This window comes from Mauremys reevesii, linkage group 1, assembly GCF_016161935.1.
Source record: "Mauremys reevesii isolate NIE-2019 linkage group 1, ASM1616193v1, whole genome shotgun sequence".
Classification (NCBI taxonomy): Eukaryota; Metazoa; Chordata; order Testudines; family Geoemydidae; genus Mauremys; species Mauremys reevesii.
Window position 1 is genome coordinate 21,553,526 of NC_052623.1, and position 230,687 is coordinate 21,784,212.

The 230,687-nt window shown below is 46.6% G+C and overlaps 1 protein-coding gene and 1 long non-coding RNA gene across 4 annotated transcripts; one reads left to right on the forward strand and one right to left on the reverse strand.

Annotated features, from left to right (window-relative positions):
- Nucleotides 1-6,436: 6,436 nt before the first annotated feature.
- GAB2 (GRB2 associated binding protein 2) lies at nucleotides 6,437-201,676 on the reverse strand. Of its 3 annotated transcripts, none has more exons than XM_039497102.1 (11): nucleotides 201,298-201,676; nucleotides 87,162-87,462; nucleotides 34,747-34,987; nucleotides 20,813-21,399; nucleotides 19,675-19,769; nucleotides 17,223-17,505; nucleotides 15,512-15,613; nucleotides 13,699-13,789; nucleotides 11,734-11,836; nucleotides 10,544-10,669; nucleotides 6,437-8,943 (listed from the first exon to the last, which is right to left on the reverse strand). In XM_039497102.1, exons 1-11 carry the CDS (start codon nucleotides 201,367-201,369, stop codon nucleotides 8,800-8,802), a joined length of 2,145 nt encoding a protein of 714 aa, XP_039353036.1. In that variant the 5' UTR covers nucleotides 201,370-201,676; the 3' UTR covers nucleotides 6,437-8,799. The 3 variants fall into 3 exon arrangements, with proteins under 3 accessions (XP_039353036.1, XP_039353038.1, XP_039353037.1); XM_039497104.1 differs by lacking the exon at nucleotides 201,298-201,676 and adding an exon at nucleotides 119,530-119,583; XM_039497103.1 differs by lacking the exon at nucleotides 15,512-15,613 and having other exon boundaries at nucleotides 201,298-201,675.
- LOC120378176 lies at nucleotides 99,929-117,301 on the forward strand. Its single transcript, XR_005587496.1, has 3 exons — nucleotides 99,929-100,165; nucleotides 104,203-104,371; nucleotides 116,878-117,301. It is a non-coding gene; the product is annotated as an uncharacterized LOC120378176 (long non-coding RNA).
- Nucleotides 201,677-230,687: the final 29,011 nt, after the last annotated feature.

A 230,687-nucleotide genomic window follows, 5' to 3' on the forward strand; every position in this document is an offset into this window, starting at 1 on the left:
AGATTGGCTTTAAAATCATGAGATTAGGTAAAAATAATAGGTTTGGTGTTCTTTTTATTGGCCTTCTGCTTTTTGAGCCTGTAGAATGCACTAGGGTCGCATTTTGAAGTTTTATCCACAGCCACTAGAGCTAGAAACTTACTTTTTCTTTAAGAATGAAAGCTGAAACCATAACATAGCCACATGACTCCAGGCGCTGGGGCTTTAAGGAAAACATTAATTATCATGAGACTCATGACAATATCATGAGAGTTGGCAACACTAATTCATTTTGGTATGAAAAGCAGTCAGCGGTTTGGCGAATACCTCCGCGCCTGCCTCCCCATTTCCCCTCTTAGTCTATTCCTAAGAACAGGGGTTTGCCCTGGTGCGTTGGGCCAAAATATCCCTCCCCACAGTTGAGACATGGGTTGAGCTCAGTTTAAGCAGAGCGAGAGAGGGGAAAAGCACAAACAAACTGAGAAGGAAAAAAATCTCCACAGGAGGAAATAAGTGTGAAAAACTGATTGTGGGAAAGAGAGAAACTGATTAACATGCTGACAAGATCTTCTAAAAATGCAGCATGAAGGAGAGTGAAGAACAGACACATTAAGCCATAGGCCAGTCCCATGTTATTTATTACACTGAGGCTGGGCCTTCCAGATGGACTGCAGTGGCCGGCACCAGGCAGGGTTTTGGCATGCTGGGAAGCAAGATAGGTTGGGACCCATTACACCTTTCCTCTGTTGAGAATCCTTTTGTACAATAACCTGTGCTCCCAGTGCGACCCACTTTGCCTCATACCATGAGATTAGTGTGAGCCTCATTTTATAGCCAGTCCTGGGTCAGATCTTGAGCTGGTGTAAATCAGCATATCTCCATTAACTAAAACAGGACAATGCCAATTTACTCCAGCTGGAGAACTGGCTGGTTGTGTCTCACCAGAGGCCAGTGCTGTCTTATTCCCGCCATGGTGCAGGATACATAAGAATGGCCATACTGGGTCAGACCAAAGGTCCATCTAGCCCAGCATCCTGTCTTCTGACAGTGGCCAATGCCAGGTGCCCCAGAGGGAATGACCAGAACAGGTAATCATCAAGTGATCCATCCCCTGTTGCTCATTCCCAGCTTCTGGCAAACAACCCATAACTATCCATAATTATGGCTAACCCATAAGAGGCTTCTTGCAACACAAATGATTTATGAAAGGTGCCTGAGTCCATTTGTCCACTAACTGATGTCTTTCCCCTCAGATTCAAATAACATTACAACTCAGGAATTGTGGTTGTCAATTTTTTTATTTATTTATTTTCCTGCTGCTTCTCTGCTGTGATACAATAGTTAAAAACAAGATCAACTTTGCTTCAGGCATGTACCATGTTTATTAACAGCAAAAACATATTATCTAGGGTAAGCTCAAGAGCAATTTACAGGATAAATAAGTGTTTCAAGTTATTCTTTTTTTAGAAAAAAACTCATGAATAAATTAATAACTTAAGTGATTAGTTGTCCACAGTGATTTGAAAAATTAATAACCAACTCAAACAGTGACACCACAAGAAGACAGACACTGTACATTTTGCCACTGATTATTTTTGTCCTTTTTGACTTCTACAAATGGAAAAAAATACCCCACAATCCTGTTTAAGAACAGTCATACACTTTGGAACACACGAAATATCACTGAGAATATGCTGCAGATTCAACAGCTTCAAAGCTGCCAGTCATACACACCTCACAGCAGTTAAAAAAGCTATCCTAACATAAATGGTTCTAGTCTAATTACCATTGAAGTCAATGGGAGTCTGTTGAATTCAGTGGAAATTGGATTGGGCCTCACTGATTATTCAAAGGATCTGATCCTGAATTTACTGAAGTCAGTGTCAGCACTCCCATTAATTCCAGTGGATGCAGGTCCAAGTCTCTAGTTACATTCCCTATATTCATTGCTCTCCAGCCAGGAGATCTTAATTGCTCATTAAAGTGGCAGATGTTTTCTTGTATGATATGACAGCAGAGCTTCAAAACTGTGTAAAAAGCCTTCTCCCACCACCTTTCTTCACTTGCACAATTTAGGATTAGCGCTTTTAATGGGTTTTATCCAGTAGGACATCCTGGTTCCAGGATGGCATTGTGACATTTGGTGTTGTAATATTAAGGTGCATCATCATCATGTAGTGATCCAGTAATGTACAGACTACTGACAGAACTTTGCATCTCCTGACATTAACTAATTAACCCTCACAACACCTTCGTGAGATAGGGAAATACGTACTACTATCCTCATTTTACAAATGGGAAAGAAAATGAGATCCAGGCAGGATAAGTGACTCACCCAAAGCCACAGAGGAAGTCAGCAGAAGCGATGGGGCTGCGAACTCGTGACTTGTCGTAGTGCCCAGTCTTTGATCATCCCTCTAGAGCAGTGGTTCTCAACCTGCGGCCCATCAGCACAGAGCTGCGGCCCATGTGACATCCTTGGGGCCATATAAGTAGTACTGGATGCAACCCACATAACATATTCTGAGCCGCATATGCAGCTCACAATGGTAAATAGATTGAGAATCACTGCTCTAGAGTGTAGCCCACACTCCAATTTGTACAGAATAGAAAAGCCCTACTACCGCTAGTGAGTTAACAGAAAATCTAATTTTGCTCAAATGATAGAGCTGACAGTCCTGGGTTCTATCTGTTTGCATTGCAACTGGTGATCCTGCCATCTGTATGCACAGGGGAATAAATGTTACAGTGGTGTCACATTGGGCTGGCTTGGAAAATATCCCATGACACTTTGGCAGCCCTACAAGCCTTAAATATTGGGTCTTTCCCATGTGAACCAGCGCTGCGGGGACCTTAGCAACAATACACCCCAAAGAACTGTAGAGACGGCCAAGAGGACAGGAGACCGAGGACAGACCAACAGAGGGAAGGATGCCATGGATGTGGCCATGGAAGAAATGATTTAATAAAACTACAGCTGTCAAGCTGCAGGAATATCATTAACAGTCATAATATCAGTGCACAAATAACAGCATCTTAGTGCTTTTCAGCTGTGAGTCAAAGTACTTGAACTAAAATAGCGCAGCAGAGCAGTGAAGGGAAAAGCTGCAGTGGAATTAAGGAAGTGGTTGATACAGGGACAGCAACTTGGGGCGCACTGGAACCTTCAGCCTTCAAATATACAAGCTCAAATGTACCTAGTCCCTGTGACTTGCGGATGGGTAGGTCAGAATTCTCTCCAGTCACAGCTGTGGCTACCAGTCAGCATCGGTCCTGCGTCATACATGTTATACTGAGGAGGCCTAATAAGGTACTGTATAGAAGTCAGTGCTTTCGGATACATGCGCCCTTAAAAAATATCTGCTTAGCACAGTATGGCTGAGGGTTTTGTGCCATGATCTTGTTATACCTTAACAATAAGAAAAATGGCACAGCGCTTGACAAAAATTCAACCTCTCTTCATCACCACACACCCATTTTTTTCTAGGTGGGACGGCAAAGACAGGAGGCCTTGGCATGAGAATCAGGCCAAGCCTTTCATTGGCATTTAAGATTAATTATTTTCAAGGCATTGAGCTCCCTAAAATACCCAGATCTAGCCAAGAAGCCACTGCAGATGGGACGCAATAGACTAATTCCCTCAGGGCAAAGTCATTGATGCCCATGCATTTAAAGCTGTTGGTTTTCAGGCTGGATTAAGCAGAAATGCTGCACAAACATTCACCAGGGATTGAACAACCAGGAGTGAGTTCTTTTGTCACAGCAGCCACCTATATCAGGTCAACATACTTAGGCCCCTAAATGTGCCTGTCTTTGAAGGCAGAGCACCATAATGCACAGCGCATGCAGGTTATTATCGAGTATGCACTGACTATGTGCACTGTGCTGTGTAACAGACGTCTCAGGAATGCGCCACCTTCCTGAACAACGTGAAAGGGAGAACATAACGAGTGCTCACCAGTGAGCAGAGCAGGAGATGCATCCAGCAGTTTCAGGAGGTCTGTAGCTGCCTTAAAAGTAAATCTGAACACACACACGTATTTACTTGGACAGGGTGGGAAACTTTGATCACCAACTCCAAGTCTCGTTCCCAGTCACGGCAGTGTTACAGTAGAGATGTTTGCATTTGACTGAATGTTCTAGCGTGGAATTAAAGCAATCGCTTGCACAATGGGACTGTCACACCGAACAGCTCATCTGCTATTGTATCTGTCGTGCCACTGACATCAGTCATAAAATGCCCAGACTGTTCCTGTTTCAGCTCCCTGGCTTTCAAGATATATAGTAGCATCCTAATAGTACGTGGCCATTTGGCAAGTTCAACTTCTCTCCAGCCTGGTAGATGTGAAGAGAAAATGAATTTCTGATCACGCATCTTCTGGTGAATTCCCAAAGCTCTGAATATACGTGCATGCAGGCTACAAGTCACACAGGCAGGGCATGTATCGATTTACTGTGAGCACAGAACCTGCTCTAACATCCATTCAAATCAACAGGAGTCTTTCCATTGACTTCAGTGGGCCCAATATTTTGTTAAGTTTCCTGGCTGAAGTTGGTGTCAGTTTCAGCTCTGTAATAATTACATTGTTTGAGAGGCCTGCCTGTCCTAAAATGTGGGGTGGTACTGCTGTGCGCTGTTAAAATACCTGTTGTGATGCACACCAGAGGCGGCTGCATTCCACTGGTGGGCGAAATGAACAGAAAGGGTTAATAAATTAAAGGGACATTGTAAGGCCAATAATCATAGCTTGTTAAAAAAAAAGAGTCTCATCTGTGTTAATGATAATATTTTAGACCATTAAAATTGGAAGAATGTTAAAAATGTTATTTGTTCCCCAATGCATATGCCATTTTTGTTGTTACATTTTGCAAATCCCTTCAACTGGGCGAGTGAGACTAGCTGAATCAGTTTTGCTTTTGTTTCCAGTTATTTCCACTTCCTGGGTCTCGAGAAGTACCACAGTGCTGCAAGGTTTAGACTACAAGGGTTGCCAATATCCTGTTAATGGGACTCTTGAATTTAATGGGAATCTTTACACTGACTTCTGTGGTCTTAGGACCAGCCCCACTGAGCTCTGTGATGAATGGGGCTACAGAAGTGCAACGTATCGTGCTCTTCTTGTATTGTCTCACTGCAAAAAGATTCAGACGCTGTATGCAGGACAGAGGAGCTTGCTGGCGACAAAGCACTCACAGACCTATGACAGACAGAGATCTATGCTGGCCCCATCTATTAGCTTTTTCCTGCAACACCACACTGATTAGTATTCTTTTTATTTGGGCCATTGACACCTGCTTTATTTTTCCTGTAAAATACCATCATGGCAGCCTTGCAAAATGTCCCTATAGCTTTTTCATGATCATCAGCCTTTTGCAGGTAAAGGGTAGGAGAGTAGAAGATGTCCCTGGGCTGGTAAAATTTCTGGACCGTTTTGCAAGGCAGCATAATGGTCTCAAAGAGCAGCATCCTACAACGGGATCCACTTGGGTCATGCAGTGCTCATTGCAGGATGGGGGGAGGGGCAGATCTGGAAGAGCTGTTAATGCTCAAACAATAATAATTAGCAATAATTATTTTCCTGCATAGTGGTGAGAACTTGGGGTACGGGGTGGGGTGGTGGTGCTGCAGCACCCCCAAGTTTTACACTGAGCTCCACTCCCGGCCCCACACTCGGGGTCTTGGCTGCCAGCTCCAGGGCTCCTCTCCTGTCCCCGTGCCCGTCCCCAGCCTCGGCCCCCTTACCCGTGTCTGGGTACCCCGTCTTGGGGAGACGTGGCCCTGCTCCTGGTCCCAGCTCTGGGGGGTGAGGGGGTCAGACAGGGGTAAGGGGGCTGGCTTTCAGCACCCCCATTATTAAAAGTGTTCCAGTGCCACTGGTTTCTTGTTGATGCTGAAGGAACTTTATTTAAAAACTGAAAAAGAACCAACTCATTGGCAAAGCTGCGCTCCCCACTCAGAGTGAAATGCACCCCAAAATAGAAAGCCCAGACCAAGCCCTGTGCCTCACTGAGGGCCTTCATCTGGGTCCTCTGCCCTTGACTGAATGTCTTAAGGCACCCGATGGGCTTGATTCTCCTATTGCTTACACTGCACTATAATCAGGAGTAGCTCCACTGATGTCAATGGTTTGAGCTGTATGAGCCCTCTCTCAATGTGCTCAGTATTTTAACGCTCCTTCCGAGGCATCCTCATAGCGAACACATATGAGCATGAGGCTGCAAGGAAATGCACAGCTCCTACCTGTAGACATGACGTGTGCATGGTTTTATAGAGGTGAATTGGCCATGCATCACGATAGCTGCCTCACAGGCAGGCTGTTTGTGTATGCCCAGTAGCAGTGCCGGCTACAGTCAAAGAACCAGGATTGGCACCATGACGACATTAGAACCAGCCTTGCAGTGTTCACTACCCTACTGCTTTTGCGTCAGTGCAACACAATATATAGGTGATGTTGTCTTGACCATCCCCACCCCCATGTTACTCAGCCAGAGTTAGCACATTCAATGAGCATTGGGTGCCTAGCAGAGCTGGTTGGGAATTTTCCATCAGAATGGTTTTCTGATGGAAAATGCCCATTTTGCAAAATCACAATTTTTTTTTCCTGTGGGAAAATTTCAATTTTGCTAAAAAAATTTCAATTTTCCATTTGGAAAAATCAAAATGTCATTTCCCCAGCTGTTGGCCTGGAAGTCTTCTGCTGTTTCGCTTTCTGCCTGTGGGGAGAAAGTGAAAATTACAAGAGCCTTCCCGGGTGGGCAGCTGGGAAGTCAAAAAACGCCATTTTCAGTTCTCCCTCTGACTTCCTGAAAATCCCGTCCTGTGAAAATGTCATTTTGGACTTTTGATCCCAATTCAGGACAATTATAAAAACAAAAAATGAACTTTTTCATGGGACTGGATTTCCATTTTCTGGCCAGCTATAGTGCCTAACTCATTTAGGCCCATTTGAAAATCTCACCCTTTGTCATCCATCCCTGTTGCCAATGGGAGGGGGGAGTAGGAGCCGAATAGATATTCTGAGTTCTTTAATCATTGTGTTTATCTTAACCTCTTGGTTTATCCTTCTGTTCACTCTTAGCTTACAGCAATGCTGTTTGTCCAAATCAGTGCTTAGCACGTTTCTAGCATTCTGTTTGGCAATCAGACCATTACACGTTGATTGTTGTTCCTCCATATTGTTACGGGGTCATGGATTGTTATCCATGTGTTTACAGATTATTATCCAGGCAATAGGGTCTCCCTTCCTTCTCACTCCTCTCAGAGGGACAAGGGCTTAGAAGAAGATGAACCCAAAGTGCCGGATGAGTCAAGACCCTGGACCTCACTACCCTATGTATACTTGGTGCTCATTGTTCATTAGAGCTGAGGATTGTTAATTTCATCAACACCAATTACTACTGTAGTGTTGAGGCACCGCACTGTGCAAACCACACGACTGAGGCAACTAGAGATGGGGGAAGGCGGCACAGGTCAGTTCTTAGGGCCCAGTGCACAGTCGTTCCCTACAGCACGTTCCTCACTGCTTTATTTAAGCCAGTTTTAGGGCACTCAAGTGATGGGACTGCCCTGACTCCTCGTGGGAGACTATTCCCCAGCTGATGAGCTCACCAGTAGCCTACATTTCTTTCACTCAACTCCACTGCATTACACCTAGCTCTCCCTCCTTGGGCCTCTTCAACAATTCCACCCCTTCCTTGGTAGAGTAGCTACGCTCGCCAGATCCTTGTCGACAGTCCCACATCCCATTCCCCTTACTCATCATGAAGCCATACAAGTCACACATGGGCCTAACTCTCCACTCAGACTCAGGGGAGCCTTTTCCGGCTCCCATTGCAATCAATGGCAAAGCCTCCGCTGACTTCAACGGCGGCAGAATTGTCTCCCAATGAGGCTGCAAACGCTGCCGCCCTGAGTAGAAGTTGGCCCTCAGGGCTGGATCCAGAGCCTATTGAAGTCAGTGAAAGGATTCCCATTGAGTTCAAGCCTCTAGCCCTTGAATTCTGCTTTCACAAGGCCGATCCTGCCAGCCCTTTCATTTTGGGGAGCTTTGAACCCCCCACCCCCATTCCACCAACACCCATTTAAAAAGTAGAGGCACCTCTTGCTGTTTGATACATTATGTGTGTGCTGGGGGGGAGGAGAGGTCAGCCCTGGAGGTCTAAGGTTGTCTCAACCCGTCGGTCAGTCTGGGCGCTTTGCAAGCTACAGGTATTGGCACACAAGCCATGCCGCCTGATGGAGAAGCGCCCCCTGCAGGTTACAAAGGCATGTCAGTCGTTATTGACAAGCGATTTGATAATAAAACAAGTACATATTAGAACTGGCAGTTGCCCATTTTTTGAAGAGGTTGAAGAGGTCAGGACCACCATACGGTATGGAGCGGGAATCCGTGTCCTGTAAAGGATGCCACCAAACCAGTATACATTCGGCACAGTTCAGGTGTACAGTACAGAAGAAGACTGAGAGAGATACTACAGTGTTAGCAAGTACAAGGTGGCTTTAATAACAGCTGTAAGCAAAAGACATGCAGGGCACTTGTGACCCCAGTATTGCTAAGTTTTAAGTTCCTGAACAGTATATCCAGCAGCTAAAGTAATAGCACAAACCCAGCCACTGCAAGTAGTTGGTCTTTGTCACTGGCAAACAATATCTGCCAAGTCTTCCCCTGAAATGAAGTTTCTTTTAAAAAAAAAGACCCAAACAACAGTACTGTAGCAATGCAACCCCAAAGTGAGCTCGCATACCCAGGGGAACCCCAGCCTGGGAAAACCCGTCGGACATTTGCCTGTCTGGATGGCTGTCCCCATCTGCCCCGTCCATTACTGCTTCATGCTCTTAACGGGCTCTGCTGATTGCCGGACGTCGGTCCACTCCTGCATGGTGTTCTGCAGGGCTTGTGTCTTCTCTTTGTCAACCTGCACATAATCGACCTTCTCGTCTGAGGCGACTGACGATGTGGAGGGCTGGGTACAGGGGAGGAGAACACAGCGTGACGTAGTGATAGTACATCTAGCCCACTCTGCTGGCCTCATCTCTGTCCTCTAGTACAATCTCCCCCCTCATACTGTACGAGTCTTCTCCTCTGCAGCTCTTGCTATCTGGAACCACCTGCCTATATCTCAGCCTGGGTAGCTCTTCATTTATATTACTTGCAAATCCCTTCTTTAGATTCCTCTTATTTTTTAATGAAGCCTTGATCAAAACACTCCTATTGACTTAATAGGCTTTGGATCAGGCCCAAAGTGAGAGCCTGGTCTGAAAGAAGAGTGTAAAATGGTACCCTGGGTTTCCACGTTTATTGTCTCTCAGCGACTCTGCATCAAGAGTGCTCAGTTTACAAGCAAAACAATATTGCTTTCTAACTGCCAGCACTGCAAACACAGCCTGGGATCTGAGAGTCCAACGGGGTTCTTTCCTTCTCACTAAGCAACTGTTAGCGACACAGTAGAAGGACTAGAATCCAGCTCCCCCTCTTTTAGCTGTGTTGGCTCTGCAGGGCTAACAAGGAGTAAAAGATTATTTTTGTCATTCAAAGAAGCAGGTGCGGCTCCAAATTCACAGAAGGAGCAGATCTGCTGAGTGGGACGATGCTGTTTTTACATAGTTGCTTTTCAGAGTACTTGAATTTTCTTGTCCCTCTGCAGTTGCTTAATTCTTTTAGAGAAACACAATTGAAAATCCCAGTTCCAAACTTTGGAGGTTCAGAAAATCTTAAACTGGATCCAGATTAGATTTTTGTGGCTTTATGCCACCTCTCGCGTATGTGTATTGTTTTGTTCTGTAATCCATGTAGTTGGCATGGAAGACACTATATAGCATACAGGTGCATTGCATTTAAGATACATATTTGAACATACTGAAGAGCCACTAATTTCATTCCATGTTATCTAGAAGCCATTTTGCTGGTGTTTCCCATCACTGGTCCATCTGCTCCTGCCAGCTAGTCCTCATTTGGCAGCATCTTAATTGGCTCAGCAGAATTTGGCTCATAGATAGGGGCTTCACTTTTCAAAAGTGACTTGTGGTTTTGATGCTCAGCTTGATGCACCTTAAGGGCAGCCTGATTTTCCGTGGCTGGGTGCTCAGCCCTTTCTAAAAAGCCGTCGCCTTCAAGGTGCCTCAAGTTGGGCATCCGAATCACAAGTCATTTTGGATAATTTAGGCCAGGGCACTTTGGAGATCCTGCATCTGAAAATGGAAGAAAGGAATGAGGGGACCTAATCCAGCTCCCATAGAAAGCGGCATCTTCCTGTTGACTTCAGTGGAAGCTGAATTAGGCCTAATATAGGATCTATAGTGGGTGGGCCAAATTCCGCTCTCCCTTACAGCCATAAAAGCCGTTGCCTCCAATGGTCTTAGTTACACCTCCAGTACAGCTGCGGGTACGTGAGTAAGGATGGACTTTGGCCTAGAATAATATACAGAGCCAGATCCAACACCACTGACATCACTGAAGCAGTGTCTCAGCCGAGAATCAAGCCCCTATTGTTTGTTGAGCTGGTTTCAAACCATTAAAAATACATAATATTTAATTAAAAATTAAAAAAAAACAACCCAAGATACCTTTCTGTGTGGCCCAGGTGAGTTTGGCTGGAAGTCCAGGGCTAGATAATCCACACTCCCCGAACTCTTTTTTGCTGCTGGGCTGTTGGTGCCACTAGGAACCGGAGAAGCAGAAACAGGATTTTGCTAATGTAGGAAAGAGGTGGGAGAAAAAAAGGGTTAATAAAACAAGGAGAATACAAGGGACCTAAAACCAAAATCCCTCACTGGTAGCACGTTAAGCGAGAGCCTGGCCTGAATTCTCCCCTCACTTACCCCTCTGCAATTTTTTCATAGATTCATAGACTTAAGGTCAGAAGGGACCAATCTGCCTCAAGAGCCACGAGAACAGCACAGTGGACTGAATTTAATGGGGTCCAATAGCCCAAATCACGTGCTTAACTTGATGCACTTCAATGGAACTACTCACATGCCTGAAGTTAAACATATGCTTAAGTGCTTTGCTGGAACCAGGCCTTAGCATGGCCATAATTGGGCCCAGAATCATCATTACACTTCACTACACTGCACTGCAGGTCTGGGAAATGTGTACACACTCTGAATACATTTCCCAGCACGACGAAGAGCTCTGTGTAAACTTAAATACAATTGATTAATAATAGGTCATGGGGTAGCAGTTTGTAAACGACAAAAATTCTCCTGTCTCTTTCATCAGTGTCACTGGTTATAGCAGCTGGGAACCTGCCTTTTCATGCTTGGGACAGTATAGATGGCTCCTGCCCCCGCCCAGACAGAGTCAGAGAATGCCAGCACTTCCTGTGGGAGAAGGGTCCAAAATCAATCTAAAAATAAACAGGTACAATAAAGTGTGGCATGGAAGTAAAATAATAGAGTTTTTGGCCCTCCAGTTCCCAGAGAGGACCATGATATGATGCAGAGTAGTACTTAATAAAGGGAGGGTCATTTTTGAGTTTTCTGGTGCGGGAGGAAGAAGCACACGGCATGTCTTGTCCACTCTCATTCTCTGCTCCCACAACATAAAACAGGATGTTTCATATAGATACATGTTAGAATGCCATGTGACAAACAACCGCCCTGTAATCCATAAGGATATATACCGTCCTTGTCACCATAGATCTGAGTATCTTGAACACTACGGTCACTACCCGTGGCTTGCGTTTCTAGAGCCCAAGTCACTGCAGGACATAGGTGCCTTGCTTAGGAAGCTCGACAGTGCTAACAGGACTTACCATGGCCACGTAGTTTTCCTCGCTGTCTCCCGAGTCAGTGCTGGTGATGCTCTGGGTGGAGACTGGGCGGCAGTATTGTGAGGCGCTGGAGTTGAAAGTCTGGCTGTAATGAGAGGTGCCGATGGGTTAGTTACAGCCGCAGGACCCTGCTGCTCACCACTTACTAGGGATGGGGTCAGAGTTGCGGAGCTGGGATCCACGTCTGAACTCTCCTGCAGCTCATGGATGAGATCCGGGGTTTTGGTGCCACTTAAGAAGGACCATTTCTAAAGTTTGTCTCCACAACCCAAGCTTCCCATAGTTCAGGGAGGATCCAGATTTGGGCCTTTAGCTCTGGCTCGTTTCTGTTTAATATCACCATGTTTCTGTATGTCGCCTCAATTCTCCTGCTATCATATTACTAGAGTCCAGGCTCCATAAACTCTTTTATCTCACAGGATGTATTTAATTGCAATCCCCTTATGACAGCACATACAGCCCGCGAGCTGCTTGCGCCATTTCCCCTCCATACTAATCACAGCTTCAAGCTTGCGTTTACTGTGCAGTAGCCTTCTTGCATTTTGATGGAAGGCTAAACCTTGAAGGCCTCATCTTGTTTTCAGTCAACCAGATCTAATTACTGTATAAGGAATAACATAATGCAATCAGAGTCTGTTACTGAAGTCCCCCTCTTAAAAAGCTATTGGTTGCCTTGCAGTAAAAAAGGGTCATAAAATTAGTCGATAAGAGAAAAATCCATTAGCTTCTGTGGGGTCAGGCGTCCTGTCAATCAAAACCCAAGCTCTGTATGTTTCCTAATGTAGTGATCTGAGCACACAGCTCTCATGCCCTGCAGTCAGTCTCCAAACAATCCCATTTATTATAACAGTCATAACAGCTAATGTCCTCATATAGGACAATGCCAGACTATGAACTAGTGGCAGAACTGGAGTTGTGTGAATCCCAGCACTTTTGGCTTAGAGGGTTTGGTATGAAGCTCTTTAGTTACAATTTGCAGAGTTCCTCACAGCTGAGCTTTGTTTTAAGGGCTCTCAAAGCAAAATTCAGTCAAAATCTTTTGATTGCCATCCTGTTTTGCATTGACACTGAGGGTTTTAGCTAGTTTTGATATGAAACCATATATTGACTCCAGGTTCATCTGAGTCTGGGCTCACTCCAAGATTTTGTAAACCTCAGCCAGCCAATGACAACCCTTGCTCTGAGTTTGGACCAAAACTCTCCGACTTAGGCGTGGTTTGGTTTATGCACAATTCTGAAAAGGGCAACAATCTCCAAATGAGATAAAACATTGGACTTTTGGTAATTAGCACTTTGTAATGCACTGGATTTCAATGTGGACTTTGAGGCAATTCTCCTGTATTCACAGAGTTTTATCATACCACCAGGTAGAAAATTAGCAAATGCTGATACATTTCTCTGGATGGGCTAGAACTGAGGCCAAGACTGGGATTTCAGATCTGAACATCAATATGCTTTGAGAAAGTCTGATCCAGATTGAAACTTTGCAGCTGGCCCCTGCTTATAAAACAGACCAAGCAAAAACCCTGAATCCAGACATCCTCAAGCTTTTAGGGAAATTCAGATCTGGCTCCAGACTTTGCAGCTAGGGCCCATCTCGAAATACAAGTCTTGCAAGATAGAAGACACATCCCATTAACAGAAAGAGACATTAAAGAGACCAGCACAACAAGAACCCGAAGGCGCTTTTTGGTGCTGCCGACACTGGAGATCTAGGGTTAGTTACATCTCAGTCACGCTGGTGTAAATCCAGCGTCTCCATGGACTGCAATGGCCATATTCCAGAATGATGCAGATATTACTGAGACTAGAATGTGGCTCCTGGTGCATTCGCTATGTCATCACAATCTATCAGCCTGAAGCTAAGTACGTCCAGCTAATGTGGACACGGCCTGAGCTTGGTCCATGATGGTGTTGCAGGAGTTAAGACTCCCCCAATATACTCACGTTGGTCTGGACCAAGATTTGGTGACCGGCGATTTGAAGGGAAGCTCATCGATGACCGTGTTGTTCCTGAGGTCCAGAGGCGTTGGCTTTGCTGTCACAGAAGGAGGATTTATTCAGCAGTGAACACGTTCTTTAAACCCTCCCTAACACTAAATCACTGTATTTTAAAAAATAAAATGCAAAGGCCTCCACAGTCACCTGGATGACCAACACCTCCCTCCCCCCAATCATCCTTGCTGTCAAGGAGTATTCCCAGCCACAACGTTCCTGCAGTCATTCATGCAGGGGCTGCGGGAAATCAGAGCAGATTTCATCCCTCCCATGTGCACATTCTGTGATGAAGTGGGTCTGTTCGTACTGGGGGCTGGGAATGCTGGGTGCAGGCCTCTAAGTATCTTGCAAAGCAGAAGGCCGAATGCCTGACACTCTGTCTCCTAGCAACTGATGGCCCGAGCACCTCCCCTGCAAAGGTGCATCTAAAGGTGTGGGAGACAAAGGGGTCAGATGACCTCCTGGCCCTGGAAAGTGAGGGGAAGAGGGGGAGCAGAGAGGGCAGACTCTGGCTGGGGGGGGGGGGGGGGGGGGAGAGAGAGAGAGAACCCCAAGGGGATCCTGTTATCTGTGCCTGCAAGACCTGTGTTGGACTGTGTTCCTGTCATCTAAATAAACCTTCTGCTTTACTGGCTGGCTGAGAGTCCTGGTGAATCAGCAGGGAGCCCGGGGGTGCAGGGCCTGACTCCCCTACACTCCGTGACACATCCCCACTCCCACTGGCTCCAATGGGAGTTCCGTCATATGGGCCCCAGAGGGGTGAATGTGTCTTCTATGGGAATGATAGGACCCCAAAACACTCAGCAGGACAGCATGTAGGTGTGGCTTATTAAAGAAACACTGATGCCCATTAGACTCGGAAAAGCCTTCCTCTGTTGATCAGTCAGTCAGAAATTAACATTATCAACATGCCACTTAGTTGCAGTGGGCTTTGACCAGAAGGTTTTCCATGAAGCATTTTAAAAGGAAATCTGCCCTGTAACATGTAGCTCATTACAAAGGAGAGGAGAGTGCTGCTGTCCAGAAAGAATGGGAATAACTAACCGTAATAATACACTACTTTGTAACAATAGGCGGCTACCATGTTGATACTGTGAAAAAAGACAACTAAGGGAGGATATGATAGAGGTCTATAAAATCATGAATGGTGTGGAGAAAGTGAATAAGGTATTTTCCCCTTCATATAACACAAGAACCAGGGGTCACCCAGTGAAATGAATAAGCGATAGGTTTAAAACAAACATAAGGGAATACTTCTTCATGCGACGCACAGTCAACCTGTGGAACTCATTGCCAGGGGATGTTGTGAAGGACAAAAGTATAACTGGGTTCAAAAAAGAACTAGATACGTTCACGGAGGACAGGTCCATCAGTGGCTATTAGGCAAGATGGTCAGGGATGCAACCCTATGCTCTGGGTATCCCTAAGCCTCTGGCTGCCGGAAGCTGGGAGTGGAAGACAGGGGATGGATCACTCAATAACTGACTTGTTCTGTTCACTCCCTCTGAAGCACCTGCCATTGGCCACTGTCAGAAGACAGGATACGGGCCTAGATGGACCATTGGTCTGACCCAGTATGGTCGTTCTTATGTTCTTAAAACACAGACTAGTGGCCTGATCCTGTCATGTGCTGGGCACCTCGTGCCTGTTCAACAGCACCCTCACACATTCAGTATCTCACAGAGCCATAGATTTTATGCCCCAAAGCGCCCATTAGAGCATCTAGTCTGAATTCTTATGTAACACAGGCCAGAGAATTTACCCAGCGATTCCTGCATTTCATCCCCACCGCACTGGGCAGCAGCTTCCATCTGAATGTGTGAGAAACCAGGAGACTTTCCAAGGTGCTCTGAATTCCAGTCTGCTATTTTATTTTCAAAATGGTGAATTTAAGCAAACGGTTAATTAATCAGTTACGACAATTGAAAAACGTGATAGCTTAATAGGTCTCCTGCTGTTTCCTAAACTCAGATGATTATTGGTGTTATGGCACCGGCTATAGAGATGGTGCTAGGTGCTGTACATACCCATAGAGTACATCTCCACTTTGAGCTGGAGGTATAACTTCCAGAACAAGGAGACATACCCGCGTGAGCTCTGATGGAGCTAGCATGCTAAAAGGAGAATGCAACCACCATGGTTAGCTGCGCAAGCACGTACCTCAGGCAGCTAGCCCCTCCCACTGCTTGTGCTGCCATGGCTGCGCTTTATTTTCAGTGCGGTAGCTCGGTCAGAACTAGCAGGGGCATGTCTCCTCAATTACACTGCCAGCTCCAAGTGTAGAAGTACCCATAGCAAGAAACAGTCCCTGCTGCAAGTCTAAACAGAACTAGTATCCCCATTTTACAGCGGGGGACCAAGAGACTAGCCCAAGGTCATCCAGGAAGCCCGAGACAGAATCAGGGCTTGAACCTACAGTGCTAGACGCCAGTGCCTTAACCACGCCACCTCCTGCCCCTCAGAGAGCTGTGGTGCCCAGTGGCCTAATCTACATGAGGAGGATGGAGCTCCGTACAGTATTTCCTGCCTGGACCTTTCAGAATAATGGCAGGTTCTGGGGACAGATCATGCACAGCTATTAAGGCAGTGCTGTTCCAGCTCCCTTTGAAGACAATGGGGATGTTAGCAGGCCCATAGTCACACGTGTCTGGTGTGTCAAGTAGCTGATCTGAAGGTACATTTTTTGGTATACAGATTACTTGCTATGCATCCGACGAAGTGGGTATTCACCCACGAAAGCTCATGCTCCAATACGTCTGTTAGTCTATAAGGTGCCAGAGGACTCTTTGCTGCTTTTACAGATCCAGACTAACACGGCTACCCCTCTGATACTTGCTATGGGAGAGATTTCTTCTGTTTCTTATAGGATGAGGGAGGGGGACCAAGGACCTTCCCCATTATAGGGCCTTGTGTAAAGGCCAGGAAGAATTCCACTTATTATGCATAAGGGCTATTAAGGTTGTGCCATCCCTGAAGATGGAAGAGGAATAGGGAGGGGTTGGGACTGGGGCTAAGGCTCTGTCCCTGTACACAGATCCTGGTTAGGGCTGCTCAGAAATTGGGATTTTTGTTTCATAGTAAATTCCAAAACTTCAGTTTTTTCCCCCCAAATCAAATTGAAAAACCAAACTTTCTCATGGAACAAAAATTCCCCCCAAATTTTCGATTTGGAAAAAGGTTAGTTTTTTAGACGTTTATATTCTGTTCCGTAAGTAATGTTCCGCGTTGCTCTAAGAGTGGCCAGTGCAGCTGGTTGGCTGTGCTTGGGCAGGGACCAGGGCTCCGCACAGGGCCATGGCAGTCAATATGTGCTGGAGGGCTCTGGAAGGCAGTGAGTGCCCCTCCCCGTGTTTGCCACTGTTCCCCCATGGTACCTCTATTTAGCTGTCTGAAGTATTATAACTAGTCATAGTAGAGTTCCTGTGAAGACCCCCCTCAAGTACAGGTGTTTCTGTCCAAGGAACTGGTCTTACCTTTCCGGTCGGGTTTGAGGTTGCGGTTGACCGGTGGAGGCTGGATTTCGCTCAGCCGCCTGTGGCACTGGGAAATGGCTCCTCCTTTATGGACTGGGAGGGTCGTCGAGGACAATCCCAGGAGGTCAAAGTGGTGCGGACCAGGGCTCATGGGGATGTAGAGATTCTGGGAATTGTCATTGGCTTTCTCCATGTTCAGCAGGGACGAGGAGCCTGGGTTCATTGGGACATAATTGTCCTCGGAGTCAGCACTGTGGGAGCGAGCCACTGCGGCTCTGGCTTGCTGGAAAGCACAGAGGAGGTCAAGGGTCAAGAAGATATTTAGTGAGGTATGGAATACAAGCAGCAATATTCAGCGTTACTAGACCCCAGGGTGTAATCCCTCCCTAGCACAGTGAGCAGACATTTACACTGGAGATGGGGTCAAAGCTGCCAAACCAGCCATTGGATCTGAACAACAAACAGTTCCCAGTTCAGGGGAGTTCTGGTGCTGATCCTCAACCTCTCTTTGCTCCCATTCAGCTGTAATTTCTGAGCTAGCCTTTACTGCTAGAGAGAGGCAGAGTTACCTTTAATATTACAATTGATTTCAAGCATTGCCTAAGGTGTGCTAGGCTACTTTCGAAACAGGGAAAGAGGAAACAATCCCTGCCCCAAGGAGCTGACAGTTCCTGTCCTTCTTAGCAGCTGTCTTTGCCCGACCCAAGTGCTCCATAGCACCTGTCAGCTTTCCCCCAGCTCCTGGTTTTAATAATCCCCCTGTGCTAGTTTCCACTTGGGTTAAGGTGAAGCCCATCCCTTTGGTATCAGGTCTCCTTCTTTCCTTAAGGGATCTCCAATAAATGCAAACCTCCCACTACAACATCTTCTCATCCTCGCGTTGAGACTCTGATGGTTCCCTGACTAGCTGGCCCAGGTGTGGCCCAGCACCCAAATTTAGCTTCCAAGACCTCCTTTCTACACCTCCCTATGTCATTTGTACCAATATGTATCACAACCACAGGATCCTCCCCAGCACTCTGTGGAAGTTTGTCTAGATGTCCATTGAGACCCAACTTCACAGCTAGTAGAGAAGTAAACAAGGCCACCTCACCACATTTCCAGTTATCAGTATTTCTAGTGACCATGTCTCCAACCACAACTCTATCCAGTCTCCGGATGTGACCTCAGTACATGAGGAATGATCAATTTCCTCTACCTCTCCTGGAAGGCAGGTCCCAACCATTGGCTCCTCCACTCCACCTTAGCCACCTCTCATCATGACACTGGCTCCTTCACAGGGATGGTTGGGACAGCCTGCTGTGAGGTGGACTGGCTTTACAGTGTCCCTATAATGTCCTGCAAATAACTCCGCCTCTCAATATGTCTGTTAGTCTATAAGGTGCCACAGGACTCTTTGTCACTTTTTACAGAACCAGACTAACACGACTACCCCACTGATGCAAACTTCAGACTGAACTGAACCTTCTCGGAAGTTAGAAAATACTTCAGCTAACTCTGTTTCTCATGCATCTCTGCATGTCCTGGCTCCAGCTGTGACAGAAATGCAGAGTGAGAGCCTGGTTTAATGGTATTTCCAGTTCAAAAGGAAGCAGGAAATATCAGAATTCTCATGATAGAGTCTGTGCTGGCAACATTTCCAGCCCAGCTCTGCAGAATCATAGATTCAGATTCATAGATTAGATTTCCAGAAAAGACCATTAAATCAACTGGTCTGACCCCCTGTATATATCACAGGCCCTTAAATTTCACCGTTACCCCTACATAACTTGTGTTTGTCTAAAACATGTCTTCCATTAAGGCATCCAGTGTTGACCTGAAGACATCAAGAGATGGAGAAACTTCCCTTCATAGTTTGGTCCAATGGTTAAAACGCAGGATGTTTCAACAAGCATCCAATCTCTTTGATGCTTCTTTGAGCTGAAGCGCCAGTCAGATACGGTTTGTGTAAGCATCCAAATCAAATCTCAGTTCTGAATGGTATGATCTTATCTAGCTATTAGTAAACAACTGTTAAGGTGGTCATCACCAGGGTTGAACCAGAGACTTCCAGGGCTCCAGCCTGAGCTGAAGGACAAAGGCTTCAATTCTGCTTTCACTGAAGTCAAAGCAAAACTTCCATTGAGTCAAGCCCTAGGTCCCCAAGGTGGCAGCTGTAGCAGATTCACAGTGACATTTTCAGTAAGGCACGAAATTCTACACTTGCCATGGAAGGCATGACCTAGCATGTATGTTGTATGGATGCCATTTTGTTCTACATGTTCTACAAAATGTTCTACAAAATGGCATCCTCCCTGCGGATTCAGGGGCTGGTCGGAATTGTACCACAGGCAAAGCCAGTCCTGGGGCATGGAATGTGTGTGCTGCATACATGGATGGCAGACTCACTCCCTCTGTGGCTGAGGGGGACACGACACACACTGACGAGTGGGTGATAGTAGCATCAGCTTACCAGATATGAGTTGAACCCATCATTCACAGAGTCTGCTGACTGAACTGCGCTGCTGCCACCATGCTGGGGGTATTCATAAGTCTCACAAGAAGAAGCTGAAACACAAATCATGGATTCACAATACACACAGCGCCTGTTTGTGACTCCTCTAGTTCTAATGGTGCCCCGACACATGTAGCCCTCAACAGCTCACCTTTAACTATGCTATATAGTAAATGATGTGTGTTTAGGTTAGCAGAGCATGGGTGGCTGGGCAAGGAGTTCTGAAACTGTATAAGTCTTCTCTCTTTTTTTTCTATCCCATCTCAAACAGCTCGGTCTAACTACTCCACAGCCGTTTTATTCATTTATCCTCACCGACGGCTAGTGAGGGCGGTAACAGCATTTGGCTGCAGCTGACCTAGCTCAGTCTGGAATGGGGGTCCTGGAGAGAAAGGCCTCACCTTACATTAACTATTCTCCTCAGCCAGTTAGTTCCTTGCAGCTTTACAATAAACATTTGAAAAGTGCATGGTCATATGTGTGTCCAGCTGGAGATGGCCCAACTCTGATTTTCAGAGGTGCTGAAAAACCACAGCTCCAGTCAAAGTCAACAGGAGCTGCAGCTGCTCTGGAGCGCTGAAAATCAGGCCTGGAGGGCACTGAAAATTACCTTTAGTTGTCTCAGGTTGGGCGCCCAAACTTCGAGGCCTCCAAAATCAGTGGCAATTTTTGAAAACTTTGGCCATAAATTGAATTAAAAGTCAAATGTACCGACAGGAGCTGCAAAAACTATGAATGGCGGCGTTTTGATCTAGATCTGAACTTTCCCAATGTTTGGGGGTGACTGAATCTGGGGTTTTGGTTCAGCCCTTTATACAGACAAGAACCAACTGCAGAATTTGGACATACCCAAAAATTCAGGGGTGTTCATATATGCCACAAGCCCATCCCCTGAATATGTAGCACCAGCTCCTCAGTTGGAATAAACCAGTGCAGCTCCATTGATTTCGGTTGAACTATGCTGATTTACACAGGCTGAGCATCTGGTCCCACGTCTCTCTAATGGAGTCAGCATCTTTGGCTGTACTGTCCAACTAGATATCTGAGGAAAAGACGCCTTGCCCCACCACACCCCCCATTTAAATGTAACACTTACCTCGATGTAGTCTGCTGTTCTCCACAGCTGGTAACGTGTTCCTCCTGGGAATGGTAGCCGCCACGGAGACCATACCTATGCTTTCACCATTCGGAGGGTGCTGCTGGGGGCTGCCCCACCGTGACTCCATCTGCCCTGGTTTAGGGGGCCGGGGTGGGGGAGCAGCGGGTGAATCACTAGAGGCCACGGCCAGCGTGTTGTGGTTCTTGTCCAGCGTGAATGTCCTTGGGATCTGGTATACAGAGAGAGGGGTGACGGGGATGTCATAGGAGTCCGTAGAGAGCTCCCCAAACTCCTTGCACAGGGTGTTGTTGGGAGTCTTAAAGGTATAGACCTCCTCGCTATCCGTGTCAGAGCCCGTGAGGCTGGCTTTGGTGTGAGTGTAAGAGCCAAAGCTCCGCGGGAGGTCATAGGCACTGTCCCTGAGCGCCGAATTGTGCCTGCTGGGCTTCGGCAAGCTGTAGAATCCGTGGACTTGCCCGCCGACCCCGTTCACACAGTGTCCGTTGCCCTGGGAGAGCTTCTGAACGGCCGTGTCACTCCTCATGAAGAACGAGGACCTTGTGGCTTGGGAGAAACTGGCGCTCCTAGGAAAGAGGAGAGGGTGTGGCTTAGCTTTCCGAGGCAGTGTGGCCAATGGCTACCGCAGGGGTCTGGGAGTCAGGAGAGCCACTGACTTGCTGGGTGACCATGGGCAAGTCACATGCTACACTCCCTGTGCCTCCAGCGCCGCCCAGAGGATTCAGGGGGCCTGGGGCAAAGCAATTTCGGGGGCCCCTTCCATAAAAAAAAGTTGCAATACTATAGAATACTATATTCTTGTGGGGGCCCCTATGGGGCCCGGGGCCTGGGGAAAATTGCTCCACTTGCCCCGCCCTCCCCCGGACGGCCTTGTGTGCCTCCCCAGCCTGTACAAGTGGATAAAGACGCCTGCCTCACTTGGCTCCACCACAGAGCGAAATCCCCTGAGAGGAAATCTGGGGGCAGCAACAGGAGGGGAGATGGAAGGGAATTCAGAGGCACAGAGCTTTCATGGTTAACCTGGGATCTGAGGTGTAGGGGGACCAGCCCTCTGGCTGTGTACTAGGTTGGGCAAACGCCACCTCCCTGATGGTATGATTCAAAGCCCTTCCCTGTGGAAGGAATGACTTGGTTGTGACAGACTGCACTCCTGTGCTCACACTCTTTTGTTATCATTTTTGTACAAAGTATGCCTTGTGAGGCACCATTGGAAAACTCATAATTTATGGGTCAGTATTGTCCTGATAAAATATGTGTGGCAACATTGTATGTGAAGTTATAAGATTTCCCTGTGTGATGTTACTAACCTATGTCCGAAACCCCACAACCCCACCCAAACAGAAGTTGGCAAACAGGTCTGTCCGAAAACAAAGGGAAGTATGCTTCGCTTAATCTGCATGTAAGCAGTAAACAGAGTAATCAAACAGGGAGGGAAAACAAAGGAAGCTCAAACACGTGAAAAAAAAACCCAGCAGGGAACATCCTTCCACATAGACTCTGTGTCTCCTGGGTCTGAGCTGGAAATGTTTTTCAAGAGGGGGTCTGAACCTATAAAGAGGGACAGGACACTCCCCCCCAGCACCTGTCTCTCTCTCTCTCTGTCCCTGTCCAGTGCATTCACTGCACCTGAAGAGACAAAGGAAGCAGCTGTTGGACTCCAGGGGAGGGGTCCTGACGTAAAGAGTTTGATCAGTGAGCCTGCTGAAATCATGCAGTGAGAAAACTTTGCTTTGAATCGAATATAGTTTCTTAAGTTAGGCATTAGGAGGAGTTTTATCTTTATTTTTCCTGTAACCATTTCTGATTTTTATGCCTCATTACTTGCACTCCCTTAAAATTTCTCCTTGTAGTTGATAAACTTCTTTTATTGTTTTATCTAATCCATTGTGTTTAATTTGAAGTATCTGGGTCACTCCATTTGGGGTAGCAGGCTGTGTTCCCTCTAAGGTGCGTGCCTGTGTGGCCGCACAGGAGCCCATCAAGGGCTGCACACCAGCAGCGCTGGCACGCAGGATGTGTAGGGTGGGTGGGGGCAGTGGGGTGTGGTGAGGGGTGGTTATGGGGGTTTGGAGGAGCTTGGGGCATGCAGGGCATCCTGGCCCCAGCCCTGGTTCTGCGGCGGGGACGAGAGAGACGCCTCTCTCCCAGCCCGAGCTCCGCAGCTGCAGCGGGGACGGGAGAGATGTCTCTCTCCCAACTCTGGGGCTGGAGGAGTCCTTTCTCATTCTGCTGCAAGCCCGGAGCTGGGGGAGCCTTGTGAGTCAAGAGACTTGGTTCTTTCCCCAGCTCTGCCATTAAGTTTCTGTGAGGCCTTGGAAAGTCACCTCAACCCACACTGTGCCTCAGTTTCCCCATGGGAATAATGACATTGACCTTCCTCTGTAAAACACTTTTTTGATTTATAAATGAAAAGCACTAAATATGGCTGGCTTTTAGATTTGTGTTTTAAAAGGAAATTACCAAAACTAGGACTCCTGGTAATATTTTTGTGACTGTTTTTGTCGGATTTCCAATGGCAACAATTCCCTGTTGTGGATTTAAACCTCCCCTAGCAGTGTTTGCAAAGCTTTTTGTGGGCAGGAGGACAGGTGGTTTATTTAGGGGGCTGATGCTGCAAAGTATTACTCATGTAGCTGTTACTCATGCGAGTGGCCTCATGGAAAGAAGTGGGAGAAGTTCATGTGAAGTGAAAGTTTGCCTGAGCCCATGTGTTTGTAAAGTGCTGTGTAAATTTACAGAGCTGTGTGTGTTAATAACTGAGACACTGGAACACTGTATGTGTGCATGAGAATCTGAAGGCGAACTTGACTGTGCTACTTTAATCGTCCAAGATAATCCAGTGTAAAAATGTAAACGACATGAAGATTGAATAGTCTATAGGACTTTTAAAGTGCTTTGTATTGTTAATACAAGAGGATGGTAGAAAGGGGAATTTGAGTGTTCTTAAAAATTATTTTGAGCCTTAGTGTCTTGATTTAAAAAGAAACATTCACTTTGATTTCGAATATTGTGGTATTATATTTTACATTCAGATGAGACCTTTACAGATGAAGCCCTGTCTGAACATTAAATATCTCAAGTATTTTGCATAAGAGGAAAAGATTCTTCCTATCCAAAATTCCCCTTCTCTTTCCAAACTACTGCACAGTGCTCTCTGTGCTGTTGGCCTAGCTGGCTGCTGACTTTCCTCCCCAGAGGTAGCTGCATTTCAGTGGTGCATTTATATGTCTAGTTTGTGAAGCATGTACTGATCCTTGTGGAAGGAGGCGTAGGAATGAACAGATAGGTACTGCAGACGTCACCTGAAGACAGACCTTCCCTAAGACCCAGCTAGGTGCTGGTAGTAGGACGTTGTGAGCTCTTGGTGGGATAAGGGCTGCCATGAAAGTACAGCGGTGATGGCGCACATCCGCATATTACCTTGATATTGGTTCTGCACATAACTAAATTCATTCTGCACATGGATGGAAAAAATTAGAGGGAACATTGGTAGCAAGTTGTGTGCATATTATTCCCTTAAAGCAGTGTTTCCCAAACTTGGGACGCCTCTTGTTTAGGGAAAGCCGCTGGTGGGCCGGGCCAGTTTGTTTACCTGCCGCGTCTGCAGGTTCGGCCGATCGTGGCTCCCACTGGCCGTGGTTCGCTGCTCCAGGCAGGTCCCATTGGACTGGACCAGTGAACTGTGGCCAGTGGGAGCCGCGATCGGCCAGATCTGCGGATGTGGCAGGTAAACAAACCAGCCCGGCCTGCCAGGGGCTTTCCCTACACAAGCGGCGTCCCAAGTTTGGGAAACACTGCTTTAAAGGAATAATGGACTTAATATATTTGCACTGTCCAGGATTGGGCTGGGCAGTACACGACATACATTTCTGGGGGAAGATCAGGGGCTGGGGGTGTGTTGGGGTCACTCTGCAGCATAACCCAGACTGGTAGGAGTCAAGGTGTGGCTGGCTGGCTGGCTGCAGCACACACACACATCGCTGGGAGTGACTTGCATGCTGGAAGCTGTTTGTGAGCAGTCCAGGCTGGAGATTACAGCAGCAAGGCATGGTAAAGGGCACCCCAGGTTAGAGGGTAGGGGTGACGCATTAGTCTAGACTGTACCCTGCTATGTCACAATGGTCCAGTATCATTGTTTGGTAGCTGCTAGTGCCCCTGCATCTTGTCGCAGAAGCACTGGCCTATTTTCCTGCTTCTCTTTAATAATGTAACATTGGCCTGATGTTCTCATAGCATTATGCAGGGTTCCAGTCCTACGCCAATGGCAGCAGCACAGATAAAACCCAGCCCACTCTAAATATTCCAGGGGGTTGTCTTAATTGCAGGCTCTTGCAGAAGCCTAAGCACAGCCCTTATCCTCTGCCTTTCTAGCAGCACGTAGCCTGCCTGGGATGCCCACTGGCTCTGATGGGTGCATGGAGCAGCTCCACAACTGGGCCTTAGCTCAGCTAGATCAGTCCCTTAATTCAATTAGTGACTGTTCCAGAAGGGCAACTTTTGCATCTTTCCTTAAAAGACTCTTCCGCTTGCAAACAGCCTCTGTTTTCTTCTCACCGTCTGTTGCCCTCCCTCACCTATACGTGCTTATGTTTATTTTGTATAACTTAGATGGAAAGCTCTTGAAAGCAAGATGCCTTTAGCTGGGCTTGCAAAGCACTGTGTAAATCTGCAGTGCTATAGACATGGGTGTTCAAAATAATACCAACACACAAGCAAATCTAGTGGGCATAGAGGACTCCTTGGTTGTTGCTGTGCTGTGTTGCGCTGCATGCTATGGTCATGCTGAATATCAGGTAGACGTCCAACCCTCCTGCTCCTTGAACCAGTGGAGTTACAGCAGTTCACATCCTCTGAGACTCTGGCCCAATTCTGTATAACTTGGCGACAGGACAAACCAGAGTTGCAAGCAACAGAACAAATATCTGCAGGGTGCAAACCCCAAAGAAGGAGAGGATTTATTTAGGGTGATCCAAGAGGGGGCAACTAGAAGAAAAGGGATGAAATTTGGCAAAGGCAAATATAGGCTGGAGACAGGGAAACATAACCCGCCTGGTCTCTAGGATGCAGATGATATACAAAGAGAATGGCTGGAAGCCCCATCACCTGCAACATTCCATGCTGGAGACAGAACAGCTGATCCATACATCCAGGTGCTTGTGGGGTTGTAACTGGGTGCTGTGGGCTTGAGATACTCCTGTCATCACCACACACTATCAGTTTAAGCTGCACGGGTGTCAGCACTAGAGCTAGACAAAACTTTCACAACATCACCCCAAACCAGGGGGAAAGCTGATAGCGCCACCTATAAGTAAAAACAACGAGGAGTCCTTGTGGCACCTTAGAGACTAACAAATTCATTTGCTACTTCTAAGGCCTGGTCTACACTACGAGTTTATACAGAATTTAGCAGCGTTAAACTGAATTAACCCTGCACCCATCCACACAGTGAAGCCCTTTATATTGACATAAAGGGCTCTTAATACCGATATCTGTACTCCTCCCCAACGAGGGGAATAGAGTTGAAATCGGTATTGCCATGTCGGATTAGGGTTAGTGTGGCCGCAATTCGACGGTATTGGCCTCCGGGAGTTATCCCACAGTGCACCATTGTGACCACTCTGGACAGCAATCTGGACTCGGATGCACTGGCCAGGTAGACAGGAAAAGCACCGCTAACTTTTGAATTTCATTTCCTGTTTGCCCAGCATGGAGAGCTGATCAGCACAGGTGACCACGCAGAGCTCATCAGCACAGGTAACTATGCAGTCTGAGAATCGAAAAAGAGCTCCAGCATGGACCGCATGGGAGGTACTGTATCTGATTGCTATATGGGGAGAGGATTCCGTGCTAACAGAACTCCGTTCCAAAAGACAAAATGAAAAAACATTTGAAGCTCTCCTGGAGGTACTCCAAAAGCCTTTGCAGAAGGTTTCTGGGCAGTGCAGCCTTATTCCGTCCTCCATGGTAGGACACTTGACCACGCCATGCATGTAGCAAGTAATCTGGTATCATTGCATGACAAAGCATAGCTGCGTATGGTCCCGGTGTTTGCTGGCATTCAAGCAACATCCGTTCTTTATCTCGCTGTGTTATCCTCAAGAGAGTGATATCGTTCATGGTAATCTGGTTGAAATACGGGAATTTAATTAAGGGGACAGAGATGGCCATTCCTACTGGGCTATTTGCCTGTGGCTGAAAAGAAATCCTTCCCTGCAGTTAGCCAAGGGGGGGGTGGGTGATTGGTGCTGAGCTTTTTCGCGTTTGGCTAGCAGGGATCTTCCCTGCTACCAGCCACGCTGTGTGGGGCGGAGGGAAGCGATCATCCCAGAGAATTGGATTGGTGAGGGGGGTGGTTTCTGCTGCTGCACATTAACAGGAAAGAAGCAGCACTCAACGGGCTTTGCTTGGTATTTGGGAAAGGAGGATGCTGGATATGTGAAGGCTGCAGAACCCGAAAGACAATGGCTTACCATGGCCGCATGCCAGCCGAATTCTGCTGCCCAGACCTGCATCTGTGATCTCTAACACCAAAGCTGCAGGCACTCAATATTAAGATACAAAATGCGACCTTGTACTGAAATCACATGTGCTATGTAAGGTGAATAGTGTTGTTCACCGTGAAAGCGTATAACCATTGTTCTGTAAAATGTATCTTTTAAAATACTTTTCTCCCTTTTTTTCCCTCCGTCCTCCAGCTGCAAATTTTTCAAGCCTCCCTCCTCCGTCCCGAAGGCTATCTCAGATAAGGTGGTGGGAAAAAAAAAGACGAGAGATGAAATGTTCTTGGAAATCATGGAAGTGACCCGCAATGAAAGAGCTCATCTGAATGAGTGGAAGGACGTGGTATCAAAGTACAGGAAAGATGGCAGTGAACGTGAGGACAGGAGGGACGAACGTGAGGACAGGAGGGACGCTCGAGATGAGAGGTGGCGGCAGGAAGATCAGCGGTGGCGGGATGCAATGCTGGGGCTGCTGCGTGATCAAACTGACATGCTCCGGTGTCTGGTGGAGCTTCAGGAACGACAGTAGGATCACAGAGTGCCGCTGCAGCCCCTGTATAACCACCCTCCCCCCTCCCCAAGTTCCATAGCCTCCTCACCCAGACGTGTAAGAACGTGTGGGGGGAGGCTCCGTGCACCTGCCCACTCCACCCCAGTGGACAGCCCAACCAAAAGGCTGTCATTATTTTGAAAAAATTTTAGTGGCCTTTTCCTTCCCTCCTATCCTCCTCCCAAACCACACCCGGGCTACCTTGTCAGTTCTCGCCCTCTTTTTATAATTAATTAATTAATAAAGAATACATGATTTTTAAACGAGAATGACTTTATTTCCTTAGAAAGCAAGCTGTGATCGAAGGGGGAGGGTGGGTTGCTTACAGGGAATGAGTCAATCAAGGGGGCGGGTTTTCATCAAGGAGAAACAAACACAACAGTCACACCGTACCCTAGCCAGTGATGAAACTGGTTTTCAAAGCTTCTCTGATGCGCACTGCTTCCTGGTGTGCTCTTCTAATCGCCCTGGTGTCTGGCTGCGCATAATCAGCGGCCAGGTGATTTGCCTCAGCCTCCCACCCTGCCATAAAGGTCTCCCCCTTACTCTCACAGAGATTGTGGAGCACACAGCAAGCAGCAATAACAATGGGTATATTGGTTTGGCTGAGGTTTGAGTGAGTCAGTAATGTGCACCAGCACGCCTTTAAACGGCCAAATGCACATTCTACCACCATTCTGCACTTGCTCAGCCTGTAATTGAACAGCTCCTGACTACTGTCCAGGTTGCCTGTGTATGGCTTCATGAGCCATGGCATCAAGGGGTAGGCTGGGTCCCCCAGGATAACTACAGGCATTTCAACATCCCCAACTATTATTTTCTGGTCTGGGAAGTAATTCCCTTGCTGCAGCCGTTTAAACAGAGTAGTGTTCCTGAAGACGCGAGCGTCATGAACCCTTCCCGGCCATCCCACGTTGATGTTGGTGAAACGTCCCTTGTGATCCACCAGTGCTTGCAGCACCATTGAAAAGTACCCCTTGTGGTTTATGTAGTGGGTGCCCTGGTGCTCCGGTGCCAAGATAGGGATATGGGTTCCATCTATCGCCCCACCACAGTTAGGGAATCCCATTGCAGCAAAGCCATCCACTATGACCTGCACATTTCCCAGAGTCACAACCTTTCGTAGCAGCAGCTTAGTGATTGCTTTGGCTACTTGCATCCAGCAGCCCCGACAGTAGATTTGCCCACTCCAAACTGATCCCCGACTGACCGGTAGCTGTCTGGTGTTGCAAGCTTCCAGAGGGCTATTGCCACTCGCTTCTCAACTGTGAGGGCTGCTCTCATCTTGGTATTCTGGCATTTCAGGGCAGGGGAAAGCAAGTCACAAAGTTCCATGAAAGTGCCCTTACGCATGCGAAAGTTTCGCAGCTACTGGGAATCGTCCCACACCCGCAACACTATGCGGTCCCACCAGTCTGTGCTTGTTTCCCGGGCCCAAAATCAGCGTTCAATGGCTAGAACCTGCCCCATTACCAGCATGATCTCCAAAGCGCTGGGGCCCACGGTTTGAGAGAATTCTGTGTCCATGTCCTCATCACTCTCATAGCCGCCTCCTCCTTGCCTGGTTTTGCAGGTCCTGGTTCAGCATAGACTGCACGAGAATGTGCGAGGTGTTTACAACGTCCATGATTGCTGTCTTGAGCTGAGCAGGGTCCATGCTTGCTGTGCTATGGCATCTGCACAGTTCATCCAGGAAAAAAGGCGCAAAATGTTTGTCTGCCGCTGCTTTCACGGAGGGAGGGGTGAGGCTGTACCCAGAACCACCAGCGACAATGTTTTTTGCCCCATCAGGCACTGGGATATCAACCCAGAATTCCAATGGGTGGGGGAGACTGCGGGAACTATGGGATAGCTACCCACAGTGCAACGCTCCGGAAATCGACGCTAGCCTCGGTACATGGACGCACACTGCCGAATTAATGGGCTTAGTGTGGCCGCGTGCACTCGACTTTATACAATCTGTTTAAAAAAACCGGTTTCTGTAAAATCGGTATAATCACGTAGTGTAGACATACCCTACGTTTGTTATTGAGTGCCCAGGGAGAGTGAAGTGCTCTCCTACTGGTTTTTGAATGTTATGATTCCTGATGTCAGGTTTGTGTCCATTTATTCTTTTGCGTAGAGACTGTCCGGTTTAGCCAATGTACATGGCAGAGGCATTGCTGGCACATGATGGCATATATCACGTCGGCAGATGTGCAGGTGAACAAGCCCTTGACGGTGTGGCTGATGTGGTTGGGTCCTATGATGGTGTCCCTTGAATGGATATGTGGACAGAGCTGGCAACGGGGTTTATTGCAGGGGTTGGTTCCTGGATTAGTGTTTCTGTTGTGTGGTGTGTATTTGCCGTATGCCCAAATAAATCTGTTAGTCTCAAGGACTCCTCGTTGTTTTTACTGATCCAGACTAACACGGTTACCCCTCTGAAACTTGTCACCTATAGGTAAGATCGTCCAAAGCTTTCCACTATAAAACCCTATTTGCAGTTGCTTATAACTTCGCTGAACTGAGAGCTGGGCGATGGACTCTCCTGTGCTTTCAGCACTTGCCTGTGTGGGCACCCTTAATTTATTTACCCCTTCACATAACCCAAGAACTAGGGGTCACCCAATGAAATTAATAGGCAGCAGGTTTAAAACAAACAAAAGTAAGTATTACTTCACACAACACAGTCAACCTGTGGAACTCCTTGCCAGGGGATGTTGTGAACACCAAAAATATAACTGGGTTCAAAAGAGAATTAGATAAGTTCATGGAGGATAGGTCCATCAATAGCTATTAGCCAAGATTATCAGGGATGCAACTCCACGCTCTGGGTGTCCAAAGCCTCCAACTGCCAGAAGCTGGGAGTGGAAGCCAGAGGATGGATCCATCAATACATAGGTGCTCCAGGGCTGGAGAACCCACAGGAAAAAATTAGTGGGTGCTCAGCACCCACTGGCAGCAAAGCTCCCCTTACCCCCTCCTCGGCTCCTCCCGCTCCCGAGCACTCCATATCCCCACTCCACCTCCTCCCTCCCAGCGCTTCTTGCCCCCTCGCTGCCTAACAGCTGTTTGGCGGCGCTTAGGACTTTCCAGAAGGGAGGAGGAGGAGCGGGGATGCGGCGCGCTCTGGGGAGGAGGTGGAGAAGAGGCAGGGCGGGGCGGGGACTTGGGGGAAGGGGATGGAATGGGGCAGGAAGGGGGCGGGGCTGGGGTGGGAAAAGGCGGGGTGGGGCGGGGACTTTGGGGAAGGAGTGGAATGGGGGTGGGGTGAGGGCGGTGCTGGGGTGGGAAGAAGCAGGGCAGGGGCGAGGCCAGGGGCAAGGGGCGTCAAGCACTCACCAGGCAGAGGAGAAGTCGGCGCCTATGACTCAATAATTGCCCTGTTCTGTTCATTCCTCCTGAAGCATCTGGCACTGGCCACTGTCAGAAGACAGGATCCTGGGCTAGATGGACCATTCTTATGTAATCCCGGCATTTATAGCTTTTCTGTGCTTGACTTTGCAACCTTAACCTTCTTTTAACAGTTTCTGTCTGCCTGTGATTATATCTGTTACTTTCCTGTTATTGATACACATCATCCAGCCTTGTATTGCATCGCTAACAGAGACATTAGGAGGAAATAATATTCAGTGGCATAACCACAATGGTTCAAGTGGTACAGTTGCACCAGGGCCCATGAGATTATGGGGCCCTAACCAGACAGAGCGACACCCCAGCGCTTCAACTGGTGCACAGAGTCACAATGCTGCTCATTCAAATTTTGCCCGGCCATCCCTCCACTGGAGAGAGGGGAGACCAGGCTGAATCTGAGTGGCACTATGATTGGGTGCGTGGGTGCTCAGGTTTGGTCCAGCTGTGGCCTGGCCAAATCTGAGCGAGTGGCATTGCAACTTGGCACATGGAGTCGCAGCACCACTCGTCACTCCAATTTGGCTTGTGCCATGTGAGAGCAGGGCAGACAATGGGCATTTGCTGAACGGATGGATGGCTGGGATTGGGTGGAGCTGGCCTAGCCCACGTCAGAAGCAGGGGAGTGCACAAGGGAGAGCAAGCAAGGGCACCCCCTCCCCAGTAATCGATGGGGGCACAGAACTCATCCCGCCCTGGGACCGCAGCGGGGAGAGTGAGCTCCTCGGCCCTGGGGTTGTGGCAGGAGCTGACAACCCCTCTAGCCCCAGGGCCACGGTGGGGAGAGAGAGCTCCTCCAGACTTGGGGCTGTGGCGGGAGCTGACAGCAGGTGCCCCTCCAAAAGCAGCCAGGTTTAAATTCCTGCACACACCCCTGGTCGGGAGCGGAGCACTGAGCTGGGGGATCAGAGGTGCTGGTGTGACCCAGAAGATCCTGGGGGTGGTGGGTGAGGGGCTGAGGGGGAGTTGGTGGGCTATGGGGTGAGTGGGGAGTGTTGGGGGGCTGCAGGGTGAGGGGTTAGGGGTGAGTGGGGTATGTTGGGGACAGTGCAGTGAGTTGTGGGCATTGTAGGGGAAATGGGGGATGTTGGAGGTGGTAGGTAGTTTGGGGACAAAGAAAATTTTAGATTTCAAAATTGGGAAATGGGCCCCTAGCCTCTTCTGGAACCAGGGTCCTGTGTGGCTTGTTGTGCCACTGATAATAGTGTTCCAGAGAAGATTTTGCCTGCAGTAAATTACACAGGGGAGCTACAATTTGTTTCTGAGGTGCGTAACTTTCGTACACCGGGTGGGCAAGAGCCAGCGAGAAGATGGTTTTGTTCTATTTTAAGGTCCGGGCACATCTCCCACAATGTGTGGTGATAAAGGTGCTGCTGTTCACAGAAACCATCACAAGATGGCGCTAAGAAATAGACTCATTTGACAAAGACTGAGCATCGCAAGACAATGCTGAATTACACCAAGTGGATGCTCAGCCCTGGGAATTTGGTTCCTGGGTCCCGGCCAGGTATTTTTACTCTGATGGTGACTTACGCCAGATGCCCCCAGACTAAGAGCCTTGCTTTGCCTTTCATCTGAGGATCTGAAAGTACTTTGCAAAAGTTAATTAGTCAGTTCCCCCTAATGCCGCTGCCACATCACTATTATTTTCCCCATTTTACAGCTGGGTAAGACCGAGAGGTTACATGGGAACAGTACCAAGGAGCCCTGACACCTCGCTCTGGGCTGTAACCATGCGTCAGGGAAGGAATTTTCTTCCAGACCCCTACTGGAGATCAGCTGATACCATGATCATGACAGTTGACAGCCCTTAATATTTTTCTCCCAGCTAATGTACCTGCAGCTGCTTCTCTGGGCATTCAAAATAGTTCTATAGAGTCCAGGTTAGAGCGGGATAACATTTTTCAAGTGTAACTTTTTCCAGTGAAAAATGCTGATTTGCTGACATGAAATGTTTTGTGAATTCATGTGCTGAAAACGAAACACAAAAATTCTTAAAATCTGGACATGTTTCATTTCTACCTTTTCAAAATGAAACGTTTCAATATTTTCAGTCTGAAGCAACTTTTTGTTTAGAAATTTCCTATAATTTTACTTTTAAAAACAATTCAGACCAATTTAAAAGGCTCACAATCAAAACAAAACAGGTTGTTCAACCCAAAACAAAGTTTTGTTTTACTTTTCGATTCACTCAACATTTAAAAAATAATTGTATCCACTTCAGCCTGAAACTATTTTCCCCCACCCCCCACTCCAATTTTTCAGACTTATCAGTGAACTGAAAAATCCATTATTAGCACAGCGCTAGACCAGGTCACTGGTGTAAGGGACGGTCTAATTCCCACTCCAAGGACGTCTAGCCCTTGTTATCTCTCCTCCTTGTCTCAGATTCCTCTGTCACTAGGCTTGCAGAGGATGTGTGCAGAATGGTCTTTAGTCTCCAAGAGGCGTCTAACAGCTGGACCATGAGGAGGGTTATTTATAATGCTTCGTTAATTCCAGCTGAAGTAAAACATTTTTATTGTTAGTGAAAGAGAGATGCAGCAGGGAAATTCTGTGGGGAGTCAGGAAAAGCCCCTGATCCCAGTAATCCAGTTTGCTGTGACCTTTACTCCCCTCTCATTCTCTCAGTGGTCCCGCCTCGTTGCTTATACTCTGCAAACCGGCTCTCCACTGTTTAAGGCAGCCCTTCCAGCTGGGAGGTGGGATGGCTGCCATTCTCCCATAAATACTGCACTGAACGCGACTGACAGCTGTGATGCAAACCAAGGTCTGGGTTACAGCAGGTTTGCACCATCACCATATGAAACGTCAGAAGAGTGTCAAACAGCAGGCAAATCCACCCGTCCCTTGAAAAGGGAAAATGGTTATTTTGTCCAGAAAGCTTTGCCTAAAGGTTAAAACTGGAAACGATGGGTCAGATTCTTGCAGTGCGGAGGGGCTAGAAAGCTGGGCGGTTAGGATTCCTTCTGCTGGCATAGTCACTCTCTGCCACGCCAGCACAGGGGGCTTGGCCACAGTTCAGCTGCATGCTGGCAATCCCTAGCATTGAAACAGCCCCCTGGAAGCCTTTACAGCTGGGTGTAATGTAGATGACCCCCAAGGCTGCTCTAAATTATGCCATGGGCCACCCCACCCCACAGCAGCTGTGGGGATCAGGGGAACATGAAGATAGTTTAGAGCCATCATTACCCTCTCTTCAGCTGCCTAGATTTACTGATGCGCTAAGGCTGACATCATACCTTTGATCAAGGCACAATTCTCATTGATGTCAGTGATAGATACGTCAGATTAAGTGACTTGCCCAAGATCAGGTAGCCAGTCAGTGGCAGAGCTGGAAGTAGCCCCCCTAGAATGCCTATGCTGTAGCCAACCACCAGCGCTCCCTCTGGATATAGCTTTGAGGGTGGAATATCATTGCTGATGTTACGGGATTTCCCCCATGTTTGCCCACAGACCTCCTACTGTACCTTGTATTTTCTGATTTTCGGCTCATACACTGGTGCAGGAAGAGATAGTCCTGTGGGGCGCTGGCAGACAAGGTGGTCTGGACGTGGTTGGCAGGTGAATCGAAAGTGAACAAGGTAGGTTGGCTGGAGTGGGCAGGAGCTGATGACTTGCGTTCTCTGAGCAGGTGGTGGTTGGAGCTGTTTAGCTCTGCTGGGGAGGAGCGGGGACCATGGCTCACCAAGGGAATGTTCCTCAGAGTGTCTGTGTGAGAAAAATACAATGAGGATTATTAGCCCTTTCTAGCCATAGGTCTACAATCACCATACAAAGGCGGAGGAGGAAAGCAAGACATACAGTCGCCTACCCAAAAACACTCACTGGGCTAAGGACAGAGGTGGGAATAGAACACCACCCCCTATCTCTGCAGGAAGGTGTTCTACCCCCAGGCCACCATTCAATTAGGCACTTACTTTCAGTCATCAAAGTTATACCTGTCTAGAGATCTCAGCTGTGAAGCACTTAAAAATAACACTGTGCAAAAGCCACCAATCCAACGGCAGCTTTGCAGGCAACCAACCACTGAATGGACCACAGGAGTCTAAACTGTATTCTCCCCTCCAGATCATGACTGAAACACATTGGCGGGGCAGCGTGGGCAAACTTGTGTTCCCACCCTCCAGGCTGTGGATAAAGACAAGATTTAATTCTCCAGCACTAATGATTCATGCCAACCTTGTCCTTAATAATTTGAACTTTAGATTCTTTAGGAAAATGCCCAGGCATTCAGAGAGAGGGAGATGGTTTTGCTTATGGTTATTAGTGACATAGTCATGCAGAAACCCATCATGTTCCTCAGCATAGGGAAACAGAGACAGTTATTGGGGCTGGCATTAAGTTAGTGAGTATCTGCCGACAAAGCCACCTAGGTGATGTACACATACAAATACATCCAGGAACTGGAAACTCGGTCCAGTGGTGCAACGATAAGCTGGCAGCATCAAACGCCACCTTCTCTGTAGGGGAATATGGAGAAACAGAAGGAATTAAGGGGTCGTGGAGTAAATGGACCGAGGGCCTGGTCATGTGCGGTGATGGAGGAGGTTTCTCAGCACTTGACAGGAATAGGATCCTGTTTATCCTCTTATTTACTCCAGTGAAAATCAGGAGACTGTTCCCTGAAGTCAACAAACCAGCATGAGAGGAGAATCAAATTCAGGGTCTCTGCATAGGAAAGAATTAAATCAGGCTCCCACTGAAGGGCTCCTAAGGGCCTCCCTAAACGATAAGTTCTTTAGTTCCCAAGTTCTTGCCTTCAAGCTTAGCTCCAATTGACTCTGAGGAGGGAATACAAGAAGGAGGTGGCTGGCTGCATTTGCCTTGCTGGGACACCCTGAGGCGAGGGAGCCTGATTCTTCCCTGCCTTGGGTAGCCATTCACACTTGTGCACAGTGAGTCCACAATGTTACCAGCATACAATGGCAGCATTTTACACCCTTTTTTGTGCTCACTTTGCACAGGGGTAAATGACTACACAAGGCACAAATCTGCTGGGAATCAGGCCCTAGCATCGTCATGAACTCACTGGAACATCCGTTTATAAATGGGAGGTTTTAAATAATGAGTTGTGTTTCTCATCCAAAGAACTCCCCAGAGGCGTTAGAGACACGTGTTCAATACACTTCACCACACACCTGTCTGGGATCATTATTACATCCTCGTTACAGCAGGGTAAACCGAGGCACGGAGAAGTGAGGTGTTTTGTCCAAGGTCACACATTGGGTCAGTGGCAAAGTAGGAAGGCATTCCAGAGTCCTGATTCTCCTCTCCTACGGGTTTTATGGTGTAACTCCATTGACTCTGATTTACACCAGATGAAGTGGGAAGAGATGCAAGGCCTAACTCAAAGTCCCCTTCTCTAGCCACTACCCAACACTGCCTCTGCACTGCTGTTGAAAGAGAAAATACATTTTAAATACTAACTCTCTTTCCACTCAATGCCCCTACAGAGATCAAGAGCAATCCTGCTGCCATCCCAGCTCTCTGATAAATGTGCTCCAAGAGCTTGAACCAGGCATGAATTGTTACAGCCAGGCTGTAAGCCCCATAAAAATAAGGGACAAAATATATGGGAAAAGCAGAGCCAGTTTAGTTAAAGTGGTTTCAAGGGCTCCCAGGCGAGGCACATAATCACAGTGCATATAAAACTCGAGTCATATGGTACTGAAGTCACCGTTTTTATAGCTGTGATTTTAACTAATGTAGTGTTGATGGGGAAAGTGCCTGATTGACAGTCCTGGGGAATTAAATTCTCTCTCCATGGAGCTGGCATGGCACAACAGCGCAAACTGCTCGTTTGCCTCTACTGTGATCTGCCAGGACCACCCATAGGGATTCACAGATTTTGATTATGATCAGCCGGTCTGTCTTTCTGCAGCGCACAGGCCAAAGAACGTCACCCACTAATCCCCACACTGAGGCTATAACTTCTTGTTTGAGCCGCAGCAGCTCTTTCACAAAGATACTCCGGTCTTGATTTGAAAACGTCAAGTGATGGAGAATCTGCCACAGCCCAAGGTCGGTTGTTCCACTGTTACAAATTTGTACCTTATGAAAGGAGAGACAGACAGTTCAGTCTCCATGTCCATTCAATCCTTAACCTTTCTGCTCAGTGGGGCAGATAAGTGCGAGTTGTGATGGTGGGTTTGTGAAGTGGACACCTGTGCACTAAGATCTGGATTAGGATCACACCCTTAGTTCACACACAGCACCACTTCTGAACCAAACAAGCTGCCTGCCAGACTATGTGCCCGACAGATAAATACACAGAAGTAACAGACGGCAAAGAGACTGCAGCAAACTGCAAACAGTAGTTTTTGCCCAGGGAAAACTCCCAGTGAAGTCAAGAAATGGAGCCCACTGGTTGGTAGTGTTACCCCATTTTGACCCAAGTGGCTAATCAAAGCCTGGGAGTGTTCCAGTTGGGACGAGAAACACTTGATAGAGGCTGATATTTCTTTGATGCAGTCTTGTTTATTTACAAGGAATGTACAAAGTCCTGCTTCTCCAAACACAGGAGGAACCCAAACCAGGGGATAACTTTGTTGCTTACAGCCCTAAACCTCTGTAGCCAGCATCAGACCCAAAAGCTCTCTCTCCAGCTTCTTCCAGAGCTGTGTCGTACTTATAGGCCTCTGCTTGAATTTACAATACCCAGCAAAAATTCTTCTGCCCACACAGTCTAAAACTCTCGAGCAGGGTCACATAACCCTTTTGTCTTAGGTGGGGGGTTGTGATTAATTTATCCGTACAGTTATGTTAACTGAAGAGTGCATTCACGTCCATTCATCTCAACAAGGTTTTAACTCAATCCACAACAAGGTTTCACCTAGCTCACAACAGCATAGGCGCCGACTCCATGGGTGCTCCGGGGCTGGAGCACCTACAGGGAAAACTTAGCGGGTGCTCAGCACCCACCAGCAGCCAAGCTTCCCCCGCCCTGCCTCCCAAGTGTGCCGCGTCCCCGCTCCTGCCCCTCCTTCCCAGCACTTCCCCCCCCACCTAACAGCTGTTTGGCAGCACGTAGGACTTTCCTGGAGGGAGGGGGAGGAGCAGGGATGTGGCGCGCTCAGGGGCGGAGAAGGGTCAGGGACTTGAGGGAAGGGGGTGGGGACTTTGGGGAAAGGGTGGAATGGGGTCAGGGCGAGGACAGTGCAGGGGTGGGAAGAGGGGTACAGGGACGGGGCCAGGAGCAGGGGGGCGGGTCGAGCACCCACCGGGCAGAGGGTAAGTCGGTGCCTATGCATAACAGTATTATAATTATTATTATTTACACAGCACCCAAAGGTGTGTTAGGTGCTTTGGGCCAGATCTTTAAAGATGTTTAGGTATCTAACGATGGAAATAGGTGCCTAGTGGGATTTTCAAAAGTGTCTAGGCATCTAATTCCCCATGGGAGTTAAAAAGATGGCCTTTTGCAACCATGTAAGAAGGCAGAAGTTCAGACCCTGGTTCCCTGATCTGCCTATTTTGTGCCGCTAGGGCTGCCAGGCGTCCAGTTTTCAACTGAAAAGGGACCCTGGTGGCTCAGGCCAGTGCCACGGATCGGGCCGCTAAAAGTCCAGTCAGCGGGGCAGCTTGGCTAAGGCAGGCTCCTTACCTGCCCTGGCTCTGCGTGGCTCCCGGGAAGTGGCCAGCATGTCCAGCTCCTAGGTGGAGGGGCGGCCAGGGGGGCTCCGCATGCTGCCCCCAACCCGAGCACCAGCTCTGCAGCTCCCACTGGCTGAGAACCACAGGCAATGGGAGCTGTGGGGCAGTGCCTGTGGGCGAGGGCAGCACACAGAGCCTCCGTGGCCAAGCCTCCAACTAACGGCCACAGGTACATGTTGCTGCTTCCGGGAGCCGCCTGAGGTAAGTGTTGCCTGGAACCCGCACCCTGCACCCCAAGGCACAGCCTCAGCCCTGAGCCCCCTCCCACACCCAAACTCCCTCCCAGAGCCTGCACCTCCTCCTGCACCCCAATCCCTCGCCCTGAGCCCCCTCCTGTACCTCAAACCCTTCATCCCCAGACCCACCCCAGAGCCCACACCCCCAGCCGGAGCTCTCACCCCTTCAGTACCCCAACCCCCTGCCCCAGCCCTGAGCCCACTCCTGTACCCCAAACCCTTCATCCCTGGCCAGCACCCCAGCATGAGCCCTCCTCCCCACACACCAACCCCCTGGCCCAGCCCAGAGCCCCCTCCCACACTCCGAACCCCTTATCCCCACCCCAGAGCCCACAGCCCCAGCTGGAGCCCTCATCCCCTCCAGTAGCCCAACCCCCTGCCCCAGCCCTGAGCCCACTCCTGCACCCCAATCCCCAGCCCTGGGCCCACTCCTGCACCCCAATCCCCAGCCCTGGGCCCACTCCTGCACCCCAAACCCCAACCCCAGAATCTGGCTCTTTGTCCTTGTGACACAACCAACAGAGAGAAGAAAAGTGGCTCAGAAAAAGAATGGCCCCTCCTGAGGTGACTTTTCAGTCTTCTAAATCATGTCAAGGTACCAAACTGATCTGTCTGCTGATCTTTCACTTCTGATGTATTTTCCCCCATCATACTGTGAACTTCTATTGAGACAGAAAAAGCACATTAGTAAAAGTCCGGTTGCGTGGCTCAACTTTATTGTGTGGTTTGTGCTAAGCACAAAAATGATCAATATTTAACGTTGACATTAATGGAGTTAGAGGAGAACTTAAAAAAAACCTAACTCTTGTTTTCTTGTTTAATGGGCATTAAAAATCCCTCGGTGCTTTTCAGGGGAGTAGACAGTTGCCTCAGTGTCCTTGGACGCTTATCATTATTATTAAATATTTATGTTGCTATAGTAGCCAAAGACCCAAGTCAGAACTGGTGCCCCACTGTATTGTAGATTCTGGAGATACAGTCCCTGCCCCGAAGCCCCTAGAATCTGTGAGCCGGGTTGCTGGCTGCATCAGCGCTGGCATCAGCGCTGGCACCAGCACAGAGGAAATGCAGTTGTTGCCTCCCCCTATTCAGTGCCTGCTGAGATGGGGGTGGCCTCTGGCTAGGGCAGCCCAGATGACTTCACTGAGTTGCATGCCCTGCTTCAATGGCCTGTACGGGGCTTTGCAGGGGCACAGAATGGGCAGAGCACAGATCTACTCTGGCTACATCCCAGATTCATCCTCTCCCCTCTCTGGCCTGTCCCTGCAACCAGGGCTGTTGCAGAGGCAGTACAGGGTGCCCCTGCCCAGAGGTATTCCTCGGGGGGAATTTATGTCTGCCCCGCAGCCCCTTTGCACCGGCCTAGCTGACATAAATGGCAATGATGATGAAGACAGGCAGCGTATTAAAGGCAATATGATATTTTCTGTCTTATTATCTATCCCTTTCTTAACGATTCCCAACATTTTGTTTGCTTTTTTGACTGCCGTTGCACATTGAGTGGATGTTTTCAGAGAACAGTCACAATGACTCCAAGATTTCTGTCTTGAGTGGTAACAGCTAATTTAGACCCCATCATTTTAGATGTGTACTTGAGATTATGTTTTCCAATGTTTATCAAGTCTTGCTATTATAAATAAAAAGTCAGACATCCCCATCTGCCCCTCAGCCCAGCCACCCCCAGCGGACTGCCTGCCTCTGCGGAGATGCTGTATGAAAAACAAAAGGATCCCAGTTTCATAAATATCCACATCATCAGGCCATGTTGTATTTTGATTATTGTTGCACAGGCCTAGCTGCTCAGGCAGCCATTTTACACCACATCATAAGCTGCCTCTTCTCATCTATCATTTCTGCCTCCTTCATGCCAAATCTCCCCTATGGCTACTGCTGCCCGACAGTCATGGGAATGAGACATGTTAGAATTCAACGGTGTGGCGAGTAGATTCGATTGTTGGGGGCCATTCCACCAAAGTGATTTGGCATCTACCGAAGATGTAGGGAAGCTGATGAGCGCACTAAAAAATAAACAGCAATTTAAGGCAGGACTAATGGCTCCACAACTCTCTCCTCGATTGCGAAGACGTTTAAAAAAAAAAAAGTCAAAAAGCAGGTGGCAGGGGAATGAGAAGCAAGCTCCAGTAAAAGCATGCCGCTCCCTCAAGGGACACCAGTCCATCGACATCCGCATCGATTTTCAAAATGAATCCCCATTACGCTTCCCGCGCTGACCTGGACACCAAGCGCATTAATGGGAGTGAATTCAGCACTCACTTACTCCATTAGCTTTGTGAGATGAACTCCATAAATAGCAGGTGAGAGATGGATTGTTATGTGGGTCTGGGAGGGTATTTCAAGTGCCAGAAAAAGAAACCCAGCTGCTGCACCGTGAGGCTGCCAAGATATATTTTTGTTATTAGATAGGAAAGTGTGCTTTAGGTCAAACCTCAGCGATGGGTACTTTTGAGGAGGGAGGGAGGGGAAAAAGCATGCAGTGTTAAAGGATTCACCTGACATGATGGGGATTATCTTTGATCCACACTAACACAGCTCCAGCGCTTAAAGAAAAGCCAAGGCCTTAGCATTTCTATACTGTCTGGAAATGGCAATTGATTAGAGAAAGGCTGAGCTTGTGATTATGCTACAAGGCTGCAACTCAGGAGCTCTGGATTCCAGTCCTGGCTCTCCACAAATGCCCTGGCTCACCTTGGGCAAGTCATTCCCCTCTCTGTGCCTCAGCTCCCCATCTGTAAGGGAAGGATAATAACGCATCCTTTCTATTGCCCTTTGTCCGTGTAGACGGTACGCTCGTCAGGACAGGGACTGTTTGTACAACCCCTAGTACAATGGGGCTCCGATCACAGCTGGCATCTCTTGGCCCTGCTGTAATAAAAATAATAATAACGGCTATAGGGTTCGTTTTTAGCAAGTAGAACCCTGCTGAATTGAAGAGCACTCCCTTTCTCCTAAAAAAACCATACCTCATGCACGGTTGGCAATGCGAGGGGGAGAATGGGAGGGAGGGATTGGTAATAGGCGATGGAATCCTGGCTTTCTCCACCATGGGTTCAAAGCCAGCCCCCGCTGCTATCTCCAAAAGCTATAGCCAGTAAACAGGTGGTAGGAAATAAGCTCACAGGCTCAGTTCTGAGTGGGCAAGGCCATTCAACGGAGACTTCTGTGGCAGGGTTGCTACTCCCGAGAGGTGTGGGCATAGAGCCTACCTTGCTCCTAGGGGCTAGTTCATCGAGGGCAGCTAGCATCAGCCCTGTTTGCTGCGCTGTGCCCATTTCCTGGATGGGCAGAGAACATCAGTTTCCAGAGCCTTGTCTACAAGGAGTGTGTTATTTCCTACCATTGTTCTAGCCCCAGCGCAGCTTCTGCAGTGCCAGCAATAACGGCAGAGCTGGCGTGGATGAGGCTCTGGTGTCTTTAACCACTGAGTGGTCTAACCCCAGAACGCTAGTGCTTCCACCTTTGCTAGCCCTACATTCTCCGGAGAGACAGTGCAGGGCTGCCACTCTAGCCCCCTGCCTGCAGTATTATGGGGTAGGCCCTAGTAACACCAGAGTTACAGTTGCAGCAGTGTTTCTGTTTATAGCTATTTGAAAGTGCTCTTAAATACACATGCTGAGGCAGGCGGCCATGAAAAAAATCCTTGTGCCACCCAACTGTGAGTCTGCTCCCCTTTGATCCTTCCCCGAAGGAGTCCCTCAGGCAGCTCCCAGGACCGTGCCTTTGTGTGCAACCAGTCTCAAGTACTACTTGGATCAATGAATTACAGAGCACAGTGAAATCTCTGTGAACAGACGTGATACACTGGAACTGTGCCAGGTGCAGGGCAAATGACAGGAATAGTTAGGGAGGGCTAAGGTACTGTCATACTCCCAGTTCCTCATGCCATCCCCAAAGGGTCAGAGTTAAGGTTGTGTGGGAAGTGTCATTTTAACTTCACATTTCCTGGTTTTCCAGCTCTTCAGTTTTGGGAGTTAAACTCTCACAATCTGGCAAGGCAGGGGGAGCACAGGGCACAGCTGAGCGCCTACGAACTTCTCTCCATGGTAGCAGCATTGTTTTGCATGTGAACCGCTCCTCAAGTTCATGCTGCAGACGCTGTGGTGATCTCTTAAGGAAACACAGCCCGATACTCAGCTGGTGTAAATGGGCGTAGCTCCATGAGAGTCAGTGTTGTTGACTGACACCAACTTAGGCTACGGCCCTGTAGAGTTCATAGTTAAGATGTGCATGTTAGGCCTTATGTTATGGTAAGGAAAAAACAACTGGGACTCCATCCCAGAAGGAAAAAATGTGAATCTGAAACTGTGGCTCACTAGGCTGGGAGCCAGGAATTTTTTATGACTGTTTTTCAATCTAAAAAGTTGGTATTTCCCTCCTTGTTGACAGCTTTAAATTCCCTTGCTTAGAGCACTTGACTATTACTGGGTACACATATTTTTACACAATGTTCCCGGGCTTATCTGAGTAAAATAATTACTCAGTCTCCTTTGGAAATTATTGCTCAGAAGGTAGTTTTTTAACCATGGCAGCTGATATAATGACAGTTCTCCCCTGCCTAGAGCCAGACACTGCTCTGAAACATTTCCCATGTTCACTGACTTGAAAAGGTGCTTCTATGGAAGAGTTGTAATCCCTTTTCACAGTCGGTTATATTCATGAGCTCCTCGTGGACACAGAGTTAGGGTTTCCATATACAGTGAATGGTTTTCACTCCTGTGAGTAGTGCCATTGAAGTCAATGGGCGTGTTTGCATGAGAAAGGACTGCTGATGTGAGATGGCATTTGCAGGGCAGGTCCTGATGTCACTGTGTTAACTGATGCTACGCCCATCTGATACCATAGGCCTGCTTCTCCTCTCACTTATGTTGCTGTGAAGCAAGGGTAACTGCAGAGGAGCCAATGGAATCACGTGGCTGTGAAATGGGAGTGGAGAATCGGGTCCAACATGCCTTGGGAATACGGATCCTGCTTTCAAGCTCTGTTTTGTGGATGAGGCTAGGAATTGCCCTTTAAAGCAAGCTAAATTCAGAGACAAATTAGGATTCATGGTCTAGATGTGGATTAGCCGAGCAACCAATCAAATCAATCTGTGAAGTCATCAGCTCTTGATGCTTTTGGCTTGTGCCCATGTGCCTCCATAATGGCACATGGGTGCAAGTGGGGCAGGATCTGAGGCTAAAATAGGGAAAGAACAAGTTAAGAATTATTTAGACAAGCTAGATGTCTCCAAGTTGGCAGGGCCTAACAAAATATATCCTAGAACACTTAAGGACCTGGCTGAAGAGATCTCTGAGCCACTAGCAATTATCTTTGAGAATTTGTGGAGGACAGGAGAGATCCCAAGGACAAATATAGTACCTATCTATAAAAAGGGGTATAAGGATAATCCAGGGAATTACTGACGAGTCAATTTAACTTCAGTACCCAGAAAGATACTGGAGCAAATAATCAAACAATCAATTTGTAAGGAACTAGAAGATAATGTGATAAGCAACAGTCAACATGGATTTGTCAAGAACAAATGAGGTCAAACCAACCTAATATCTTTCTTTGACAGGGTAACAAGCCTATGGATGGGGTCAGAGAAACAGTAGATGTGATATATCTCAGGGCTTGGCTACACTTACAAATTTGCAGCGCTGCAGCAGGGTGTGAAAACACACCCTCTGCAGCGCTGCAAATTGCGGCGCTACAAAGCGCCAGTGTAATCAAAGCCCCAGCGCTGGGCGCCGAGCTCCCAGCGCTGTCGGTTATTCCCCACAGGGGCTGGAGTACGGACAGCGCTGGGAGAGTTTTCTCCCAGCGCTGGCGCTTTGACTACACTTAGCGCTTCAAAGCGCTGCCGCGGCCAGCGCTGCCGCGGCAGCGCTTTGAAGTTTAAGTGTAGCCATAGCCTCAGTTTTAGAATGGCTTTTGATACTGTCTCACATGACTTTCTCATACACAAACTAGGCAAATATAGCCTAGATGAACCTACTATAAGGTGAGAAAAAACATACTCAGAGAGTAGTTATCAATGGTTCTCAGTTAAGCTGGAAGGGCATATCATGGGTGGTCCCACAGGGATCTGTCCTAAGTTTGGATCTATTCGATATCTTCATAAAGGATTTGGATAATGGCATAGAGAGCACACTTGTAAAGTTTGCCAATAATACCAAGGTGGGAGTATTATTGCACTTTGAAGGACAGGATTAGAATTCAAAATGATCCTGACAAACTGGAGAAATGGTCTGAAGTAAATAGGATGAAATTCAGTAAGGACAAATGCAAAGTACTCCACTTGGGAAGGAACAAAATCAACTGCACAAATACAAACTAGGAAATGACTTCTGAGTAAGGAGTTCTGCAGAAAATGACCTGGAAGCATAGTGAATCACAAACTAAATATGAGTCAACAACGTAATACTGTTGAAAAAAAGTGAAAGTTATTTTGAGATGTATTAGCAGGAGTGTTGTAAGCAAGACACAAGAAGTAATTCTTCCACTTTACTCAGCACCAATAAGGCCTCAACTAGAGTATTGTGTCCAGTTCTGGGCTCCACACTTCAGGAAAGATGTGGACAAATTGGAGAAAGTCCAGGGAAGCAGCAACAATTATTGAAAGTCTAGAAAACATGATCTGAGAGGACAGATTTAAAAACTTGGGTTTGTTTAGTCTGGAGAAGAGAAGAGTGAGGGGGGACATGATAACAGTTTTCAAGTATGTAAAAGGCTGAAATAAAGAGGAGGGATGATTAATTGTTTTCTTTAACCACTGAGGGCAGGACAAGAAGTAATTGGCTTAAAATTGCAGCAAGGTTGATTTAGGACAGGTTAAGTTAGGAAAAACTTCCTATCTGTCAGGGTAGTTAAGCACTGGAACAAATTGCCTAGGGAGGTTATAGAATCTCCATCACTGAAGGTTTTAAAGAATAGATTAGACACACCGGTCAGGTCCTGCCTCAGTGCAGGGGACTGGACTAGATGACCTATAAAGGTCACTTCCAGTCCTATGTTACTATGATCCTATGACACTTGCCTATAATGGGAACTTGCAAAGCCTGAGACATGGCTCTTGGCTCACCTCTTGCCTGGTCCTCTTCCTGTTGAAATTGACAGTATGTGTATTTTTTTTTAATGGAGATAGTAACATATCACCTTCTACGAGTGAATCCAGACAGTGGTGAGGCACAGGAGGTGTCTCCTTTGCCACCTGTCTGGAGAGGATTCGTCTTCCATTCACTGATGCAGCACCCGCACCATTGACACCGAACGCACAGTGCCAAATCATAGAGTGAAATCCTGGCCCCTCAATGGGAGTTTTGGTCTTGACTTCAACAGGCCAGCTTCCAATCTAAGGGTGTCCTACAGTGCAAAGTTAAGTCAGCATAACCACTTTACTCAGGGCTGTGAAAAATGTCACACCCTGTACAATGTAATGAAGCTGATCTAAGCCCCAATGTAGACACCACTAGGTCAATGGAAGAATGCTGTAGCATTTCTAGTGTAGACATACCCTAAGTATAAGACAAGACGTGGTTACAGACAGGGGGAGTAACAGGAAACAATGAGACAATATTGGTCAGCATAACTGTCAGGGTCTCAGCGCACCAGCTGCCTGACATCAGTCTCTCTCAGGTCACTTTGCTTCTGCCAAATAAGCGTGCTCTTTCTGAGATCTTTTTATTTACCAAACCTTCCCTCCTCCCTCTGACTCTATCACATTTGGAAAATCTAATATGAAATGGGGGAAAAAAACCCCTCTCTCCTCTTCAGAAAATTGACAGAGGTCTGGAGCGGAGAAGTAAAGTCACCTTATAAATGTCCGTCTAACCACTTAATGGGAAAGACGATCTCAACATTTTTTCCTTCTTCACTTCTTGCTGGCAGATTTTGATCGCTGCCTTCTCTTCTTTCGTTCTGCACATTCTCTCATCGAACTCAATGCCCTTTAAAGTTAACACCACAATTCCTCCCTTGTCTCTTTTCTTCGGGGACCATTAAGACCTAGAAAGTCACTGGGTCGGTGCAATTTTAAACCCAGCCCAACAGCAGTGTCGAAACTTGAACTCAAACCCCCCGAGTGCAACACTAGAGGAATATGATGAAGTCACTGCATTAAGCTCAGGAGGAGAGATTTTCAAAGTTACAGTGAATGCTATTTCCTAGTAAGATATTCTCACATCTGCTTTAGGGCTTTCTATAGCATCCATCCCCATAGACACAGTTTCTGAATGCTAGGATTGGCTGCTCACCTACAGCAGAAGTTCAAAACTCACAAGTAATCTTCTGTTGAAATATGAAGCACAATGGACAACTGATGCTCGGGCATGGTCGCTGTTGTGAGATCCTGAGCACCTTAACAGTTTCAATGGGAGCTGAAGATGCTCACCCTACTGTGATATATCTGTGTTATACCTGACAATGATTCTATGGGCCAGAGCCTCAGCTGGTGAAAATTAGTGCGGCTAATTAGTGCAGGTCTATTGACTTTGATGGCGCTATTCCAGTTTATACCAGCTGAACATCTGGCCCATAGAATCAACCACTATCCATTTCATGTATTTAAAGGAAGCTAGGTGCCACAGGAAACTGATAACGGGCTACAGCTTTTCAATTCTAGGTTACTGGTTCAAATGCAGGGCAGGTTACTACTATTTGCATTATAGTTGTGCCCAGAACTGCAGCTGAGATCAGCGCTCTGTTGTTCTAGGTGCTGTACTAACACAAACTAAGAGAGAGTCCCTGCCACAAACAACTTTCAGCCTGAATAGATAAGTCAGACAAAGGAAGTATCACCATTTCCTAGATGGGGAACTGAGCAAAGAGAGATTAAGTGACGTGACCAAGTACATATGGGAAGTGTGTGGCAGAGGCAAGGATTGAATCTACAGCTACTAAGGTGCAGTCTGATGCCTTAAGCATAAGACCATCTTTCCTCAGTAGTGAATGCAAACTGGTGGCCAGTGCAAAAAGAACTGGTGATCTCAGTCCAGTTCCCAGTGGAGAGATGTCCACATTCCACTGCCATTGGCACTCAGCAGAGAGGCCAATGATTGAAATATCCTCTCACCCCCTAAAGATGGTGCATCAATCAGCACGTTCACAGGACAGTGAGAAGTTTGCACTGCCGGTGTTAGTTCTTTGGGTAAATAAAGGACGGCTGTTGCCTGGGCTGTCAGTTCAACACCTGTCTCAAGCATAAGATTTTGCTTCAATAAATAAGCAATGCTACATGTGAGTTTGGCTTTTGCTGTTTTGTTTGTGTGTTACAAAGTGAACATTTGCTGAGAGGAGGGTAGAGAGAGAGAGAGATCAATGTAAATAAAATAACATCCCTGGGTGCAGAAGTGTCAGCAATCTCCTCGGATTTGTAAAAAGAATACAGAAATCTGAGACCCTTCCAAAGCAGTGATAGCCTCAGAGGAGCATGGGAATGAGGAAAAAATGTCACAGCACTGAAGAGAGAGAGAGAGAGAGAGAAGGGAAAAGAGCCAAGTCAGATCATCCTGACCTCAAAGCATTAAATATCTCAGTTATTTTAACAGAAATCAATTATTTGAAGGACAAAGAGGGAAAGGGAGAGAGGCTGCAACATAAAAGGCACAGCAATGTGCCCGCCTGACCGGCCTTGCATAACCTTGTTACAATTCACATGAGATTCCCTGCTCCACCCCCTAGCAGGAACTGACTGAGAAGCAAATCCAAATGCTAATGGCTTCCCTGGTATTCAGATGTAAAATACATGAAAACACACAGCCCACTAGCTGCTTTAGGACTGCACAGAAGGCTTACTGTGTTGATTGCTACCAATCAGTCCTGGTTCTGTCCTCTAACAGGAGAGATGGGTTCGAGGCTCGAGTCATAAGACTTGAATCCAGATCCAGGATTAAATTCAGATCCAAAAGTTCAGGTCAGGGCTCTCTCTGTTCTCCTATGGTAGATTAATTCCCTTGAGTACAGGAATTACTGCACTGCATGTGCTATGCAGGAGGTCAGACCACTGCTGATTTTTATTCTTTGTGTTGTAGTAGCACCTCGGAGCTCCAATCATAGAATCATAGAATATCAGGGTTGGAAGGGGCCTCAGGAGGTCATCTAGTCCAACCCCCTACTCAAAGCAGGACCAATTCCCAACTAAATCATCCCAGCCAGGGCTTTTTCAAGCCTGACCTTAAAAACCTCTAAGGAAGGAGATTCCACCACCTCCCTGTGTAACCCATTCCAGTGCTTCACCACTCTCTGAGTGAAAAAGTTTTTCCTAATGTCCAACCTAAACCTCCCCCGACTGCAACTTGAGATCATGAACCTGGATGCCATTGTGTTAGGTGCTGTACAAATGCAGATGGTCAAAATGACGGTCATAATGATCCCTTTAAAAATATATAGGCCTGAGTCTTCACTGCCTCACACTGTTTGTGGTCAGTCACACCTGTCTGGACATCACAAAACCACAACTATTGTTTGACACCCACATTCTGCAAGTGTAAATGACTTCACAAGGTGCAAAGCAGTGGAGACACAAGGTCCCACATGCTCTTGCTCCTTCTCCCATTGATGTCAACAAAGTAACTGCCATTGACTGCAGCGGTGGAGAATCAAGCCCTATGTTAGCAAAGGGATGTGATGAAGTTGGCTTACTAAAATACCCGTGAATATTGAGGCTAATTTTAATAAAAAAAATAAATAGCAGCTTCTCAGTATTGTGATGATCAACCTTAAAGGGACAATGCCAATATTTGTAGACCTAACATCTGGTCTACAGAACTTTCCCCCTTTTGATATGCTTGCAGGGCCCAAGGTAACAATATGTTTGCGTTTTTAAAAAATGGGTGCTTCAGGGCTCAAGGAAAAGACAGACGAATATCACGGTCTGCAGCCCAGCACTTACAAGCAACCTTGCAGTGACAAACCTGCGTGTGGTCTTATCTTACAGCCCACATGTGGGATAAAGACCTGCAAGGAGGGAAAATAACAGTGCGGGGAAATATTTAGGATGAGGCAGGATTTATTTATTCTGCATAAATGACATTTTTTATGACTTTCCGTTTCATGAATCATCATTTCTGTTATGCACAATAACAATACGTTGAGAAGGGATTTTTTTTTTTAAAGGCTAGATCTGTTTAATTTGGAATGGAGAGGAAAAAAGCAGAGATAATAGAGATCTACTGTAATTGTATAAAATAATGAGCGGTCAAGAGATGGGCAGTAGGGGAGCTCCCATTTACCCTTTCCCATAGTACATGAAGGGACATTTAATACACAGACAATAGAATACATTTTACAGAATGAGCTAAATTCTGCCTTTAGATAAACATGCTACTCCCATTGAAGTCAATGGGAAAGTCAATTGGTATCTGCAGCAGAATTTGGCTGGATGTGTTATTAGCGTGTGGAACTCCCTGCTGCAGGATCTTATTGTTGGGATCCCCTGAGACGCTCTTCCACTTGGTTCCCGAAAATTCAATTTGACTAAGGAATTGGACACTCAGGTACATTCATTTGGCACAGAGCAACACTGTGCCCAAGGTGACCAGGTTTAAACACAGTGAGTGGACGGTGCAAACAAATCCAAAATTACACAGCAAAACGCTTCCTTACATATATCTATACTAACGCTTGCATTCCTGACTATACATTGCATCATATGCTTCATGACTGGCTTGGTTCCTTTTCACGAACCAATCCTTGTACAGCATGCTCTGTCCATGTACTGTTATCTTGTCCCTAGGACCAACCACTTTTCTTCGCTAGACTGACTGCAGCCTAAGGTTTGTTACAAATTAATGTTCCATTCACCTTCCCAGTCATGCCCACTGAGAAATGAAGTCTTATGTATGTCATGTAACTCATGTCAAGATAGGCCTACAATTATTGAGGCAAATTGCTTGGTAAGAACCATTAACCAGGGATTAGACATTTATGTTGAAAAGAGGCTGTTTTCTCTTCTGGGGCCCCAATAAAGCCATGGTAGCACTAACAACCTGTCCTCTCCTGCCATTTAACAGTAAGTACAGTCGCAGTGTTTCAAAGGGTCAGGCACAGGACCACTATAGGCTACGGCCTTCCCTGGTTGGCCAGGTATTGCCCTGGCCTCTTCGTTTGTCATTCAGTGTTAAACACATTCTAAGACAATAGGCATTTCCTCACCTTTTGGGGGCGAAGCCACTTTTAACCTGTTCTGTTACTTGGAATCAGAAACAAACACAACAGGTTTTGGGCCCCCCCTCCCCTGACACTTCTATGATGTCATGTTTACTATGGCCCCTGCCCTGCCTGTGCAGGCAGGAGAGAGAGAAAAAAAAAACTGTGTGTATATGTGTGTTCTGTGTATATGTATATGTATCCTATGATGTCGTGTGTCCTGTGTGTGTGTAACCTGCCCTGATCAGGCTGAGAGCCTCTCTCTCTCAGCTCACGTGTTTCAAATAGCTTGTATTTGTAAGTATCAGTTATTACTAATGCCTGCATCTTTGTTTATAATATTGTTAGTAGATATTTTTTTAGTTGTTGTGTTTTTTTTTTCATTAACTCTTAGCTAATATCACGCTGCTCTTACCCCTTGTAATTATCCCCCAAAAAACTTTTTTAAATTGATTAAGTTTGTGTGTGTGTGTGTGTGTGTGTCTGCAGTTGCCATCGTGACTCACACTCCTCCTTGCATCCAAGTCTGTATAGCCTGTTGCCCCTGGTAAATCCAGGAGAACTGACTTCACTGTCATTAGCTCAGCCCTGTCAGAGTAGCAGAGGCTTGAAAAGGAGGGTAAATAACATGTCCCCAAATTCATTTCCACTGGGAATGTTTATTTGACCACAAGGAGAAATAATGGTCTACTCTAATTGTTTTTTGTTTCCCCACTGTGAAAATACCACAGGCTTGATACAGTGCCCCCCGGAAACTCCTTGTGAAGTTACTGCCACTTCCAGAGCAACCGGAACTAAGAATTGCATGAGATGGGAGAGATGGTCTTGAGATCATGACAGTAGGGTGGGATTCAGGAGAGCTGGCTTGTATTTCTGACTCTGCCACAGGATTTCACTATGTGCCCCCAAGTGAGTCACCTAAAGTCAGATTTCCAAGCATTCAACACCTACAGGTGGGGCCAACTTTTCAACAGAGCTCAGCTCTCATTTAGGGACCCAAAAGTCAACTCAGCTTGCACTACGATATCCAAGAAGCCAAGCTCTTCTGAAAATTCTAGCCATGACCTTGCTGTGCCTCACTTCCCCATCTGAAAAACAGGGATAATGAGTAAAGCTGGTCAAAACCTTTCCACTGAGACAGACACTTTCTGTGGGAATGTGCCGATTTCAAAGAAATTTCATTTCAGGGAAAAAAGTAGAAATGTGATTTAACATATTTGGACTGGAACGTTTGGATTTTTCCTTCTGAAGTGACTTTTCATTTAGGAATGTATTTTATATTATCTTATAAAATAGAACATTTGAAAGAGGCTTGACAATCAAAAACAAACGCCAAGATTGACTGAAAATGAACTTTCATTTTGCAGGAAATTTTGAAATTTGAGCTTTTCATTCCGATTTACAATGAAAAAAAAATCCAAATGTTGGAATTTCCCCTGGAATGGAAATTCCAGTTCCTGACCAGCTGTCTTATCTGTTTAGCCTGTCAGAGCCTTGGGGCAGGGATGCTCTTACTCTGTGTGCGCACAGTGCTTAGGACAACGGGTTCTCTTCCAGCTGGAATGGGGACTCTAGGCGCCTCCGAAATACATGCACCTAATAAGCGTACCAGTAAGTTGAAGGGTCTCTCTATGGGTCTCTCTCACTGAAACAAGCTGCTTTGGGGAGATGACCTAGAAATAAATAGTTTTTTATTTTGCTCATCATCTATGATTGTGAGTTTCTGCTTTTGTTGGGCCCTTCGTGTGTCACCTGATTTCCAAGCAGCCCTTCGGTGGTCTAAAAATGTTTGGTGAGAGATTAGCCATGGACAGTGGGATCAGGCCGGCCTCACCAGCTACACGGTCATTATGGGTAGACAAGAAATTAAGGTTTGGTCATTCCCGCCCCTCCCCTTCCAAACCTTGGCACCCGAATGGAACCTATTGATTAGACCAGATTGGTTAGGCTAGACAAATGAGAACTCCACCAGAGCAGAGTAATGTGTTATAAGTATTATCACTATGACAGCCTTTCAGAGTGTGCAGAGAACACCACCTCGGCGCCCAGCATGGGGGGCCCTGGCTCCAAGCCCTCTGCATGGGGAGCTCAAGGATGGATAAGAAGCTTTTGCACAGAGATGTGAGGAACACACAGTAGGCAGAGAGCAGGTGTCTCTCCTTGCTTAAACAAACATCACCACACTTCTAACTTGATGACAGGGTGCTCAGCAGGGAATTAATTAATTAATGAGACTGGAGGGAATTAATTAATTAATGAGACTGTCTTATAGACAGTTTCAAGGAAACTGGCAATGGGTCTTAAGGCTCAGGGAAAGGGTATGAAAATGGTAACCACGTGGAGGTGTGAGACTGTTCCAAACTGATTTGCTTAAAGGTGAGATATTGCCATTTCCATTCAAGTGAATGAATCAGAGGCACAGATATTCTTACTTAATTTGTATAGAGAATCTGCCCGCTACTGATCTCCAAGTGCTCTACAAATGTGTTTTGATTATTTATCCCCACACCCTATGAGGTAAGCATTATTACTTCCATCTTACAGAGTAAATGGAGGGACCGAGATGTTAAACACCTTGGCCAACACCACACAGAAAATCAGTGGCAGAGTGAGGAGTAAAACCCAGGAGCCTTCCCTTCCAGTCCTCTGCTCTAAGCACACTCCCTTCTAGAGGTGGGAATAGAACCCCGGGGTCCGGACCCACAGTGCCCATCTGTCATCATGACTAGACCTCGCTGCATCCCAGAGTCAGAAACAGAACCCTGCAGTCCTCCACTCCAATCACAGTCGCTTTTGAAAATGGGACTTGGGCTCCTAAGTCACTTCAGGAGTTTTGGAAATTTTAGCCCCAAACCAAACTAGAAACAAGAGCCTATGAGCCTTTTTTCAGATTTCCATTTCAATCATCAGCAGTTGCCTCTGCATTCGGAATCCATTTCTTTGATCATGGCTAATCTTTCACCTCTCTATCCCGTAACTGCAATACACACTTCTAAGCAGGGCCGGCTCCAGCTTTTTTGCCACCCCAAACGGGGAAGAAACCGCCCCCTCCCCCCCTCAAACAAACCCGATTAGGGTGACCAGATGTCCCGATTTTATAAGGACAGTCCCGATTTTAGGGACTTTTTCTTATATAGGCTCCTATTACCCCCACCCCACCCCGCCCCGATTTCTTACACGTGCTATCTGGTCACCCTAAACCTGATTGAGCTGCCACCGAATTGCCGCTGAAGAGGAGGAGAGGGAGTGAGGGACCCGCCGCCGAATTGCTGCCGAAGACCCGGACATGGTGCCCCAACAATGGACGGAATGCTGCCCCTTTCTATTGGCTGCCCCAGGGACCTGCTTCCTTCACTGGTGCCTGGAGCCGGCCCCATTCACTGGTCCTTTAGTCACAGATTCCACAATTTCCTGCTTGTTGCTGGAACACTGTGACTCCTTTCTCCCGCCAGCCCCTCCACACTGCAAGGAGATGAAGAGTTGCTGCTTCTACCACTTCTAGCTAGTGTAGAGAGGGCATTAGCATCTTCACGCTGCTCAGAGCAGAGCCAGAGAACGCCTACAAACACCACATGAACCTAGTTTCCTGCAGTTCTCCCTCCACTGCTACCATCTGTGGAGCTGCAGTATTGCTAGGGCTATACTGGGGCTCACATCTCTTGTAGACAAGGGCTATATGTTTTGCAGAACAGGCTGGTCATTTTTTCTTCCCAACACCATATGGGGGCTGGGGGGAAGGACACCTCCCCCCCATGCCAAACCTAATTAAATTAACAGCGTTTGTCTAGACTATGCTGCAACTCTCCCATGAGGTCACTGTGTCTTTTATGCAATGCTTTTACTTTTAGCTGTGCTTGGTTCTCTTTATTTGGCCTTAAATCTAGATGATGCAAGGTAGGCTCTCCTCTGCCTGACCTGCTCACTTGCTCTGTTTATAGGAGCATAGGACTTGGGATATTGGATTGAGACCTGTGGTCCATCGAGTTCAGTAGCCTGTCATTGATAGCAGCCAGTTCTAGAGGCTTCAAAGGTGGATGCAAGAAACCTAATACCTATGTAGTATAATCTCTTTGGAGAGAAGGCCTCCTTGTGAAGGTTTATCGATCCAACCACTCAATTATGGGTTGAGAAAATATCTAGTCTACATGTCAGAGTCAACCAGGAAGTCCTGCAGCAAAAATAGGGAAGATAAGACTTGATGTTCCTAAGATTTCCATGGGAATAGATCAGAGAAAAAAAACCCTTAAAGAAATCTGGGGTAGTGGCAGTCTTTTAGTCTGTCTGTACAGCACCTAGCACAATGGATCCCTGACTGGGGCCTGTAGACAATACCACACTATAAATAATCAGTAATAAAAACCAAACAACCACCTCAGCTGTCCTTATACATCATAAAGGGAAACAACTGAACGTATCATTATTATGTATATTACAATGGTGCTTAAAGGCCAACTTACTAGATACATAGGAAGAGACAGCCCCTGCCCCCAAAGAACTAAATAGACAGGACAAAGGGTGGACAGAAGAACTGAGGCACAGAAGGATTAAGTGATTTGACCCACTGCAAATCAATGACATGAATAGAACTCAGGTGTCCAGTGCTCTAACCATTAGATAAGGCTGTTTCCCCCCCTCCCTATTTTATGGAAATTCTCCCCACCCCCACACATTCTCTCCCTGATCCTGCTAAAAATTTCCCACTGCTTCTAGCACTGGTGTAGCTGCTGCCTTTGGTTCCTGGCGTTTGTAACACTTAGACTGGCTGTGAGCTGGTTTAATTGACATGAGGTTAAAAATGACTGCAACCACAGAATCTTTATCTACTCTATGACTCCCAGATTTGTTAGCAATGGTGGGGACACTTTTAGAATGTCTTCACTTTAGACAAGAACTTAGAGGGTTTTTTCTAGAGCCATGGGAAAAGTACAGTTTTTTTTAAACCTAAATGTAGTGTTACCAGAAGTGCTTCAAAGTCATTACACACACACACACATATGATAATGTCATTAGAATGGAATGTTGCATTGCAGGTGATTTAGAATCATATTCTCTTTCAAAATATTAGTGTTTAATTTAAAGTGGTCTCCAAGGCAACAGGAAACAAACTGGAATAATGTCAGATGAAAATCTCCTTCATGCCTGAGAAGTGTTGACAAGAGATTCCACATTGTACATTTTTTTGTTTTCAAACTCTCAGGCTGTGGCTGTTCTGGGGATTGGTAATGTGGGATATGGGGGAGAGCAGTGGCTGTGATCAGATCTGGGCTGATCATGGTCAGATATCATTCCCATCAGGTGGCTGTTTGATAGCTTGGGTGAAGCAAATCTGGTGTTCTCAGTCAAGGGTGTTATCCCATTAAAGTCCATGCACCTGGTTCTCCTTTCTCATACACCAAAGCTTCCCAAGCACCTAAAGGCCCAGATGGTGTCACATACATGGCTCTAATCTAAGCTTTCTCAGAGACAGCTCCAGTTGTGGGCACAGGGATACCAAGGTGCTCCACTGTAGTAACAGAATACCCCTGGGAACACACAATGCAGCATGAGCTGTGATACCCTTCAAAAGGGAGCAGCACCTGACTCCCTATGTACCAGAAGTGCTCCACTGGCCAGTACAGAAGGGGTGGCATTGTCCCACCATGTCCCTCTTAGGATGTCCAGTGTGCACCCTTTGACCCTGGAAGGAGAGATGACTTTATGGTTAAATCCATGGACTAGGATTCAAGAGATGTAGGTTTAAATTCCAGCTTCACCAGATTTTCTCTATGACCTGACAGAAGTCACTTTTTATTATTAATTAATGATATTGTGGTAGCACCCAGAAGCTAGGCATTGTACAAGCACAAAACAAAACACTGGCCTGCCTTCGTAAAACTTTGCCTCTCTGGACTTCAGTTCTCCACCAGGAACAATAATCTTTTTTTTGTCTGTTTTATCTACTAAAATTGTCAACTCTTTGGGGGAGGGACTGTTTCTTACTAGATACTGCACCTAGCACAATGATACCCCAATCTTGTCTGGGAGTGCTAGGTGCTACCATGACATACTTAATATTAGCAATTTAGACCATAGGAAGGTCTTTTAAAGCTCTGCTGTAATGGGGGGATGCATAGAATGGCTGGAAGTTCAGTCAACTAAGAAAAAAGCATCCCCAAACAGACTCTCAGCTCTGTTTGTAATTATCTGGGCGCTGGTGGGTGTTAAAACATCTGTATTGGTTTGGCAGAGATTTGGGACTGAGGTTTATGCCAAAGATAAAAGCTGGCCTGGCCTGAAAGCAAGGCAGAAAAACATTAGCATGATGTTCAAACTCAGAAATGCAGGGCTTCTCACCACTGCTACAAGCAATTAACAGAGCGAGGAGGAGACCTGCAGCACCCCTCCTCTGCGGACACACCCTTTGATGATGATTACAACAACTGGGACTGCTCCAGTCAACCTGCTGCGTCTGGTATGCGAGTGCCTCCCTTCCATTAACTTCCTGGCTGTGCTGTTGCTGAGTGTTGCACTTTTTAACCGGGGACACACTTCCCATTGCCTTTGTAGGTTGATAACTTATGGCTCTCTCCCAGAAAACCACTGATTGCATCCTTTCCCCATTGACTTTTCTGCAGGGCTGTCTCTCTAAAACCAGGTTTCAGAGTGATAGGACCTAACCACACCATCCAGGGCTCATTCACCTGCACGTCTACCACTGTGATATATGCCATCATGTGCCAGCAATGTCCTTCTGCCATGTACATTGGCCAGACTGGACAGTCTCTACGCAAAAGAATAAAAGGACACAAATCTGACATCAGGAATCATAACATTCAAAAACCAGTAGGAGAGCACTTCACTCTCCCTGGTCACTCAATAACAGACCTGAAAGTGGCAATTCTTCAACAAAAAAACTTCAGAAACAGACTCCAACGTGAAGTTACCGAACTGGAATTAATTTGCAGACTGGATACCATCAGATTAGGTCTGAATAAAGACTGGGAGTGGTTGGGTCATTACAAAACCTAAACTTAATTTCCCCAATACTATTTTCTCCCTACGGTTACTCCCGCCTTCTTGTCAGCTGTCTGAAATGGAGCACTCTCTTACTACTTTAGAAGTTATTTTTCCTCCCTTGGTATCCTGCTGTTAATTGATTTATCTCGTTAGACTGACCTAACGCTTGGTAAAGCGACCCCCATCCTTTCATGTATTTATACCTGCTCCTGTATTTTTCACTTCATGCATCTGATGAAGTGGGGTTTAGCCCACAAAAGCTTATGCCCCCCAAAAATGTAGTCTCTAAGGTGCCACAAGGACTCCTCATTGTTTTTTCTCTAAAACCAGTCCTACAAGGCACAGAGATCCATGCATTTCCACAGACTTCAATGGGAACTGATGGTTTGCAGCACCTCACAGGATTGGGCTCTTAATAGAGAAAGTACCAATAGGACTCCCCAGAGTGGCTCAGACATAAGCTCTGTATAGTTCCATGTCCCGGCTTTGGCAGTAACCAGATGTCTTTCTCACCGACAGAAGTTAGTCCAATACAGATATTACCTCACCCACCATATCTCTCTAATATCCTGGGACCAACATTGTATAGCAGCTAGGTGTAAGAACCCCACAGCAACAGAGATGGGATAATCTGCTTCCCCCATTCGATCTTTTCCTGATTTCTAATAGATTGGCATAAATCCTGAAGCATGAGGATTAACACCCCTTCCAAAATTTTGGTTAGCATCAGTGATGATAACCCCGGGTTTTCTTGTTATTTGAAATTTGTTCACTCCATTGTCGGTTCGTTTGCCAGAGCCTGTGCAGCACTGTTGATACCAGCAGGAACTGATGTTGTCTGGAAAATATCAGGCCTGGTCACTATGTACTACTCCACCGGCACAAGAGGGGCTTTAAACCTAGTGGACTCATCCAGTTAGTAATTTCTCAGCATAAGGGGATTCCTGGGATAGCAAAGAGCTGGCAGGGTGGCTCTATGCCACCGTGTTACAGCCCCTGGTGTAAAGGTGTGGATGGGCCAAAAGGGGTGTGGCCAGAACACCTCTGTGCTCTGGCTATTCCTGGTTGCCAAAATGACCCCTTGGGGCAACAGGCACCTGGGTGTAAGTTAGAGCTGGTCAGAAGCTAATCTAATTTACACTAAGGGCCAAATTGGAGAGCTGCAAAGCAGATGAAAGGGGGAATGTAGAGCTGAGAGTATGATGTAGGTGGACGTTTAGGATGGATGGCAAAAGGAGGAGGCCATGGGAAGGGGGCATTAAATTATATAGTTGTGGCTCACTTAAAATTTGTGGTTCTGAGGCCCCTCTGAATACTTACGCCCTAAACTGCAGCTGAATACCCAGCAAGGGCAGTATGGACAGTGCTGTTTGAATGTGTCACACTGAAATAGTGGCTGTTTTCCTTTTAAATGCATCGGTAATGGAATTGTGAGTTTAGCAGGAAAAGCAGTTGAATCCAGAGACCAGTCCCTAGTGGATTTTAAATATGTGAGACTTAGGGACTAAATTGCTTGTCACGGTCTCCTTAAGAGAAAGGTAGACAAGCTCGAAGTGCAGTGGGAAAATGCAATCAAGGGAGCTGCAGTAACTATGGAAGCAATTGCTACAAAAACAATTAAGTTGAGATAATCAGTAACACTTAGGGAAGTTCACAAGTTCACTGCTTTGGTACTACTGGGCAATATTCAAATAAATACAATGCAGGGTATCGGAATGTTTTTCCTCAGATAGCTACATCTTTCTGTTTCCCATTCTTCACAGAACTGACTCCGTTAGCACAGAACCCAGATTGCACATGTGGAACTCATGAGAACTTTCCCCGGAAAGACATGTAGTTTAAAAAAAAATTAATTAAATACATATTAGTCCTAATTCTGTGACACAAGGACACAGAGCTGCAGTTCCCCTGCCCAGGCTGTCAGAAAGCTGTCTGAGAGGGGAAAGCTTGTTTGTTTGGGGTTTTCTTCCCCCTCCCCCCCCCCCCCCGCGGATGGTCCCATTTTTCAGCAATCTGTCCTGCGAATTTGAAGACTTAAAACAACACACTTAAATGTCCCATTTTTCTGTTCATTCTCCTCAGCCCTCAGGGAGAGCAGCTACCCCGGTGCTTCTAGGCAGAGCTGTGTGACGGGACTAGAGCGGCACCGCCACAGTGGGTGGTGGGTGGCACTGGCACCAGCAGGCCAGAGAGGGGTCTGGCTGGCGGCAGTGACCAGCCAAGCTGGCAGGAGCAGGTGAGGGGAGGGGTGGGATGAGTGTGGGGAATGAGGAGTGACAGGTGTCCCCTTTTCATTTTGATACTCCAGTCCCTACAGACACGGAAGCTTCCAGCTGTGGCTACAGGAGGGCTGAATAGTGCAAAGTATTAAGCGTTATGGGTATGATCCTGCCCTTTCTTACATTGGTGTCAATCAGGAGTAACTCCACTGGAGTCAATGGAGGAGAATCCGGCTCTATGGGCCAGATTTCCCAAAGAGCTCAGCACTCATTTAGGAACTCAAATAAATGGCCTGATTTGCCAAATTGCTCAGAACACTGAGTGCCTGCTGGGTGCTGAGTCCTTTGGAAAGTCTGCTTGCAGGTGTTGAAGTGGGAGCTGCTGGAGGCTTTTTCAAAATCTGGATCTTATGTAGGTGCCCAAGCAGAGAGCTGAGCTCTTTTGAGAATACAACCCCAATGATAGGTGCCAAACACTTGAAAGTTTGACCCCAGGTCTTCATTTAATATGCTTTGTGGTCTGTATCGTAAATGATTAGGCACAAAGAGCCAGGTCCTCAGTGAATGTAAATTGCCCTTGCTCCACTCGCGTTGATTGGATCTGGCTCAAAATGTGTTACTGTGTCAGAAGAAACAAAATGCTAATACTTATTTGAAGCAGGGACCATCTTTGTGTTATGTTATACAGCCCCTAGCACAATGGAGGCCTGGTCTGTGAGAGAAGCCCCTAGGTATGATGGCAATTCAAATAGTAAATATTAAGAATAACAACTGAAATGTCAATACAGTTGTTTTTTAAAGAACTCAGCTGAGAAACATACCATCATTACATCTGAGAACTAGACGCTAGCTAGGGGAAGCAGTGTTATCTTTACAGATAACATCAGTAATAAATGCTATTACATTCATAAATAAGATCAAACTGGAATGGAACACCAAATGGTGTCGCTGAAAGTTCATGCAAATCTGGAGTCCCATGAAGCCACTATTTCACAGCCTGTCTGGTCTGTGTGGTTTTGTCTGATGGCTCTGTGAGAACTACCTCTTTAGTGAGGTTTGTTTCTCATTGAAATAAGAAAGCAATGAGGGAAAAAAAGTAAACAACTATACATCAAGGTCTGGGAAATGAGAGTTAAGTCTGTTCTGGCTTTCATCTCACGCTTTAATGAACGAGGCTCAGGATCTCTAAAAAAGCGGCTGGTATTAAAGGGCTTAAAAGGATCAGCATGAAAACAAAAAACAAACAAACAAAGAACTGGAGGAAATCAACTGGTAGATAAGGCAGCTTGAAAAAATGTGATGATGTGAAAAGCCACCCTAAATTGTTAGATTAAAAAATACAGTCATTTCATCTACAAAATCTCTCTATCTTTCACTCACTCTCTCTTTCTCTCTCTCTCTCTGCACTGTGCAATCCTGCCATGATAGTTAGGGATCTCATACTGCTCCAGATCAGGCATGCATAGGAATGACAAATGGGCACAGAGGCTCAAACACCACCCACTGTGGATGGCTCTTACTTGCTTCTGGCAGGTACCTGAGAAGTGTGCCCCTTTGTGATACTTAAGCAAGCAACACTTGTTAAAGTTTGTCATGTTGCCTTTAAGTCTGAACGGTGTCTGTGTTGACTTCAGTGCAGTCACTCCAGATTTACACCAGTTTGAGATCAGAATTGGGCCCTATATAATCATCATCTATTACAGAGCACCAGGGACGGTGTGTGTGTGTGTGACTCTCAGGGTAACTCTGTTGTCAGGCCTTGCTGCAGCACAGCTGAGGTGTTATACCTCCAGCTGGGCTGTTAAGTGCTGCTGGCAGGTGCCAGGGGTTGGGCTGGTGTCTGCTACTCCCCCTGCTGGATCTGAGTGGGGAAGGAGCAGCCAGGAGGAGGGGGAAGGCCCTGGCAGTAGAAAGAGCAAGAAGAGCCAGAGTGGAACAAAAGGTGAGAACTCCGGTACTGGCCCCCCCAGACAACCCTGCTCATCTCTCAGCTTCTCCCCACCCCATACCTCACCACCTTCCAGCTCTTCCTCGTCCCAAACACTGGAGCACCCGGCAGCCCCCACCTGCCTACCTGGCACCCTCCACGCCCTCCCCAGACACAGCTTCCAAGTTTTGTGCAGCTTCATGTCCTACTGCTGCCAGTGCTTGGGGCAAGGCGTGCTGATGCCAATTTATGGTTATATGCAAATTAGTTCATTAAATAATTTGCATAACCATTTGACTGCCTGGAGCACAGAATGTACAGCTTCTTGACTGGGGCCAAGTGGGATATGTATGCACTGGATGCAAGGAGAGCTCAAGGGGTAAATACAAAACATCAGAGCTGAACTGGTAGAGTGGAGAGAGATGGATTCACGAAGTCTGAATATAGGGACATTATAGAGGGAGCCAGAGGCCTGTGTCATGATGGGAGGGGGCCCAGGTGGAATGGGAGGGCTCCAGTGCATAAGAGCCATCTTCCCATAGTGGTAGAAGTTGTTCCTTCCTTGAGCACTGAAAAGGTCAAGGTCACTTCAGGGCTGACAAGAGAGGGGAATGGGGGTGGGGGAAAATTGTGCTTGGGCCCCCAGCACAGAGTCCTCTCAAAACATCTGTAACATCTGTGTAAATAAAGTGAACTGGATAGAGGTGGGGCCCAGCAAACATGATCTACCATGTCCCTAAACGTCTCTCGATGGGCTTGACTCCAGGGGAGGGGTATAGCATCGTGAGATGCAGCCGGGCTCTGGCTACTAGGGGATCCGTCCTTATGGAATGAAATAAAGGGGAATTGGAATGTGAGTTTTGTACTAGCTGGATTATTCCCAAAGTGCCTCTCGCTCTGTGCTTTGTACAGGCAGTGCTGCTTTTCCAGTTCTGTTGCTAAATGTCTATCAGCTGTTTTAGCTTCAAAAGACTGGTGTGGTTTTGGTTGTTTGATCTTAGACTGATAGTGCCTGCCTCTCTCCTCTTCCCATGGTCAATTAAGTACTGACATGCAAAGAGCTTGTGAGAAGAAAAGCCAACGCAAAGCTCAGAAACAATAGATTTTTCAAATAATGTTTTTTAGATCTTTGCACCTGTTTTAAGTGGATGAATTCTGGGCAGATCTGAAATACAGGTGAATGCTGCTTCCCAGCCTTAGTGGAACTGCCATTACCAAGCAATATTGGTAATGGATTTTTTAAATGAACAAAGCTCTCAGACTTCAAGTTTTTTTGCCAGTTAAAACAAAAACATTTCCATAGAAAATTTGTGCTGACCTTAAACATAGCAGCTGAGTCCCTGGCCTCATTGAACTCAATAAGGCCAGGATTTCATCCCATGGGTCCAATTCTCACCAGCACCAACTTTATACTCAGAGGAGGGCAGGATGAGAAAGATGTCTCTAAGCCACTTTTCTGCCTTCCCTGCCCAATTCTGGGTCATCTGGAGGCAAAATGGTCCCTGTTGTAACTAACTCCCAATAGCCCTAAGGCCTTATGAGTGTGAAGAAGAAGGATTTGAGGACTGGTTGGGTGTTTTTTTAAATGTGGAGCATAAGTTTGCCTTCCCATTGGTAGCCTCTCTTATTATTTGCATCTGATAAGAAACTTCTTTGTCTGCAAAACTGGGTGGGAGTCCTATGTACACATCCTGCAGGAGTCTGTCTGCAGCCTTTAAAGTGTCACAGTTCAGGGAAACCACATCTGTATTTCCCCTCAGTGGTCCAGCAATGGCCCCCATTCTCAGGCTTCCAGCTCCCCATCTGTTGCCTCTCTTGAGTGAAGCCCTGCGTCCTGCTCCCTTCTGCCTGGAGTATTTCCAGGCTGCACAGTTCCCTGCCTTCACTGTGTCTTCCCAGCACAGACAGGTTTCCTCATGGGCACCTGTTGGTTTCTCTCCTCAGAGACAGGTAACAGTGTGATCACCCACTGTTCTCATCACCACACATGTCTTTCTAAGCAAGCCTACTTTATTCTTAAGAGGAAAAGCACTACAAAAATACCAACGTATTAAAACCCTAAAAGAACCTATGCACATGCTAATAAGTTTACCAGAGATCACCTGAACCTTAAGTATCAGAGGGGTAGCCGTGTTAGTCTGGTTCTGTAGAAGCAGCAAAGAATCCTGTGGCACCTTATAGACTAACAGACGTTTTGCAGCATGAGCTTTCGTGGGTGAATACCCACTTCTTCGGATGCAAGTAGTGGAAATTTCCAGGGGCAGGTATATATAAGCAAGCAACTGCACACCAGCAACTGCACACTGCACCATAGTAACTCTAGCTCAGGAACCAATCCATGCAACAAACCTCGATGCCAACTCTGCCCACATATCTACACCAGCAACACCATCACAGGACCTAACCAGATCAGCCACACCATCACCGGTTCATTCACCTGCACGTTCACCAATGTAATATATGCCATCATATGCCAGCAATGCCCCTCTGCTATGTACATCGGCCAAACTGGACAGTCTCTAAGGAAAAGGATAAATGGACACAAATCAGACATTAGGAATGGCAATATACAAAAACCTGTAGGAGAACACTTCAATCTCCCTGGCCACACAATAGCAGATCTTAAGGTGGCCATCCTGCAGCAAAAAAACTTTAGGACCAGACTTCAAAGAGAAACTGCTGAGCTCCAGTTCATCTGCAAATTTGACACCATCAGCTCAGGATTAAACAAAGACTGTGAATGGCTTGCCAACTACAGAACCAGTTTCTCCTCCCTTGGTTTTCACACCTCAACTGCTAGAACAGGGCCTCATCCTCCCTGATTGATCTAACCTCGTTATCTCTAGCTTGCTTCTTGCTTGCTTATATTTACCTGCCCCTGGAAATTTCCACTACTTGCATCCGAAGAAGTGGGTATTCACCCACGAAAGCTCATGCTGCAAAACATCTGTTAGTCTATAAAGGTGCCACAGGATTCTTTGCTGCTTCTACTGAACCTTAAGGTGGATTCTGGTAGGGGCAGCCCCTCAAACCCCCACCCAAAGGGGGATTTCTGGTGGTTACAAGTTCATCACAGCTTCAGCTTAGAACAAGCATGCTCATCACAGGTTTAGGCCATCCTTTACATGGTTTGGGGGTCTTTGATCTGGAGTTTCCCAGAGCAGATAAGTGGGAGACAACAGGTTTTCCTCTCCCGGGCATAGCTCCAGAAAGGAGAATTTAAAGGGGGACAAGGTGGGTGAGGAAATATCTTTTATTGGACCTACTTCAATACAAGTGCGGTTGCCCTGAACTGTGACACATTCAAGTTCTGCATCTTGGCAGGGGGTTAGACTAAATGACACTTGCGTTCCCTTCTAACCCTATGGTGCTATGATTCTGCTGGTGAGAGAGACAAGCTTTCGAGCTTACACAGAGCTCTTCTTCAGGTCTGGGAAGAGGGTCATTTGCATTCCTTAAGTCATTCATCATTCATTCATTCATGCCACAGATCTCCATAGTCTTCTATCCTGGGCCATTCTGCAGTGCCTGTCTGGTCTGGGAGTTGATGGGGGATCTGGAGAATCCTTCTGAGGCAGCTATTAATGAAGGTCTGGATCTTCCTTGTGGTTGTTTTGGTTGTCCTCCAGGTTTCAGCTCCATACAGTAAGACTGATTTCACGTTAGATGTTCTTGAGCTGTAAGAAGGCTGCTCTTGCCTTACCAATCCTTACTTGGTCTGGGTCCACAATGACCATTGGATTCCATAAGAAAGAGTACTTAAGTACTTCCTAGGAAATCCACTTTAAAGGACTTTTTGGAACAATAACTGTGAAGTTCCTAATACCTTCCAGAGATTGCATTAGCCAGTCTCCTAGAGAGGTATATATATAAAGTAACACATACACAACTGTGTTTTTAATACAATGGACCCAAAGATGTTAAACTTAATTCCATAAAGTTCTGTCAGGATATTGCAAGATATTGTCAGTCTGTCACAAGATGTAACCCAATATGAACTCCCCAAATGTAGAACTTCCTGTGATCTGGTGAGTGGTCGATGCAAAGGGTCAAACCCTCTGTAGAGTTAAATCGTTTTTCCACCTGATTTATTCCATCTCCTTGTTTCCTTCCCCCAACTCCCGCATGTCCAGATCCCTGGACCATTGAAGATTAATAGATTATAAGGCCAGGAAGGACTGCTGTGACATCTAGACTGACCTCCTGTATAACACAGGCCAGAGAACGTCCCTGAAATAATTCCTGGTTGAACTAGAGCAGGTCTTTTAGAAAAACATCCAATTTTGATTTTAAAAATTGCTAGTGATGGAGAATCTACCATGACCCTTTGTAAACTGTTCCAATGATTAGTTACCCTCACTGTTAAAAATGTATGCCTTATTTCATCTGAATTTGTCTAGCTTCAGCTTCCAGCCATTGTATCTCCCTATACTTTGGTTTGCTACATTAAAGAGCCCACTATCAAACATGTGTTCGCTGTGTAGGTATATAGACTGCATGTGATGAAGTAGATCAGCCTTTTTGAGTAATACTACTGAGTAAGAGCAATAAGGCCATTCCATTCCCCTTTCCTCCATCACTGACTAAACCTAAAGCATTTGGTCCAGAGCTTTGTACGAATTTGGCAATTCATACCAGTGGAGATCTGGCCCGTCAAGGTATGGCTTTCCAGCCCACAAAACTTATACACCTCTACCCCAATATAACGCTGTCCTCGGGAGCCAAAAAATCTTACCGCGTTATAGGTGAAACTGCGTTATATCGAACTTGCTTTGATCCGCCGGAGCGTGCAGCCCCCTCCCCCCCCGGAGCACTGTTTTACCGTGTTATATCTGAATGTGTGTTATATCAGGTCGTGTTATATTGGGGTAGAGGTGTATTATCCACCTCTGCTCCCTGATTCCTGTCCCAGTATTGTCAACTCCAACCATTCACGGTCATGAGTCCCCAAAATCATGATTTGGCTTAAAAATCATGTGATAAAACATACACCTGGGGTTCTTTTTATTTGCTTTCTTGTTTCTGAGCCTTTATGGTTCATGATTTCAAGTTTTCTCTAAAAGCAGGAGTGTTAGAAACTTACTTTTTTTAAAAATGAAATGTATGGAGGAGGGTCAGACTAGCTGATTATAATGGTCCCTTCAGGCCTTAAAATCTATTAATCTCTCCTGATATAACAACATGACTCCAGGAGCTGAGGCTTTAAGAAAACCACAGGGGAGAACCTCAGCTGGTGTAAATGAAACTATGGCAACTTACACCAGCTGAGAATCCACAAGACTAATACAATACAACCTCAGAGTTACGAACGTGGGAATGGAGGTTGTTCGTAACTCTGAAATGTTCATAACTCTGAACAAAACATTACAACTGAACATTAATACAGCTTTGAAACTTTACTATGCAGAAGAAAAATGCTGCTTTTAACTATCTTAATTTAAATGAAACAAGCACAGAAACAGTTTCCTTACCTTGTCAAATCTTTTTTTAAACGTTCCCTTTATTTTTTAGTAGTTTATATTTAACACAGTATTCTACTGTATTTGTTGTTTTGTCTCTGTTGCTGCCTGATTGCATACTTCTGGTTCCAAATGAGGGATGTGGTTGACTGGTCAGTTTGTAACTCTGGTGTTCGTAACTCTGAGGTTCTACTATATTGCAAGACTCATGATCAAAATTGCAAGCGTTGGCAATTTTGTGTCTCGGTTTACTGAGACTGGCGATTCTTGGAGCTATTTAACTAGAAATGATCCCAAACCACAACCCCAGCTCCAAACACCCACTAAACTCTGGGGAAATTAAAATCCAGATCTGAGCACAGCATATCAGGCCCATTTCTCTTTTCATGGAAAAATGTAAATGGTCAAGTTTGCTGGAATACACTTTGCTTCCAGTCAGGGCCATAGAAATAAATTGTTGCGAGGAGGTGCTAATGTAAGAGACCAAGCAGCAAAAATATAGATATTCTCCACAGAATATCAGAGTGCTGGACTGTGCAGTGCCCAGATTATAAACAGGATGCTTCTCAGAACAGCCTGCCCAGATCCCGTCAAGCGAATCCCTCTCCAGAACGCAAAGGAAATGTATATCAAAGAGATGCTGAAAGGTTAGAAAGGCTCTGAGGACTAGTACGCCAAAACCTTGACAACGGCGAGGCTGTTGATGCGCTGAGACCGTTGCCTATCATGCTAATCAATATTATCTCATTGTTTCTTTTTTATTCCCCCATCTGGCTGCATCCACCTGTTCTCTCCTGTAGATTGCAAAGGAACAGGGAGTGTCACTTTGCTCTGTGTTGGAACAGCACAGCTCATAGGAGCTACGGTATTATAAACAAACAATAATACTGATAATCACTGTTTCTTTCTTTCAGGGGGAAAACCGCACTTGTTTGTGGCGCTCTCTGCTTTTCAGTGTTGTGACTCATTTATCACCTGAACTATCTAATCCCTGAAGGGAAAACCAAAAGAGCAACGGCACTTCAATATACTTAAGCAGCTCCTTTGTGCCAAAAACTGCTCCATCTCTGGTATTGTTTACACTGAAATGAAAGCTGAACAGTGCTACGGTCTTAAAATAACTCGCTGTTTGTGACTCAGGAAACCCAGGGTCAGCAAAGTTTACAACCAATTTAAAGGCGCAGCGTAACTTCAAGTAATGATTTTGAACTCTGAGACAAACTCTTAGAGTTTGGCTACATTTCTACAAACTCTTAGAGTTTGGCTACATTTGTACAAACTACAAATTTGTTTGGCTACATTTCTACAAACTCTTAGAGTTTGGTTACATTTCTTATGTCCTTAGGCATTCAGCTAAGAACTTGATCCAAAGCTGACCAGAATCAGTGGGAGTCTTTCTGTTGTCTGTTTCAATGGACTCTGGATCAGGCCCGGGTCAGAAATGCAACCCAAACACCTGCTCTACCAGAATCAATGTGGAGATCACAGCTGTCCCCATTACTAGGAAAACCCAGTACATGCTAGAGAGCAAGGAGGGGCTTGATTCAAACATCCGTATCTGAACACACACACATTTTGGGGATGTTTTATAGCCAAAGCTAGATCCAAGATTCACAAATTCCTCCCCTCTCCCCGCAGATCTGATCTTTGGAGTGTTCAGAAGAGAGATCTCCACTTCACTTAAGGGCAGGGAGTGTTGACTGGTAAAGGGAGACAGATTACAGAAGGCAGGTAAAGAGGCTGAGTTATACTGGATCAGGGCATGGTGTAAGTGATACAAAAGGGGAAGAAGTCAGTCAATCACTGGCGTCTAAATGAAAGTGGGCTGATTTTCAGAGGTGCTGTGCACCTGCAACGCAAGCTGAAGCCAGCTTCCACTGAAAATGCCATAAATCAATGGAAACTGGGATGCTCCGTGCCCCAGAAAGTCCGGCCGATTTTATTTAGGTGTCTAAATACGAAGCTAGGTTCTACGTGTGAAAATCTTTGGCCTTTACTCTTTTGTCCACAAAAAGACCCTTGACAATAAGGGCAGAACATTCAAACACGGGCATAAGGCTGCAACTGCAAACAATGCAAGGTGGCTCGCGGCACTTACCAAAGCACGTATGACTAGTCTGCAGGTCCCCAATGTGGGCATGCCAGCTGGGTAAATATACTTGTGCCCAGGTAACCAAATAATGACAGGGTTTGTGAGGCACAAGGGGAACACACACATTTTTCCACGCCCACTTGTTCTGCTCCCTTTTGAAAAACAGGCCTTAACCTGCAATGTATGTAATCTACTCTTGGCCACCACCCTTCAAACCATGCATGTCAGATCACCCAGTGCCCTGCATCATGAGTGCTAGCGTGAAAAGAAATGAACATGTGCCAGGCACAATGGCAAGGAAGTAGTTGGACTTCACTGCAGCTGTTAATGTTTCCCCTGCATTTGAATTTAGCTTGGCAGCACAAGAGGCAGCAGCAGCAGCAGAGCAAGGACTCCACAGTAGTTATTTTTGTTCATGTCACCGTGTCACTGCTGTCTTTCACAGGGGTGAGGTATGAGGGTGGCATTTCTGAGAGTACTGAACTTCAGGTATTCAAGGGACGTTATATATAGAAAGCAGAGGAGGCTCCGTCTCCATCCATTGAACTGTTCAAAACTCTCCCGGATTCTAAAACCTTCTCCCAACCTTATCCCATATACTTCATTAATCTTCTCCCCACTTCACACCCCTCCTGCTCTGCTAACAGCAGCCTGCTCGTGGTCCCTCCATGCATCCTCTTTGCTCTTCTGTAGCTCCTGCCATCTGGATGAGTCTTCCTGGATCTCCTGGCCGTATCTATTCCCCGTCTCGTCTCAAGTCTCATTTGCAAACATATCTTCATCACCATTATTATTAGTTAACATTCATAATACAACCTCACTGAGCTAAATGACAATCGCTGCCTCCCGGAGCGCACGGTCTGAAAGAGAAGACCGAGGAGGCGGATGAGACAAACAAGTGGGTGGGTCAGAGAAGATGAAGTAATGAAAACAATGGCATGTTTTAGCACAGACTAGCCGTGTGCGTAATTCTTAGCCAATCAGGTGCAGTAATTATGGTTTGTCACCTATCAGGCTTTTACCAGACAGCAGTTTCCTGCATGTGTCATGGCAGAGGTGAGGTGTGAGAAAGACTTGGAAAGAGGTTGAGAGGGTGATTAACACAGACTCGGGGCAGTTTGGGAGAAAGAGCAAAGGTATTTGTGGGAGAAGCTGTAAGGAACTCATGTAGCCTGTGCAGGGTTTGTAACTGAATTAGTATCGCTTAATCCCTACTGGTCATTGCCCACCAGAGGCTGCCTACACCAGCGACATAAGAACTCAGCGAGTGCCAGTCAGCGTCTGATCAGCGCAATGGCTGCCTGGCTCCTCACCTGCCACGCGCTGTGTTGCGTTCCCGGAATAAAGCCAGAGTGATACATTTATACAAATAGGATGACCACACTCAGTAGATTATAAGATTTGTAATGATACCTTACAAGAGACCTTTTGCATGAAGCATATTCCAGTTACTTTATATTCATTCATTAGCGTGTTTTTTATAAAATCATATAGACTGCACAACGTCACACCTGCCTCTTGCCTATTTACATTGAGGGAACAACTGTCTCCGACTATGTATTTGTACAGTGCCTAGCGCAAGGGGGCCTGGATCTCAGCTTGGGTCTTTCAGCTCTGCTGTAATATAAACCATAACAATAATAATACATTAATGGAAGAAGATACAGTCCCTACCCCAAGTCTAAGGATCAGATTCCAGGAGAGAAAAAGTCGGGGTTTTGGAGAAGGAATAAGATTAGCTTGTGACATTAATCTGAGTTTAGGAGCAGTGACCTCTCCCAGTCAGTTTTAATAATGTGGTAACACAGTGAAAAAGAGTTGGAAGGGTTTTACATGTGATTTTATTTCTTGCCCACATTGTCCTCTGTTGATGTCCTTTTCCCAAACCCTTCGGCTTGTGACATTCCCCTGGTTTTATGGCAGAGACTGTGGGAACACTAGGAATAAAAGGCCAGGCTCACCAAGGACTAGTCTGAATGAACGTGGGTTTTCTGCCTCGTGTTGTCTATTCAGATGGGCATGTGCCTGGGTTTCTCCCCCGCTCTGCATGCAATAGCAAGCGCTGCTGAGATGAGGTTGGGAGAGAGATAGAGGGCTCCCGAGTTACCTATGGTCCCGACACTAAACCTTTAGCGTTAACGCCAGGGCATTCGAATCAAAGGTCAGCTCAATCACGAGAAGAACTCTCTGTGCTTTTATTGTCTCACTGAACGTCACAGCCAGAAACCAACATTCACTTTTCATGGAGAGACTGAGTCTCTTTTGCTGGCCTTGCTGGGAACAAGGGGACGATTAATGGGGAGAGAGTTGGCCTGGGAAAGCAGTAGTGTCCAGCCCTCAAGAGGTCCCACTGAAATTGATGAGCAAAGTTCACTCCCATGGGCAGGGCTTGTAGGATCGGGCTCTTGGGCAGCACCGCATTGGAAGCCATTTCTCTTCATGTCAGGCAGGTTGTTAACACAAATGCGACAGCAGCTCTTTTGTCTAAAAGAACTCATGGGCACTCACAGACAGGCCGAAGCCCCCAGCCTGCAGCCATTCCGAATCAATGGCAAAGCTCCCACTGACTCCAAGGAGAGCTGGTCTGAGCCACTGAGGAAGGTCTGATGGCAGAGCACAATGCAGGGCCTTAAGCTGGTCCTCCAGCTCAAAGGGCAGGGCGTTCCGCTCAAGGAGAGCTGAGAATACTGGACTCTTGTTGTTGGGCTGTGTCTCCTCACACCTGCATGGTCTTAACTACATACAGACGTAATCTAGAAATGTCAGGAGCTGTTTCTGCTCTGAAAAATTAAGAAGTTTTCAGTCCCACTGTGCATTAAACTAAAAGTTTCGGTAGCTTCCTGCTCTAGCGTCCCCAGCAGAAATGACTGTCTCTTCCTTCTTCCTTCTTGTCTGTATGATCTGGAAGCTGGATGCTCTTCTTCTTAAGAGTTTCTGTGAGGGCCTGTGAGATTATCTTGACTAAACCCTTGGCCATTTCCAGCTGGATATGGTATTCTTCACTGGCTGTCCCATAGCACTGTATGGGAACAGACTCTATCCCAGCCCGAGATGGCTGCGTTTCAGCAATGGGCCAGGCAGAGAGAGAGTGCATCCGTAAGTCACTTTCCCTCTCTATGCTAGAGTTCAGTGTTGCCAAGTTTCCTCACAGTATTTGGTGACCTTTCTAAAGCCTCCAGCCCCGGGAGGCACGTGATTGTGTGAGACTCTAAACTTTGATTAAAAAAGGAAGTACGTCTCTAGCCCTCACGGTTGCAGAGTAAAGGCTGAAAAATGTGAAACCCTAATGGCTGAAACCAGAGGGCCTATATAACAATGATCTCAAATATACTGTAGGTGAAATCTCACGCACGTGAATTGTGAGGTCCTAACTCCTGATTTTTGAGCAATCCGGGTTGGTAATACGGAGGGCTGCAGAATGATAAGAGCTGGAGAGATGAAGGAAAAGGCCCAAGGAAGGGGACATCAGTCAGCACAGTGAGAAGCCCCTATAAGCTGTCTGAGGCAGGGACTGTCTTTCTGTTTTGGGTTTGTACAGCACCTAGCGCAATAGGGTCCTGCTCCATCACTGGGATTTCTAGGCTCTTTCGCAAAATAGATAATAACGTCATACGCAGGATCATCTTCCACTGCTGACTCATTTACCTGGCTTGTCTCTCCACCCATATCCCCCCCACTCTTTCATTCCCTCCCGGGGCTGCCCTCTTCCACTCCCTCAAACACAAACCTCTTGCCTTTACTTCCATGCTTGCTACAGTTTAGTCCTGCCCTGCCCACCTGCCTTCGCCATGAAATATAACTCTGAGGGCCTACTGTAATTATGCAAAGTGTGGGCCTTGAATGATGGTTTGGAATCTTGATGGCTCCCATCAACCAGGACAATTGACTGTGGATGGCTCTGTTTGCAGGCAGGCCTTCCCTGTGAGTCAGGCTAGGAGGAATGAAGGCTTGAAGTCTTACAGTGACATGTGATCATGTCACCTGAACTGGAATCCATCTTTAACCTGGTGTCTTTCAATAAAGAAGGGCGGTGGGGGGGGAGGGAGGGGCAGAGAGGGACAAAGGATTCCCGCCTTATGCAAAAGATATATAAATAGGTGGAACAGAACAACGGGGAGAGCCGTCATGAGGAATCCCCCAGCTACCACCTGAGCTGGAACAAGAGCTGTACCAAGGGAAAGAATTGTGCCCAGGCCTAGAAGGTGTCCAGTCTGAGGAAAAAAACTTACTGAAGCATCTCTGAGGGTGAGGTTATCTGTATTCAGATTGATTAGCCATAGATTTCCGTGTTTTATTTTATTTTGCTTGGTGACTTACTTTGTTCTCTTGTCACTACCTGAAACCACTTAAATCCTACTTTCTGTATTTAATAAAATCACTTTTTACTTATTAATTAACTCAGAGTATGTATTAATACCTGGGGGAGCAAACAGCTGTGCATCTCTCTCTGTCAGTGTTATAGAGGACGAACAATATATGAGTTTACCCTGTATAAGCCTTATACAGGGTAAAACGGATTTATTTGGGTTTAAACCCCATTGGGAGTTGAGCACCTGAGTGTTAAGGACAAGAACACGTCTGTTAGCTGCTTTCTGGTAAGCTTACAGCTGTTAGGGGACGTGATTCAGACCTGGGTCTGGGTTTGCAGCAGGCTAGCGAGTCTGGCTCAAACCAGGCTAGGGTGACCAGATGTCCTGATTTTATAAGGACTGTCCCGATTTTTGGGTCTTTTTCTTATATAGGCTCCTATTACCCCCCACTCCGTCCCAATTTTTCACACTTGCTGTCTGGTCACCTGAAACCAGGCAGGGCACTGAAGTCCTAAGCTGATAGGGCAGGAAAGCGGGGGCAGTCTTGGCACATCAGTTGACAGCTCCCAAGGGGGGTTCTGTGATCCAACCCGTCACAGTGGGAATGGAAACAGGCAGAGGAAGGCAAAGTTACTTGTCCAAAGTCAGACAGCGAATTGGTACCAGGTCTGGGAATAGCACCCAGGTCTCCCAAGTCCTAGGTCACTGCTCTGCACTGGTCCAGTCTTTCTCAACATACAGTGTCACGCATACTCATGGCCACTTATAAAAAGTGAAAGTTTGATCTCCAGATACATATTTTATTCAAAGAAAATTAAATTAGGCACTTGCATTCCCCCTCCCCCCATATATGCAAAATACACCTTGGCTGGGTTTTGGCTGGAGCCCTCATACAATCCTAAAGAGGGTTAATGACACAAGAAATATCTTTAGCAAGACTCCCTCCCCACCCCCAACAGAACATATGAGAAAGTAGAGTTCACAGCTGAGATCAGGCTGCCTGCCCACTGGGGCAAGGGAAATACAGATGGTTAGAAATAGAATAAAATAACCATGAGCTTGTCTTTCTTCAGCAGGCCACGTCTAAGTGTCCCTGGGAGTCCTACTGCATCATAAAATATCAGGGTTGGAAGGGACCTCAGGAGATCCTCTAGTCCAACCCCCTGCTCAGAGCAGGACCAATCCCCAACTAAATCATCCCAGTCAGGGCTTTGTCAAGTATAGCAATGAATGACTTTCACATAAATGAGGGCAATATAGTCTACTAAAAAGTACCAGCATAGGCATGGAGTGAAAACCAAGAACCCCTTACCATAAAATGCACAACAAATGTTATTACTCCATGTTCCAAAACACCTCCTGTGCCACCCCACACATGCTGACTGTACACGCACATACCCCATAAAATGAGAAAGGGAACTGTCGCGGGGTGACTGGCCCCATTGGGTCCAGCCCCATCTGTGCCTCATTCAGCCTGCCTGGGGAAAGCTGTCACAGCCAAATGACAGGTAGATTATGTGGCTAAACATAAGAACATAAGAACATAAGAAAGGCCGTACCGGGTCAGACCAAAGGTCCATCTAGCCCAGTATCTGTCTACCGACAGTGGCCAATGCCAGGTGCCCCTGAGGGAGTGAACATAACAGGCAATGATCAAGTGATCTCTCTCCTGCCATCCATCTCCATCCTCTGACGAACAGAGGCTAGGGACACCATTCTTACCCATCCTGGCTAATAGCCATTTATGGACTTAGCTGCCATGAATTTATCCAGTCCCCTTTTAAACATTGTTATAGTCCTAGCCTTCACAACCTCCTCAGGTAAGGAGTTCCACAAGTTGACTGTGCGCTGCGTGAAGAAGAACTTCCTTTTATTTGTTTTAAACCTGCTGCCTATTAATTTCATTTGGTGACCCCTAGTTCTTGTATTATGGGAATAAGTAAATAACTTTTCCTTATCCACTTTCTCAACATCACTCATGATTTTATATACCTCTATCATGTCCCCCCTTAGTCTCCTCTTTTCCAAACTGAAGAGTCCTAGCCTCTTTAATCTTTCCTCATATGGGACCCTCTCTAAACCCCTAATCATTTTAGTTGCTCTTTTCTGAACCTTTTCTAGTGCTAGAATATCTTTTTTGAGGTGAGGAGACCACATCTGTACACAGTATTCGAGATGTGGGCGTACCATGGATTTATATAAGGGCAATAATATATTCTCAGTCTTATTCTCTATCCCCTTTTAATGATTCCTAACATCCTGTTTGCTTTTTGACCGCCTCTGTACACTGCGTGGACATCTTCAGAGAACTATCCACGATAACTCCAAGATCTTTTCCTGACTCGTTATAGCTAAATTAGCCCCCATCATGTTGTATGTATAGTTGGGGTTATTATGTGCATTACTTTACATTTATCCACATTAAATTTCATTTGCCATTTTGTTGCCCAATCACTTAGTTTTGTGAGATCTTTTTGAAGTTCTTCACAATCTGCTTTGGTCTTAACTATCTTGAGTAGTTTAGTGTCATCTGCAAACTTTGCCACCTCACTGTTTACCCCTTTCTCCAGATCATTTATGAATAAATTGAATAGGATTGGTCCTAGGACTGACCCTTGGGGAACACCACTAGTTACCCCTCTCCATTCTGAGAATTTACCATTAATTCCTACCCTTTGTTCCCTGTCCTTTAACCAGTTCTCAATCCATGAAAGGACCTTTCCTTTTATCCCATGACAGCTTAATTTACGTAAGAGTCTTTGGTGAGGGACCTTGTCAAAGGCTTTCTGGAAATCTAAGTACACTATGTCCACCGGATCCCCTTGTCCACATGTTTGTTGACCCCTTCAAAGAACTCTAATAGATTAGTAAGACACGATTTCCCTTTACAGAAACCATGTTGACTATTGCTCAAGAGTTTATGTTTTTCTATGTGTCTGACAATTGTATTCTTTACTATTGTTTCAACTAATTTGCCCGGTACCGACGTTAGACTTACCGGTCTGTAATTGCCAGGATCACCCCTAGAGCCCTTTTTAAATATTGGCGTTACATTAGCTAACTTCCAGTCATTGGGTACCGAAGCCGATTTAAAGGACAGGTTACAAACCTTGGTTAATAGTTCCGCAACTTCACATTTGAGTTCTTTCAGAACTCTTGGGTGAATGCCATCTGGTCCCGGTGACTTGTTAATGTTGAGTTTATCAATTAATTCCAAAACCTCCTCTAGTGACACTTCAATCTGTGACAGTTCCTCAGATTTGTCACCTACAAAAGCCAGCTCAGGTTTGGGAATCTCCCTAACATCCTCAGCCGTGAAGACTGAAGCAAAGAATCCATTTAGTTTCTCCCCAATGACTTTATCATCTTTAAGTGCTCCTTTTGTATTTTCATCGTCAAGGGGCCCCACTGGTTGTTTAGCAGGCTTCCTGCTTCTGATGTACTTAAAAAACATTTTGTTATTACCTTTGGAGTTTTTGGCTAGCCGTTCTTCAAACTCCTCTTTGGCTTTTCTTATTACACTCTTGCACTTAAGTTGGCAGTGTTTGTGCTCCTTTCTATTTGCCTCACTGGGATTTGACTTCCACTTTTTAAAGGAAGTCTTTTTATCTCTCACTGCTTCTTTTACATGGTTGTTAAGCCATGGTGGCTCTTTTTTAGTTCTTTTACTGTTTTTCTTAATTTGGGGTATACATTGAAGTTGGGCCTCTATTATGGTGTCTTTAAAAAGGGCCCACGCAACTTGCAGGGATTTCACTTTAGTCACTGTACCTTTTAACTTTTGTCTAACTAACCCCCTCATTTTTGTATAGTTCCCCCTTTTGAAATTAAAGGCCACAGTGTTGGGCAGTTGAGATGTTCTTCCCACCACAGGGATGTTGAATGCTATTGTATTATGGTCACTATTTCCAAGCGGTCCTGCTATAGTTACCTCTTGGACCAGCTCCTGCGCTCCACTCAGGATTAAATCTAGAGTCGCCTCTCCTTGTGGGTTCCGTACCAGCTGCTCCATGAAGCAGTCATTTAAAGTATCGAGAAATTTTATCTCTGCATTTCGTCCTGAAGTGAAATGTTCCCAGTCAATATGGGGATAATTGAAATCCCCCACTATTATTGGGTTCTTCATTTTGATAGCCTCTCTGATTTCCCTTAGCATTTCATCATCACTATTACTGTCCTGGTCAGGTGGTCGATAATAGATCCCTACTGTTATATTTTTACTAGAGCATGAAATTTCTATCCAAAGAGACTCTATGGAACCTGTGGATTCGCTTAAGATTTTTACTTCATTTGAATCTACACCTTCTTTAACATATAGTGCCACTCCTCCCCCTGCATGGCCTGTTCTGTCCTTCCGATATATTTTGTACCCCGGAATGATTGTGTCCCATTGATTGGTCTCAGTCCACCAGGTTTCTGTGATGCCTATTATATCTATATCCTCCTTTATCACAAGGCACTCTAGTTCACCCATCTTATTATTTAGACTTCTGGCATTTGTGTACAAGCACTTTAAAAACTTGTCCCTGTTTATTAGCCTGCCTTTTTCTGATGTGCCAGATTCTTTTTTATGTGACTGTTTATCATCTGATCTGGCCCTTACATTATACTTCTCATTCCTCTGCTCCTGACTATAACCCGGAGATTCTCTATCATCAGACTCTCCCCTAAGAGAAGTCTGTGTCCGATCCACACGCTCCTCTGCAGCAGTCGGCTTTCCACCATCTCCTAGGTTAAAAACTGCTCTACAACCTTTTTAATATTTAGTGCCAGCAGTCTGGTTCCACTTTGGTTTAGGTGGAGCCCATCTCTCCTGTATAGGCTCCTCCCATCCCAGAAGTTTCCCCAGTTCCTAATGAACGTGAACCCCTCCTCTCTACACCATCGTCTCATCCACGCATTGAGACTCTGAAGCTCTGCCTGCCTACCTGGCCCTGCGCGTGGAACTGGGAGCATTTCTGAAAATGCCACCATAGAGGTCCTGGATTTCAGTCTCTTCCCTAGCAGCCTAAATTTGGCTTCCAGGACATCTCTCTTACCCTTCCCTATGTCATTGGTACCTACATGTACCACGACCACCGGCTCCTCCCCAGCACTACACATAAGTCTATCTAGATGCCTCAAGAGATCCGCAACCTTCGCACCAGGCAGGCAAGTCACCATATGGTTCTCCCAGTCATCACAGACCCAGCTATCTACATTTCTAATAATCGAATCTCCCATTACTAACACCTGCCTTTTCCTAGAAACTGGAGTTCCCTCCCCCGGAGAGGCAACCTCAGTGCGAGAGGCAACCCCAGCACCTTCTGGAAGGAGGGTCCCAACTACGGGAAGGTTTCCCTCTGCTCCCATTGACTGCTCTACTTCCCTGGGCCCTTCTTCCTCCTCAACAGCACAGGAGCTGTCTAAGCGGAGGTGGGACAATTCTACAGTGTCCCGGAAAGCCGCCTCAACATACCTCTCTGCCTCTCTCAGCTCCTCCAGTTCCGCCACCCTGGCCTCCAAAGTCCGTACATGGTCTCTGAGGGTCAGGAGCTCCTTGCACCGACTGCACACATACGCCACCCGCCCACAGGGCAGGTAATCATACATGCGACAGTCAGTGCAATAAACTGGATAGCCCCCACTCTGCTGCTGGGCTTCTGCCTGCATTGTCTCCTAATTAGTGAAAGGGTGGTTTACGGAATGTAGTTTTGGAATGTGGTTCGGTTTATAGGTTTGAGGGGGGGGCCACGGGGAAGGGGTTAGGGCTGGCGAGGGGTTCCCACTCCCTTCCCAAACTCCCTTGCGAAACTCCCTGTTAGCAGCCCCTGGTCGCTTGTGCATGGCTTAATAAAGCCCTGGCCTGAGTGAATGCCCCGCCCCCTGATTAAGGCTCAGCCAATTACCAGAGGCTTCGAGCTTTCAAACCTGCCTCCAACTGCCAGCCAGAGCCAGGGGCGGCTCTAGAGCCCAGCGGGGCAAGCACCCGCCTGGGGCGGCCCTTTCCCAGGGGGGCGGCAGGCTGGGCCGGTGGACCTGCCGCAGTCATGCCTGCAGGAGGTCCACCGGAGCCCGGGGACGACCGGACCTGCCGCAGTCATGCCTGCGGGAGGTCCACCGGAGCCCCGGGACGACCGGACCTGCTGCAGGCATGACTGCGGACGGTTCGCTGGTCCCGCGGCTCGGCTGGACCTCCCGCAGGCATGACTGCGGCAGCTCAACCGGAGCCGCCGGACCAGCGAACCGTCCGCAGCCGCGGGAGGTCCAGCTGAGCCGCGCGACCAGCGGACCCTCCACAGTCATGCCCGCGGCAGGTCCGCTGCTCCCGCGGCTCGGGGGCGCCTCCCGGGCATGATTGCTTGGGGCGGCCAAATTTGTAGAGCCGCCCCTGGCCAGAGCACACGGTCCCTCAAACAACCAAACAACCAAACAGACTGACAAACACAAGCTCAGCACACAGCAAGTAACCCCCAAACACAAACAAACACACACTACAGACAGTCACTTACCCCACAGATGCTGTATTAGCTCCTCCTTCACCTGGAGAACCAGTTGTGGCCTGATAATAAAGGAGAAGCCTCCAGAGAGGCAAAGGAGGAGAGAGGGCGGACAGCTCAGAGAAGAGGATGCCTGCCTGCCTGCCTGCCTGGCCCCAGAAGGAGGGCTGTGAGCCCTCTGAACCAAGGGGGAGAAGAGGCGTACTGTGAAGCAGAGCTGGAAACTGGCTACAAGTGGGCTGGGGGAAGCTGGCCCTAGTCACAGCACAGGTCCCAAAGCAGGAGAGTGATGGGACTTCTGAACCAAGGAGAGGAACCCTTGCCTTAACCACAACAGAGGCACTAATCAGGAGAGCTGTGGGAATCCTGAGACGAGGAGAGGAAGTGTCTGGGTCTGAGGGGCCAACCTGTCTGCATTTTGAACAGACTTAATAAGTAAGACCCCACAAGGGGGAATTGTACTTTAAGTATCTTGGTGTGTGTGCAAATTATTGCAAGACCCTGAGGACCCTAAGTTAAGCCCCATTGGACCAGATCAGCAGCTGGCAAAAATCAGCAAAGCTCCAGTGTTTTGGCTTTTGGCTATACCTATTTACACCAGCTTAAGATCTGGTGAAAGGATTTTGACCTAGGTTAGGGAGAGTCTGCCAGGGTCCCTGGCAGGGGCCTATGGCAGAACAGATAATAATTTCACGAGTGTGTCAAACTGGGTGCCAGAGAGGTCAGATGACCTGCCCAATGTCACTGAGTGCGTTAGAGAAGTGGGAGACCCAGGACACTCCCAGCGCTGTGATGTAACCACTAGCTAACATTCCCACCCGCTGAATTGTGATTTACTCACCATCTCCCAGAGCTCTGCTGCTGGTCGACCGGACTAATGATCAGGACTTGTTCTGTATCAGTGAGCACTGGCTGAGCCCAGAGGAGGATTTCAGCTTACTTTTAGAGCTACATAGATCAGGGTCTGTAGCAGAGATGGAGGAGGTGGCAGAGGTGTAGTCAGGGAAGGCTGTTTGTTCCACTGGATGGGACATAAGGTTGGGAACCAGGAGACCTGGGCTATTTCCAGTTGGGATCAGACTTGTTCTGTGGCCTTTGGTAAGTCCCATGACCTCTCTGTACCATCAATCACTGCAACAAATGGAGCTAATGTGCTACACAGAGTGAGTGTAACAAAAATAGAACTGTACTGTCTTCCTCCCGATAAATCCCTGCTGTCACGGGAACAGTACAATATGGATTCTCACTGTATGTCGACTCATCATTAAGTAGGGTAAATTTGGTCTGAGTTTGATTGTGCTCTAGGATGGATTAATCAGGCCTGAGACCAGAATGAGCATCATAAAGCTTGCACATCACAGTGTCGCATTGCATTCAATGACCTATTGCGATGCAAATTCTGTGTTCTTCTGGAGTGAAGGGCCCAAGTCCATGGGCAGAAATGGGAGAGCTCAAAACCAGACCTTGGCTCCAAATAGCCAGGGGATCATTGTGCACTGGCTTTCAGTTAGCAGGTGTGGCAATTACCAGGTGCAGTCTAGTTTTTGTTTTGTTTTTTTTAATAGCACCAATGCCGCTTTAGTGAAAGCTCTGAATAATTCCACGGTGCAATCTGAATTTGAACATCTCTTCTAACGCCTTGGGATGTGTCTGCTGAGTTTGACATTGCAGACCATCAGAGCCCTTTTTAAGACTGACTCAGAAATTGTGCTTGGCAGGCTGGCACTGCATTGAATGGCTTCTTTTCCTACAGGATTCACCAACAGCTATTTTGTGTCAAGAAGGAATTTTTGTTCCTCTTTGCTGATGTCATGCCAGGGTCCTTCAATGACCTACTTCTGGACCTCTGCAGTTTAACAATCCTTTTGCTCCCTTGGGGGTGAGTTTATTCGTAAGCACAGGCTTGTTTTTCACTATGAGGTTGATGATATCCAGACTTATATTATGCTTAAGTCCAGTATTGATTCCGCTATCTCTGGCTTGTTTTGCTAAATAGGAAAACTCTGTCTGCAATAAAATTTCTTCCAGTTTAATGCAAGCAAAACAGCAACTACTGTGATCGGGTCTGCTCTAGCTCTTGAAAAAGGTGTCTGCTGTTAAACTGAATCCTGATGGCCATGAAATTATCATCAGATCGGAATGAAATTTATTTAGCCTGAACTTTCTTTGTAAATTTATGTTTGCAAGATTATCAAGGGTTCTTTATACCACTCATACAAAATCATTGCCAAGGTGACGTCCTGTTTCATGCGTCAGCCGCTGAAGGTTGGGTTTGTGCTCTTGTGACGCTTTGTTTGCTATCCTGCCTGACAACCTTTCGGCAGGGTTTAGTTTGTGCAGATTGCAGCTGCTCCATTATTGACCAAAATGAATTAAAGTCGGTTACTATTATTGGTTGCATTATTATGATAGCATCTGTGAAGCCCAAGCAACCATCAGGGCCTCCTCGTGCTAGACATGTAGCAAAGAAGATAGTCCTTGCCCTGGAGAGCTTACAATCTGTGTATCAGATAGAATGCATCAGGTGGAAAGAAAGGACAAATGGGGTGGGGTGAGGGGGCTGAAAGGATGAGGTAATAATCAAACAGAGTTTAACAGAAAAACAGTGGTCTCAGCTCACCACTTGCGTACATAATGCCATAAGGGAGTGATAATGTAGGCATCACAATAGAGGTAGGTTTTAAGGAGGATTTAAAAGAGGATAAGGTGGTGATTTCATGATTCCTGTGTGACGAAATGGAAATTTTTGGTAATATTTTTATGAGGTCTATGTGTAGCTCAGTTTCCCCCTATACTTTGCATTTCTACCTGGGAGGAAACAGGATTAAGTCTGCTCTGAGGGCAGACCAAGAGACACAGGGCATGTCTACACTACCACATATGTCGGTATAACTTATGTCGCTCAGGGGTGCGAATAAGCCACCCCCCTGAGCAACATAAGTCACTCCGACCTAAGTGCCAGTGTGGACAGCACTATATTGGTGGGAGAGGTTCTCTCATTGACCTAGCTACCACCGCTCATTGGGGGTGGATTAATTAAGTTGACGGGAACATAGGCATCGACTCCATGGGTGCTTTGGGGCTGCAGTACCCATGGGGAAAAATTAGTGGGTGCTCTGCACCCACTGGCAGCCAAGCTTCCCTCCCCCCCACCCCATCTCATCCTCTCCCGCTGGGAGCACTGCATCCCTGTTCCTCTGCCTACCTCCCAGTATTTCCCGCCCAGCCACCGCCAAACAGCTGTTTGGCAGCGTTAGCACACTCCGGGAGGGAGGGGGAGGAGCGGGAACAGGGTGCGCTCAGGGGAGGAGGTGGGGCCGGGGCAGGGCCTCCTGGAAGAGGTGGAGGGGGCAGGGCCAGGGGGAAAGCAGGGGTCGAGCACCCACGTGAAAGAGGGGAAGTCAGCGCCTATGGACGGGAGAGCTCTCTCCTGTCGGCTTAGAGCAGCTACACTACAGAGCTTACAGTGACACAAGTGCATCGATATAGCCATGGCCTTAGGTGTGTGTGTGTCACCCAGCGGTCTGAGCAAACTGAATGGGTCAGTAAGAGGACTGGCTGAGGCCAACCCATAGCAATGGAAAATGCGAGAAGACCATGGAAAACCACAATGGCCAGAACATTGACACACCTAGCAATCAATGACCCAGAGGAAGAGGCTTTTCCTCACCTCTCAGCTGGGGTTGTGAACTCAGCATGGCCCTGCCTGGAGAACACAAAACACCAGGAGGTGACCGGCAAGGAATAAAGAGTTGGTTTCTGAATGAGGCTGGTGGCTGTCTCCTGGGACTGACTAAGGAGGTCAGAGAGAGAGAGACTGACATGGAGTTCACCTCAGTTTGGCTGGTGAATTGCTTTGGCTTGACCAGAATGGCCTATGCTTTAATCTCGATGTCTCTGTGCTAACCTAAGGGCTTCCAGTGCTGTGGGCCAGTTGACTAATAAATCCTACTTTGTTTCGAAAATGCTGCTTAGGTGTCAGTGCTAATGCTAGCTGGGGTGCATTAGTCCCTGAGGAGCGGACACATCTCTGCCAGGTGTCTAGCTCAGTTGAACTCGTGGGGCAGAATTCACGGTGTGAAGCAGGCATGCTGGGGCCCAGAGGCTTGAGGCGAGGAGGTGGTGGGGCTGCAGGACCTACCCTGAAGGAAGAGTGGGATCCCTTGGGGGTCTGCCACACTTGGGGTACCTCCAAGACACTGTTTAGAAGCTGGGCGTAGCACCAATCCAGCAGATCTGTGACATCGTGATAGGGAAGTGGTCCCCAAACTTTTCTTATTGCACCCTCCCCTTATCCCTGTGCCCCGCCTGGGAGCTGAAACTGGGGCCACAGCTGGGGGCAGGTCTGGGGCTGGGAGTGGAGCTGCAGCCGAGGGCAGGGCTGGGGCTGGGAGCAGAGTCACAGCTGGGGGCCGAGGCTGGTGGCACGGCTGGGGCCAGGAGTGGTGCCATGGCTGGGGGCCAAGCCTGGGGCCAGGGCTGGAAGCCAGGGCTGCAGCTGAGGGCTGAGGCTGGGGGCTGAGTGGCACTCCCTTCCTACCCCCCTTCGAGGCTGGCTCGGGCCCTGCTGCGCCCCCTGAATTTTCCTCCATGCCCCCCAGGGGGCGCACCTCACAGTTTGGAGACCTGTGATAGGGAGTTTTTGATGGACATATTACGCCATCCTTCATCTATATTCACTGGCAGTGGGCTCAAGGCAGCATCGATTCTGAAAGTTCGACCTTGCCTGATGCTCCCTTGTTTAGCTGGTTCAACAGTCCTGGTTGCCACTGCACCCCAAGACATGGGCCAGAAGTTGATTGTTATATTAGGGCTCCCCAAATGTCCTTAGGTCAGGTTAGATACGTACCCAAAAGGCATTCGCAACGCAGGGGACACCAGCAGATATTAGAAAGAATAATGGAATTGGGAGACACTCGCAGGATCCCCCTGCTGCCTAAGTATCTCAGCCTGTGCCCCTTTCCAGACGGCACTGCCTTTCTTCCATGGCCCTTTTAGCTGCCTGCGTTGTAGGGGAACCTGAAGGGCATTGTGGTGTCTTTTCACCACGCTACAAATGTTGCCTGGTGTGACATTGAAAAGAAACATCCCTGCTCAGCCAGTGCATGTGTGAAACACTGACAGGGGCTGTGCTGTCACTGCAGGTCTGCGTAGACCCTCTCTGGGCAACACAGAGAAAACGGGCAACACCGGCACAAACCAGAAATCAACAGTATTGTGTGCAGCTGAGGACGCCTTTAGTGCTGGTGAATCAAATGCGACTCTCCTATTACACAGAACTCCACCTGTTTTTACCTGTCAGCTGCTGCCAGTGTCTCACCTGGGTCCAACAGGGACCATGTTTAGGGATGGATAGGTAACTGATTCCCCTTGACCCAATCACTCCTTGGCTAAGCCTGCCAACTGCAGAGGTGGTTCTGTGATGTGGACAGGATACAATGTTTCTTCTAGAATTTTCCCCCATTAGCCTGTCTCCTCCATTTGATCCCACCCACGTCAATCAGCTAAACGAAACCTTTGAAGGAGAGGATGTCCCACTGCCAAGGCCCAAAGCCCTTGAAGAGACTGCTGACAACAACTGAGAATGTAGAAAATATACCTTATAAGGCTCAAACCTGGGACAGAGAGGTAAAAAGATGGGAAAGAAAAATCTTATGAATGGTGTGCTCTACTGCATGCCATTCTGAACTATCTGTACGTTACATCTCATCTGACTTAGCCCATTAAACCTCCCTGACATCTCAAAACCATGCTCTTCGTTACATCCTAGCTATCTATGGTTTTATAAGGTCACTCATCACCTTGGTATGGAAGTGCCTTTCTGATGGGGAACTGAAGCATGGAGAGTGATTCAGTGACTTGCCTAAGGTCACCCGGGAAGCCTGCAGCAGAGCACTTCAATCTCAAGAATCCCAAGTCAGTGCCTTTAACTACAAGACCATCCATTACTGTGCCACTGAAGAAATGATGAACATCAGCTCCTGGAAATGGCAAGCTGAGCGAGCTTCAGTGTTGGGGAAAGGATGGAAGACAGAAAGCTACAGTGAGAATTAATGAGGGAGCAGGCAGGATCAAAGCCTGCTGCCATGCTGTGGAAGTCAGAGAAGTGCTGGAAGGCTGGGAGGAATCTGGAACTCCTGGGTGGGAAACACTGGAGAAAACTTCCCATTTAGAAATTAAAAGGCCCATTCCTGCTTCCATTGACATCAGTGGGAACAGAAACAGGGCTCAAGCCCTCTAACTCACACTCCAATCTAACAGAGAAGCTGGATTCCCAAGGGGAAGAGTTGGGGTCTAGCCTCCTTTCTAGAGCACAGTCTGACACGTGAGGCAATATTTCATATTCCAGACATAACTCTCACTGTACCTGCGTTCTCCTCAGACTGGTTGAAGCCACAGATCTGGCAGATACTGCGAACCCACTTGTTCATGTCCTCCTCCGTCTCGGCCACCAGGTAGAAAGTCCTGTCGCTGGTCTTGATGTCGAAGACGTAGCTGTCCTGCAGCTCCTTCTTGTTGAAGGTCAGCCCTGCATCCACCTGCTCACAGAAGTTGAGGTTGATCACACGCAGAGGCTTCTTGGAGTGGTCATTCTTGTAGTACTCCAGGACGTCCGGGTCACCGCTCATCCGACCGCTGCGCAAGATGAACCAACGTTTCTTCCATGCCTGAGGACCAAAGAGAAACAGTTTTACCCCTCCGAAAATACAGAGATCCCGCTGGCCAGCATTCCCCATTACGCAAGTCACTTAAAACTGCACCGGGGAACATACGGCAGCGTTGGGCAGGCAGTGCGAATGAACTGGGAGACATAAGTTATCTGACAGAGTGGTTATGGGTTGATCCTGAGAGGTCCTGCCTACCACATCACACAAAGGGACCCCAAGTGACCTTGCCGAAGACCACGGAAAGTTTCCAAGTCAGGACTAGAATTTAGGAAGTCCTCGATCACACTGCGATATTCAGCTGAGTGTCCCACGAATGTCTTGTGTCTCTCTGGGTATGTCTACACTGCAATGATGATGTTTGCCACTTATGGACAAGCCTGCCCGGAACTCTAGGTAGTTACTTGGGTGCTAGCCTGTGCTGAAGTCCGTGGTACCACGGCTTCACTGCTCCGCTGCCCACACTAGCTAGGTTGAAGCTAGCTAGGGTACATCTACACAAGCTGCACTCACACCCTGTGATTGCAACGTAGTCACACTCTCAATGCCAAGTGATCTGCAGGAAGATGTTAGCAGCAATAATCATGATGAAATACATTTCAGTAATGCAAAAGCACCGCATCCGCTTTGATACAATGCCTCAGGGAGGCTGCCTTTCTTAGATATCCCCGAGAGGCGTTCTATCGAGGCTTTACAGTAGCAGGGTATGCGTCAGAGAGCTGCCTACCCCGTGCATGTTTAAATGCCAGTATTTCAGAGGCAAACAAAGCCAACGTGAAGCTGCTGTTTTTTAATATCGGGAATCGTGCCAGGAAGATCTGTGGAGAATCCAAGCTTCACTTGTTTGCAAAATCTTCTGTTTCCTGAAATGTATCAAATTCCGTAGCAAAGAAAATGTTATTCGTTCTCAAAGAACCATCCCTGTCAAGACTAACCCCAGGAACAGCCCCTGGCGGTTTATGGTGCCCTAGGCAAACTGGAAAATAAATGTGACTCATGACTCGCCGATTGCTCATGTAATGAACGTTTTGGTGTCCCCAATATTTTCCTCCCATAAGCAAACACCTGTTTTGTACGTAGGAAAGTGCTGGCTGAGTGAGACATGCTTGAAGGGCTGGTTTTCAGATCATATGCCTTTTGCCAAGAAGCACATGTGTTCACAGAATGCATATTGGCCCAGCTGCTGGAGGCAGAGAGCAGGAATTAATCTGTGACCTGAGCTGGAATGTAAAAAACCCAAAACAAAACTGGGCTGTCACGTTAGCTCTGAAGCAATCTTGTGAAACATGCTCAGAAGAGACCGGTGTTCAGCCTGCTGCCTGGGCTTGGGAGATGCCTAGCAGGATTACTTATATTTAGCATTTTCTAGTAGGGCTAAATTGTGGCTCTAAAGAATAGTCTTTATGGGGATGTGGTACGGAAGTCCCCCAGCCCAGCAAGAGCTCATCCGATTCCAGCCCAATTTTGCAGACACTGTAGGTTTGTATAGAGGTCCTTTAAGCACCGAGTGCTCATCCCAGCTAAATAAAATCCACGAGAAGCAGAGTGATCTCATGGCTGCAACCCAGTTTGAGGACTCCTAAGTCCAAATCCTGATTGTGACAGATTCCCTCTGTGGTCTTGGGCAGGTCACTTACCCGCTCTGTGCCTCAGTTTCCCCATTCTGTGTGAGGTGAATAATAATCCTGCTTTATCCAGCTCACAAGAGTTCTGGGAAGGTGGATTTGCTCATGTTTGTACATCATTTTGAACACGCAAAATAAGTGCTAAATATTATGATTAACAGAATTTAAACCCAGATGGGATGATTATGATCCTCTAGTCTGACCTACATAACGTAGACCATAGATTTCATCCAGAGATAGACCTTCCAAAGTTTGTCCAGCGCTATCCCCACATACGTCTGTATCCTGTTGCTATTATAAAATGGCACAACAGCATGGAAAGCACTTCAGGAGAGGAAATAATTGATTTCTGGCTCTTCCTTAAGATTGTATATTATGATCTTACAATGTGGTGAACTCAGCTTTCAAGGAGTCAGTTGGCACCGGTAGATGCTCAGCACATTTCAGGATCTGGCCCTTGTGTGTAATCACTATGCTTGGAAGTAGAGTTGGGCCCAAGCTGCAATGTTTGACTCCAGATCCAGGGCAGATGGAGGGTTTTGATTTGGTTCATTACAGACATGCGATCCAGCTGTGGAGTTCAGATCTCGGTCAGGCTTCTCTCCCCTGCTCTGATCCCTTTGTGCTGCTCTGGCTGGATCTGGACAGCTGAGAACTTTTGTTGCATGGGGGGAGCTCTCAGCCAGCTCCAGTGCATGGGCATATTGAGGAGGGGGGCATGGATCTGATTAGCGCATGGTATGCTTCAGCATCCCCAGCTAGACCATTGCCAGCTGACATAGGTTAGAGTAGGTCATAGACTGCAGTAACCTAGCCTGGGATTATCCCAGAAAATCAGGGAGCCATAACCAGCTCAGTGATGGTCCCCTTCCCCCTCTCTTACACTGAGTGGATTGTGGTGCAGGAGAGAATCCAGGCTCTAAGTCTGAAAAGGTTCAGGGGTGTTTGGATCCATGGTCCTAGTTTGGGACCATGCTTCCTTGGGAGCTTCAGAGATTTAACCAGGTGTGAATTCTGTTTTGTAACAAATCTTTATTAAACCTTTCTGAGTGTGTTCCTCCTCTGCAGGTACACCTGTCTCTGTTAGTATCCACGCGTGTAGGAAAATGCAGGGCCAGAGTCTTGACTGGTATAAACTGATGCAGCTCCCTTGACTTCATTGGAACTCTGTGAGTTTACACCACCTGAAGATCTATCCCTTCCTCTTCAATCAGTTACATTAAAACCATTTACATCGTACATGCATGAAGGAGAACAAATGTGTTTATGAGAGATAAACTCGGTGTCAAACTTGCATTACATTGACAAAGCTGCATTTGTTGATAAATGGTTTATTGCAGATAGCTCGCTGACCATTTGCCAAGCTAAGTAGAGCTGTTTTCATTTTGTTCCTGAGGTTCACATGCTTTTTTGTTGAATAAATGTCAGTTTTATCTATAAAAACCACAGGCAGTGAACACAAACTCACCCAAAATATTTTGTTTAACAGGCTAAAAGAAAAAAAATGTAGGTACACACATAACAAAGCCCATGACCACATGCATTCTGGACAGCCCCCGTGCTGCTTTGTGATATTTGGTGGCTTTTTTAAAGCCCCAGCTCTTGGAGTCATGGTAATCTCAGCTCTCATTTTTTTAAAAAGTTAATTTTTAGCCCTCATGGTTATGGATAAAAGCTTGAAAATGTGAGCCTTAGTGGCTCAGAAACCAACAGGCAAATAAAAAGAATCCCACATTTATTATTTTAAAAAAACGCATAATTTTAAGACAATCTCATGATTTTTGAATGCTTGGGATTGGCCATGCTGCAGATGCAATGCATCATCTGCACGGACTGAACTCAAGTCCTCCAGCACCAAGGGCCTAGCCCGGGGCCTGAGGTAAGATATTAATTACCATGCGTAATGGGTGGCAGAATCTGGCTTCAAATAAATTTTTTTAAATGTTTCAAATAAATTTGACCCCCCCGGTACCCAAAACTTGTCCAACCGAGGGACACTTTGGTGGCTTGCCAGGAGCCCAAAGGTTGAACCTAATTTCCATAACATGGAGAAGATTGCAGCCACCGTCATCTTTAATACAGGGATGGAAACTACAGCTCTGATCATGCAATGCTTCTGATCTGAGTGACCTATTGAGATGGAACATCACTTGCTGGGACCTGTAGTAGGCTACGTAGCCATATTAATGATGAGGGTGACTATAGTGTGCATGATAGAATTCTCTGCACCTTGGCTGCTACTGATCTGACCCAATTACATGCAGCCAGCAAAAACAAGAGTAGGAGAAAGGAAGCAGAAGTTTTAACTGGAGGGCAGGCACTAGGTTGTATACATTCTGTCTGTCTTAGAACGGCAGAGGAACCTAATCATGCTGGTCTCTAAATACCGCCAGGGCAGAACTGGTACAGCATCATGAGAAAACAGGAGAGGTACATTGAAAACCAGTCTGGAATGGTATTTGCTTTGGCAGCTGTCATGTTATCCCAGAAAAAGGAAACTATGGCCACAACCCTACATGGCTGTGTATTCATAATAAATAATAATACTTCACACTTGAATTACATCAGCTTTCATTTATCAACACCCCACTGACAAGAAAGTTGTGTCCATGTCACTTATATTGGAAGCAATTCAGGCCAGGGACCTAGTCTTGTCTTTGTTGGTAATGAATCATGAATAATGATTGTACTGTAGCTATAAATAAATAATAATCATAATTAATAATAAAGGCAAAAACATCACTCAGTATACTGGAGATGATGTCAGTTACAGAAGATGTGCTGTGAGCCAGCCCTTATCATGCAATGACTTAGGAACTGATGGCATAAGCTGGTATAGAATTCAGATTTTCTTCTCCAGCCTTCCTCTGCAGCATGAGGCACGGGTCACTTGCTGGAGGATTCTCTGCACCCTTGAAGTCTTTAAACCATGATCTGAGGACTTCAGTGGCTCAGACACAGGTTTGATACAGGAGTGGGTGGGTGAGATTCTGTGGGCAGGAGGTCAGACTAGATGATCATAATGATTCATTCTGACCTTGTCTATGAGAAGCAAGGAGGATCTTCCTTAGCTATTATAGCAGTACAGGACTCAGCAGTGCTGATTTCATCCAGTAGAGGACAGTGGTGCACGTACACACTGTACATCTCAGAATAGTACTTATTGTGTCCACTTCATTCTGGTCACTGTTGTAGTGCATTCTGGAAGGCCTGTTCTGGTATTTAGACTAGCTCTGTGAGAATTCAGTGACCCAATTAAGAAAGAAAAACCTCTGCAGTCATTTCTCTGAACAATCAGATTTTCACTTCTCTTCTTATAAAGCCTTATAAATAGCCTTTGTTTGCTTCTCCAAGATGTGTAATCTAATTAGTTTTGCGCTAATTCTCAAACTGGCTGTCGATGCCAGGAAACCAGGCACAGTACAATCTTACAAATGCAGTGGAGCAGCGAATTGTTCAGCAATACAACTCACCAGGCTGGCTTTCAGATTTCAATTCAGCTTGGGAAACAACCACAACCTTCGCTTTGCCATGACTGCTATTAGAGGAACTAAATATATAGGTTGCAGATGGGTTGCCCCATCTGCAACCATTACAGAAAAAAACTAATAGCTCTTTTTTATCTCCTGTTTCTGTGGTTCTTCAATAACAAGACCGCACGCCACTGTCCCTCACAACAGCTTTCTATACTTGCAAACATTTACCCCTTTAGCCTAGCTCCATGAAGAGAACCACCATTAGCTTCCAGGTAATAATACTTAGCACTGAAGAGCTATAGGTCTCACACCACTATACTGGGGGATTATTATCCCCATGTAGTACATGGAGAAACAGAAGAAGAGAGAGGCAAGGTGCCTGCAGCAGAGCTAAGTCTAGAATCCAGGTGTACCCTAAGCATTAAAAAATCATGAGTCAGCCCCCCCAAACCATGACATTCTTTTTTAAAAGATTTTAAAAACACCCAATACATTTGGGGTTCTTGAAGAAGAAGAAGAAGAAGAAAGGTGAGGTTCTCACATAATCATCTGACTCCAGGAGCTGAGTCTTTAATTAAAAACACCAACTAGCATGAGATACGGCAGCACTAGAAAGAGAATTTCTCATCATCACTGACATCAAACCCATTACAACTTCTGCACTACTTTGTTCTGTATCTTATCAATGGACAAACCCATCCAAAGCCCCCTGTAGTCAATTTGAACACAACCTCAGATTGTCGATAAAACCTGGTATCTACTCATACAAACAGAACATGGCCCTGCATGTGAATCTCATTTATTTTCTTACAAATCAGTTTACTGTAGTGTTGTTGTAGCCGCATCAGTCCCAGGATATTAGAGAGACAAAGTGGGTGAGGTACTATCTTTTATCAGACCAACCACTGTTGGTGAAAGAGACAAGCTTTTGTGCTTACATAGAGCTCCTCTTCATGTCTGTTGATATTTTTACAGAAGGAGCAGTTTGCAGTTTCTGTGTAACCTAATCTAGCTCGGCATTCATAATGCTCATCACCATGGCTACTACACTCCTAGTACTACACTCCTAGTCAAATTCCTTTAAGTTACATTGTGTCCCCACCAGCTAAAGAGCAATTTATCAGATTTTACAAGTCTAGCGGGAACTAATGCCTTGTGTCAATTGTCCTTGGAAGGGGAAACGATGCCTGCACTGAAGTATCATAAAAGCAAAGGCTTTGATACTTTAGAGTCTGATCTAAACCCCACTGAATGTCAATGGGAGCCCTTCCATTGGCTTAATGGGATCAGGCTAGATGGATAATGGGCCAAATGCAGAGGGGATGCAAGTGAGGTTCCTTTATGTTTATTTCAGGCCTGATTTAATTCCCTTTGAACTTGGGGGTGAGTTTTTCCATTAACTTCAATGGAGCTGGATCAAGCCCTTAGACTCTGAATTTTGCCCATTGCGTCCATCGTGAGTGAAGTGTCCATAGCAGGTAGAGGTGATGCAGTTTTCCTGCCTGCCTGTCTTTCTGATAGGCTGAGGAGGGATCTTTCTCCTACTTCCTTGAATTTTGTACAACAAAAAGTCAATGAACGTCTATTTCAATTTCTCCCCCATTACATTCTTTACAAAGTTATCTCTTGAGTTTCCATTGTGCCTTGTGGCTTCAGTATCTATTTCCGCCATGTGATCATTCAGACTGTGTTTTCTAGGAGAGGGCCTTTGCTTTGAGTATTTCACTGTTGTAATATAGCCTGCTTGAAGGAAGCCTCTCTGAAGTGATATAGAGCAGTATCATATGCTGCCTTTATGGGTTTGGCCCAGTGTGCTGAGCAGTGAATTTATCTGATTGTTTCATGGGGCTGGAGGTTATTGCCATTCAGATTTAGTTACCTTAGGTTTTCTTAGAGCACCCCAACTTCGTAGTGTCTGGAAGAGATGGGAAGGGAAAGAGTGGGATGAAGTGACTTGCCCAAAGCTCTAGGATAAAGACCAGGTTGACAGCTTGGCCTCTCTGGTACAATGGAACTGTGTCACAGCCAGGTCATGGGTGGCTAGACCTAGTATTCAGAGCCAGAGTCCTCAGTGACAGGACAGGAGTCAAGAGTCAGCTGGGTTGGGATAGCAGGAGACAGGGGCGGCTCCAGGCCCCAGCACGCCAAGCGCGTGCTTGGGGCGGCAAGCCGCGGGGGGCACTCTGCCAGCGCCGCAAGGGCGGCAGGTAGGCTTCCCTCGGCGGCTTGCCTGTGGAGGGTCCACTGGTCCCACGGCTTCGGCGGACCGTCCGCAGGCAAGCCGCGGAAGGCAGCCTGCCTGCCGTGCTTGGGGCGGCAGAATTCCTAGAGCCGCCCCTGGCAGGAGATCAGAAGCAGGAAAGAAACTGGAGATAGGAACTAGAGAGAGGATGGGTCAGGATACCTGGGGGTCTGAGACTGGAGACAAACTGGGGAACCAGAAGTCAATCTGGGTCAAAATGCCAGGAATTCAAACCAGGGAAGCGGGAGCAGGGAGCAGATAGCAGGAAGCACAAGACGCATGCAAACGCTCCACAACCCAGTTGTTCACACCGCTTCCTTTTCCTGCTGCTGGCTTCAGTAGGGCCAATGGGCCAATCAGCCACTCTGGGCCTCTGCCAATCTGACCTCAGGGGCGGAGCCTCACACTGGGGCTGGGCTTCATGGGTCTCAGCTAAGCTATTGCTAGGAGGGCGGAGGATTGGAGTGGGGCTGTGCCCATGGCTGTGTTCAAGACCCCTGGGTTGTGACACTCTACGATAAGAATAAAGCTCATCTATGCAGGAGCTAGAGCTTCTTCAGGGGACCGTCTGTAACTGTGGACCAAATTCCCCCACAAGCTAAGGATCTTCCCCACCTGCGCTACTTTCTGCTCCAAGTCCAAGGTGTGCCTCTTTGACCTTGCCTTCTCTCATATGGATACATAGCAACATGTACATTTAAACACAAGTCCCTACCAAAACAACATCCAGGAGAGAGGATGAGAGAACAAACGACAGGTGACAGAGGCATTGTCATGTTGCTCAACGCATGACTGGAAGGAGCTCAGATACTACAGCAATGAGTGCAGTATAAACACCTATCGAGCATAGAAGATGGGCACACAGCAGGTCAATGGAAGAGCCAGGAAAAGAATGCAGCCCTTTGAAATCCCAGTTTTCTGCTCTAGCCATGGGCCCACACTGTCTCTCACAAAAAACATTCCCTGTTCCCAGTTTGGTTTTCAATTTCCAGTTTTTGCTTATTTCTGGTCCCCTCTATTTCCAGTGTGTGTGAAACCTTTGCGTACTTCTATTTCCCTGGCTATACGAGAGCCACTCATTTCACTCCCATGTAGCTTGATCCAAGGGTTAAATTTGTTCAATAGCTGGGTTGTTTTTTTTTAATGGTGGAGTAGGGCCAGTAGCTTAACAGCTATAAAATGATGTTTGTGTGGTATAAACTTCCACTGTGTGGTCCTTTGTTCATATCAGGCATCTTCTCCACTAAATTATGGCTGTTTAATGGCCTTTAGATCATTTTAAAATATTTTGATTCCTCATACCTTACTTCTTTTTAAGGCAATTCATGAAAAAAGAAAAAAATAACAAAGACCTCCCAGCACAATGTATTCCTCTCAGCCTCTGATCATCAGAACGATTACTTAATTGTTACATGAAGACCCATCTGTGCCTATTATAAGAGGATTCTACTGAACCTCTTAATAGAGCAAGGACATGTTATCCCTCAGAGAACTGTCCAGTTTCCAGATGGATGATACTTGGAAACTGGCTGTTTTATGGGTTTGAGGCCAGATCCTCAGCAAGTAGAAGCTCCATTGGTTTTATGGGCTGCGTGCACAAGGCTGGGGGTGCTTTATCCACAGACAGGAAAAGATTTTTATGAGGCATGCTTGACTGAGTGAACGAGGAAGATTCCTGGTAGGGAGTAAGTAGACTGGGTCAAGAATCTGGCCTCCTCTCTGCCAGGGACCTCCTTGGTGTGCTCCCCATGTGACCTGTTACCAACCAGACAATCAGATTGTGAACTGTGCAACAGGGAAGTAGGGAGGTGGAGCTTGATTCTGGAGGAAGATGTCCATGAAGAGTGGGTGCAAGAAGCAGATACCTGGAGGCTAAGAGGAAGGAGACAGTGGCCCAGGAAAGAATGTTTGCCGGAAAGGGTGCGTCTCTTGGACAGGCAGTTTAGGAGAGAATCAGGGTGTTTGTGGTGAGGGTATGGGCAAGGGAGGCAGGAGGAGCCAGCTGAAGCACACTTATCCTTAGTGATGGAGGGGTTAATGCACGTGTACACTTCCCATTCGGAACAGGAGGCAGGTAATAGCTTGCCCTGGCACATGCAGTGTAGTACTTGCCTTCCCTGCCCGTATCCTAGTTGACATGAAGGGGGAAACTGCAGCAAAAAGATGCTGATAGCATCTAAGCAGGGCATTCAAACTGCCTTTTACTGGTGAGGCAAGGAATTCACTGATAATCATTCAGTCACAGCAATGGCTGATAAGAAGGCCATGGCGATGGCCATTACAGGGAAATAAATTTGAGCAGAGAGAAGAGCATGTGCTTTGCTTATGGGGCAGAATATGGTTAGATGAACGGGTCCGCCTGATCCAGGCACTGTTTCCACCCATACACGTGCTCACCAGAATTGCCAGCATGACCTTCACTGCATTCAGGGCTTGAGTGTCCTGCCTGCCCGTACCACTGGGAGTGTAACCCACTTTAGGACTAGAGCAGGGGTGGCCAATCTGTGGCTCCGGAGCCACATGCGGCTCTTCAGAAGTTAATATGCGGCTCCTTGTACAGGCACCAACACCGGGGCTGGAGCTACAGGTGCCAAATTTCCAATGTGCCGGGGGCTGCTCACTGCTCAGTCCCTGGCTCTGCCACAGGCCCTGCCCCCACTCCACCCCTTCCCGCCCCCTCCCCTGAGCCTGCAGTGCCCTCGCTCCTCTCCCTCCTCCCTAGAGCCTCCTGCACGCCACAAAACAGCTGATCGGGAGGTGCGGGGAAAGAGGGGGAGGCGCTAATCAGTGGGGCTGCCGGTGGGCGGGAGGCGCTGAGAGCGGGGAGGAGGGAGCGGATGGGGGGCTGCTGATGTATTACTGTGGCTCTTTGGCAAGGTACATTGGTAAATTCTGGCTCTTTCTCAGGCTCAGGTTGGCCATGCCTGGATTTGGGCATGGGCCTTTGTCCCCCTGGTGGTTGGTGCACATAAGAGGTGTATGATTCTGCTGCAGCAGGCAACTAAGGGATTTAAGGATAATCCTGGCCCTATCAAAATCCGTGGGAGTTTTGTAGTTGGTTCCCACCCACCCCTTTTTTTTTTAGCGCAAGCAGCAGCAGAATCACTTCTGGCCATCTTTCGGCTGGTGTGAAGAACTGGAACCTTGCCAACCACCTAGAAGGATGGTATTGTGATGTCATTTAGAAGGGGAAGAGGTGGTGTGGTGAACGTAAGAACTACAGGCCAATCTCCTTGTTGTCCATGCCAGGGAAGGGGTTTGCGCATGGTCTGCTGATGTGTTTGGAGCCCCTGCTACACTGGAAGCATGGCCCCCAATAGTCAGGCTTTACGAGGAACAACTCCACATTAGACGCCATTTTGGCCCTCTGCTTGTTGTCGGAGATACAGCATGAGTTCAGGAAGCTGCTGCCTGTGGCGTATGTCATGCTTAAGGCTGGGTTTGATTCGGTTGACCGAGTCGTGCTATGAAAGGCCTTAAAGGGTGTTGGTGTCCCAACCACTCTGCTGGACTTGATTAGCAGCTGCATAACGGAACCACTGCCCGTGTACGTCTTGGGAATCGGATGTCAGCACCTTTTAAATCAGTATCTGGCGCCTTGGCCCCTGCACCCTTTTGTCAGGCAATGGATTTCATAATGCAGCAGACCTTGTGTGTATGTGTCTGAGGACCCTCTTGAAGTTCGTGTCTCACAGGGAGCTGAGCACATTGTCAGCGTGTAATGAATCCTATAAAAGGAGGAATAACACAGCCTATAGGGAACTGGCAAGGAGATGGACCTAGTATGGCCTAGTACAGTCATTTCCCACCTTCTAGCCATGGGCTGGAATCTGATCTTATACCCGTGTAAAATCAGGACCAACTCCACTGACATCAATAGACTGATAACCAGTGGAAAACCTAGCATAGGTGGGAGGAGAATCAGGCCCTACAGTCCCAGGTCTGTATGAGCAGACTACAGTGAAGAGAAAGAAATGGCTCCAAATCCCGCCTGCTTTCACCAGGACTGCTGCCCCCCCGCTCCGTAGTTAATGTGCACGTAAATGGTTTTGTGTCTGCATGAGTCTCCTTTGCAGCAGCTGCCGCTAATACCCCCTCCCCATTTTCATCTGTGACAAACCCCTTCACATAAAGGGACTAACACCCCATTAAACACATTCAGCCCACAGCCCTTGGCCTAGCAGCTTGGCAGAGAGCAGAACTGATTGCGTTTCCCCTGCCAGAGGAATTCACACTCCAGTGATGTGCTGGAAGAGCCGTAACACGTCTAATGGGATGCTGAGTGACCTATCTTGGGGTGAGGGAAAGGAGTTGAGGAGTCTGAGACGGGTCCGCAGTCTCACGAGGAGGCAGTGGTCAGTGGTACTGCACAGGGAATGTGGAAACGGCTCCCCAGATTTCCAGCTCCGTCTGGGGAGGTGAGAGGTGGGGAAACACAGCTCCAGGGGCAAAGGCAGGGCAGTCAATCCTCCAGAGCTGCTCCCGCTGCCTTCTAGGGACTCTGACACTGCCACACTCCAAAAGGAACAGGGTAAGGCCACATGTCCAGAGGAAAGGTCGCTGCTTGGAGGGTGTGGATGTAGTTAAAGGGGAGAACAGACAGGTGAGCCTCTCCTCCACCCTTGGTGCGGAACACTATAAAGTAAAGTCTCACTGGAGAAGACATAGCTAAGGCAGTGACTGGGGTCAATTCCCAGAGCTGCCACAGACTCCCTGAGTGACCTTGGGCAACTCACTTGAATTTTTCAGTGTCTCTGTTCCCCATCTGTAAAATGGGGATAATGATCCTTCTTGTCTCCTACCCTTTCTCAGGCTTATCTATTTAGACTATAAGCTCTTCAGGACAGGGACTTTCTCTTACTATGTGTTTGTACAATGCCATGTGCATTGAGGCTCTGGGCTTGCTTGGAGCCTCAAGGACCTCCTGGAATACCAATAATAATAAACAGAGGTTCAGCACAACAAAGGCCCGGGTGTCAGCCAGTCTGGAGAGGTGCTTTCACCGTTGGGAGCCAATGATAGCAGAGTTGGGAGGACTGCAGTATGGATTTGGGCATGAACACACTAGGAGTCGGGGGCAGAACTGAGAAATGAACCCACAAACCCATGCCCTGGCCTATAGAACATCCTCTACAATGTTGCCAAACACCATCACAACGCAATTTGGCCACAGCACCGTGTGCGCTCGTAACATCACAATGGGATTGTCCTTCATTGCCACAGCTGCTTGGAGCCTTGGGCAGCAGCACCACAGGAACATTTCCCATATACCACAATTACACAGGGCATGACTACACATGGGTGTGTCGCAGGCCGTTAAGGACCGGAGCAGTTTTGAGAGAGATTTCATTGGGTTACGGAGGGTAAGATACTGGCTGCATTCGTAGCTTTGCATTTGAACATTAATCAGTGTGCCAGTGACAGGCCTGAAGGTCTGTGTTGTTTCAGCAACCAAGTCTAGTCTCAGTCCTTCTGTGTTATCTAAACTGTTCTGAAACTGACACAGAAATTCAGGCTAAACCAGCCTGAGGTTTGTCATGTTGTGCAAAGCGTCTGTGTATTGGATGTATAACCTGTATGGTCTGGAAACTTTTCTATTATTCACTGCATTAGTATCCATGCGTTATCAGACTACACTCAATCCCTTCACAATCTGGCACTGATTCCACAGTCCTGGCAGGATTATTCTTTGGAAACCAAAAGAAACAGACAGTGGTGAATTTCACTGAAGACAAAGTCTTTTCTCTTACTGTCAGTGAGGTCACTGCAGCACCACTTTGTGAAAACAGACCTGACCAAGTACAACTTAGTAATAGGTTTGTTGTTGGTATTTAGTTTACCAATCTTCAGGGCCACATCCTGAGCTGGTGTAAATCAGTATAGCTCCACTGAGATGACATCCATTTACCTTAGCTGATGATGGGGCCATTAGTAATTTGAGGCAAGCCTCTAGGTATCTGAGTTCTCTGGCCTAAGGGAGCTGTATAAGAACACAGCAAAGTGCTGAGTGAATTTGGGTATCATCTTAAGGCCCTTGTGAGGGGTGCGGATATGTAATGCCTGCCTCATAAACTCAGCCAGGCACAGCACGAGGAAGACAGCAGCTCAGTCTGAGTGGTAGAGTGAGTGTGGTCTATTAGATAGGATACTAGAATGGGAATTGGAAAATCTGAAGTCTACCCCGACTCTGCCACTGATCTGCTGTGTGACCTTCGTCATATCACTTTGCTTCTCTGGTGCCCTTCCCATGCTTAGCTGTTAGAGTTTAAGCATTGTGAGGCAGAGACTGCCTCTCACTGTGTACAGCACCTAGCACAATGGGGCCCTGATCTCAATTTGGGACTCTGCATTATACAAATAATAATTATAGATTCATAGATTCCAAGGCCAGAAGGGACCGTTGTGATCACCTAGTCTGACCTCTTGTATAATACAAGCCACAGAACTTCCTGAAAACAATTCCTAGAGCAGATCTTTTAGAAGAACATCCAATCTTGATTTAAAAATAGTCCATGATGGAGAATCCACCATGACCCTTGGTAAGTTGCTCCAATGATTAGTTACTCTCACTGTTATACATGTACACCTTATTTCCAGTGAATTTGTCTAGCTTCAACTTCCGGCCATTGGATTGTGGTATAACTTTGAAGAGCCCATTATTAAATAGTTGTTCCCCATGGAGATATTTAGAGACTATCATCAAGTCACCCCATAGCCTTCTCTTTGTTAAGCTTTTGTAAAGGGAAATCATGCCTCACCAATCTATGAGAATTCATGAGGGGGTCAACAAACATGTGGACAAGGGGGATCCAGTGGATATAGCGTACTTGGACTTCCAGGAAGCCTTTGACAAGTTCCCTCACCAAAGTCTCTTAAGCAAAGTAAGTAGTCATGGGATGAGAGAGAAGGTTCTCTTATGGATCAGTAACTGGTTAAAAGACGGGAAACAAAGCATAGGAATAACTGGTCAGTTTTCACAATGGAGAGAGAGAAATAGCAGGGTCCCCCAAGGATCTGTGCTGGGACCAGTGCTGTTCAACATATTCATAAATGGTCTGGAAAAAGGGATAAACAATGAGGTGGCACAGTTTGCAGATGATACAAAATTACTTAAAATAGTTCAGTTGAAAGCTGACTGTGAAGATTTACAAAGGGAGCTGGCAAAACTGGGTGACTGGGCGACAAAATGGCAGATAAAATTCAATGTTGATAAATGCAAAGTAATGCACATTGGAAAACATAATCCCAACTATACATATAAAATGATGGGGTCTAAATTAGCTGTTACTTCTCAAGAAAGAGATCTTGGAGTCATCGTGGATAGTTCTCTGAAAACATCCACTCAGGGTGCAGCAGCAGTCAAAAAGGCTAAGATAATGTTAAGAACCATTAGGGAAGGGAGAGAGAAGACAGAAAATATTATAATGCCACTATATAAATCCATGATACGCCCACACCTCGAATACATGTGTGTCGTTCTAGTTGCCCCATTTCCAAAAAGATATATTAGAGTTAGAAAAAAAAACCCAAGGAGTCCTTGTGGCACCTTAGAAACTAACAAATTTATTTGGGCATAAGCTCTCGTGAACGAGAACCCACTTCATCAGATGTATGAAGTAAAAAATACAGGAGCAGGTATAAATACATGAAAAGATGGGGTTGCTTTACCAAGTATTAGGTCAGTGTAACGAGATAAATCAATTAACAGCAGGCTACCAAGGGAGGAAAAATAACTTTTGAAGTGGTAAGAGAGAAATTAGTGTTGGGGAAACTTAACCTAACTAACCTAAACTTAATTTCCCCAATACTAATTTCTCCCTACTGTTACTCACACCTTCTTGTCAACTGTCTGTAATGGGCCACTCTCTTACCACTTCAAAAGTTATTTTTCCTCCCTTGGTATCCTGCTGTTAATTGATTTATCTCATTAGACTGACCTAACACTTGGTAAAGCAACCCCCATCATAAATTTGTTAGTCTCTAAGGGGCCACAAGGAATCCTCATTTTTTTTTTTTGCTGATACAGACTAACACAGTTACCACTGAAACCTGTCACCATTAGAGTTAGAAAACGTACAAAGAAGGTCAAGAAGAATGATTTAGGGGTATGGAACAGTGTCCATATGAGGAGAGATTAAAAAGACTGGGATAGTTCAGTTAGACAAGTGATGACTAAGGGGGGATCTGATAGAGGTTTATAAAATCATGACTGGTGTGGAGAAAGTGAATAGGGAAGTGTTACTTACCCCTTCACATCAAACAAGAATTTGGGGGTCACCCAATGAAATTAATAGGCAGCAAGTTTAAAAAAACAAAAGTAAGTATTTCTTCACACAACACACAGTCAACCTGTGCAACTTGTTGCCTAGGGATGTTGTGAAGGCCAAAAGTATAATTGGATTAAAAAAAGAACTAGATAAGTTCATGGAGGATCGGTCCATCAGTGGCTATCGGCCAATATGGTCAGGGATGCAACCCTGCTTTGGATATCCCTAAGCCTCTGACTGCCAGATGCTGGGACTGGACGACAGGGGGTGGATCACTTGATAATTGCCCTGTTCTGTTCATTCCCTCTGAAGCACCTGGCATTGGCTCTGTTGGGAAGACAGGATACTGGGCTGTATGGACCATTGGTCTGACCCATTATGGCCATTCTTCTGTTCTTCTATAAGCTAGAGATTGAGCTTCTTGAATTTGTCACTCAAGGCCAGATATATGCCTTACGCGCCCCAAGGCATGGCATCTTCAGTGCCCCACTCCTGCCTACAGCTGACCTTCGTATTTTCCATAAAAATAAAACTTTTAACTCACTTTTAACTTTTCGGCACCCCTAGAACGCCAGTGTCCCTAGGCATGGGCCTACTGGGCTTAACTGGAAATCTGGCCCTGCTGTCATTAGAAGGCAAGTTTTCTAACCCTTTAATAATTCTCATGGCTCTTCTGAAAACCCTCTCCATCCTTCCTGAATTGTGGACACCAGAACTGGACACAATATTCCAGCAGTGGTTGCACCAGTGCCAAATACAGAGGTGCAATGACCTTCCTACTACTTGAAATTCCTGTTTCTGCATCCCGGGATCCCATTAGCTCTTTTGGCCACAGTGTCACATGGCGAGCTCATGTTCAGCTGGTTATCCACGGCTACCCCAAAATCTTTTTCAGAATCACTGCTTCTGAGGATACGGTCCCCCTTCTGATAAGTATGGCCTACATTCTTTGTTCCTAGCCATATGATTTTACATGTAGCCATATTTAAATGCATATTGTTTGCTTGAGCCCAGCTTACTGAGTGGTCAAGATTACTCTGTATCGCTGACCTGTCCTCTGCATTATTTGCCATCCCCTGAATTTTTGTATCATCTGCACACTATATCAGTGATGGTTTTATGTTTTATTCCAGGTTCCAACATGAACTCTGGCATTAATCTGGAAGCAACTCCTCAAGAATGCTGCTTGGGCTGAATCAATCTTTGGTTAAACCAGAGATGGAACTGGCCTAAGCACCCATTAACATGTCATGATTGTGGGGAAAACATCCAGACAGAGGGCTCATAGAATCAGGCACACAGGTTTGACTTCTGCATAAAACCATAGGTGGTAAGGAGGGAAAAGACCTATTAGATCATTGGTTCCCAACCTGGGGGGTCCACCTCCCTGGGGAGTGTGAAGAAATTCCAAGGGGGGGCACGAGGCTGCCCAGCCCTTGAGCTCCCGGCCAGGGAGGCTAGCCCTCAGCCCCTCCCCTCCTATCCCCCCTCCCCTGCAGTTACGACACTGCTTGGGCAGCACAGCTTGTCCTGCCCACCTCCCAGGCTTTCCAATAAGCCTCCCGCTCTGAGTGGCCTGGTAAGGGGGCAGAGAGCAGGGGGTGTGTGTGGATAAGGGACAGGAGGTCCCGGGAGGCAGTCAGGGGACAGGGAGTGGTTGGATGGGGCAGAGATTCTAGGGGGGGCAGTCAGGAGACAGGGAGTGGGGGGGTTGGATAGGCATGGGAGTCTCGGGGGGCCTGTCATGAGGTAAGGGTGTGGATAGGGGTCAGGGCAGTCAGGAGACAGGGAATGGGGGGGGGTTGGATAGGGGATGGGGTCCCGGGAGGGGGCAGTTAGGGGCAGGGGATCCCGGGAGGGGGCAGTCAGGGGACAAGGATCGGGGAGGTTGGATGATGGTAAAGGAGAGGTGGGGGGCATGAAGGTTTCTCAAAAATTAAAAAGGGGGCATGATGCCAAAAAGTTTGGGAACCACTCTATTAGATCATCACGTGCTTCTGCCAGCTTGCTACCTCTAGGGCATTCTACAGGGCTTGTAAGTTACTTACATGGGTAGCATCGCCATAGCCTCTAAGTACCTCACAATCTTTCATGCCTTTTTCCTCACTACTCCCACTGGAGGAGGACAGTATGTTATCCCATTTTACAGACAGGGAACGAAGGCACAGAGACTCATCCAAGAAGTTCATGGCAGAGCACAGAATTTAACCTGTGTTCCCCAAACCTCAGGCTAATGACCTAACCACTGGACCATCCTTCCTCTTACACACAGGGTGGCCATTACATGATAGACCTATGGCCTAGCTTAGGCAAGGAGAGATAAAGACTGTATGGCACAAGATGTACGTGTGTGTGTGTATTCTGGCCACAGACATTTGAGTGTGAGTTTTCCTCAAGCCAATTGGATGGTTTTACTGGAAAGCCAAGCTCACGCTGATCCAGTCGGGAAGATCAGATCAGATCAGATCAGCAAGGCCCTTTCAGATGTCTTGAATTCTGATGACATGAGGCTGAGTCATGATATTGCATTGTCACACCAGGTCCCATAGAAGTGAGCAGAATTATTATTGAACAGTTCCTCCAGCTGTATAAGCCACGCCACTGTGTGTGAAAACATTTCCCCAAGACTCACACAGAGGAATCTGAGATTGGTTCTTTGGCTCAGTCCGGAGCTCATCTGGCTTTGTACAGAAAACTTCGTAATAAGCGAATGCTCTGTTACATTATCAGCCAGCTTTTGTTTCTTTTATTTTTTTCATGCCAGCCTTGGTGACTTGGCCTACTCTAGACAATCAAAGCGAAGCTTTTATCAAGTGCTATTATTGTTTTTTCATCCACAACAACAGTGTTGATTATAGCCAGGCTTCCTGCCTTAAGAGGGACATTGACCTAACTGTGGCTGAGCTACCACTGAATTCCTAACGAAATAAAGCCTCTCTTTCAATAGCTCACACGGGGTGAAATTCACCCCTGTGCAGAAGAGCAGCAGAGGGTCTAGACATCACTTAAGTCCCATATCTTTAAGGCTTAAATGAGGCATAGGTCTTGAGCTGGCTCATTGCACGTGGATACTTTTTACCCTGTGGGTTCACAACATTTCAGATGCTCATAGATGATGCGGAACTGACATCTCTGGAGAGAAAAGTCCTCGACTTATGGAGGCAGTAGCAGTGCCCATGCTTCCCACTGAATCACTCCATTCCCACTAATTTGCTTTAACGCTGACTCAGAGGAACCACATCTGAGCAGAGACAGAGACGGGTAAGGGAGGGGCTAGCAGTGAGTATGGAAAATCCATGCAGATGTTACTGTTAATGTAATGCCAGTTAGGTCTTAAGCTTTCTGATGGACCAGTGCAGGCAGGTGAATGAGAGTGCAGCATCCTACTACCATGTGGACATAGGCTCACGATGGCCACCAACTCCTTTTACAATAGATCATGGCGATTCTCAGTCACTTCCAGCATCATCTGGGTTCCAGCTGTTGTCCCAGAGCTGAAAGGCACTGTAGATCACTGCTAGTTACCTAAGCCATCCATCCCTGCCCCCCATAATCTAAAGGGCAGTTCTCCAAACTGCATGCGAACAATTTGTCCTCAGTCCACACCTGTTTACACAGCTAGAGTACCTTTTAATCCAACATGTCTTTGGCTAGCAGCAGGTGGTGTTTGTTTGCTTTCGGTCTATTTAGTTGTAACAGCTCATCATCAATGTGCAGCCAGCAAGAGAGACAAGTGATTCAAAGGCATATCATTCCATTGTTCAGTTAGAGGTGCTATAATTATGCCTAATGACTTAAGCAGATTCTCCACTAATATATCCTATACAGGTACAGCATCCTTTATACATCTCTGGAAAGCAAAAATCCCCCCTTCAGCCCCCCAAAATCAACAGTCTGGCTAATATATAAAAAATCATCACTTTGTGCTACCAATCTCGCTAGCTACTGCTCAATGCTAGTGAAAAGCTGTCTCTCAACTCCGCCTATACATTGTCCATGTCCTAGATTCCTCAGCACCAGTCAGATTTCAGGGTAGGACATGGGAGAGAGACATTACTGATTGCATTGATGATAGATGGCCTCCTCTTATCCACAGACAAGGGACATCCATCCATAATCACACTGCTGAATCTCGACTGTGGCATTTGACAGTCAACCACCAATTACCGCTGTCCTATCTCAGAGATGGGAGAATAGGAAGAAAGTGCTGAGATATGATGACCTTTACTCTTGGAATGAATCTGGAGGGTCATGATGGCCAACTTCCCTATTCTGGTTCCACAGCCCTCACCTCTGGAATCCCACCAGCCCCAAACCTCCTCTCAACTATAGTCAATGTCTATATGACTATGCTGTTGGGAGACCTCAGGAGACCTTCTGGACCCCCCTGACAGGAAAATGTAGACAGCACCGAGCTCTGCATTTCTTTATGATCAGATGTTAACAGCCCAGTTTCCCATCTATCCCAGTATCTGGGAGCCATCAGCATCTGGGTGAAGAGCAGTTGGCTGAAACTGGACTCAGAGAAGATGGAGGTTATACTAGTGGGAGACAGAAACATTATGACAGAGGAAATCAACAAAAATGATTAAAGGTCTAGAAAACATGACCTATGAGGAAGACTGAAAAAATTCAGTTTGTTTAGTCTGGAGAAGAGAAGACAGAGGGGACATGATAACAGTTTTCAAGTACATAAAATGTTGTTACAAGGAGGAGGGTGAAAAATTGTTCACATTAACCTCTAGGGATAGGACAAGAAGCAATGGGCTTAAATTACAGCAAGGCAAGTTTAGGTTGGACATTAGGAAAAAATTCCTAACCATCAGGGTAGTTAAGCACCAGAACAAATTGCCTAGGGAGGCTGTGGAATCTCTGTCACTGGAGGTTTTTAAGAACAGGTTAGACAAACACCTGTCAAGAATAGTTATTGACTCCCTCAGGGAACTGATGGGCAGGATCCCCTGGGAGAATAACATGATGGGGAAAGGAGTCCAGGAGAGCTGGTTGTATTTTAAACCATCCCGATGTGTAGAAAGGATAGTAAATATGGCAGGCGACCAGCTTGGCTTAACAGTGAAATCCTTGCTGATCTTAAACACAAAAAAGAAGCTTACAAGAAGTGGAAGCTTGGACAAATGACCTGGGAGGAATATAAAAATATTGCTCAGGCATGCAGGAGTGAAATCAAGAAGGCCAAATCACACTTGGAGTTGCAGCTAGCAAGAGATGTTAAGAGTAACAAGAAGGGTTTCTTCAGGTATGTTAGCAACAAGAAGAAAGTCAAGGAAAGTGTGGGCCCTTTACTGAATGAGGGAGGCAACCTAGTGACAGAGGATGTGGAAAAAGCTAATGTATTCAATGATTTTTTTGCCTCTGTCTTCACGAACAAGGTCAGCTCCCAGACTGCTGCACTGGGCAGCACAGCATGGGGAGGAGGTCACCAGCCCTCTGTGGAGAAAGAAGTGCTTCAGGACTATTTAGAAAAGCTGGACGAGCACAAGTCCATGGGGCCGGATGCTCTGCGTCTGAGGATGCTAAAGGAGTTGGTGGATGTGATTGCAGAACCATTGGCCATTATCTTTGAAAACTCATGGCGATCGGGGGAGGTCCTGGATGACTGGAAAAAGGCTAATGTAGTGCCCATCTTTAAAAAAGGGAAGAAGGAAGATCCAGGGAACTACAGGCCAGTCAGCCGCATCTCAGTCCCTGGAAAAATCATGGAGCAGGTCCTCAAGGAATCAATTCTGAAGCACTTAGAGGAGAGGAAAGTGATCAGGAACAGTCAGCATTGATTCACCAAGGGCAAGTCATGCCTGACTAACCTAATTGCCTTCTATGATGAGATAACTGGCTCTGTGGATGAGGGTAAGCAGTGGACATGTTATTCCTTGACTTTAACAAAGCTTTTGATACTGTCTCCCACAGTATTCTTGCCAGCAAGTTAAAGAAGTATGGGCTGGATGAATGGACTATAAGGTGGATAGAAAGCTGGCTAGATCGTCGGGCTCAACGGGTAGTGATCAATGGCTCCATGTCTAGTTGGCAGCCAGTATCAAGCAGAGTGCCCCAAGGGTCGGTCCTAGGGCCGGTTTTGTTCAATATCTTCATTAATGATCTAGAGGACGGTGTGGACTGCACCCTCAGCAAATTTGCAGATGACACTAAACTGGGAGGAGTGGTAGATACACTGGAGGGTAGGGATAAGATACAGAGAGACCTAGACAAATTAGAGGATTGGGCCAAAAGAAACCTGATGAGGTCCAACAAGGACAAGTGCAGAGTCCTGCACTTAGGATGGAAGAATCCCATGCACTGCTACAGACTAGGGACCGAATGGCTGGGCAGCCGTTCTGCAGAAAAGGACCTAGGGGTTACAGTGGATGAGAAGCTGGATATGAGTCAACAGTGTGCCCTTGTTGCCAAGAAGGCTAACGGCATTTTGGGCTGTATAAGTAGGGGCATTTCCAGCAGATCGAGGGATGTGATCATTCCCCTCTGTTCGACATTGGTGAGGCCTCATCTGGAGTACTATGTCCAGTTTTGGGCCCCACACTACAAGAAGGATGTGGAAAACTTGGAAAGAGTCCAGCGGAGGGCAACAAAAATGATTAGGGGGCTGGAGCACATGACTTATGAGGAGAGGCTGAGGGAACTGGGATTGTTCAGTCTGCAGAAGAGAAGAATGAGGGGGGATTTAATAGCTGCTTTCAACTACCTGAAAGGGGGTTCCAAAGAGGATAGATCTCGACTGTTCTCAGTGGTACTGACGACAGAACAAGGAGTAATGGTCTCAAGTTGCAGTGGGGGAGGTTTGGGTTGGATATTAGGAAAAACTTTTTCACACGGAGAGTGGTGAAGCACTGGAATGGGTTACCTAGGGAGGTGTTGGAATCACCTTCCTTACAGGTTTTTAAGGTCAGGCTTGACAAAGCCCTGGCTGGGATAATTTAGTTGGGGATTGGTCCTGCTTTGAGCAGGGGGTTGGACTAGATAACCTCCTAAGGTCCCTTCCAACCCTGATAGTTTATGATTCTATGATTACATAGTCCTGCCTTGAGTGCAGGGGACTGGACTAGATGACCTCTTGAGGTCCCTTCCAGTCCTACACTTCCCTGCAAATCTGCAGATATCTGAGGACCATGTCTGTGGATCAGAGATCAGATATGGATACAAATTTTATCAAGATGGTTCACAGTCTTGGGTTTTTTCTGGACTTCCCAATTTCGCTTAAGTATCCAAATAGCTATGGCTGCAAAAAAAATAAAAAATTTCCTTCCAGGTACGGCTGGGCAGAAGACTGCACTCTATCATATCAGAATCTGATTTGTCCATGGCAATCCATGGATTTGTATCCTGTAAACTGGATTGTTGCAATTCATTTTATCTAGGAATTCAACTGATGACCCTGATGAAGCTTCCATTGAGACAGAACAATGCATATCACCTATTGAAAAGCCCATCACCCTGGCGCTCTGCTCTCTGCACAGGATCCCAATGAATTACAGAATCAAATCAAAGTTTTGGTCTCATATGTATCCTCCCTCCACAGGACCGACTCCAGTTACCTAAGGAACAGCATCTCACTGTGCAGCCATGGCAGCCCACTGAAACAAAGGAACTGGCACCCTCAGGAAGGGTGCATCATCCATGTCTTAGTTCAAGCACAGAGAACAAGTTGATCATGACTTCCTCCCACCCCATGCATTAAAAGAAGAGGACAGGGAAACCCGGGCTGCAGGTGGAATGCCAGTGTGTTGCAGAGCCTCCAGTTAGCCAAAAACCTGTAGAAAGAGTGAAACCAGCCAAAACTTTCTAGATATGTTTCCAGGAAGAATAGATTGGAGAGGCCAGCAGCCACCGCTGACAGCATCCTGCTCATGCCCCCTCAAGCTTCACCCTTGGGAAAGACAGCTGCTTTCAGCATTCCAGGTGAATGCGCCATCAGACAGTTCATGTGGCAGCTTTCTATGTGACTGATTAGCCCAGGGGTCAGCAACCTTTCAGAAGTGCTGTGCCAAGTCTTCATTTAGTCACTCTAATTTAAGGTTTCGCGTGCCAGTCATACATTTTAACGTTTTTAGAATGTCTCTTTCTATAAGTCTATAATATATAACTAAACTATTGTTGTATGTAAAGTAAATAAGTTTTTTAAAATGTTTAAGAAGCTTCATTTAAAATTAAATTAAAATGCAGAACCCCCTGGACCGGTGGCCAGGACCCAGGCAGTGTGAGTGCCACTGAAAATCAGCTCGCGTGCCGCCTTTGGCACGCATGCCATAGGTTGCCTACCCCTGGATTAGCCTTTTCCAAAGGCACACAGCCAGATCCTCAGCTGGTGTGAATGGGAGCAGAGCCATGGCAGACAGCAGAGCTACATGCTGTATTTGAGAGATGTTAAATAACCTTCAGTGAGTTGCTCTTCTGCCTAATTAGAATCTCTTTTCTGGTTCATTGCCGTTTTCCTTTTCTGTCCCTCCTGCATGAATATTGTGCTGCAGCTGGAAAGTCCTTCTTTATGGGTGCCCAACAGGCATTGTGGCTCACACAGTTTGTTCCTATTTCGCTAGCGACCCCAGCGTTCGATAGGTTTGATTGACTGTGTTGTCAGCAGCAGCCAGCTGAAAACAACAGTGTCCCTTGGCGACAAGCATTGGGAAATCCTCCTGTGGTGCAACCAAAGTGCAGATACCCATTGCCCCTGCTTGAACTGTGGGGGTAGCGGTGGGAATAATCTTGCTGGAGAAAAGCTTGTACATCACTCGGTGCCATCAAACCAATGTTCCCTCTTCTGTGTTTTTTCTGCTGGGTGAGGAATGATCATGGCATAAGTTTAATTCCCAGGGGGAAATGCACCCTGCATGCAGTGGGGACAGCCACAAGACCTATTCATCATGCATGTCTTGCTTAAGCCTTATTTTGAGGAGATGACTGTGTATAGCTCCCGGAACAGGAGAGAATTCTGCCATAAAAGTTGCATGCCTCAAAAAGAAGCTGTTACAAAAATCAGTGCCTGCCATTATGCATTTTACTAATAAGGAACTAAGGGTTCCAGATGAGAGGTAATTAAAGAGTAGTGTGAAGGAGTGTGCTGCCCCTTTAAGGGACAGGGTGGAGCCTACAACCAAGACAGCTTGGGTGTAACCAACGGGGCTTTGCCTCACCCGAGGGCTGGGCTATTTAAACAGGAACAGGAAGCTGAGCAGGGGAGAGGAGATTAGGAGCCATGCAGGCTGCAGCGAATGGTGGGCTGTCTCTCAGGGCAGGTCTACACTACAGCTGGGATCCACGCTCTGAGATCAACCCACCGGCAGTCGATTTGGCGGGTCTAGTAAAGACCTGCCAAATTGACAGCAGATCGCTCTCCAGTCCACCCCTGTACTCTACCCCCGACAAGAAGAGTAAGGTTTGTTGAGGGGAGATTTTCTCCCATCGACCCCTCGCAGTGTAGACCCTGCGGTAACTCAACCTAAGGTACGTTGACTCCAGCTACGTTATTCTTGTAGCTGGAGTTGCGTAGTGTAGGTCGGCTTACCGCGGTAGCGTAGACATAGCCTCAGACTCCAGGGGACCAGCCTGACAAGATTCAGAGACTTTATTCGTTGAGTTTAAGTTTGGGAGCTCTGACCTAGGGTCCAGAGGTGAGGGCTTTATACACTGTTGTGGCAATTGCTCCTTCCCTAAGACCTTAATAAAGCGGACATGCTGTTTTGTTAGTTTGTTTTGGCTTCCCCTCACTCAGCTCCTTTACTGTGAATGCATTGATGCCCCAATTTTAGGATACAAAGGCCTGCGTGAGGGCAGCACATGGCCTTTTACAAGTTGCCACAAAGCAAAAGGCAAAATGCTATGGAACCTTGCTAGCTCACGCGGTCTGGGAGACCCACGGCAACGACGGAATTCTGCAAACTAGAAGGAAAACAAATCAGTAAAGGAACATAGAATATGCCTGGCAAAACAACATTCTGCGATGCATTTTCCAAGTGTCACTCATTTGTAATGGTATCAAGTCGTGCAGTGCGGTGGATCTTGTAAAAGGAATAAGATCTTTGCCGAGAAGTGGGGAGTAACTGACGGTACAAACAATGGGGTGTGTAGATCAGCAGAGTAAGAATTAGTGAGTAGAGGTGGGTGAAATGTTGTGCCTGAAACTGTTTTTAACCAAACATAGAGATGGTGACACTGAAACATTTTGCAGATTCGTGTCGATTTTGCCAAATTCTTCATTTCAAATAAAAAACCGAAACATCCCAGTTAATCAGTCGTGTCCTTTATGATGGGGTCAGCCATGTGGACTCAGTTGTATAATGCAACCTAGAGACCCTGCACTGTGGAAATCTGTGATGAGTGACAGCACTTCTCAAGGCCATTCATGCTCATGGCCACTGCTGTGGCATCAGTTCTGTACATACAAAGGTACAGTCGCTGAATGTTTTATTCTCCTTTGGGTTCCCTTCCTGGGTAATTCAGAATAGAAAACTATGAAAAGTGGCCCTGGATGAATTAAAACTTCCTATCTAGGGTAGAGATGGAAAAGACCCTAATACACTTATGACAGTCCAACTTCCCCTACCGGTGCAGGATTGCCTATTGCAGTGTATGCTCCACTGATTTGTCCTGGCTGGTTTTAAATGACTCATATTCTAGGGCTTCCACCACTTCCTCTTCACTATCGGGAAGTATTTCCTGGTATTCAGCCTGTTCTTAATTTCATCCTATTACTCCTAGTCATGACTCTATCCATCCATTTAGCTTCTTATCCCATACCCAGCACTGTGGTACGTGAGTGTGATACAGATGCTAAGAATATAGGAATTACCTACTGGATCGAAGAAGTGGTCCATCTAGCCTTTGACAATGGACAGACCAGCTGTTTCAAAGGAAAGTACATGAAACCCTGCAGCAGGCAGTTATGAAGCAATCTGTCTTCAGGTATGAGAGGGGTAGCCGCGTTAGTTTGGATCTGTAAAAAGCGACAAAAAGTCTTGTGGCATCTTATAGACTAACAGGCGTATTGGAGCATAAGCTTTCATGGGTGAATACCCACTTTGTCAGACGCATGTAGTGGAAATTTCCAGAGGCAGGTATAAATATGCAAGCAAGAATCAGTCTAGAGATAACGAGGTTAGTTCAATCAGGAGGGATAAGGCCCTCTTCTAGCAGTTGAGTTGTGAACACTAAGGGAGGAGAAACTGCTTTTGTAGTTGGTTAGCCATTCAGTCTTTGACACCATCAGCTCAGGATTAAACAAATTTGCAAATGAACTGAAGTTCAGCAGTTTCTCTTTGAAGTCTGGTCCTGAAGTTTTTTTGCTGCAGGATGGCTACCTTAAGATCTGCTATTGTGTGTCCAGGTAGGTTGAAGTGTTCTCCTACAGGTTTTTGTATATTGCCATTCCTAATATCTGACTATCTGTCCATTTATCCTTTTACGTAGGGATTGTCCAGTTTGGCCGATGTACATAGCAGAGGGGCATTGCTGGCACATGATGGTGTATATTACATTGGTGGATGTGCAGGTGAATGAACCGGTGATGTTGTGGCTGATCTGGTTAGGTCCTGTGATGGTGTCATTGGTGTAAATATGTGGGCAGAGTTGGCATCGAGGTTTGTTGCATGGATTGGTTCCTGAGTTAAAGTTATGGTGTGGTGTGTGGTTGCTGGTGAGAATATGCTTAAGGTTGGCGGGTTGTCTGTGGGCAAGGACTGGCCTACCTCCCAAGGCCTGTGAAAGTGTGGGATCATTGTCCAAGATGGGTTGTAGATCACTGATGATGGATTGGAGAGGTTTTAGCCTGAGGACTGTAGGTGATGGCCAGTGGAGTTCTATTGGTTTCTTTCTTGGGCTTGTCTTGCAGCAGGAGGCTTCTGGGTACACATCTGGCTCTGTTGATCTGTTTCCTTATTTCCTCGTGCAGGTATCAAAGTTTTGAGAATGCTTAGTGAAGACCTTGTAGGGGTTGGTCTCTGTCTGTGGACCTCCCGTGTAGATTGGTCCAGGCTGAGGCTGATGGTGGGGTGGAAGCTGTTGAAATCGTGGTGGAAGGACCCATGGGAAAGAGACTCTGGAAGAATTCCACCACAATTTCAACAGCTTCCACCCCACCATCAACCTCAGCCTGGACCAATCTACACGGGAGGTCCACTTCCTAGACACCACGGTACAAATAAGTGACGGTCACGTTAACACCACCCTATACCGAAAACCCACTGACTGCTATGCCTACCTTCATGCCTCCAGCTTCCATCCCGGACACACCACACGATCCATTGTCTACAGCCAAGCGCTGAGGTACAACCGCATATGTTCCAACCCCTCAGACAGAGATCCCATTGAAGTCAACAGGCGCTGCAGGTGCTCAGCACCTCTGAAAATCAAACCATAAGGGTCGCAGGTTTGGCCCTCAGGAATCAGTGGCTACTTTTGAAGATATTGGCCTATGAGGGTTGCTAAGGGCCTCAGAGGGGATTAAAACTCAGGCTTTCTCGGTAGGAAGGTGGATCTATTAGAAAGGGCAGTAGCCCGGGGCTCAGGAGGTCTGGGTTCAATTCACAGCTTCGATATAGACTTTGGGTTTCTCTGTGCCTCAGTTCCCCATCCATAAAATGGGGATAATACTGCCCTGCTGCACAGGAGCATTTGTGAGGGTGAAATCCATTAATCATTATCGTGGGGATGGGCAATAGAAACACACAGACAGAATTCCTGGCACCTAGTCTTGAATTCAGGCCACTGCATGATCTCAAGCTGCTTTACTCACAGGGGCGGCTCCAGGCACCAGTACGCCAAGCGCATGCCTGGGGTGGCAAGCCACGGGGGGCGCTCTGCTGGTCACTGGGCAGCAGGCAGGCTGCCTTCAGCGGCATGCCTGTGCAGGGTCTGCTGGTCAGGCGTGCCGCCAAATCTGCAGGACCGGGGACCTCCCGCAGGTAAGCCGCCGAAGGCAGCCTGCCTGCCATGCTTGGGGTGGCAAAATACTTAGAGCCGCCCCTGTTTACTCACATGAGTTCTAGTCCCATTTGGCCAAATTCATTTCTGAGTGTAACTCCAATGGCTTCAGTGGAATCAGACCCCCATTAGCATTCGTGAGTAAGGCAAAGAGGGTTTGGCCGTACAGCGGCCATCTGAGTCTACTGTAGGATTTTCAGAAAGGCCAAAGCCCCCCCACCTACATATTTCCTGCCACTGCCATGTGACGCTTGAGATTTAAAGCCACAAAGGGCAGGGGGTTCAGAAATGAGGTTGCATCGCTCTCCATCCCCTCTTCCTCTGCCGGAGTCCCTCCTTCCCGGATGCTCTTTCTGCCCCTGTGTGATGTCCAAAAGGATGTTTTGGGAGAGGATAAGGCTCTGAAGTGCAGCTTATCATCAGTCCATAGTGCACCCAGGTTTTATTTTTCCTCCTTAACATTTGCAGGCATGTAATGAGGTTGGAGGGACGAGCGGCATGGTAAGTGGGGAACTATAGTTGGACTTCACTCCACAGTGAGGCACGGGGCGCCTCTGGTTCTCCACTCACAGCCTGGGCATCTGCAGCGCTACAGTGAGTGCAGTCGAAACCAAAACTGTCCATGGGGAGGTGTCGGTTTCGACAACTCTCCCAATTCAAATGTGTTTTGAGGGAAAAAAAGTTTTGAAGTTGTTGAAATGATGGTTTTAAAGTGAAACGTTTGGGCGTTTGGTTCAAAACAGCTTTTCATTTTGAAAAGTTAATTTATACTCCTAAAAAGTTTTTTGTTTTTTAAAGTCAAAATGGAAAAAAATTGAAATTATTGAAAAGTTTCAATTGACCCAATCTGATTTTTTCCCCAGATTATCGGTTCACAAACATTTTTGAGATTCCGTCTTTTTGTCCTGATTTGGGACAGAGAAAAAAACCCGAAACCTTGAAAATGCTCATGGGACAGGAAAACCATTTCCCACTCAGCACTTCTCAGGGGGTTCTCAGGAGCCTAAGGGAGCCACAAAAGGTTAAAGGAAAACAACCATGGATAGAAACAAAGTTGGAACGGAGGATTGAGAGACAACGAGAGAGAGCGCACACTTCCCCCAGCCTCCATGATCCCTCCTTCTTTAAAGTAACCCAGAGAAAGGCATCGTTCCTGCTAAGTGAAGTTTAAGCCTTGTAAGCACAGCTGATGCAGTTAAAGAGCCCCACCAACAGCAAACATTCATGCAGCTCAGTGTCCGTGGATTAATTTGAAATAAGGAATAAAAAGAGGGAAGTTATGAGGAATGATCTGCCCATCAGGTTTTCAGCCCTGGGAAGTTTCTCACAGCGTCACTGTTATATAATGAACTGGGCTCTTGGGTTATTTTCCTGGGGGACTGGTTTGTGCTCCATGAGAAGGAATTTTAGTCGCAGGAAAAATCCCGAGGCTTGTTAATCTTCAGCAAAAGGCTCGTGTGCTGTTTTGTTGTCATAGCACATGCCTGTCTCTGCTTGGATGAAATACTGATTTGCCTCTTGCCCTAGAAGTGAGACATTAAATCCTACCAAGATAGCACTGCTAATAAATTAAGAGGATGGCACTGTTTTCTCTGCACAGTCATCCTTAGAGAGGAAGGGGGATCTTCAGGTTGAGACATTGTGTGAGGATTCAGGAGATCCGTGCTAAATCCCTGACTCTGCTACTCTGCTTCCTGTGTGACCCTACACAAGTCACTTAACCTCTCTCTGTCTCAGTTCCCTTTCTTTGTCTCTTTAAATTATTATGATTATTATTTCTGTTTATAGTAACACCCAGCTAAGAACAGGGCCCCATTGAGCTGGGCGTTGTACATAGTAGACGACTGTCCCTGTTTGAAACGACTTAAAATCTAAATAAACAAGACAGGCAAAGAATGGGAGGGGAAAGAGAAGTGAAGGCTTATTGTACAAAACAAAGGTTTGCCGGCATAGCTATGTCAGCTCGGAGCATGACAAAAACCACACCTCCTAGCTGACATAACACCCAGCATAGATACAATTCTACCCACAGAAGAGAGCTTTTGTTGGGATAGCGAATGTCCTTCAGGGATGCGGAGTACTTATACCGCCAGAAGAACTCCTTATGCCAGCATACACCACATCTCCACTAGGGGGCTTTGCTAGCATAGGTATCTGTAGTGTAGACAAGCCCAAAGTGACCTCATTGAGGTCACACAGCAGGTCAGTGGCAGGAACGGAACCTGGGAAGGGGTGTCTCTTGACTCCCACTTCAATGCACTAGCAACTAGATCACCCAGCCTGCCAGCTCTTTGCAACAGAGACTCACTCTTACCCCATGTACCAATGGTGTCTGATCATAACTGCGGCATCGAGGTGCTACCATAATAGAGATAATAAAGAAAGAAAAACAACACAGTTGAGCCCCACCTGTTTGTATTTCACTGCCTCTGCCTGCATCGGCTCTATCTGCTTTAGCATGTGGCACTTACTGTGGCTCCGGGAGAGTGCTGACAGCTGATGGGTCGGTGCAGCGGAGCAGAACATGCGCGTAAACATGCCACTCAGCCTCAGAGCCATGCTGTGATTAAGGACAGCGTGTTCCAATTGGGAGGCAGCCTCCACAAACCAAAAACGAGGTTGGTAACAGCAAAATTAGAGCGGAGGAGCATGTTACAATACTGTATTCCTGGGCAGGGCTGGTGTGGCTCAGATGTCAGAAACAATTTAATTACACTCGTTTACAGTTGGGGCGATTGTCATTCGCTGAGGGCAGGCAATAGCTCGATGCCCACACAAGATAGCCCTGCCCTGAGGAACTTACAGCATAAACAAGACAGATGCAGAGCCCAGAGGGGAGCCCAGAGGAGGGACTGGCTAGGATTCATTTTGAGGATTATTAATATTATTGCTGGCTCATGTCATGTGGGCCTGCCAGGGAGAAGGGAGCCTGTCGGAGGGACTGGAACAAGGAGACAGTGGAGGAATTTTGAGCTCAAAGGACTGTACAAAATATAGCCATATATAGTACCACGGGGGATGCAGCCACTCTGCACAGCAGAGAGGACAAGAGTGGCAGCCCTTCCGGTATGAAAAGCGCCAGCGGTTGTGTCACATGCACATAAAGCAGGCAGGATCTTGTGGCCTGATTTTCAGTGGCACTGGACACCTGCTGCCCCACCTGACTTCAGTGAAAGCCACACCACTGTTTCTGATCTGAAAGACACCCACAGAGTATCTTCATGAAACTCGGTTAATCTACCTGGGGAGGGAGAAGGCCTGACTCAGCTCTGCTGGGGTTGGAGCCTGAACGTCCAGGGAGCCATGTCACATTTGGGCCAATACGCTGCCCCCTCTTGCTGTTCTGAGATAGAGGTTCTCTCAGAGGAACAAGCAGGGCGATGAGAGTGGTGCAGTCGTGACAGCACCCTGGATCTGGGGGTAAGAATTGACTCTAGGTATTTTCAAGGTAAACCGCAAGGCAAAAATGGCCAGCAAATTGGGATCAGATCTAGGTGCCCAGTAACTGCACTAACCTGGCCGCAGAGAGCATATGGCACGGCACGTTTAAAACTCTGTCCGCTCCTTCTATGAAATTGTCCCGGAGCTCTCTCGTTTGCCGAAGATATCCCAGGATGGGCCACTCTGTGACATCACAAATGCCACCGTTTAAATGGATTGTAAAGGAGACCTTTGGTGTTTGTATCGCCATATTCTGGGATCTCTTCAGCCAACCTGCAGTTACCAAGAAGTTTCACAAAAGGGGGGCGGGGGAAGGGGAGGAAGGATTCTGAAAAGATGTAGTAAGATGTATTTCTATGCCCTCCATAGCCTGGTTAGTTGATCATCTAGAACAGAAATCTGGGCTGAACGGTTTCCTTTTCCCCTTTGCAGATCACCTTTAATTAAAATGGAGTCCTCCTTAAATGTCTACACTACCCGCAGCATCTAGTCTAGCCACGATAAATCAATCCCTGAGCGCTCTCCCGTCGACTCCCGTACTCCACCACAGTGAGAGGTGCAGGCAGAGTCGACGGGGGAGCGGCAGCAGTCGACTCACCACAGTGAAGACACTGCGGTGAGTAGATCTAAGTACGTCGACTTCAGCTGAAGTTGTGTAACTTAGATCGACCCCGCCCTCGGTGTAGACCAGGCCTTAGATTGGCCCAGCCTTTTCACTTTGGCTGCAATTCACCCCTGTGCAAACAGTTTTCCAAAAGGCTCTGCACCACTGACATCTTCAGGTCTCTGCAGGCTCTCTGCACAGGGGTGAGTTTCTTCCTTGGCTCAGTAAAGCTCTGGTTACTTACACTGGGTGTGGGATGTGTCCTTTTTCTGCAAAATTTCAGAGAAAGAAATGGGTATGCTTCCAGCCAGAAAAGTGAGCAAACAGCTCATGAGTGGGTCAGAGGCAATTCCTCCTCCCTGAAAACGTTTGTCTGTTACAGCCAGCTCGTGAACACACTGCAATGGCAACACTTCCCGCGGCTTCAGTGAGAGCAGTGAACGTGGCTAGGAAATTCTCTGCACCATAGAAAGCACCTTTTAAAACATAGATACCAAAAACCATTGGTAGGAAATCTGGTACCTTCACCAATACACCTGGTACCAGCCCTAAATATAGCTACCGCACCTAGGAAATAGGTATTGGTGGAAGATATGTTGCGACGCTGGCTGTATGAACAACCCAAACCATAATACTTGTTATATGTGAACAGAGGCTGATAAGCCAGAAACTAATCAACCACCATAAAGAAAACTGATAAGCCGCACAGTGCTCAGCTCACATGGGAGAACCAGACAGGGCTGGTTCAGAAAAATCTATGATCCTAGCGAAGTCACCCATCTAGCAGCACCTGTGATGAACTCAGGGTTGTGAGTGGAGACGTGGGCTTTATCCTGTTGGTTCTGCCCTTGACTTGTTTGTGTGACTTTGGGGGGGGGGTAGTGTCTTTACAACTCTGTGTGAGTCAGTGAGCCTCCCACTCCTGTCTGTAAAACAGGCAGAATGATGCTTCCCCACCCTTGCAGAGTGCTGCGAGATCTACAAACACAAAACACCCTTTAAGTTGTTATTATAAGGACCGACTTTCAGTGTGACGCTTCCTGGAAAGCTCCTATCCCATGCCAGCAAATCTTCCCAGAACTGGGGGTGAGAGTGGAGGGACAGGGAACAGGGCGTTTGGGTGCAGCAGGGAGTTAGTTGAGGTTTCATATGAAATGGGAGAAGAAGCTATTCTGCAGTGTCTCAGGGTCATGATAAAGGGGAACTGACTTAATGCTCCAGACTCTTAAGTTACCGCCATCAGACAGCTCTCCTTCAGCTGCTTACACTCCACAGCATGCGTGACAGGAGCCTTAGCAGCAAATAGTATCCCACTGGCATTGCAGCCTGTCTCTGGTGGGCTGGTGCCCCATCACCTAGGCGTTCCCTGCAGTTGCAGGTTTGGCAGCATTGTCTGAACTGGCCCTAATCTAAGACTCCCCATAAGCAAAGGCCATTTGTTATAGCCCTGCCTGCATCAGGATGGTGTGGACTTTGCATTGTGAAGTCTCAACGTTTTGCATGATACAGCCTCCCACCATCCCCAGGTTTTGGGACCCTGATACCCTGTATGCTTAGCTTGAAGGGCACGGCATGGCCAGGAGAGGTGGTAACCCTATTCCCAGCTCTTCTGGACTGATAGCAGCAGGGAGTGCCACAGAGACAGGCAATCAGCTATTACATTGATGGGCACAGCATAAGGATCTGAGGATGTAGGGATGGGAGCGTGGATGGATGGATGGATGGATAGAGGGGTTCACACAGGGCTATGGCTATCGCTCAGTTGCGACACCTTCCACTGAGTAAGACGCTCCACTGAAGGGGCTGGTTTGAAGCCTGGTGACTGCAACATGGAGGCTTTGGCCCTATGGAATAAAACACAAAGGAAAAGTCACATCTTTCCACCCTCCGCCAGCGCTGCTATTTCTTCCGTGGTGCCAAGAAGACATGTTCTGTCGGCACAATCAGTGTTGTGACTGTCTGGGAAGGTTCTTGGGAGCAAAGGTTAAATGATGAACTCTGGTTAACTCTAGCAGCCTGCAGGGCATGGCTGACCTTATGTAGTAAACAACTGGCTGGACACCAGGAGACCACAGGGACTTCACAGCCAGGCTGCTCCTTGCGGGCACATTTCCAAAGCACGAATCTTTGCTACGAGACTGCAACAGCCAGGATGCACTTGCTGATGGAGTGAGCTAATCGTTCTGTTGTGGGTTGCACTGCAAGCAGCCATTTCAAACAGCCTTGGAGAGCCCTGCATGGAGCCACGCAGGGGAGAGTGATGGCTAATCAATAATAATGCTCTGCATTACAGCACTCCTTCTGAGTGTCAGAGCACTGTACAGACAGCAATTAGCTGAGCTTCCCAGTACCCCGGTGGGGCCTGTAATCAGCATTTACACCCAGGGAAACTGAGGCACAGAGCAGTTAAGTGACTTTCTCAAGAGAACCAAAGCAAAGCAAGAAATATCATCCAGGAGTCTTGCCCCCCAGAACCCTGGTTTAAATGTGACACAACACTCCCTCCTGAGTTTGGATTTCAAGCTTGGGACCCAGAGGCTGTTGCGGAGGTTTTACGCTCAAACCCTAGCACAAATCAGCGCAGTCTCAGCTGCCTATGGCCCAAAAAGGCTGGGGTAGCAGCGAGAAACAGCTGGAGCTCAGGGACAAGGCCACTCCTGCTTCCCCATGAATGCCTCCAACATGCATACTGGGACAGCAGTGTCGTTAGGCCGGCTCTATTCCTCCTGGGAAATGCCCCTCTCCTGGGGGAAACTCACCAGCCTCCCGAAAAGGGCTATAGCCCAGCAATAAGGTGAATGAAGGGCCCAATTCATCGTTCAATTTCCAGGGTAAATGAGGCAGTGAGATTGACACCGGACATCCCTCTGCCATCCCATGTTAACCTAAGTAAAGACCCACACCTTGCTGCTATAGACTTATGTATACTACAGCCAGCTAAAATAGGTGAGCATCTTCTTTCAATTCCATGGCAGGATCAGTGTGACTTGAAGCAAGAGATTTCTCCTCTAGCCATTTTGTTGGGATCTGCTTTGAGTCCTGTGGAAAGAAGACTCCTCTGGGGACTCTATAGATGATGAACACAAGAGCTCTCAAGAGCAGCAATGCCTCCCAGAGTCCTTTCCACCTGCTTCTCTGGGGCTTGCAGGTTGCATGACTATGACCAGCTTTCCTCATTGCAAAGAAATGACATCAGCATTTATGCCCCAAACTATGAGATGCTATTCTGACACCTCGTAACAGAACAGCTGTGCTCAGAGGCTGATGTTCTGATCTCGGGAGCCTGTGATTCAGGAAGTATTTGGATGCCTGATTATGAATCCCCCCTTATGTGAATCACCCCAAACTTCTCTTTCCCTGACTTTTCAGATCTATGATCTCTTTTTTCTCCCACTTGCAGGGGGCAGAGGATGGGACTGCTATCATCAGGATCTTCATTAACTTCTAGATAATACCTAGTCCTGCCTCAGTGCAGGGGACTGGACTAGAGGATCTATTTAGGTCCCTTGCAGTCCTACATTTTTATGATTCTATGATTCCCTTAGAGATCTTTGGATTATCATCATCTTCTCCCTCTTCTCCCGGCCTGCAGGAGGAATCAGTGATAGGATCTCAGCTCCCCTCCCTAAGAGCCAAGGGATGCAGACAGTAGAGGTTTTTTAACTTGTTAGTGAAGGTCAAAGGAGGGGGAGTCACCAGAGATCTTCAGGGAAGGAACAAAGCATTTGAAGGCACACACTGGATTTTCTTGTGGGGGGCTGAGGCAGGCTCTTCTCTTCAGCAGGAAGTGGAGTTGTCTGCCTGAGCCATTGGAGCAAAATATGCATCTGCACACTGCAGGGTTGCTGCTTGGGGCAGTAAATCAACACAAAGACAAAATGCTTTGCTAACCACTTGCACAAGAACATAAGAACGGCCATACTGGGTCAGACCCATGGTCCATCTAGCCCCAGTATCCTGCCTTCCGACAGTGGCCACTGCCAGGTGCTTCAGGGGAGTGAACAGAACAGATAATCATCAAGTGATCCATCCCCTGTCACCCATTCCCAGTTTCTGGCAAACAGAGGCTAGGGACACTTCAGAACATGGTTTTGCATCCCTGCCCATCCTGGCTAATAGCCATTGATGGACCTTTCCTCTATGAATTTATCTAGTTCTTTTTTGAACCCTTTTTATAATCTTGGCCTTCACAACATCCTCTGGCAAAGAGTTCCACAGGTTGACTGTGTGTTGTATGAAGAAATACTTCCTTTTGTTTGTTTTAAACTGCCTACCATTGGCCCTTGCTTTCCTCCAGTTAAGAGGCTCTTGGGGCACAGAGCATCCTGCTTTGCTTCAGAATTCCATGTGCACGAGAAGTAGCTTGGTAAACTGGAATCAGGTATAGCCAGCCCCTCCGGGGGTACAAGTTAGTGATGGGCAGTCCTCAAAGGACTAAAGATCTGAGCCCATGAATCCTGCTCCACTGAAGTCAGTGGCAACACCCATGTCCCCCACTCAGGATGAGGCACTCCATTTTGATAGGCTTTGGAGTTCATTGAGATTTGGAGGCTTTTGAGATGGCAAAACAGGGCAGGAAACGTCACAAGGATTGTGCTCCTTCCTGTTTCCAAGAGGTGAGAATGGGCTCTCTGGAAATGCTTCTAGCCCGGGCCTGAAGCTGGTATTGAAAGATCCGGAGAACCTGCATACATTGCAAAGGAAAATATGTTTGAGAGACACGGTCAAGTTGACTTATACCCAGGGGTATCTTCTGTATAAACAAGGGGCCAGAGCCCCAGCTGGTGTAAATCAGCATAGCTCAATTGACACTGGTAATGGTTTTCATCAGCTGAGGATCTGGCCCAGGTTTTACACAGCCCCAGATCAACAGAGCTGTGTAAGTGAAATTTCTCTGGAGTGATGTTTTCCAGTTAGATTTCAAACACTTCCCCTGAGATGCTGCAGCCCAAACATGGAGGCTTTGGGCTCCTGGGGAGAGCCAAGGGAGTGAGTGTGATTAGAAACACGTTGGGATCCTTACCAGGCCAGAAGCCAAAGTCCAACCCTTCAGTTCATCCCCCACTAATGGAAAAAAACAGACAAACACCATAGCATGAAGCACGTGCCCTTGGAATCTGGCCTTGGCAGCCTCTCTAAAGTGCCATGTATATCTCTGGCGCGCTTCAGTACCACCACCACGATGTCAGCCCAGATAGCCGGTGTGAATCAAAGTAATCCCACTGACTTCAAAGCTGATTTATACCAACTGTGGATCTAGCTCATAATATCTCACTGCTCATATGCACCGAAAAAGCCTTTAACAATCCTTGGCCAGATCCTTAACTGGTCTAAATGGGAAAAACTCCATTGGCTCCGCTGCGCATATTTCCCCAGGAATCCTGACTGGCCATGGATCTATCTGCCAACACGATCAATATCTGAAAAGTATTTCAGAAGGCAGTGGACCTCTTCCCCCTTCATGTATTATTAAAATCCCTATTGTTCAATGTATTAAGGACATGCAGCACTTTGCATTAGAAAATGACCTCTTTGCTGACCCACTTAAACATCTTCCACTCAAACGTAAACACATCAGAAGCGCTGAAGCAAGAAGGAGGCAAATGTCAGCATGCAACATCCTCATGTGGCCGTAGCCAGACAGCTCAAGGATGGAGGTGTCGAGATTCATTGTCATGAGTGGATGACAGATGCTACCTAAATGATTGGGAAGCTACTGCAGAGATGGAGGATGGCCTAGTAGCGATCCTTGGGAGACCTGCATGCAGGTTCCTGCTTCACCTCAAACTTCCTGGGTGACTTTGGGCAAAATATTTAGGGCTAGATTTTTAAAGGTAGTTAGGCACCAATAGGTGTTAGAAACTACTCACTTTTGAAAATCCCACTGGGCACCTATGTACATCATTAGGCACTAAAATACCTTTAAAAATCTGGCCCTTAGTCTCTCTGTGGTTTATTTCTCCATCTGTAATATGGGGATAATAGCACTTTTTCTACCCTGCCAGGGTATTGGGAAGTGCCCAGATACAGTAGGAATGGGGGCCATATAAGTACCTTAAATAAGACATAGAGGTATTATTTGCCTTCAGTGCATCCAGTACAAAAAGCAGCAGCAAGACTTCTCAGCAAGCCAAGCTGTGGAGAGCACATCACTACAGCACGACGCAGTCCTCTGGCTTCCTATGGGACAGGGCATCACGTTTATGTGTATGAGTTTTTCAAAGCCAATATGCTTTGTGTTGCTTAGGACTTGTCTTCACTAGACTTTTTAGTCAATTGCTATTAACTCCAGGAACTTAATGGGTCTGTGAAGGCTCCGGAGGACACCTGGCTTTAAAAACTTCATACACATAACTTCCTGCTCTTTCAGAGGGAGAGGAATGGAGGGGAAACCTTACATGACAGAAGCTACTACTTCTGTTTATTCTTAAGCCTGCAAGACTCTCACCTAATCAAGTGGTGTGCATGGTACAACAACCAGAATAGAACACTGGCCTGGATACAGGTCTAGGAGCCAGGAATTCTTGAGCTTGGGTAGGTCTCTTAACCTCTCTGGTCCTCAATTTCCTCACTGCCTTTCCTACCAACCCTTTCCTACCTCAGAGGGGTGTTGCAAAGATGATTTCGCTAATGTTTGCAAAGTACTTTGAGCACGGACGCATTGCTACGTGATGGGCTGAGAAGTACTTCTCTGCTTGAAACATTTCCGTGATCTGGGAGGCAGCAAAGGGCTGTGGGAACCTGAAGTGGAGATGATGAGTTTTATTGCAGCATGTGGTAATCATTCCTCCAAGACAGGAATGGGGTGAGGGAATCAGCAGCTGGGAGGAGGACTGGTGGAAAAGATGATTTTGAGATATATTTACAGTGTTAAATCATGTCTGGGACTGATACTGGGGTGTGTGTGTGCAGCTTTTATGCCAGTAAGGCCAGCAGGAAGCATTCTTTGTGGATAATGTGCTGAAGGGTCTGACCTGGTGAGCCAGAGCTAGCACTCCGAGGTATCCAGCAGGAGACCTGGGTTTGTATAGCAAGAAAGATGCTATCTATCCAAGGGAGCGGAAGTCGAGAGCTTCACTGATGCTATCTGTTCCCAGGCTGGGTGGTCAGATTGCTATTGTGTGGGTTAGTATGGACTCTCTGTGGAGGGGTGTTGACCAGACCTCTAAAGGGAGCCCTAGCCCTGTTCTCTCACTTAAGGGAATTCAGCGTGGCAGATGGACCTTGCCTTGCAGCTGGCTGGAATGGGTTCCTACCCAGGAGAGGCAGGTGATCTGCCTTGCCACGCAGGAGACGTGGAGTAAATTGCCATTTGCAGGTCTGAGATGGACACTGAGGCGATTCAATGGTAAAAAGGGCAGAGAGGGCGGCCGTAGCCAGGGGCTGAACTAGAAAGGAGGGAAGAGCTTGTGCTCTCCAGACAATTGAGGAAGCATTGCCCCATTCCCAGCAATCCCCCATTTATGACATTCCCTGTTCACCTGACTCTGAACTTACTGACACGTATTTGACAGCTGCGTAACGCCATTGTCTTCAGTGCAATTATTCCTGGCTGACATCAGCATAAGTGAGACAAGAAGCATGGTCCAGGTGCAGAATAGCTAACCGCCCTTATGCAGCCACAGACCCAATACATTTCCTCACAGCATTCTTGGGGGTTAATTAGTGTTTTCAAAGTCCTCACCTGACAGGCACAATTATATGTACGTGCTAAGTATTAATCACCCAGGGTAGCTTTGTGGCCACAAAGAAGCATGCGGCAGGTATGCGGCTTGACTGCACGGTGCCGCGCAGGCAGCAGGGTGAGTCAAAGTCAGTGAGGCTAAGATAGCTGCAGATTCCTTGGCTCATTGTCACTGTCAGTGAATGGAGACGATCTGCCTTTTTTTGCGTGAGTCATGTTTTATGCAGTCTCAGTTTTAACCATATCACAGGCTGTAACACCCGCAGCAGCACTGTGTGCTCTCTGGCCAACGCCTGGCATGTGTTTGAAGTCAGCTGGGAGACAGGATTTCTCAGCCTGCACATGGCTCATCCTCCTCCTGACGCAGCAGCTCTTGCATTGTTGTGCTGACTCACCCCGCCCCTTGTATCCTAGACTGGATATGCTGGGGCGACTCAGCAACAGCAAGTGGCTGAGACTGGGTTGTTGGGTTTTGCCTGAAGGATCGGGGTGAGCATACGGCACAAGGGAGGGGAAAGAGAGAGAGAGAACACAAAGCACACCACTCTTAGCAACTTAACATCTCTAGGCACTTCTAGGGTGACCAGATAGCAAATGTGAAAAATCAGGATGGGGGTGGGGGGTAATAGGAGCCTATATAAGAAAAAAACCCCAAAATCGGGACTGTCCCTATAAAATTGGGACATCTGGTGATCCTAGGCACTTATAAATAAATTAATGGAGATATCCTAGCTCCTAGAATGGGAAGGGACCTTGAAAGGTTATTGAGTCCAGCCCCCTGCCTTCACTGTCATGACTAAATACTGCTTTGGCTCCAGATCCCTAAGTGGCTCCCCTCAAAGATTGAACTCACAACCCTGAGTTTAGCAGGCCAATGTTCAAACCACTGAGCTGTCCCTTTCCCCTTCTGTTCTGAGAGTCTAGGTATGTTCTGAGTCACTCTGGCTTTAGCATATTGCACTAGGATAACCAGGCATGGTTTATCCAACTCTCTTTTAGGTAACAATCCAGAGAACTGGATGGGCCGGGATTGCTAGCTGAAATCAAATCCTTTCATCTCTTGCTTGCTAGTTTTAATTTATCCTGAGCATTTGCCCAGAGCTCAAAGCTGGGGAAAGTTTAGTTAATGTCTCCCCTCCACATCTGCTGTTCATGAGTGGCTGCAATATGGGGCTCCCCGGGTAGTTCCCAAACTGTGGTACACAAGCTTGCTGTTTCAGCCATGCACAGTCATGGTATGTGAACTGGTAAAGTTTGGATGCTGTGGCTCTTAAGTGCTGGTTGGGAACATAACCTGTTGTGTGACCAGGGGCATTTGAGGCAGGGCTGCCCAGAGGATTCAGGGGGCCTGGGGCAAACCAATTTTGGGGGGCCCTTCCATAAAAAAACATTGCAATACTATAGAATACTATATTCTCATGGGGGCCCCTGTGGGGCCTGGGGCAAATTGCCCCCCCCATCCCCGGGCAGCCCTGGTTTGAGGTGTGATATACCTTTGGAGGGGCATCGCTACAGAGGAAACCCCAGGAGTGTGACATTTGACAGGGGTAGCGGGGAATCCAGTGGCACAACCTACTGCTGCTGAGGCTCTGCAGACGGTCTCACTCCAAAGGCAGTGGGGCAGGGGCCCTGGAACAGAGGGGGGCATGGCTCCCCACTTTTACTGGCCATAAGGGTGAGTGATGAGGGAAAGGGGGCGGGGTCTTGGGGGGAAGAGACAGTACGGGAGCAGGGACTCAAGGAGCAGGGGCAGGGAATCGGGGGGGAAGGGGCGGAGACAGCAGGGACTCAGGGAGCAGGGGCAGTGTGGGGGCAGGGAATCGGGGGGAAGGGGCGGAGAGAGCGGGGACTCATGGAGCAGGGGCAGTGTGGGGGCAGAGAATCGGGGAAGGGGCGGAGAGCAGGGACTCAGGGAGCAGGGGCAGGGTGGGGGCAGAGAATCAGGGGAAGGGGTGAGAGAGCAGGGACTCAGGGAGCAGGGGCAGTGTGGGGGCAGAGAATCGGGAAGGGGCAGAGAGAGCAGGGACTCAGGAGCAGGGGCAGTGTGGGGCAGAGAATCGGGGAAGGGGCGGAGAGAGCAGGGACTCAGGAGCAGGGGCAGTGTGGAGGCAGAGAATCGGGGGGAAGGGGCAGAGAGAGCAGGGACTCAGGGAGCAGGGGCAGTGTGGGGGCAGAGAATCGGGGGGAAGGGGCGGAGAGAGCGGGACTCAGGGAGCAGGGGCAGTGTGGGGGCAGGGACTGGGGGGGAAGGGGAGGTGCCAGGGCAGGGTCTCGGGGAGAAGTGGGGGTGTGGCCTCGGGGGAAGCGTGGTGCAGGGTTAGGGATTTGGGGGGGAAGGGGCAGTGCAGGGGTGAGGTGGGGCCACAGTTCAAGTGCCAGTGGCCCACCCACTGTTAGGAAGCTTTGGCCGCCCCTGCAATGGGGCCCTCAATGAAAAGCCCAGGAAAGAGTTTCTCAAACACCTCAGTTGGTTGAGATGCACATCTTAGTTTCCAAGAGCTTGTCTGAGCCCAGCTCTCTGAACCTTCTGGAAGTTCACCCATCAACAGCCGCGACTGGCTCTGCAGCGGCCTGTGTGAAATGAACTGGCAGCCTGAGCCCAGTCCTCGCATCACAAGCAATCATCATGCCCGCTGGCACCCGTTCAGTCGCTGCAGACTTCCTGGGGGAGCGGAGCTCTCTTGGAGGTTTGTTCCAGCAAGACCCCATCTGGGGCACTGTTTGGCACAGAGGCAAACATCTGCAGAGGTGTGAGTGACTGGACATGAACACACTGGCAAGCGGTAGTGGTGCTAGGGGGAAGTGCAGCTTGCTGGCAGGCAGGGGAGATGGAGGAGTGTGTGCTGATTCTACCATTTAAATGTCCTTTTCTAGCAATGAATGCTCCAGTGGCTTCAGCAGCTGAGTAAATAGATCTGATCTGAAACCCATTTTAGATTCTTCCTCTGCCTCCCCAGAGGAAGATGAGGAATTACAGCTTTGTCGTTCCCACACCATCCTGATGAGCAGCCTTGGTGAATATACAGAGAACTCCTGTTCCTTCAGTAGTGGGTCTGTGTGTAACCCAGATGCGTTTATACAGCAGCTACAAGAGCCCAGGGAATCAGAAAAAAGGGGTTGGTTGTTACTAAGCATTCCCAGTCTCTCTTTGAAGGCAGTGAGGAAGTTGCCATTAAGGGCAGTTCTACTTGTCTCTACATTCCCTTAGCCAACCAGAGCTCAGGCTGAGGGAGAGGTTGCAGGAGCTGGTGGGAGTGCCTATTGGACTCAGCTGGATGACTGAACTTGGGAATTTGGCTGCTGCCTGGGTTGGGTAACATTTTGGCTATAGGTGAATGTTATCTCAGCCTTTACCTACTAGCTAAGTTCTTGGTCAAAATAATGCACCACCCACTGTGATGTAACTTATGGACCTAGAGGCAGAGCTGGGAAGAGGGCTTTGATTGCCCTTAGAAGCTAAAGAGTCTGTGGAAATTATGTTTAGCAATTGGCTGACTGCTTTATTTGGGGGTTCGGTCTTAGTGGATGAGGAAAAGAACAGAAGTGGAGCTCAGTGAGGACATGGTTCTGCACACTCCCCATCCCTCTCCACCCACCTGTGGGCATGGGGAGTATCTGGAGAGCAGGAACTGTGCTCCGCATCAGACCCAGACCCAAGATGCAGCTACGTCTCACTCGGCTGAGCAGAAGATGGGGGGCAGAGGGGCAGCCTTCCTCCCAGATTCATGCAAGGGAGACAAGGATACAATCTAGGCCATAACAAGGAAGGGCTGTTTCTAAGCAGCAATGGTTGTTTAATAGGTAGCGTGGCTTTCCGCAGAGTGCTCCTATTCCTGCAGGTTTGTTTCCTCACACTACGTTCAATGCTGGGCACCTCAATTCCACACAGATGTCAACAAACAGGACAACATTCCAAGAAGAGCAACAGAACATATGATTAAGGGGCCAGAGAGACTGGCTTGTTGAGCTAATATGTTTAGCTTGGCTACACAACAACTTAGTAGGGACATGATAACTGTCTGCAAGTATTTGCAGGGTGTAAACACTACGGAGAAAGAGAAATGGTTTAGATTTGTACTAGGGACTATAATGAAGAAGAATGGGGTGAAAGGAGAATTCAGGCTGAATATCACACCATGTTTTCTAATAGTAAGCTCTATCAGAGTGTGGAATAGTCTCCCAAGGGAAACAGGGCAAGCTCTGTCCCTTGAACCATTTAATGTTAGACAGGACACACCAACAGGCTATAGGGAACAATCCTTCTTTGACAGCGAGGTATTCTAGATTTTCCTGTGAAAATTTGTCTTGTCAAAAAACAATTTTCCATCCAAAAAATGTTTTGATAGAAAATGTTCGGGCAGCCCTAATTGTTACACTTCGGCTTTAGATCTCATCTGAAAGACTCCCGCCTCCCTCTCTCCCTACGCAGCTAACTGTGAAACTGAATTTCATATAACCCTATAACAGGTCCCTGTTTTCTATTTCAATTTGCTATACACATTTCTACAGTGCTCATCCCTGCGGCATCTGGGCCCCCCCACAAAATCCTTTCCCTGGTTCCTTCCCTTTGCATGTTAAGAAAGAGAGAGTTTCTAGCATTAGTTAGGCTGTAAGCTCAGGGACTTCTCTGTGTTTGTATGATGCCTCGCACAATGTGCCCCTTGATCCTAGACAACTCTACATTTCAGCCCTCTTTTCCAAGACTGACTATTTAAAATCTCGTGGTACGAATCCTGCCTTGATTTGAACCCCTTCTAGCACCACTGCACCTTCTTGGAAGGGAGGATTTAAATTTAGAATTGTTGGCTGCATATTCATAGACTGTGGAACTGTAAATAAATCTCACTTAGCCTAGAAATGCCTTTGGCCTCCCAGCCATAAGCACCCCTGCCTTTTATAGAAGAACTAAATATCTGGTTTCTATAGTTATTCCAGTAAGCACTCAGTAGTCTTTTTTAAATCAAGCAAATGTTATGTAGAATAGCAGGGCATGGTTTGTGGGGATAGTGGTGGAATCTGGGCTTCGTGCGGGTCGGGGATATTAAAAATAAATCTACGAGCAATAAGAAAACCTCATGCCAAATGGCATACTGTGCCAAGCTTCAGAAAGGTGAGGTGGTAAATGTGATTAGCTTTTAGATGCTGCAGTGAGTTGGACTAAGAGTGAAAAAGGACCTGGAACCAACAGCTGCTAATATAATAACGAGGCTCTGTCCTGCTAATCTGATGGTCTCAAAGCATTAGTTCTAAGCAAGCATTCACCAGTCATCATGCCAATGGGGTGGGTGGGCATCATTATCCCTGTTCTTCAGCCGAACATACTGAGGCACAGAGAGGTTATGGGACTGGCTCAAAGACACACCTTAAGGCAGTTGGGTTCTACTAGCAAGAGACTCCAGGACTTCTGGTGAACATTGACTCATGTAGCATGCTCAGATTCTCAGACCTCACCCACAGCCTCCCCGAGACGCTCCTCAACCCCAATTTAGATATCTCCTGGAGGCACCATTCATTGGGAGATAAGCAGGGGTATGCACAAGAGGGAGCAAGCAGGGGCATGGGCTCCCCAATGAACACTGGAGGCACAGAACTTCTCCCGCCCCGGGCGCCACAGAGGCAGGGAAGAGCAAGCTCCTGCCAGGGCTGGGGGGGGAAGGGGAGGGAAGAGCGAGCTCCTGGGGGGGGAAGCACAGAATGTGCCCCTCCAAAAGGGGTCAAATTTAAATTCCTGCACACACCCTGCCCTGGAGCTAAGCGTTTAGCTTGAAAGAGACCAAAGCCTTTAGCTGCAAGCAAGTGGATACCTGACTAGCAGGAAACTGGGCAGGAGAGGTGGGGTGGGGGCATGGCTTGGGACATCTGGGTTGCAGCCTGGCTAAGAGGCTTATTCCTTGGGCTCGCAGGGTTGGGTACATTTTTAAAGGTTGGTATTTATATGGCATTAAACAGATTTGTATGAAGTCTCAGCCAGCACTTGGATCTGGGTAGCTTTCCTTTATCCACGGTTCCGTCTGGTACAGACCGAACAGCACGTCCGTAATACAGACCACAGAACTGCCCTAAGGAGAGTCTAAAGTGCTTTCTACAAAGTAGAACAGCAACATCAATCTCCCAGGAACTTGCCTTCAAAGGGCCTCTTCATCTTTCTGACAGCAGCGCTCAGTAAAACCCTATTACCCATAGCTTAATAAATCAGACCTCAGTCCCTAGACAACGGTCACCCGTGATCCCTGGCTGACTCTGTTGCCCATCATTCAGTAATCCACAAAGACGTCCTGCTCATGTTGTTGAATTGAGTTTCTTTGTGAAGCCAGTTTGGGACTCTTTAATTTGTTATTAATCCAAATACAGACAGAAAATTGCCATGTCCAGGGGACAGCCGGGAGTAGGGTCCTACCAAATACATGGCAGTGAAAAACACGTCATGGACCATGAAATCTGATCTTCCCCATGAAATCTGGCTATTGTAAGGTAGACCAGATTTCACAGAGTTGGGTGACCAGAGAGTGGTGGCGGCTGCTGGCCAGGAGCCCTGCTCTAAAGGCAGCGCTGCTGCCAGCAGCAGTGCGGGAGTAAGGGTGGTTTGGTATGGTATTGCCACCCTTACGTCTCCGCTGCTGGTGGCGCTGCCTTCAGGACTGGGTGCCCAGCCAGCAGCCGTTGTTCTCTGGCTGCCCAACTCTGAAGGCAGCAGCACAGAAGTAAAGGTGGCAATTCTGTAACGCCCCCTACAATAGCCTTGTGACCCGCTCCCCATGACCCCTGTTTTGGGTTGGGACCGCACACAGTTACAATACTGTGAAATTTCAGATTTAAATCTCTGAAACCATGAAATGCATTATTTTTTAAATCTCCTGACCAGGAAATTGACCAAAATGGACCATGAATTTGGTAGGGCCCTAGCTGGGAGAGAGGAGTAGATCACTGTTGTAAGGTCTCTACCTCTGATGGGACTCATGCCAGCCAGGACAGGTAGTTGCTATTTTGTGCCAAAAAGAGAGGGCTCTGCTGAACCAGAGGGCTCTTCTGTAGCCATATATCATAGCATGGGGTATGGGGAATAGCATGGGAAATGAAAAAATAATGGCAAGATTACAATAGGAAGATTCTTGTATCAGCCTTTAAAGGCCTAGATTAGGGTTTCTCAAAACTGGGGTCCGCAGACCCCCAGGGTCCACGAGTCATGTCGGGGGCCGCCGGCCCCGCTGATCAACTACTCCCCCTCCCACCCAGTGCCTCCTGCACACCACAGAACAGCTGATCAGCAGCATGCAGGAGGTGCTGTGAGGGAGGGGGAGGAGCGGGAACGGGGTGTGTTAGGGGGAAGGGGTGGAAAGAGGTGGGGAACTGGAGGGTCAGGGTGGAGCGGGGACGGGAAGAGATGAGGTGGGGGTGGGTCCTTAGGGGAAGGGGTGGCGTGGGGGCAGGGCATGGGACTGAGCGAGGGGCTTGGCGGTCCGTGAAAAATTTTAAATCAAACTGGGGGTCCTCGGGTTGCTAAAGTTTGAGAACCGCTGCCAGCTGTAGGTGAGGGCCTGCAGCCACTCACCCTATAGTCTTGAATAGAGAAATGTGACATGCGACATGACTTTTCCTTTGCTTTATATATACCGGTAGGTTATCTTACATACACAAACAGGCTGGAATTCATTTTAGTTTGGATGTGGAATGTTGAGTCTTTAATGAAATTGCCCCAAGGAGGGGAGGGGAAAGGTTTCTGCATGACTCACACTTTATGGACCTTTTGACCCGAGTGATGTGAACGAGCATTGAATTATCCACAGCTGAATCTTCAGTAGATCACTGAATGTGCAAACTGCACAAGAAAGGGGACCAATCCATTCTTGGCTGGACACACCCATGAGCTGGGATCAGAGACACCCTTGCAGTGGATCTAGTGGGTGGGAAGGGGCTGTCTGCTGGTGAAGTAATGCTCCAGGCAAGCACATGATGAAGTCAGATACTGACAAAGGGGGATCCACCTCATTCCCTTGTTACATTCACATCATCTACAGTGTAATTTCCTTCCTTCACTGGGGCTATTGCACAGGCTAACCAGACAAAACCTTACTTATTCAAAAGGCCACATCTGGCCCTTCGATGTGCGTGCTCAGCACTCACGAAGATCAATGGGAGCTGTGTGCCATGCAATAGCCCAACATCGAATTTGACCCAGAATATTAGCAATCCAAGAGTAGATTAAAACTCATTTCACTTGAGGCCTGATGTGATTATACAGGAGGCAGCATGGTTTAGTGCAGAGGTAGGCAACCTATGGCACGTGTGCCGAAGGTGGTATGTGAGCTGATTTTCAATGGCACTCACACTGCCTGGGCCCCGGCCACCAGTCCGGGGGGCTCTGCATTTTAATTTAATTTTAAATGAAGCTTCTTAAACATTTTTAAACCTTATTTACTTTACATACAACAATAGTTTAGTTATATATTATAGACTTATAGAAAGAGACCTTCTAAAAACGTTAACATGTATTACTGGCTCGCAAAACCTTAAATTAGAGTGAATAAACGAAGACTCGGCACAGCACTTCTCAAAGGTTGCCGACCCCTGGTTTAGTGGGACTGGACCAGGTGGCAGGAGCTCTTACATCTATTCCTGGCTCTGCCATTGACTTGCGTAAGTTGCGTCACTCTCTGTGCCTCAGTTTCCCTCCCCCTTTGTCTCATGTACTTAGATTATGAACTCTGTGGGTGGGGACTGTCTCTCACTAGGTGTTTGTACAATGCCTGGCACAATGGGGTCCCAATTTCAGCTGGTATCTCCAGGTGCTACTGTAATACAAGTAATAAAGAGTAATGGACTTGGAAGGCAGCCACACATGAAAGGCAGGAGGACTAAATTCCCTGCCTCTCCATTTCAGCCAATGCTTGCTCTGGAATGGGAGACGTTCTAGGCCCAGATGCTGCTGTCAGATGCATGCATCTCAATGGAGAGCCCTGAGCACAAAGGTGATAGGGCTCAGGTGGACTATGATGAGAACCAGAAGAAAAGAGAACTTGGCTTTTCAGGTGCTCAGAAAACAGGGGGAGGTGAAACCTTTCCTGTCGGATTCTCACAGAGACGTTATTAAAAAAAATTCCACTTAGCTCTTGTTAAATACAACAACACTTTGTCTGTGTATAGTTCCTTTTATCTCAGAGGTGGGGCTCGAAGCACTCTACAGCCTGGCAGCATACCTGAGCGGGTAGGGAAGTACTAGGACTGTTTGCAGGTGGGAATTCTGAAATGCAAAAAATGGAGCAATTTACCCACAGTCCCACAGGGAGCCAGTGGCATAGTCAAGAATGGAGCCCAGCAGGAATCCTGCTCTAACCACTAAAGCTAAATTTTAACCCGTGGGGCTCAAACTTGAAAAATTAAGTGCCTAACATTTGGCATCCAAATCCAGAGTGAGGCTGAAATATTCAAAGTGGTCTCAGACAGTCGAGTGCCCAGACCCTTTGAAAATCCCAGATGTTAGGCATCTAAAAGGAGGAGGTGGCTACCCAACACTGGAAGAATCCAAAAGTGTCCACTTTGGAAAATTTGGCTGTAAATGCCAGGTCTGGTGCTATGAAAATCCCACCCTAAATGGCATAAGCAGCATAAGTTTCAGTGGGCCCGATGCTCCTAAGGGCTTGTCTATAGGAGTACTTAGTTTGCAGCAAGCTGAGGTGTAAATTTACCTTGCACTAACCTGCCACTCACTAAGTGTCCGTGTGGACCCTGCTGCCATGCACTAGTGCACTTTGCTCTACCCTGCTTTGCAGTGGGGGTAGATTTAGAGCACACAAGTGAACTTTTAGTGCGCAGCAGCAAGGTCCACACGAGCACATAGTGAGTGGCCGGCGAGTGCAAGGTAGATTTACACCCCACTGCCATGAACTAAGTGTTCCTATAGACAAGCCCTTTGTTACTTAAGTGCATTTGAAAACACCACCCCTGGACTGTGGTTGAGCAGATACAGCGTATTCCCACCCCTTACTTTTTGTGCTCATGGCGATGCATCTCTGCAAACACTACAATGGAGAATGGAGAATAGCACTCCCGAGCCCATCATCGTCACATGGAATCCGTCCCTCCACAATGGCTTTCTCTCCCCCTCCATCCAACTTTGCACAATGTGATGCTATTCATGAGATGGTTCCCGGGAGTTCCAAGGCCTTCTTGGGCTGTGAAAGAGCCTTTGAATGGGTGGTATGCTCTTGTGTCAGGAGCTAATGAGACTCTAAAGCACTCGCCTCTTTGAGGTTCCTCTGCCTTATGCAAAGTAAAAACAACAAGGAAGATACTTTAGCTCTTGGATTTTCCTTATTTGCATTAAAATTCCCTGCAATTGTTGCATCACTAGTTTCAAAATGTGTGGTTGCTTTGGATGGAATATTGATATTTACTGGTACAGCTCTCTTACCTGCATGGCACTGGCATATAGTAAATGGCTTCCATTATCTAATTACACCTTCTGATTAGAGATGCATTTAAAAGCAGTTGTGTGTAACTGTAAGAGACGAGCATAAACATTTGTACTGAATAGCAGTCGTTTTCTCAGAACCGATCACCTAATTCCATCACCAGCCTTGCCTGTGTGCCCCTGCCTATATCTGCTTGCAAAGCAGAGGAGGGCACACATCATAATTAGACATTTTTTCACCTGATCTCAGCGCAATTTGCAAATATTAATCACGCCTCACAACAGTGCTGCAAGGCACATACGCAGTGCTACAGGCAAACCTGAGGCACAGAAAGGTTATGAGTTTACTGAAGTCACCTGGAATTCAACTCTCAAAGGTGATGTGTGATTTGGGTGCCCAAGCTGAATTCCCTCAAAGGCAATTCTGATTTTCAGCAAGCGCTGGGTCTGCGAGTGGCAGATTCTAGTCATTGGTGCAGGGACGTTTCTGCTTTCATTGTGGGAGATTCCCATTCAGACTCCCTCTTTAAATCATACTTCTTCCAAATGCACAGCCCTATTTAACACACATCCGATCTCACCGTGTTGCTTGACAATTTCAAAGCCCAACTCTACCTAGTCCATGTTTCCCATCCATATGCATCATCCAAGAAAGTTTGCCTCAGCATGTCACAGTGAGGTTTAGTACCCACACGGGCAGCAATGCAAAGATTATTTTATTTATTATTTTACATTACTTTAGCACCTAGAGGCCCCCACCAATACGGGGGTCTCCCTATGCCTAGTAAGAGACAGCCTCTGCCACCAAGAACTTACACTCTATAGCAGGGTTTCTCAAACTTCATTGCACCGCGACCCCCTTCTGACAACAAAAATTACTACAGGACCCCAGGAAGGGGGAGTGAGCTCACCCAAGCCCTGCTGCCCTGGAGTGGGGGTGAGGGCGAAGCCCAAGCCCCACCACCCTAGGTGGGGGGAGGGGCAAGGCTGAAATCCAGGGGCTTCAGCCCCGGGCAGGGGACCTGTAACCTGAGCCCCGCTGCCCAGCACTGAAGCCGTTGGGCTCCGGCTTTGGCCCTGCCCCTGGGCAGTGGGGCTCGGGCTTTGGCCTCAGCAAGTCTAAGCCAGCCCTGGTGACCCCATTAAAACAGGGTCGTGCCCCACTTTGGGATCCCGATCCACAGTTTGAGAACCGCTGCTCTCTAGGATCGGGCATGGATGATGCAAGGCATCTACAGGGTTACATGCAAACGTACAAAGATCATACCTAGTTAAGAACACACTTGCACTTTCCATGCATGACCCCTTCCATGATGAGTGGAATGGAGTGTGCTTTTAAATGTTAAACCTATACTGGATCTAAGGGATGCCCAGTCCACGTTAGAAGAGAAGGAATTGCTGAATAATCTTACTCTGTTCACACTTCTTCCCTTGAGTTCAGTTGCTGTATGAAGGGATGGGGCCTTTTCATGTGTGGGTCTGGTATTTGTCTAGATACAGCATGTGAGTGGGAATATTTGGGTAAATAAAATTTACCAGTGATTTTAAAAAAAGGAAAGATATTGTTTGACTGGAAAAGTTGAAAGGGAAGATTTGACTGTGATATTACACTGAGGTTCACAGTAGCAACCACCATATAACTACCCAGCCAAAAAAAGGGGAAAAACAGAAAAGAAAAAAGCATCAATGGTGTTTAACACCAAGCAGGAATCAAGCTAGAAGGCCACACCTCTGCCACACCAAGTTACACCAGCTGAGGAGCGGGCTCAGGTCCTTCAAAAACAAAGACATTGGAGGAATGCACATAAAAACGCACGCCCCGCAGGCTTTACATATTGTAACTAGAGTTTATTTCAAACACATCCCCACAGGTATAAATCCCTCCAAGAACTACCTGTGCTGTGATGCCTACAGACTGCTGCTATCTGGGGTTGGCTAAGCTGGCGGCTGTTTCTGACTACTACGACCAACCAGTGAGGCGAGTTATTTATGCAAACACACTCATCTTGACCGTGACTTGTCCCTTGTCCCCATTCGCTCTGTCCACCTGTTGCATCTTGTCACCATCCTAAATTGTGATCTCTCTGGAGCAGGGATTCTCTTTGTTCTACTTGTGTACCCAGCGCCTAGCATGATGGGTCCCTGGGTCCTGATTAGGGCCCAACTTTAATTCAGCTAAATACACAAAGGATGAGGGGGAAGATATCTGGCTGAATTCTGATATCACTGGAGTTACTCCAGATTTTCATCACTGTAACTGTAATGGCTGGAAATTGAAGCTCGATCAATTCCGACTGGAAATAAGAGAGACATTTTTAACAGCAAGAGCAATTAGCCATTGCAACAATCTGCCAGCGGTCATGGTGGATTCTACATCACTGGCAAAGTTAAAATGAAGATGGGATGTTTTTCTAGCAGATCTGCTCTAGGAATTATTTTGGGGAAATTGTTACATTGTGGCCTTGTTATATAGGAGGTCAGACAAGATGATCACAATGGCCTTGGAATCTATGACTCTATGAACTCAGATCAGAATCTGGCCCTTACAGTGATGGTCACTGAAAAGCTGTCAGTTATGCACAGTCTTCACATAGGAGTCTACACAGAGACTGCAGCATTCTCCTGTCATTGGGACTAGGAAATAACACCACGAACTCAAATGCCAGTGTTGAACTGTGGATAAATGCTGCTTCTTGAATGGCAGCCAACGTTTCTTGGACACTCAGTTACAGTAGTGGTTGGGGGCTAGATAAGAAGGGACAGATCTGGCAACTTCCCACAGTCAAAGAGGCTTTGACTTTGAAGCATGTAGGTCTCTTGTGTTTCCTTTATTCATATTTGAAATAAACAAGAGTTTACTGAAGTAGACTCTGGTTCAAGCTGCAAAAATCAGACCCTGATCCGGATTACAAGCAGCCCAAAGTTCCGAGCGTTCAGATCTAGGATTACACAGGAACTGCCAGACTGGATCAGACCCAACTCCATCCAGTCCAGGATCTTATCTCTGACAAAAGCCAGCACCAGGTGTTTCAGAGAAGGTGCAAGAAACCCCGTAATGGACAACGGTGGAGTACCCTGCCTATGGGGGACGTTTTATCCTAACCCCAGGGAATGGTTTACTCAGGCCCTCAAGCATGAGGTTTTATATTCCTTCTACTACTTAAATCTATCTAATGTATTTGTGGCTGATGCATTAGATTGAGGCATGTAGGTTCCCTACTGGGGATATGTGCTTGCCTCATTAAGTGTCTTTGGTTCAACAATTGCCGGTGTAGATCGCATTCTCAGGATGGCACTTGAGCAAAACAACTACAGCCACTTCTAAAAAGAACAGGAGTATTTGTGGCACCTTAGGGCTTGGCTACACTGGCGCTTTACAGCGCTTCAACTTTCTCACTCAGGGGTGTGAAAAAACACCCCCCTGAGCGCAACAAGTTACAGCACTGTAAAGCACCAGTGTGAACAGTGCCCCAGCACTGGGAGCCCGGCTCCCAGCACTGTAAGCTAATCCCCCCGGGGAGGTGGAGTACCTGCAGTGCTGGGAGAGCTCTCCCAGCGCTAGACTAACACATTTATTTGAGCATGCCCACTTCATCGGATGCATGCAGTGGAAAATACAGTAGGAAGAGACATATATAAATACACAGAGAACATGAAACAATGGGTGTTACCATACAGTTAAGGTGAGCTATTACCAGCAGGAGAGAAAAAAAACTGTTTGTAGTGGTAATCAAAATGGTCCATTTGCAGCAATTGACAAGAAGGTGTGAGGAACGGTGTTTGGGGGAAATAAATGTGTACATTGGCCAAACCAGACAGTCTCTACGTAAAAGAATAAATGGACACAAATCAGACGTCAAGAATTGTAACATTCACAAACCAGTCAGAGAACACTTCAATCCCCCTGGTCACTCAATTACAGTCCTAAAAATTGCAATATTACAACCAAAAAAACTTCAAAAACAGACTCCAACGAGAGACTGCTGAATTGGAATTAATTTGCAAAATGGACACCATTATATCAGGCTTGAATAAAGACTGAGAGATACTTGACCACCTCCCCTACTAATATTATTGCTTTTGCCAGCTTAGGAGGCAGGAGGGCACTAACGAAGGCAAAACCTCTTACCCCTGTGAGTTTGGACCTCGGAAGATTGTTTAGTTCTGGGATTGTTTAGTTTGCAGAAGAGAAGAATGAGGAGGGATTTGATAGCTGCTTTCAACTACTTGAAAGGGGGTTCCAAAGAGGATGGATCTAGACTGTTCTCAGTGGTAGCAGATGACAGAACAAGGAGCAATGGTCTCAAGTTGCAGTGGGGGAGGTCTGGGCTGGATATTAGGAAAAACTTTTTCACTAGGTGGGTGGTGAAGCACTGGAATGGGTTACCTAGGGAGGTGGTGGAATCTCCTTCCTTAGAGGTTTTTAAGGTCAGGCTTGACCAAGCCCTGGCTGGGATGATTTAGTTGGGGATTGGTCCTGCTTGAGCAGGGGGTTGGACTAGACAACCTCCTGGGGTCCCTTTCAACCCTGATAAGTCTGTGATTCTAAGACCATGCAGCTGCATAAAAGTAGGGCCTTGTTCCCCCATATGCCCATGCACAGGCATTCGGTTCAGGCTACAAATGGGCCCCTAATGACTGCCTGCAATTTGTCTGTTTGGGTATCTAGTCCTGACTGCCTAACACACTGGCCGTGGTTCTTTCGACATGCCCAGTGCTGCGAGGCCATGGAAGAAGCGATTGCTGGTTTGTTTTCCTCCCTCTCCTTATTTTGCCTCTTTGTCATTAGTGTTTTGGAACCTCAGGGTGGAAAATGAAAAATAAACAACCCCCCCCCACCCCCCAAAAAACACCCAAATGAACCTTTGCAGTAGCTGCTGCTAGAGAAACAACTTCAGCTTCTGCCCTGTGTTAGGTTGCTGCAGGGCCTTTTGTTTCTGGCAGCCCCCAGGAACAACACCAGGTTAGTAAGAGTGAAAGTGGCTGTGTCAGCCAGACACAGCGTCTGCCAGTGTTTGGAATGAACAGTGGCAGGTAGGTGGGAGTAGGGTTGCCAACTTTCTAACCACACAAAACCGAACACCCTAGTCCCGTCCCTTCCCTGAAGCTCCGCCCCCTGCTCACTACATTCCCCCTCCCTCTGTCACTCACTCTCCCCCACCCTCACTCACTTTCCCTGGGCTGGGGCAGGGGCTTGGGGTGCAGGAGGGGGTGAGGTGAGGGTGGGGGTGCAGGCTCTGGGGTGGGGCCAGGGATGAGAGGTTTGGGATGAGGGAGGGGACTCCAGGCTGCAGCGTGGGGCCGAGGGATTCAGAATGTGGCAGGGGGCTGCGGGTTGAGGCAGGGGTGCTGGCTCTGGGGTGGGGCCAGAAATGAGGGGTTCAGGGTGTGGGAGGGGGCTCTGGGCTGGGGCGGGGGGCAGGGTGCAGGTGGGGTGAGGGCTCCAGCTGGGGGTGCGGGCTCTGAGGTGGGGCTGGGGATGAGGGGTTTGTGGTGCAGGAGGGGGTTCCAGGTTGGGGGGGCTCCAGGCTGGGGCAGAGGATTGAGGCTTGGGGTTGGGGCACGAGCTTACCTCAGGTAAGGCTCTTGCCCACAGATACTGTCCCCCCAGCTCCCATTGGCTGCAGTTCCCAGCCAATGGGAGTGCAGAGCTGGTGCTTGGGGCGGGGGCAGCATGCAGAGCCCCGTGGGCCCCCTGCCTAGGAGCCAGACCTCCTGTCTGCTTCCGGGGTGCAGCGCGGTGTCAGGACAGGTAGGGACTAGCCAGTGGAGTGACTCCTTATTTACACCAGTGAGTGCGAGAGGAGAATCAGGCCTTCTGTGCCATACACCGTCACACCTGATCTGCACCAGCTAATGGCAATCAACCTGCCCTTGTATGCTACCCCTCCCCCGATATTTCTTGCAGTAGCTCCAATATTATGGTCTTTGCACTTAAGTTATGGGAGTTTTGCTTGGGCATCTCTGGGTCCTGCTCCCAGCTACCCTGGAAGCACAATATCCAAAATAACTCCATTGTATTCTGTCTTTATGCTGGCGTAAGTAGGAGGAGAATCAGCTCCATGGTCTTTATTTGCACCCTCCCTGCATGGTTCTGAAAGGAACCTGTGGCTTTCTTATAGTCCTATCAATTGGCAGATTCCCCCCTCCTTCTTTTCCAGGGACAGCCAGATACAATCAGCAAATGGGGGAGGAGGAAGGATGGTATGTTTTGGATCTACCTATAATGTGAGGAGGAGATGGGGTCTGGAAGGGGAGCTGCCCTGATCCATTCCCTGTCAAGTCAGACAGTCCCACAGCAGAGCTGTCTACATCCAGCTGGCTATTTATTTCGGGGAAGAGCTTCCCGCCTCTGTGGCCCTTTTAGTGCTGCAGGAAATCTTTTCTTGGACATTTAAAAAAAAAAACCCCACACCACCCACAACTCTCATTTCCTGGAGTCTTCCTCTCTGTATTGTGTCTTCTGATGGATCCAGTCAGCAGTTTTCACTCTGTCTCTCTTTATACAGAGACAGAGCTTGCTGCTGCTGCTGCTGCTAACTGATCACAACACTGAGTTTGTGTGTGTGTGTGTAGGTCAGTCTCATCACAAGTTCCGGAGCAGAATACAAATATCCTTTTTGTATCCCCTCATCCCACCCCGCTTGCCCCAGCAGATGCTGTAAACATTGCAGAGCCAGAGAACAGGCTGATCTAGAAGCAATGCAGTGTTAGCTCTTTTGTTCATTGTCAGCTTGACGAAAACGTTCCCTTCCCTCTGCACAGACCATGTCATTGCATCAGCCAAGCGTCCCCTCCTCCTCCCCCCCCCAATGTTTGTGGCAAATGCAGCTATGGGGGAATGTGGGGCTCTTTTAAAAGTAAAGTGGGACCCTTGCCTTCCTGCAGGGTGCTGCCTGCTTTAGCTCTAGGTAGTGCTGTTACAGAGCGAGTCACACACACTGTGCTCTCTCTTCTGGAGACTTTGATATTTGAATTTGTTGCCACCGGAAAACTCACTCAACGTCATCCAGACAGAGGCCAGGTCTGCTCTTGCCCTATGGAGATAACCTAACAGCCTTCTGTACTGGGTTCAACCCTCGGGTCCTCATCTTCCATCCCCCTGCAATACTTCTGCCAGCCTCTACCTCCTTTTGTGTGAGCAAAACAGACCTTTGCTCGCATTGGCAGTCACACAGGTATTATAGTATATTAGCTAGTTTGAGCTATGATTTTTCTCTTGCTAGTGTCCCCTTTAACAAGCAGGATACCTAAGGACACCTAATACAATGTACACGTCAGAAGTTTCTTTAAGCTTGGCTTGACCATTGAAATCAGAAATCTTTCCATTGACTGCAGTGGGCTTTGGATCAGCCCTTCACTGCACAACTGGGGAACACATGGGCTCCTCTCTCTGGCCAATACACATGCTCCAGCCCTCCCGCAGGAAACACAACATTTTCTTTCTATATGAAGGCAAGTGATCCGGTGACTGGGAGCCAAGAGGAAGCGTTTCCTCTTCCTCTCAGGATGTTTGCCCTTATAGCTGCTCTCTTTGACTGGCTTGTCAGGAGCGATGGCCAACACGGAGGTGTTCCTCCCAGGCCTTTGCAACCGCATGTATAGAGACTCTCCTGTTAGCACTGCACTTCTGCACAGAATCTAAATGGCTCTGAACCAATAGTGTGAATTATTTGGCCCCTGAAGACCTCAGGATCAAACAGAGCCAAACCCAGGGACAGGAATTGAGTAACTGAAGGGAGATTGTAAACAACTAAGCCTGATTCTCTGACTAATGGGGCAGATGCTCCCTTATTAACCATAATTACTGATCCTGCAGTGAGATCCACATGAGTGGAGCTGTACAGCTATGCGGTGTCCCAGAGTCTCGCTGAAATCAGCGGATCTCAGCGTGGGTCCCATTGGAGGATCTGGGTCAAAGTTAACCAGAGCAGAAACACAAAATCTGCTTTTTCCCCCCTTCTTTAATATTCTTTGCACTGAATTGAGTAGGGTCCCACGCTGGCAACCCTTAAGACCAGAGCCCTCCGTTTAGGTCAAAGCATGGGACTGGGAGTCGGGAGCCTGGGGTTCATTCCCAGCTCTGCTACAGACCCCTTTGTGACCTTGGGCAAATCATTTCACCTCAAACTTTGCAGATGCAGCTCTCTCTTTTTTTAAGTGTGTCCCTTTCCTGACCCTCTAGTCTATTTAAGTTCTGCCGCCTTGTATGATAGATGTTCCTCCGAGTGGCATAAAGAACTTCTCAACCTGAATATTTATAGGCTAGACAGGAGCCATTTAAGTCCCTGTTTCCTCTGCAGTCCATTATGAAAGAGGTGAAAATCTATTTTACAAATGAGTTAGGTGTCAACTGAAAAAAGCTCTGAGTGGCTGGGGAAACACAGAATCCGTGAATATAGATATCACTTTTAGCACACAAGAACATAGTGTGTGGGGAAGAAAGACAGAAAACCAAACTCTATCTAAGGTTTAGGGAATCGGTGGGGCTGCCGGTGGGCGGATGGCACTTGGGGGGTGGGGCGGAAAAGAGCTGACGGGGGGCTGCTGACGTATTACTGTGGCTCTTTGGCAATGTACATTGGTAAATTCTGGCTCCTTCTCAGGCTCAGGTTGGCCACCCCTTCCCTAACACACTAGGCCCCTGATCTAGGTGGGAGCCTCTAGATATTACTGAGTACCAACATTTAATAACAAGGATGAAGCAGCACTCGTTTCCCATCACTCATTACGCCAAGGCTGGCTGCGTGGTCTCCCTGGGTTAACTACATGCTGTGTAAAGTGGGAAAGTGCAGCAGAATCACTCTCTTCCCCTCCTCTCTGAAAAGCACAAAGAGTCGAGATGGGCGGTACAGCACTGAAGGTAGACTTGTTCCTGCACAGCATTCTTATTTCATTGCCCCTTCAGCACGCTCACCCTCCCCCCGCCCCCATCCTTACTCTTCTGCATGGCCGGAGACAGATCCATTAGGCAGTATGGTTTGATGGATTAATACGAGCAACGAGATGAAGAGGCTGTCTGCAGGCAGGGCCTGGCTCGCTCACAGAATGGATGCAAAGTGGCAGTGGTTAGAGTCTGCCCAGAAAGTTAAGCAGAGCTTTGCTGTGCTGCACAGAAATATTCCCATCGGGCTGTGGGTGACTGTGCCACACGCAGGGCACTGGAGCGTGGCAACCTGTTTTGGAGATTCTTCCATGGGAAGACTCCAGTGAGACACAAAAATGTTGTAGACACGTACAGGTTCAAAAGCTGTTCCACTGGGTGGCTGCATTCCTGGCAGGTGGAAGGCTAGCGCCTGACCTGTAGAGCTATAACAAGGTTTCTCAGCTAAGGAGTCACCCCTCCCTCCACCCCACCCCCCGGGGGCAGTGGGGTAAATGAAAGGCAATGGGGCACTGAAAAGGTTATTGCAATCTAAAGAAAGAAAATCTCTCTCCCCCACTCCAGTATTCTCTGTCAGCCTCTGGAAGCACACACACAAACAAATGACATAGGCGTTGCATTGTTAGCATTACTCTTACAGTAAATGTAAGGGGCAGGGTTTGTGAGAACTTTTGACTTTGAATGGGGTTGACCAACGTGAAAAAGCTGAGAAATACCCGCTCTATCACCCTTCCGGCACTAACATGCCCTGGCCCCGACTGCCCCATCTCTCTGCCATCAGCCCTGACCCCCTGCTCTTGCACATTACCAACTCCACATGGGTGCTTCCATGCCCCCAGCTTCAGCTCCTTACACCTCTCTGGGAGAAGCGGGCACCTCACGCATGAAGGCTGGGAGTAGAACGGGTTGAAATTTGGGATTTCCCGTCCCATGGGAAATTCTGATATTTCAAAACTTAAGTTTCATAGGGCTTGTCTACACTACAGGACTATTTCGAATCTACTTAAGTCGAATTTGTGGATTTAATTTTAATAATTTGTGTATCCATACTAAATACACAAATACGAAACTCTGAGTCCACATTCACGGGGCCAGCTGACTTTTGGCGCGGTGTGTGGCTGTGGAAGCTATCCACAGTCCCCGCCCCCCGCTGCCCATTGAATGTGGGGATCCCCATGCATGCTGGGGGAAAATGTGTAAAATCATTGAATCCCAATCCCCCCTCTCCTCTCTTCCCTGAAAGCGCCGGCGATCTGTTCGCGCTTCTTCTCTGGTCGGTTACAGCGCGCCGCCACGCCACATGCACGAGCATGGAGCCGCATGCATCTCATCGCTGTTGCTGGTTGTCAACTCCTCCTCGCGTCGCCGTATCGCCCCACCTTCAGAGATGCTGATGCTGAGAAAGGAGGGGGAGGCGCAGCACAGGTGAGTGGAGAGAGTGACTTCTCAGAAGCAGGGCAGGCGCCGGGGCAGTGGGATCATGGGCAATGGGTCAAGGTCATGGGTGTGGATGGCGATTCCTGGGGCCAAGCACAGAGCACAGACTGGTGGGACCGCATAGTGCTGCAGGTCTGGGATGACACAGGGGACACATGGAAACTTTTAGGACTTCTGTGACTTTTTCCCTTCGTGTGTGTGACCTGCCCCCCCCTGCCCTGAAGGAGACACGACTGTGCAGAGCTGTGCAGAAGCCAGTGGCCATAGCCCCTTGCCCCCTCTGGCTAGGCATAGATTCATACATTCTAAGGCCAGAAGGGACCACTGTGATCACCTCATCTGACCTCCTGCATAACACAGGCCAGAGGACATCACTGAAACAATTCCCGTTAGAACTAGAGCAAAGCTTTTAGAAACCGAATCGGGGTGAAAAGTTGTTTTGACTTTTATTATAGATCATCATTTATAATATACCAAGTCAAAATGATGAAGTAGAAACAAAATGTTTTGCTAATGTCCAGTGACAAAATGGATATGTTCCTGCAAAAGGTTTCAGTGAACTGACATCTTCCAGTGGAAAACTGCACCACTGGAAAATTTCTGAGCAGCTCCTAGCTCAGAAATAAAGGGATTTCCCACAAGGCAGTAGGGGTAATATGGGCTAGGTCAAGACTGGTTCTGCAGAATGGCTGAACCACACTGTCCCTGCACAGTGCCTAGCCCCAAACCCTGGAAAGGGATTAGCTATGTGGTGGGGAGGGTAATCACTGCCCTGCCTTTGTCTCTGAAATGCAGCCCCCTCTTCCAACCATTGCTAGCTCCCACACAGCTCCACTGTAGCAGCAACAGTGCTGGGGTAGACAGGGCTCCAGGTGGCCACTGGTGTTTAAAGCACCATGACACATGTGCCTGCTCTGGGCAGGGTTAAATGACATGGTGTGAAGTTTACTGGTGGCCCTGGGAGGCCCATCTACACTAGTGCTGTTGCAACCACAAGTGGAGCTGTGGGGGCATTGCCAATGGTGGGAAATATTTGCTGAAAAATCCATGTCTAGATCCATCCACAGAATCATAGAATATCAGGGTTGGAAGGGACCTCAGGATGTCATCTAGTCCAACCCCCTGCTCAAAGCAGGACAAATCCCGAGCTAAGGGTTTGATACCTTTAAAAGTACTTTGCACATGTTAAATTACAACCCCAAGCATTTACCAATTATGAGTCATGACATTGGCTTAAAAAATATCACAAGGTTTGTTTGTTTTTTTAATTTAAAAAAAATTGTATTTTGGGTCTTTTTTCTGTCTTCTGGCACTGGAGCCTTAAGAACTCATGCTTTCAAGATTTTTCTCTGCAACCATCAGGGCTAGAAATTACCTTTTATTTTTCAGTGAAAGCTGAGATTCTCACATAATCACATGACTCCAGAAACTGGAGATTTAAAAAACCCCCACCATGTATCATGCAAATTGGCAACATTGTTAAACCTTTAGTACCCTTTGCTGCCACATCCTACTCCACAGGTGGCTGCATTTCAGTGAGAGGGTGGGTTTTTTGGGGTTTTTTTGGTCAAGTTTGTTGGGCTAAAAAGTCAATAAAGATGAAAATATTATCATCAATGGCAATTTGTCTTGTAAGTTGGGAGCTTGGATTTCTAAAAGCACACCGTTTGCCTTGCAAGTCCATCCAATCGAATATCCGCAGCACTCATTGATCCCCCTGCCATGCCCCCCTCTCTTTCCCAGCAGACCCCAATACTGCACTCTTGTACATAGAGTTGTGGGATGGGAAGAAATCCTTTCATTTCCCTGTGTGTCAATCAGCTGACATCCTAAAGACAGCCAGCGCATACTTAGATCTTGCTTTGTTTCCAGGACTAGCAGTGAGCCCCTATGTTTTAAAATCCCACTTGTGACTTAAACCACAACTGACCTTGTTAAAAACCTTTGAGGACTTTTATTGATGGTTATCATTTTGGGGAAAATGGCTCTTGCGGCGCTCTGGATATACTTTACCTTTAAGGCTTCTGTGGAGAACACAGACCGACAAACCCAAGGCAACACTTTAGGGAATTTTGCTGCTCTAAATGAACTGGACAATGCATGGCCCTTCCCAGACAGCAGCTACTTGAAAATTAAACTGTCACCAACATAAATATTTTGCTGCCCTAAGCAACCACCTGCCCACCCTATCAGATACAACCAGCCCTGCAGACACAACAGTTTGGATAAAAGTCAAATTCTGCTCTGCTACACTGGCATAAGTGGCAATAACTCTATTGACCTCAGTGGAGTTACTCTAGATTTATAGTAGAGCCCAGAAGTGCCAGACGGATTCAGTACAGCATCCTACACAGACCAAGCTGTGGACCTGATCCTGGGAGGAGCTGAGCACTATCAACCATTGTTGATTACAACGAAAAATGTGGAAACTCAGCTTCTGTCAATGCCCAAATAATACAATACCTGAACTGCAGATCTATACCCAAGTGTTCTCCACTACATAAGGCTGTTTGTCACTTCCAGTATTATAACTCACTCGCAAGGGCCAGCAACGTAACTCAGAGCACAGGACAAGGAAACATGGGTAAACAGAGGGGGAAAGTGTTTGGGAATGTTTTGGCAGATTAGAAATCATGGCAAAGAGGCTTCCTGCTTTCCCCAGTCCAGGTTTCCTAAAAGACTGATGTTTATTTGCATCACATCACTGCCGCCAGGCATTAGCACAAGGGCTAGGTTATTACCACAAAGCCATGCTAGGGGTGCCAGTGTTAGGATGTTTGGGGAGTCTAAATGTGTCTTTTTTGCTGGTCTCTTTCTCCTTTCACTGCTTCCTCTCTGTTCACCAGGTGTGCGCTGGACTGGTAAACAGAACAATGCTTAACACACCCGCACCGAAGGGGCAGGCTTGTGGGAACATTCTCCAGAAACATTCCAAAAACTGCACTGTTTTGCATATAGAAAGGGAGCAAAGCTTTGCATCTGGCCCTTATTTCTAAGATGCACCAGCCCAAACACCTGGACTCAAATCTCCTATACTTAGACAAAGATCAGATCTGGACCTATACACACAGCTTGGAGCTACCAGATTAAGAGAGTATAAAAAGGCAATTGGGGACAGATTTCACCCTCAGAAATGCCTCATATGGTTATGTGGTGCTAATGATAAGATAATTCAGAAATATTTCAAACCTGATACAATAACATGCCGGCTGCGATTGCAATTTAGTTTCTATTATCAGGTTTTTCATTGCTTTTCGCTCAGTACAATGGATTCCTAGTTTGCATTTATTACTGCCATTACATGTTCAATTTTAATAGAGGGGATGCTTGCAGCTGTCATGATAGGCTTAAAATATATTCTTTATGTCAAACTGCACAGCAGACATTTCCTCCTTGAGGCACTGACAGGTCACCTCCCAAAACCAATTAGCTAATTGCCTAATATTACTCCCCGAGGAGCAAGAGAAATGACTGACTTGTGAATGAACTCTGTCCATAGAAAATGCATATTCTCTCTCTCTTTTTTTAAAGCCCTAATTTAATCTGTTTAACTACTTTCAACAAATGAAGCAGTGTGTCTGCCATTTCATGGCACATTGAATCTTTGCCAGTGTATTTTATTTATTTTATTTTTTTAAGATACAGAGGAACAAAAATGAAGTGTTTGCACTTCCTAACAAGGATGGTCAACTTACCATAGTTAGAGGGGAAAGGTGAGAGGTTATTTATTGTTAGATCACTCTAGGTTTCTATTCCCAGCTCTGCCATTATTTCATTGTGGGGTCAAAGCAACTAAATACCAAGGCCCTGATTCAGCAAAGCACTTGCTTACATCCATCTGTGCTGCCAGGGGCGGCTCTAGGTATTTTGCTGCCCCAAGCATGGCAGGCAGGCTGCCTTCGCGGCTTGCCTGCGGGAGGTCCCCGGTCCCACGGATTCGGCGGCACGCCTGTGGGAGGTCCGCTGAAGCCGCGGGAGCAGCGGACCCTCCGCAGGCATGCCGCCGAAGGCAACCTGCCTGCTGCCCTCGCGGTGACCAGCAGAGCGCCCCCCGTGGCTTGCCACCCCAGGGGATATCACAAGCTGGGAAGAGCAAGCCATCAACCAACCCCAATGGAGCCATATCCTCCATCAGTCAGTGGCCCGATTCAAGGAGAAGCACCTTGTCCTTGAAGCTGAAAAGAGAGGAGGAAGGGGGAAAAAATAACTTTCTCCCAGCAGGCTGCTGGCCTGCCACAAAATGTCTGTGCCTGCTGCGGGTGGATTTGTGGTTCCAGGATCGGACTCCTGAGTCATCTCAGGACCCATATGTAAATTCATGGTAGAGATCATCCTCAAATTGAGGGATCACCAATCAATCCTCAATCACTACCTGCATCTCCAACCTGCCAACTCCCTGGCAGTGGCCTGACCTCAAGAGGCAACACATTTCCTCCCCGACACTTCCCAACTTGAGGGAGGGATCGAGAGCCAGTGACCAGGAGAGACGGAACAGAACAGGAAAGTAGGGAGCCTATGCGTTCCAGGTGAAAGGTACTAATCTGGGACACTGGAGACCCTATTCTGCCACAAACCTCCTGTGTGAAGCTGGGCAAGTCCTGTGGTCTGTCTGTGGCTCAGTTTCTCATTTGTAAAACGGGGATATCTGCACCTCCCAGGGATGCTGTGAAGACCAATACCTGAAAGACGGTGATGTGGTCAGGTACTACAGTAATGGGGGTCATATAAGTACGTTCGGTAGAACATGGGTAGTTTGGGGCTTGCTCCTTTTAGGAACATAGGACTGGAGGGGGCCTCCTGGGTCATGTCCAGTCCCCTGCGATCACGGGCGACCCCATCCTACAATCCCTTCTGCAGGTCAAGTGCTGGCAGCCGGGCTTTTCATGAAAACAGGCAGTCATCACACTCACTAAGGACCTGATCCAAAATGGAAAGGTTCCCTCAGACTCCAGTGGGTTTTGGATCAGGCCATAAGGGAAGTGTGTCCATAAACACCCCTGTATCCACATCCTACACGCAATGATTTGTGCACAAAATATGCCTTGCAAGGTATCGTGAAAATTCATAACACTCTAATCATTACTATCTTTTAGGGTGACCAGATAGCAAGTGTGAAAAATCAGGACAGGGGGTGGAGGGTAATAGAAGCCCATACTAAAAAAGGCAACAAATATCGGGACTGACCCTATAAAATTGGGACATCTGGTCACCCTACTAGCTTTGTAAAATGCATGTGTTCACCTTATACGTGAAGTTCTGAATTCCCTCTCCTTAATGTTACTAGAACATGTTTAAGACCAGACAGCCTAGCCTAGGTAAAGGTGATAGGTCTGTCCAGTGGCCATAAAAAAGCCCTAGGATGGTAGCCAATTGGCTGACAGTGGGTAGTTGGGTATTAGACCAGGTTCCTAAGGGTTAAGTGTATTAATAAATACATATAAATACATCATCACTACCAATGTCTCCTTTTTTCTTTGGAAAATACTAAGTCACAGTTTAGCAGGAGTCCAGGAGAGAGGTTGCTTAGGAACTAAATTACTTCTCATTCTTAGACAGTGATTATAGCTGGTGCTGAGGTCAGTGTAGGAGCATTAGACAGGAATCCAAGATTTTGAGAGCCTAGCTGTGTTATGTTAGATGTAGGTACCTGGCTATGGAATCATTGGAAATAGATTTTTCTGATTCTGCTATTGCTTTAGTCTTTACAGGGGAAGCCCAAGTATATAATCCTTCCTTGAAGAAAAATTTATTGAAAAGTAAACTCAGGGGGAAAAATGCAGGCAAGAAAATATTTAAGGGTATCTCAGGGTAGTAAATGAGATCAGATGCCTTTTTTCACAGCTTCAGGGTTAAACTCATCAAATTTGGGGTGAGGAAGGAAATTTTATAATGCTAAATTGCTGTTATAAGGTACCTTTCAACCCAGGATCTCAAAACACTTTATGAACATAAATGACAAGATGTCTGAGAAGTTGATAATACTGCATCATTATTGAAGTTGGCCACAAAATGGTTTTTTTCTCCTGTGAAAAATTTCAGTGAAGAATGGAAAAAGTTTTTGTTTTCATCAACAATTTTCTTTCGAAGGTTTTTTATTTTGTAAAAACACAGAAATCCAGAATTTTGGCATCCAAAACAAGTAAAATTTCAGCCAAGAGCCAAAAACAATTTAAAGTGGGACAATTCCTGCATTAATTTCTCTTTTGATATACAAGCCATGTTTCAATAAAAATATTAACCAAGTCTAATTATGATCCATATTTTAGAGATAGGGAAACTGAGGCACGGATCAATTACATGCCTTATGCAAGGACACACAACGGGTGAGTGGCAGAGTAAGGCACAGAAGTCTGGATTCCCATCCCCTTGCCATAACCACTAGACTGCAGTCTGCCCAGAGTACACTGGGAGGGACTTGCATGGGGCAAGGTCTGAAGCACTGAACAGGTAACATCTGTTAGGATAAGATCAGGATAGTCCATGTTCTCCATTCCCTGTGAACATGTGGATAAAGATAAGCAGCTCTCAGCTTGTCCCATCTTTCCTCTTCCTCTTGGAGCAGTAACTTGCTAGCTTGAACAGTCTGGGGCAGGGGTCGGCAACCTTTCACTCTCATTTAAGGTTTCGCATGCCAGTAATACATTTTAATGTTTTAGAGGGTCTCTTTCTATAAGTCTATAATATATAACTAAACTATTGTTGTATGTAAAGTAAATAAGGTTTTTAAAATATTTAAGAAGCTTCATTTAAAATTAAATTAAAATGCAGAGCCCCCCGGACTGGTGGCCAGGACCCGGGCAGTGTGAGTGCCATTGAAAATCAGCTCCCGTGCCGCCTTCGGCACATGTGGGAAATAAGCAAAGGACCAGAAAATGGAGCTTTTCTCCTTTTCATTTTGTTGTGTTGTTGTTTCTGTGGCATGCACAGAAAAGGTTCTGTGTGCAAGCGCCCGGTAGCTCAGTGGCAGAGCTTAGCACCCACAATGAAAAGACCTGGGGTAGAATCCTGGCCCCCCGGAAGCCACTGGGGACAGGATTTCACACTTGGACTCTATCTCCATGGACAGCTCCCCAGAGCTGCCTGGACTGGGTCAGCAGCGCATTCGCTGTTCACTGGGATCCCTTTAAGTTGTGGCTGGGCTGTCACACCATTATCACCGCAGGCATGTTTTTTTCTTCCTAAACATTTCCAGACAGGGAGGTGCCCTGACGCAGCTGCTGCCATAGCATTGGAAAACCAGAAGGAGAGCATGGAAAACGCCTGATAAATAAGAACTTCTGCACAAACCCTCCCTCCCCACTCTACATCTTCAGATCCTCCGGCAGAGAGGTCAGTGCAGAAAATATTCCTTTCCGCTCACAAAACCAACCGTGGAACAAGTGGCAACATTTCCCTTCTACCCCAGCTACTGGGTAGAGAGAGAAAAGAGGGACCAGAAGAGTTCCCAAGAGGTAAAGCCTCCTGTGTGATCGGCACATCAGCCTCTCAAAGAGAAGTTGCACAGATGCTGCATATTCCACACATGGGCTGCCCAAAGAACCTCTTTTGAGCTTAGTCACCCCAGGAGATATTTATGAGTCAACAGCTTTGTAGCAGTGAAGTAACTGATATCTGTAGAGAAAGCCTAGCTTTTATCTTCCCACTATGTGTATCATAGACTCTTGGCGAAAGACCTGTTAGAATATAGGAGCCATGCCCCTGCCACGGCAGGATTAAATGGCTAAAGTGTTCAGATTTTCATTACTTTCCTCAGTCCCTTCCACATTCTGATCTATCAGGAAATTCTTCTTGATACTCTGCCAAAATCTTCCCCAGTGCCATTAAAATCAGACATCACTTGTGTCTGTATTTCAGAAGCTGTGAGCAGAGCTGGAGCCAACCCTCCACCTTTAAAATGGGGGAAACAGCACTTCCCTGCCTCATAGTGGAGTTGTGAGGATAAATCCAGTAAAAGATTGCGAAGCACTTGGAGTTCTATAGATAGAAAGTGCAATATAAGAGCTAGGTATTATTATAAACACCAAGGCTGGAGAGGAAGCATTTAGGGTGACAAGGGGATACACCTCATTGTAATGGGGTGCGATTCTGGGAAGGAAAATCTACAGCGACAACAGGAAAAAAAATCTTCCTAACTGCGGTGGGTGGGATTTTAAATTCAGCCTCCTAACTCCCTGAAGGTATTTGAAAATCCCTTCCTAGATCTGTTAGCCTGGTAAAGTCCCATTAAAGGGACATTTAAATTGGACTGGACAAAGCACTAGAAAATATACCGACTGTATTGTACGGAGCAATCCTACATGGACTGAGGATGTGCTGGATGGCACTCTAATAGATCTTTTTCACCTCCAGCTTCTGGGACCAACATCCAATGTATCAGCGTTTTTACTCTCTTAAGTGAGATCAAAGTTTTTTTTTAAAAAAAAATTCCAGCTAAGAATCATCTCTCAGACTTACTCAAACCAGCTTCTAATGTCGCCATTCATTCATGTAGAACCCAGTTCTGCATTTCATACTCAGTCAAAGCTCCCGGAGTCTGGCCTGAGTAAGAACTGGAGGATCTGGTCCTCACGGAACGGGGCTCTCATTCCCATAGATAAATGTTAACAGAGACATTCTTTTGTAACAAAAATCTTATAAAACTTGTTCTACAACTTAAACAGAGATAAGCTTAGTATTTTACACAAATGCACAATCATTAACTGGTCTCTGGAAGTGCCTACTGATAAGCCTTGCAAGCAGTCACTTTCTTTCACTTGGTGATATTGATCATATTGTGGTTGAGGCTTCTCTACTTTTCCTCATCCTCTTCTCTCTTTTCAGTTGATAGTATCAGTTCAAGTCTTTCATCTCATGTTTAGATCCAAACTTCTGGTTTGCTTACATGTAACTTATTTATTAGTGGCACTATCAAAACTGTACAGAATACAAAGCTTTTTTCTTTCTTCTTCCCATCTATTCTGTTTTATTTTCATTTCCATAATCTTTTTTGGGGGGGTACAAATAGCAACTTTCCATCAAGCACCTTCTTAGGGAAAAACATGTCACACCGGGCAGGCAAAAATGCTCAGCTTCTATAGTTATGCTTGAGCCGCAACCTATGAGAACAACTTTTAGACCTGGGAAGACTAAACAAAGAAAGGGGACGATTGACCCCCAGATTGAAATAGAGAGACTTTTCTATACGTAGACGGTAGCTCTTTGGGACAGAGACTGTCTTTTTGTTCCCTGTTCATACAGCACCTAGCACAACAGGGTCCTGGTTCATGACTGGGGCTCTTAGTGGCTATTGCAATATGAATAAATATTATATGAAGAGACAGTTGCAGGGCTACCTTATTATTATGCTGGTGCTCAGAAAGGCCTACTGAGGCTAGGCACTGCATAATCACAGAGATTGAGAGAACCAAGAGGTGAAATGACTTGCCCAAGGTCACTGGGCAGAGCTAGGCTAGAACCCAGGCCTCAAAATCCCTAGTACAATGCACGCCCTACTGGTTCACACTTTCTCCCATCTTAGAGCTCATTGCAAGCGGACATGAAGCATTACTTAGGCCTGGATTTTCAAAAAGGGCCTCAATCCTTGGGTGTGCAACATTAGACCCTTGAAACCCCACCGCTCCCACTAACTTGCTGGAGTTGTGTGTGTTCAGAACCTGTGAGGATCAAGCCTGAGGGCAGCTCAACCAGAGGTAGCCCGAAAGCAAGGCAGCCAAAGCTAAAGGGGACAGCTGAGAGTTCTGGCTAGCAGCCCCTAATTTCTAGGGCTCTGTGTTAGTGTGATGATGTAGCACTCGTTCCATCACAGCCAACAACACGTGTCCAGGACAAGGAAACAGAGCTGCAAGTGCAACAGATCCTACAAACATGCTCAGATCGCTATCTGCTCACTTGTAATAAGATCGGATCAGGTGGCCTAGTTCCCTGCTGTGTTGTAATTTACGGTTTGACCTGAAACAAAACAAATATCCTAATCCAATAGCACATGATAGGCCCAAGGCATGGACGACACAGCTGAGGACACTGCAGTTAGAGAGCCAGAAATGGAGCACGTGCTTAAGTGTCATTGACTTCAAAGTTCAATGCTTTGCTGAACTAGGGCCTAAGTTCTTTGTTCCAAAGTCCTATAACAATTTACATTATACCAGGAGCACTACTAATTCCAAAAGGGGAGAGCGCATACGGGATTGGGGTGTGCACTGTAGGTAATTAAATTACATTTGTCACCTAGATACCACACCAATGAGTATATTAGAAATGCAGACAGGCATTATTATAGCATATAATTTGTATATTGTAGCCTATTACAGCAGTGCCTGAAAACCCCATTGTGCTTGGTGCTGTATACAGAAGGACATGGAACCAGAGAGAGAGAGAAGGAAAAACTATAGACCCTCCCCAAGGAGCTTACCGCCTAGGTGAGATGGATACCGCTGCAGTGCAATTCTGGGAGAAGGTTCTAACCAAACATGGAAGCCAGCTCTGAATACCCCCGAGGGCAGCACTTGAACAAAGGCGCCAGAGAACATATTTGAGCGAGACCTCGGTAGGGACTTTCGGCTTTTGTGCCAAATTTCAATGGACTTTCTGTGCTCTGATTTCACTCCCTGTGCCCATGTGGACCATGAGCTTTTTATGATGCCAAGTTGTGGCACCTGAATCATGGAGCTTGATGGTCAGTGAATCCTGAAAAGGAATCCATTCAGTTCTGCTGCATGGGAAAAGCCAGCTAGAGATTTGCAAATAGATAGGGAGCCTCATGAGTGAAGAGTGCAATTTTCCCCACATGACATTGGATTTTTCAAATGCTGGAGAAAGTGACGACACCGGGGAATGGAGTCCTCTGCATAGAGAACAGGTACAGCCTGGGTACCAGCACAATACATGCTTCTGCCACAATGACTCATTCAGCCACTGCACCAATGCAGTTCCTCCAGGAATGGCATCTCAAAGCTTTCTCAGAAGCCCTCTGGTTGTTTCTTACCTATACAGTGCCTCAATTCTGCCCTGGAGTGACAGCCTCTAGAGTGAGGCAGTTTGTCTCAATCTCTGTTCAATCTTGGGGCTTCTTCACAGACCCTGCCTGTGTGGCTGCCAGTTAATTCCAGCTGCGGTGGGGGCTGTGTAATATGCGTCCCCATGTTAAGTATCCTCACACCTTCTATGGGTCATCTCGATTATCACTTCAAAAGTTTTTCTCCCCTGCTGATAACAGCTTCTCTTTAATTAATTAGCCTCTTACAGTTGGTATGGGTACTTCCACCTTTTCATGTTCTCTGTATGTATCAATATCTTCTTGCTGTATGTTCCAGTCTATGCATCCGATGAAGTGGGCTGTAGCCCACGAAAGCTTATGCTCAAATAAATTTGTTAGTCTCTAAGATGCCACAAGGACTCCTGTTCTTTATGTGTTCCCTTGGAACTGCACTAAGCCCACTGATTCCTTTCACCTGGTGTGTGGAGCTCTGGGCTATGCCCAGTGACTTAAAGAGCTCCACACATCCCATTGCTAGCCCCACCAGGGTCTCAGTTAGTGTGGCTTTCATAGCAATGCCATGTATTCGTTGTCCAGTTGCTCCATGATGATTAAGACAGGCCAGAAGTGGTGAAATCACTGTCCTACATCAGCAGAACTTAGTGGTGTTTGAAAGCACAGGAATTCCACTGCGGCCCAGGAGAGAAGCAGAAGGAGCTCCCGTGGTCACCCAGTAAGCACCTCAAGGCTCTACTGGGGCCCATTCATTGCTTCTTGCCTATGCAGGCACTGAAGTTCTCAAGCTGGGGGAAAGGGCTTTGGATAAGATGCATAAGGGAAGGAATTACCCTACCCAAACAAGTGAGACAGAGCCTCGAATGGAGAGGGAGGAATGATGCATTGGAAAGGCTGTACACTAGTTTCAAATTGCAGTGAGAATTTAGGAAGGTAAACTGGAGGCCTGGGATTTGGCTAGGTCACGAGAGTCAACACCCCTATTCTGATCATGAGACTGTCGACAGCTAGAAATTATCAGAATTTTGGTTTGTTGTCTCTTCTGTATGATAGTGCCTCCAGCAGCATGTCTCCTAGAGGTACTGGTTTGGTGCTGACTCACCACTGACTGAATCACTCTACTGCTTTGTAAAAAGAACAGGAGGACTTGCGGCACCTTAGAAATTAACAAATTTATTTGAGCATAAGCTTTCGTGGGGAAATAGATTCAACCTGTGTAATGACTCAGCCATTCCCAGTCTCTATTCAAGCCTAAGTTAATGGTATCTAGTTTGCATATTAATTCAAGTTCAGCAGTTTCTCATTGGAGTCTGTTTTTGAAGCTTTTCTGTTGCAAAATTGCCACCTTTAAGTCTGTTACGGAGTGACCTGATGTCAGATTTGTGTCCATTTATTTTTTTGCATAGAGAGTGTCCGGTTTGGCCAATGTACATGGCAGAGGGGCATTGCTGGCACATGATGGCATATATCACGTTGGTAGATGTGCAGGTGAACGAGCCCCTGATGGCGTGGCTGATGTGATAAGGTCATATGATGGTGTCACTTGAATAGATATGTGGACAGAGCTGGCATCGGGCTTTGTTGCAAGGATAGGTTCCTGGGTTAGTGTTTATGTTGTATGGTGTGCAGTTGCTGGTGAGTATTTGCTTCAGGTCGGGAGGCTGTCTGTAAGCGAGGACTGGCCTGCCTCCCAAGATCTGAGAGAGTGAGGGATCATCTTTCAGGATAGGTTGTTGATCTTTGATGATGCGCTGGAGAGGTTTTAGTTGGGGGCTGAAGGTGACGGCGAGTGGCGTTCTGTTATTTTCTTTGTTGGGCTTGTCCTGTAGTAGGTGACTTCTGGGTACTGCTTTGTGCATGCGAGGTGGAAGGATAAGGCCAGGTACTTTTGGGGGTAACCATCCTCTCCCCTTGCCCCTTCTAACACTTGCCTTGGGCCAGTCTCCTGCCTCTTGGTCCCAATTTAGCATCACTTTATGGTCACAACAAATATTTCTGCTCTTTGTTTTTCCTGATCCTTGTGGGTCAGCTTCTCCCATCAATGGTCTCTTGCTCCTGGCCGCTAAAGGTATGTCCACACTGCAGCAGAAAAAAAAAAAAAGCCACAGGCAGCAAGTCTCAGAGCCCAGGTCTACAGACTAAGGCTCACGCTATGGCACTGGAAATGGCAATGTAGATGTTGCGACTCGGGCTCTGAAACTCACCCCCTTCCCTGGGTTTCAAAGCCCAAGCTCCAGCCTGAGCGGGAACATCTTCACTGCTATTTTTAGAGCCACAGTGTGAGCCCAGCACTGCAGACCCGGGCTCGGAAACTTGCTGCCCTGGGTTTTTCTTTTTAAATGTAGACGTACCCTCAGCAGCTGTATGCCCCAAATGGCAGCAGCAATGCATATAGGTTCAGGCATAAGTTAAAGGATGATTTCCATCAGACCCTGCTGCCAGCGCACAGGTGTGAGGAGGTTTCAACTGACCACACCCTCCTCCCCAAAGGCCACCCCTCTTTTTGCAGTGCCGGGTGAACACAGCGTATCTCATTGCCCCGGACCCTTGAAGCAAGCGGAGAATCAAAGCAGCAAAGGGATTTATATGCAAGTTACACATCGCTGGCTCTCTATCAGTTGAGTCCATTTCCCATCCCCTGCCTAAAGGCTGGAACAATCATCTGTGGCACATTGTGGGAAAGAAAAAGGGGGTTCTTTAGACAGGAGGCTGGAGCTGGAGCTGGCAGAAAAATAGAACAAAAAAGAAAGAGATGCAGGCAGCCCCGGGACAAGTCAGGCACCCTTTGTAATCGCTGTGCAAAGAAAAGTTTGGCCACCCTCACTATATATGACATATGTCAAGTTAGGAGGGTGGAATCCCTCTGTCCATATTTTAAATCCATTCCACATGCAAATACTCAGCCTGCCAAATGCAGCTCACATCTGCAGGATGGCGTATTTTTGTGCTGGGGGCTGGACAGTCCATGCACCAGCCCCATACCACAAAGAAAGGTCGTGGGAAAAAGCATAAGGAATTGGCGCGCAGAAACTCCACAGCCTGTCGTCTCAGCATCCTGGTGTGCTACAATCGCGAATACAGCAGTACTGGAGGAGGGGAGGGAGAAGGGGGAAAAAACTGTGTGTGTGAGAAAGAAAATGGAGATGAGAGAGTGTCTGTGTTTGCTTCTCATTTAAAAGCAAAAATTCAGCTCTGCTCTCCCTGTGTCCTGCCCTTTCCCATTGGCGCTGGAGCAGAGAGGACTCCACTCAGCCTTCTGGTCCAGCGAGTTAAGAGCCATGTGGGTGTGGCTGGGAAACGAGTGGGTGGAGGCTCTGAAAGCTGTGAGAATTCAAAGGTGTTTCAAAGCATCGGGATTCAGACTGTGCTATTAAAGGGCCTCCCTCCCATGAGAGCCCGGCTCCGCTTCCTACCTGTTCATCCAAAAACCTGAGACTTCCCACCAACGCTTGGGAGAATTTTCTACCGGAAAATAATTTCCTCCCCTGCTTTTCAAATCTATGTAAATAGATCTCCTCCCCTCCCCCTCCCCCTTCCCAATACCCAAGCTCTCAGCTCTGCTTCACAAAACACAGCATCCATATACTACAGGGACACATGTTTTTGTGCTCATTTGAGCTAAACCTCCTCCACAAATTTCCCTTTTGCCAAATGTTTCTGGATAGGAACTTTGGAAAAATAAACTCCCCCAACTCAGCTGGGAAAGGGAAGGCGTCAGAAGCGATCCGGAGATCTGACGAGCTTTGCCTTCCCTTTAAAGTGCCTTTAAATCCCCCCTGAAATGTGTGCCGACTTCTGTGGGGCACGTACTGGAAACAAGCGTCTATTGTATCCAGTTGATATTTAAAGGCTTTTCTGCAGCTTGACACGGGAGAATATAAATCAAAGCTTAAAGGACATCGGTGGCTTCCTCTTTGCCTGCCTAGGAAGGGGGAGCAGCAGCCCTTTTATTTTCTACATCAGTGGTGTCAGCTTACGTCATTCCAATGGTCATGAGATGCACCAGATTGACAACTCTGGAAACACAAGCATCCTCCATTTACTCACAGAGTCGGTATAATTAGGGCTCCGTGTCTGTCATGGAGGTCGTGGAAGTCACGGGTTCCGTGGCTTTCTGCAACCTCCGTGACTTCTGCAGCGCCCCGTGTGGCTGACCCCAGGGCCAGCTGCTCAGGTGGCCCAGGGGACAGCCACAGCAGCTGCTCCTGGAGTGGCTCTGCTCAGGCAGCCCTGGGCCACTGGCCCCAGGGACTGCCCAAGCAGTGACCAATGCAGCTGGCCCTGGGGATCCCCTGAGCAGCAGTCCCAGGGGGTGGCTGGAGCAGCTGCTGCTTGGCGGTCCCTGGTAGCTGGTGCCGCTGCCCCCCCAGGCAGCGACCCCTTGGCCCTCCTGAGCAGCAGGCCCCCCCTTGGATCCCTCCCGCAGCGGCTCACCAGCCTGCCCCCCAGCAGCAGCGCCCCCGCTAAGATTTAGTTAGGGGTATTTATGGTATAAGTCATGGACAGGTCACGGGCCGTGAATTTTTGTTTATTGCCCATGACCCGTCCATGACTTTTACTAAAAGTACCCGTGATTAAATCGTAGCGGTGGGTATAGCACGGGCAGGAGCGCACACCTGCCCAGTGGGTTTCAGCCATGCCCTAGGAGTCGTTAGAGCTAGAGTGTGCATCTCCTGGGGGAATTATGGTCAACTCAGCCAAGGCAAAAACTCGTCTGCTCCATACTCACAATAAGCTATTGAGGTCCACCCTGTAGTGATATTCCTGTTATGGGCACCCACCAATTCCTTATAGGCACCAGGGGTGAAGTGTTCCTTGAGAAGACATTTGGAAGAGGAGAGAGTGGTGGCATTATTAGTTCACGGAAGCCTCAACATCAGGGGCAGCATGGGAGAAAGCCCAAGGCTGCTATAGTTGGCTGCACACTAAGAGACAGGAGAGAATATATAGGGGTAGGCAGAGCTAAGACAGCCTGGGTGGGGCAAACAAGAATGGTTGCACCTGGAGAGTCAGGATTGTCCAACAGTTGGGGCCCTATTTTAGGACGTAGGAGACCTGGGATCAAGTCTCTGCTCTACCACTATCTTCCTGTGTGACCTTGGACAACTTATTTGGTTACTGTGCCTCAGTTATTCCATCTGTAAAATAGGGATAATTATGCTGTACTTTCCTTGGTAATGGGCTCTGTGGTTCCTGGATGAAATTTGCTATGTACCTGCTAATTAATAACAATGAATATATAACACTACAGATCCTGAAAGGACGCATCTTAAATAAATAAGCAAACAGCAGTGGTAGAAGGAGAACAGAAACTGAATCAAAAACACTGATTAATAAGTTGAGGTCAAGCTAGGTGATCTAATGGGCACTTCTAAAAATGTCTGAATATCTCACTCAGATATTCTCACCCAGCAAGCATGAATGTATTTGTAACACATGGAAATTTAAGAGGTGCTGCCATTTTAGGAATCAGAGTAATTTGTTATGTAATTAGAAGTAATTCAGAACTGTCCTGATCCACCAGCTCACCAGGTCTCAGCTGACCATCAGAAACAACAAGAGTTCATTTTTTGCTTTTAACTTAAAACACAGAAGGTGAAATTCATTCCTGTGCATTGAGTCAGCGTGAGGCTTAGACGCCACTTACATCCCACTTATGTTCTGAAAATAAGGCTGACGTGGGACCAAGTGGTGAATTTCATCCAGACTGCACAGGCTGGGGAACTGTAAATTTTCCCCTCCACACATACCCCACGAAGATTAACATTTGTGAGCCATCACTTGGAAATGATTCCCATGCAGCACAATGTACATCAATCACACCCACAAACAGTGGAGCCAGGGTGGAGCCAGGGTTAGAGCCTCAAGCAGATATTGATTAAACATATTTCCAGCTTGCAAGTCCGCAAAGCAGGCACTCTTAATGTCAAAAATAAATCCTTAAAGGCCATCTAAGTGACTCCCAACTGTCCAATACACCCCTCTGGGTAAGACTAGTGTCTGTTGTTGTCTAAAGTTATTCCTTTCTATTCTCCAGTTCAGAATTTGGGACAACATGTACGTTTTGCGCTAATTAACTATTGACTGGGGATTTCACTTAGGAGCACGTACAGCCTATTCTACATTCAGTGCTGTCTGTGTTTGTGTCCATTACTTTTTACTGATAGATTCTTTCAGTTACCTTTGTATGTCTTCTGCCGTTGAACAAAATTACTTAATGCAGTGGTCCCCAACCTTTTTCGTCTGGCGGGCGCCAGTCAGTGAGCCATGGAGGACCGTGGCGGTGGATGCACATCCGCCGAAATTCCGTCAACATCAATAGGCGTCGCCGCCGAAATGCCACCGACAAGCAGCGTCATCCAGAGGCGTCACCTCTGAAATACCACCGAAAATCGGCAGCGACACATCTGGATGACACAGCTTGTCGGTGGCATTTCGGCGGATGCTTGTCCGCCGGCCAGTACGTGGGTGCACTTAGATGCCCCGGCGGGCGCCATGGCACCTGCGGGCACCACGTGTTGGGGACCCCTGACTTAATGCAACAATAAAACAAGTCCCACCTTAGCCTTGTGTCATGTTGGATGCCTGCAAAGTTGCCATTTAGCCTGAATTTCCTGGGCCAGTCCTGAATTTCAGAGGGTTGTCTGGAGAACATCTAGAACTGGCCTTCTCCCTGCTGCACATCCCATGAAATCCCCATGTATGTTTAAGTCAGGGTGGATTTGGCCCACTTGCAGGATGAAATCAGAAATGGCAATTTATTTGGCACAACCCAATGACATTGCATTAATACGGGAAGACATATGTTATTATTTCCACAGTGTTGTAGGAGGACATGGTGATTTCTATGGAGAATTATGCAAAAACAACACCAAATGAAGTCTGTACTCTGGAGAACTTGATGTATACATAGGTCCAGTAGATGTAACTGTTGTGTGGGCACTATAGCTGGCAGGGAGTATGGAGCACATGGGTTTTGGGAAAGATTTTAAGGAGACAGGCATGCAGCAATTCTCAAAAAAGGGCCATATTTTTGGAGTTTAAGATATGCAGCCTACATACCCCCACACCATACATCACTTGAAAGCTAATTTTATGTATGTTTAGATGAGATTGGATGTGGAGCTGTTGCATGGTGACATAAGCCTGTAGGTGAGGTGAAACAATAGCACCCGAAATGCAAGTATCACATTTTGCACAGTTCCAGAAACACTGCAACAAGACTACGAGTACAGTTTTTACTGTTTACGTTAATTTCAACACCTTAATGTGGTGTTTATTGGTCAAAGCTGCCAACCAACAATATTTTAACAGATTTTTATTGGTTGTGCATGGGCACGTATTTGTTTCCCCTCAGAAATGATGAAGCTGTTTAGCATGTGGCAAAATGGCAAATATCAATATTTTGCCATATTAGCATGAAATGTTTTCACATTGCAAATTCTTAATTATCAAGGTGTCTCACAAGCGATTATAATAGTTTTCTATATTTTCAGTTGATATTTGCTGACCAGGTCAGTCTCACACAGAAGGTTGCATGCCCATAGTTTATACTGCCTGTGAATTCCTTCTCCATTTGTAAGCTTTTGTACATACAATGGTAACATCTAGTCTGCCTGGTAAGTTTTAATTTGTAATTGTCTATGCATACAGTACTTGCCTTTGAAATATTTTAGAAACTAGCTTTTTAATTCAGTTACACACACAGGTCAATATTAAAGATTACAATACACTGCTTCATGCTGGGTTTCAATCAAAGTGCTCTCTAAAAAATGGCAATTTTGATACTAACATATAGATCTAATTTATATCTAAGGCTATATATTGCACTAAATGAAAAATGGTGATAGTGGTGCTTTGGGAATTTTACCTCTAGAGGGAAGTTACAAGTATATGAAGACAGAAGATGTAAAGCTTACATCAAAGAGAAAAAGACTTTCCACAAACTCTGAAAAATGGATAATTTGTTTAAAAAAAATCAAAAGAATGGAAAATTATCAAAAGCCACCACTGCCAGACAGAACTCTGTGATTCTGTCAGCAGATGCAATGAGTGATTAATTGAACTGGCGGCAACTGGATGAGTTTTCTCATTTAGATGATGTGCTACCAGTGCTCTAATAGGGGTTGCTTTCAGAAATACACAAGCAAGTCGAATTTGGCATATATCAGAGTTGTACTGAACCCAGGAAAGAAAACAAGTTTTGAATCTGATCAGAGTTCATCATGCAGACCTGCTTTTATAGCCCAAGGCTCAAAAGGACAAAAGTGGGATTGTAGGACTGATCAGAAAGAAGCCAGCCCTTGTCTGATGGACCCTCACAAGACGTGTCCTGAGTGAATATGCAACAGTTATGAGAGAAAGAGGTGGCTTAACAAGAAGTAGTGGAGACAAAAGTCCACAAACAAGTCTTTGCGTCTGTGTGGACAAGGGATGAAGAACATGTTACAGCTCTTGCCAGCCATGTCATCAACAATAAGGCAAACCCATTTGACTCAATCACAACGAGAGGTGCTTGTCAACATGACTGCATGTAACATCAGATTTACAGGAGTCTCCACTGAAAATAGCAGATGTTAGTGAAGAACAACGGAGAGATATGTGAGAGGCGCTTTTGATTTTGAAGAGACACATAACTTCTTCAGACCAGTGAAAAATCCAGCATCGAAACATTTGCTGTCATGGCCAAGACGACCCAATTTAAGTTTGGCCAGAGAGGGACAATCACGGCAGCTATCTATCCAGAAACTGTTTTCCACAGAGCCCCAGCCTTATCAAGATGCAGAGATGATGTTTCAATGGAAACTGTGCTTAAGGATCTGCACCTCTGTTCCATCAGTATGGAAGAGGAACAATGAGAAGAACACACAAAGCCGAATTAGGGGGATCAGCTGGAAGATCAAGAATCCATGAGCTAAGGGCATGCAACGAAGAAACCACCCTGTACATCAGAGATGCCATGGCCGTCACAAAAATGAAGGCTGATGACAAATTCCACACATTAAATGGATTGGTTGCTGAGTACTTGAGGCAGGTCCTAAAAGGATTTGACAAAGCTAATTCTGTAACTGAAGTCTTTGATGGATATGACAACAGTAACTGTGAAAACTGCCGAGAGACAGCGCTGGAAAAGATCTAAGGTTGGATTCAAGAAATACCAGGTGATTGATGGACACCTTTTGCCTCCATGGAAAAAGTTTCTAACTGCAGCATCCAATATGCAGTCACTTGTAAAATTCCTCTGTGAATATATGGTTCAAAATGCACCTGAGTAAAGGAGTGTACCCAACACAAAGTCCTTGCTGAAGACTTTCTCAGTGGCGAAGTAGCAAAGTCCATCACCATTAGAGGTATTGAAGAAACCCAAAACTAGTACAGTACTCAAGAGGAAGCTTCTGAATGCTGTGTGCACCAATATGGCTTTTGAATCTCTTGGTGTCAAAGGAACCATAGTGATTAGGTCATTTGATACAGATGTTTGGGTCCTTGCTTTCCAATAATGGAACACATAGATAACGTGTGGATTGAAACAGGCAACATTAGCAGCACCAACAAGCATTGCTTCATACTCATGCATGCAAGTTGTGATGCACTCACTCCTGACTTCTGCAACATACTTCTTGCTGTATACCGGTTAACAGGATGTGTCTCTGGGCCATCCCGATTTGGTATTGGGGAAAAATCTGTGTTTAATGTTGTCAAAACAAAGGGAGCTTACTGCTCCAGAGAGCTTGCCAATCTGGGAGAGAGAGATGGACAAGCTGCAATTTCTGCAGCTAGGAAGTTGGTAGCAGTGCTGTATGACTGGAATGAGAAACAAAAGGAGACCACTGAGACCCAAATTGCTTGCACCTCAATCTAGCCGTAAGAAAGAACAAGTCACTGGCCAAATTCCCACCATATGAGGACAGTTTTGAAGAGGAAGTAAAATAGTCATCTTGGCAAACAACGATTTGGAGGTCTTTGCATATAGGTAAACCAGATATTGGATCACCATAGCAACACGGATGATGGAAAAATGTGGACGATGAACTATTTCCTGTATTCCTCAAGGGCCCAATCACATCTGAGTTCTACAAGACCTTATTTGTGCCTGTACCAGTAGGGTCACTGCACAGTCCAACTATGTCTGTAGTCAGAACAATCTTCCCTGCACAGAACTATGTACATGCCAAGACAAAGACGACTGTGGTAACCCAGGCACTCTTGACAGAAATCATAAGGAAGAACAAAATGATAATGATGTTGACTAGAAATGTCACCAGTGTTATTACATTTCAATCATACCTGTACAAAATTATTATTAGATTTTATTTTATCCTTTGGATTGTTATGATGCTTTAAGAACAGAAAGAAATCCAAACTGATGCCTTGAAATAATACATGAAGTCATTAAACTAACAGAAACTAATGCAAATATTTCAAAGTGGCATTTTAATGTGTTGATGGTGTAATTGTTTATCCCTGTTTCTATGGTAACAACACCACTTGACAGCTCCACATCGTACTTCATCTTAAAGTAGACATCATAAGCTTTCAAATGATGTATGATGTGCCTATGTGTAGAGAGGGTACGTTAAAGTGACTGAGTCAGTGTCTGCCACTTGCTTAAGAGGGAAAGCTTTTTCCTTTCCCAAAGAAAGGATGACCAATGTTAAAGGCAGCAATGCAACCATCAAGTCCCCATGACTTTAGCCCAAAATTAACAAGAGTTCCTAATTAAACAGTGATGCTCTTGATTTCATTTGTTAATATTACTGTTATAGGGCCAGATGCTGAGCCTGCTTCTATACTCACATCAAGCCCAAAATATTTCCATGGGTGGGTGGCAGATAGGTGACAGATCCCACACTAGGTGACTGCATTCGCATGCACCGCGGAGATGGTGTCTCAGCTATTCTTTTGTATAGCAACCTGGGGGTAGGAAGGAAATGGATTCAGGACCCTGGGACAGCTCCTCAGGAGGGGTGTAAGTTTATGACGCTCCACTGACTTCAATGGAGCTAAGCCAGTTTATAGCAGCTGAGGAGCCGGTCCTCACCCTTCTCCACAGCTGGAGGTTGTTCTGATCCAACCTGTTATATGTACCAATGAGCACAGCAAAGTTCAGAACTGAATCCTCCTAGAGTAGGTGCGTGTTTGTGTTTGGGGTCTATCTCCACTCCTAACTGGTTTCACTAGGACAGAAAGGCTGGGCCTCATTGTGTCACTGTTATAGCCATTTCAGTTGCTGGATTTATCCTCCAGAGTCAGGAATGCGACTGAAATTCAGTTTAACTTAATGACTATGAACCTCACTGAGCTCTGCAGAAAGTTTACTGCATGTTCTACACCCTGGAGCCAGGAGCAGGCCTGGAACACCTGCTCTCAGAAAGCCTCACTGCACAAAAAGATTCCAGGCAGGGCAGGTTGAATAAAGGTCCATGAAGCCCCATTACTCGCATCTGAACACTCACTGGGCATTTCTGAAGAACATTGACTGACTGCAGAGTCCCAGCAAATAATAATGTTGTGCACCTAGATAGCTCTTTCAATTGTAGGATCTCACCTTGCTCCAACATTTTACATATAGGGACAGCAAAAAAGAAAGCACTTAAATGACTTTCCTGGAGTCACACATTGAGCTCATGCCAGTAGGAACAGAACCAAGGTCTCGGGACTCTGTCACAAAGTTGCTGATTTCTTAAAGGTGTTACAGCCGAGGTGGGCCTTGGGGAGAGGGTAAGAGATATAAGCAGTAGTTAGGAGGAGCTTCAAACTAGAGAGATAGACCTGAACCACAACCCTGTTTCCAGACACCCTGAATTTAGGGAAATTCATACCAGGATCTGAATGTCGTGCTAGGGCATCTCTTTAACCTGTATCAGAGGGGTAGCCGTGTTAGTCTGGTTCTAGATAAGGTGCCACAGGATTCTTTGCTGCTTCTTTAACCTGTATAAGCCACTCATGGTAAAAGACAGGCACGGCTATAATTAAAGAATCACATCAATGGAGCAAAGCCCAATGTCTTTGCCAGTGTTTTACCTGGCCCTTATTAGGCACCACAGAAATACCAAATTGCAAAACTCTCATTGACTTCAGTGGGAGCTCTGCCTGAGTAAGTCCTTCAGTACCTGGCCTTACGTTAGCAGAACGCTAGAGAAGCACAAGAAAAACAACCAATGTTTGTTTTGTTTTAAGATGATCACAGAGAAGTCAACCAAGGATAATCCCTGTGGGACTTGCTACTGTTGGAATAATTGTGTCTACATTCCACAGCGAGACTGGGTGTGGGTGGCATCTTGAGCTACCGCAGAGGAGACGGGGCAGACTTTGTTTGCATTGGCAAAAAAAGGAGATTTTCTTTCACAGAACTAAAAAACCAAAATAAACAGCCCCCCACCCCCAACCTTCCTTTATAGCCTGAAGATGTAATATTTTACCAAAGCTCTCCAGGCCTAGTAAACAAAACAGATAGATCCAAATGGTAGGAAAAGTGCTGCTCAGAGCAGAGCAGATAAGGGAAAGTTAGGAAAAGTGGAAAGTATTCTTTGTTCCTGTACTTCTATCACTAACATGGATCTTTGGAATGCAGACGTAATGGCAAAGGAGGGGTGAATACAGTACATGGTGAATACTAGGAGGGGCGTCAGATGGAGAAGCCATTCAGAGTGGAAGGACAGTCTTGTGGTTAAGGCACTAGACAAAGATTTTGCAAATGTGGATTCAGACAGGGACAGACTGAGGCCAGAGCTACGCGACGGACTTGTATCGGTCACTCAGGAGCGTGAAATATCCACACCTCTGAGCGACGCATTTATACCAACCTAGCGCCCCGTGTAGACAGGACTAGGGAGAGCTCCTCCCGCCGACACAGCTGCCGCCTCTCGGGGGAGGTGGATTAACTGTGCTGACCGGAGAAGCTCTCCCATGGGCGTAGCAGTGTCTTCACTAAAGCGCGGCACCGGTGCAGCTGTGCCACCTTAGCGCTGTATGTGCAGCCAAGTGTGTGACCTTGGGTTAGTCATTTAAGCTGTAAAATGTGGATAATCATCCTTTCGCCTGTCTCACCTATTTGGATTGTAAAGTCTTTGGGCAGCAGCTGTTTCTGACTAAGCAGATGCACAGTCAGACACTGATTTAGGTCGGGGCCTCTACGTGATAATGCAGTATAAGTAACAGAACTGTTAAACACCATTCTGTGCTACCAACACAACATACCCTGCAGTAAACTAGTGTGGAGACCTGTAAAGCAACTACACTTCCTAGACCCCAGCAGGTAAAATACAATAATCTTCTGACCTTGAACCTCTTAGCAGTGTGTTTTTCTCACGCCAGGAAATCTAGATTCCTGATGACAAGAGTGTGAAAGCTAAAACTAGGACATGAACCATACAGGAGATGAGAAATGGAAAGCCAAGCACATTAAAAAACCCCAAGGAAACAAAATGGAAGACAGTCTACACAGAGTGAGAATTAGAGAATGATTCACCTTTCCTTCTGAGCACAGAACCCACTGTCTTTAGAATCACCTGAGAGAGGCACAACTTCTGATTAAAGGCTCTCAGATTCAACAGATGGCATCACCAGCAACTTGATTTTGTTGAAGATCTCTAATACACAGGGCCGTACAGAGGCTTTTGTGGGGAGGGAGGGTGGGAAAAGTCTGAAATTGAGATTCTCCCACACCTCTAAAAAATTACCGTTCAGGGGAGGTCCAGGGGGTGGGAGACTTAGAGAGCAATCTCACCCCAAACTCACCCAGCAGTGGTGGGTCCCATCCTATGGAGCTGGCCTGGCTTCCCGCTCTGGGCATTGTGGCCTGGTGTGCAGCTTCACAAAGACATTCAGGTTTGACCTGGTCACTCCTCCATCATGACAGAGGAGCTGGCAGGACAAACCCGAGTGGCACTGTGACCCTGCATGCCAGGTTGCAATACTCCTGCATTGCACCCAATGCAGCATGTATGATTACCTGCCCTATGGGCAGGTGGTGTATGTGTGCATTCAGTGCAAGGAGCTCCTGGCCCTCAGAGACCGTGTATGGGCTTTGGAGACCAGAGTGGCTGAACTGGAGGAGCTAAGGGAGACAGAGAGGTACATAGATGAGACTTTTTGGGACACAGTAGAATGGTCCCAGCCCTGGTCTGACAACCTCTGTGCTGTTGAGGAGGATGAAAGTCTCAGGGAAGAAGAACATCCAACTGGAGCAAAGGGAAACAATCCCATAGTTGGGACGCTCCTTCCAGATGATGTCGTGGTAACCTCTCACACTGAGGATACCTCTTCGGGGGAAGAGAACTCCACTTATTAGGAAGAGACAGGTATTTCTAATGATCAAATTGCCCATTACTAACATAGATAGTTGGGTTTGCGATGACCGGGAGAACCACATGGTGACTTGCCTGCCTGGTGCAAAGGTTGCAGATCTCTCGAGACATCTAGATAGACTTCTGTGTAGTGCTGGGGAGGAGCTGGTGGTCACGGTACATGTAGGTACCAATGACATAGGGAGGGATAGGAGAGAGGTCCTGGAGGCCACATTTAGGTTGTTAGGTAAGAGATTGAAGTCCAGGACCTCCATGGTAGTAGCATTCTCTGAAATGCTTCCAGTTCCACGCGCAGGGCCAGTTAGACAGGCAGAACTTCAGGGTCTCAATGCATGGATGAGATGATGGTGTAGGGAGGAGGAGTTTAGATTTATTAGAAACTGGGGAAACTTTTGGAAAAGGGGGAGCCTATACAGGAAGGATGGGCTCCACCTAAACCAAAATGGAACCAGATTGCTGGCACTTAACATTAAAAAGGTCGCAGAGCAGTTTTTAAACTAAAGGCTGGGGGAAAGCCGACAGGTGCGGAGGAGCATGTGGTTTGGGCAGAGACATTCCTTGGGGGAGGATCTACTAATGGAGATTCTCTAGGTCCTAGTAGGGAGGAGAGGATGGAAGATGATAAAATACTGGTAGGATCTGATGAGAAACAGTCAAATGAAAAAAAGTCTCATTCAATTACATCATGTAATGGGAGACAGCTACAAAGTGACAAGTTTTTAAAGTTCTTTTATACAAATGCTAAATAATAAGATGGGTGAACTAGAGTCCCTCCTATTAACTGAGGATGTTGATATAATAGGCATCACAGAAACTTGGTAGAATGAGGATAATCAATGGGACACAGTAATATCAGGGTACAACATATATTAGAAGGCCAGAACAGGTCGCGCTGGTGAGGGAATGGCACTGTATGCAAAAGAAAGCGTAGAATCCAATGAAGTAAAAATCTTAAATGAACCAAACTGTATCATAGAATCTCTCTGGATAGTAATTCCATGCTCGAATAATAAGAATATAGCAGTAGGGATACATTACCGACCACCTGACCAGGATGGTGATAGTGACTGTGAAATGCTCAGGGAGATTAGAGAGACTATTAAAATAAAAAACTCAATAATAATGGGGGATTTCAACTATCCCCATACCACCTCAGGACAGGATGCAGAGATAAAGTTTCTTGACACCTTAAATGACTGCTTCTTAGAGCAGCTAGTCCTGGAACCCACAAGAGGAGAGAAAATTCTTGATTTAGTCCTAAGTGGAGCACAGGATCAGGTTCAAGAGGTGAATATAGCTGGACTGCTTGGTAATAGTGACCGTAATATAATCAAATTTAACATCCCTGTGGCAGGGAAAACATCACAGAGGCCCAACACTGTAGCATTTAATTTCAGAAAGGGAAACTACACAAAAATGAGGAGGTTAGTGAAACAGAAATTAAAAGGTTTCAGAGAAGAACAAGACTAACAAATTTATTGTAGCATGAGCTTTCGTGAGCTACAGCTCACTTCTTCGGATGCATGAAATTAAAAGGTACAGTGCAAAAAGTGAAATCATTGCAAGCTGCATGGAAACTTCTTAAAGACGCCACAATAGAGACTCAACTTAAATGTATCCCCCAAATTAAAAAACCTAGTAAGAGAACCAAAAAAGAGTCACCGTGGCTAAATAGCAAAGTAAGAGAAGCAGTGAGAGGCAAAAAGGCATCTTTTAAAAAGTGGAAGTTAAATCCTAATGAGGAAAATAGAAAGGAGCTTAAACTCTGGCAAATGAAGTGTAAAAATATAATTAGGAAGGCCAAAAAAGAATCTGAAGAACAGCTAGCCAACGACTCAAAAAGAAATAGCAATTTTTTTTTAATACATCAGCAGCAGGAAGCCTGCTAAACTACCAGTGAGGCCATCAAATCCTTAAAAAAATGGGAAAGCTCCTGGCAAGGATAACTTGAATGCAGAATTGTCCAAGGTAAATCCTGAGTTAGCAATATCTATCCTGGCCCCTCTATTTACATCAGTCTGGGAAAGGGAAAAACTGCCAGATGAGTGGACCAATGGGATTATAGTGAAGATACCAAAGAAAGGAACTCTCAGTGATTGTAATAACTGGCATGGTATCACACTTCTATCTGTGCCATGCAAAGCATTGTGTAAGATCATAGTCCAGTGTATATCAGAGGCAGTTGATAGCATTCTCAGAAAACAGCAAGCCGGTTTTCGGAAAGGGCATGGATGCACAGACTAGATCTTCACTCTATGAAACATAATAGAACAATGCTTAGAATGCAATGGCAACTCTACATACATTTCACAGACTTTGAGAAGGCTTTTGATAGCATTCACAGGACCAGCCTGTGGCGCATTCTGTAGGCATATGGAATTCCTTTCCATATAATCAACATAATCAAAAGCTTCTATTTCAACTTTACATGCAGTGTTGATCACAGTGAGCTCAGTTTTGAAGTCAAAACAGGGGTACATCTGGGGTATGCCACGTCTGCCATCCCCTTCAGCATTGCCATTGACTGGGTAATACGGCGTACAACAGAAGACATGCCAAGAGACATTAATGGACACCCTTCTCACCCCTTGAAGACCTGAACTTCCTAGGTGATCTCGCTCTCCTATCACATACCCAACACCATATACAAGAAAAAACAACTCGACTCAACGCATTCAGCCAGCAAATTGAACTTAAAATCAACCACAATAAGACAGATATCATGACCTTTAATATTGCCTCACCATCACCAGTAGGGATAGAGGATCATGTTGTCACCAATGTAGAAATATTCACATACTTGGGCAGAACCATCAGCCAGGACGGTGAAACAAGCCAGGACACAATCAATAAAGCCAGGAACACTTTCAGGAGCTTAAATACAGTCTGGAAATCATCAACATACAAAACCAAACTCAAGATTGATCAAAGCTGCATCCTTTCAACACTACTTTATAGTGCAGAATGCTGGGGAATGAGAAAGTATGACATGTCCAAACTGTCTTCATTCCATACAACCTGCCTCAGAAAATTCCTCTGTATCTTTTGGCCCAGAACAATCTCAAACAAGATCTATTGACACAGTGCAGCCAAGAGGATCTGAGCACCATCATTGCCAGGAGACACTGGAGATGGATTGGCCATGTGCTTCGGATCGAAACTGATTTCATCACCAGAGTAGCAACAAGATGGATACCTGAAGGCAAGTGAAAATGAGGCTGCTGGAAAACAACATGGCGAAGAGCTGTGGAAGCTGAGCTGAAAAACCTGGGGCACAGCTGGGGAACCATTGAAAGACTTGCCAAAAACAGACAGGAGTGGAGAAGTTTCGTCGCTGCCCTAAATGTCAGAACATGATGATGAAGCCTGATTTCAGTACCAGACAAACTGGTTGAAACTATAGTAAAGAACAAAACTTTCAGACACATAGAGGAAAGTAATTTGTTGGGGAAGAGTCAATTATGGTTTTTGTAAAGGGAAATCATGCCTCACCAATCTACTAGAATTCTTTGAGGGGGTCAACAAGCATGTGGACAAAGGGGTTCCAGTGGATATAGTGTACTTAGATTTTCTGAAAGCCTTTGACAAGGTCGTTCACCAAAGGCTCTTAAGCAAAATTAGCTGTCATGGGATAGGAGAGAAGGTCCTATCATGGACTGATAACTGGTTAAAAGATAGGAAACAAAGGGTAGGAATAAATGGTCAGTTTTCAGAATGGAGACAGGTAAATAGTGGTGTCCCCCCAGGGGTCTGTACTGGGCCTAGTCCTATTCAACATACACCTCTACTCCAATATAATGCCACCCAATATAACACGAATTCGGATATAACGCTGTAAAGCAGCGCTCCGGGGGGGTGGGGCTGCGTGCTCTAGTGGATCAAATCAAGTTCGATATAATGCAATTTCACCTATAACACGGTAAGATTTTTTGGCTCCTGAGGACAGCCTCATATCGAGGTAGAGGTGTATTCCTAAATGATGTGGAAAAAGGGGTAAACAGTGAGGTGGCAAAATTTGCAGACAATACAAAACTACTCAAGATAGTTAAGTTCCAGGCAGACTGCAAAGAGGTACAAAAGGATCTCTCAAAACTCGGTGTTTGGGCAACAAAATGGCAGATGAAATACAATGTTGATAAATGCAAAGGAATGCACATTGGAAAATATATTCCCAACTATACATATAAAATGATGGCGTCTAAATTAGCTGTTACCACTCAAGAAAGAGATCTTGGAGTCATTGTAGATAGTTCTCTGAAAACAATGTGCCGCAGTCAAAAAAGCGAACAGAACATTGGGAATCATTAAGAAAAGGATAAATAATAAGACAGGAAATGTCATATTGCCTCTATATAAATCCCTGGCATGCCCACATCTTGAATACTGTGTGCAGATGTGGTTGCCCCATCTCAAAAAAGATATACTAGAATTGGAAAAGGTTCAGAAAAGGGCAACAAAAATGATTAAGGGTATGGAATGGCTGCCTTATGAAGAGAGATTAATAAGACTGAGACTTTTCAGCTTGGAAAAGAGATGACTAAGAGGGGATATGATTGAGATCTATAAAATCATGACTGGTTTAGACAAAGTAATCAGCATCAAAGTTATTTACTCCTCATAACACAAGTACTAGGGGTGACCAAAGGAAATTAATAGGCAGCAGGTTTAAAACAAACAAAAGCAAGTATTGTTCCACACAATGCACAGTCAACCTGTGGAACTCCTTGCCAGAGGATGTTGTGAAGGCCAAGATTATAACAGGGTTCAAAAAAAGAACTAGATAAGTTCTTGGAGGACAGGTCCATCACTAGCTATTAGCCAGGATGGGCAGGGATGCTGTCCCTAGCCTCTGTTTGCCAGAAGCTGGGAATGGGTGACAAGGAATGGATCACTTGATGATTACCTGTTCTGTGCATTCCCTCTGGGGTCCCTGGCATTGGCTATTGTCGGAAGACAGGATACTGGGCTAGATAGACCTTTGGTCTGACCCAGTATGGCCGTTCTTATGTTCTTGGTTTGGGGTCCTCTCAAATGGGGGGCCTGGAGCAAACTGCCTCTTCCTCCCCCTCCCCCTGGGTATCCCTGCTAACATACCAGAAGTTATTTAAAGGCAGCAAGTCAAATTTACATTCAGGAAATGATAGCAGCAGCTTTACAACAGATGTGGACCTAAGACACAAGAGTTTGGTTCAGGTCCAAACTTTCCAGATATTTGGTGGGTGTTTGGAGTTGGAACAGCGGTTGTTGTTTCATCCACTAAAGAAATAGGATCTAACCTTGAAGACCAGACTCAGATCATAACGTTCAGGGGCATTTGCATGTTGCCTTTTGGTTCAAAACTCTCTATTTAATAGTGGTAGGATAAAAATGTATGGGTACCTCATGTTACATCAACACCGCCACTAGGGATGGGTCAACCAGCTACAATAAAGCACAAAACCACCTGAAACACAAATCAAAGCCTTTTTGAGGTTTGAATAAGTTCTGTTGGCTGCTTTTCTATCATTATTTTTCATTTACAAATGCTTCAGGGTTCTAGGAAATGCCCAAATTCTATGAGAGAGGCTGTTAGGACAGTAATTCCAGCCCAGCAGGAAATAATAGAACTCTCATAGGAGAGGTATTTCCATGAGATCTGCTCAGTTTTTGGCTAGGCTGGATAAGCATCCAAGCATGTATTATCATTTGTATTTCAGAGACCTGTAGAGGAGCCCCATTGTGCTAGGTGCTGTGCAGACACGTAGCAAGAGACAGCCCTTTCACGGTCTAAGGGTGGTAGGGGAAAACAGGCATAGAAAGACAAAGTGACTTGCTCAAGGCCACATCAGTGGCAGAACCAGGAGTAGAATCCAGGTTTCCTGACTCCCAGGCAACTGCCCTGAAAACTAGACCACGCCACCTCGAATCATGAGCACTTTTGCCCTCTGGGCATTACTGCAATATCAATAACATTCAAAGAAATGTAGGACTGGAAGGGGCCTCAATGGGTCATCTAGTCTAGTCCCCTGCACTGAGGCAGGACTAAGTATTATCTACCATGGCTGACCGGTGTTTGTCTAACCTGCTCTTAAAAACCTTCAATGACAGAAATTCCACAACCTCTCTATGTAACTTGTTCCAGTACCGTAATTAACTACCTTGACAGTTAGGAAGTTTTTCCTAATGTCTACCCTAAATTGCCCTTGCTGCAATTTAAAACCATTGTTTCTTCTCCTATCCTCAGTGGATAAGAAGAACAATTTATCACCCTCCTCTTTGTAACAACCGCTCATGTACTTGAAGACTGTTATCATGTCCCCCCTCCTTCTTCTCTTCTCCAGGCAATGTATGTTTTTTCCAATGGGTGCATTTAAGATAAGGGTATTACACTTACCATCAAGTAAACATCATCTTGGAACACCTAAGGCCAAATGGGTGAATGAGTCCCAATCCATACGGCTATACTGGATTGATCAGCCAATCTCATTCCTTCCTTTGTAATGCCTAGTTTATAAAGGCAAAACAATGCGCATCCCATAACTTGCTCCATCACACTCTTAATGGCAGGACTTAACATCTATTAGAATCCTTAGTCACAATGGAAATGTATTTACAACCACAAACCTACAGTAAATTACCTTAACAGCCTCTAACAGTCACTCTAATGGCCAAAACATCAAGCTACCATACAAATATATTCATCCCTATTCTACAGTGTTCTGGATATCCCTGCACTGAAACAGAGCGGCAGCAGATTTACTTTTATTATGCAGCTAAATCGAGGCGTCTGCAGTCTCAAGCAAAACACACATGCAGCGCAGCATGCAAAATCTTGGACTGGCCCCCCTCCGCTGACATGCCCCATGTGGCAGCAGCCCATCACCAGCATTAGACTGAACACACTGGTGCCAGCTGCTGCACTTTCCCCCTGCTTTCCCATGTGTGATTGACTTTCCAGTCATCATATTTTCCTGTCTGGCAACCAGACTGAAATCTTTAAACACACATGCAAGGCCAAATTCATCCCTGGCATTACCCCCTTGACTTCAGTGAAGCTACACTAGGGTGAATTTGGCTCATAAAACTAACTTTTCCCAATACAGGACTGCAGGATGGATCATTCCAGGACAGACATTAGAAGGACTGGATGAAGGTTGGGCTTGTGGCTAAGGCAATGAACGAAGCTTGAAGTAATCTGGGGTTAAATTCCTGGCTATGCTATAAACTTTCTGGACAAGTCATTCAATCTCCCTGTGCCTCAGTTCACCAACTGTAAAATGGGGATAAGAAGTTGTTATCAATTGCAGAAGCTCTTCTTGAAAGGAACGGGGCAGGTCAACACCTCTCAGAGGTATCGTAGCAGGTTTTCTGCAGACAGCACTGCTTCGTTCACATTTCTGAAGTTCTCTCTACAACCATAAGTGCTAGAAACATAATATTTTCTTTAAATGAGAGGTCAGTTTTTGGGTCACTGTCCTGCAGCAAGAAGGGCCCAGATAATAACTACCTAACCCATGGCGCCAGGGTAAATTTGGTAGTATTTTTACAATGCTATGGTGACAGGAATACCGAGGTAGAAAGATGAGTATTAATGACACGTGTAGCTGGAGAAGAAGTACAGAGAGAAACAGTTAAAAACAATCCAGTCTTTGCTGTAAAGCTTTAAACTCTTGGTGGGTATTGTTGGGGCCATAGTAATCCTTATAATACTGTGTTGCTGTATTCAGTGTGTCCCCTCCCTCATAAACTCATGTGGGTCAGTTTATTCTTTTCCTACTTCAGCCAAAGGCCTTACTCTCTTCGAGTTGGCCCAGGCTGAAATTGCCAAGCGGCCCTTGGCTCCTTAAAATGGGGTGTAGCTTTTGGTAAATAGTTATCCCAAAGCTACAAATGGAGGAATGTTGAGTCTGAACTTTTCATGAGTTTAAACTTAACCCAGACTTGATGTCTCTATCTGAAACTTTTAATCAAAGCTCTGACCTGCGAACTACTCATGACACCCCCCCTCCCAATAAGTAGCCATCTCCTCCTTTGTCTTTTCTAATTTACATTTTAACCTGTTTTATCCTGTAGAATCTTGATTGATTATGCATGACCATTATGATCTGTTAATCACTTTGTTTACTTCTGTGTATAAACATTGATGCTCACCCCTAATAAACTTGCCACACTTACTCCGAAGCTTTTTTAAGCTAAGGATGGTGTGAGCCCGTTGATCAACGAATTGTTGTCTGGTCTCTGACAGATTTGTGAGCCCCATACCAACTCCGCACAAACTCGGGTGCTGGAGAGGTGAGTAAGGACTTGCTTTTTACCTAACAGTGACAGGAATACCGAGGTAGAAAGATGAGTATTAATGACACGTGTAGCTGGAGAAGAAGTACAGAGAGAAACAGTTAAAAACAATCCAGTCTTTGCTGTAAAGCTTTATATAGAGGGGTGGTGGGGGAGGGGAAACACACAGAGGACTAGCCATCCCATTTACTAGTCATAACAAATGAAGCCAAGGGATATGCTAAGGTCTCTCAATCAGTGCATTTAAAAGATGTGATATCATTGGACTTTTTGGTTTTTTTAAACAGACAACTCCTGAGATTATCAGAGAAAGGCTGAAGGGAAATAATAGGGGTAGAGTTTGGGGCTGGGAAGCTGAGATCATTGACTCTGAATAGGAAAACATTGTGTTATGGTAAATGGCTAGGGAGAGAAAAATGCAGCAGGATTAAATAGTGGCTAGGTGTGCCCATTAAATAACAGAGTTGTATCATACAGGGATGGGAACTCAGGATCCCACTGCAAGGCGAGGGTAAGAAGGGAAAACAGTGTAAAGGGAGAGCATTAGGATCTTCTTAGCATTATTACTTAAGCGCTGAACAGGGGCTTGCCCTGCATAGTAGTTTGCATGCAAAGGAGACAATCTTGCCACACATGCGAGAAGTCACTTTCCTGTAGATGCGTGTGGAGGCAGGGGCGAGAGAAAGGAGGGGTATAGGATAGTTATTCTCTGGAATCCAGCCTGGTCAGGGCATCCCAATCAGGAGCTTTATTTCTCTTTGCTAATTAAATACTTGCTGAAGATGAAAGACAGCGTTATCGGGCAATGGGGCAATCTTTTATGAGAACGGCCTGGGGAGCCAACTTACCACACTGGGAAAGAGGGATTAGAAAAACGCTGGCTTTTGGGCCTTGGTTTCCCCATTCCCATACGCATGCTCACCCAGACACACACAGGGTGGATTAGAGGGTAAGAGGCAAACGTCTGGCATAAAGGGTCAGTAATGTAGGTGTGGCTGGCAAAGCTCTGGAGGGTGACCAATGCGCCCTGCTCAGAGGGAACGTAATCGGTTATTTCATAGACTCATAGACTTTAAGGTCAGAAGGGACCATTATGATCATTTGTTATACCTCTTGGGGAGGGAAGTGGGGGAGGGAAAAAACACACAAAAAGCCCCTCCACCGTCTTTTGGCCCTGCCCCTGCACTCTGACCAAAGGCAGAATCCAGTCAAAACAATGAAGGTTTGGAATCAAGAGTCAATGCTGTCGAAGTGGCATAATGTAAAGTAGAAAGTCATAAGTCTGTTGCACGTAGGTTTCCCTTTCCAAGAAAGTTCCTGCAAGTGGGCAGACCCATTGCTCAATCAATCTCACTGGGCACTTTACCATTAACCTCACGAGCAAGCAAAGAATGGGCCAGTTTAGATACGAGGCAAAGAGAAAATCAGGTCTTTGATAACAAGTTTATGGCATCAGCAACACTGATGGCTGCAACCCTGCTAACACCATCCTTGGCTGGGAGTTTGTCAATTTGTAAATGTGGCTGCTGATTACTTGCACGGGAGACCTCCAGGGAGGTACTTTACAAGGGATCCTGCAGTACTAATGATCTAACAGATAGTGCTCTTTCTTTAGAGACAGAGTTGGACCAACGTCCTGGCATGCTAATGAGCACTGAGACATCTTTTGGGCAAAAATGACATCCTGGTCACATGTGGCCATTAAAGATCCCATGGTTAGAGCCGATCAGAGAATGAATTTCCTTCCCCCATCCCATGCCCTCACAGAAAATTTCAGATTTTCAGTGAAAAATTAATAAATAACACCTCCTCCCCCTCTTAATTTCTGTCTGAAACTTGAAAATTTAAATTCAGAAATGCTGCCATGGTGCTTCATGGGATTTGTAGTTTGAGTGACTCATCCCCCTTATTCTCTTTTGTGGGGTAGGCCACCTGGCTGGACTACTACTTCCTCTCTTCTTGTTGAGCCACCAAAGCATCATGGGAGCTGTAGTATGGCTGGGAACCCAGACCCTAGAGAGCGGGGGCATAAGGCCTCCAAACTACGACTCCCACGAGATAGTGTGACAGCATTTCTGAATCAGCATTTTTTGGTTTATCAAGGAAAGTGTAAATTTTCCTGTGAAAACAGACACTTTCTGTGAAAAATCTCATCTTAGCCAAAAATGAAATTTTCTGTAGACAAACAGTTTTGATAGAAATTTTTTGACCAGCCATACCTATAGTATTTTTTGTGTGTGTGTAAAGGTGGTGAGTAAACTCTGGTGGCCTGTCTGAATTGCAGCTGAGTTGGAGTTGGTGGTGGAGCACCAAGGAGGAGATGGGAGCGTATAAGCTTCCCAGCAACTGAACATGAGATGTGTCAGACCTGCTTATTGCTCTCTGCCTCAGCTAGGGTTGCCAACTTTGTTTGGATGAATTCCTGGAGGTTTCATCACATGACATTATCTTTAATTTAAAAGATTAATTTTTAATTCCTGGGGACTCCCGGACAATCCTGGAGGGTTGGCAACCCTAGGCATCCAGGAGAGCCTGATCCTGCAGTTAGTGGGAGTTCTGGAGACACACAGAAATGCAAGGAACAGACTTTACAGCTTTTTATTACAAGGGCTAAATCTCTAGGGACTCCAATTCTGAGTGGTGCTGAATCAGCCAAATCCCATTAGGAGTTGAGGGTGCTTATCACCTCACACGAATGGTCCCAAGTTAGCTTTCTTAACTAATGTGAGTTTAAAAAGGGCTATGGATGAAGCACGACTGAAATCTACTCCCTGAGGAAGGAAGGAAGGAAGGATGTCACATGCGCTCAGTGAAAATATTCCATACATCTTTACAAGTTAGCCATGAACTATATGACATTCCAAGTGGCCCCATAAACATCCTATTTATAACATTTCTTTTTTAAAAATGTTTTCATCCTGCTTCCTTCACCTCTCCTGTCTGATTGTGGCACAGGACATCACATCATCTAACTACTAGCTGGGTTCTGATTTCCACATATCCAGACTTCAAAATATGGTAGTAAATCAGCAGCCAGGTAGGACTATTATGGTTGCCACTGCATAGCAGCCACTCAGAACTCCATGGTGGCAACAGGGATCAAACCCAGCTTTTCCTGATCCAACAGCACACAGCCAGATCATTCAGTAAAGGGAAACTCGCTGCTAGCAGTACAGAGGCTATGACCCACAGCTGAGCAGTTCTGATTCTGTCCAGTAAAGGGCAGTGGTTTACATGCCAAAAACTACCTCTTTGTATTTACAATAGTGTTGTAGGTCCTCAAAACACTGTACAGAAATGTTTATTTTTAGGAATGAGTTCATTGCTCATGCTAGGTCATATTCACAACTGACAATAGATTAATCATGTTATATTAGAGTCATTGTGTGTGAAACAGGTTTTTTTCTTTAACACGATAAATGGATACATATACAATAGAAGCCACATCACGATGTCTCTTTTTATATACCAAAGAACAGAATGAGACTGCAGCTGCAGTTGCAAACAACCTTCCTCTACATTCAGCTCCATCTTCAAATCCCACGGCTGCTGCAGGGTCTTCCAGCCCTGGACCCTCATACATCAGACCTTATTTGTACCAGTTGGCTGCACTGAATGTTTGATTCTCTACCAACGTATTTTCTATATTTGATGCACATGAGCCTGAGCCTGCAAACCCTCACCCAAGCTGACTTCAAGGAGACCCTACTCACATGAGCAAAAATTCGTAACTGGCCCCCATCAGTCAGTGTGATGCATACGGGCTGCACCCAATCAGAGCCCCACTGACTTCAGGGAGGTCTTCACTTTGACATAAGAGCATGGCTATTGCCAGGCTGGATCAGACCCATGGTCCAAGAAACGCCCACAGTAGGCAGAAGATCTCATCCTAATCTCTACTAGTGAGAGATGTGGGGTTAAGCCCCCAAGACATGAAGGTTCATCTCCCTTCCCATCCTTGGGTTTTTGTTTCTTGGTTACAATCAGTTATTCCAGCTCTGGATATTCTTGTTATCCACATACCATGTCTAAACCTGCTTGGAATCTTGCTAAGTTTTTGGCCTTCACTTTATCCTGTGGCAGTGAGTTTCACAAACTAATTACACAGTTTGCAAGAAAGCGTTTTCTTTTGTATCGGTTTTGAATTTGCCACCTTTCAATTTCATGGAATGTCCCTTTGTTCTTGCGTAATGAGACCAGAAGCTCCTTATCTACCATCTCTAGACCATTCATTAGTTTAGGTACTTTTATCATGTCTCCTCTTTTCTAAGGAAAACCATCCCAAGCCTTTCAATCTCTCTTCCCAGGAAAGTTTTCCCATGCGCCTAATCATTCTTGTCACCCTTCTCAAAAAAACTGGTGTCAAGGATCCACCCCGACATACCACACTGATGGCAAGGAGCTTTTCTTCCAACAACATGGTCTGTAAGTACAGCTGTGCACGCTGCCTTTGCTACACAAATTAGCCTCAGACCATTGGAATCAGTGAAAGCCCTTCCATTGACTTTGATAGGCTTTAGATCAGGCCCTGAATACCACCACACCAGACACATTTGAGCTGTAAGCAGGGTTGTCTTTCCCAGCGAGGCAATGGCAGTTGGTTCCAAGGTCTACAATGCAGCCACATATACCTGTATTCAAAGTCAGCCCTTGTATTTCACTGTTTGTGCTTGAGGAGGGATAGCTCAGTGGTTTGAGCATTAGCCTACTAAACCCACGGTTGTGAGTTCAATCCTTGAGGAGGCCACTTAGGGATCTAGGGTGAAAATTGGTCCTGCTAGTGAAGGCAGGCGGCTGGACTCAGTGACTTTTCAAGGTCCCTTCCAGTTCTAGGAGATTGGTATCTCTCCAATTATTACCTTCCTCCCCCCACTCATAAGGATTCTACAAACTTCAACCCAGTCAGAGTGCACCCAGCATCTACATGTGTGCTGATAGCTCTGGATACTATAAAGCTGCACTGGAGGTGGTGACTAAGTTCAGCCACCAACTTCTCTTCTCTATATCCTGACATCACAGCTCTGATCCCTGACCCATTGAACAATGGACAGTTCTATGCAGTGTGGTCGCACGTTCTTCCCACTGGAATCTCAGATCTGATGTTACGTGCAGTGAACAGTATGCGAGGAACATGGCAGGGGAAAAAAAAAAAGACATCTGGTCCTCAAATCATTGATTCTTCTTAAATCAAAGCAAATGATATATTCCTACAGGCTTTCCATATGGAGAGAGTTATTTACGGACCATACTAGACAGCTGAAAAATGCCAGAGAGCTGCAAGCAGTATGTGATATTGACAGAATGAAGGCAGTTAATCTATTTTCCATTGGCAATGAGCATGTATAATTAATATTATGTATGCCCCACGCTGTGCTAGATATCGTTCCTAAACTTGGAGTGTGCAACCAGTGTGGGAGGTTTATGTATCCACAGACACACGGGATAGCTGATGGAGACACATGGTAGAAAGGGCTGATCAGCATGAATTTGGGAGCAGGGGTGGCTCTAGCATTTTGCCATCCCAAGCACAGCAGGCAGGCTGCCTTCGGCGGCTTGCCTGCGGGAGGTCCCCGGTCCCGCGAATTCGGCGGCAGCCTGCAGGAGGTCCGCCGAAGCCACGGGACCAGCTGACCCTCCGCAGGCATGCTGCTGAAGGCAGCCTGCCTGCCACCCTCGCGGCGACTGGCAGAGCGCTCCCGCGGCTTGCCGCCCCAAGCACACACTTGGGGTGCTGGTGCCTGGAGCTGCCCCTGTTTGGGAGGCACCCATTATACATGAATGGTGACGCCATAACTGGGGACAGTCCACAACTTCAGGGAACCTTCCCTTCCCAATTGGGCATATCTCCCGTTGAGTGGGAACTGTGGAGTTTTCAGCAATTTGGAAAAAACAGGTGGCTCAATAAGAACTCAGGACAAGATTTTCAAAAGTGAGTAATGATCATTATTATTAATCGTGGTTATTACCATAGGGCTCTGTCGTCTGGGCACTGAAAAGCACAGAGATGTACGTAGTCCCTGCCCTAACAATCTTACAGTCTAAATAACGGCTGACTTGATTGTTTAGGGGCCCAAGTCAAGGCACTTTAAAGGGGCCTCATTTTCAGAGAGTGTCTTTTTCCAAAGACTCACTAGACACTTCTGAAAGGTTTGGCCTGGGGCCTTCATTTAGGCAGCCATTGTTCAAATCTTGGCTCTGGTTTTTAGCCCTGCAGTATTGGACTTTAAAGCCAAGGCAATTTTATTTGTAGGAAACCTATCACTAGCCCAGCCAAGGAGTTAATCTTCCCATCCGGGGCCTTAGACGGGAGTAATTCTGGGTGAGAAATTCCACATTTTGGACAGAGAAATTCATTTCTAGGCGCTAGTGTAATAAAAGCAAAGAACCACCAGACTGATACAAAGATTCCCTGATGCTCCCAGGTTCTCCAGTGAAATCACACACCCGCTGAATACCCTGAAGAAAGGCGATATGATAAATATAAAAAAGGGCAGCTCCAGAAACAAAATCCCCCATGGATTGCTACCCACGGAGAAACAGGCATCCTTGTCCAGCCTAGACAGCAAGATGTGCATTTACACAGTTCCTGCTTAAAGGGCACGTCTTTTCCATTCCGCCTCAGAAAGTGCAGCTGAAAGGTAACATACAGCCACTTGCTTTGGAGAGTCTTTGACAAGAGAAAGATTGTAAGATCTCTGGGGCAGGGATTGTCATCTTACTTGCTGCTGCCCCAGTACAAATTAATACTATGATCTATGGCCTGTGTCATGCAGGAGTCAGACTGGATGATCAGATGGTCCTTCTTGGCCTTAAATTATTATTGTTCATCAGTTTTAAAGAGCTATTCCTCCCCCTATACCTACCTGCTTAATTATAAGAGGAAGGTAAGAAAGGGACCGTTACACCAATGACCAATTCTATCTGGCTTTTCATGCTTCTGCCAGATGGCAGACTGGCTACTTTTTACAGTTATAATGACAGTTGGGATCTAATTTCATTTTGTAGCAAGATGATCAGAGTTATTTATTATGCTCTCCAAAGTCCTGCACAGATTTAATAAATAAATGAGAGAGAGAGCAACCATGCATGTACCTTTCATGCAAATAAAGAGATCTGGAACATTTTACATCAACCTTTTCAGGGCTCTGACTCAAAAAGCTTTTGCATAAATGCATCCAGCCCCAGAGTGGTATTAACATAATATCCGAAGAAGTGAGCTGCAGCTCACGAAAGCTCATGCTAAAATAAATTTGTTAGTCTTTAAGGTGCCACAAGTACTCCTGGTTTTTTTGCGGATACAGACTAACACGGCTGCTACTCTGAAACCTAAAATTAACATAATGGTGCACAATGGCGTTTTGGAAATAAGCTGATTTCCAGAGCTAAATCATCAGCTGGGACGAGAGGCTGTAAAAGTCAATCCCCAAAATTGTCCTCCGCCAATTTTAATTCTGCTATCTTGTAAGTATTGCTTGGTGTCTGGAAAAAGTTATTCCACTGATATGCAGTGGCACGGACCTATGGGTGACCTTGAGCATGAAGGTCACCTCCTCTGACTGTGTATCTATTTCCCCTCATAGCCCCTCCTGTCTTGTCTATTCAGGTGAGCATTATGGGGCGGGGACTGTCTCTTACTATCTATTTGTACAGCACCAAGCAGAATGGGGCCCTGATCTCTGCTGGGGCCTCTAGGTGATACAGTAGTGTCCATGATGTGAAGGGTATGAACATTCATGGATGGTCCCTGCTCTGAGATGCTTATAAACTGAAGACAGACAGAGCTTATGGGAAGCAGAACATAAGGGGCAGTTTATATACAAGCCAGTTACATGCATGCACTGTATGTACCATGCAGGAGTGGGTCTTTGAGAGGGATTGAAATATGAATAGATAGGAGCCTTGCAGATGAGCCCAGAGAGGTGGCAACATGCATCCTGGTGGTGGGGTGGAATATGTAGAAGACAACACAGATGTGGTCCAGTGGTTGGGGACCAGCCAGGGACTTGGGCTCCATTCCCTGTTCTGCCACAGACTCCCTGTGTGATCTTTGGCAGATCACTTAGTCTCTCTGTGCCTCGGTTCCCCATCTATAAAAAGGGGTAATACACTGCCCTATATCACAGGGGTATTGTGAGGATAAATCCATTGAAGCTTATGAGGTTGCTCAGACCCCATGGTAACGAGGCCATGGACATACATCATTGAGAGGTAACTGTGCAAGAAGCTGACAGACAGGTGGACACAAAGCTGTGGGTCTGAGTGGCAAGCAAAGCTTACAGGTTGACAGAACAAGGAGTAATGGTCTCAAGTTGCAGTGGGGGAGGTTTAGGTTGGATATTAGGAAAAACTTTTTCACTCAGAGAGTGGTGAAGCACTGGAATGGGTTATGTAGGGAGGTGGTGGAATCTCCTTCCTTAGAGGTTTTTAAGGCCCTGCTTGACAAAGCCCTGGCTGGGATGATTTAGTTGGGAATTGGTCCTGCTTGAGCAGAGGGTTGGACTAGATATCGCCTGAGGTCCCTTCCAACCCTGATATTCTAGGATTCTATGACTTCATTTATAAACACGACTGAGATCAGCAAAGGCTGCAGAATGGGCTCTTAGTTTGCAGCTTCATATGAGGAAATAACAACAGACTGTTTTATATGACGCCTCTCCACCAAGTGATATTCAAGGTGTGTCAGACGATACACAATTAAAATCCCATAAAATTACAAAGCCAAAGCCCGGCTGTGTAATATTCACAAGCATGTTTCTGATGCTTGTTTTAACCCCTTCTTGTCTGATGTCTTGGGGAAAGCAGATTTCTGCCATGGCAGGGGCAGGAGGGATGAGGTGGAATGGGTGGGTATCTAGTATCGTAGCAAGCACAGTTAGAAGAAGTGCCAAGGTCAGGGTAATTGTAGAAGGAAAGAGCTGTGTGTCCTAGCACACAAAGCAGGGACCTAGGAGTTAGATTCTTAGATTCCAAGGCCAGAAGGGACCATTGTGATAATCTAGCCCAGTGGTTCTTAACCTGGGGTGCACGCATCCCCCTGGGGGTGCAAGATGCCCTTTCTGGGGGTGTGAGACTTGCCAGATATTTTTTAGACGGTAAATCGAAAACACAAATTAAGCACAGGCACGTAAGTACAACTACTCTGTTTCATCAAACCTATGTATTTATTAACATACATTTTTTAATGATTACCGTAATACAAATAAAAATATATTTAGGTTTAAAGAACTAACCTACTTCAACGATTTTTGATAAGGGGTGCGAGACCATATTTTGAGAACTAAAAGGGTGCAGGCTGCTTTAAAGTTTAAGAACCACTGATCTAGCCTGTCCTCCTGTGTAACAGAGGCCAGAGAAATTCCCTAAAATAACTCCTAGAGCAGATCTTTTAAGAAAGGCATCCAGTATTGATTTAAAATTGGTCAGTGATGGAGAATCCATCACGACCATTGTTCCAATGGTTAATTACTAGCACTTGTAAACATTTTTGCTGTATTTCCAGTCTAAATTTGTCTAGCTTCAACTTCCAGCCACTGGCTTGTATTACACCTTTCTCTGCTCTTATTGAAGAGCTCACAAATAAATATTTGTTCCCTGTATAGGTACTTAGAAACTAATCAAGTCACCCCTTAACCTTGCCTTTGTTAAACTAAATGGATCGAGTTCTTTGATTCGATCACTATAAGGAATGTTCTTTCTCTGAACTCTTTCCAATTTTTCCATTGTCTTTCTAAGAACTACAGCTGTGCAAATAACAGCTTTTTCAGTTCTCTGGCAATTCCAACAAATAAAAAAAAAATCATTTCAGGTCAAACAAAATGTTTCATTTTGACACCATCGAAATAGTTCATTTCCAATTCTGGCCATTTTAAAAAGAGAATTTTGAAACAAAATTTGTATCAAAACTAAAAAAAAAATCAAAATGAAACATTTTGAAAATGTTAAAATACAACATTTAATTTTTTAAATTTTTTTCCCCAACTGAAACAATTTGGTGAAACTGACATGAATTCACGAAACATTGTGGTGTCACCGAATCTGCATCTTTTGCTCAAAAAAGTTTTTTATCCAAAAAATGTCACCTGGCTTAAGTTAAGACTCAATACCACCACTGCTACACTGTGTGTCCTTGAGAAAGTCATATGCCTCTCTGTAAAATGGGGACAATGGTGCTTACCCACCTTTATAAAATGCTTTGAGATCTCTGGATGCAATGACTTAGTAGTATTGGTTTCAGAGTAGCAGTCGTGTTAGTCTGTATCCGCAAAATGAACAGGAGTACTTGTGGCACCTTAGAGACTAACACATTTATTTGAGCATAAGCTTTCGTGGGATACAGCCCACTTCATCGGATGCATAGAGTGGAACATACAGTGAGGAGATATATATACACATATAGAGAACATGAAAAGGTGGGAGTAGTCCTACCAACTCTAAAATTAGCCTCTTAGAGTTGGTAAGACGACTCCCACCTTTTCATGTTCTCTGTATGTGTGTATATATCTCCTCACTGTATGTTCCATTCTATGCATCCGATGAAGTGGGCTGTAGCCCACGGAAGCTTATGCTCAAATAAATTTGTTGGTCACTAAGGTGCCACAAGTCCTCCTGTTCTTTTTAGTAGTATTGGTTACTTTTATTAAAGGGGGATTTAAATGACCAGCAGGACTGCAGAAAGGAAGGATGGCCTTATGTTTAAGACACTGTAGTCTGCTGGCACCCAGGAGATCCAAGTTCAATCCCCTGCTCTGTCACAGACAACCTTGTGTGACCTTGGTCAAGTCAGTTGATCTCTCTGTCTCTCACAGGCAGTAATAAGTGACAAAGAGCCCTGTGGCATTTTATAGACTAACAGACGTATTGGAGCATGAGCTTTCGTGGGTGAATATCCACTTCGTCAGACGCATGTAATGCTTCCTTTGTCTTTTATCTATTGTGTTCATTAGACTGTAAGCTCTCCAAGGCAGGGACGGTCTGTCACTGTGTGTTTCTACAGCACCTTGCACTGTGGACCCCCAATCCTGACAGCCCCCCGTATGCCGGTAATACAAATAAATAATTTGTAATATTTGCTCTGCATCCAAGTCACTAATATCTGCTTTAGTCCAGTAAACAGCATTACACCACCCATTGCATGTGACATTTGTTTGTGAAAGGCCATTTAATATCACTTCTGGTCTCTTCCAAAGAAAAATTAATCCAGCTTCCTGTTATACTTTCCTTAAGTGCTGTTTGTCTTTCTTAAGTTCAACTTACATTTTGCCATCATCAATCTTTTATGTCCACAGTGGGCTTTGCCAGGGACACGGGCCAGTCCTGATGTCATGGTGCAGGCTTGATAGAGAGCGAAAAATTCTTTCAAGCAATGTTACCGAAGCCAAAGCATGAGGTAAATACATATTGTGCAGTACATTCAGCCAATATAACTCCTAGTCTCCAAGGATGGGGAGTTATAGATGTAAATTCCAGTGCAACGAAATAAGACTATAACTCTAAGTCCTCCCCAGTCGAATATTATGACTGACTATAAAAAAGGCCTCGGTATTTTTATGACCAACAAGTAGAAGAAGAAGGGAGCAGAACAGCCAGTTTTAGTGCATCACATTGTCTGGTCAGTTTGGGAATCACATCTCCATACTGCATTGCATCATTGGTGTGGTGCAGCACAGACACTATAAAGAACACTCCTCTGCTTGTGGAGGAGTTGTTTGCTGACCTGATAGGTCTTTTCCAGCTCTAACACAGGATTATAAAGGTATGTTCCTCCTTCCTCTGGAACATCAAGTGCTGGCTGCTGCTGGAAGCACTTGATGGATCAGAATTCTGATCCCAACCATATGTTCATAAGGGGCAATTTGGATGTAGAAGTGCAAATTCACAGCTGACATAGCACTCAGTCAACGTCAATGGTGTTGGAATCTCTTCCACCAGGGATGAGTTTGGCCAGCAACGTCTGTGGTGCCCTACCCGGGGCCTGAGGACTTCATACATGTGTTTCAATGGCCACCAGTCAGGTCACATGTTGGCAAGAATCCACCGAGGTCTCTCTCAGGTGCCTTTGCTATTCCCCTCCATGCAGACTACAACCTCTAACACTCTCTAATTTCATGAGCAGCCATTAAGACTCCAGGCCCTGAAACAGCTACTTGTACAAACTCAGCAGATTGCTTACTCACAGACCTACTAGTATGCCATTCAAGAAAAGTGCGAGGTCAAGCATTTAGAGATTAATAACAAGAATTACTTCCAACTGATGCATCCCCATCTTATAACAGTAACAGAGGAGGAGAAGGACCTCGGAGTATTGGTGGATCACAGGATGACTATGAGCCGCCAGTGTGATATGGCTGTGAAAAAAGCTAATGCGGTCTTGGGATACATCAGGCAAGATATTTCCAGTAGAGATAAGAGGTGTTAGTACCGTTATACAAGGCACTGGTAAGACCTCATCTGGAATACTGTGTGCAGTTCTGGTCTCCCATGTTTAAGAAGGATGAATTCAAACTGGAACAGGTACAGAGAAGGACTACTAGGATGATCCGAGGAATGGAAAACTTGTCTTATGAAAGGAGACTCAGAGAGCTTGGCTTGTTTAGCCTAACCAAAAGAAAGCTGAGGGGAGATATGATTGCCCTCTATAAATATATCAGAGGAATAAATACCAGGGAGGGAGAGGAATTATTTAAGCTCAGTACCAATGTCGTACCTGACCATCAGGAAGTTTAGACTTGAAATTAGACAAAGGTTTCTAACCATCAGAGGAGTGAAGTTCTGGAACAGCCTTCCAAGGGGAGTAGTGGGGGCAAAAGACACATCTGGCTTCAAGACTAAGCTTGATAAGTTTATGGAGGGGATGGTATGATGGGATAGCCTAATTTTGGCAATTAATTGGTCTTTGACTATTAGCAGTAAATATGCCCTATGGCTTGTGATGGGATTAGATGGGGTGGGAGCTGAGTTACTACAGAGAATTCTTTTCTGGGTGTCTGGCTGGTGAGTCTTGCCCACATGCTCAGGGTTTAGCTGATCGCCATATTTGGGGTTGGGAAGGAATTTTCCTCCAGGGCAGATTGGCAGAGGCTCTGGGGGTTTTTCGCCTTCCTCTGCAGCGTGGGGCATGGGTCACTTGCTGAAAGATTCTCTGCATCTTGAAGTCTTTAAACCATGATTTGAGGACTTCAATGGCTCAGACACAGGTTTGATACAGGAGTGGGTGGGTGAGATTCTGTGGCCTGCGTTGTGCAGGAGGTCGGACTAGATGATCATAATGGTCCCTTCTGACCTTAAAGTCTATGATTTTATGAATGTATCTTTTGCTAGATGCCCATTTCTTAGTGTTGCGCTGCACAGTTAGGGGCAGGGGAGGTTTTCCCCCCATGTGCACAGCTCTGTGCAAGCAGGTGCCCTCCCCAGCCTACTCGGAAACATAGTCCAAAGCTGCAGAGTCTCAACTCACTGCTTTCCTTAACAATAACATCAAGTTCAGCTAAAGTGTTCTTAACAGGCATGGCTGCTCCCCAGTTTCTTACTTCAATGCCGCTCAGCCCACACCCTAGATCTTCTCTTCAGGGAGCCACTCCCACCTCTCTTATATCCAGGCGAAAATAAATGAGCCACCTGCCTCAATGAGTCAACAGAACCCACTTAACCCTTTCCTAGCAGGATCAACCTCTGCTAGCAGGTTGCAGTGACTCAGGAAAACCCTGCCAGCCTGTTACACTCCCATTTATCTCATGTGCTTGCATCAGGAAGGAAGAACAGGTCCTTTTCTTACTGGAGATCTGGTGAGACTCTGTGCCCCTGGTGCAGAAGTGACCTGTGCTGCACATTTTACATACTGAAGGTCTGATTCGTCTACCATTTACACCAGTGCAAGTCCACTGAAATGAACTGAGTGACAGGGGAGACTCAAGCCCCGTATTTTTGGCTAAAACATAGACAGCTTAGCCAACCAGCACAGATATTAACACTGCAGTATGAAGATAAGCAGGGTGGAGTGCAATGGTCTGATTGGGAGGATAAGAGAGAGTTTACTCCCAGAATTACACAGTAACTTTAGGAGTGGCTAAGTGATCTTCTGTAATTGCATACTGTATCTTCACTCCCTCTGACCTGAAATTGTTAGGATTCTTACCATTATGATATCAACCCCAGCTGACACCAGATCCCGATTGTGCTAAACGTTGTATAAACACACAGTAAGGCACAGTCCCTCCCCAAAGAGCTAAATAGGCAAGACAAAGGATGGGAGACAGGAACTGTAACTTCTGATCCGGATTTTTAGATTCATCCAGCACCTTTTCTGCAAAGGGCTCTCAAAGCACTTTACAAAGAGACAACACACAAAGGATCAAATCCCCCACTGCTGAAAGGCAGCTGCCTCTCAAGTGAAACAGCAGCTTCTGGACAATGCACAGCACCACTGTACCACGCTATCGGGCAGGATGTGAAGGGGCAGATCATTACCCCTCTGAATCTGGAGGGAGGTTCTGAAATCGTACAAGGTGAAATTTGGATAGGTCCCTGGGTTTAGCACCCGCCCCCTTACCCAGAGTGCCACAGAATCTAGAGAGATCAGGATCTTTGTTTGGCACCACTTTCCACAAGGCAACACCAGGCCTTCTAACTGCACTTCAGCAACACGCCCCTACCCAGACACCCAGGGAAGGGACACACTTCTAGGGGGTTTCTAATCATGTTGGACAATAAAAATAAAATAACGTTACGGAACAGTTTCTTGTGTTAATACAGTCAAATCCTGAATGAGCCAAATCCCAGCTAATGGCAACTCATGGTCAGAGAGGTCCTCCTGGGATTTGAATTCAGAGAGCAAGTCATGGCAGTAATAGCGGGAACGATGCAGCTAATTCAATAGGGGGCGCTCTTCCCTCTCAATCAGTACAGAAGCCAATGCGGTGGGGGGACCTCTGTTGCTGGGGCTGTTGTCTTCCTGAGGAGATGGAAAACTGAGGTCCTGCCTGCTTGTTTTCACTACAGAGCCCACAGCGCATTGTACAAGAATAGAGCTGTTAGCCTCAGATTCCTGCCCACACTGGCGTGCTCCTATACACTTTATATGATACTTGGTGCTGATCTCACGCCTGCTGTGTGAGGATCTTGAGTATGCATGATTGGGCTACACCTTTCAGACCCCTTGTCAGGTAGGTATGGTAAATATTACCACCATTTAAGCAAGTTGGAAAACGGAGGCATTAAAAAAATTTAAAAAAAAAAAAAGCGAAAGCCAATGTTTTCCAAGCCAGTCATTGACTTTTGGGCACTCATCTGGAAACACAGAGGCCCAGACCCACAAAGCCATGGAAGCACCTAACGCCCATGAATTTCAATGAGAGTTAGGCATCTAAATACCTTTGAGGATCTGGGCCGGAAGGCCTGGATTTCAGTGGGAGCTGTGAGTGCTCAGGGCTTTCAAGATGGGCACCCAAGAGTGGCAAAACAGTGGCCACTTTTGCCAGCTGTGGCCAAAGTGACTCTCTGCACGGCACTGGGCAAGCCAATGTGACAGACAGGACTAGAATCCACGTCTAACTTCCAGTTCCAGGAACATGGTATCCCCTTGAGTGACATTTGTTTATAGCTTCCTTTGTCACATCCCATCTTTAACACATTGAGAAGCATTGCTGTGCAATGTTAAAAGCTAAGACATTTCACCCCAGAGATGGCTGCATTTCCAAGGGAGGGTAAGGTGTTTTCTAAAACGTATGTGGTTTGCAAAGTGCTGTGGGATCTTGCTGGATGAAAGGCGCCCTTATATGTACAAATCTTTATTGTTAGCCTCCAGCATTTCACACCCTCGTGCACAGCATTTAAAAGATTTACTTGGCTCTCGCTGGAATGCCGGAGCACAAGGGCTAAGTGAGAGCTCTTTCATTGGACAGTTAATGACATTTGATGAGTTAAAGGTACTGGTGACTCAGTGTCAGCAATTTATTTTTGTAGGACAGTGCTTTGCTCCATTAACCTAAAGGCAGCCTCCATTACTCATTACATAAAATGGGGGGAGGGATAGCTCAGTGGTTTGAGCATTAGCCTGCTAAACCCAGAATTGTGAGCTCAATCCTTGAGGGGACTGCTTAGGGATCTGGGGCAAAAATTGGTCCTGCTAGTGAAGGCAGGGGGCTGGACTCAATGACCTTTCAAGGTCCCTTCCAGTTCTAGGAGATTGGTATATCTCCAATTTAAAAAAAAAAAAAAAAAAAAGAATCTGTCCAGCTGCTCAAAAGCCTAAATAAATACATTGTGTTCTAAGAGTTTGGTCTTTTTAAGAAGTCTAATGTAAAAAAATCCAATTGTTTAAATATATTAAGACTAAAGTAACATGCCTAGTGGTTAGAGAATGGGACTGGGAATCAGGGACACTGGATTTGTTCAGTGGCTTTGGGCAAATCACACTGTCTCTGGTTGATCCTGACATACTGCAGTGACAGGTATGGTACAGGAACCTAAACAGATCTAATCTCAGCCCCAGCATAAGCAGATGCAGCACCTATGAAATCTATGGAGCTGTGCCCATTCACTGCTTAGCTAATTTTGAGTCATTCCCTCAGTTCCCCCTTCTGTAAAATGGGACTAATAATATCTGCCTATTTTCATATCTTTGCTATGATGCTTAAGCAATTAAAGGAACTGCAGCCCAAGGTAAGTCCCAGTGACACCCATGGTCCTTTATGTTTGCCAGGTGAAGGCAATAAGAACCTAGGGAATAGCTTTGCTGATGCAGCCCAAGGCAGACTAGAATTCCACTTTGCTCTCCCAAAACTGTGCTGGCTCTGAAGGGCTAAAAGCCAGTGGACATTTATTTTTGTCACTACAGTCAGCAGATCTTACTCTGAATTCACCCAGGGAGTGGGTCCGCTGAGTCAGAAGACAGCAGCTTCACACACCCACTGTTCAGAGCCATGCAATGACACACCGTTAAACCAGTGCCGTCCGGAGACATCTTCAGACGGAGAGCACAAAGCAATGGGATTTATTTTAATAAGTCCAGAATGTGGCATAGCTGCTGTTCAGATTCTTTACAACTTACAGGAACTGTTTGATCTCCACGACTAATGATAGCACTTCGATAGCCCTTTACGTCTTCAAAGCCTTTGGCGAATGTTAAATAATTAACGCTAATGACAAGGGGAGAGCTTAGGAAATAAAACCAGTTCTACCAAGATATAATATCGCTGCACTTCAGGGCAAAGGTGTTCAGAGCCGTTCTTAAAAAGAAAGATAAGGGAGAGTTTAAAGGATGCCGCTCTTTTTGCACAGACACAGGAGTGAATGGTAACGAAGGGACAGGGTATGTCTACACTGCAAAAAAAGGTGTGTTCTTAACTCGGGTTAAAATAGTAGTGAAGACACGGCAAGTCTGCTTTTAACTCGGGCTAGCAGCTTGAACTGAACCACAGGCTTTAGCATTGGCTTTAACTGGAGCTGCTAACCCAAGCTGCCTTGTCTTCAGCGCTATTTTACCCTAAATTAGCTAGCATGTGTTAGCTAACTGGAGTTAAGAAGAGGTTTTTTTTTCCTGCGTAGACAACATACACGTGTAGCAGGAGACAGTGATGGTTGGAAGAAGAAGAAAGTTAAACTGGACTCAGCCATTCACTGTGAAGTATCTAAACTAACCCTTGTTTCTTTGGCTGGTGTGTTCCTTTCCTATGGCTGCTTCCTCACCAAGGGATAAAGCCCAGCCTCCTGAAGAAGACAGGATGGAAATGTAACCCCCTCGTCCTTCAGTCCTTCCAGTGGTGGACTCAAGACGGGTGAGTCTCTGGTAATGCTTGAAAGCCACCGGCTTGGAAGGATCATCGCTTGGAAGCAAACACTTGCAGAGGGTATAGTCATTCTGGCAGGTGTAAAGTCACTAATGTGCCTAAATACCTTTGAGAATCTGGGCCTGAGCTCAGATGGTTTCCTTGTGCCAGGCACAGAAACACCAAGCACCTTCGCTGGGGGCAGGCACTGTTTTGAGTCTCTTTAACCAGTCAGAGCATCCTGGTGGACAACATCATAATCTGCAGCACTTGGTGTGGGCCAAGTTCTCTGCTGGTGTAATTCCACTGACTTCCACGGACTAACACCAGCAGAGAATTTGGCTCTGTTCAGGATCCCATCTGAGGGTCTGTAGCTATGGAGCTGTGCTCTGCAGTGTGTGTAGGGGGTGGGGGCTGCCCTGGCCTGCAGAAGACGTGGGAAGAGCCAAGGGATTTACATCTGTAGTGCTTATTATATGGCCAGTGCTTCCCCCTATCCCCAAGGAGAGGGGGGGTTCCCAGCTGCTCTAAATCCTCCTTTGTCCGGGTCTCCCCAGAGGCACAGCCCCCTAGGGGAAGGGGGGAGCAGTAGCCCCAAAATGGACACTCCAGCTCCCTCTGATCTCAGAGCCTCATCCACATCCCACCCCTACTGCCTGCATCCCTCCTAGCAAAGACTGGGGCGCGATCCTCGCCTGGCATGAAGCCGCCTGCCAGAGCAGGGCTCCATTGACTCGAATGGCGCTGCCCCGACTGACACCAGCTGAGCAGCTGCTGTCCTGGGACTGGAGCCCTGGGCTTGGCCTTTGTCCCTGGCTCCGCCCACGTGGCTTTCCGCAGCCCCCGGGCCCCGCTTGCAGGCTGCACCACGAACAGGTCCCAGCCTCGCCCTCCTGGCCCCGGCCACTGCTCCGGCCACTCCCGCCCCGCCGCCGGCCCCGAGAGACCCGCGAATGTGTCCCAGGACCGGCCCCCGCCGCTCCAGCGCCCGCCCCGCCCGCCAGCCCCCGGGCGGCAGCGCGCACCGCAGATCCAGCCCCTGCCGCCTGCATGGGCGTTTGCAGCCGGGGCGGCAGGTGCTGGGACGCGGCGGCGGGGAGGCTCCTCGCCTGCCGGGAAGCCAGGAGCCGGGTGTCCGCGGCGAGGGGCTGCAAAGGGTCAGTCCCGCCCAGCATCGCCCCCCGGGCTGGGGCTGGGGCGGGCCCCGCCGCGCTGCCTCGGGCGGCCGGACAGCCCGGGGCAGGGGTCGCTCTCGGGGCGGTGGGCTGGGGCGGGACTGGTCACTGGCCGGCTCCGCTGCGGGGCCCCGCCCTGCCCGGGGCTGAGCATCCCACTGCCGAGGCGAGGATCAGGCCCGGGCTCCCCCGCGGCTGCCAAGCCCGGAGCTCCTGGGGGTCACCGCGGCGCCCCGCATCCGAGCCCCCCCGGTCGGCTCCCAGCTGAGCGCCCTGCCCCGGGGCACCCCCCGCTCCCGGGCAGCGTGAGCTACTCACGTATCGTCTCAACTTCTTCTCCGGGGGCGACTTGCGCAGCCAGCCGGCGCACACCACTTCCCCGCCGCTCATCCCGGGCTGCCCCGCCGCGGCGCCGGCCGCATGCACCCGGGCTGCTCCCGCCTCGCTACGCGCCCAGCCCGTCCTCCGCGGAGCAGCTCCCGGGGCGCCGCGCCGCCGGGCTCAGCCGGAGCCTCCCCTGGCCCGGGGGGCAGCAGCCAGCGCCTCCGCCCCAGCCTCGCTCGCTGCACGCCGGGGGCTCCTTGTCGCCTTGTCCAGAGACCCTCGGTCGGAGGCTGGGCTGGCTGCGCTGGGCTGACACACGCACCCTTTCAAACCCCGCCAGCTGTTCGGAGCTGGGAAGCAGGAAACCGCCTCTTGCTCCCCACACACCACGCCTCCCTCCCGCCCCGCCAGCCTGTTTGCAAAGATACCAGACTGGCTGGGTTGCAGCTTCGGCTTCCCAGGCAAGGTCAGCGAGGGGATGCTCAGACACGGGTGGGGCTGGGTTTCAGCCCCCGCCCCCTCCACGCCACGCAGAGGTTTTGACACGGCTCCCTGCGGTAGAGGGATTCCCGATCCGCCAGTAACAACGGGCTAGATCGCCACTAACAGCAGGTGACAGACTGGATCGAAGCAGGGCTCTGCCTAATGCAGGAGCCTGGCCTCCCTGGACTCCACTACCAGCTGCTTCAGAGGCAGACACCCTGTGGCAGGAGGCGAGGGGATAATCTCCCCCTAGGGGAAAGGCCCTTAAATTATCACCCCCAATAGGTAGAGGGAGCCATCGCAAACAGCCGGGGGACCAAGAAAAGAGTCTGCACCCTGGGATGCCTGTGAGGGCCTCCCTGCAATTAGCATGGGGGGATCGATAACCTGTCATATTATTGATTTTTAAATAATGCCACAGCGCCCACTGAAAGGGGATATGCCTGCTACTGGACTGGTCGCTGGGTTTCATGTGACAGTGTATGATGTCCTTGCTTGAAATTAGCAACGCCCTGTCAGATCTGGAAATAGTGTACCTTCAAGGGCCTGTTCCTGTTCCCATTGAAACTCCCCTTCACCTCAGTGGTAGCCGGCTTGGGCCCTAAATCATTTGCTTTCCCCTTCACCCCCCCCATTCTGAATTTCTTAATGGTTATAAAGACAGTTGCGTGAACTGAGAAGCTAAAAGATGGAGATGGCTCTGATCCTGATTCTCTGTTGCCGGGGTCTCTTGGTCCTACATACCCGCAGTACCAAGTTACTAAAAGAGCAGCAATGTGATTTAGTGGATAAAGCAGAACAGCCCTGTGCTCTAGTCCTGGCTCTGCCTTAGATCTGCTTAGGCAAATCATGTCACTGCTCAGTGCCTCAGTTTCCCTTTCCATCCTTTGTCTACTTGCCTAATCTTTATGGACAGGGACTGTCTCTTAACATGTTTGTACAGCACCTTGCACAAAAGGGCCCTGAGCTCAGTTGGGGACTGTAATACTAATAATACTTCGCACTTATACAGCACCTTTCATGTAGGAATCTTCAATCACTGTAGAGTCTGTAATTAAACCTTGCAATGCCTGCATGAGGTCGGTCTGACACCCATTTCCCAGTTACATGAATTCCTATATTAACAAAGGCTACAGCGTTTTGCATCTATTCATCCTGAAGGAGAACACCTACAAGGCAGTCTATGCTATTTATTAGCAATCTAGAAAAACTGATGTTTTCAGGCTCCCAATTTTTCTTCTTTTGTGGTTGAAACATAAGCATCTAAAAATGGGGTCTTCTCCCCACTCAGCATCCAAGTTACAGTCCTGATTTAAAGCACATTGAAGCTAATGGGAATCCTTCCACAGACCTCAATGGGCTTTGAATCAGACTCACAGTGTATAATGGCACCTTGGCCATGAAAACATGTAGTGCCAGATTCTCAACTGAAGTTCATTGGCATAGTCTATTGTCTGCATGCATCTACTCTGATTTATAGTAGTTCAGCATTTGTCTTGTAATCTCTCTTTGGTTTCAATGGGACTCTGGGTGTTTATTGAAAACAGCTCTGCATGGGCCCAAATTCTCCTCACAATTATACAGGTTTATACAACTCTGGATTAATTAAGTTGATGTAATTACTCCAGATTTACACTGGCATAAGTGAGATCAGAACCTGGCCCAATGTCTTTTATTCCTAATATATGGAGCCATTACGGGGTGTGTGCTAATGATTCATGAGTCAAGACCTCAGTCATACCCCCATATTGACATAGGTGCATTGTAACTGGCCTTAAATCTGATATTACAAAGAATCCTGTCTGGATTTTTATGTTAAGAAGCCCCATCTTACATAGTGTTGATATGTACTATTATATACCATATACCTATACAATGATGCCTCAGGATTAAAGTGGATCAAATAATATTCATAGAATAAGTTATTCAACAAATTTGGTGACATTTTATGGATAAATTATCCCATTTCTCCCCTATTTTTTAATCCACTTTACTGAGCTGGTTAAATCACAAAATATATTTGAACTCATTGCAAAATCCATCCAGATGAGATACCTGATGAATTATTTCCCCATTTCTTGCCCATGTCTACTGAAAAATCTGACAGCACACATCTCAGAGAGCTGTGATCTGCAAGCCAGGTGGAATATACAAAGCTGAAAACACTGCTCTTTCCCTGTCTTGAACATGTTAGGTTCCCTAAAATGAAATACAGGCCACATGCAGACGTAAGCACATACACGTCAGAAGCAAAGATGTTCCTTGGGAAGGCTCTTATCACATGCCTGTCTGATTCTGCTGTGACTCAGTATTGCAAGCCTGAGAGTGGCACACAATTTGGCAATACGTATATGATGCAATATGCATGCACTCAAGCTTCGAGCTGTTTATAGGGCCACGGACCCAAACTCTAACCTGACAAGTGTGTTGGGATAAAGAGGAAAGGAGAGTATGTGGCGTGTGTTATAAGACAGCACAGGTATAAGGGCCTCACACTGGGTTCCCCACGGGCTTGTGTTGTTACCCTTTACACTTGCAAAGCGCAGGCTGTTCTGATGTGGTAGCGTGTGCAGCCACACCGCACGTGGAGCTTACTACAGAAGGTGCAAGCTGCCCTTGCAGCCAGCCGGGGGACTGAACGAGGGGCTGCATAAAGCTCTGGAGCTTGAGCTGAAGAGCCAGCTGCCTTGGCTGAGAGCTGTAACAGACTCATAGCCTTTGTGGAGCGGGCATAGACAGCACACGCTGACCAGGGAGGTTACTGAGGTGGTGGAGAATCAGTATCTGCCAGTAAATCCCACTGAAGAGGAAGCTAACAGGACTAGCAAGGGAGGCTAGATGTGAGACACGATGATGAGCCTGACCCAGTGGATTGCAGAGTAACAGGAAGGCCACTCCGGACAGCAGGCGCTTACAAGGTAGAGGCTCTCGGTGCCACATGCTAGGCCCAATGAGCTGAGACAACGGTGAAATGGGATGACACCCTCTAGCACAGACTTTCTTATTTATTATCATCACCCTGATCTTACTCCCCGGCATTTAGCTGTATGCGAACTGACATGCCTGGAAATCCAAACTTCTAGGAACCATAAACTCTCACACACTTCCAATTTGTACTTTCAAAATTATTTAAATGAGGAGCTGTGCCATCTACTGGAGGAACGCTGATGCTTCAGGCAGAATAGCTTCCCTCTAGCTCTCCACAGGGCTATTACTGTTTAAGCAATAAGGATAGAGACGCAGGGCATTTCCTGGAGATTAAGGAGCAGGCAGCTGCAGTGCTTTGGGCTCTTAACCCCACTCAGTCGCTAAGCCCTGTGCGGAGATCACTACTTGTGGGATGATGCTGAAGACAGGGGGGAAGCAGGTGATAAGAATCAGTCGGGCCATACAGTGTTTCCCTCCTCTCCGATTCTGAGCGTGCGATCGGTCTCACAAGCTGCTCACATGGCCCCCCATCACTGTATTGTTTGTTTATTTATTTATCTTGCAGTAGCACCAAGACCGTGCTGTGCTCGGCCCTGTGCACACACAGAACAAAGAGGGGCCCTGTCCCCAGGGGCTTACAATCTATAGGCCCCCTGGACCTCATGCTCTCCAGTGAAGGTATCTTCACCAGCTGCAGGAGATCCACAACCACCACAGGCTTGGCTGGGACTCAGGCAGAATGCCATGGGCTCTGCTCCACCCCACCCCAGCATGCCCCCCTCCACACCCACTATGCAGAGTGGGGCGGGGGAATGGGCAGCACACAGATGCCTGCGCTGGCTCTGTGCCAAACAGAGCCTCTCGTGTGTCAGGGACGATCCTTCCTTCCCCTTTGTGGTAGCTCTCCAGCTGCACTGCACAGCACTGCTGAGGTGGCGCAAAGCAATCAAACCCAGGAGCAAGCCTGGAGCCCTGCATGACTTGTCCAAATCTGTGACAAAACCAGGAACCAACTCCAAGTCCAAAGCCCTAGCTGCATTGCTAGCTGTTAGTCTCCTTGTTTAATTCATTTCCACATTCTGGAAGGCACCTCAGATACTGCAGTGCCAGTGCTGCGTGCCAGACAAGAACCTGAATAGAACTGAACCACGAGACCAGCCTTCCGTCTCTAGTGACGTGCAGCAGCTCCAGCACCAGCGCCCATTTTCCATGCGCTGGGAAGAAAATTAATGCTGAGTGCCCATTAGCTAATTGGATGGCTTGAAGCATCCCATGATAGTGCATTAAAAAAAGGCTGAGGCATGGCATAGCTCACATGCTGCACTGGCTACTTCATACAGAGAGAGCAGTCTTAGGATCAAGGCCCAGGTTGCCAACTCTGCCACCGGCTTCCTGATGCAGGCTGGCACTGGTAAGTGGAAGCCCTCACTGGCTGATGGCTGTGATGTAAACAGATGGTCTCAGACTCAGCCCACTTCCTGTGTCTCTGGGATGGTAACTGGATGTGTCCCTTCCAGGACAGGCATTGGTAGGGCAGTATGTGAAGGATGCTTGAGCAGCGATGCTGTTCCCGTTCTGCGGATAATGCTGGCCCAGGAAGGATGCAGGGCGGCCCATGCCCTCTATTTGAATTGCTCTATTTGTAAATCTAGATTTAGCAGGTCCAGTCTAGGGCTCAGTCCTGCACCCATCACTGTACTGGACAGGGTGCCTTTTTGTTCATTTATTTCAGATCACTTTCCCTGGAGATGAACCAACCCTTTGGGCACGAATGCTCTCAAACTTTGGCTCAGCATCAGAACTTTGAGCCTGTGCCTCCTCTCTACGATGGGCGGAACCAAAATTCCAGGTCCAAACACTCCCGACTGGATGCAGATCCAGGCTTGGTAGCTATGATTCAATCTCATTGTCACTTGTCTTGTTTCCACAGGGAAAAAAATGGAAGCGACGCCTGCATAATTTTGTTTCTCTCAGCATCACTGTAGAAGGCAGAAGCAGAGTGGATAAAAGCAGTAGCCTGGGACACTCAGGCAACAGTTGGTGCTTGTCTCAGCTCTAACCGTGACCTTAAGGATGAAGGTCCCTTCATCTCTCTTTAAACTGTACGCTCTTCTGAGACAGGGCTCTGTGCATTTACAGCACCTAGCACAATGGGGGCCGGATCTCAGCTGGGCCTCTAAAGTGTTACTATAATACAAATAATAATAAAGTAGGATAGGAAAATCCATGCAAGTCTCTCCTGCCTTCTTAACAGATCCTGGTATCTTTCTCACATCCCTAAGCATTATTTTGGAAGCAGATGGTGCTCTGTGGCTGAGCAAATAAGCATTTACCCTACTGACACCCAGTGAGGCCTCCCTGCACGTGATCTTGAGAAGTGGCTTCACCCCAAGCTAAGAGCTGTTGTCTGGCTTTTCAGCATAATTGGATCTAATCAAGTTTAATTTTGTTGGTGCTGTAACTCCGAAGACTTTTGTAACTGGATTACTGTCAGCTCAATGATCATGTGCCATTACATCTACTGGTCAAAACAGAAGCCAGAATAAAAACAGATGCTTGTTAGTTTTTTTCCTTTTAATGCCACCCCTTCAGGATATGAGGTTGCACTGTGCATTTCACATAATGAAGTAAAAATTTTATTAGAAAAGGAAGTAGTTGCTGTTCAGGCCTCTCCTAGAGAGTGCAAATAATTTAGAAAATGCTTCTCTACGTTTGTTTCCAATAATAAACCATGCATAGGCCTTACATCTGAAGATCAGGGCAGTTTACAAATATCAATTAAGGCTTACAAGCTCTGAAGCACGTACACATTGTTATCTTTACTATACAATGGGGAAACTGAGGCCGAGAGGTTAAGCAGTAGTCCATGTTCACACAGTGAGTCAGCGATCAGGATTAAGTCTCAGGAGTCCCATCTTCTGGTCTACGGCACATTGTAACACCGGCAGGAGCAAGGAAGACAGAGAGCCACACCAGAGGTAAGGGCTTTATTAATGGTAACTCAGAGTCAGCGCTGCCACTACGTGTACTGAAACTGACTATAATAGGCTTAAATGGCCTGATTTTCAGAGCCTTCTCAGCTCCCACTGACGCAGAAGTACCATTCTAGAGAGAGAAAGCCTGTTCTCGTGCCCAGCCAAATCCTTCAGAAGTGACATGAAAGTGCAAAGAGGCAAGGCTTAGCCAGATCCAACAGCTAGAAGCTGAAGCTAGATAAATTCTAGAAATAGGGCATTGATTTTTAACATTGAGGGAATAATCTACCTAGGGATGTGGCAGATTCTCCACCGCCTGCGGTCTTTAACTCAAGACTAAATACCTTTTTCAATGATAGGCTCTTGCTCAATCAGCAGTTATGGGCTTGATGTAGAAGTGACTAGGTGAAATTCTCCGACGTGCTGTGCAGGAGGGCAGATTAGATCATCATAATGGTTCCTTTTCACCTTAAAATCTGAGTTTGGGGGCTTCAAGTTTAGGGTGTCCAACGTGACGCACCGTAAGTGAAACTGAGTGGGTACTCAGCACTCCCTGACAATCAGGCCCCTTGAAGGTGTCTCAGGCTCAGGCCAAGGCTAGGGTAAGGAGCCAGATTTTTGGATGCTTCTCTGTACAATTTCACTCACTTGGATATGTCCAGTTTGCACATGGCCTCATAACTTTGCATAGCAATTTGGAATAATTCATTCCTAAAAAGCAGCCCTTACACACAGCAATTCTCATCCATAGATCTCAACATGATTTTCAGGTGTGGTTAGTATCATAGCGCTCATTTCTACAGACCGGCATACAGCAGCCCAAAGAGGTGAAGTGACTTGCTCAAGAGAATACAACTGGTCAATTGAGCCAAGGTCTCCTGACTCCCAGCCCTATGCTCTGGCCTCTAGGCAATGGTTGCTGAGTGGTAAGTGAGGGAGGCCTGAATATAAATACCTCTTTTCAACCAGATGGACATTTTTGAGTTTCTAGTATTCTGCGAAACAAGCGTTTCATCATACTGAATCTCTGAGGGTTTAGCATACACCTTCATCCCTCAGTCAGGGATCAGCGTCCCATAGTGCTAGGTGCTGTACAAAGTCACTCACAGCCCTAGAGAGCTTACAATCTAGTCCTGTCATGCAAGTCCTTTGAGAGGTTCATTACCAAATGTGCACATGCAGCTTTTTCAACAGCTGAACTCTTATGCACCCATAAGTCGCCACAGATAAGAAGAGGGGGGTTTGAAAGCATTGCCGGTCTTGTCTGAGGCCACCTCTGTAAACAAGGTCCTCCTACAGGACTTGTGTTGTGGTTGGTATTTTGAGAGTGGGTAAGCTCCAACCTACAGGTTTATACAGAGAACACTGCCCAGGACTGTCAGGGTACTTCTACACTGCATTTAAAAACCTGTGGCAGAGAGAGTCTTAGAGCCCGGGCTTACAGACTCAGGTTCATGGGGCTTGCACTTCAGCCCTAAAACCAGTCGTGTAGACGCTGCAGCTTGGGCTCTGAAACCCTACTCTCTCCCCCTGCCACCCCACCCCACCCCGGCTCCAGCTCCAGCCCAAGCCCAACTGGCTACCTAGCTGTTTTTAGTGATAGGTAGTTTTAGTAGCATGAGCATGAGTCCGTAGTACCCGGCTCTGAGAGTTGCTGGTGTGGGTTTTGAAAGGCAGTGTAGACATATCCTAAGTGGGCAGGTGGACCCACATGGAGAATAGTTATGGAGCAGCCCCACTGGTAAAAAAAGAGTCCTTTGTCGGCAACTCCGCATGTGTGATATTGTTCAAACTGAGCATGAGAGCTACTCCCTTGCTAGACTCTGACCCAAGAACTAGCACGTTACCAGTTCCTGACATACCAAAGTCTTTTCAAAGGAAAAAAACACTATGGGCCAGCTGGTGTAACCTGGCTTTAAGGATTCACACTGATTTACATCAGCTCAGGATCTGGCCTTATCTGACGTCACTTAGGAAGTAAGGCCTCTAGATCCTCAAAGTTACTGATGAGCTTAGTTCCCATGTAAATCAATGGGAATTCGGCCCAGATCCTTACAGGTATTTATCATAGAATCATAGGACTGGAAGGGACCTCGAGAGATCTAGTCGAGTCCCCTGCACTCATGGGAGGACTAAGTATTGCCTAGATCCTCCCTGACAGGTGTTTGTCCAACCTGCTCTTAAAAATCTTCAATGATGGAGATTCCACAACCTCCCTAGGCAATTTATTCCAGTGCTTAACTACCCTGACAGTCAGGAAGTTTTTCCTAACGTCCAACTTAAACCTCCCTTGCTGCAATTTAAGCCCATTGCTTCTTGTCCTATCCTCAGAGGTTGAGAAAAAAATTTTTTTCTCCCTCCTACTTGTAACAAACAACCTTTTACGTACTTGAAAACTGTTATGTCTCCTCTCAGTCTTCTCTTTTCCAGACTAAACAAACCCAATATTTTCAATCTTCCCTCACAGGTCATGTTTTCTAGATCTTTCATCATTTTTGTCGCTCTTCTCTGGATTCTCTCCAATTTGTCCACAATCTTCCTGAAATGTGACGTCCAGAACTGGACACAATACTCCAGTTGAGGCCTAATCAGCGCAGAGTAGAGCAGAAGAATTACTTCTCATGTCTTGCTTGCAACACTCCTGCTAATATATCCCAGAATGATGTTCGCTTTTTTTGCAACAGTTACACTGTTGACTGATATTTAGCTTGTGGTCCACCGTGACCCCCAGATCCCGTTCCGCAGTGCTCCTTCCTAGGCAGTCATTTCCCATTTTGTATGTGTGCAATTCATTGTTCCTTTCTAAGTGGAGTACTTTGAATTTGTCCTTATTGAATTTCATCCTATTTACTTCAGACCATTTCTCCAGTTTGTCCAGATCATTTAAAATGTTAATCCTATCCTCCAAAGCACTTGCAGCCCCTCCCAGCTTGGTGCGTTCTAAGCTCTGCAATGAGAGCTAGGAACGCCAGCTTGCTGTGACTCTGCTTCCCAGCATCACCTCAGGCAAATCACGTACGCTGTCCCTGACCTTGTTTGCACTAGCATTTTGCTTCAGATTTCCCACTGTTGCTCTCAGCCCTGCCCTCCCCCGCCAGTGTGGCTAGACCAATTGTAGCACTAGCACAGAGGCCACCAGTGTTTTAAATCAGCACATCTAGAGTTGCTCTGAGCCAGTCTATTGACAGCTTGCCGCTGGCCGCGTTTTCCCCATATGATAATCTTGGGGTTCATTGCACAACAAACCAATGAATGAGAAAAGAATAAAACTTTTAATTCAACGAACTAGAGAGCGTCTGTGGTGAACGACTGCCAACAGCTACACTGTGTTCTCAACCCCAGCTTCCAAGGCACATCATAAAATTCTATATTCATAAGATTGTCCCTTATGAGGGAACATCTCTAAAATATTATCTTGAACACTGCATCTTCCCTCCTAACCCCTCTGCCATTGGCTCTTATATAAACAGCTAACAACTATCTAATAAAAACACACATTCAATTCTCAACCTATCTAGTACATTACCATAAACCCAACGCATCAAACTGCCTAGAGAGGAGAAGTTACCAGCACATTACTCTGGAGTGAGTCTTTACTATTCACTTTCCTCAAATACCCCTTCTCTAGGCAGGTTAGCAAGTCTATGAGTCTTTCAGGATATTTAATCTCCCTCTCTGATCTTCTCAGTACCAGCTTTTCATTAGAGTCTGAATTGTTCTCTTGTTCCTTGACAGTTTCTCCTTTGTACATTGATGATAAAATATCAGTCAGATGGGAAATGCCCGAGTTCACATCTACTGTCAATGTTTTGGAACTTTCTGGGATTATTCTTAGATCCCTTCGATTACATCGAAATGTGTCCCCCTGGTCTGTCTGGACTACGTAAGACCTTGGATGCAGCTGTTCTTTAAGGGCACCCCTTTGACCCCAAGTATTAGATGTGTGATACCTCAGGGACTCTATCACCTGGGTTAAGAGATGGGAGATCACAGGCCCTTTAGTCAAAATAATATTTCTGCCTCCACTTCTGATTTTCTTTCATTTTCCATATGGTTTCATTGTTGTGAGATTTCAGCAAGTTAACAGTGATTGGTAAATTAGATCTGATCCTTCTTCCCATCAACAGCTGGGCTGGAGAAGAGCCATTCTCCAGAGGTGTACGTCAGTAACCCAATAAAGCTTTATAATAATCACCCCACTGTTGAAGGCTTTTTATAATGTTCTTTATGGTCTGTATAGACCCTTCCATTCAATTGGGGTAATATGGATTTGATATTTTGTGATGAAAATCCCAATCTATGGCAAGTTGCCTAAAATCTGCACTGTAAAATTGCGACCCATTATGGCAAAAGACTTCCTCTGGAATTCCACGTCTGGAGAAGTTCCCTTCATGTTGGCTATCACTGACTTACTGTTAGTACTGTGCAGTGTGCACACAGTGTGAATAATCCTCTGTGACTATTAAATAATCCTTTGATTACTAGGTAAATAAATCAATGCCTACCTTCTCATAAGGCCTTGATGGAACTGGATGAGGTCTCAGTAGCTTTGCCTATTGGCATGGCTTGTGTATTTCAGCAGGAAAAGCAGTTTCCTACCACATTAGTAATGTCAGGATTGATCCGCCGCCAGTACACCACCTCTTGTGTGCATCGTTTGTACTTCTCAATACCTAAATGACCCTCATGGATCTTCTGTAGCATTTCTTTTTGGAGGCTCATTGGAATTAGAACCTTGCTGCCCTTGAAAATCACTCCATCTATCCCAGTAAGTTCATGTCTGCATTCCAATAATCTCTTATATTTGGAAAGCAACTGCTTATTTCTTCCAGCCACCCTTTAATTATCATTTCTCTAAGGATCTCCAATGATCCATCTTTCTCCATTTCACCTCTTATTTGTTGCAGTTTCCTGTTAGCTATGGGAATTGACTTTACAATCAGATTCACGTAGGCTTGCAATTCTATCTCTAAGGTCCTCCCTGGTTTTGTAGTGGGAGTCACCACTCTGGAAAGTGCATCTGTAGTGAACACAAATTTACCAGGCATGTAGGTCACAACCAAATCACGCTTTTGCAGCTTTATCATCATTCTTTGAATCTTTAATGTACGGTCATTCAGTAGTTTGCCAATTAGTGTTACAAGGGGCTTGTGGTACATTTCAACATCCCCTGTCTGGCCATAAATATACTGATTGAATCTCTCACAGGCAAACAATATTCCTAAAAGCTCATTCTCAATCTGTGTGCATATGGTTTCTGCCTCAGTCAGTGATTTGGATGCATATGACACTGGTTACCAACAATCCTCATGTTTCTGTAAAATCACTGCACCTAACCCAGACTGTGAAGCATCTGCTGAAATTTTAATAAGTCTTCCTGGTGTATAGAACTTCAACACTGGTTCTTGTATCGATTGTTGTTTCAAACCTTCCCTTATGCTCCTTATGCTCTGCACCCCAACACCATTCATTTTTATTGTCTAGGAGTTTTCTCAAAGCCACTGCTTTGGTAGGTAGATTAGGTATGAATTTTCCAAGATCATTAACCATTTCTAGGAACTGCTGAACATCTTTCTTTGACTGGGAACATGATATCATTTCAATGGCTGAAACCTTTCTTCTTGTCAGGTTTTACACCTTTGTTGGAAATAACATCCCCAACAAAAGTCAGTTCTGTACCCCTAAAACATATTTCTCCCTATTCAGTTTGAAGCTCCAGTTGCATCCAGGATTTCTTGAAGTCCACAATCATGCTCCTCTTCCGTTGATCTCCGGATGATTACATCATCCACTGAGGTGTCGACACCATTAATATGTTCATAGATCATGTACAGCGTTGTGGTACACTTCTGGTGCTGAAGCTATGCTGAAGGATAAGCATAAGAATCTTTATATTCCAAATGGGGTATTAAATGTGCATAGCTGTGAGCTTATTTCAGTTAATTTTAGCTGCTAACATCATGAGGATGCATCCAATTTATTGAAATACTGTGCTTTCGCAAATTGAGCCATACTCTCGTCTCTTGTTGGTAGTTTGAAATATTCTCTTTTTATAGCCTTATTGAGGTCTCTTGGATCTAAGCATGTGTGTAGCTGGCTGTTACCTTTCTCCACAATGACTAGGGAGCTCACCCATTCCATTGGCTCCTCAATTTTCTGTATTGCATTGCTTCCATTCTCGCAAGTTTGAATTTATCCACATGCAAATGACATCTTTCTACATGGATAGCTAACTGGAAGAACCTGCTTGTTTATCTGGATTGTATGTTCATCCTCCAAGCAACCCAACCCTTGAAACAGGTCATGATATTCCCGAATGAGGGCCTCATAGCCAGGTTCAGTATCTTGTAGTGAAAGCACCTGTTTTACCAGATTGAGTTTTTCATGGGCAGCCAAACCTAAAATTGGTGTCACCTCCCGAGACACTACAATGAACGGGAATCTGTACATGTTTTTATGGTTGATGCTAGCAATGCACCTCCCCTTCACTGGTATACTTGTTCCAGAACAACCAGTTACTTTTATTTTTGTTGGTCCCAGTTTTGCTCTTATTTTCAGTCTCTTATAACCTTGTTCACACAGAATATTAACCTGAGCTCCTGTGTCCAGTTTCAGTGGAATAATTGTTCCATTCACTGTCGTAGGCAGTATCCAGTCTCTCTCATCAGGCTCGATCCCACTATGTCTATGTAAAACTCCTCAACATGTTGCCTTCAGCTGAATGCACTTGACGTCCCTGCATTTGGGATCTGCAGAATTTTGCAAAATGATTATTTTCCCCACACTTATGACAGTTTCCAAAAGGCAAAACACGGTTTGGGGCCATGCTGTGATCCACACCTTCCACATAACCGTTTAAACCCAGTCTCCCCCACAGCAGTGGTTTTCACAGGGAGCGGTTCCACTTTTTGATTTGATCCTTTTTGGCTATATTCTTGCATACTTAGCGCATGGATAAACCCCCCTTCTGGTGAATTCAGCTTTTTGGCTTGTGCTGTCACAGTTTCTGCTGCTCTGCATATCTGGAGAGCTTTTTTTAAAGTTAAACCTCCTTCAGGGAGCAGTCTCTCTCACCACATTGTCTTTAATGCCACAAATGATTCCATCTCTAACCAGAGAATCTGTTATCTCACCAAAGCCACAGGTTTTACTGAATCTCCTTAATTCTGTGACATATTGGTCTATGGTGTCTTCAGTTTTTTGCATGCATGTAAAAAATTGTCTCTCTCAAAGGTTTCATTCCATTTTGACATACAATGTTCCTCAAATTTAGTCAGTATTTTGCTTAACTTCATGCTTTCACCTTCTTCAAACTTAAAGTTGTTATTAGGGCTGTAAAGCGATTAAAAAATTAATTGCACTGTTAAACAATAATCGAATACCATTTATTTAAATATTTTTGGATGTTTTCTACATTTTCAAATATATTTATTTCAATTACAACACAGAATAGAAAGTGTACAGTGCTCACCTAATATTTATTTTTGATTACAAGTATTTGCACTGTAAAAAAATAAAATAAATAGTATTTTGCAATTCACCTAACACAAGTACTGTAGTGCAATCTCAATCATGAAAGCTGAACTTATAAATGTTGAATATGTACAAAATAAACTGCATTAAAAAATAAAACAATGTAAAATTTTAGAGCCTGCAAGTCTGCTCGATCCTCTCTCTTGTTCAGCCAATCGCTCAGACAAACACGTTTGTTTACATTTGCAGGAGAGAATGCTGCCCACTTCTTGTTTACAATGTCACCTGAAAGTGAGAAGAGGCTTCTCTATTCAATAACAATCCAAAGCAGTGCGGATTGACGCATGTTCCTTTTCATTATCTGAGTCAGATGCCACCAGCAGAAGGTTGATTTTCCTTTTTGGTGGTTTGGGTTCTGTAGTTTTTGCAACGGAGTGTTGCTTTTTTAAGACTTCTGAAAGCATGCTCCACACCCTGTCCTGAACAGATTCTTAAATCTTGGGTCGAGTGCTGTAGCTATCTTTTAAAATCTCACATTGGTACCTTCTTTGCATTTTGTGAAATCTAGGCCTGGTCTACCCTAGGGGGAGATCAATCTAAGATATGCAACTTCAGCTACGAGAATAGCGTAGCTGAAGTCGACGTATCTTAGACTGACTTACCTCCCGTCCTCATGGCGCGGGATCGACGGCTGCGGCTCCCCCGTCGACTCCGCTTCCACCTCTCGCCCTGGTGGAGTTCTGGAGTCGACGGGGAGCGTGTTCAGGGATCGATTTATTGCGTCTAGATGAGATGCGATAAATCAATCCCCGATAGATCGATCGCTACCTGCCGATCCGGCGGGTAGTGTGGACGTACCCCTACAGTGAGAGTGTCCTTAAAATGAACCATATGTGCTGGGTCACCATCTGAGACTGCTATAACATGAAATACATGGCAGAATGTGGGTAAAACAGAGCAGGGGACATACACTTCTCCCCCAAGGAGTTCAGTCACAGATTTAATTAATGCATTATTTTTTTAAAAAGTGTCATCAGCATGGAAGCATGTCCTCTGGAATGGTGGCTGAAGCAAAAAGGGACAAATGAATGTTAAGCATATCTAGCACGTAAATACCTTGCAATCCCGGCTACAAAAGTAGGAGTGTTGCCAGCAGATTGAGGGAAGTGATTATTCCCCTCTATTCAGCCCTCGTGAAGCCACATCTGGAGTATTGCGTCCAGTTTTGGGCCCACACTACAGAAAGGATGTGGACAAATTGGAGAGCGTCCAGTGGAGGGCAACGAAAATGATTAGGGGGATGGACACATGACTTACTAGGAGAAGCTGAGGGAACTGGGCTTTAGTCTGCAGAAGAGAATTGTGAGGGGGGATTTGATGGCAGCCTTCAACTATGTGAAGGAGGGTTTCAAATAGGATGGAGCTAGGCTGTTCTCAGTGGTGGCAGATGACAGAACAAGGAGCCATGCTCTCAAGTTGCAGTGGGGGAGGTCTAGGTTGGATATTAGGAAAAACTATTTCACTAGGAGGGTAGTGAAGCACTGGAATGTGTTACCTAGTGAGGCAGTGGAATCTCCTTCTTTAGGAGGTTTTTAAGGTCAGGCTTGCCAAAGCCCTGGCTGGGATGATTTAGGTGGGGTTGGTCCTCCTTTGAGCAGGGGTTTGGACTAGATGACCTCTTGAGGTCTCTTCCAACCCTAAACTTCTATGATTCTAAGAAGAGGGCAGCATTATCTCCTGTAAATGTAAACAAACTTGTCTGGCTTAGTGATTGGCTGAACAAGGACGACGACTGAGTGGACTTGTAGGTTCTTAAGTTTTACGTTGTTTTGTTTTTGTACACTTTTTTATTTCAGTTACAACACAGAATACAATATATATGGAAATGTAGAAAAATATCCAAAATATTTAATACATTTCAATTGGTATTCTAAGAACATAAGAAAGGCCGTACCGGGTCAGACCAAAGGTCCATCTAGCCCAGTATCTGTCTACCGACAGTGGCCAATGCCAGGTGCCCCTGAGGGAGTGAACCTAACAGGCAATGATCAAGTGATCTCTCTCCTGCCATCCATCTCCATCCTCTGACGAACAGAGGCTAGGGACACCATTCTTACCCATCCTGGCTAATAGCCATTTATGGACTTAGCCACCATGAATTTATCCAGTCCCCTTTTAAACATTGTTATAGTCCTAGCCTTCACAACCTCCTCAGGTAAGGAGTTCCACAAGTTGACTGTGCGCTGCGTGAAGAAGAACTTCCTTTTATTTGTTTTAAACCTGCTGCCTATTAATTTCATTTGGTGACCCCTAGTTCTTGTATTATGGGAATAAATAAATAACTTTTCCTTATCCACTTTCTCAACATCACTCATGATTTTATATACCTCTATCATGTCCCCCCTTAGTCTTCTCTTTTCCAAACTGAAGAGTCCTAGCCTCTTTAATCTTTCCTCATATGGGACCCTCTCTAAACCCCTAATCATTTTAGTTGCCCTTTTCTGAACCCCTTCTAGTGCTAGAATATCTTTTTTGAGGTGAGGAGATCACATCTGTACACAGTATTCAAGATGTGGGTGTACCATGGATTTATATAAGGGCAATAATATATTCTCAGTCTTATTCTCTATCCCCTTTTTAATGATTCCTAACATCCTGTTTGCTTTTTTGACCGCCTCTGCACACTGCAGAGGCGGTTAAACAATTCTATTGTTTAACAGTGCAATTAAAACTGCAATTAATTTTTTTAAATTGTGAGTAATTTTTTTGAGTTAACCGGATGAGTTAACTGTGATTAATTGACAGCCCTAGTTGTTCTAAATATCTAATGCTTCCTCCCAACAACATGCAAAAAGACTGATGATTGTACTTTATCATTTTTCTCCTCTGCCCCATGGCTGCCAAATACAATACAAATACAAACATTGCATGACAGTTGCAGACTGTATGGAGGTTGCAACACATCCATGCTTAGCTTTTTTCCCTTCTTAAGCTAGTCAAGCTACTACTGTGCTCATAAAATTCCGACACCAGCTGTTGTTCTTCTCTTTGCTGCTCCATGTGCTCCCCTTTCCTTCACACACAGGAGTTAACCTCACAATTCCTGTAGCTTCCTTCTCACTCAGCACTTCTGACACCACGTGTTACTCTCAGGGTTGGTTAAACAACAAACCAGTGAACGAGAAAGGAATAACACTTCTAATAAAATGAACTAGACAGCTTCTGTGGTGAACTGCTGGACCCAACTATGCTGTGTTGTTCTCCACCCTGGCTAGCTGGGCACATCTCAAAATTCCTGTCTTCATAATATACTGCGCCCATTAAATTATCATCTTGCACAAACATCTCTCTATACCTCAGCAGAGTTGCACCAGTGTTAAAGCAATGTCTGAGATGTGAAGAAAAATGGTTGTGTAAGGCGGAGCTGTGTATAATTTTTTTAGCTGTAAAACACAGATGGCAACTCTACTTCACATAGGGGTGTCTGGCTTACTAACCACAACACTTACCACTTACACCAGGCTCGGCAGCTTCACAGACATTAACTAATTAATGCCCAAAGGGCTCTGAAGGCAAAAGGCACTAGAGAGGTGTCATTACAAAGCCCTGGCTTCTATAGAATGTAGTTACTTTCCCTGCGACTTTAATTCCAGAGTGGCTTGGGAATCATGGAGGACTCTAAAGAATAATCCAAGACAGAAAGAAAACCGAGGAGAAGGTTTACTCCAATGAGTCATAAAAAATGGTTACGCACCCTTTTTGTAACTGTTGTTCTTCGAGATGTGCTGCTCATATCTATTCCAGTTAGGTGTGTGCACGTGCTGCGTGCATGGCTGTCAGAAACTTTTTCCTAGCAGCTACCCGTCGGGGCGGCTGTGTAGCCCCCTGGAGTGGCGCTGATATGGCGCTCTATATACAACCCTGCCAGCCCGACCCGCCTTCAGTTCCTTCTTGCCGGCAACTCCGACAGAGGAAGGTGTGTGTGTAGGGTGGGGATGGAACAGATATGGAGCAACATATCTCGAAGAACAACAGTTACAAAAAGGGTGAGTAACCGTTTTTTCTTCTTTGAGTGCTTGCTCATATCAATTCCAGTTAGGTGACTCCCAAGCCTTACCTCGGAGATGGGGTTGGAGTCAAGCTATTGCAGATTAAAGAACCGCTCTGCCAAAGGCTGCATTGTCCTGAGATTGGTGGAAGATGGCTTAGTGTGACATAAAGGTGTGCATTGAAGACCACGTAGCAGCTCTGCCAATCCCTTGAAGAGGTACGTGGGCCCGGAAGGCTGTCAATGAGGATTGTGCCCTTGTGGAGTGAGCCATAAATGGCAGGTGGAGGAACCTTCACTAAGTCATAACAAGCGTGAATACATGCCGTGATCCAGGAGGAGATCTGCTGGGAAGAGACTGGCAAACTTTTCATCCACTCTGCTAAAGCGATGAACAACTAGGTTGTTTTGCGGAATGGCTTCGTTTGGTCTATATAGAAAGCGACTGCCTTTCTAACATCCAGCAAATGCAGCTGCTGTTCATGAGGCCTGGCATGTGGTTTTGGGTAGAAAACTGGCAGAAAAATGTCCTAACATGAAAGCAGGACATGACTTTGGGAAGGAAGGCTGGGTGAGGTCTAAGCTGTACCTTGTCCTTATGAAAAATAGTGTACAGAGGCTCAGACGTGAGGGCCCGCAGCTCAGACATGCGTTGTGCTCAGGTGATGGCCACCAAAAAGCAACCTTCCAAGAGAGGTAGAGGAGCGAACAGCAAGCTAACAGCTCGAAGGGAGGACCCACGAGGCAAGAAAGGACTAAATTAAGGTCCCAGGCTGGAACGGGGGGCTTTCTCGGGGGATGAGTCTTCTCCAGAACTTTCAGGAAGCGTGCCAAGATGGGGTGCGCAAACACCAAGTGCCCAGAAACACCCGGGTGAAAAACCGATATAGCTGCGAAAATCGACCTTGAGAGAACCGAATGCCAGGTGCTGGTCCTTCAAGTGCAGGAGATAATCCAGGATACACGGGATTGAAACCTGGAGTGGAAGCACCTGCCTTTGGGCACACCAGATAGAAAACCTTTTCCATTTTACTTTGTAAGTGGTGCTGGTAGACGGCTTGCGGCTCTCCAGAAGCACCTGCCTCACCAGTTGTGAACAGGCGACCTCTGCCTGGTTCAACCACAGATCTTCCAGGTCATGAGATGGAGCAACAGAAGGTCCGGGTGAAGGAGATGGCCAAGATTCTGTGAGATGAGGTCGGGAGCGAGAGGTAGATGTACCGGGGACTGGACCGACAGGTCCATGAGGGTGGGATACCAGCGCTGGTGAGGCCAAGCAGGAGCCACCAGTATGATGTCCGCCTTGTCCCTGAGGACCTTGAGAAGCACCTTGTGGATGAGTGGAAATGGTGGGAAGGCATATAACAGTTGACTGGACCATGGAATCAGGAACGCATCTGCGATCAAGCCTGGGCTGTGACCCTGGAAGGAGCAGAAGGTTGGACACTTCCTGTTGGCCCGCGTGGCGAACAGGTTGATTCGGGGAAACCCCCAACTGCGGAAGATGGAATGGATGATGTCCGGACGAATCGACCACTCGTGCATAAGGAACAGTCTGCTCAAGCTGTCCGCCAGCACGTTCTGAATGCCCGGCAGGTATGAAGCCTGGAGAAGGATGGAGTGGGGTAGACAAAATTCCCACAGTAGGAAGGCTTCCTGACAGCAAGGAGATGATCGGGCTCCACCTTGCCTGTTTATATAAAATATGGCCGTGGTATTCAGGACAAAAATGCTTGGCACGCAAGGTGTATCACCCTGAGCTCTTTGATGTCGATATGCAAAGCCAGTTCCTCTACCTGTCACATTCCCGGAGTTGTCAGGCTCCCGAGATGCGGGCCCCAGCTCAGCGCAGACATGTCCGTTATCAGAGTCAAGGTGGGCTGGGGAGGCTGTAATGGAAACCCGGCGCCCACCAAGCGGGGGTCCAGCCACCATCGTAGGGAATCGAGGGTATGCCTTGGAACGGTCAGCACCATGTCCAGACTGTCGCAGCCCAGGCGATACACGGACGCGAGCCATGCTTGCAGAGGTCTGAGTCGCAATCTGGCGTGCTACACCACATAGGTGCAGGATGCCATGCTGCCCAGCAGCCTGAGACACTGCCTCGCCGTGATGGGAAAGCTGCAAAGGCTGCTGATTATCTGCGAGGGGGCCAGACGCCGTGCCTCTGAGAGGAACGCTCTCGCTTGATTGGCATCGAGGACGGCCCCAATGAACTCTATTCTTTGAGTCGGGGTGAGGACGGATTTGCTGACATTGAGAATGATGCCTAAGTGTTCGAATGTGTCTCTGACCATTCGCTCTTGCGATTCCACCTGCTGACAAAAGCGGCCTTGGAGGAGTCCAGTTAAGGGTAGACATGCATGTAATGGTGGCAAAGGAAGGCTGCCACAACCACCATGCATTTGGTGAAGACACAGGGAACTGTGCATAGACCAAATGGGAGAGCTATGTGGGGGAGGGATAGCTCAGTGGTTTGAGTATTGACCTGCTAAACTCAGGATTGTGAGTTCAATGCTTGACAGGACCATTTAGGGATCTGGGGCAAAATCAGTACTTGGTCCTGCTAGTGAAGGCAGGGGGCTGGACTCAATGACCTTTCAAGATCCCTTCCAACTCTAGAAGATAGGTATATCTCCATATATTTTTAAATATTTGAACTGATAATGCACCTTGTTTACCACAAAGTGGAGGAACCGCCTGTGAGACGGGGCGACAGATACGTGAAAATAGGAATCCTTCATATCAAGGGCGGCGTACCAGTCTCCTGGATCCAGAGAAGGGATGATTGTGCTCAAGGAGACCATGCGGCACTTCAAGCTGACAATGAACTTGTTGAGCTCCCTCAGGTCCGAAATGGGCCTTAGGCCTCCCTTTGCTTTGGGGATGAGGAAGTAACAGGAGTAGAAACCCTTGCCTTTGAGCTCCTGGGGCATCTCCTCCACTGCTCCGAGAGCGAGGAGGGTCTGAACCTCCTTTTTGAGAAGTTGCTTGTGAGAGTGGTCCCCGAAGAGGGACGGGCAAGGGGAATGGGAGGGTGGGGAGGAGCAGAAGTGGACAGAATATCCTGCCTCTACCGTGTGGAGCACTCACTGGTCCGACGTAATAAGGGACCATGCACGGTAGAAGTGGGACAGATGGTTCAAGAAGGGAGGATAACTGGCCGGGTTGTGGACTGGTAATCCCTCCTTGTGCGCACCTTCAAAAGGGGCGCTTAGGGCCTGGAGGAGGCTTGGTCTGTCCCTGGCCCTGCCCAGAAGGAGGGCGCGATGGCCTACGCTGACTATATCTATTCTTCCTGCGGGAGAAGTCCTGCCTGGCCTAGCAGGAAAAGACCGTTGCTGGGCGGTCTGTGGTTTGAAAGGCTTCCTTTGAGTCGCTGGGGTATGCATGGCGAGGGATTTTATGGTGTTATGGGAGTCCTTCACGCTATGCAGTCTAGAGTTTGTCTGCTCAGCAAACAGGCCCTGGCTGTTGAACGGGAGGTCCTGAATTGTTTGCTGAGCTTCCGGAGGGAGACCTGAGGATTGGAGCCAGGTATTGAGTCTCATCACGATACCCAACGCCAGGGTACACGCTGCTGAGTCCATGGCATTCAAGAACCCTGGAGGGAAGTCCGGGCTACGATTCTGCCCTCCTCAGCGATGGCCCCCAGTTCAGCCCTTGACTTGGATGGGAGAAGCTCTTTGAACTTTTGAATCGCAGACCACGAGTTGTAACTGTATCTGCAGGGTCAGCAGGGGCCCACGCCCAAATCAAGATGCCTTGATTTGTTTGGGAGAAAGGTTTATTCAACTAGACAAAACCGATTAACCAAGAATGGGTAACTATATATAAAGATAAGCAGAAGAACTAGGGATTAGTGGAGCACTTGCGAGCAAGAGCCCACTGTTCCAGCAACCGTCACTGGTGGTAAGAAGGACCTGAAGGGGGGTCGGGCTGGCAGGGTCGTATATAGACCGCGGTTACTGGCACCACTCCAGGGGGCTCCACAGCCGGCCCGACGGGCAGCTGCCAGGGAAAAGTTTCCGACAGCCATGCACGCAGCGTCCGCACACACCTAACTGCAATTGATATGAGCAAGCACTCGAAGAAGAACAAGTTATAACTACAACTGCCTTGTCTTCATAGGATGTTAAAAGAGTTTAAAAAATGTGCCCTTTTTTCCTAGTGAAGACATGGCCCAAGGGGCTAAGGGCCAGACCCTCAAAGGAATTTAAGATTCTCATTGTGATTAGTTTCAATGGAAGTTAGGAGCCTAAATACCTTTGAGGCTCTGCACCTAAAAGACTAATTTTCTGTGTTCTGTTCCTGGCTCTGCCTCTGACTTGCTGTGTGAATTTAGGCGAATTAGCTAGGGCTGAGGGGTAGGAAGCTGGCAGACTGAGACCCACTGCCTCTCGCGTCCACCAGTGTTGTCTCATTGTTTCCTTGTTCTTGCTCCATCTGTCAGTCTCCACCTGTTGTCTCTTGTCTTATACTCAGATTGTAAAATCTTTGGGGCAGGTCCCATCTTTTTGTGGAGCTTGTACAGTGCCTGGCACAGTGGGGTTCTGGTCCATCTCTGGGGCTCCTAAGTGCAACTGCTCAACACTCAGGGAACTCAATACTTTCTGCAAAAGCAGGTCATGTTGAGGGTTCTGATGGTGGGCGCCCACAAAATGAGACACCAAAATCACTGGTGCCTTTTGAAAATGTAGGCCTACGTCTTCACAGCACCGTGCAAACAGGAATGCTTGTAAAATGGCCTGAGAGTCTTGAATGAACGGCAGTAAATAAATGTACAACAACATTACTGGTGAACCGAAGAGCAAAAACCACAAAACAGATTTAGCAAATAAATGAAAGTTTACTCTTTATTTTCTTTGCAGCAACTATTCTAAACAAAATTTCATTGTAAGATTAATAAGAAGTTATTAAATGTATTACCACACTCTTATTGAAACCAGAAGAGCTCTCAAGAAATTATAATAAGAGAAAACACATTTTAAACCAGATCAGTTACAAACATTCAGCGTTGCTCCTAGTGGAAGAATCAGACTAAAGGTAAATGGAGAGGGATGATCTTGTGGACAAGACATGGGGCTTGGAATCAATTCCTGGCTATGCCACAGATTTCCTACACCTCCTTGGGCAAGGTGCTTAGTCTCTATGTGTCTCAGTTCCCCAACTATATAACGGGGACAATAATACTTAAAGATTTTAAAGTCTGAAGGGACCATTATGCTCATCTAATCTGACCCCCTGCATAGCACAGACATGGAAATCCACCCAGCAATTTCTGCCTCAAGTCCATAACTTCCGGTGGAGCTACAGCACGTCTTTTGGAAAGGCACCTAATCTTTGCCCTTCTACTACTCTTTGTCTGCCTTGCCTAGTTTGACTGCAAGCTCTATGTGCGCAAGGGATGTCTCCTTACTACGTGCTAGTACAATGTCTAGCACGATGCAGCCCTAATTGCTGATAGGGCATCTAGGCACGACTGTAATACAAATAACTATAATAATACTTTGAGTAGCAACAACAATCCGATGAAATGGGCTGTAGCCCACGAAAGCTTATGCTCAAATAAATTTGTTATTCTCTAAGGTGCCACAAGCACTCCTGTTCTTTTAACCACAAAACAGTATCTGACCTCCTGCTCAGACCCATGTCTAGCCTGCTGTGACGGGTTCAGTCACAGAGAAACCCTTGAGACTGTCATCCGATGTGCTGAGATTAAGTCTGAGCCTGTTTTCCCTGCCAGTTTAGGACTCCAGAACCCTGCCTTGTTGAACCAGACACACTAGCCTGCTGCAACACAGACCCAGGTCTGGTCCATGCCCCCAAAGCTGCAGACTTTAACCAAAAACTGCTCAGCAGGTTTCCTATCTCCAGAACCCAGACACCCAATGGGATCCAAGCCCAAATAAATCCATTTTACTCTGTATAAAGTTTCTACAGGGTAAACTCATAAATTGTCCGCCCTCCATAACACTGATAGAGAGATATACACAGCTGTTTGCTCCCCCAGGTATTAATCACTTACTCTGGGTTAATTAATAAACAAAAGTGATTTTATTAGTACAAAAGGTAGGATTTAAGTGGTTGCAAGTAACAACAGACAGAACAAAGTAAGTCACCAAGCAAAATAAAGCAAAAACTCACAAGTCTAAGCCTAATACATTCAGAAACTGATTACAGGTAAAATCTCACCCTCGGAGATGTTCCAATAAGCTTCTTTCACAGACTACACTCCTTCCTAGTCTGAGCCCAATCCTTTCCCCGATACAGTCTTTGTTAGATCCAGAAGACATCTCAGGTGGAAAGCAGGGGTGTTCTCATGACTGGCACCCCCTTTGTTCTGTTCCACCCCCTTTTACAGCTTTGGCACAAGGTGGGAATCCTCTCTCTCTCTCGGTCCCCACCCCTCCTTCTAAAAGGAAAAGCACTACGTTTAAGATGGATTCCAATATCAGGTGACATGTTCACATATCCTGTGAGACCCCAGCCTCCATTCATCCAGGGCTGGACTGCACATATACAGGAAGGTTTGCAGGTAAATAAACCATCTACACCCAATTGTCCTAGTCAATGGGAGCCATCAAGATTCTAAACCCCCATTAATGGCCCACACTTTGCATAATTACAATAGGACCTCAGAGTTATACTTCATATTTCTAGCTTCAGATACAAGAATGATACATGCATACAAATAGGAGGAATATATTCAGGAGGTTATAACCTTTGTAATGATACCTTACAAGTGACCTTTTGCATAAAACATATTCCAGTTACATCATATTCACTCAAATACATTTCCATAAAACATTATGGAGTGCAACGTCACAATCTGGGCACGACTGTAATACTATAATAATACTTTGAGTAGCAACCACAAAACAGTATCTGAACTCCTGCTCAGACTCGTGTCTAGCCTGCTTCTGAAACAACTGGTACAGAACTCTTCTGTGGAATTAAACGTACCTTTCTCCCATTGGGATCATAAAATCAAACTTTATGATCCTTTGAAAGGTGCAGCTTTGCAAGGAGCGATGAGATCAAACAATAAGCTCAGCCTTGAGAAGTAACAATCTCTTGTGGCCCCCGTAGCTTTGGAAAGAGCTGGGAAATTATGACTGCCAGTCTTTATATAAAATATCTCCCTTTTCCCCTCCAGTCCCATTTTGTAGTGTTGAACCTCAGAGTTAGGAACTGACCAGACAATCACACATCTCATTTAGATCTGGAAGCACGCAATCAGGCAGCAGCAGAGACCAAAAAAAAAAAAAAAGGGAAGAAAAAAAAAGGAAGCAAATACAGTACTGTGTTAAATGTAAACTACTATAAAAATAAAGGGAAAGTTTTAAAGAAGATGGCTACAATAAGCATTTTTCTTCTGCACAGAAAAGTTTCAAAACTGAGTTAAGCCAAGGTTCAGTTGTAAATTTCTAAAAGAACCACCATACCATTTTGTTCATAGTTACAAACATTTCAAAGTTATGAACAACTTCCATTCCCAAGATGTTTGTAACCCTGAGGTTCTACTGTAATTCTCTTTTGGTCTACGGGGCAGGCGGAGACCACAGCAATGATCAATGTTATTGGGTTTTACTGGCACAGAAACATCATTTATTATTTATTTAGACCTCACAACCATCCATTAAAAGGAAGCATCTGTCCTTTGCACATGACAATTCTCAACCCCCCATGGAACAGATCACTTCTGTAACACCCCCCACCTCCCACTTCTACAGCACCTAATACTAGCCCCCAGCCAAACCCATATTTAACATCTCTGATCAGAGCTTTGCTAGCCCCTCACGCCTGGGGAAAACCAATGGGCCCCCAATGGCCTATCAGCTACAGCTATTATGGGCCAAGCAGGGGAGTGGGTTCCAAACCCATGTCCCCTGCCATCTGCCCTATATGCTAGTGCGGCGCTAGTGCAGGTGCTCCTGTCAATGGTAACTGTGGCAGTTTTGCATAGGGAGCTTGTCGGTATTTGGGGGACATGGCTGTCTTTTATTGTCCTATGCTTGTAGAGCACCTAGCACAACGAGATCCTGGTCCATGACTGAAGCAGCTAGGCCCTACCATTATACAAATACTAAATAATAATAAATGGGAGAAGGCAATCTTTATGATAGATGGGCCCCAGCTACCAAGCTGATTACTAGACCCCTGTAATATTTAGAGGTGAGGAAGCTAAAATATGTTTTTATTTTTTAAAAGTGAAAACTGAATCTAAAAGTCTCTCCTCTGGATAGTCTGGAAGAAACACAGTATCCTCATGTCTGTAGCCTTTGTGGACTCTCCCGATGTTCAATATTCCTATGGAGAAGCTCTTGGCCGCAAGAGTTTCAGTACATCAGTGTTCAGAATTGATAGCATTATTTTTATTATTGTTATTTGCATAGCTTCAAAATTCCTCTTCCACAATTCGGTGCCAGTTTCCACGTAAGCAGTTTTTGTGGACAACGAACCCAGTTTATGAAACGCATCGAGTCTAACCTCAGGCCGCTGGATTGCTGACAAACCTGAGACGTGGCAGCGATGGCTTTGCAGGAATTAAACCCCAAACGGCTCGCTGACTGACTCTGTGATTTGTGGTTGCATGCAGTGTCTGGGCTGGAGACCCAGACATGAGAGCCAATTTCTTTACTGCATTCAAAAGCCCCCAGTTTCACTTGCCTTAGTACATGTTTACGTCAAGAACTGATTGCTAAGCGTAAATAATCAAGAGGATCTTACTTGCAAAAGTGAAAGTCTTTATTTTGCTGAAACCAGCAAATGAAGAGATTCTAAATGAAGACTCAACAAGATTCCTGGCATGCTTCACTGACTAAACAGCCAACAGGAACGGCCTCCCCAAACCTCTAAATAAACTTCCTTTTATTCTAAGATAAAATTTGAGGGAAATGCATGACATACCAAATGGAAATCCCAGGGAAAAACAACTCACATTCCTTGGCAATACCTGCTAGCATTACGTACACATGGCATGAGGCTAAGAATGCCAGGCTCGGAAGGGAAAGGACTCCCATACTCACCAGATACCTGGAAATCTGGCTGTAAGGGAGTACGTTCCAGGAGGACTAACGGGCAGTGCACATCTCACAGGAACTTTTGAATGTGCAGGACTGCCAGTCACAATACTCGCCTCAGGCCTGGTCTACACTCGGGGGGAGGGAGGGGCACGAGCTAAGTCAGTCTAAGTTACGCAACTTCAGCTACAAAAATAGCGTAGCTGAAGTCGATGTACTTAGAGCTACTTACTGCAGTGTCTTCACTGCGGTAGATCGACTGCTGACACTCCCCCATCGACTCCATGTACACTTCTCGCTCCAGTGGAGTACTAGAGTCAACGGGAGAGCGCTCAGTAGTTGATTTATCGTGTCTTCACTAGATGCAATAAATCGACCCCTGCTGGATCGATCGCTTCGGAGGTAAGTGTAGACGTGCCCTCAGACAGCACCAGCACATAGGCCTCAATCCAGGTAATGTCCCTCCCTCTTCAACAGCTTTCGCAGAGAGATACAGATTGCCCTCAAGGTCAACTGAGCTTTCCATCTTGTTCTCTGGTGGAGAAAGGCAAAACAAGAAACTAAGCCAGACAAAGCCAAATGAAGAATAAGGGGGAAAAAAATTAACAACAAGGGCGCTTAATCAATGAAACAAACTGCAAAGAGAAGTGGTGGATTCTCAATCTCTTGAAGTCTTCAAATGAAGAGCAGATGCCTTTCTGGATGATATGCTTTAGCCAAACACAAGTTATTGGGCTTGATACAGAGGTAATTGAATTAAACTGGCCTGTGTTATGCAGGAGGTCGGACTAGATGATCTAATGGTTCCTTCTGGCCATAAAATCTATCAATCAATCTCCTGCTTCATCTCAAGCCTTCCCCTCTCCCTAGTTTTGCCATCACCATGGACACCACTCATCAGCCTTCAGGCCCTTAATACGGGCATCAGCTTTGACCTGGCTCTCTCAACATCTGTCCAAATTTTGCTGCTTCTACATACATAATATTTCAAAGATTTGACCTTTTCTGTTTGTCAGACTGTCAGCGCTCTTGGCTCAGGCCATCAATATCTTATGCTATTGTGATCTCCTCCTCTTCGGCCTTAGTATTAACCACACTGCCCCCTTTAAGCCCATTCAAAACAATGCTGCCAAGACCATTGTTCCTGGCTCGTCAGGCTGCTGACATCACCCCCTTCTTTGTGTTTTCCACTGCATCAACTGTAAACTCTTTACCTTTGCCTTTAAGGCCCGTCTCCATTTAGCCCGGCCTGGCATTCAGATCTGCCTGCTTACTGAGCTATCGACTCCCCCGCTTCATTCTTGTCACCTATGGCAGCCCAATAAATGTTAAACAATAACAAAATCTCAGTGCTGGGGAACTAGTTGAAATGCCTCTACTGATTGCAGCTGTGGCACTGTGGCCATTTTGTGAGTTTAAGTTACTGATAACTTTGGCAAGGATACCATATACTTCTGGTGGCTACTTAGTAATGTCACAAGCATGGAGCTGTCTGACCTCAAGAGTTTTTCCACATCTTGCAGCTAACCAAGGGGCAATTACAAAATTAGTGTCTGGCCCAAAGCCCACTGATGTCAATGGGAATCTTTGAATCAGGCCCTAAATGTAGAGGGATAATTCCCTGGAGTACACTGGGAGCTGTACACCAACTAATGCCCAGTAAACACCTGTTTAATCAAATGAGATGGGGAAAATGAAAAGAATGTAGATACAAGAGGGACTTCTCAATGTGTGAGATACATCGAGGGGCACTCTCCATACAGCTATTTACATGGTAGTCATTAAAAATAACCCTATTTTTCTGAGTCGTTTTCTGTACATATTATTTATTCTACAGCAGTGCTTAGGATGTGTCGTGATAGATGCGGGGAGGGATAGCTCAGTGGTTTGAGCATTGGCCTGCTAAACCCAGGGTTGTGAGCTCAACCCCTGAGGGGGCCATTTAGGGATCAGGGGCAAAAATCTGTCTGGGGATTGGTCCTGCTCTGAGCAGGGGGTTGGACTAGATGACCTCCTGAGGTCCCTTCCAACCCTGATATGCCCTGATAGGCACTATACAAATGAGAGAAAGACCCTGCCCCAGAGATCTTGGAGTTCAGGATTATGACAATATGTGGAAGGTAAGAAGGATAGTGCTGTGGACAGGACCACTGGACTACAACTCAGGAAGCCTGGGTTTAAGTCCCAACTCAACCACAGTTTTCCTGTGTGACCTTGGACAAGTCACTTCATCTACATAGAGTTCCCATCTGTACAATGGGGATAAATTCTTCTCTACCTAGTAGGGGTGTTAGGAGGATAAATCTATCAAAGATTGTATCAAATCCTACAGTGAAGAGAGTCATAGTTACCTGATATACGACTGGGAGTGTGTATTGGTTGCAGGGTGTTTTACAAACGCAGATATATCTGCTTGGCCAGCTGAACGTGAAATCATTTCTCAAGAAAAAT

Excerpts from the sequence above, each read along its gene's own strand:
- GAB2 (XM_039497102.1), bottom strand. The coding sequence starts at position 201,369 with ATGAGCGGCGGGGAAGTGGTGTGCGCCGGCTGGCTGCGCAAGTCGCCC. Across the intron at positions 19,770-20,812 it reads GAACAGCAGACTACATCGAG|CTTCTTCTTGTGAGACTTAT; the intron begins GTAAGTGTTACA and ends TTTGTGTTTCAG. Across the intron at positions 15,614-17,222 it reads CCTCAAACCCGACCGGAAAG|CAGACTGGAATTCAGAGCAC; the intron begins GTAAGACCAGTT and ends AAAATAAAATAG.